This window comes from Ambystoma mexicanum, chromosome 8, assembly GCF_040938575.1.
Source record: "Ambystoma mexicanum isolate Mex_15411 chromosome 8, UKY_AmexF1_1, whole genome shotgun sequence".
In the NCBI taxonomy this organism is placed as follows: Eukaryota; Metazoa; Chordata; class Amphibia; order Caudata; family Ambystomatidae; genus Ambystoma; species Ambystoma mexicanum.
This window is the reverse complement of record NC_090929.1, coordinates 962,652,906-962,941,263: the sequence shown is the minus strand read 5'-3', so window position 1 is coordinate 962,941,263 and position 288,358 is coordinate 962,652,906.

Below are 288,358 nucleotides of genomic sequence, written 5' to 3'. Positions count from 1 at the left end.
TCTTCACGTAGTTGAGCTCCCATGTGCCTCTGCATGTGGTATTCAAGAGGTCACCTTTTAAAACCATCACTAACACATCCTGCAATGTGAGTCCATCCTGTGTGAAGTGTTGAAACACTGGTGATTCTGTTTCTTTGGTTTCAGATTTTGTATCTATGTAAGTTCATCCTTTCATGCAGCTCCATGCCGGTCTCACCAGCATACTTCCCTTCTGTATATTTCTTGCACTGGATGGGGCATATAACATTGGATGATCTGCAGTTGTATATGTATATTTCAGTTCTGTGGGTTTGTTATGTCAGATCTGGTGGAGAAGGGTTGGCACACTTTGCATCTCCTGCCATTGCATGGGTACAGTCAAAGTCTTCTTCTTTGTCTTGATCTAGTGAAAATGTACACGTGGTCAGAGAGTGTGACAGACTTTTTGATTGCTTGTAGGCAATTAAGGGACCTTCTTTGAACGTGTCTCTCAGCTAATCTTCGCTACTAAATATTGGCTGCAGGTCTTTAAAAATCCTATTCAGTTGTGGTGGTGCTGGGTGGTCAGTGACCACCAAACATATTTGTTCTGCATCTTCTCTACGATGTCTGAATTGTAGCAGGTGGTATATGAGTACTTTCAATGCAGAATAAAATTCTATTTGTTTGGCTGAGTAACCCTTTTACAAGACGAATGTCTGGAGTGTTACATGTTGGTTGTCAGTGTCTTCCATTTGGAGCCCATGCGTTGGTACCGGAGGGTCTGGCTGTAGAAAACAGACCATTTTGTGTGACTTGGATGGACACTTGCCTTGTGCTGGTATTTGGGTCTGTCTTTGTGTTTCTTGTATATAGCTGTTTTTAGGTGGACGTTCTTTCCACAGACGTAGTTGTATCCAGGAAGTGTATTCTCTTCTTGAAATATTTCATGGTGAACTTCATGCATTGATGGAAGCAATTTAGTGGTTCATGGAATTGTTTCAGAGTTTTCAACTTTTTTCCACATCAGTGATATGTCATCAATGTAAGACAGGAATGTTAGTGATTGATTTAAGAATGTTTGTTGGAGGTCTGCCGTTAAGAGGGTTTCATACTTAGGTGTCATTGTATGCCCAAGGCTATTCTGTTCTTGTGTAGAAAGTGTCTTCCATTAAAACAAAAATTGGTGTGTGTGAGTATACATCTTATGAGATCTGTGATAGAAGTTGTTGAGGAGTCTATCTTGGTGCTAACATTTAGCAGGCATGTCTGGCATGCAGCAATTCCATCTTCATGTAGAATGTTGGAATAAATTGCAGTGACATCCAGCATGGTCAGAAATGCATCCAGTGGCACATGTTCTACCTCTTAAATCTTTGTAAGGAGACATATTGTTTCCTGTACAAAGCTTTCTGTGTCCATCACCATGGATTCAATATATCCAGATATGGCTTTCATTAGTGTATTTACTCCAGAGATGATCGGGTAGCCTGGATGTCCTGATATGTGCATCTTTAAAAAAAAGATTGGTATCAGATGCAGGAGGTGCTCGTCAGTGCTTTGTGGCATGGATTTGATCATTTGTTCTAGATTCATTAACTAGTGTTATTATAATTTCCTTGTTTGTCTGGAGTGTTCTTTTGGGATGAGTTTCTATTTAGTCATCTTGTTTTTGCTGAGCATGTCAGATCTTACACATTTACTGAGACAGTTAGGGCCTGAAACATGGATTTTTTTGCACAGTAAATAGGGACTTTGTGGGCCATTCTGCGTGCAAGACCCCCTTCCTTTGATTCATGGAATTGAGTTTGCAGGATTTTTCCGGACCTTGAGGGGGCTTCACGCAGGTCCGGCATGCCTCAGCGCCTTGCGCGAGACTTCACTCAGAGTGTGAGTCCGACCTGCAAGGAGATCTAAATAGTGGGTGGGACATGGATATTCCCCATTCGCCACTCAGAATTAGGAAGAACTAGGCATTACGTGGGTGTGTCAAGAAATGGCCTGTACAAGGAAATCGCACTCCGAGCACCATGCAAGAACAAGTGTATTCATAGATCTGACCGTGCAGCATCACATCGGGGGAATCAGCACGCAAAGCTCCCGATCAACTGCACGTGAAAGCAGGCATAAGGCCCCACTCGCATAGGAATCATTGCGCAAAGGTAAGGTCCGATTGGGAATTTAGGGGTGTGTGCATGAAGTGGGGTGCCGTTTGCATTTAGGGCTGTGCGTATGCAGAGTAGCTTGGTGCAGTCACAGTTTAAGGGGTTTGCATGCAGATTGACTGGATAATTACCTGAGTTATGGAAAATGGCACACATGTTGTCAGGGTGCTGTTAACAGTTACTGATGAACCCACGCGGTGTTTCCGGGTGCTGGCTTGGTTGAGGGGGATCCCACGCAGTATTACTGGGGTGCATGAATTTGCGGCCGAGGAGCCCGCAAAGGTAGGTGTATGTAGCTGGATTTGCTTTGGGTGGGGGCGTGTCAGGGGCGTTCCGACCGCTACCTGCATATAGGGTTACTTTGTGGGAAACATTCCATGAATACACAGAGCACACAGGAAATCTTATGCGCGCAGAGACGCATAATGTCGTTCTCTACGCGGGGACTTTGAAGGGTCAATACGCACTTTTCCATGAATTGGGCTCTTAATGTAGTATTCAACTTTTAAGCTAGAACCATGTGATGTTGCCTAAGTCAAACGTTTTTTCTACCATCATAATCTTGGGCTTTGAGAGAGTGGCCATCTGGTAACGGTGGGATAGCCTGAGATTATTTTGATTTTTATTAACATAAAATGATGTGGGTGATGCTGTTTCTGAAAGAGAGGTCTGCTAATCAAACCCCCATTCATAAATGCTCAATGCCAAGATAATAGTAAGCGTGCACCTTTGATGTAACCAGTCTCCTCACATCTGCAGCCACTTCTCTGCAGTGGCCCATAACAGGTTCAAAGTCACATTTACATACCTAACAGCTGATGGGACACAAAGTCCCTGCAGGCAGCTTTGACTTTTTATTCATCTGCACCTGTATGCTTTAGTCAATCAGTTGGCACATACATCTTTAAATAAAAGCTATGCCTGATAGTGGCATGGTGACCACTAATAGCCCAAATTATACAGCCACAGCAATGTGATATTTCACTAGGGTCAGCTCTGTGAGCAGGGTCCAGCTATCCATGGACAGATATATCTTGGTGTCTGACCTGACTGTCTCGACTGCTGCTATGTGAGACAACATCTAGGATGCTGCCTCTTTTGATCCCTGTGCAGGGAAGCAACACCTTCCCTCAGGGCACATGAACATCTCAAATGTGGTCTCCTGAGAACCAGTGCTTTGGAGGCAGCACAGACATAACAATGCCAATCTCAAACCAAGGTCCTGTTGAAGTTAGCATGCTTGGGAAAGGGCTGGAGTTAGAGTAGCCAGAGAAGAAAGGTGGGTGGAGGGATGGGTCCCACCATCTTGATTTCTGGTTGTCCCTCTTCCTTTTCCTGTCCCCGCCATTTCCTGCAGGCAGGGAACTCTGTGTGGCATGTCATAAGACAAAGATAACATGTTGCAACCTCCTGAGTTATACCCCTCACAGCACGCTTACTTTGGATTACTGTCATGCAAAATGTTACCTTGAAAACGATAGGGGCACCCATGTGCTCCTTGATTTATCTTTTGACCATCAAGAGAAGAGGAAAGACACATTTTGACCTGTGAGTCCATTCTGAAGTCCTCTGAGGTAAACACAGAAGGCATTCAAGGCAGAAGAGAGCTCTGTCCTCTAACCGTCCACAGAAAATATTGGGGGGGCACTGCTGCTTGACCAAGGCCTCTCTATTGGTTGCGCTGGAAACAGGCTCTTCTTCACTAGAGTTGGAGGATCCCCACTAGGTGCCAGCCAAGCTCCCTTGAGAGGGAGAGTGCAGAACAAGACTCCCCTTGCCCCGGTGCCCCTGGATTGGGTCTCCCTCCAGCCACAGACCAATGAAGTGACCCCTGGATCTCACAGCATCTACAAACTGCTTTGACAGCGGTCTGTGCACCTTTGACACCATCCAAGCAACTGGAGAGAACTACTGGAGTGACCCTTGGCCTCAACACTTGTCTACCTTTGTATCTCTGAGCTCATTCAGCGCCACTGCTGAAGCTCTTCTGTCTCTGCACCTGACATCTGCTGAGTCTTCTAGCCTGCCCAACTGGACACTGAAGACTGGTGTAAGGAAGGCATAGTGTCAAACAGTAAGACAGACACAAGTGATCACAGTTTAAGGTTTTTATTGAACTTCAACTGGGTTTGAAAAACACCTATCTAATCTTAAATGTAAAGATCGGAGCAAGCTACGACCATCAAATAATAATATCGCAGTCCTAGTGGTGTCTTTTCAAATTAAAGGGGGGCCTATACTAATAAACCTATTACCAATCCTTACTTCTAAATACAAATAGTGTGGGAAACAATGTTATGCAAAAGAAACAAAATTATATATCAGGATAATCAAGACGTTGGCCTCCCATCCCCACGTTTTCAGCACGGGACAAGGCGGCACACTCAAGCTTAGCAGTCTCTGGGTTCTCTAGCATGAGGATGCAGTTCAAATCTCAGTATCAGGGCCTTCTGTGTCAAAGTCTCTTTGCCATTCAAAGTCTCTTACTTCAGAGGGCCTGCTGCGACAAACATTCAAAAGTTCCTTTACCCTCAGGATTCTCATGTACAATTTCTTGGGTGATTTTTTATTCACTCCGGGCCTCCCTCTGCCGGGCTCAGACCCATTTTAACACAAAGCTTTCAATTGATCTCCCTCTGTCAGGCTTGGACCGAATCCATTTACTTTTCCAAACTTTCTCTACTTTATTGAAATCAAAGACTTTCGACTGTGCACAGGATTTGAATTGACAGGTCACAGGACCACTTCTATTCACATTTATACGTTCTCTTTCAATCGATTTCCCTCCGCCAGGCTCGGACCAACTTTATCTACTTTTATCACTTCTCAGCTGGCTACCTGACAGAGAACTTCGATTGAGCACCCACATGGTGCCCGAGCCACTCTGTCAAAGGTATTGTAGCTTGCTTTAAAGTTCAATCACTCATCAGCAGTTTAACTTCATTTGCGTCTCTTATCACATGTGTTTTAACAATGTTATTTCCAGCTCTCACCATACAATGTTGCTGCTTACAACCTTGGCTTCAACACAGGCCGGTCTTGTATCAGTCTCCCCAACTCACCAGCTGTGTTGCTTGCACTGAAGTGGCTTTGCACTTGGAGTCAAGGACAGTACCACAGTGGCTGAAGATTCTCCTGCCTTGATTACTGACATGGGAGGGTCTCTAACACACAATACAGGATTCTTCAGCCTGGTTTCCTGGTCTTAATTTTTCTCTTGAGGTTTTGCGGAAGTAAAGGGAACTTCCCTCCTTGTGACCCCCCTCTGTTTCACCATTTTCTCCTCTCGGTAAACTGCCATCCTGCAACTGCTGTATCCGTGTGTGCTTTACCTCACTCAGACTGTGCTCTCGTGCTCTGCCTTTCATCCATGTGGGGAAGTACAAATGAAGTCAGGTGTGAGTGATTGTCGATAATTGCCGGATCTCTCCTGACCCTAGTATTGGGACATGTCAGGTACACGGCACGGGTGTAAGTCTGTTTTCCCTTAGAGCGGGCTGTCAGTGAGAAAGTGTTTGTCTTGTATAAAGGGGGGGGGGTAGAGTTCCTAAATAGACTTATGGTTTCTCACACTGGTCAGCAACTTCTTTGAGCTTAAGCTGCCACTGATGCAGTATCCCAACTCTCTGTCAAACCAGGCGAATCTGCTTGCTATCAAAGGCCAGTCTCTGCACCCAAAGCCACTGAGTCTTCCAGCGCTGTCTACCTGACTCTTCCTGTCATCCCAAGCATCTTCAACCTGCCAGCCGGTGCTGCTCCTGAGCAGCACTGCATCGTTGGATCTGGTGCTGCCACTCTCTGACTGAACACTATCCTGGAGCTGAAAGCGTCCAGACTTATCCGGTTTGATGCAGTAAAGTCTGGCTCAACTTTGTTGAGCCCCAACGACAGGAATAAGGTACTGTGAAGAGGTCCTGTCCCACTGCTCCACTTGTGGGCCATAGTGAATATTTAAGCCCCCTTCTCCATCTTTTTATTCGAATGAATATTGAACATCAACATGGTTTCCAAATCTGATTGCCTGAACACCCCTGCTCATCTACCCAGGTGCCCTTGCACAAAGGTCTGCACTCAATGTGTTTTCTTTTTGAAGGTGGGTCTCTAGTATTTTCTAATTGTTTGTTTTCATTTATTGTTCAATGAAAAGTATGTACTTCTATAGAATCTTGATTGGACATTCTTAATATTTTGGACCATTGTACTTATGTTGATTCGGTTGTTACTGCTATTACTTGTTTTTGTATTGGTATTTTATTTATTTGTATAGTGCAAACCAGGCCCGGAGGCTACCGGGCGCATATCTTAGAAGCAGTGGTTACATAACAGTATGACATTTCAAATAACACTTCACATACCTCCTGAAGATATATTCTGCCCTCTGCCTGCACTACCAAAATAGTTGGAGGACATATACCTTGTGTGCTGTGCCTCTTTCAAATGTATGATTGGAATCAATTCTGGTTTAGAAGTAGTGTGTGGTCCAGTAGGCAGTTTAACAAAGTAAAATGTTTTAATGACGGGAAGTCATATATACGTGTTGAAAGGAATATAAAATATAACTTTCATGTTTTTGTAATGAATGAATTGCCTCTTTATGTTATATTCTTTTCAACACGTGTATATGACTTCCCGTCATTAAAACATTTTACTTTGTTAAATAACCTTGTTTATGACATTGAAACTAAAGGCATTGTCAGCCTAAAGTGTGCCCTGACGTTGTCCCCCGATCTTAGAGTGACCTCTTGTTTTCCTGATTTACATGTTTGATCTTGTAGCCAAGATCTAACTCATGAGCAACTAAATTGGGAAGAAATCTCCCAGAATTATCCGTGGAATTGTTCACCCTAATTTCTTATATTATAGGTGTGTGCCTCTACTTCTCTCTTGTGAATCTAATCTGTTGAGGCTACTCTGCTTCTAGATGTAGCACCAGCCTTTTCACTTGTAGCTATGTCATTTAAAAAAAATTGCATCCCTAACATCAAATAGAGCTGAAACTCTCTGCTTTTCTCGAGAAGAAGCTGCATGAATACTCAACTTGATCAAAGACAATGACCATGACCTGTGTTCCACCAACAAACCCGAAGAGCTAGTAAACCAGTTAGAAAGATTGATTAGCAGGGAAATAAATCAGAAACTGCATGCCACTACTTCATCTCAATATTATAGAGCCCAATGCATCCCCCGAGGACTCAGAATAGATCTTGAGCCAGCATTATTTAAAGACAACCCGGAGATCAAAAAAAGGTGGAGACTGATCTTAAATATATGTTCTATTGATTTAATTATATTAACTATAGAGGAACTTTCAAAATCACTTTGTTCAATTGAAGTAGACCTTGAATCTACAGGACAATTCATGCATCCCTTATCAACGAAGAAGAATTAACATCAGTTTTGGAAGATATTAATACCAAACTTGATGGTTGCAGAAGAGAAATAGAATCAAAGAAAATTAGGAAGTTCAGACGAGATACCTTAGATTACAAATTAGACATTGTGTATGCATGAATCATCCAAAAGACATATCACAGAGTGGGAGAACTCCTTTCATTAAGAACAATCAAACACATAGCCGGATATTTAAATCTTCTGACGTATCGAGTGGGGAAACAGAAATCCCTCAAACAGAAAAAGAACGGGCCATTCAGCTTTATGCACAGGTAGCACTTCATCCAAAACTCCAACACCCTCTTCTGTACCTTCATCCTCTTCTTTTTTAGACCGTGTGAGACAAGAAGAGGCACAAAGAAAAAACCCCACAAGAAAAGTGAACTTCCCTCCAAAGAAGACCTAGTTATTAACATCTCCAGGTACAGGCTAACAGAATTCGAGCGAGCCTCATTACAGAAAGACATTTCCTTTGTGCCGCATTGCAGCAGCTCTTTGCTAAAAGTCAAAATTAACTTTTTTAAGCTCACTCGAAAGGTGAAACTTGAAAATTTCTTTGACTCGTGCGACCTCCCGGACAACATTGAAGAACCTGAATTCCTTAAAATGAAACCCAAAAGCACATTTATTCCTCCCATTCAAAACAGCTTGCTTGACACATTTCAAAAACAAGTGTTGAAGGACTTTCAGAAAATCAAATTTAAAAAACGATCACAATCAAACTTTTCACACCTGGAACAACAGGTGCTAGACTGGCTCTGGAAGAATCCTGAACTCACTTGTCCTAATGGACACGAGAAAATACAAAATTGAAATCGAAAACCAATTGGCAGGCCAAGATACATACCTGGAAGTATTTAATGACCCTACTGAACAAGTACGGAAAATCATTATAACTGTTCTAGAAGACGCCGTAGTCGACAAGCTAATCACTCATCGCACAAAGAACTTTTTGACAAATTCACATCCATCTATGCCCGTAATTTACACCCTTCCAAAGATTCAGAACAATGTACAATTCCCACCGGAAAAACCAATAATAGCTGCCAACAACAGCTTACTAGAACCACTGGCACAGTATATAGATCGCCCTACACAACCCAGGTCACATGGATCTAAAACGTACATCAATGTTGCAAGAGATTTTGTTTGAATAGAATGTGAACATCCTATTCACAAAGGACGTCTCAGGTCTCTACACCAACATAATACACCATGCAGGTCTGAAAGCTATGCAATGGCTTCTGTTGACAACAAACGAGATTTGTAGAGCTGATGGACTATTGATTCTCAAATACTCAAAATAGTTTTGAACAATAATTTCTTCATGTTTGACAGCAGATATTTTGTACAAATCTCTGGCACCTCGATGGGCTCAGCCATGGCCCCAAGCTATGCTAATACATACATGGCGTACCTGGAAGAAACCCATGTTCTCTATAACGAAAAATGGAAGAAGCATCTTACATTTCTAGTCTTTGGCATTTGGGAAGGTACACAGGAGGAACTAACTGAATTCTTTGGATTCATGGATTCCATGGCACCGAGGATTTATTTTCCCACCAAATTCAATAGGATTGCAATTTCATTTTTGGATGTAAGAATTTATACCAAATCAGACGAACTACAAACAACAATATTTACCAAATCTACTCACAGAAACAGTCAGTTACACGCCACAAGCTTTCATCCAAAAAACACCATGAAAGTAACCCTCTTTGTCAATTTCTTAGATAGAGGTGCATCATCTCTGACAACCAAGATTACATTAACAAGGCTCAACAACTCACTGAGAAATTCTTGAAACATGGTTATAATACTAACTCAGTCCATAGCTGTGGAGAGAAAGTTGAAAACATCACCAGGTCTGATGCATTACAACCTAAACAGTGTAACGGTGTACAAAATTAGTGTATGTAACAACTTATTCAAAACAGAGCGCTCAGATCAAGAAAATTATCAAGAGAAATTTGAACACCCTATCACTGGATCCGACATGTGCAAGACTTTTTCAGAATCCTACATTATTTGCCTACAGCAAGAGTATATTAATAAGAGACCATCTTATCAAAACTGATTTTGCAACTAAGAAGGTGAAAGATTTCAATCACAAAGGCACACTACAGTGCAATAACTGTAACAATTGTCACAATCTAATCAGAGGTGATTCGATTACTCATCCCCACAAAGGCTTCAAAATCACTCTAGACCATAACCCTACCTGTGACACTAAAAAAATAATTTATGAGATAAAATGATCTTGTGGACTCTATTATGTTGCTATGACAACAAGGAAAGCTAAAACGCGTTTGTCCGAACATAAATCAAACATAAGACTTGCATCAGATAGATCTCCTGTAGCACAACACTTCATTCAACAATGCCACTCAATTGCTCAAATTAAATTAATCATTTTGGAACATGTATGCCCACCAAGAAGGGTTGGTAACCTAACCTGATTACCTATACAAAGAGATATCCATTGGATAGATCGCCTTCATTCCATGTACCCCCGTGGTATGAATGTGAACTGGGACCATAGCTTGTCACCTTTAATTTCCTTCTTCGCCAACACTGCCACATGAGACGTGCCTATCCCGGCACCTTTTACTGCCACACAATACCTGTTCACCGCCAGTAGCAATCTGCACCCAATTTAAACCTTAACTTTATTTCCTTTCACTTTATATTAGGTACCTTATTTACTTGTATCCGCTCTACAAAACCCACAAGCTTGTTTGATTTAAGCCTGCAGTTGTTTCCTGCCTTTAAACAATGAGATACAACAACATACACGGTTGTTAGTCATCTAATAGAAGAATTCAAACATGGCGCTATGCATCTTCAGCAGCGCAGTGCCAGACAACAGAAATGATAAATAATACATGTGCACACCGGTTTCCGCAGTAACCGAATCCTTCCCCGTACACTGAAGTCAGCGCAGGGCTGTTACAGCGAATATCATCAGGCTTGGACAGCCAAGACCAAGTAAGATACTGACTAGCTTCTATTTCATTTACATAGCTCTACCCTCCTTCAGATTCAGATATATTGCCTACAACAGCCTCACGGCACCTACAATCTCTATTGCAGACAATGCCGCTTTTGTCCCACATGACACGCTGACACAGGAATACATTGGGGAAGTACTTACCAGATTCTTGGATCCTTCTCAACCCGTTGGGTGAGTATACCTGTACAAGGCGGTGCTGATTTGACTTTGCTGACTCTTACGGACACAGCGTGGGACCCAGGGCTAATTTGTAGCGAATGATCCCATGCTTGGCCATACACTTATATCACCATTAATACAAATGGCATATCCATTTCAATCCTAATTGTATTGTCCAAAGGCGATGGTGAGAAGCCATAAGAGACTTAGCAGTTTTGGTACGGTTCATAAACTCTTCAGTGTGAGACACATTGTGAACACAGAGGTCAGTGACCACTAGCTTACTAGTCATCAAGGTTGGCTAATTTATTCTCAAAAGAGTAGCATTTTTGACATAGCAACATTTGTATTCGTTACAGAGACCCAACAATATCTCATACCTGATGAAGGGCATGAATGCCCGAAATGCGTTATATTGACACGAGAAGAAGGACTGAGCAGAAACCACCAATCACAGTCCTCCATTCTTCTCGAAAGAGATATTTGTTTTCAATTATGTTATAATCCTTGGTAAAAAGTAACCTTTTGTTCTATGAATGCAATGCGATTATTTCTGTTCTCCTATGGAACCAAATAACACACGATTGAATGAAAAATGTACAAACTTTCATGTTTATGTTTTTGTAACTAATGAATTGCCTCTTTATGTTATATTCTTTTCAACACGTATATATGACTTCCCATCATTAAAACATTTTACTTTGTTTAAAATCCTTGTTTGTGACTTTGAAACTAAAGGCATTGTCAGCCTAAAGTGTGCCTTGATTTTGTCCCCCGATCTTAGAGGGACCTCTTTATTTCCTTCCCTTTGGATTTTGTAGCCAAGATCTAACTCACGAGCGCCTAAATTGGGAAGAAATCTCCCAGAATTATACATGGAATTTTTCACCCTAATTTCTTAAATTATAGGTATGCACCTCTACACTTCTCTCTTGTCGGTAGGCAGTTTAGGCACTATTCATCTCTGTACTCCTGCAGAGCAGAAGTCATTTTGGGAAAGTGGAAGCCCTTTTTTCACTGTTCTGCTGATAGAAGTATTGTCATTTGTTTTTTCACAAAATAGCAAATAATTCACTTTCTTTTAATAATTCTTTTTTGAGTTCATGTTCGAATTGTTTGGCTGTTTATTTGCTCTCTCAGCCTTCTTGTGAGGTTATTTGTCTCTTTCCTCAATCTAGTTCTCTTGGAGTAGAGATGGTCTTTGAGGTGATTGCTTATTTGCTCTTTTGCTTCTCTGCATACCTGTTCAGTGCATACTGTTTTATTGGTAGTGTTCAATGTGTTTACGATCCCTAGTTCGTTTGGTATCAGAATGTCTTTTGTGCAGGCACTCGGGAAGAAAATATCACTGGCCAGTGTGAATTCCTTTCTTCTGTTTTGCCAAATGTGCCACTGTCTCCGGCACACATTGGTATCTATTTTGAATTGCAAAGACACAGCGCAAAACTTTTGTTTACAGTTGTTGATTACAAAATTCAAAATTTTGCAGCCCAAATTCCATGCATAAAATTCAGTAGGTTTTGTTGTTGTAATATGGTGATGTCATGAGAGTATGGTGAACCTTTTTTAACGATTAATTATCCTCATTTCAAAAACCATGGAACCAAGGAACGCTAATGGTTATAAAGCTAGGTTCCTTTCTGCTGCTTATTCTTCAGTTTTGAGGTACATGACCTTAACGGCCCGATTCATGTAATAAGTCTTTGCCGAAAAAGGTGCGCATGCGTGCAAAACGCACGCAAGCGCCTGTATTCCGATTCATGGTACACATTGTGCGTGGCTTACCTGAGACCTGCTTTGAATCCGCACGGGTCCAACACATCACTGCGACACCATGAATGCCTTGCGCAAGACTCCCAGTGAAGGCGCACACCGTCCAGCGCACACACGTAAAAAGGGGGCGGAACACGTGAAATGGGGAACGTTATGTGGGAAGGACCACAGTAAAATACTTGCAACACCCAAAAGCATGCTAACAACACGTATTCATGGAAATGAAAAGGGCTCTCCTACGTGCGGGAAAAGACGCGCTAATCTGGAAACACGTCTGCCAAGCGAAAGCAGGCGTAAGCGTCACCACGCACCTAAAACAATGCATAAAAAGCGTGCACGAACACAAACGCGCATATACAGCTACGATGAATGTACCATTGCTCGCAGCAGTGATTGTGGGACACCGCAGGAGGAGGAGGCTAGCCAGGCCCCGCAATCTTTTACCCAGGACCAGCCTTTTTGGAATGCCTGATGACCAAGTCTATGGCAGGAATAGGTTTCCACCTCATGTCATCCTAGACCTGGTAACTGAGTGGGAGGATGACCTCACATCACCCACCCTGTGCTCCCAAGCACTGAGCCCCTTGGAAAAGGTGCTCAATGTACTGCATTTTTTGGCCACTGGGTCATTTCAGCGTACAACTGCCATAGTTGGGGATGTCTCAAAGGCCACGCAGTCACGCTGCCTACACCAGGTGTTGGCAATCATGACTGCACATCCCTCAGTCTGTAGGCACATATAAATGCCCAGAACATCTGCAGAAAGGCAGGCCGTGGTCCAGTACTTTTATGGGGTGGCACACTTCCCCAAAGTGTATGGTGCCATTGATTGCACCCATGTGGCCCTATGTCCACCTAGGGCCACAGAGCACATCTATCGGAATCGCAAGCATTGGCATTCCATCAACATGCAGGTTGTATGTGATGCCAAGGGAATCATTACCTCTGTATTTGCCAACTATCAAGAGTCCACCCATGATATTTTCTTATTCAGAATGTCACCCCTACACCGGGACCTGGAAGCTGGGAGGCATGGCAACACATGGCTCATTGGTGAGTATAAATGCCTGTGCACATGCATGCATGTTACACACAGACAAATAGACAAAGCCAAATAATGACAACCATTATCACCTCCCCAGGGGACAGTGCCTACCCTCTGAGCAGCTACATGATGATGTCAATACGGAATCCCACCACACCACCCAGGTAAGATACAACGCAGCCCATATGGCAACTAGGGCCATAGTGGAGTGCACATTCGGAGTGCTAAAGTCATGCTTCCACTCTCTTGACCACTCCGGTGGACAGCTACTATATGCACCACCAGGAGTGTGCAGGATCATTGTGGCAGCATGTGTCCTGCACAACGTTGCAACACGGCGTGGCATATCGGTGGACATGGTGGTGCCCCCACATCCTCAACCACATGCACGCCCGCTGCGCATGGGAGGATCGGAGGGGAAAGGGCATGTGGAGAGGTAGCCTGTACCCAGCTTGCGATGCAATTGTTCACCTAAAATCCCACCCCTGCAGAGTACACACCGGCCTGGCACATTCTAGGTGACAATCGATGATGACAAAGGCACAATCAACTGTCCCAACCTTACCACCCTGAGAATGTGTCCTTGGAAGTGCTACATTGCGTGCATCCTTAGCTACTTAAACTAACCCAATCCTGTGTGAACAAAAGGCACACACTCAAGATGTAGTATGCCACTAACCCCATGGAAAACAGCACATCTAAATCCTTATATGTCACCTAAACCCTCCCAAACATCATGTCACCCGGTTGCCGCACCATGCCATGGCATGCAATGTCAAAAGTGACAAATAAATGGGCAACACATAATACTACTGTCACAAAGTGCACTTTGACAAATGGAACTACGTCAGCAATAACTCACTCTGACACATCAAAATGAAATTGTACACAGGAACATCCATCTTCCAGCATAACATATCATGAACACAGGACCCATCAGTGACAATGTCAGACAGTGACAAATCACAATAGCACAAGTGCCTCACAGTGACAAAGCTACCACATGGACCCCTTCTATCTTGAGTGTGTCTCTGCTGGCTAAAGGGGACAGGGTAACGCATACAGCAGGAATGGCATCAATAATGGAGACAGTCAAGGTAATACATGAAGATGTAACATGAAAAAATGCACATTAACCAATGTCCAAACAAAAAGGTATGCTAACCATGCACTGGACAAACAATCATGAATCCCCACTAGGGGTGTATACACAGGTTGGACTTGAGACTGACCACAGAAATGATGGAAGTCCAATTCCTCTGTGTAAGTTACTTTCACACGCTACCCTCCTTGCAAGCCCATGGAAAGGGGAAGCAGGAGTGGCATATGTGTCTGGACCCTAAGGCACAAATAAGAAGTGTACCAACACGAGACGAGTCTGTGTGGGCCCAGCCAGAATACGCAGTGGATGCCTTTGGATGCCACTCAAAGCAACACACTGTCACATGAATGCACTATAGACAAAAAATAAAGTAAAAAAAAAAACAATCAAAATTGGCCATGGTGGACCAGAGGAGAGGGGGGCACCCAGGAGGGAGGAGGTGCAGGGTGCACCTCAACAGCCACATGTGTGGACTGTTGAGAAAAAGAAAAAAACACCTTCATGAGCCTACACAGCTAGCATAGAGTGGGAGAGCTGTCAATGCTGTCATCACCCTCTGGTGTAGCATTAGGGGGTGTGCGTGGTAAGTGAAGCTGACCACATATAGCCCTGGTCTGCTCCTCAATGGCAGCGAGCATGCGGGCCTGAAAGGTTTGGTTCTGCATCATTATGGCCCGGAGGTCCGCATGCAGCACCTCACATGATGCACGGAGTTCCGCCTGCAAGACCTCACGGGATGCACGGATCTCCACTTGCAAGACCTCACGGGTTGCACCGAGTTCAACAGAGACGTTGTGCATCACCTGCTCCATCTGCTGTTCTGCCCATCTACTGCGGGCCAACTCGAGTGCAGCCAGAGTAGATCTGAGGGAGGTATTCTCTTCCCTCAGGGCAGCCCTGTGGGCCTCAGCCTCAGCAGCTATGGCTGTGCGCAAAGCCCCCAGTTCAGCCCGTCGGTCCCTGTTGCTGGTCGACATGTCCAGCCTGTACAAGCGGCATGTGGACTGCAATTCCTGCTGCTGGAGCTCCATCTGTCTTTCAGGGGGGAGCATGGAATTGGCCACCATATCCATGCCCTGTGCCAACATCTCACATGATGCCCCCTGTTACTGTGCAATAGTATACACGGATTGCTCCCACACAGTATTTCCGGGTGGCACACGGCCACCGTGTTGCCGGACCCCACACCCACCGGAACCCAAGGATACCTGTCCCTTGCTACGCTGGCACTGCCTGGGGCTGTAGGACTGCATTCCTCCCTTGAACAGCTGCCCCAGGAACATAAGACAATACTGTGCAGTGTGACCCTGCAGCTGTAACCACCAAAGACGGACATACCAACACTGACTGGAACTGTGAGAGGTCTAAACCCCCTGCAGGTGTTTGGGACAGAACAGCATCCACAGTAGAATCACTCACCTGTGACAGCAATGAGGGTTCCATGTCCAATTCAGCACCAGAGGCATAGGTGTCCTCAGAGGTGTACTCAGAGACACCCCTGGCCAGGATGGTCTGTAGCACCAATGGTTTCTCATGGGCTACCACACCACATCCTCCAGTGGTGCCTGGTTCGGGCTCAGAATACATTTCCACCTCCACTTCCTCCTCCACTGCATCCAGTGCCTCATCACCTGCACAAATGCAAAAAAAAGACACAAATACACATGTTAATAGCATAGGCCACACACATGGCATTGCAGTGTTGTCAGCCGACACAGGAACCTGCCATGTGACACAAGACACAAACTCGGGCACGCACAAAGTGTTAATGAAATGGAAGGGGAGCTTGAAAGCAGACATGGATGCGTGTCAAAGGGCAAAAAAAAACACATGCACTGCATGGTGCATAGCACCTGCATCACACACAAGCATGTCACTGGTAAATATCCTTCCACAAAGATGACTGATGGCACTACATAGATGGCATGTAGCATAGCCATGCCAGAACTGTCAACCAGCCTCAGATGGAAGTTGAATACTACTGTGCATGAGCCATGTTCAAAGCATGTCAGACTGTATTGTAGCAGGCAGTGTGGGCAGGTGGCAAGTGCATTCTCTCAGTCACCTGGGACTATAGAAGGGAAGAGGAGGACAGAAAGCACAACACATGAGGAAGCATCAGAAGTGCCTCCAGACCCGGAGAAGTTACACCTCCAGTTACATAGAGGCAGGGAGGCTGTACCAGAGGGAGGCCCCAGCTCAACACCGACGAGAACCACAAACTAATTACCGTGAGGAGCAACTGACCCTGAGGGAGCATGAAAGGGATGATCAAAGACCATGAGAAGGAAGTAAATACTGGAGATGGAGTTGAAGGCATTGCTGGCCCAGGACCCATAGGGACTTGCTGAGAATGTACACGGTTCAGGAATTAACACTCACAGCCACTGTGAGCCTGTGCTATCATCACAGTCCTAGGCAGATACCTTGCACCACTCCTAAGGGACTTTCCATTCAGTCCAGGTCTGGCACAGTTGCAGAGGGAAGAGTGTAGAATCACAGAAATCTTGGTAAAGCCTGTTGCAGTAGTCCACCATAGGAATTAACAGTCCTCTGGAGACAGTGAGCTGCTGGGGGATGGAGAGGAAAGGAAGACTGCCTCTGAGGAAGAGCAGCTTGCAGGGTGACCTCACAGAGACGTCAGTCATGTGACGATAGAAAGCGAGTGTTGTGTGGAAGATCATCACAGGCTATCCGCGACCACAGGTTGAAGCAAGAATAGGGCCAAGAGAGGCTGGACAGAGAGTGTCATGGAAGTAGGGATTAGGTGTGGTGATGAGGATTGGCTCTGTCTACAGCACATGGTTTGTATGAAGTCTGCATGACAACAAGCACGTATCAGTCGAACATCACATGGGTCACACATGGCAGCCATGTCAATGTAGCCTGAACTGGCAGACAATCATAACACATCACCCGAGCAACATACACATGGCCGGGACAGAAACGCATCACCACTCACTGGACATTGGCTCATACATTGGCAGGTCTCCCACGCCTTGGACCTGCTCCACTGCAATGAAATCACTAGCGATCTACTCATGTACAGTGAGTTCATCGTCCTCTGATGCTGACCCACCGCCAGTCACCAGTAGAGGTGAACTTGGCAGCCAGCTTGTCTTTTGCTCGGCATTGGAGGTCATTCCAGCGCTTCAAGACAACACCAGCTGTGTGACTCTCATGGCCCAAGGCGCTAATACAGTCTGCAAGGCACTGCCAGTGGGACATACACTGAGCAGGCATATGTGTGCTCCCTGCCTGCACCAGCATGTCACAGCCATGTTCCAACACATAGTCCACGAGCATGTCCAGTTCCTCATCACAGAAACTCCTCTTTCTTGATGTGTGGGACTGCTGTGCCGTGTCTGGGGTCCCAGGCTGTACCGCTGGAGCACACTTCTGCCTCTTGCGAGGTGGTGCAGACACTGAGTGGCTTGTACCGCTCTGGTCAGTAAGGGCTGTAGTACAGGTGGACTGGCCTATGAAATCAGCCACTGATGTTACTACAGAAGGTCAGCTTGCAGGTATCGGTAGCTGGGTGCTGTTGCCAGGACCCTGCACCGCACACGTCTTGGCCTTCGGGACATGGAAATCAGCCAGTGAGTCACCCTGTGCCTGGGCTGGGACCACTACAGTCCGTGCTGGCTGACCCTGAGCCTGGGTGGTGGTAGCCGCAGCTGTCCCTGCAGCTTCCACACCCAGGCTGCTGTGGACAGCAGGTGGCACTGCTTGTCCGGGACCACAGGTGCTGTGGATATCAGCAGCAGTTGCATCTCCCTGCCCCGGACCACTTTGGCCAGCTTGACCACCCTGGCCACGTCGTCCACCTTGGCCACCCTGGCCACATCGCCCACCTTGGCCAACTTGGCCACCCTGGCCACGTCGCCCACCTTGGCCACGTCGCCCACCTTGGCCACCTCTGGCAGGTCGCCCAACTTTGCCTCCCTTCCTACTTGTTGCCCTCCCAGTCATGGCACTGATGGACTAGCAAATGTAGTATATAAAGGGGCAGAGGACCCTCTTATTTGTGCGGGGGCCTGACTCTGGAGGGTGGAAACTGAGATTCAATATGGGGGGTAGAGTCAACAGCTACCCGTTTCATAGACCCACAGTGGGTACACTTGTTTTACTGTAAGGAAAGGTTTGTAAATTGCTTATCCAAGGATCACAAAAGGAGAAAGGAAGTGTCATAACAACAATTTAATGAATGTTTCATTAGACGAAGACACAACACATCAAAGAGATGTTATACACAAAATACAAAAAGCCTGCAAAGGGGTCAAGCTAGAGTGACGAAAAGGGAACAAATTCATGTAGTCATGGGTTAATAGCAACCAAGTACAAAATGTCTTGCACTGTTTTGTCAAATAACAGTACGCTTTTGTTGTTGACACTTATGAGTGTTTCTGGTTCGGATGGGGTTGATTAGGGCCACAGCGACTTGAATGATTTAACATTAAGCCTCAGAGCCGACCTGGCAGCGTTGTATGTCAATTTCCTTATTGGATGACACAAGTGGCTAAGCGGTTGAAAAGATGCAGCGTAACTGGTATAAAAGCATTGCGGGAAGGGAAACCACTGTGCTCCAGCAAGGCTCTATGTGACCCATGGTGAAAAAATAACGGGTCGCGCGAAACTCAGGCACCCCAAACACAAAAATCAACGTGCGCACGATCTCCTCGGTAGCCCATATGTGAGTAAAAACATCACGCAGTACGCTGTGACACCCAGAAATACAAATAATGCATGCGCGAGGAACACGTAGGCTACTATGACCTCGAAAATGGGGTATGTGACACACAGGGACAACCACAGTGGGATAAATTAGTGCCCGTACACGCGCAACTCCCCCACCAAAGAAGAAGTACGCACTGCCACAGTAGTGAACTGTGTGTGAACCCACAAAAATATGAAATTCACGCGTCCGTCCCCACGAAAAGCGCGTTGTCCTATTCAGACGTTTAACCCGATACTGAACGGCAATGCCCAACGTCCAGTGCGCGTCACATAACTTATGCGCTTAGGGCCTTTCCTCTGATTACACGCTAACGCGCTGTTTGTGCACGTGCGGAGTCACTCTGTTTCCGGCTGGCCACGCAAAAGAACACTCTGTGTGACTGCTACCCACGTGCGCTGCATTTTGGTACCTACTCTGAAGCCATTGCCAGGGATCCTGTTGTTGTGGCAAGGCAAGTTGGCATCCTGGTGGACCAAGTCCTTGGGCATCATGATGCCCTCTTCCACAGCCCATCGCAAGTTGGCAATGAAGGACGGAAGAAGATCTGGGAGGACATTGTGGGTGCCATCTCTGTGGAGGATGTAGCACCCCGCGACTACCAACATGTCCACAAGCGCTGGGAAGACTTCAAGTCCAGGACCTACAACAAGGCCTGGGGCCTCCTCAAGGCTGTTGATGATCGAGTGAGGCACCAGGGCCAGATGACCACCGACGAGATGAGGGTCCTGGAGCAATTCTACCCAGCGCTGTACCCCCAGGTCTTGAAGTTGGTGCTCTGTCTGGAGTCGACTGGTAAGTGTTCATGTGTTCCTGTCCACCATAGTGCATGCGCATGTTGATGTGTGGCTGGAGTGTGCACCTTGGCCTTATGTCTGGCATGCCTCCTGTACAGATGTCTGTGTGCATGTCCCTGACAGTGCTGCATGTTCGTCCATTCAAGCGTATCCCACATCAATGGTGTATGTGTTGCAAAGCATGATGCGCACCAGCATGTGAAGATCTGCAAATCTTTGCATAACTGTGTTTGGACTGGGACATGCGAGAGATGTGACACATGGGTGCTTATGTCACCATCATGGACATGCATGGTGTACATGTGCGTGTGTCTGAGTAGTGAGTGTGTGACTGCTCAACACTCCAGGATGTATGTTACTTGAGTCCTTGATTTGTGATTGCCTCACGCAGCCAATTTGCCGTCAAGTACACTGTGACGTGATATCTCCATGGCCTGCCTCATGACTGTCAGGTGATGTGTGTAAATGAGATATGTATGTCCCATGATGTGTGTGAGCTGAATACACAATTGTGATCCTGTGTCAGTGCCTTGTCCAAGAATGTGAATGCGTGTTGTGAATGACAGACATGTTTGTGAATGTGTGTGAATGGCACTTCCCTGTGTGTAGTGGAGGGTGATGATGTTCGTGACCTTTGACAGTGCCACTGATGTACATTTGCATTGTGACAAACACACATACACACATATGTTCAGTAGCCTGATGTTTGTGTTCTATGTTTCCCTATCCACAGCGACGATCGGAGAAGACAGCGGAGAAGGTGCTGTGGAGCACCGCAGCAGGGATGCCTCCACCAGGCACAGACGCAGGGCCCAGTCATCCTCCTAGGGACCGTCATCTTCCGGGAGTGAGGAGACTGGTGATGCGTCCGCGACAAAGGCTGCAGCTGCTGAGGGGAGGCCCAAGAGGGTGTAGTTAGTTGTGGGCTCCTCGGCAGTGGGAGGGGCAGATGATACCACACAGGGGCAATCCGATGCGTAAGACAGTGGGGAGTCATCCAGGTTGGTGGTGGTGGAGGACGAGGAGAAGGCCACATCAGTCCAGCCATGGGGCACAGTGGGGGTGATGACGTCGCTGTGACGGCTGCAGTCCAGGGTCAGGGGCCGGAGGCAGTGCAAGTCTCTGTGGAGGTGCCTGTTCCTAATCCTGTCCCTGGTACTGTGCCTGCAGCAGTATTCACCCACGGCCATGCCCCATGCTGTACCAGTCCGCAGGTGGTGGATGTATCCACGGAAACGGATATTCCACTACCTGCAGATGAAGCAATTCATGACCGGGTGGAACCGGTGCTACCGTGTATTGTGAGACAGCATTTGTGATGATGTGCAGGCTTCCAATCTGGGGCTTGCACATCATCACAATGAGGTCTGTTGCCTCATCAACTGGCTAGCACAGTTCATGGTCAAGAATGTGCTACATCTGCTGGCCACTGCTGCCACCCCCTCCTCCTCTTCTTCCCCTGGGCACCAGTCATCCTCCCTGCCGTCTTCTGGCCCAGATACCACCAGGGCCCCCTGTGTGCCTGTCCCAACCCCGGGGGACAGTCTGGTGGAGACCACATCTCTGCCACAGTCGGGAGTCGACAGAGGATCAGCAGAGCTGGTCACCGCAGCAGCAGGACCAATGGCAATGGAGGAAGTGCAGGCACCAAGCAGCAGGGCACGTGCACGGCAGCCCCGGGGGTTGTCATCATCCCGGAGGCTGTCCTGGAGGTGCAGGCACCGGGCTTTTCGGCGGCAGGAGACGGGGTGTTTGTCCCCCCCAACTTTCATGGCACACTATTTTATCCCCATTCATTTGAATGGGTAACTTTTTCTTCTGAGGTCATATCCCCCCAACATTTTCAGCAAAGTTTCTCCACTGGTGGACCTTCCCACAAGGATATCTTCCGTGTTGGTGGAATAGGCCAGCAGATCGGAGCAGAGCGGCAGCGGACACAGGGGGCACGACTCACCATTGCCAGGGCGGACATCACCCTGCGTCGGGCGGAGAGGCGGGCTGAGTTCCTCGAGGAGTCTCGCAGGGAGTTTGAGAGGAGCACGCAGGAGTCCCTGCAGGCCCTCGAAGGGAGAGCCCAAGCCCGACTCAGGGAAATTGACGCAGAGTTCGATTATGCCCTGGCCAAAACTCTTGGGGGAAATGGTGAGTCGTAGGACTAGCCTGCTGCCTTTGTATATAGTTCTTTAGGAGTAGGTTTCATTTGTCTTTTGTTTTCATTTGGCATTCATGGACTTTGCCCCACATCTTGTAAATAGTTCTTTCTTCATGGAGTTCCTAAGGATGTTCGTCAATGTTTTGGGATCATGGACCTTGGATATTTATATATAGTTTTTTTTTAACCTTTTTGTTCACCACGGAGGAATGGTTTTGTTATTATTTGTCTTTATAATTTGAGATGCATCAATGGACATGGACCACATTTCTGAGTTTTTCATTTTTTACATCCCATTGTTTTTTGTTTTCACATTCATTTTTATTTGGATTTGATTAAACATGATTTTACTGGTTGTATTTTTCTGTGTGTCACTTTTATACATGTTCATTAATATATTTTCATACTTTAAATCCAAGTGGTATCTGCTTTCAATGGTTTGGTGCATGTTTCACTCTTCCTTGACCCTGTTACGTGTCCCTGCAGTTGAGCGATGTTGCTCATGTGTGTGCAAACATGCATGCATGTGTGATTTGGTGTTTCCCATGCCATGGGACATGTACTGGGGAGCAGGACCAATGGATGGGTGTTGGGGTGCACAGTGGGGGTGCAGCATGTGATGGCATTTTAGGGGACATATGCTACATGATTGCATGTTAGGTCAACGTGTTATGGGTGCGGGGACGAGTCTGGGACTGCCTGCAGGTTGCCGTCACTGGTGGGGGTCATGCGTCGGGGCCTGCCTGCCTGCTAGTTGCCGTCACTGGTGGGGGTCATGAGTCGGGGCCTGCCTGCTGGTTGCCGTCACTGGTGGGGTTTGGGGTAATAAGTCGGGGCCTGCCTGCAGGTTGCCGTCACTGGTGGTTGTCAGGGGACATGAGTCGGGTCCTGCCTGCAGCTTGCCATAACTGGTGGGGTTGGGGGTCATGAGTCGGGCCTGCCTGCAGGTTACCGTCAAAGGTGGGGAACATGAGTCAGGGCCTGCCTGCAGGTTGCCGTCACTGGTGGGGGTTGAGGGACATGAATCGGGGCCTGCCTGCAGGTTGCCGTCACTGGTGGGGGTGGGGATCATGGGTCGGGGTCTGCCTGCAGGTTGCCGTCATTGGTGGGGGTGGCGGACATGAGTCATGGCCTGCCACCAGGTTGCCGTCACTGGTGGGGGTCGGGTGACATGAGTCAGGGCCTGCCTGCAGGTTGCCGTCACTGGTGGGGGTTGAGGGACATGAATCGGGGCCTGCCTGCAGGTTGCCGTCACTGGTGGGGGTGGGGATCATGGGTCGGGGTCTGCCTGCAGGTTGCCGTCATTGGTGGGGGTGGCGGACATGAGTCATGGCCTGCCACCAGGTTGCCGTCACTGGTGGGGGTCGGGTGACATGAGTCAGGGCCTGCCTGCAGGTTGCCGTCACTGGTGGAGGTGGGGGACATGGGTTGGGGCCAGCCTGCAGGTTGCCGTCACTGGTGGGGGTGGGGGTCATGAGTTGGGGCCTGCCTGCAGGTTGCCGTCACTGGTGGGGGTTGAGGGACATGAGTAGGGGCCAGCCTGCAGGTTTCCGTCACTGGTGGGGGTGGGGGTCATGAGTAGGGGCCTGCATGCAGGTTGCCGTCACTGGTGGGGGTCATGAGTCGAGCCCTGAATGCAGGGTATGTTCACGGGTGATGGTGGGGGTCCCATGTGTTGTGGGCTGCCTGTGGGGTATGGTCATGGTGTTGGGGGGTCCCTTGTGGTGTGGGCTGCCTGCGGGGTATGGTCACGGGTGTTGGGGGGGCCCTTGTGGTGTGGGCTGCCTGTGGGCTATGGTCACAGGTATTGGGGGCCCCTTGTGGTGTGGGCTGCCTGCTGGGTATGGTCATGGGTGTTGGGGGGGCCTTGTGGTGTGGGCTGCCTGCAGGGTATGGTCACGGTGTTGGGGGGCCTTGTGGTGTGGACTGCCTGTGGGGTAAGGTCACGGGTGTTGGGGGGGCCCTTGTGGTGTGGGTTGCCTGCAGGGTATGGTCACGGATGTTGGGGGAGCCCTTGTGGTGTGGGCTGCCTGCAGAGTATGGTCATGGGTGTTGGGGGGGCCTTGTGGTGTGGGCTGCCTGTGGGGTATGGTCATGGGTGTTGGGGGCTCCCTGGTGGTGTGGGCTGCCTGAGGACTATGGTCACAGTGTTGGGGGGCCTTGTGTTGTGGGCTGCCTGTAGGCAGTGGTCGAAGTGTACGAAAAGAAGTAGTGGAACTATGTTCCCTGCTGGCCTGCCCCTGCTCCCCACAAACCCCATTGCCACAACCCCTCCCACACACAATACACCCCCCCTAAACACTTGCACCTGCTGTTCAAGGGAACGTTCAGTGCAGCACACTGAAAGTGAAGGTTTCAACTTCTTCCTACACTTTTATTTCAAAACAAAACCATTCCGGAACGGTTTCTTTTAAAAATAAAAGTATAGGAGCTGTAAAAGGTAATTAAAAAAAGTATAAGAGCACCGCTCCCGACCGCTCCCGCTCACTTCGACCACTGCCTGTAGGGTATGGTCACGGGTGTTGGGGGGTGCCTTGTGGTCTGCCTGCAGGGTATGGTCATGGCTGGTGGGGGGGCCTTGTGGTGTGGACTGCCTGTGGGGTATGGTCACAGGTGTTGGGGGGGCCCTTGTGGTGTGGGCTGCCTGCGGGGTATGGTTACGGATGTTGGGGGGGCCCTTGTGGTGTGGGCGGCCTGCAGGGTATGGTCACGGGTGTTGGGGGGCCTTGTGGTGTGGGCTGCCTGTGGGGTATGTGTGGCCTTGGGATCTGCCCTGCTGCACCTGAAATCTATTTATTTAACTAATTGATTGCTCGAAATCTGTAAGTAAAAAGCATCTATGTTTAGGTTTATTCTTTATTTCTGATTATATGAACTTGCAGTAGTGCCTCCCACCCCACACCCCTTTTTCGTCTCTTTGAGTTGCCACAATTGGGGAGTGCACACATCATCCTTAATTCTAACTTTACTCATATTGAATGTGCTAGCCGCACTATTGGACTATGTCCTTTGCTAAGATTGATGCAACTACTAATAATAGAGCCGAATCCCTTGGATTCAGCGAAGAAGAAGCTCGGAGGATTTTGGGTCTCATAAAAACAACAGGGGATGAGCTCAAAAGTACTGATAAACCGGAAGCATTAATCAAACAGCTTGAATGGAAGATACGGAGAGAAATTAACTTGAAACTACACGCAACAACATTGACATACTATTACAAGGCACAGAGGATTCCTCGGGGACTGAGGGTAAACATAGAACCTACTCTATGCAAAGAAAATCCGAATTTCGTAAAAAGATGGAGACATCTTGAACAAGTGTTCCCTTGATTTAATTCTCCTAACGATCGAAGAACTTGCACACAACCTGTCCTCCTTGGACGAGGAAATAAGCACCATCAAACGTGCGCTAAGTAAGAGTTTCACGGAAGATCAACTTAAACAAATCCTGGTCGAGACCAATGAAAAACTAGCCAAGTACAAACAAGAACTCGAGACAAAAAAGATCAGAAAGTTCAGGAGAGACACGCAAGACTACAAATTGGATATAGTCTATAACTGGCAAGAATACTACGGCCTACGTGTTCCAAGACCTCTCCAACCACGGCCCCCAAGAACAGGACCAGTTAATAGTGATGCTACTTCTTCGGAAGCCTCCAGTGCCGAACTAGAAACCAGTCCAAGTGCAGCAACGGTAGCACCTTCGACTCCATTAACAGAAAGCGCTGCAGCAAGTACTTCTGATTTTTTAGAAAAGGACCAACCCGACGAGGACAGAGGAAGAAAAAAATCGGAGAGAAAGAAACCAGTGTGGAAGAAGACATAGTGGTCAATATATCATCTTACACATTGTCACGTATCGAATTACAAGTTTTACGGAAGAGTCTGTCTTTTGTGCCCCAATATAACACCAGCCTGCTGAAAGAGAAAATAGATTTCTTTAAGCTTATGCGCAAGCTCAAGCTGAAGGTATTCTTCAATTCCATTGAAGAAGAAGAAAACAGGAATGAACCCTCAGGATTTCTGGAACTTTCACCCAAGAGCACATTTAACCCTCCCGTGAATAATCATGTTCTGACTGTGTTTGAAAGAACTGTTCTGGACCAATTCAAGAAGATCCAATACAAATCAAAGAACCAAGGAAACTTTACAGCTATGGATCGACAAACCCTGAAAAGACTCTTAGATAATAAAGACATTATCTTCAAACCAGCCGACAAGGGAGGGGCTCTAGTTCTAATGGATAAAATCAAATACATCAGGGAAGTGGAGCGACAACTTGCGGATCAGGATACCTACAAAGAAATAAATCACAATCCAATGGAGGATTTGATGAAGCTAATCAAACAAGTACTTGATGAGGCAGAAGACAGAGAGGTTATCTCTGAAAAAACTTGCAAATTTCTGGAAAAAGCACACCCCATCACACCAGTGATATATATTCTTCCCAAGATTCACAAGAGATTACTAGACCCACCGGGGAGACCGATTATAGCAGCCACAGACAGTCTACTGGAACCACTGGCTAAATATCTGGACAAGATTCTGCAACCTCTTGTACAAGAAACTCTGACGTACATTAAGGACACCACACACTTCCTCCAGAAACTTAAGGAAGTACTCTTTGTTGATGGAAGAGATACCCTGTTTACGATGGATGTCACCTCGCTCTATACCAATATAGTACATGAGGCGGGACTTGAGGCAGTCGAATGGCTCCTTCTGAGGTCGGACGACTGCCAAGGGTACAAGATCTTTGTCCTAACACTGCTGAAATTAGTTCTTATGAATAACTTTTTCAGATTTGAAGATAGGTACTACTTACAACTCTCAGGTACCAGCATGGGGCGGCCATGGCCCCTGCTTATGCCAATACATATATGTATTATCTGGAAAATGAACATGTTCTTACTTCAGCAAGATGGCTGCGCCACCTCACCATCTTCGTAAGGTATATTGACGATGTGTTTTGCATATGGTCTGGCCCGGAGGACGAACTGGTGGAGTTTTTCCATATGATGAACAACATGCACCCACGTATTCAATTCACCACCCAAACCAGTAAATTCAAGATAAACTTCCTGGACGTGGAAATCTATGTGAAAAATGCTAAACTCGAAACCAGGATATTCACGAAGACAACTGACAGGAACAGCCTCTTGCTAGCTACGAGTTTCCATCCACAGAGGACAATTGAAAGTGTTCCACTGAGTCAGTTCCTACGTTATCGCAGGAACATTTCAGAGGAATCAGAATATGCAAGACAATCAGTGGCCCTACGTCACAAATTCAGGGAGAGGGGATACAAATCGGCCTCGATCGCCATGATTGAAGAGAAGGTGTCAAATGTACAGAGTGACACTCTGCTCACGACTAAAGTCAAGAGCAAAGAGGAGAAATTAGTGTACGTGACTACACATTCTAATCAGAGCAGAAAAATCAGGAACATTATCCACAAGAACTGGCCAATGTTACAAATGGACCCAGAAACTCCATCCCTTTTTCAAGAGCCCCCGATATTTGCATATAGAAACAGCAGGGCTCTCAGGAACAGCCTGATTCGAGCCGAGACAGGATCTGACCTACACAATGCAAAGGTAAACAACCCTGCTACAATTGCCAGCACTGTAGTAATATTCTTTTGGGCAACACAATCTCACATCCCCATATGGGCAAATCCATCTTTCTTAAACTCTCCTGTACGTGCGACTCAACGAATGTTGTATATGCACTTAAATGCCCCTGTGGTCTATATTAGGTGGGGATCACCATGAGGAAAGCAAAGCTGAGATGGACCGAACATAAATCAAACATTAGAACCAAAAATTTGAGATCTCCAGTGTCAATACACTTTTTAGAAGCTAGGCACTCAATTGCCCAATTAAGATGCATTATTTTGGAACAAGTACAAGCAGGCCCAAGAGGGGGTGATGTACACAGACGATTATTGCAAAGGGAAATTTTTTGGATTGATCTGCTGGATTGTTTAACCCCAAGGGGCATGAACTGCGAGTTCGATCTGATGTGCTTTGTCTAATATTATGTTATGCCTATGTTTGTTTTTAATGCATAAATGTCAATTTCAAGTTATATTTGTTGTTTGTATACATGCAACCATCTTAGTCGCTCTGTTATGTTTCAGAGGTATGTTTCCTACGTTACACCGACTGGCTTCACCTTAGCCACCAAAGATGCTAATAACACTAACTCACTTTAACCAGCCATCCAGACGGACTGAATGCGGGTTTGTCCTGCCTTGTTCTGTGACCGGTCTGGCTGAGCATCACTATTCCAGGGTGTGAGGGGGGACACCATGCAGCCTCTTTCTAGGCTGCGGTGGTGTCCCTCCTCGCACTCCACACACACAGCAGTATGGTCATTCATAACACCCAGATTGCTCACCTGTTAGGCCCTCGGGCCGTCATTGAGACGTTCAATTCAGTAGGTCAGCCTTACTTGTGCTACAGTTAGGTTACACAGTGTCCAAATGATTCACCCATCAGCATTAGATCCCCCGTTATCTGCCCACTCACAGCCAGACGCAGCATCCTGCAGCGCCTTGGCTGTTCATGTTGTTACCATAGCAACCCACTTGGGGTATGAGTTTTGTGTCGGAACCTATAGTTATTAACACTAGATGCGGCGATAGCTCTATAACATTCTTTACAACAACAGGCATTTCAGATGTGATACAAGCCCGTGGATCAACAATTTTGATTGTTAGTTAGCTGCATGCCCCCACCTGCATGCGCGTGGCTGCCATGGCGACCATTTATAAACCCGCAATCGCGAGCCGAGCGTCTGACTAGTGGACATCTCGTTCTCTGCGACCGTACTGTTATTATAGGTAAGACTGTTGGAACCCTTGAGCAGCCGTAGGGGCTGTATAATCGATTATTTTGCAAAATGCATACATTCCAAATCGTTAATATGCATCTCATACGAATTCTGAGCCCAATTCTTGGTAGTCACGGATCCCGCCATTTATTTTGGCTTGTTGCCTTTTCTCTCTTCACTTTATTAAGTTTACCAGACTCTGTTAAATCAACTGGGTTATTTTCCATACATTCCTTAGGAAACTCTTCACCATCATTACCCTCGTGGTTTCCTCAGTAATTCCATTTCGGTTTTTTGATTAATTACAGTACACGCACCGTGCGATTGACCTCCTAACAACCCACTCACATCCGGGGTGATCCATATTCGCCTTTGAACGTGGTGAGTGTTACTCCTTTGCTTTTTGCTTTTTGCTTTCTGACTTTGTGAACAAAGATTTAAATTTTCACAAGCTGACATTGATTTTTTTCACTCATTACACAGATTGTAAGAATCTTGATTTTTAAACGTCAATACTAAGGTTAGTGCATACCTTTGGGTATTCAATACTTATCTTTTCATTTATAATTCCCAAATAGCTAACTAGTTTATTTATATTTCCCTAGGAATACACATTTAAATTTGAAGGAACTTCATATTTCCTGCCCTGAAGATGGATTCATCCGAATCCGAAACACGTTGGCACTTAATTACATCTAGGAGTATTTAGGACTGAAAAATACTTTTGTTATCTGCAAATACATTTGTTATCTGCAAATATGAATTACTGTATGTTTAGTTACAGAAATCCTATGTCTCTGGATACTCTACACTTTGCTAGTTTATTTTGAAGTTGAACGACTCTATGTATTATATTGTACAATTGCACCAAATGAAAAGGTCTTCTGATGCTGCCTGTTAAACACTGAGTTTGATATCTGATCCAATGGTATATTTGAGACTTGAATTGGAATTTAATTTCATTTCACTTAATGTTTTTTGTAATATGTCTAATTACCTTGTGACATATAAAATACATGTGTTATGCACTTGTAGTGTGTAGGTTCTTGGTGGCTCCAGAACAGACTCTACCAGGTGGACATTTATTTACTTAAAATACACAGTTCATGACTGTTATGTACACATATGAGTACTAGATTACCCAAGTCTATTGGAGAGCTCTATGTACACCTTTGGGAGGGTGCCTTCCGGCAAATGGGAGATCCCCTCTCTTGATAGATCATTAAATCACATAGGGGTTTTTACCCCATTAGGAGTGCAACACAGGGCTATCGGTTGGCAACACTTGATGTTTATTTGATGTCCTTTCTGCCTGTGGGGTATGGTCATGGGTGTTGGGGGGTCCCTTGTGGTGTGGGCTGCCTCTGGGGTATGGTCACAGGTGTTGGGGGGTCCCTTGTGGTGTGGGCTGCCTGCAGGTTATGGTCACAGATGTTGGGGGGGGCCCTTGTGGTGTGGGCGGCCTGCAGGGTATGATCGCGGGTGTTGGGTGGGCCTTGCGGTGTGGGCTACCTGTGGGGTATGGTCATGGGTGTTGGGGGGTCCCTTGTGATGTGGACTGCCTGCGGGGTATGGTCACAGGTGTTGGGGGGTCCCGTGTGGTGAGGGCTGCCTGTGGGGTATGGTCACAGTGTTGGGGGGACCTTTGTGGTGTGGGCTGCCTGCAGGGTATGGTCACGGGCGTTGGGGGGGCCTTGTGGTGTGGGCTGCCTGCGGGTATGGTCACATGTGTTGGGGGGTCCCTTGTGGTGTGTGCTGCATGCGGGTATGGTCACGGGTGTTGGGGGGTCCGTTGTGGTGTGGGCTGTGGGCTCATAGTCTCAGTGAAATGACAATAAAAACACAGCTCTTAGACTTCAAAAACAAATTATGCAGGGGCAGAAATGACACTGACATAATTTGTGACTCCTCCTGCACCAGTTTTAAAAGGTGCAGAGGGATGACCATTATTTTTAATGCAGTTTAAAGTGCATCCTGTTTGAGAATTCAAGTTGCACTTTAAAATGTTCAGAAATGACCCATTTTCTGTGCAAATGCGCAAAGGGGGGTGTATCATAATGTGTGCCAAAAAACGTTTGGGGAATCATGCCCTGTTGCAGTAGCTCAGCACAGCATCTTTTTCCCAGAGTGAGATGTTGTGAAGCACTTGACATTGCATGGGAAGGTTAGGAGAGCTCCCACATTGACTCTTTCTGTTTAGGTTGGCAAACACACTATGGGCCTCATTACAATTTTGCCAGTCTGGGAAAACTGCTGGTAAAATTGCTGGTCATTCCGGCACTGGCAATATTTCCAGCAAAACAAAAGTTTGCCAGTGGGAGCACTGACTTACCTCCAGCCCTGAGCTGCCGGTAAATCAGGCCACAACCGTAGGGACTACATGGAATGGGGAATTCCAGCCATTGACAGCACCTAGAATATCCCACTAATATCAGGATATCAAGCGCCGGTAATTGTAGGGCAGTTTGATGGTATCCTGCCAGAATTACCCGCAGGATAACGGCAAACTCACAATGATCCCTGTGATGCTGGACATGCCTTATGGAGGGACAGGGCCTCCTGTCCTTGTCCTACCACTTCTCTGTGTGCGTTTTCTCTATGTGTTCTGCCACTGAGGTCCAGCCTGGACCTCTGGCAGTGCAGCTCTCCATTCTTATTTTTTGGTGAATAACATCCATGGGATTCCTTATGGCACCCATGGGTGGGGGCACACCCTTATACCCCTTATATGTATTTTTGACACCTGTGTGTTGCCCACAGAGCAGGGTATGGGTTGGTGGCAGCTACATGCTGACTTGACAGTGGCTCTAAGTATCCTCCATGTTGGGATACCCAGGCCCTGCACAGGAATCAGTGGATTACTGACAGAAGGCAAGATGGCCTGTGTGGCCTCTGGGTTTCTATTGCCTTTTACCTTGTTTACCAAAGTCCTGGGAAGCCCTGACTCTGTCTGTTCCTCCTGAATGGCTGTTGGGTGGAAACACCATATATGTCTCTGTTGTTTCCTTTCCACCTGACTGGCTGTTGGGTGGAAATACCATATATGGCTCTGGGGCTGCCTCCTGTCAGACTGGCTGGAGCCTGCCCAGGTGTTGTGTGTTGTGGGTACACCCTAGGGGTGGGACCTTTGTGAATTGAAACTGAATTGAATTCACATTCTCTGTTGTGGTTGTCTGGTTTCTGTGTATGTGACACAATGAATGAGACAGTCCTGCTTGAAACTGACATGAATGCAGTCTAGTGTACTGATAGGCCAGGTACTTGCCCCAATCCACATTCCTATGATAAGGGTCTCTGGGTGGAGTGAATGGCCCGAATGCCTGTATGAATGCCCTATTGTGTGATTGGCTGACGGAGCCTGGCTCAGGCAGAGAAAATGAGAGACAGATGTGTATACTTGGATACCTCTCACTTACCAATTTGTTCAGTAGCTGAAGTCAAAGCTTAGCAAGAAGAAGCTGCTCCTTGAAGCCCAGCTGGAAGAGAAGTTCTGCTGCTGCATTTCTTCAACAATCCGAAAGCTGTTGTGTCTCCAAGGACTGATCCAGAGACGACCTGCAAAGGAGACCTCTGCAAAAGCTATGAGGGACCACTGTGCAAAACTGCTACTCTTCATCAAAGTATCCTGGAAGGCAGTGCTGGGTGCCTACCGTTCCGAGAAGGGGTCTTCGAAGTCCAGAAGAGGAGTGCCAGTCATCTCGAGCCAGAGAAGTCCAGTGGTGCCATCCAGGGTCTGGAGGTGCGTTTAGAGACCGCGGGAAGCCATTGCTGTCTACCACTCAGAAGAGGGGGCACCCTGGCATAGTGCTGCTAGACACTCGGAGCTGCAAACCTCCACACTGCCTAAGAACATTTGAAAGGACATTGTTGCAGTCACCACTGACCACTTTTTCCCATCGCAGAGAGCCCAGAGTCATTGGGTGCCATGGAAGGTCCACCGGTGGGTTTCCCGCCACCCGAAGCTATCAAAGTTATCCCGAGGGTTCAGACTTGGTGAGGGTCTGAGGTGCACTCCAGTGGTTGAGTCCATGTCACCAGAAGACATCCAGAGGTCCGTCCTACGGCTGCAGCACCGAAGAACCGACAGTTGGAAAACTGCGATTTTCTGAAACCAGACACCATAAGTGACCTCTGAACCCGTTGCCATCAGAAGTCATTGAAGGGTCCCAGGGGTCTTTTCTTCATGCACCTTTATGGATACCTCACAAGTTTCTTCTTCACGGGACTTCTACAGACGTAGAAATCGTCGACCAAAGAGGAGCACCACGAAGAGCCAAACTGCTGCCATTCCGACAGACTTTGGTTCCTTTTTATTCTTGGTTTCAGCATCCCAGAGGCTCCTTCTTCCAAAGGGGGTCCATCCTCAGAGGGAATCTTCTAGTAAAGTCAAAAACCTCTGCCACTTCGCCTGCAAAGGCACCAAGGTACGGTGACGAGGAAGAGCATCTTCTAGCCTCAGGAGTTGTCCAGGGGTCCCAGAGTCATCTTGGATCCTGTTATCCAGCAGCCTCTGAGGTAATTTTGGGTAATAGAACATTTAAAAGAAATCTGAAGGTTGTTGAACAATATTGGATTGGGCTGAAAAAAACAACATAAATTACACCCTAACTTTTGTATTACAGGTTGCCCAGGTAGGGGGATGCTCACACGGAATTACTTGTCTAGTCTAAAGAAAGCATTCAGCCATTGTTCATAACTAACCTGCCTTTCTTTCCTATTCTATGCTGGTTACACCTTATTTAAGAATTCACCTGCCATTTGAAACTGTCTGCAGTTCGTGCAGTTCTTACTGAATTTAAGTAGAGTGTGGTACCACATAGAGTGTATATATTTACCATTCTTTGAATAAGTAGTCCATGTACAAAGTGTTACTATTTATATGTATATTTGGTAGAGGTTGTAACCTTATTTTACATAAAGAAGCTGTGTTATCACCTAAGTGTGTGGACATTCCTTTGTGGGGGCTTTGGGGGAAAGAATGTACTTAAGAACCTGCCTGCATCACCACGTGAAAGCTTAAGCCGGGCTGCTTGCCATGTTATACCACATTGAGAACCTTGCTGGGGTTATGTGCCTTTATCCTACCATATAGGGGTCAGAAGTGCAGATACCCCTCCAGTCTTTACAATCCCCTATGTCTAAATGCTCCTATTTTTTGTAAGGCATGTAAACCGAGCATACCTTTCGCCAAATTGCTGACCCTATTGGAACCAGCCCACCCTTGGCTGAGCGACAGTACTCAACTATCACAGAACATACAGCTCATCTCTTGCTTCAAGAAAAAATAACCGTTGGCCAATCTGTCAATCAGTGAGCCAATAAACAAGCGACTGACTCCAGCAAGAACCATCCGGGAAAGCTGAAAAAGTGCTTTGAAGTGGCCACAAGGCACCACCCAGTGCTTTAAAAAATAACTGAATACATAAACATAGAGCGACCAGGGGCAAGTAGTATTCTTATATATTAAACCATAACTCAAAGATTACACGACTAAATAAATACATTTTAAATAATCACTACTGTAACACGATACTTTACCAACAACGGATGAAAACACTACAGTGCATGTTTGCTGTTGACACACATCTAAACATTTAATGTAGAATCATTGGCACTGAGTAGGCCACACTGGTAAAAAACCATACTGGTAAAAATATGTGTACAGTGGTTGCCACTAAAAGCAGAAGTTGCTACAATAGCAAGCATAGTTTGTGCCAATCCAGTAAGTGTGTGTCCATCACAATGTAATAAAAACATTTTAAAAAAGAAACATACACCATACAGTATATATACCAATTTGGAATTTTCCCTGGGGAAGTCTGTCTCAGGTCTTCCTAGTATTAACTGTAAAAGGGAAGGATTTGCAAGAGCCTTTGGTAAAATCATAGAATGGATTATAAGTAGCAAAACCCATTCAGAAGTGGAAAGTAGCAAGTCAGGGAAAAGTAACACAGTAGAGGACACAGAGGGACCCATAGTAAATATTAATGCGTGGGATGGGTTGCCCTTGACCAGGTTTTGCTAGAACTATACATTCTGTACATAATCCAATTAAACTAATGATAATCCCCCAATCTGTCTGTATGTCGTTTCCATCTCTGTGTTGCACTCTTAAACCTACGGGTAATCGGATGCGCGGTAGAAATACGAAAGTAAAGTCAAGTAAAACTAACTACTGCCCCACAGGAGTACAGGGATGAGCAGTGGCTAATCCACCTACTCACTTTACTGGCCTGTCAATGGATGATTTTGGTGGTATGACTTTTCTACGTTGGTTACCTATGTTCTTCAAGAGTCCTCATTGCCCCTCCCCCTGCCCATGTTGGGTAACTGAGCAGGCCACATCATGCCTATCCTCAAACACATAGACTTGCTTCCCTAAAGCTTGCATCATCTTCAGTGCCACCTACCATGGGCATAATTTTAGGGGGGGCAGGTGTGTTTGTCCCCCCCAACTTTCATGGCAGACCATTTTACCCCATTCATTTGGCGTGGGCCCCTTTTCTTCAATGTTATGCCCCCCCCCTAAATTTTCAGCAAAGTTACTCCACTGCCACCTACACAGTGCTGACTACTAAAGCCCACTCTAGCTGAGCAGAACAACTCACCATTTTCGGAAGCCAATGCCGCCCTGGGAGTCATGCCATCCCCAGATAAACTATGAACTGCAAAGGGTGACAACTAAAGGGGCAGTCTCATGCTCTGCTATGCACCCAGAGCTGGGAACAGCATATGCACCCACATCAAACTCGCCCCTCCCGCCTGCACCTCAGAAATAAAAATGAAGACTAAGCACTTAAAGCAATTTGTATCGACTGCTGGCCTTGTCTAATCTTGTTACCTTAGTCCCCTCCCCCGCCCTCACCATTACTATCCCAATTTGAACCCCACACTCTTCAGGGCTCTGCTGCTGATTCCAAGTTAGGTGTACGCTTAATTAATCAATAACATAACGTTACATAGCATAACCAGGCCTGGAAGTATTGCTGCCTGCATCCCAAGAAATTAATTCCAGACACACTTTCCAGCCCACGTAGAGCAACATCGAACTCACTGGGCCCTGCATAAACCTTCTTTCTCCCTTTAATAGGTCCCTGGGAACCAGAGTCCTGAGCCCCAGATATTAAATTACACACAAAATGTCTGTCCATTCCCTGAGGCTGAACCCGATGTGCTGCCGCTGCCTCGACAACGCTCCGCCGGGCCCGCTGGAAAGAGGCTGCTAACGTGCGTGTGCGCGTCACCTCCTGCTGCAAGGTCAACCGCTCCAATATTTAGCGGCGACTACAGGAAGCAAAGCAGGTCTCAGCTGGAATTAGACTCAAATGGAGTGTGCGCACAGAGGTCATTTTCAAGGGGATGAAGTGAGACATTCGGGAAGGAAGCAATGATGATAGCTCCAGTTTAAGAGGTTTCCCCCCGCCGCCCCTCCTCCCACAATGCACTTCTGTTGTCGAGTGAAACCCAGTAAACCCCGCAGAGGCGCCGATTATATTCCGTAGAGTCCAATGAACCAATAACATGTGGGTCACCTGCATCCAGCCCTGGAGATGACTACGTCGCAAGCGCTTCAGTTCTGCTCGCGTTCCCATTTAAATTGCATGCCCAGAAATTCAGTATTGGTCATTGTAATTCAGGGTTCGCCTAGTTTCTAATGTTTCATCCATGATTTTTTTTATTAATTACAAATACATTAAAAAATATTAACATCAATATGGAGATTGTGCAATAAAGCAGTCGATTGCATGTAATTAACACAATAAATGCGTGTCCTACATAGTGAGTTATTCCAGAAAATATGTAAACTTTTCTTTTCCAACCCCATCAGTATAAGAAATGCATCTAGTATATATACATTTAGAAATAGGAATACACAGTTTTATAAGGTTATTGACATAGAGTAAGAAAACTTGAAGGAGTCATTTGAAAATACCAGAAAAGGGTCATATTTGCTAACTAATCCATTATCCTATCCGGATCAACTTGCACTGAAATAGTTGACTTGCAGATTTGAATGCAAAAATATTTGCAGAAAACTTTGCAAATTGGACCTTCCTGTGCAAATTCTGAATATTCATCGTTGTTATGTTTCAAGGGATGGCCTGGAAACAACTTGCACACAATTAATAAATGTAAGCGAGAGACTTTGGTTGCTAGGGAATGCCGCACGGAACGCCGTGTGCCCCTTTTAGTCAAAACGTGACACGTCATTAAACTCATGACTTTCGCACGAGCCCTGGGAGGGGTCACCACACGTTACATCCCGTGACAACTATAACAAAGATTAAACATTGAATAACATTAAAACAACACATGATGAATGGCTATTTTTTTAACCACAACGAGCGGCTGCTCCAACTTGCCAGCCATCTCGATTAACCGTGTCCACTAAACTTTTCCTGTGGCTCTGCCACCCCTTTGTTCCGCAATCTTCTCCTTGCTGCAGCCCCTGCACTGCTCACGGGACCAGCATGTGTTCCAACACCTAGGAGGAATACATCTTCATCTTCCAGCTCTCACATAGCCACTAGTTCCTTGTTGTTTGGCAAGATTTTATGCAGTACACTTTGGGTGCACTACAACAACCCTGACCTCCTGGCAATAGGAACCCAACCTTTGGTATAAGTCTGCACTGCACAGGTTGGTAGCGTGTTGAGCAGCCAGGCTTGTATCAAGAGGGGTCAACGTAAGCTTTAGGGGAGTTACACAGAGATTTACAGTGAATAGAATTCAAATAAACTCTTACACACAAGGTTTCTTGATTAAACAATTACTAATTTATTTAACAGTCAGTTTGAGTAAGCCTTCTTCAGAAGGGGCAATATCATAGTAACACACAAATACACCCCCAAAATACACACTCTAAGATTCTCTAAATCAGCACATACCCATATGGGATGGCACACAGACACTTCCTACACCCTCGGGTGACTTAAATAACTACGACACCGTGGACATTAATATATCACTGTCGCATTTAGAGTAATACTGAGGAGTATGTCAAAGAAAAGGATTATTAGAATAAAACAGATCACATAAATATTCTGAAGCAGGTAAGTACTTTTGAAACCCCCAATGCAAAGTTAGTTAACCCCTTCCTGGGAGGAAGACCAAACACAATGTCAGAGTGAAGAAGAGTCATTCAGGGAGCCAGGCTAGGCCCAAGTCAATTGGGCAAAAGTCTATGTGAACTCAAGCACTTCTTGCAGGTAGGTAAAATTATTACATAATGTTTTAGAAGTCTTTGTAGAAAAGAAGAAATCAAAGCAGGGCCACACGCTGATTAGGCTTGTGAGGTAAAGAAGCTGATAGCAACTCTACAAAAGTAACCAAGACAAGTCTCAACTGAGAACAAGTGAGGTTACACAACAAGAGGTAAGTTTTCTTAGACTGCACAGTACCTTTGGTTAGAAGAAAAGGGCTTTGGCTGGCTTCTGTTCCTGATTTGCTCTGCAGATCCTGTGTTCCTGGGCCTCAGTCGTGGGGACAAGACAAAGGATGTCTGGAGGACTCCTGCCCTGCAACGGGACGGTCAGCGACAGAAAAGGACCAACTTCAATTCAGTGGCACTTTGCGGTTTCAGCTCCTCGCGTCTAAGCAAATAACAACACTGCAGACTCTTGTCTGTCGAGATGGGCTTTCCTTGCATCTGGGGGCCGCACTCTGTTGAGGTGGTGCAGGCTTGGTCAGTCCTGCTTCATGGGAGTCCGGAGGATCTTCCAGGAGCTCTTGGCCCTTAAAAGCAACGCACACAAACTGGTCTTCCTCTCCCTTGCTCTACGGTTCCCAGCAGCAACTGCAGTGGAAATTCAACCACCTTCCAGAGGATGTCCAGGTGGCTTACGTTGGAGTTCATTGGTCCCACCAATTTAAGGGGAGAGGTTGTCCTTGCAGGGCTTCTCTAGTCAATACAAATTCGGAGCTCAGCCCAGCAGCAGGGCTTCACCGGGCAAATCAACAGTCCAGGAGTTGCAGCATGCGTCTCTTCAAAGTTCTTCTACGCATTCCTTTGTCCAGTGGCCAACTCTGCCTTCCAAGCCAAAAAGTCTCGCCTTTTATGAAGGTTTCTCCCATTCATTCCATCCTTGCTGTCAGTCACCCAGCAGGGTGGCTGTCCTTGCTGAACAGCCAGCTGGCCAATCACCTAGGAGCACATTCCCATCTCCTCGGAGACAAAGCACAGGGAGTTTCAGGCACCTACCTCACTTCCTGCCCCCGCCAAAATCCCTGGAGCCATAGCCAGGCTTCATTCGTGAATCCCGCCAAAGACAAAACAAACAAACGGACCAAACCTGGGTGCTTTACTGCAGCTGCGACTGCAGCCCGTGGTAAAAAGCACACCACAGTAGTTAAAAGTAAACGACTGCCACCAGCCATCCATCGAGGAAAGGGTATCATAAAAATGTTCCATGAGAAACTAGACAAATGGGATACTAAGTAACCCCTCCAGCACCCGATCGTAAGATAATGTGTGCTGCGTCTAGAAAGTTACAAATGTAACTAAAGTCAAGTTCACTTTACTGCTTTTGGAAACAGTAGTTTATCCAAGAGAAGGTATTTAAACCTTGGGAAATCTAAAAGGCTTCCATGTGCCACTGCACTGAAGGTGCTGTGTGACACAATGTAAAAGATGATGCGTATGGAGTTTGTCAGACTCCACAACCAAAAGAAACACAGTGTTCAAATCATGACAGAAATACACGAGAGAGTGGGAAAAAAGGGTCCCACTCTCTCCAGGTTAAAAATTCAAGTCCTCAAAATCTATCAAAGTTGCTGGGGGTCTCTAAGTTAGACAGGAATTAGCACATTTCTAAGAATTCTCCCTAACACTCGTCTTGACCACTATTCCCGGGCCAGCCTCGTTCTTCCCTGCTCGTTGTCACCTGGTAGGCCACCTTGGGATGTCGGTCATTCTCTGAGGTTGTCGCCTTGGTGGTGCTTATGGATGGCCACAGGGTCTTACAGAGAGTGGCAAAGTGCCCTACCTTGTGGCATTGCCCACATTGCCAACCTATCGCCGGGCAACCTTCGGCATGTGGCATCCCCCTGCTGCAGTACTCACATGGCCGATTGCTCACTTTCTCTGCTCCAGCTTTCATGCCTGCCCCACTTACTCCTTCACTCATTCTCTTCTGCTCTTGGACCAAACAAAACTCACCCATGTTTAACCTCTTCATGGCATCGTTCATCATAGCCAACCTTGTCAAGGCCAACTCATGGGCCTTTCGGAGCTCCAGCATTCTTGGTAGAGGCATTCTTGGCTCCTTCAATATTTGGTTGCATAACTTGTTGGAACTGCACACCTGAATTTTCTGGCCGCGGAGCTCTCCTTCCTAATCTACAAATGCACAGGTAGTGGCCAAAAAGGCAAAGCCTCATATATACTGAGTCAAGGGATTTCTCTGGGCGTTGTGTCGCTTGTTGCAGGCAGAATTTTTCAAAGTCAATGTTCACCATGGGTGCAAAATATTCAGTGAGTGCCATTTTCGGCTATTGATAGGTCTCAGTCACCAGGGCAAATGTCTTATAGAGTCTATGAACATCACTTCCCGCATAGAATAATAATACAGTCTTCTTCTTTGCATCATCTATTTTTTCAGCCTTATAAAACATCTCTAATCTCTCTCGAGCCAATGCTCCCAGTTGCGCCCCTTAGACATGAGATTCCCCTTGATGTCGAATTCAGGTACCGGATGACTATGAAACAGGGGACCTAGAGATTGTGTAGGTTCACCCACTCCTTGTCTTGTTGCCGGGACGCTGTTTGACTTCTGACTGGGCCTTTGCATGTTATTTGGGCCGGGCGTACTTAAGAGCCTGCCACAGCCAGCTCCTTTGTTCCCAGTAAACCTGGGATCTCTGTCCATCCACTCTCTCTCTATTATAGGGCTGTACCTCTTTAACCTAGTGACTCCACATAAACCACTCCCAAGAGTGAGCACTGTGGTAAGCAGACTAACAGCACCTTCTTGATCAAAAATACCTGGGAGTCGTTTCTGCTGACGCCTTCACACGACTTCACTTCTCTTGGATTGATCTACTTCTCCCTCTTTAACCAGAGCCAACCTGTGGGCCTGAGCCAAATTTGCACAAGCAGCCTCTTGAGCAGGCCCGTGGCAGGCAGGGACTGGCACACCTCCAGCTCCTTCCCTCAGTACTCCGGGCCACAACAACATAGTGCAGCCCACCTCGGCTGTTAAAGGATTGTGCACCATAGTTAGCAGTTGTCAACCTTAAAATAACAAACCTCACCTGAAACAGGAATTCACTAGGACCCGGCAGCAGGGACCCATGCACACATCTCCCGCCAAGCACTGAAAACTCTCCATGGATACCGGAAGCGCAAGCCCGCACACAGCAGGACCTCATCAGGGAGACCGAGAGTCACCGTAGCAGGACCGGCACACATGCGTAGAACCGCGCAGTGGGCCCTCCAGGAAGCGTGTGCTGGCGCAGGTTCTCCCTTATAACCAAAGTTATGTTTCCACGCATGGACTGGAAACCACTTACACACACTTAATAAATGTAAGTGAGACACTCAGTTGGTTGTTCGGGAATGCCGCACAGAACACGGTGTGGCCCTTTTATTCAAAACTTGACATGTCCACCACATGCCATTAAACACATGACCTTCGCACAAGCCGTGGGAGGGGCAACTACACATTACAATTGGGTAGTGCATTGTGATATAGAATAGGAAGAAATGTGACGACAGTAGAGCTCCTCACTGGGAGCATTCAAAGTTCTCGCACCAGGGCAACGTGTTTATAATATGTCTTCTGGCCCATGTGAATACACCAAGAAAATATGACACATTATATAGCCCATGTAACATATGGCGGATAGTCAGGTGGCTTATGGGTTAAGAACTTGGCTCAGACCTGGTGCCTCATAGACCTCACAAGCTCGAATCACCAGGGACTTGGCTCTTCAACTATGACAGGTTGATACATTAAGTGCCATTCATTTGGTAAAAATAGCAGCATGTATTACAAGCAACTGAAATTAAGCATGAAGCTATATATAAAATCCTAACATTAATTATTATTTGATTTACATGCATAGGTTTAGTTTAAACATGTTTATATCTCTACAGACAGTGTGCAATTTGGGACAAGTCCCCTTCTTTCATCACAGGTCCCAATATTAAAAAAAGCTGTTGTTGAGTCTGTAACAAACTGAACTTGTGAGTGCTGTTCTATGAGATGAAGGTGAAGGATGTTAGGGACCTAACCTTGCCCAACGAGGGATTCTCATAGGCCCGTCCATCAACAGCCTACACCATCAGTCCTCTTAATACAGAAGCTTAGAGAGACTCTAGGACAAGAGGATCTTCAATATTCGCACCCTTATCAGATCTGGCCTTTCTGTCTTCGCACACATAGATTACAATTGTTTTCCTGCATTGGAAAATGCACAGTGACAAAGGATTCTTACATTTGTCATTGCTAGATTTATTTACAAAGCTCCAGCTGTGAACAACGGACAAGAAAACCAACGTACAATGTAAATCTAAACAAGAAGAGAGTCAGACATGCCCAGGAACATGGTACATTTTCTTATCCCCAAGTTGGGAATGGGGATTCAGGAAAATGGCAAATTCTAGCAAAAGTTTGCAAAGCACACTATGGGGATCTGGGGTGAGGGGGCCTTAGCATAATTCACTGTGGTACTGCAACTACGGTTCCGACTCCTCATTGTGAAGCGCGCACAGAAGGCAACTCACAGTATAGCACTAATGTTAAAAATGTCAGCCCAAATGCATGTTGTCCAAACCTTGTACATCGCTCTGCTGCTCTCAATCTAGTAGGATAGTGTAAAAAAAAAAAAATCCAGATTAGTACACCAGTGGCGTCATTTGGGGGTTGCCAGGGGTTGCAACTGCGACCCCTGAAGTTTCCCTTGCTACCTTTGTGGTCTCCCTTGCTACCCTTACAAAAAAGAAAAATATACACATATATATATATTCAGTGAAAGAAACTTTGTTAAAGGGACATTATGGTTAAGTTCCCCTCCTTCCCTTGTGTGTTGTGTTTAAAAAAAACAAAAAATATTAAAAAAACAAAGGCTCTGTTCAGATCCACCTTTCACAGTTTAAAAATAGGAGTCACAAATAAAAAGTGCAGGGCTCTGTGCATTTTTTAGAAGTCCACAGACATTTTTTTTTTTAGTGCTGCCCTAACAGAACCATTGCACTTGTCTATGGGAGGAAGTGGTGGCTCTGAAAAGAGCCTTTTTGTGGTGTTTTTTTGTGTTTCAAAAACTTCAAATAGTTTACACCTACTGCAAAATGGATTGCTGTAATTCCAAAAAAAGGTTGCAATGCATTTTGTATATTTCTCAGAAAAAATCTGATTGTCGGCATAAGATGTACTCCATCTCTGCGAAAAATGTGTGTGCTACAAAACATAATGTTTTAATTCTGAAAAGAGAACATACAAACATCTCTCAAGAAGGCACAAACAGCCATTGCGCCTTGCTTTCTCCATTTGTGGACCAAATGAAAAAGAACACAGCCACATTATTTTCTGCGCAATACGGGAATAAGTTACTCTGGAGTTTGGATACATGTCCATGACTTTCCCAAGTCCTTCTTTCATTTCAAATTGCAAAGAGATTCCAGACACATGTCCTAAACTGTTCACTCCACAATTAATAATAATAATGTCTTGATGACACTGTGTCACCAAAGAAGCACAGAGAGGTACCAAATCCACCCACTTCATTCCACACATTCCATGCCAGTGCACTTCCACATGAGAGAATCCAAGATGTGCAGCCACTCCACAGCGATCTGCATGTACCTCCATCCAATTTATCCACAAATCTCCCAAAATCCGAACAATCTGCTTTCTGAAACACACAGCCATAGCTATCTGCTCTTCTCTCAGGAAAAAGACCTACTGACAAACTATCTCCATACACAACATACCCAGTAAACCTTATTGACCAATCCCTTTTTCTGCTCAGTCTCATTTGCATGCCTCTCAACCCTAAAATCCCCATATGTAATACGCGCTGTCCACTGAGCGTGGGGGATGAAAATTTAAATAGTGTGCCCCATTTCCCCTTTGAAGTTGGCTCTGAAAAGAGCCTTTTTTTTTGCAGATGCTTCAGCACCACCTTTTATTTTGTATTTTTTTTTGTTTTTTTCTTCTTATTTTCCTCCAGAAATCTTCACATTATCTTCTCCAAAGCAACCCTTATGTTCCAAAACAGCATGTCATTTCCCATAAAAGATAAAGAAATGCCATCTTCTTTAAAATAAACAACATTACCAGAATCAATGTTTTCATTATTACAAAAGAACATACCAGCGCCAAGCATGAAAGCAAACATGTCTCGGTTCATTGCACAGCTAGCAATATTTTGCTGAAGACAAAAAACACAACTATTGTCCCATATTGCTCTAGGTAACAAAGCAGAAAAAATAACCTTGGCATTTGGAAGAACTTTCATGATTGCCTGAACCAAGTTTTTCAGATCCTGCAACAAAGTAGGGGCACTGACATAGCCCAAAAGCACAGCACCACAGTGTAGGACAACTACATGTGGACTAAGAAACCTAGCCATATCCTGACAAACTACTAGAATAGCTTGCAAATTCAAATCTAGCACAGTGCTCCACACAACATCCACTCCTTTTGTGTTAAAATGGTTAGCCACATTCCTAGATTTAGCATACTGCTCCAAACCATTCACAAACATATCTCCAACCACCAACACCCTGACTTTCTGAACCACCATCATCTTCACTGCACACAGCCCCTCTCAATACGAAGCAGAACCTCAACACCTGATTGGCTAATCCTCAAAATACACTCCCACTTCATGCTCAGAATCCCCGGATGTGGCATGTCCTGTCTGCGAACAACCGCGCTGTGTGTGGAGTGCATATGTAACACCGGGGCTGCCCTTCTACCCTTTCCACTGCACTCTCTGCGCCACTGCCTCATTAGCTACTGTTAAGCAGTCACACAGTCATCCACCAATCACATAAAAGAACTCTATATCCAACTCTGTCATCACAGATCAGCACTTTAGATGTACTATTGATCACTCTCACTACAATTTGGCTGTGACTGCAAAGGACCTACAGCAACAACTACTATAAAACTCCCCAAGATTTCTACTTGCAGATTCATGCACATGCATGAACACAGAATACAGGTATGAATATTTCTACACAGTACATGTACACCTCTTCTAGTAATGCAATACATCCTGGGAGCATAGCTCAGTGGCAACTTGCGCGCCTTGAAAGCAAACAACACAAACCAACACAGATTCGATCCCCGGGTCCGCGCTCAGAAACCTCTGGGTCTTTAAGCGCGTTATAAATATGCAACTAAGACAAAATAATGACGCAACTAAAAAAACAAACAATTCCTGTATCAGTGCCTCGATGTCCACAGGCTTTGTAAGCGCTTAAAAAATGTAAAATAAAATAAATAAAAATATGAACAGAGTAACTGCCACTTACCCAGTATAAACTGTAAAATGAACTTACTGTCATTTCTCCCATCTGCTATGATGAAGTGACAATTGCAAACCTTTCAGCTCTCAAAATTTGTGTTTACACACACACCTATCTAAAGAAATATTGTTTCATATTATAAGATGGAAAAAATAACAGTATAATTATGAAAAAAAACTGTCCATTATATTATAAAATTACATACAGCCAGGATGAGTACAACATCTTCATTCAAGCACACACGCAGACAATATCATTAGAAAGACTCCCAGATGAAACAACACCACTGCCTCTATATGAAATCCTTCTGCTTTATTTCCCACACCTTCAAAAAGCCATACATTGAATGTTTTTATGTACAATCTCAGCCATTTACCCTGTAAAAATAGCAAAAAATGCATATGATTATTTCTTCAATCTCTTAACATCCATTAACATAACATTTAAAAAAACAAGTGTGCTCTATACGTTTACTATTAAACTCATTTGAAAAACATATTCAACTAACAGATTCTAAATAAAATATAAAGGATGCACATAGGCAAAGGAAAGTTCAAAACAATATCTACATTAACAAAAGTGCTATAAACACTCACTAACTTCTTTCTTTTACAATTTCAGTCAAGCAAACTCTCTTGGAAAGCAGCAGTGTCTGAAGTACGAACAAGGACTTAGAAGAAACCTACTCTTTCCATACAAAAAAGTAAGTACAAAACTAACATAATGTTCTACCTGTTACTCAAACACACTAGCATTTTAGTATTGTAGAAGAAATAGATATATTAACCCTTTACCATTAGATGTAGTATTAGTGCTTTCCCTTACCAGTTGCATACTTTATATTTTCATCTGAAGCTGAGTATAGTAACACACAAAAACAAGAATAGCCTTCCCAACTTGATGTAGCTGCCCATTGCACAATCACACACCTCCACAATCATACTTAGACTTTCTTTTTTTTTCTCCAACAGACCCCAAAGAATACATACCAAAAAGCAACTCCGTAGAAAGCAACGCAGAAGTTGAGCAAATCAAAACAAAAGTGTCCAAAATAAGCATCCATCTCTAGCAGATTTTGTACAAAAAGTTCAAACAAAACAGCTAATACAGTCATTAAGCGAAACAAAACAAGCTTCCAGTACAGCAACTTTCCCTCCTCTATCAAAATGTAAAACCAAACAGAAATTGATTAACAAGACTTCAGCTACCACTACTGCTAACACTGCACCTATAAATCTTGTTGTGGTGGCAAGTAAGCATACCAAAAAAAGTTTTACAAAAACATTTCCGCCACAGAGTCCTTCAGAACCTTTTAAAAACAGGAGAGAAATCATGCAAAACCCTACCATAGAAAATTAATCCTAGAAGCTCTCGTAGAGAGTGCAATCCTTCTCAAAAGGAAGTTACTCATTTTAGTTTTAAACAGGATGAAACCACTAACAAAACTAACTACTAAACTACAAAAAAGATAAACAGAATATCAACAAAAATAGCTTCTTAACGATCTGTGGAGTTGAATGGAGTCACACCACTATCACAGAACCATATTTTAATGAAGAAGCATATAAAAAAAAGCAAACAAACCCCATTGCCATACATAGCAGAGGACGAGGGTATGAAAAACTTAATGACACCATTATGGAACCAGAAACTCTACTCACAAAAATATCCCCAGAAAACACAGTATCACCTCCCCATTCTACTCAACCAAAACGTCCAGTCTACAAATGGCTGTGCACATCAATGTGTAGCATTGCCAAATATATTTCAAATCTTTATGCCAGTTCCTCAATCAGTATGTAAAAAGCAAAAACAAAATCAAAATGAAACTACTACAAAATATGGATGCCTGTCCAGTGCACAAATACACAGGACTACAAGGACATTCATTAGCCTGCATTTCAGTACCTATTTGCAAAAGCACCTTCCATCACATCAAAATGATATCAACACATCAACTATAAGAAATCTAGTTAAAAAAGTCTACTATGCTAAAAGCCAATTTAAATAACAATCTTCAACATGGTACAGCCAAGCAACGACTCGAAGAAATAGAGCATATCCAGAGAACATATTTTGGAATTGAAAGCCACTTACACAATGAAATAGATGTACCACAAACTAGAAACTACTGTACAAATAGCAACCTCCTATTAAACACATGCAGAAAAGCAATACTAAAGTTTAAAAGTACCTCAGTTTAAGTACCAAATCATGTGTGTGTGTGTGTTGCCGCAGGACGTCTTATAAAAGTACCACAAAAATCTATAGACATAACGTACAAAATAGAAGACAATGAAGATTCAAAATGGTTCCAATTAGCTCTCTATCTTATAGCAGAAAACAAATACGACAATACTGACCCCTTAATACTTTGCAATTACTGCACTGCAAAACTTGACAACAACCAAACACCTTCACATGCTACCACAAATAACTTGGAATTATTCCCACTACCAAAACCCCTGCAACAACTATATTTATAGGAGAGCATCATAATTCAAACAGTGCACCCATTTCAAGCAATAATACGCCACCAACCAAAAACAGCAAAATGACCTCCCTCTGAATTAGTCAAAGGCATTTGTGGCAAAGTAGTTCATTTACCATTAGATTAGAAAATAAATGTACACACTCTAGGAGTGCAACGGCCAATAGATCAATCTTTAATTGTCTTAGTAAATGGCGTACCTACAAAATTTGGCAACAACTTGTGGACTTACATTAATTTAGACAAGACCTGCAATATCTAAAAAAACAACAATGTATACTACAAAGAAGTTAATATTGAAGAAAACCTGAGAGAAACCATTGAAATAATTCAAGAGTCACCAGAAACTGGTCAATTTGAACTTCTAAATCCTGCTATAGAATCCAATATTTTAGACCATTATAAAATTCATCTTTTACACTCTAAAGACACTATAGATGATGCACTGCAAACGTAACAAATGCGACAAGCCAAAGGATCTCCAATCAGCAGATGTGAAAAAAGTATAGAAGCACGTGCCTTTCCTCTTCTCTTTCCTACTGGAAAAGGAGGATGGTACAATGATAGACCCACACAGATAACAGCATCAGAATAACGCTCTCTACGGATGTATTCTGACGACCCCAAATTTAGACAAAGCGTGGAATACATATTCCACCTTCTCTTTGAAAGTGAACTAGAAACTCTATGCTACGGAGTTGCACACACATTAAAATCAGGTACGTTCAACACTTCTTTTGGAGAAAAGAAACCAGCTCAGAGGAGCACCACACATCGACATGCTATTATGGATTAAAGATGCTCCTAAATTTGGTGAGGACATGATGCCACTGTTTTGCAGATCATCCAAAAATATGTCACTTGTGAAATCCCTTCACAAACAACACATAGTGACCTTCATGCACACATTTTACAATTTCAAAGACACAAATGTGCGAAATATTGTTGTTGCAAATATTTTTTAAAAAAGGGAAATACTACACCAAATGCCGCTTTGGTTTCCCTAGACCAGTTTCAGCAACAGGTCAAGTAAATAACTTCATGTCTTCAGTCAGACATAGTGAAAAGGTAAATCACCTAAGAACATATTTTACATAAAAAGATGTAGGGGAGGACAGGTCAAAGAGACCCCCCCTGCAGTCCCCTCCTTGTGATGTCCATGACTCATCAGGGGCTCCCCTGCCACCAGGGCCCTGGTGGTGGGTGGACCACTGGCCGACACATCGACTAAACATACTGTATTAGGCTAGGCCCAGGAAACCATTTTGAAAACCAGAACGCCATCTTAAGACATGACTCCTTGTGCGCTGCAGCACCGCCCCCACCTATAGAGAGTTCTCGTCTACCCTGTTGCCTCCGCTCCCTGGCAGATCCGCTGAAAGCCCGTTCCCACGACCAGTCGGACATGAGCTAGTGTTAGAGCAAACGCTGTACCTTTCACCTTCCGCAGTGCATCATTATCCTCAGCGTGACCCGAGCAGCGGGGCTGGCTTGGAAAATAACTGTAAACCGTCCTCGATGAAACAAAAGCCTTAATCCCACACCAGGAAACTGCTTATACATATATACATATTTACATATATTGCATTTCAATGCTATCCCTTCTCCACGACCTCCGTGTCAAAAATCTACAAACACTGTACGAACCGAAGAATGTGTCATTGTGTGACCACATGGTCACAATACTGAAACCCCCTCAGTAATCACACACACTCAGGGCCCCTGGCCTCCTATTATGTGCCTCTCTAGGGGTAATGTAAAGTGAATGATACCAAGTCCTTATGCCATGACTACCCTGATGCTGCTAGAGTGCAAAGGAACACAAGCGCGACAGTATTGTGAGCTCATGTAAATAAGATTCATAGAATACCATCAAGTGCAAATGTACAGGTTTAATGTGTATTACTGCTGTCAACCGTAATGGTCTGTTGCTCCTGCGTGCTCCACCAACCCTAATTCTACCTCACGTATCATGTTTACAGTGTGATGATAAAACTGCTAATATTGCAAATACTTACCCTATAGTGACTACTGGAGCTGTGGATATAGTTAATGACTTCTGAAATGAATATGTACTGATGTAAATACTATAGATGTGTAACCCCTTAGCCAGTTTACATTATGCAAATCCCTTCGTTTTACAGTTTGCAGCTTGCAAGAAGACTATCATTGTGGGCATATCCAAGGCCACCTCTCCTCCCTTCCCATTGAAGCCTGCCAGAGAAAGCAAAGGCCCGAGCGACACCGCCTCACCTCCCCCAATTCGGCTGGAGCCGTTTCAGGCATTCATGTTTCCCCCGCAGCTCACATGGCCATGGACAGCCACCTGAATTATTTACAGCCCAGCAGCAAAATCAGGCCATAACCAGAGGCCAGAGGTGCCCCCTCATAGGTCCCACGACCTATGAGGGGACCCATCAGTTCACCCCAGATTAATGACGCTTTTAAAAGAAGATACCTAATATTGCACCAACATTGTGTAAAAGCATCCGTCAAGACTTCTAACGAGACCCAAAGTCAGGACAGCTTACCCCTTGCCCTAAGACCCGACCCCGTGGCCTATGATACCTAGTCAACAGGATAATAGCAAACCTGTATTGATGTATCGCCAAAGTACCCCACCTACTGCGCATTCCTCCTGTGTTATATTAACCTGTAGAATAACCTATTGTAGGATTTAAAGGACAACTGACATTGCAGCATTGAATGAATGGGGTGTGCCTGGCCCTTAGGGCAGAAAGCCAAGATAGACGTCCATCAATGACACTGACCACGCCTGACCGGACAGCGCCTCCCGGATGAGCCCAGCTGACCTGCCCACCCCACGTTGGCACCCGGCGGTGTCCACCAACCACGGAGAGACGCATCGCAGCTGCACATATAGTTAGTCAACGCCACCCAATCCCCATGTACATGTGCCCCCTATAGTGTGTAGGTGCCTATGACACTTTTTGTAAATAAAAACACCTGTCTTTGCTATTGTCAGACAGAGCGCTCTCGGAGTTTGCAGAGTTCTTTGCATGCCCTATTTTGACTTAGATAAAGCTTCCCTTAAGCTCACCCGCACTTGGTCCTAGCCTTATTCCCATTTGTGGGAGAGTCCATTCTTGCCTCTCATTGCGGGGAGGGTCGTGCTATCTGGGGATGCTCGCCTTCAGTGGTGATCCTGATTGCGTGATTACATCTACTGGTACGTCCTTTCCGTCCTCTCTGGCACGAAAATCTCCGATCGAAAGGGGACACGCACGGTACGCCTGCTCCGGAAAGCTACCCGCCTACGGCGACTGGTACGCTCAGAAGTGCGCACATATTAGAGAAAAGGTAAGGGATCCCGTTTCAAAAAATCCCCTTTGAGTACCGCTCGCCGGAGCTATGATATGATATGATATCATGTATATATGCTGGGGCTGGACGTTGAGCGTGAGGCAGCACCGCCTGGACGAACCCAGTTCGGAGACTCTTGGTTCAAGATGGGCACGTGAGTATTAAGTGCGAGTGTGTCATGATCTCTGCTTCCAAAAGGTCAGGGTTTTCCCAACTCCCTTGGAAGCAGATCCATGACCCAGGTTCCGAGTGCCAACCAGTCCCAATTGGGACCTTTTGGACCCAGTCCTGGCGCCAGTGGCACCAGGCTCATAAATATGCCCAGTCCCAGCGCTGGAAGCGCCGGGCTCATAATGCTTGGGTGGACTTACCTACAGCAGACCATGCTGCTTACTTGCCTGCCAGTTGAGCCTCTGATCCTCTTCTGTTTGGAACTACTTTTCCTGTTGGGTGGGGCAGGAGCCACTCCCTAGATTCAGAACACTGGAACTCTTCTGGAAAGCAGGAACTCTTTTCTTACCTAGGCGTGGCTGTGGAAGGAGACACCTAAGCACTACAGGAGGCTATTTAAACCACACCCGATGGATGAATCTTGCTTTGCGTTATTCTGCATCCTCTGCAGCAGAACGCTCATCGTGTCTTCTGCATCTGATCCTGGGCCTAAGGAAAAAGGCTTACCATCCTGAATCCAGTCTTCAGCAACACCTATAAAGACAAGAAAGAACAGGTTAGCATTACGGTCTTCAGTGACAGCTCTTCACTTACCTGGTCCATCGGCTGTCACCAACGCCTTGCACTGCATTCCGGCATCTGAAAGACAAACGCTTACCTACTCTTCGTGCGCTCCGGAGGTCTTCACACTGCATTCCGGCATCTGAAAGACAAAAGCTTACCAACTCTTCGCACGCTCCGGAGGCCTTCGGCGCTGCATCCCGCATCTGAAAGACAAAACAAGGTGCGTTTAAAGACATTGGGGAACTTTAATACTCACGTGCCATTACTCCTTTCCACATCTAACCCAGTGGGTATTCCGGCACCCTGCAGCCGCTCAGAACTTGTACCTGCAAAATAAAAAGACAGTTAGAGCGCATCGTGAAGCAGGCAACAAGCGCTTACTTACGTGCTTCCAGGCGCTTCTATTCATCACACGGGCTCCATCTTCAACTCACTTCAGCCCGTCATCCGCCATCGCCGGAACCCTGCAAAACAAGAAACATCATTACTAAAGACTTTAAAGACATTAGAATTACTCGAAACTTACCGTTCGTGAAGTAAACAACGGACAGCAGTCCTCTGAAGTCAAGAGGCCTGCTCCCCTTATCCAGTGAAGAAACTGGTTACAGCACCCTGCCCCGAGGCAGATGGAGAGCACGGCGTTCACTTACCTAAGGTGAGAGCGTTAACCTTTGGGGTTCTACAGGAGAAGAGAAAGGGAAGAAGAGAGGGACATTCAATAACCCAGTTCCTTAATCCCATATTTTCTATCTGCAGACATCTTACCCTTTGAGTCAGACATACAGGGCACAGAGGTCCAGCCCAAAGAGCCAGCCGTGTGTTACACATCACCTTTGAAGATACGGTATACGCCCAGTCAAGACCGGCGCCTCTACGGGAATCAGGTGAGCGTTACAGAACGCAAAGCCTACCACAAAACTCCCGTCCAGGCGCTATGGAAACCTCGGATACCGACCAGCTAGCCCAGTTACTTGGGGAACTAAGGGCAGAAGTGCATGCAGCCCGTCAGGAAACGAACGCTCTAAGAAGGGAACTGATTATTTCCAAGGAGCGAACAGATGATCTTGCTAGACAATTGCTACAGTCACAAGCCGGACAGACCCCGTTACCCGCATCTGGGGGAAATCTTCCTTCTACATCCTCTATGAATCCAGTGCAGATCAACCTACCTGGGAATGTACCTCTGGCTCCGCCCGAATGATTTTCTGGTGACCCAAAGAGGTTTGCAGTATTTATCAATCAGTGCCGGTTGCATTTCTTATGCCGGCCAGCAGCCTTTCCAACTGATCAAGCTAAAGTAGCTTTCGTGCTTTCGTACCTTAGTGGCAATGCGGCAGACTGGTCGATCCCTCTAGTAAATCAAGATGATCCGGTCCTCCATGATTTTCAAGCTTTTCAGCTCAGTATGGAAAAACTGTTCGCAAGACATTCACAGGGGCAGGCCTTGGACAATGAGCTTCTTTCGTTGCGACAAGGTAATCAAGACCTTTTGGCTTATATTGCGTCTTTCAACAGACTGATAGTGGAAACTCAATGGCCTGAGGACAAAAGGATTACGCTGTTTTATAGAGGTCTACGTGGAGAGCTCAAAGATGTGTTAGCCCAAGTAGGGAATCCCCCACAAGATTGTTCGCACTATATAGACTTAGTTGTTCAAATAGATCACAGACTGCAGAACAGGAAGGCCGATCGTTCCAAGTTTGATGCTCGAGTATTTTCCAAACCGCCAACTCCTTCCAAAGGAGTAGACTCCGGGGAACCCATGCAAATAGGGGGTCTGAAAGGTCCTCTAACACAAAAGGAGCGGGAAAGGAGAAAACAGTTGCAATTATGCCTCTATTGCGGAAACTCAGGGCACTTTCTTCGAGACTGTCCGGTGAAACCTGCCAAGAAGGCAGTAGGAGCTGCAGTTACCAAAGTTACAAACTCTGAGCAGGGAAACGACCTCGCCCGACAAGAATAGAGGTCCTCTTGCTGAGCGTGAAAACCAGTTCCGTGACCTCGCATTTCGTGATACCTATGGTCCTCATTAGCCCTGATAATCCGGATCGATTACATGCAATTGAAGCTTACGTCGACAGCGGTGCCATCGGCAATTATGTGGATCATGAAATGGTTTTGAGGATGAATCTAACTCTTTGTCCCAAGGCTGTAAAGGACGTCATTACTACAGTGGATGGTACGGAGATAGCCTCCGGGCCAGTAACGCATACCACTCAAGAGGTGACGCTAGTAAGTCAAGATGGACACCATGAGAAGATCGTGTTCGATGTGATCAAGGCCCCTCAGTTTCAGATTATTCTAGGAATACCTTGGTTAGAGAAACACAATCCTCTGATCGATTGGCGAGCAAGAACGGTCCAGTTTCCAGAATGTGTCTCTACTTGTCACCATCCACCTGGTGTTGCACTGGCAGCAATTTCTTCAGAGACTCCCCAGTTACCTCCCGAATACCTAGAATACCAAGATGTTTTCCGGAAGGATCAGGCTAACTCTCTACCTCCTCATAGGTCTTATGACTGCCAGATAGACCTGATACCTGGATCTACTCCTCCTTGTAGTAGAATTTATGCCCTCACCGAGCCTGAGAACCTTCACCTTCGACAATACCTGGATCAATACCTGGCAAATGGGTTTATTCGTCCTTCCAAGTCCCCTGCTTCTTCAGCTTTGTTTTTCGTTCCAAAAAAGGAAGGAGACCTTAGAACTTGTATAGATTATCGCTCCCTGAACCAGATCACCGTTAAGAATAGATATCCGTTACCTTTGATCCCTGAACTCCTGGATCAAGTCAGAAAAGCATGCATATATACAAAGCTGGATCTTAGAGGAGCTTACCACTTGGTACGAGTAAAAGAGGGTGATGAATGGAAGACGCCTTCCGCACCAAGTATGGGCTATTTGAATATCAGGTCATGCCCTTCGGACTTTGCAATGCCCCGGCCGCCTTTCAATATTTTATGAACGATGTCCTCAGAGAGCTCATAGATGTGTGTGTTGTTGTTTACATTGACGACATCCTCGTTTATTCTTCATCGGAATCTGAACATCGGAAACACGTGAAAATGGTCCTCGAAAGATTGCGTCAACACAAACTTTTCGCTAAGTTGGAAAAATGTGTTTTCAACGTGACTGAAGTTGAATTCTTGGGATTCATATTATCACCTGGCGGAGTGCGTATGGATTCAAAGAAGGTCGATGCAGTTCTCAAATGGCCATCACCATCCTCCGTAAAAGGTGTGCAAAGCATGTTAGGCTTCGCTAACTTTTACCGCAGGTTTATCCCCGAATTCTCTCGAATAGTCCAGCCCATCACTGCCTTGTTAAAGAAAAACAAACGTTTTGAATGGTCTACCGAGGCGGAACAAGCTTTCCAGGATTTGAAGACTAAATTTATCTCTGCACCAATCTTAAAACACCCTCGCCCCGAACTCCCCTACATCGTGGAAACTGATGCTTCAAGCCTTGCCATGGGGGCAGTTCTATCACAAAAGGACCCGGTAACCAATCAGTTGCATCCCGTGGCATTTTGGTCCCGCAAATTCTCGCCTCCTGAAATCAATTACACGATTACTGACAAGGAACTTCTGGCTATCAAGTCTGCCTTTAAGGCTTGGCGGCATTATCTGCTGGGGGCCCGACACACAGTTACTGTGATTACAGATCACCAAAATCTGCAAAATTTGAAAACCGCAAAAGCCCAATCCTCTAGACAACTCCGTTGGGCATTATTCTTTGCCGAGTTTGACTTCATAATTACCTATCGACCTGGTACAAAGAACGGTAAAGCTGATGCCCTTTCTCGGATGGGAGTGGAAGAACACTTGATCAACCCTAAACCTGTACCAATCATTCCCGAACAAAGAATTCTGGGTGTAATCGCCACAGAATCCATAGAGGAAGTTAAGGATAAAGCCAGGCAACTTGTAACTCCAGCAGACATACAGAATTGGCATCTGCAGGGAAAGGACTTTGCAGTAAAGGACAACTTATTGTATTTCCAAGAACGATTATACCTACCCAGCACAGATTTACAGAAAAAAGTAATCTCTTGTTATCACGATTCTTTAATGGAAGGACATCCCGGTATGGCCAAGACCTCAGAAAAGATCAAGCGCTACTTCTGGTGGCCGTCTTGGAAAAAAGATATCAGAGACTTTATAATGTCCTGTGGAGTATGCGCCCAAAACAAGAGTCAAAAGGAAAGACCAGCAGGCCTCTTACGCCCTATTGACATCCCACCTCGCCCTTGGCATACGCTTTCTATGGACTTCATCACCGATCTACCTCCATGCTCCGGATACAATACGATTCTAGTAATCGTGGACTTATTCTCCAAGATGGCGCATTTCATTCCGCTCAAAGGCTTGCCAACAGCAGCAACTCTGGCCCGAGAATTTCTCGAAACATCGTCCGACTGCACGGTTTTCCTTCGGTTCTAATTTCGGATCGAGGTAGTCAATTTATTTCTCATTTTTGGCGAAGTTGCTGTCGGTCGGCTCAAATTGATGTGAGACTATCGACCAGTCACCACCCTCAGACCGACGGACAAACCGAGAGGACCAATCAAACTCTGCAACAGTATTTACGCTGCATGCTGCAACAAACTGAAAAAACTTGGAAAGACATCCTTTGGATAGCCGAATATGCCTACAATAACTCTGTGCATTCGGGAACTGGGAAAACCCCGTTTTTTCTTTTGTACGGCAGTCACCCTCGAACCTCGGAGTTGGATCCCCTCCAAGATCTTGAAACACCAGCAGTAGACTACCTGCATTCTACAATCACCCAAGCCTTTAAGGAAGCTGTTTCTCACCTTCAAAGGGCTAAAGAACAATACAAGAAAGGAGCAGATCAACATCGGAAGGAAGCCCCTCAATATCAAGTAGGGGATCAAGTCTGGTTATCCACCAAATATCTACCTCTAAAAGGGCCACGCACATTCAACCCAAGATACCTTGGTCCCTATTCCATCACTACCATAGTAAACCCAGTAGCGGTCAAGTTGGACTTGCCCCCTCACATGAAGATGCATCCGGTCTTCCACGTCTCTCTATTAAAACCCGTGCAACCTCAAACCCGACTAACTAAATCTCCAAAACCTATCCTAGTTGATGGAGAACTCGAGTTTGAAGTCAAAAGCATTCTGGACTCCAAGATCTCCAAATCTAAACTATTTTACCTAATTGACTGGAAAGGCTACGGCCCCCAAGAGAGATCCTGGGAACCTGCTGAATATGTCCACGCTCCTCGCCTAATCAAAAGATTTCACCAAACATTTCCTGACAAGCCAAAACCCCCGGAGAAGCCCGGTTTGGGAGGGGCCTTGAGGGGGGGTACTGTCATGATCTCTGCTTCCAAAAGGTCAGGGTTTTCCCAACTCCCTTGGAAGCAGATCCATAACCCAGGTTCCGAGTGCCAACCAGTCCCAATTGGGACCTTTTGGACCCAGTCCTGGCGCCAGTGGCACCAGGCTCATAAATATGCCCAGTCCCAGCGCTGGAAGAGCCGGGCTCATAATGCTTGGGTGGACTTACCTGCAGCAGACCATGCTGCTTACTTGCCTGCCAGTTGAGCCTCTGATCCTCTTCTGTTTGGAACTACTTTTCCTGTTGGGTGGGGCAGGAGCCACTCCCTAGATTCAGAACACTGTAACACTTCTGGAAAGCAGGAACTCTTTTCTTACCTGGCGTGGCTGTGGAAGGAGACACCTAAGCACTACAGGAGGCTATTTAAACCACACCCGATGGATGAATCTTGCTTTGCGTTATTCTGCATCCTCTGCAGCAGAACGCTCATTGTGTCTTCTGCATCTGATCCTGGGCCTAAGGAAAAAGGCTTACCATCCTGAATCCAGTCTTCAGCAACACCTATAAAGACAAGAAAGAACAGGTTAGCATTACGGTCTTCAGTGACAGCTCTTCACTTACCTGGTCCATCGGCTGTCACCAACGCCTTGCACTGCATTCCGGCATCTGAAAGACAAAGGCTTACCTACTCTTCGTGCGCTCCGGAGGTCTTCACACTGCATTCCGGCATCTGAAAGACAAAAGCTTACCAACTCTTTGCATGCTCCGGAGGCCTTCGGCGCTGCATCCCGCATCTGAAAGACAAAACAAGGTGCGTTTAAAGACATTGGGGAACTTTAATACTCACGTGCCATTACTCCTTTCCACATCTAACCCAGTGGGTATTCCGGCACCCTGCAGCCGCTCCGAACTTGTACCTGCAAAATAAAAAGACAGTTAGAGCCCATCGTGAAGCAGGCAACAAGCGCTTACTTACGTGCTTCCAGGCGCTCCTATTCATCACACGGGCTCCATCTTCAACTCACTTCAGCCCGTCATCCGCCATCGCCGGAACCCTGCAAAACAAGAAACATCATTACTAAAGACTTTAAAGACATTAGAATTACTCGAAACTTACCGTTCGTGCAGTAAACGACGGACAGCAGTCCTCTGAAGTCAAGAGGCCTGCTCCCCTTATCCAGTGAAGAAACTGGTTACAGCACCCTGCCCCGAGGCAGATGGAGAGCACGGCGTTCACTTACCTAAGGTGAGAGCGTTAACCTTTGGGGTTCTACAGGAGAAGAGAAAGGGAAGAAGAGAGGGACATTCAATAACCCAGTTCCTTAATCCCATATTTTCTATCTGCAGACATCTTACCCTTTGAGTCAGACATACAGTGCACAGAGGTCCAGCCCAAAGAGCCAGCCGTGTGTTACACATCACCTTTGAAGATACGGTATACGCCCAGTCAAGACCGGCGCCTCTACGGGAATCAGGTGAGCGTTACAGAGTGATCATAAGGGATACGGGGAGTAGGGGAAGGGAACAGGATTTTTAAAAAAAACGAGGTCATTTCGAAGGGGGACGCGGTGGGGATCACTAGAATCAATACTATACTTTCTTTCCTTTTTCTTTGCATATGGCCATTGGGAACAAAAGGTGAAAAGAGATAAAGAGACGGGAACCTAGCTCTGCAAAGGGGTAGAAGGCGGTGCCGCATAGTGCTATCTTGACTAGTACTGGGAATATATGAACAAGTGGAGAATAGGATAAAGGTGTCTGGTAGAAAAAGGAGACACAGTGAATATATTAGTAAATGCTTTTCTTTGATTCTTTCTAGGTCTATAAATGAAAATAGGTGAAATACTTAGTAAAGACAAAAAGAGATTTGCGTGAAAAAGGGGGACCTCATAACAGATAAAGATAGGTTAGGGGAAACAAGGGAGGGAGGAAAGAGATTAAAGGTTAACTTCCAATAGGGTACCGACTATCATTGTATATGCATTATATGTGTTGACACAAAGCCATGTTATGATGATTTTAGTGGATTGTAAAATGTGCATGATCATGGTGTGGTCATGTTAAGTGTGACCAGGAAACCTTATAAGGTGGTAAGCTCAATGAATTAAGTTGTTTCTTTTGAATCTTTGTGCTGGAAATATTGGTAGTGTGCAGAAGGTGGTTTGCTCTTGTATGTGCCCCCTAAGTAATTTTTAGTATAAAGTACACAACTGCACACCCCCTTATTGCCAAGGTGTCAGAAAAGCATAGAATTTTAGAGATACATATCTATACGTATATTGTTATACAAGCCAACCACATACAATGGGGCCAGAGACACCCCAGGCTCATATCTGTAAGAGTTTACCTGGATATGCTGAACGCATTAGGAAGTACCATGATCAGTAGGTCACAGAGTTAAAGGGAGAGGGTCTGCGCCAAATATGGCCTGAAGGAAGATCTTTTGATAAAAATGTTCTAGACATGGTGGCTACATGCATCTTCATGAAATATAAGGGGAAACAGTTCCACAATAGGAGGGGGATATTAGATCTCTGGCGATTGTTTGAAGAGGTGCCTCCCATCAAAAAGATAGAGTCGACTACCAATTTGCCATCTACCACAGACAACCCATTACTGATACCCAAAGGCGACAAAGAACTGACTGAGGAAGAAAAACCAGGTGAAGTGACACGGTTGTACCCTATACTTAATAAACCGGTGCCCGCAGAATGGTATATTGACCCCACATATGTGCCCCCAACTCAAGCCTCAACAACAGATGGCCCGACTGCACCCCCACCATATGAAGGTCATAGACAGCGTGGACAGATATGCGCACCCACAGTAGATATAGAGAAGTTAACAGAGGATTTAGATTCATGGCTCTCATTAGCAAGAGATGAATTATCTAGAATTAAAAATATCTGTGAGCAAAGTGGGACGAATGCTGCCCGATTAGAGCAAACACCAAGGGCACAAAACAATGACAGGACGATTGAGGAGGGGTGGAAGAAGGGGGAAATATTGTTCAGAATACAAGAAGAGCCCACGCGAATAATAGAATTAGACGGGGCAAGTGAACATGCAGATGATGAGATTTTGGTTACAGGGGGAAGAGAGGACTTGTGGTGTGATGTGGAAGACGATGAAGAAGAAGGTGGGAGATTAAGTGTGGCAATGGGAGGAGAGAGTGGGAGAATGGATAGTGCACATCTGGGGAGAACAATGGATGAGGAATGGACAGGGCGACTAAGAAATAGGCTAGGGAGAATGGCCCCGCTAGGAAGGAAGGGAACGAAGGTAAGTACAAGCAAAGCAACAAAGGGGAAGTTACAACTCCCATTGATACATAGGGGAGGAGGGAGACCAAACTACATACCCTGGGCTCAAATGGATAAGGCCAATCTGTTAAAACTATTACCACCACTGTCTGGAGGGGCAAGTAAGTGGATATATGCATTCGAGAAACACACAGCGGGGGTCCCACTGGCGGTAGGGGATGTAAAAATCCTACTAGTATCAGCGTTTGGGGACCAAGCAGATAGAGTGTGGATAAAAGCCGGTCTTCCGGGGAAACATTAGATTGTGACCGTCATGATGGTGCTTCCTTTAACACAGTAGGAGCACGAGTGTGGGACGCATTAAGAGAAACATTTCCAAATACACCAGACTTACAGTCGGTTATGCAATGCACAATGAACGAGGGGGAGGATGCTATGGATTACATTTTTCGAGTACAGGAGATGTGGAGAGCAGAAACGGGCACGCCCTGGTACCAGTCAACATCATTTTTTTATTTCATAATCAAAAGAGGATTGCCGAAAGAGGTACAGAAAGCACTTGACAAAATTGCAGGGATCGAGGCGAAGAGGTCGCCCGAAATACAGAGCATAATAGTACACCACTGCAAACGAATAAAGGAACGAGAAAAGGAAATAGCACAAAAAAGACTGGCAGATGAAGCCAAGTTAGTACAAACGAAACTGGTGAAGGTCGCTGCAGCAGTAGCAGCGCTCCCACATAGTAGGGAGGGAGACGAGGAGGAGGAGGGGCTGGTAACAATACAGGGGAGGATGGCAGCAAATTGGGCAGGAGCTGGGCAACCACAGTGGAAAGGACAGGAGCAGTACGGAGGTCCGCAGTGGCAGGATTGGGCCCCTCGCAGGGGATGAGGTGGGTACAGGGGTCGCAGAGGAGGGGGACAGGGGTACGGTGGTAATGGAGGATATGGGGGGCAAGGCCCCAGAGGTGCACAAGGGAGCTGCTGGAATTGCGGGAGGTGGGGGCACTTCTCACGACAATGTAGAAAGAGACCAAACAACGGATTTCAGGATGTGGAGCAATACGGTAACCCGCAACCAGGGAGCCCATATGGCCTCCCAATGGGAGGACAACAGAGGCCAGAGGAGCAAGGGTATGTAGACCAAAGACACGTTCAACACAGCAGAACACAGGGTCACCCACAGAACGACAAGCCTATGCACCACACACCAGGAAACCCCTTCGCCACAGTTGCGAACGGGGCACCTGCCCCAGCCCCCTATAGCGGTGTGGTGATTGTGTCAGGCAATGTTTTTAGTCAGGGGGAAGCAATGAGGCAGCCAGCATAGGACAGCCCACAGGGAACACTTGCGTGTCCCATCCTATATAGCACCTACAATGCAGCGGAGGAACCATTAGTGGGGGCGCAGATAGGAGACAAGCAGTTCATATTTATGGTGGATTCGGGAACAGAAAAGTGATGCATACGTGAGGGTCGGTTTCCTCTTTATAACCGTAGGTTGGAGACACAGGGGTTCTCTGGGGCTGTCATCGAAGTTCCTTACACAGAAGAGTTGGATGTGACAGTGGGGGGTAAGACAGTGAGGACGCCCCTACGGCATTACGAACATTCCCCAATAAACTTGCTCAGAAGGGACCTTCTCAGCAAGCTCAATATGACTATATCCTTCACAGAAAGAGGGATAGTTTGCTCAACCCCAGGAATATGCCCGCTGCGTGTAATGCTAGTGATACATGCGCAAGCTACAGCACCAGAGATACGTGGCATGCCGGTAGATGAAAGTGTGTTCATTGAAGGATTGAAAACTCTAGCGCGGGTAGTACCTGAGGTAAAAAGGTTTGAATGGAGGGTACCAACAGAATTCATCTTCCGCCCAATAATACGCACAGACATTACACCGGGGTCAGTGATATCTTTAGATTTGCATGCAGTACAGATATCAGCCAAAAGAATTGCAGTAATTGGTATGGACATAGACGGGTGTGAATGGCGCACTGTGTTGTGCATCAATGCTGACATTGCCTTACGTGATCTATCAGATGAGGAACTCTTTTCAGACTCAGAAAGTGATGGAGAAATAATAATGGAAATAGCAATACCATGTGATATCTTGATACAAAAAAGACAAGTGCCTGTACAGTTAATGGCTGTGGTGGGAGCACCACCTTCCTTCTTTGATGATGACATGAAATTAGTGCCAAGCAACTTGTGGATTACAGGTCCCCATGAAGTAGGGTTGCTGCACGGATTTACCCCAGTTACGATAAAACTAAAACCAGGAGCAATCCTGCCCCGAGTCAAACAGTACCCATTGTCCCGTGAAGCTGAGGAAGGGATAAAAGAAACAATAAGTGCCTTATTGACCCAGGGAATAATAGTACCCTCAAATTCACCATGTAATACTTGCATTTACCCTATCAAAAAAGCAAAGGGAGGGGCATGGAGGATGATCCAGGACCTACGCCCACTAAATGACGTCATACAAAAAGAGTTTCCTCTAGTCCCGAACCCGGCATCGATACTTTGCAGTATCCCAAAGAACGCATCACATTTCACAGTAGTTGATTTGAAAAATGAATTTTTCTCCAGTCCCCTGGCAGAAGAGAGCAGATACTTGACAGCATTTACACTAGCGGGGAAAAGATATGAGCATTGCAGGTTACCACAGGGTTACTGTGAGAGCCCCAGTATATTCAATCGTGTCCTCTATGAAGACTTGGGAAATTTGACAGCTGAGAGTACAATCATTCAGTATGTAGATGACTTGCTCATATGCGCACAGAATGAGGAAGAGTGCAGGAAGGACTCAGTTACACTCCTAACACTGTTAGCCCACAAAAGGTACAAGGTGGACAGAGGGAAACTACAATACTGCCAACCAGAAGTATTATACCTGGGACAGCTGATATCAAGGGATGGCAAAAAGATAATACCGGACAGAGTAGAAGCAATCACAGCAGTAAAAGAGCCAAAAACGGTAAAAGAAATGCAGAATTTTTTAGGAATGTGCAGAGTGTGGATACTAGATTACGCAGAATACACAAGACATTTACTACAAGTACTCAAAGAGTCCCAGCGGGAGAATAAAGAAATAAAATGGTCAAAAGAGATGAGTGACTCATTTGCGTCACTAAAACAACTAATTTCAAGCGCTCCAGTACTCACCAACCCAGACTATGAGCGCACATTTTACCTGTTTTCTCACTGCAAGGGAACACTAATGACAGCTGTTCTGACACAAAAGACATCCATGGGACACAAGCCATTGGCTTACTAAAGTGGCACACTAGACGCAGTTATGCAAGGACACTTTGCGTGCGAACAGTCTCTCACTGCCGCCGCGTTCACCATTGAGAAAAGTGCCACCATAGTAATGGGATGCTCCGTTACATCATATGTGGAACACTCCCTTTTCGTGATACTGGAAAGATCTAAAAGTACACTAACAACACAGCGCGCAACAGCGTACGAGATATTATCAAGCGCTAACATTCACATAGTGAGGTGTTTTAGGTGCCTTTCCCCGGCTTACTACGTGTAAGAGAAAATAAAATAACCAACACAACCCCTTTCGGGGAAGAAGGCACCGAGACCCGGCTGCAAGAGTTGAAAGGATGGTTTATTTCTCCAGCTAGGAAATAACCCAAAAAACCCTACCAAAACATTTACATCATTACTCATATATATATCAATTAAAGTAACTCTAACAAAAAATACTAAATGGACCCGATTGGCCAGGCGGTGTGGTGCTGTAGGTGTGGGTGGCATCTCTTCCTCCTGATTGGCTGAGTGGCTGACGAGATGATGGACATCAAATATCTTGTGCTCCACGCAGGTCAGGGTCCGGTCACTGTGGTCACTACCTAAGCTAATATGTTGCATTCGTAAAACACTAAATAACAAATTATCTAAACATTTTATGCTACTTTTCATATCTCTTACACAAATCACACATAGTATTTATTGTCAGTACAATTGGGTCATTTGTGGCTTTAATTGGAGGCCTTGACCTTTATTGTGCATGTAAAAAGAGTCAAGCTGTGTTTCACATATCTCCTAAACTTTAGACCTATTAGTATAAGTAAAAACATATATTGTGGCAAGATTCTTAAGGTTAGTAGTGGGTGTGTTGGGTGGGTTTCGCAGCACAGGCGGGGGTCTGGCACTTGAAAGAAATACCTTACAGGGAGCGCAGGGTCAGGATGCCAATAAATTGCTCTAAATGTGGGGTGGGTGGCTTGCACGTTTATGGGGACGAACGAGCAGAAAGTGCTTAGCTCATCCTGGTTCACATGCTGGTTCTCATGCTAACAGTGATCTCAGAGTAAGAAAACTGTATCATATTGGTTGTTGCAATTTTCTCCAGCTTCAGCGTGAGAATGGGAGTGCAGAGCTTTCCTTCGCAGGGGGAGTGCAAGGGTGGGGGCAGCCAGCTTCCTGTGCCCTTTTTTTGTGTGTCTCTGTCCTTGGCTGCTGTGGTGGAAGGGGAGCTGAGCATTGCTGAACTATCGCAGTGAGGCCTGTTTACCCAAGATGGAGTTGAAGGGGGCACAAAAGATGGATGCCCCGTGTCCTGCTCAGTAGTCCCATCTATGTAGCGGTCAACCGTGGTTAACTTTACATAAGGGCAAGGGGCAACCCCACTACCGGAGGCACGTGATCCAAGTCCCGTACTGAGGAGTGAACGGCGCGAGGGGGCCTGGTGGCCCCTCACTCCCATACAGTGTAGAACAGTAAATCCAGCGACATTCATCACAGAGCCATGTACAGTAGAAGACATGCAAAAACACGATTGTGCAACATACACAGGAGAAGAGGGTGAGGGCCCGGTGGTAAGTGAAAATGCCCTGACAGAAGTAGAAGTGTACTTTGTAGAAACATGTAGGAATGGAGGTAGTGAGAATAGAGGAAGGCGAGTACGAAGTGCTAGTACAATATCGCCTACCATCACACTTTTCCGCACAAGCAGCAGAACTTGTTGCCCTAATTGAAGCCTTACGTGCAGCCAAGGGATGCACAGTCACAATATACACAGATTCAGCATACATGACTACAACGGTGCACGGTGGTCTGGCCTGGTGGGGGCGGAGAGGGTTTTGTGGGGCGGATAGAACCCCAGTACAACATGCCAAGTTGCTACAGGAATTAATTGAAGCACTTAAAGAACCTACAATGGTGGCAATCGTCAAGTGACAAGCACATACGTCCAACACAGATATTGTATCTTTGAGAAACGCGGCAGCGGACGCTGCCACCAAGGAGGCGTCATATTTCCAAAAGAAACTGCTGGTGAGTACATATTGCAGCAACAAGCGAGTGAGGAATTACCAGAAGGGTACAATGCCATGCCCATATCACAAATACTAGAGTTACAGGAAAGAGCAAGTAATGAAGAAAAAGAATTGTGGGAAAAAAGGGGTTGCAGCCAGTCGGTAACAGATTTACTATGACGCCAAAACAACACAGGTAAAGTGGTGATGCCCATTAAATTAATGGAGATAGCATTCCAGCAATTACACTTTCCAGCACACAATGCCAAACAACACATAGCAGCAGAGATACAGGAAGATTGGTTAGCAATGGAGTGCACAACGTGTTAGATATACAATTCAGGAATGACATTACGGACACTCAGAGGGACAATTCCAAAACCAACAGGACCCTTCCAGGAACTACATATTGATTATGCAGACATGGGGGAAAGGTGTAATGGGGCACGCTACATGATAGTAGTTGTATGTCCATTTTCAAGGTGGGTTGAAGCTGGTGCATGTGCACGTCAGGATGCTAAGTGCGCAGCAAAGTTCCTAGTGAGGGAAGTATTCCCGCGCTGGGGAATTTGCGACGTGATTCGCTCAGACAATGGCACTCATTTTGTGAATGAGCTGTTCAAGGAAGTTGGGGATCAAACACAAGCTTTGCTCAATTTATCACCCTCAAAGCAATGGCGTTGTGGAGAAGAACAACAGCCTATTAAAAGGAATATTGTCCAAACTATGCTTCTCACTCAAAAAGAACTGGGTGTATTGCTTACCCCTAGCACTATTCGAGTTGAGAAACCAGCCAAGTAAGGACCACCACTTGTCCCCTCACAAGATTGTGACGGGGAGAAGAATGCACACAGCACATTCTCCGCTGCATAGACACTCAGATGCACATAGAAGCGCCACAGTATTAGGAGATGAGTTACATGATTATCTGAAAAAATTGACTAGAGCGGCGCGTGCAATCTCAAGACAATTGCCACCGCCATTTACAAGAGAAGAGGGAAACCAAACTGTGTCATTTGTGGAACAGAGCCCCCAAGGACAACTAATGCCAGGGGATTTTATTCATGTTAGAAGCTTTGTGCGCAGATGGAGTGCCCCAAGATTCCATGGTCCATACGAGGTAGTATTTTGTACTCCCACAGCAGTCAAAGTTAAAGGGCTGAGGTACTGGATACATTTAACAGACGTATGAAGGGCCGACAATAATGTTCAGGAGGAAGTGGATGAGGAGGCGCAGACAACAGCAAATGATAACAAATGAAACATTAAATGAAAAAGGTGCAGCTAAAAATAAGTGTATCAGGTATAATAATATGCTAACAAAGAAATTGATTTACAGGTACGAGAAAGAAATAAATGAATAACAAGATGAAATGAAAAATGGAAAAAGTGATTAAAAAATTAATGAGAATATGCATCTTTCGCTCTCTCGTTCTCTCTACACCCATCCCCTCTCTCTCCCTCTATCTCGCATTATAAGTGTATGGTGGCTACTGTACAAAATGAAAATGTTTACATGTATATACTTAATGCACTTTTATGTTTCAAATAGGAACAACCATGGCAACAAACGGGCAGCCCGCAACGGAGAGCAATAGAATATCAAGATATAGAAATGCTATAGTAGAAAGTTGTAGATATTCGTATGAATGTGGTTTGTCGGTGTGTATCATATTATTTTTTGTGATACTGTTTGGCATAAGCACATATTGGTTCATAGCATTCATCTCTGTGGGTTTGAATGAGGGGGGAGGGGGGAACAGATGTAATATTGCAAATGAAAATATAACAACTGAAATGGCAAAAGAAGGTGATTTTTTGGTATGGAACGGATACCAGCTTGTGGGGGGGGGTATAACACGAAACCGCCCAAAACAACCAACCATTCCAAGAAAAGCAGTGCTGAAATAAATGCTAGCATAAGTCCCCTGCCAAATGTCTCTAACTACAATGCCCTCAGTCTAAATGACCGCAACCCTTCTGTCATATCGTGGCTTTATAATACCCCCACTACCCCGCCCACAAAAGTAACCACCCCTACAGCAGCCAGTACTGTATCATAGAACAACTGAAGAGAACAAAAAGATGGCAGAAAAGTTTGCATCTCTGTATGATGAATGGACAGAGGGGGATGTGGGAAAAGGGGGGTATAGAGCACACATCGCCCATGAAGCTGCGAGATATCTTAGAAATAATAGGAGGAAAAGGGAGGTGGGAAGTAGGAAGTATGACGAATATTATGGTCTGGGTTTAGATCAGATGGAAGACCCAAGACACCCTCACCAGAACAATAAATGGTATGCAGACATGAGCGCAACTGCTAAACAAACAACAAATGAGAGTTGCTATGTCTGCTCCCTTATCCCCCATGCCTCAGGAACACCCAAGGTGCTGCTACCAAAAGAATTGCCTCTGATAAATGCCCAATGTCTCCTTCATCTTACGCTGTGCAGAATTAAGAACACCTTTCAGGCACACGAAATAACTTTTAGCATGCTGCAGAACGAGAAAACATGCTACCCGAAAGTGGAAGGCGTAATATGCCTGAAAGAACCATTTTTTGTAATAAAGGGGACATTATTCACAGACAACAGATGGAAAGATGAAGAAGTTACATGCAAAGCGGAGGCACTGCGGGGAGTGTCACCTGAAAAAATGCAGTGGATCGAAAGAACATGTACACCCATCTGGAAAGAGCACATCACAAAGTTAACGTGGGTGACTGCCATTGAAAAAACGTTCAAACTGCAGAAAGAAATAACATATGAATTATGCTTCCAGGGGGAAGGAAAGACCGCAATGGGGGTAAACAAAGATTGCAACAGGACTCTCACCATCCCAGACATGAGGAAGGGGACAGAAGGACTTATGGACACCTACTGGGTGTGTGGCCGCCAGGCATACTTGCATCTCCCACAGTCATGGAGCGGCAGTTGCTCACTGGCCACACTACATTCAGCACTAATGGTGATACCAGAGAGCCACAACAGCGGGGGCAGGAAAGGGCAAGAAGCCCCCCTGTGAAAACAAGGCCCAACCGACAGAAGAACCGCAGACGTATGTTTTGTCCTCTGGCAACAAGGAGGAAATGCTGTCCCGAAACAGACGATCATCCAACTACATATCCAAGGCATCTTCAGAGCTATTGGCACAGATCCCAGACAGATATCGATTGTTTAGCTCTGCAGAGACCTTCTTTGCCTCACTCATTCCAAGCATCCAGGCACGGGCAAATGCTAAGTGGCTCCAAATAACACGCTGGGAGCTGATCCAGTTGGCAAACGATACAGAGGAAGGTTTCAACGTGATCAAGGTAGCGTTGAGAGCCCTGCGGCTAATGACAATGCAAAATAGGTATGTCCTGGACCTATTAACAGCAATGGACGGAGGTGTTTGCCGAAAAATTGGAAGTGCATGCTGCACTTTCGTACCTTCTGAAGACGCTGATAATGGTACATTGTCCCACGTGATCACAGCAGTGCACAACCTAGGAGAAAGAATGAACACGGAAGGCGGGGCAGAAGCAAGCACATGGTTCGATAACCTCTTCTCCTGGGTCCCATCATGGCTGGGATTGACTGTTAAACTACTAATGCCAACAGTAGTGTTTTTACTTCTAATTTTTTGTGTGGGCCAGATGGGCTGTGCTGGCGCAGTACCAAATGGTACATTGAAGATGGTGACAATGGGCAATGCTTGAGGCACAACAGTGCAAGCTATGCAGGAAGCTCAAGTGCAAACAGGTGAAGAGCCGGGGCCTAAATACCAGATAGTTCCGGTATACCGCAATGGGGATATAGTAGATAGATTATGGCACACAACAATTAGAGAGCCCCGGGAACTGGAATGGTATGAGGCGGTGTGGGTAGACTTAGAGGGAACTAGGGATTGTATATATCTAACATGTACCCCAGACGAATATGCTAGAAGGGGGAAAGCCTGAGGGGGGTGTGCAGGGCTTGGATGCCAATAAAGGGCACCCCGGCTTGGGATGAGGCAGTGGCTGATAAAAAAGAATGTGAGCGGTTGGGGGACTTATTGTATTCGTTACTTAAGTAACGAAAGGGGGGAAATGTATGGGAGGACAGGTCAAAGAGACCCCCCCTCCCCTGCAGTCCCCTCCTTGTGATGTTCATGACTCATCAGGGGCCCCCCTGCCACCAGGGCCCTGGTGGTGGGTGGACCACTGGCTGACACATCGACTAAACATACTGTATTAGGCTAGGCCCAGGAAACCATTTTGAAAACCAGAGCGCCATCTTAAGACATGACTCCTTGTGCGCTGCAGCACGGCCCCCTTTAGAGAGTTCTCGTCTACCCTGTAGCCTCCGCTCCCTGGCAGATCCGCTGAAAGCCCGTTCCCACGACCAGTCTGACATGAGCTAGTGTTAGAGCAAACACTGTATCTTTCACCTTCCGCAGTGCATCATTATCCTCAGCGTGACCCGAGCAGCGGGGCTGGCTTGGAAAATAACTGTAAACCGTCCTCGATGAAACAAAAGCCTTAATCCCACACAAGGAAACTGCTTATACATATATACATATATACATATATTGCATTACAATGCTATCCCTTCTGCACGACCTCCGTGTCAAAAATCTACAAATACTGTACGAACCGAAGAATGTGTCATTGTGTGACCACATGGTCACAATACTGAAACCCCCTCAGTATGCACACACACTCAGGGCCCCTGGCCTCCTATTATGTGCCTCTCTAGGGGTAATGTAAAGTGAATGATACCAAGTCCTTATGCCATGACTACGCTGATGCTGCTAGAGTGCAAAGGAACACAAGCGCGACAGTATTGTGAGCTCATGTAAATAAGATACATAGAATTCCATCAAGTGCAAATGTACAGGTTTAATGTGTATTACTGCTGAAAAACCGTATTGGTCTGTTGCTCCTGCGTGCTCCGCCAACCCTAATGCTACCTCACGTATCATGTTTACAGTGTGATGCTAAAACTGCTAATATTGCAAATACTTACCCTATAGTGATTAATGGAGCTTTAGATATAGTTAACGACTTCTGAAATGAATATGTACTGATGTAAATACTATAGATGTGTAACCCCTTAGCCAGTTTAAATTATGCGAATCCGTTCGTTTTACAGTTTGCAGCTTGCGAGAAGACTATCATTGTGGGCATATCCAAGGCCAACTCTCCTCCCTTCCCATTGAAGCCTGCCAGAGAAAGCAAAGGCCCGAGCGACACCGCCTCACCTCCCCCAATTCGGCTAGAGCAGTTTCAGACATTCATGTTTCCCCCGCAGCTCACATGGCCATGGACAGCCACCTGAATTATTTACAGCCCAGCAGCAAAATCCGGCCATGACCAGAGGCCAGAGGTGCCCCCCTCATAGCTCCCACGACCCATCAGTTCACCCCAGATTAATGACGCTTGTAAAAGCAGATACTTAATATTGCACCAACATTGTGTAAAAGCATCCGTCATGACTTCTAACGAGACCCAAAGCCCGGACAGCTTACCCCATGCCCTAAGACCCGACACCGTGGCCTATGATACCTAGTCAACAGGATAACAGCAACCCTGTATTGATGTATCACCAAAGTACCCCACCTAATGCGCATTCCTCCTGTGTTATATTAACGTGTAGAATAACCTATTGTAGGATTTACAGGACATCTGACATTGCAGCATTGAATGAATGGGGTGTGCCTGGCCCTTAAGGCATAAAGCCAAGAAAGACGTCCATCAATGACACTGACCACGCCTGACCAGACAGCGCCTTCCGGATGGGCCCAGCTGACCTGCCCACCCCATGTTGGCACCGGCGGTGTCCACCAACCACAGAGAGATGCATTACAGCTGCACATATAGTTAGTCAACCCCACCCAATCCCCATGTACATGTGCCCCCTATAGTGTGTAGGTGCCTATGACACTTTTTGTAAATAAAAACGCCTGACTTTGCTATTGTCAGACAGAGCGCTCTCGGAGCTTGCAGAGTTCTTTTCATGTCCTATTTTGACTTAGATAAAGCTTCCCTTAAGCTCACCCGCACTTGATCCTAGCCTTATTCCCATTCGTGGGAGAGTCCATTCTTGCCTCTCATTGCGGGGAGGGTCGTGCTATCTGGGGACGCTCACCTTCAAAGAACAGAAGAATCAAAATACATCAATGATTACAATGCAATCATTGCCCTCCTATGGAAAGCAAACATAGATGTGCAGAACATTGCAGATAATGCCACTGCAGTTGCACGATATGTCACAGCCTACTTAACCAAAGCAGAGAAAACAGAGCTTCAGGACCTCTGGGATGACATATCACCTGACAAAACACTATCACAGAAATTGTACAGCTTAGGCATAAAAATGCTCTCTCATAGAGAATGTGGCTGCTATGAAGCTGCAGACCGTTTAACTGGTACTGCCTTGTATGGAAAATCTGACAAGATAGTAAGTCTTGGTCCTGCTAAATCTAGAAAAAGAGTCCTCAAATCATATAAGGACATAGAAACAATTGCCAAAACATTTTGAAAAACAATTTACTAGACACATACTGCCCAAACAGGAAACCATGTGTCTCTACCATGAAACCCAAAACTTCACATACAAAAATAATGTTAAACCAGATGAAAAGAAAGGTAGATACAGAGTGGTAAATTGTGAAGGCAGCTTAGTGAAACTTACCAAATGCAGCTTAATTAATCATTGCCATTAAAAACTCCTCAACATAAAGAACTGTATTACATGTCCCTGCTACAACTTTTTAAACCATGTAGAAAAGAAGAAGAGTTACTGGATGCATATGACTCCTATGAAGAGGCTTTCAAAGCAAATGGAAGTACTATAAGAGAGGTAAACTTTACACAGTACCAAACAATGTTGCATAATGAACAGCAACACGAGAAAGAACTCCAGGCCCAACTACAAGTGGACATGCCGGACAGTAGTCAACCTTCTGTAGGATGCCAAGAACCATTTGGACAGCCACTAATAGCAAATGAGGCAGAACTAGCCATGATAGAAGTAGAACACACCATGTGTCAGTATGATCAAGCTACAGAAGACTTTGCTGTTCTAAAATCACAACTGAACAATGAGATGGTGGGAAATGGCAGAGTTTTAAGGTGAAACTTTGATAATTGGACACAAATATTGCTATATTGGGTAAGTATGATATTAGTAAATTGTAGGAAAATAGCATGCACTGGTAAAAACCTATGAAATTCAATGAAAAAACTTTGTTAAAGGGATGTTATGGTTAAGTTGCACTAATAAAATCCTATGAAATTCAAAGAAAAAACATTGTTAAACGGATGTTATGGTTCTAAGTAAAACCGAAAAACCCTGAAATTTGCCAGTTGTATAAGCTAAGCAACCATAACTCGCGCCACCACAGCGTATTTCTAAGACTAACAACCAGGACATCAAAGATGACATCACAAATGTCATTGATGACATCACTGATGACATCACATATCTGGGCCACTTGTTTTTGTTCTTTGATATATATAGGCCAGGTGGTTTTGTTCACTTGCAGTCAGAATAATAAAATTAAAAAAGGTGCTATATATCTAGATGTTAACATTGTCATCGTTTTTTAACATTGAAGCCCCTGGGCTGTGGCCAGTGCAGTGTAGCTCTTTGTTTCTGGAGTGGCTGGAATTTATGTTGAGGCCTCTTAAAAAAAACAGGGGTTCCACAAGTGTAGCACTTAGAGCAGTGACCCTAAATAAGAAAGAATAGGAATAACAAATATGCTGTCTTTCTGGAATTCTACGCAATAATTGCTTGACTCATTAAAGAGGTGAAAGGTCATGTGCTATCTCTTCCCATGATGTCACCTTTGGGTGGGGCCAAATGACATCACTTTCTGTGTTATCATCAGAGGTCAAGGGTCATTTGATGTCACTTCCGCTACCCCTGGCATTTTGGTGAAATGACGTCCCTGCTTCAATCCTATATTTTTTTCCTTTCTGGCTGAGGGAAAGTACTTTTGCGGTCAACCACCCAGTTTCACTTGTTCTCCCCAGTGTTGGAGTCTGTCAACAGCATCCACCTTACCCATGGAATTGCTGTGGGAAGCAGTGACTCTGCTGAGACACTTCTGCAAAGCAGAGAATCATGCTGACACACCAGATCTGGTGCAGCACCCCGGAAAACCATTTGTGAAACAATGTTTGGCCTTGTTTGAGCACCCACATGGTTTTCCGGAGAACAGATGATTGCTGGGGGTGTGGGCACAGCATTGAACCACAAGCGAGAGATGGAAAGACTACACCTGCACCGAAGACAGAAACCTAGGCACAGTGCTGGTGTGTGGAAGTATCTTCTTAAGGAAAGAAAACATTACACTACCATACATAAATGTCCCAAGTTTAAATATAAACAATACTGCAAGTAAACTCGTGTAGAAAGCATAGATTATTCCATGCTTACCAGAAACGGGCACATGTACTTTATGAAGTTTATGTTCACAGAATTCCACTCATCTTGCTCTTCACCTAGTATGATAGACATCCCTTTTCTTACCAATCTCCCCCATTCCAGGGGTTTGCATTTCTTTACGTTGGGATTCTGATGATTCTACAGGTATAGTTCCATTAAAAAACGTTTTATGTGAGAAGATCACACTATTGGTACGTCCCATTGTGCCCACTTTATGTGATAAAGCATCCAGAGAAGGGTTACCGACTGCTACAACCTTCTAGACACTATACCATACCACCCCCAATTAAAACAATGAAAAGTAAAGTCGTAAACTCCCCTTGGTATATTATGAATGTAAAAAGACTAAAAGCCAAAACTGCAGCATGGAAAAAGAACTGCTAAGTAAGAGTCAGCCTCAAAAAAGCCTCAAACACAAATGTGATTCCAAATCATCCTTGCCTCCAAGCATGCTTTCCCCTTTTTTTTCAAAGTACACAATTGTAGCTGCCTTCAGGGTATGCCAGATCACTAAGGACTGACTTGAGTTGCTGGCACCAGGACCCAGAGGCCCGCACTTGCCAGAGAGGAGACTCATTACGAGTTTGGAGGCAGCTATGCCCTTAATAAGGGCATAGCTGCCTCCAAACTCTGGTCCGAGTCCGTGGTCCCTGAATGGGGAAATATCGTGCCATTCCGACTTTGGAAGGCCCGGCATTTCCCCTTTCAGTGAACCTCGGACCATCCCCTTTCCCATTTGAGCCTCCATAGGGAATGGGAATGGGGAGGGAGCTAACAACAATTAATAATGGGCCCGTTGTTTTCTCCCTGGTCCCCTCGCAGGACCCGCAAAGGACGTCTGGTCTGAACAGACGTCCAGAGCGGGTCCCGCAAGGGGACCTCGTAATAGGGCGGAATGGGTTTAACGGCACCGGCAGCTCTACCGGCACCGTCAAACCCATTCCGTCAGGGTCGTAATGAGGTCCTATCACATTAAACATCACACCGGTGTGAAGTCGCAAGAGCATGGCTGAAGTTGCCGGCAGGTAACGGAAGTTTACCAAGGTGGGCGCAACACTATTTCCCCCAATGTTAATGGCAAAATCTGCATTAGGGTTATGTGTGATGGTTTCAAAATTGAAAGACATTATTTATAATCTTTCATTTAACAATGCCAACATCAATCGAAGAATCAGAATGACAACATAAAGTCTACGTAGTAAAAAAGTTGATAAAAGTATGCAGCTTTACCTAAGAAAGGGGACACTTTCAGAATCAAAGAGAGGGTATAGGCCCTCTTTTCACTGTCATTCAATTAACAGGGCAGTTTGTTCGCTACTCTCAGGATAAAATCATGTTTCTATTTATCAAAGAATTGAAAAAGAACACAAATAGCGATGGTATTTATAGATCGATGGATCCTTTGATGGTGAAATCACCTGTGTTGTTCTTTAAGTGACTCAGGACTGTCCTCTGAGATACATGCTGTCACCAGGCTCAAATCATTGTTCACACATCTTCTGGTTTTCACTTTCAAATGCAGTCATAATTTGAGCAGTCTCCCCTTAGATGCCAAGGGGTCTGAAAATCAGGAAAGTTTCTGTGTTTACTTTGTAGCAGTATACCATCCTAGAACTAGTGAGAAGATCATGTTAAGAGATTTTGCCAACTGTGATATGATATGTGTGATCTATGCAATTAAGTGCCCGTGTGCTTGCTGTCAAGACAGTGAAGAAAATGGCTTCACCGTCCTGTCTAAAGTAATGGCCGAGGACGGAGGGAGGAGATCAGTTCAAAAGAGCTGAAGATTGCATCAAGGGTGTGGCCAGGGAAGTGTGATGAGCATGATACCATTAAAGTCAGCTAGAAGGCTTCCATTTTATCCAGGATTGGTCATGTCATGGGGTTATGTGGGGCGTCAAACCATATGATCTTGGGGCCAGGTCCCCTCTCCCACTGGTTGCACCCCTGCACTGCCTCCCTGGCATCCCCTGCACTTGGGGACTGTTTTCTGTATCTCTACAGCCCTCTAGCAGCACTTGACACCTGATGTCTGCACTTACCCTTGCACTTGCCACCAGTTGGCCGCACTTTTACTCATTGCTTTATTTATTCTATTTATTTTACTGTCATTCCCAAGTACTGCACTGCCCCTTCCCCCTTGCCCCCTGCACTTGTGCGAACTCAATGTCACCTGGCCTAGTAAGATCATTGACTTTGTCTTCCCTCTGTTCCCCCTCCCTTGCCTCGTTGCACCTTGAAACACTACTTATTTGTACATAATCTATATATTCGTTACTTGTACATAATCTGCATATTCGTTATTGGACCTCACAGCAATGTAACGCAATGTATTTTCTATATATGTTTGCACAGCATTGTTCTTATTATCTGACTATATAGTATTGTAACCCAAGCCTAAAACATTCTCTTGTACATATTCTGCACTTTTTGTATACATTTTCACAGTAATGTAACCAAAGCTGAAAACCTTCTTGTCTGCCTTTCTGTGCCCTGATACCCTTGGGTCTGGTGTGCGTTATAAATAATAAAACAAACAAACAAACAAACAAACTTGTGTACAGGTGCATTATAAATGCCATGTCATATCATATCATATCATATCATATCATATCATATCATATCATATCATATATTGAAATCCCCAGGCTTGGTGAGGGAGGGGTAATTAACCAGGATGGTCGCTAAGGAGTCGTTGAGTTTTTCACCATAGTGTATGTTGTAGTCTGGGGGTCTGTACATAAGCAAGAAGCTGTGGTTAAGTGAGGTGGTGATGAGACATTTCACTCGGAGGGTTCACAGTCTGAGTTGCAGTCTTGTTCCGCATAGTGTGATATGGCGAGCCAGGTTTTGTAGAGGATGGCAAATCTGTCTGTACTGCCGGTTCTGTTGTGTACAATAAGGGTGTAGCCCAGTAGCAAGACCTCATGCGCAATGAGCCGGAAATCCTGGGAGAACCAGGTTTCTGTGATGAAAAGTATATCGTGACCTGCAGTGAATAATAAGTCGTATATGTAGTGGCATTTTTTAGCGGCATTGCTGGCGTTGATTAGGATGCATGTTAGTCCGATGCTAAGATGTACGTATGATGTAAGGAGGGAATGATTATGGAATTACTAGGGGGACAGTGATGGCAGCCCCCAGGTAGGGGGTGCAAAGGAGGAATGGGCAAGATGGTTGGTTGGAGCAGAAGTTGCGATCCCCAAAGGGAGAACCTCGGGTGATGGTAGTCTGTAGAGGAGGAGGGTTTAAAGGGGCATGGTGGTGTAGAGTGTGAAAGTTGATAGGCGTGTGGGGTTACTTTGGGGGAGCCTAATGTTTCTGTTGTGGGAAGTGGTGGGGGAGGCAGGGCGTATTGCTCGTGCATGTGACAAGAGAGCTTTTGAGGTTGTGGTCCTTAGGGGGTTGGTGGGTGTGGTGGTTGGTGGGGGTGTGTGGGTGGGTAGCAGGGAGTAATCCCTGATCTGATGAGTGGAAAGTGGTCTCGATGCTAGGTTGCAAAGGGGTGCGAATGCAGGGTTGAGGAGGGCGAAGAGTTGGTGCACCCAGCACCGACTGGATAAGTCATGTTGGATTAATGTTGTAATGGAGAGGTGAGGTGGGTGTGTCCTATGGTTGGATACGGGATCAGTGGACTGGCTTCTTTAGAGGCTGAGCAGGGGGTATCTAGTGTCAGTGCCCGGAGTGATGTTTGATAAACTGAAGAGGGATTTCACTGAGTTGGGTGAGTTGTGAGAGGCCATGCGGGTGTATGTGAGGGGAGAAATAATGAATCTGGAGTGAGGTGTGCACTGAGGAAAGTGCCCGGGCAGTGCAGTGTCTTTGTTTTGGGGGATTCTGGGGTGCCAGTGGTGTGTGTGTGAGGGTCAGCGGGGAAGCAGATTCGGGGATAGTTGCTAGGATAGCCCAGGCATTGTTTAGGGATGCAAAGGGTGGGGCACGGCTGAGTGGGTGAGAGGAAGGCATGTGAGGGGAAAAGGAGATCTGGAAGAGGAGGGTCTGGTAGGGGACCAGGTGAGGAGCAAGCAGTCTGTGAGAGTCTGGATAGAGGGATGTGTGGAAGAGGTGGTGAGGTACCTCTGGGAAGGGGGGATGTGTTCTCCCCTGGGTTGTGTGGAGCAGGCTGGGGTCTGTATAAAGGGGTGGAAAGGGAGGATTCTGGTGTGCCAGAGTGACCCTCTAATTTTGGAACTGTTTGGCATGGTGGAGGACAAGCCGCCTCAGCGATAAGGGAGGTAGGTGTGCAAGAGTTCCTAAGAGACAAATTAAGCCTACCCCGACCTACAAGGACGCTATGATCGAGCAGCGACATCAGTTTGGAACCAAAACCCTACAATAAAAGAACATTTGTTTTCACTCCAGAATAAAGACAAACCTGCTAGGGAAATAGGCCAGGCCATAGAGTTGCAAGGATAACAAGTAATAATACAGAATCCAAATATCAGCAAGGGATCAGCTGCTCGAGAGTGCTCTGACTCGTTCTGCTACAAACAAGGCTTAAAAGCCCAAAAAATGTAATTACAAGCAGTACTAATTGGTGCCACTGATTGGAAGCACCCTACACATGGGCCTACTCCATAGCGGTTGCCAGGCTGTAATTCGTTGGCTCGTTCCTGGCGTTCAGGATACATGTGGGTCAGCTGGGCTCATCCTTGTGGTGAAGATCAGGGCACACATAGACTACATTGTTTCATTCTAAACTAAACACGCTAAGCCTGGTTACTATATCATTGTGGCAGGCACCTGAGCGGCACAGGAAATGGTGCCAGGGGGAGGAGATAATAAAATAAAGTCACACTGACCCACACATTCAGGGCTTTGTTGATACCGCAGTTCCTGCACTCAAGGTCTCCACCTCGGGTTTTGAGCTTTAATGTATCCCTCCCTTTACATTGTGTTACAAGAGATGTGTTTTCATGCTTGAGGAAATTCAGCCGTGTATGCTTCGATCTTCTGTGGACCCACGATTTGTGTTGGAACTGGGGGGTTCGTCTACGTATCGGTGAAGGCAAAAGTGTGGTGGACAGCTCAGTGGTGTAGGGCTGGCTCCGGACTGGCTGGGTGAGGGTTAGAGGCCTAATGGCAGTTTAGTGGAGAAAAATGGGCGCAGTGAGGAGCCTGGTGTTGTCTCACACTCTGGCAGGGTGCATTCCTTTGGAAGATGCTAAATACACGCAACACCTGAGGGACGAGGGGGAGTTGAACTTCCGTGGGAACGGGGCTCGGTGGATCCATTCCGTTCTACTGAGATTGGGCCTAGGGAGCTGGGTTCATGAACAGCACAATTATATAAGCTCCCATTGTTGTGGGCCTGATACAAAATGGAGTCATGTGCTATGTGTTTTCTAGTGCCACGCATTCACTGTAGGCGCTACAGCGCCTCTACACAGTGTTTAATAGTGTAGATTACTCCCCCTTATACACTACATCTCCTCATATGGTGTTTGCCTTACCTGAAAGTGCCTCGGGGGGAGGGATAGGCTCATTTCTATCCCAACACTCCACAGGATCCTCACGGAATTCTTGAACCCTTCTTGCACATCCTCCCTGACCAACTTCATGCAAATGCTCTGCAACGCCATCTCTGTAAACAAACACAATAGAGCACCAGACAGGACGGGCAACCTTAATGCCAAATTTTCAAACCTTACCCCGCGAACAATACCCGATAGTCAAGAACCCACCATCCTCCCTTCTGAAATCCCTTCATTCTGCTCTTTCAACCCTATTGAGAGTAAGGAATTCCTAGTTAACTTTGATGCAAACAATGTCAATGCTGACATTCCTTGCATCCGAGAATACAACAGGCTATGTGCACGGTACACCTCCCTACTAGCTATGTACCCTGTACCTAAAAAAAAAAACTTAAAAAAGAACATTAATACAAACAGAACCCACAGCAGATTTCCCAGCAACACTGCTGAAAAAAGAAAGAACAACTACTACTCCTTCATGTAATATAACCACCAAAATCTCTAGTCCAAAAAGAACAGCACGCGCATCAGAAAATAAAGAGACAAATTGTCAAAAAACAACTGCAGGCCCATAAATAAATACAGAGGAAAATCTCTCTGGTCCATTTAAATTAAAAAAACACAACTGGAATACATTGCTATGCAAATGGAGCAATCAATCTTCTCTTCCAATTGCCACCAATTGTTCACAACATTTACTTAAATGGCTCAGACCAGTTGTGTTTGCAAATGCTCACCCTTCATAGAAATGCCACAAATAATTCTGACACTACTTATAGTGTATCAGGTATAAGACAGGAATTAGACTACTGTGCAGTAATGGTAAAATTTACCATAAACACACAGGAAGATCCGCATGTATTCCTAATGTACTTACTACAAGTACTAGAAACCAAACACATCCCTATAAATGAAATCTTCCCGATTTCATACACGTGGAAACATACATGCACTCTCTGCACCCAATGAATGATTTGTGTATGTATCCATACCAAATTCTGAATCCATTCCATTTCAGTAGGTTCTCCAGAATGCAAATCATACCATATTATGCCCTTTTTGCAATTCGGACGATCGTTCCAGCAAACAAATAAACTCACATGGCCAATATGCCCTACTAATGCTTCTAAGGTACAATGCAGATGGTACCAAAATAACGGTAAGCTCACTAGCTTCACACATGGGCACGTATCTTTTGCCAAGAAAACCTTCACAACAGTAGGCATAATCTACCTGTTGTGACTCACCAGGGATACAGTGTTAAGCTGACTTAGGCAGTTCTTCGCTTGATCCAAATGCTGGGAACCTGAAGCTAGTTCCAGTTCAGGTCTCCTCAATAGGAGGGAGATCTTTCTATTAATGTAACCTTCTTTTGCTCTGATGTACAAAGAGAGGGATCTATTAATTGAAAGAATGAATTTGAAGAACAGGTAACATCAAGGAACACAAGCTGCAAACACAAAAGCATTAAAGGAATGCCAGATATAATAAGACAATGAACCAGATAGTAATCAACTAACCTGTGGGCCCAGGGTGCCAATATCAGAACAGAAGACTGGCAGGGTGTTCTGGGAGCTGGGTGTTGGTGTACTTGACAGGGAGGCCCTAAGGAGATGATGATATATGACAAGGATCTAACAGGGAGCCAATTTACAGGTGTTAGTAAAAAGGGAATGTTTCTTACCTAAGGAATATGTAAAGTAGAATGGGATCCGTGAGGAAAAGGCCAAGTAATGCAAAAATAAAACAGGAGTCCTGGTAGGAAACAACGAACAACAGAGAATGAAGGGAAGTCAGTATTGTTAAAGGACCTGGTTTCCGGGCGGCACAAGGGCACTCTAACCGCCAGGGAGGTGCACATGGATATGCTGCAGAGCGTCTCTAGTCCTGTGCACTAACTTTTTGAGGAAGCAAGGAAAATCCGAGGCAGTCCATTGAGCAAAGGTAGGTCAGCGGTGTGCGGGCATCAGAGAAACCAAAACAGCAGGCAGGAGGAGTCCAAAGGCATGTAGCAGAAGAAAGCATTGTGCGGGCAGCAAAAGAGCAAGAGCATGAGGCAGGCAAGGTCGATTTCCAAAGCTGAGTCAGCAACGTGACAACTGGTGAGTTAGGAATGTGCGGAGAGGGAGTCCGTGATCGGGTAACAACAAGGAACGGAACAACAACAAGGCAGAAGAGTAGCAACTTCAATCAGAAGCTGCAACTTTTGTGTCCGGCCAAGTTTTATTGAGAACAAGAGGGGGGCGCGAAGCGCCACTTGCGGTCTCCTGACCATGCTTGCTTCTGGTTCCCTTGGCAATGATATGCCCGGAGGCCCAGCGCCTTCTCCCACATGTGTGTCCGCATTGTTGCCATGCCTACCTCCAGCTTTGCAGGAAGGAAATATCGCTGGTGCAAGGAAAACGAGGCAATGAGGGCCTGTGATCTCCTGACACTACCACACTGGTTCCCCAACCACATCAGACCACTAGACTGCATATGACAGAAAAAGAAGTGGTTGGTTTGAATGTAACGATACACCTGCTACTCCAAAACATAGGTTACCAGCAAATCTAACAAATGCCAACTTAATATTCTTTCAACCTAAATTTCCTCACTAAAGTATAGTACAATAAACAGAAAAAGCCAAGGGGTATCTAATTTAACTACATCCATAATACTACAACAGTAGTTTAATATCCAACACAGTTAGGATACGCCAACGGGTATCTAACTACTTTTGAAATCCCTTTCATTCTAATACACTTCAAATATGCTATAGCACTTATTGTTTCTGCAATGCTTCATCTAAAATCCAATATAGTTAGAATACACCATTTGGTATTTAATTACTTTAAACATATCCTTACTTACAGCACACTTCAAACAAACATCTAATCACACGCACAACATATATCAATACTACCACACACATGCACTCTGTAGCATATATATTCTTTAATATGTAGTAGTTTTTTTTTGTAATCCACTATGGATTTTTTTCCCAATGACCCAATGATTATTTCAAGTCAATACAACAACAGAGTAACACACACTAATGTTGGACCAAACATAGTACTTACAATGTACTGTTTATGAGGGCCTAAAAAGTAAATTCATATGTACAATTGAATGCAAATAAATGTTTTAAACTATTTTGTTTAGCAAATTATACTGTTTTTATTTTCTCCACAGAAAATGAACCAGAGATTCCAGATTTATGTCCATATGCAACTAAGTAGGCATACCCAGAGTTATCTTTCTTTTCCATTCTACTACAATCATGAATAACATATACACTTCAATTATATCATCCCATTATATTACAAATGCTGTACATCATATTATAAATACTGTACACTCCCCCTACATTGCATATCATTACTACACACATTTTACTGCAGTGGTTGTGACCAGTGGCCACATACTTGGGGACATGGCCAATGGGAGGGCATTCATACAGCTGCACCATTATTGTATTTAAGCCTATTCTCTGGACACAGAGCTCCAGATCAGATGGACTTTTATCGACTTGCACACCATTGAAGGCAGAATTTGGATGCTGGGATTTAGCCCCACACGGACAGCAGTCTCGTTATCTGATGTCACAACAGTGAACATAGCGTGATTCTTATTTTCCAAAACAAACCGCATTTGCCGGAAGATTTTCACGAAGTCTGCACTTAAGTCTTCCAAGGTTTGGGCCTTGCGAACGACCATAATTGGTTGAAACATGTGTCGGCTGCTTTGTTGTACACTGAAAAGAACACAGAATAAAACAAAACGTTTGAAATTGAAGATTCAATGATTATATGTTAAAGTAATATATGTTCCAAGAAGAGGTGAAGATGAAAGACTAAAGAAACTTTCTAATGATCACAGTTCCTTGAGAGCGAATATTATCTCTAAAACGCTTTTCACTACCAGATCAGATGGATCCTGTGTCCAGAGGATAGAGGATCACATGATAATTAAGGTAAGCACTTACTTAGGATATCCATGACGATCCCCTCCATAACATAACATGTACCTTGCTATAATGATATATTAAGCCTCTAGAAGCCATGTTAGAATACTAATAAGTACCTCTGCATAAATGCCCTCCCATAGGGCACCAGAAAGCGGCAGCTAAAGTAGGAGAACACCTTGAGAACGCAAGGTATGTTATCAACTGTAACCACCCTATCTTTAAAGGCTTTATTACACAAGAATGAGTAGCATAATGTACATCTTACATTATAGGTCACTAAAGACTGGCACAAGTCCAGAACATAGACCAGAGAATAGCCCAGCAGTGCCAGAGAATATATATGACGCACACGCAGGAGAGACAGAAGTACAGGCAGGTAACCACTACATATACATATAGTACCCTATAGGTGATATGAATGCAATATCCCCAACCACTTACTGAATGTGTTTGGTTATTTTTTATATAAATTAGTTCCTGAAGATGGTCCACAAGACCGAAATGCATTGGACACCATGAAAATGCATATGTCTGAAAGAATGAAAGCTTCATTTTTAAGAAAAACGAATTGAAAATTCATTGATTAGTATGAATGTTTGAAACTGAATACTGAGAAATGTAAAAGTGCAACTGACTTAATAGCAATCATATGTGAATAATTCACTAAATGTCCTTCCAGACTTCTAGGCAACCTTAACCTAGACAACATTCCGTAGCAATGAATACATTTCATGCCACAGTAAGAAAATATATTCAGATTGGCCCATGAACGTAAACCAGTCTTGCATTTAATAAAACATATCATGTTTGCTTCATTCTTCATGGCCATTAAAACCTGAATTTCTTGGCTCATACACCATCCCATCCCCTATTCCTCACTGCGCCCACCTCACTGCCCCACACACAATCAGAGGGTAGCCCGTTCCCCAGCACATCCTGCATTCATAGGCGGTAAGATAGTTCAGGGGGTTAAGTTCTTGCTGCTATGATTTGTGTGTGATTTGCAGGCCGCAGGTTCAAATCCCGGGAAGGCCAACTCTACCTTTCTGAGGTCCATAAATGAGTAACAACCTCCATTGGGTGATATTGTGTGTAAATATGTTCTCTGTAAAGCACTTTAGTGAAAGTGTTATATAATAATACATCATTATCACTGTACACATTCTTTAATTTTTCACATCCACACACGCATTCATATATCCACACATTTCTCTATTCACTCGCGCACGCATACCTCAGACATTCTCCTGCTACAGATACAAACACTTGCATGCACGTCTACATACATACATGCATAGATACATACATACAATATTAAAAGAAAACTTTCTATACTTACCTGCATCCCCAGTCCAGACACTGCCTGCTACAGTTGCCCCTTCGGTTCCTGCACAGCACAGTCAGGAACTAAGAAGCAGAGAGAGCTTCCTGGCTTTTGAGGACATGTGCTGGCAAGCCGGAGCTCCTTCTGAACGCCACACAGGGGAGGCCTACATGTGCAGGGAGCCACATAAGTGCCCCCGTTGGCACATTTAGGCCAGCAGTGCCCCGGCCTGCAAGGCTGGGGAAGCAAAACACACTGAGATTTGCATGGCCATTTGGGCATGCGCACTAGGGAGCTTAAACATTCAAAGGGAAACCACATTTACCTTTGACAGTTAAAGCTAGCCAAGGAGCACTTTGGAGCGCTTTCACTAGCCTGCCTTTGGATCATCAATAATGGGCAACAGTGGCGGGTTGGCACCCCATCACCCATTTTTGAAGAACCCTCCCTGCACTAGGGTCTCAATTTCTTTGGCAGACAAGCATTTCTAGATCATTCCAAAGTGCTGCAAGCATTTCTATCTAAAAGACAGGCAAGTTATAAACACAAAGCTTGTAGAAGGTGGTGTCATGTTGCCCTTACCATAATCATTTTCATGGCGATCATACTGTACTGTAAACAAAACAAAATAGAAAAAGTGTTATTAACTCAATGATAACATTTTTCTGTATACGTGTAATGCCTGGCTGAAGGTTGTCCTGTCCTGCTGGTCATCTATGAATGCTGATAGAAACTTGGTACAAGTGTCTGACTGACAGCACTGAAGACTGTTGAGTGTTTGTAGTGGGTGCTCAGAATGTGTCTATTCCGGGCCTGAGCTGGGGTGCATGAGGATGGCCAGTGTGTGGTCTCTCCTGTACATACCTTAATATTATTTGCAACCATAGAGTGTATATTTGTACAATAAAGCTGCATGGGATTTCCTAAGCAATAGGCTCACAGTTTGGGCCCAATCCATGGAAATGTGCGCAGAAATTCCGCACGGGCTGCACATAGAGAAAGACACAGAGCGAGCCTGCACAGCAGAATGAAAAATGTGCGCCCCACGTATTCATGGAATTTAATGCGCACACACTAAGCAAAAACAGCCAGAACAGCGACCTTTGCCCGTTCCCTTGGGCGCACACACATGCCCCTTCAAACAGTGTGTGGAGTCCTCCGTAAGTTGGCCTGAATCTCGGGGAACCTGTGCGGGGTCCCCCGTAACTGTATCCGGCACCCCGACAACATGCTTATAAAAGAATCATAACTCTGTAATTACTCGGGAAATCTGTGTGCGAACCCCCGTAAACCGTTCCTGCACCCCGCTAAACTGCATAAACCTTGCACTTGGGGGCTGTATCTGTAGCCCTACAGTCCCCACCAGCTCTTAACACTTGATGTCTGCACTTACCGCTGCACTTGCCACTAGCTGGCTGCACTTTTGCCTATTGCTTTTATTTATTCCTTACTGTTGATCCTATGTATTGTACTGCCCCCGCCCTCTTCCCCCGCACTTTTACCTATTGCTTTTATTTATTCCTTACTGTTGATCCTATGTATTGCACTGCCCCATAACCCCACACTTAACCTTTCCTCCCTCCCCTGCACTTGCACAATCTCAATGTCACCTGACTTAATAAGATCGTTTGTCTCTGTCTTCCCTTTGTTCCCCCTCCCTTGCCGTGTTGCGCCTTGAAACATATATGTGTATAGGCGCATTATAAATGCCATATCATATCATAGAAATTGTGCAGTCTAAACAACTATTAACAACTATCCCCTCTGCCTAAATGTGTTCAAATGATCCTTCCATATCTCTGTCAGGACTCAGTTAAAGAACTCAGTTAAACACATATTACTAAATCTATGTGTCAGCACTCTGAGGAAAGCATTGTGTTTATTTGAACACACTTAGAGAGAATATTCCGCCAACACGTGACATCGTTTTCTGTGACCAGCAGTAGGATGAAGCAGGTCACGTTGCCAACATTAGGCAAATAAAAGAATTAGCACAGCAGCCAAGGGCAGAAGGCTGAGACAACAACGCCCTGCAGCGTTCAACATTGACGCACAGTGGAGCCAGCTAAACACTGGATTGTATCATGGATGGCCGCGCTGCCGAGCGTCTTCCAACTAATGATGACTTCGAAGACCTTTCAGGCTGCTGTAAAATGGCTGTATCGTCTTATTGCCCAGTGTACATGCACTCCACGCGTGGCGGAAGGAGAATAAACATAGAACGATCACTAGAAGGACTCCCCATCCAAACAGGCTCCTTCATACTTATGGGACCCGGATATCTCACTCGCCTTAGTGCATTTGGATGAACAAAGGGCTGCCGTCATGACACACCTGATAATGGCATTTCAGGATCATCGTGAGAACGTTCTGCTTTTACAGCTTTGAAATGGCGCTCTGCAGGCTGGGTCCCAGGCTGCTGTGGGCACTCAAAGCAACATCACTATGACATGTAATCATATTATGGGTAGTATTTTTGTCACTATAGTATGCAGGGCTGGTATGTTTGAGAATGTTTGATGTTGCATGTTTAGAGTTATGTTTTAGGGGTCTAGTACAGGGAAATGCCTCGTGTATAGCGGTTGACCTCTGAAGTTTAGATTTTGTTGTAGCCATTGTCATCTCAGCAAAATTGCATTTTATGTCATATTTTGTGGCCTCAATGGTAGTAGTAAGAAATATGTGTTTAGTTGCTATCTCATCACCATAGTCTAGGGGTAACATCACAACCTCCTCTATTATGGGTCATCAGTATCAGTGAAACTCTTTCCCACTCCCCTAGGTGCTTTACAGTGAGGCGAGTGCTATAGATAGACATGCAATGTACCAGGGGGGAGAGGGCCATGCCAAGAAACCCGGCACAAACACAATATTGCAGGAATTATAGATGCATAGACTTGGTGCGTGCATATAAAGAGATGTCATTTTTCAGTTATGGTAGACACGTTCAGTCCTACATGGCTGTGCGGTAAACGTTGGACTGGCAGAGAAACCTGAACAGGCCCAAACTCTTGAGGGCAGTTGAGCATGTGTTGTTAATTCTCTTAGAATCTTGCCTTTGTTGCATAACTGTTGCAATTACTTGTTATCCCACAGAGGAATGTGCCCTGCAAGGCCATGAGACAGCAGCAGGCTCCTTGTGGCGCACATTCATCACAGCCAGGTCAACAGCAGACCTCCAACCCCGACCCACCCCACCAGGAGTAATGGCACCCAACACTGACCCAGTCCAAGAGCCCCTGCATTCCATGATAGTGGCCAACCTACGACCACCAGCAATAAAACCAATGGCCATAAAAGACCTAAATGAACATGACTATGGGTTTTAGGTTTAGACCTGTAGTGAAACGTATTTAAGCAGTGGCATTGGTGAAGGCCTCAGGATACATCTTACCTTACATAGTTAATGGGTTATTGTTAGACTAGACTTTAAATACATCTGTTTAGTAACCATTGTATCCGTTTTTGTTCATGAGTTATGATGTTTGGGCATTTAGTTGAAGTACCACTCCAGGAGATACTACATACCTGTTGACACTTCACTGACTGTATGATTCTCTAGTATGTGGGTACATGCTGTCCACCTGCATGCAGGGTATGTGAGCGTCTGGTGAAGCTGCGTGACTGCCGCTTCACATTGGGCACGTCTGATGACCAAATTGTCTTGCGACATCCATTTTTCTGGGATATGGAGTCTTCCCTTGTGTGGGTTGGGAACTGGTTAATATAGTTGTGGGGCACGGTTCATGAGCGTTGGGTAAGTGTATCCTGTGGTTCATACAGGCATTTTCTACTGGTGGGTGTAATTGCTCTGGTTGGTTCCTTGATGGATATTGGAAGGCGCCATATGCCAATGTGCCTTGAGTCACACTGGAGGCTGTGTGACACAATTCAGGGCTTGTTAGGTCGTTTGGACATTGGTTGTCCAGGTCAGCCTGCCCAGGCTCTGAACTTCCCCAACAGGTACATCGTCGTCCAGTTCCTTGGTGAACTGTAGTTCGCAGCTTGTCATAATCCCACTGCTTGGAGTACCCATTTTCAAGGCTTGATTTCTGGTGTGTCTTGTGATTTCTTTCCACCTGCTTGTTGATGGCCAAGTAGCTATGGAGACTATGTTGGATGCTTGTGTAGTTGTAAATTGGATATGATTGTGTGTTGTTTGTAAGGAAGGGAGATGTAGTATCTGGCTGAATGTTGTCTTGTCCTGCTGGCTATATATGAATCCTAAAAGAATGTTTGTACACGTGTGTGGCTGAGAATGATGACGACTGCTTATAGTGTGAGTGTTCTGAATGCCGCAGTTAGGGCCTGACCTGCAGTACGGGAGGATGGCCAGTGAGTGCTCCGTCCAGTATATAACTACGAATAAATGGAATCATAAAGTAACTGTACATGTGAACAATAAAGCTACTTGGACTTTTCTTATCAACAGGCTCACAGCTGGTGGACCAACATCTTTTGATTTCTACAATATTCATGTTTTTTTGTTTCTCTTTTTTTTAAATCAATAAATGCTTTTGTAAAATGTGGAAAGTGAAAGATGTTTGTCATTACAGTAGGTGTTACACTTCCTTTGCTTAAAGCATGCATGTGCTCACCAAGAAGTGGGCCTCATTACGAGTTTGGCGGTATCCCGCCAGTGCTACCGGTGGGTTGCCGCCAAACTCGTAACACTGTTTCCACTGCCTGATATCCCGGTGCCACCGGGACGTTACAAGTCTTAACGGCCCAGGATATCAGGCGGCTGAAAATGTCCTATAGGACTCCATGGGAACGGGGACATGGAAGCACCGGCATCATTGCTAATGGTGCCGGTTCTTCCGTGACAACTCCGCCAACCCGGCCCTTTGCGCCAAACCTGCCGGACGCAACGACCCAGGAATGCAGAGTTTGAGTGTGCCTGGTCGCACCTTACCAGCAACCTTATTTCCGGACCTCCACACTCAGAATGAATGATGATGTCATTATAAATTCACACCCTTAAAATTTCTCACATTTATTTTTTTCATAGTTTAATTAGAGACTTTGAAGCAATTTTCATTTCCTAATCACAAAAAGCACTGAGACGATTGTATTAAAGATGTGAGCTGAAGGAGGCCCACGTGGAGCAAACTCGGGAATACTAAGTAAGACTATTTGTATGATTATGTGAAGATTAGAATGGAAGCAACATAACCTTTTGAGAGAATCTAGATATATGTGGACAGATGATGCCGAAAATAACATGTAATATATGTTTTGCCCCTTTAAATGCATGAGTGGGTGATTATCAGCAGAAGCAGTGTCAGCTGGTGAACTTTTTTAGTTTAAGCGGTGTAGGTGTTCCCCCACGAATATGCAGGAACAAGCTTTCATAACTACGGAGCCCAAAGCAATCGAAGATACCTCAGATGGGGGAGAGTCAGGGGGTTCTCCAATAAGAAACACATTGAAATAATGGGTTATAAGAATGCAGTTGACAGCACAGTTTCAGTGACATATTGAAAAAAAGCAATACAGGTTGCAATCGCTTTTGTGTGGTAACATGAACAAATTCTATAGATGCCAAGTCACTAACAGTGCACAGGAGCTTTTTCCAATGCATAGTCAGAATGCCTTTGCCTGCAATATATGCCAGTATTGAACACATGTTCACGCTGGCTGCGCCCATACATATCCATACTGGCTCTGCCACTATCCCCACACAAGAAGATATTCTGGTTGGCTTTGCCAGTAAAGAAATGCCATGCCAATCAAAACATGTGCAGGCTGCAACCAATATAGGCCAGTATGGCCACATAAGAACACCCATCATGTTGGCTTTAACCTGATGCACATTAAAAAGTGACAGGCAACTGTCAAAAACATGTAAAGACTGGCTATACCAATGAAACCATTCACCCCACACATCAGCACCCTCACAATGTTTTTGCTCATATTTCCATCAATATTAATAATAATGGAATAATGGGTTAAGGTAACGTGAGTGTTCTGTGCTGGCCTCTCCCAATCCCTCACTCTGTGATCACTGATGAGTAAACAGAATGTGTTCATTCGTCAGTCATCATCACACACATTCAAACCAACACTCACACACAGACTCAAACATCTGATGCGTGCCTATGAATGATTGAGTAAACTGTGACCATCATATTTAACTCGAACATTCATGCACACATGCTCACACATACATAAACTATTTGTGTGGGAATATGGTTGGAACCAGTCGGGATGGAAATACAATAAAGAGATTGAATGTTACAAGGGCATGAAAACAGAATGATATATATATATATATATATATATATACCCCTATCCTAGAATGAAAGTGGTTACAAAGTGTTGAAATAGGAATTGTGGGCTTTCTGGCTGAAAATCGCTTTTGTAAATCAGGTCCCTAGACTTTTTGTTTAGTGTTAGAACATTTTTTTTTTAAAATTGTCTACTAATCGGTGATGGGCACGGGGGGACGCCCCCCGGTGGACGGTTGGCAGATGGAACGCAAGCTATCAACCATTTATTAACCTGGGGTGCGGACCCGCCATCATTGCATGACGCTCACGGGTAATCACTGGTACCAAATAGAGCACCCCTACCAAATGCAGGAGCACAGCTTCACGTTACTGTCCTTTACTGAGACCGCTTTAAGCATGTAAATATTATGCAGGTTCACAGCATCAAAACACAGTGTACTGAGTCCTCTTAAAGCTAAGGCAGGACTTGCAGGATACCAGTTCGCCAACCATGAGTAACAGTTCCGGAGTCACTTCCCGGGTCCATGTCCAATGATGGTACAGTTCACAGCCGGCAAAGCCGCACCTGGCAGGTACCAGGGGCCACATCGGCATAGTCCCTTGATGTGGGCAGGGCAGCGATCCGCATACCTCTAGGCATCTCTGGGCACCCAGGCTGCTCCACGTGCTGCCGACAGGGTGAGGGGTGACTGGACATCACTCACCCCTTTTCGGGCGATGTTCCCCCAGCCAGAAGTGTCTCTTTCCTTCCATGGCACAGGAGGGCCCACAAACACTCATCATGAGCTGCAACCCAGTGCCTGTCGGATGCGCTGCTTCTTGGTGTTGGTTCAGTTTTGTGACGGCATGGCATGTGGGCGGCACCAGTGGCAAGCAGTTCAGGAGCCTTGGTGGTTCAGTGTCAAAACCACCTGTTGGTCAGACAGGGTGACTGTCGTGGCCTGCATGGTGTTGATGATACTGTTGAGCAGGCAGTCAGGGTGGCTTCCGTGGCAGGGTGTCAGGCCACTTGTTGTCTTAGTCTCTCTATAGCAGTGGGGGGCACCCTCGAATTACCCCGACTCGCGGAGCGCTCGTGGTCCAGTGCTTGAGGGTCTTCACATATGACCAGTCCTACGCATGCAGCATTCCCAGCATAGTGGTGATCGTGCAATCTGCAGGGCGCCGGGTGCAGGAGACTCACATGCTCGTTGCCTGGAATTCGTGTGTCCTTCCTTTCCCTTTTATTTGGCAGGGGTCTGACTTCTTGGCTCTGGTGATCGAGTCCCATTACTACCTTTGTGCTACCATGGAACACCTTTCCGTTGGAGTGGCAGTGCTCCCTTTTCTTCTTTCAATGCCAGTCCCCACCACTGGGCCCAGGATCCAGGCCATGAGGTTATTGGCCCACCCAGATGGCGTCCTTGTGCCCGCTTAATTCTGCAGTGGCGTAATTGTCACTTTTCTATCATGGCTCTGGATCTGAGGAGAGTCCATGTATTGACTTGGTGCTGGCCATATTAGTGAGTGCGACTCACACTGACAAAACATTAGAAGGTACCTGATTGGACAGCCACAGAGGGAGTGTTGCATATCTAACTCCTGGTGATCCGAGATGGAGGACAGCACTTCACCGTCTGTAGGGGCCCGGGTCCAACATAGGCCGATGCACATCAAAGTGCTATGACAAGGAGCGAGTCCATGAAAAATGTTGCCGCTCCAACCCGGAGCAGAGCAGCACCCATCACCAGTGGCCCAGACCTGAGGAGGGCCAGGGAGCGGCCCCTTACCTCATTATTCGCTCCGCTCTGGAGCATTTACTTTTCCCGCCACGGGGCAGAGTGGCTGCAGCGCAGCTGCGGCTTTCCATAACGCGGCTCATGCCGCTTTCCCTCTGGTCGGGCCCGTGGTGCTGGCAGGCATGAGGGGGAAGGGCAGCTCACCTCTCCATGCGGCGGAGGCCGCAGGGCAGGCTTCCTCATCTGGGGGGGAAGGGAGGGAGGGGCCTGCAGCTCACCTCTTTCCCGGCGAGCCGGATTCCTCTTCTGGGGTTTCCTTGTTGCGGCCGACGCTGCCTCCACTTCACGGCAGGTGGGGGGAGGGGCAACTCACTTCTTCCATGCGGGGGTTGCCGTGCAGCTTCCCATTTTGTGGCGGAGGCCGCAGAGTATGCTCTGCCTCGCGGGGTTTGGGCAGCTCATCTCCTCCACCATGCGGCGGGTGCCACTGACTCATCCATCTTCGTGGCGAGCATGCCACTTGGGGGATCTTGCTGCGGCGTTGACCGCCGGGCATTTTCTTTCTTCTTGGGTGACGGGGGGGAAACACACGCAGCCTCCTCATGACGCCGCCTCCATCAACGTGTGGCCAACACCGTACTTCATACTGTGGGGCACACGGCCATTTCGCCTTAGTTTTGCGGTGGGTGCCGCAGGGGAAAAGGAGCATCACTTTCTCTCCCCAGGAACCGCCAATTTCTTTGTGGCTGTGGCCGCTCCAATTCTTTCCTCCTTTTTGGTGGGGCACCGCAGGACGCACCTCACTGCAGAGTGGCCCGGGCCATCACTGTGATAGATGCGGTGGGGCACGGGTCAATCCTGGCTGCGATGGGGGTGGGGTGCTGTACCCTGTGGGATGTTCTGACCCACTAGTCTATGCGCTGCAACATCACTGTGTGCTGATTTCATCAAAAACAACAGAATGGCAGCCTTATGCGTGCTAAATATGTGTGAGAAGTGCGCAGGAAAACCTGAAAAATAGACCGCCAATCCATTGTGCCTATAGCAGTGGTAAAACAGGAGACCACACTGCCAAAACCTGCATGGGGCTGCCCTCAGAGTAAAATAGAACTGCTTGAAAAGGCAGTGCTGCATTGCCAGGAAAATCCAGAAGTGTCTAAAATTCGTTTTTCCTTGGCTGTTAAATTTGCAAAATAATGATTCTCAAACAGCAGAGAAGATCCAACATCCTTGTGGGGTGTTCACCATCACCTTATTTAAGGAACCCCCATAAGCACAATGTCAGGAGAAACACCTTTCATCATAAAAAATCCACATTCAAAAGGTGCTTGCATGGGAAAAATATGTCAGAAATCGGCGCAGTACCGCCGCTCCCATGTGTCAGAAGCTCTCATTACTTATTCTGTCAGTTTAAAACTTGTGTCTTAAATCAAATTGTAGAAAAGAAGAGACTTTTGCCATCAAAAGCAATATGGGTTGCTACACTTCAATTTCTTTGTTTCAAAAAAGACTGGAATGAAGAGATTTGTGTGGATATTTGTAGAAAATGTAAATTGTATTTTAGAAAAGCCCATTTTTAAACAATGTTTAAAAGTGGATTACTGTCAGCTAAACTGGACTTCAAAGACATTCCACAGCTTCTCCCCAAACAAAGGAATGTTCCTCCTGCTCTCTGCTCAGGAACTGGCATTGAGTTGTGAAGGGAAGTGGGAGGAGATTTTGGCCTGTTGCTCTGAGTAGGGACAAAATGCTGCCTTGACTGAAAGTAAATGCAAATTCGGGCGTCAATAGAAACTAACTGCTAAGGAAGAGAGGCTCAGGTTGCTCTGGCCCAGCCAAACCTTGGAGGCGGAGCTAGACTGATATGTGTATCTGAAACTTCAAGGAAATATGTTTTTGGAAAAATCTGTATTTTATAGGTTGTAAATATGAAAATGCTGCTCACAATATGAAACTACTCTGAACCCTGTGCGATATTCAGAGACCGGACTACAAAAATGTTGATATTGTAGCAATTGTGATCATGCTAGGAATATGAAAGTTTACAGGATTATGCCCAGATGTCATGCACATGTATGTAGAAAAACGTGTACAGATCTGACACTGGGTAACCAACCAAAAGCGCAAAAAACGGTCAGTTTTGAACTGAAACTTTCAAGAAGATGGGACTCAGACGGAGATGTGCTTTATTGTGATGTGGATATGTATTATTAGCAAGTTGGTGATATTGTAAATATGCTTTATGTGAAAAATAGGTTTTCTGTGTAGAAACAAAGGGGAGGTTTTTCCCTGGATTGTAAATTGCAGCATCACAATGACACTTGATTTCTTTCTCAAATCAGGAGAGAGGGAATACCTTTACCAATTGGATCCCTAGAGTGTGGGCTTAGTATAATCAGCTTACCCACCCCTTTGGAAAATATATAAATAGGGACTGTTTAGGACCTAGAGACACACACACACATTCACCCATAAACTGATTTACTGGCGAAGCGCTCTGCAGGAGAACCCAGATCAAGACTCCAGAACTCTGAAAGCAGAAGGTCTAATTCTAAAGCTGCACCATTCTCAGCTTGGCCTTTAAATTCTTGCAACCTGATTTTAACCCCAGACTTCCAAGGGGCACCTCAAAAATTGAACAGCCTGCTGTGCTGTTTTCTGCTTCCTGCCAAGAACTCTTGCCAGGACCCAGAGATCCAAACCAGTAGAGCAGAGCTGAAACCAGATAGCTGTAAACTCCAGAACCAACCCGTCAGATCCAGTCCAGAGGGCCGTGCAGAGACAGAGTGCCGTACTGAGAGCAGAACTAAGCACCTGAATCCTGTCCGGTGGCTAGCAGATTCCAGTCCAAAACCTTTGACCAGATCTTTGAAGGGCCTATTCCAAAACCATAGTTGTGAGTATTTAGCATAGAATCGTCCATAGCCAATCTCCTATCCTTAAGTAATCCAATCCAAAACCATTCTATCATATCCATATTGCATTGTAGAATCTCTTTTGTCTTTTCTCAATCTTTCCCTTATCCATATAGTCCTTTGATAATTGTAGTGATAATATCATCTTTGCGCTAATATTTTTGCTGAAGAAAGACAAGTGTCTTGCCGTGCAAAAGTCAGAGCGGAGGCGCCGCTGTTCTGGTGGCTGTCCATTGGGTATCTTGCATCTTCATAGCCTCCCTTAGTGTAAAGAATATCTGTTGGTAGATTCAAAAGTGCATCTTTTTATTTGAAAAGCTTGACTCTGTTTGAAAAAAATTGACCTCTACTAAAACCTCTGTAACTTTTGAACCGCACATGCTAGAAATGAAATTTTAATTTCAGATTGAAGCTAACATCATCTGATTTCAAACGAACAATAGTATTTCTGTAATCACATTTCTCGCCAACTGAAAAGTTTGCCGCAATGCTGCATTTTGCTCAATTTCAACACATGCAAAATAGCTATTTCTTGCATTGAACCTCTGAATTCAGTTTCCTATCTGCTAATTATTCAACCATCATTGCTAGTGTTTACCTGAAGCTATCCAAAGCGGCTCCCACTAGTTTTGAATCCAATTTAGAGAATTAAATTCAGTTTTCAGTGTTTTTCCCATTCATTACAAGCCACCTTTAAAATTGACCTGTTTTGAAATCATTCCTGTTTCTCTCTAAGCTTGCAGGCGAATTGGGATTGAAACTGCATTTGTAGAGTGTTTATTCCTGAAACCTGTTTTCTCTCCTTCCATCTCTATATTGTATATTAGGGGGGATTGAGTAGTATCAGGGGGAAAGAGTGATTACATTGCATTTGATTGAATTCATATCAAGTTTATTTCTGTGCTGCATTAATTTCCTATCATTGCATTTCATTGAACCCGTACAAAGTTTATTCTATCCTACCTTATTCTTCTCATCCATACTCTGATTGATTAAAGAGATTGTTGATTGTAATATCACCCAATACCGATCATTTTATAAATATCAATAGTGTGATATCTAGATATTGTTAAAATTCATAAAAGTGTGATATATATCTTGTTCAATCCATCAAATAAATCTTTTAACTTTGCAAAACAACCTACGTCTTGGTTCAGTGAGACCGGGGGGGATTCAAAGAGAGGGGCGTGATAAAAGGATACATCATTCAGAAACAAAAGAACTTTAGACATACAAATATATAATTAAGTGTTCCAGCTGGGCATCACACGCTAGGCATTGACTTAGGTGGAGTGCTGGGTTGAAACCACTTACAGATTTGGGGGCTCATCCGGAATTTCTGAATTAGATATACCACTTGTGACAGCTTAATACAGTGTGCTAACTGACAGGGTACATAAATCCGGTTGGGTTACCAGGCTGTGTTACACTGTGAAAAGCACCCCTCAGAAGGGAACGCTCTAAGGAAACGGTCTGTTTTGCAAAAATAAAATAAAACTTCTGCAAGTCAGGAAGGAAAATAATTTTGCCAGAATGGTGACATTGGTAGAGATCAATATGGCTAGAAAACACCCATTGCATAAGTTATTTGTGAGAGGTGAATGGACAGAGCAGGATAAGAATGTGTGGTTGCAGACAATCACAGAGCAGATCACTGCAACAGGGTTAGATACATGGCAAGATCAGGGTCCACTACATATGGCCCTGAGTGAACTATATATGGCCCCTAAGGCAAAGGAGGAGCAAAACAAAATTGCCAAAATAGTGGCATATCTATACTTATATATTGGAGCCATACAAGATAAATATGCTGAAGGCCAAGATCTGGCAAGTAAGCAACTGCAGGCATTAGGAAAGGCCCAAACTGACCTGGACTCTTCTGAGCAGAGGCGGCAGAGGAGCCAGGATTCAAAAAATGAAAGTAGGCAGTACATAATCAAAATAAAAGAGGACATGGGTATCCTGCAGCAGGAAAAGGCAGAACAGGATACCAGAATTCTGGCCTTGTAGAAAGAGTACCAAGAAAGTTTGGACTCTCTACTGTAGAGCCGGAAAAAGCTGGAGCAACAGAAAAACTTCAACAGGGCATGCACAGAGCAGGTAGCCACCCTGCAAAGCCAACTAGACAGAGAGAAAGAGGAGAGCAATACATTAATTCTGAAAGACCTGGACACTCAGGCAGAATTTGATGAAGAGCGCCAGAAAGCTGGTGCGCTTCAAAGGCAGGGGGATGACCTGGCGGCACAGAGGCAGGCTCTTGCTCAGGAAAGGGACACCTTAGGCCAGGGAGTCTGCTATTTAAAAGAGAATCGGGAAGATAATCACCTGGCCCTCCACTGGGTGACCTCCAAAAAGACCATCAAAAAATGTTAGAGCACACCAGGAGGGTGGAAGATTCTCTGGCAAGGAAGGACCAGGCCAGTATGGACAGGACTCAGGAGGTAACCCTCCTGCAGCAAAGACTGGCCCAGTACTCAAAAACAACCCAGGAAGCACAGAGAGAAAATGAGGCTCTCTGTGAGAACAATGACAGGCTCCACAAGCAGGTAGCTATGCAAGAGCGATTGATAGAAACCAGCAAGGCCTTGATTGAGGAACAGAAAGCTCAGGTTCTTGTATGGCAACAGGGAGCAGGGGCTGATAGAGATGAGGTTCGCTGGGAAAGGGAAACACCTGAGCATAACCTCAGGAACCCTAGTACCAGAGGCCTTCACCTCTTCCAATCCCTGGACTCTGCCACCCCCCATGCCCACTGGCGAACATGAGCCAAGGGACACGGGGATGGCAGATTTCAATCCAATCAGAAAAATGGGGCTCATAGACCAGCACCTTTAGGAATGGATGGGCGGGCATCTGGGTATGGGTACCCAAGTACTGTGAAATTTAGTGGGGAACTCCATGAGAGTAGGCCCACTAAGGGCATGCTGAAAACCTCTGCCCAGCTATGACAGTGGGGGGGGGAGTGCCCATCAAATCCTGTGAGCAAGGAGGAATCAGAAGACTCCTCTGAGTGCCCAGGACACAGGAGACTAGGTCCCCACATTCTGCCAGCCATTCCCAGGCTCACAGAATCCGGGAAAACCTAGGAGACCAGACGGGCACCGCTGGGAGCAGTGCCTCTGAGTCAGAGGAGGAGTGGACCAGGGTTACCCGAATCAAGAAGGCCAATAAGGCAAAAAGGGCCTTGCTTAAGGACCCCTTAAAGCAAATCAAGGCGATAAGGAGCGTCATCACGCCCTATCATAAGAACGCTAATTATTCTGTTTGGGAGCACTTAGAGCTCTTTGAGCAGATGATGGAAACTGTCCATTTGAAGGACAGCCAAAGATGCATTCAATACGTGAAATGGACCTTCTCACTGGAATACTCCAGCTTCTTTGCGGGGCTGGAGGACCAAAATTATTCTAGGTGGTCCACCTGTAGGGCGGCCATCTTGAAGCATTTTTCCGTGCACAGAAATCCTCAAGAGGCTCGCAAGGCAGCCTACAACTTGCAATGTGGGAAGGATCAGGCCCCACAAGAATTTGTGCAGGAATTAAAGCATGCCTTTGGGCAGACCACTAAAAGGGTGTGCGCGGACAGCAAAGAATTTGTGAATACTTTTTTCCACGCTCTACCAAAACACATCATGACCCAGCTAGTGAGAGATTTTCATGAGAAAAGATCACTAGACTCGGTCATTGAACAGGCCACCCAAATTTATGAGGTGCAAAAGCCCATAGAAAACAAGAATAATGCAAAAAGCCCCAAAACAACAAACACCCCTACTGCTGCTAAGGTAGCAGAGGTGAAGGTTGCCCCCATTTTCGATTTGGAGATGGGGGGCCTAAAAACCTGCCTGAACAGCAGAATAATCCCAAGCCCAGAAGGCCCTCGTGCCAGTCACAAACAGGGAGCCAAGGAGGTAGTCTCAGCAATGGGATCCCTCACTCCCCTGACCATATTAGTCCCTGCTACAAGGGCAACAGATCCATCCTGGGTTATGTGTGGATTCCTCCAGCCCAAGGGGGGGGATCCAACCAAGCACCAGCTAACCCAGGGAACCTCCCTCCTCACTTCCCCCAGGAGGGCAGAAATTCCCCAGATCCTGGACAGAACTTCTTCCCCAGGTACTCGCCAAAATTTCATCCCCAAAATAATCCATCGTTCTTTCCCTACTTTCCTGAGCCCAGACAACCCAATACGGGAGAGGGGAGACCAAGGGTGGAGGGGTACCCACATTTTCCAAACCCGGGGTATTTTCAGAGAAGGGATAGCTACCCTTCCCAGGCTCAGCCCAGGGGAGACAACAGAACCCTGTATCAGCCTGAGCGGGTGTCACAGCTAGAGCGCCAGGTCCAAAACATGGCACAGGATCTGGGTCGCATGCTGAGACCTCAACAGAACCCTCAGATGAGCATGCCAGCGCAGAATGCCTCAAAATCCGGACCTGGTGCTCCAGAACAATGACGGGGCAGAACCTTGACAACAAGAGGAAGGGGGGCGTAAAGCCTTGGGGGAAGCTTCCTTCCCCACTTGTAAAAAGCCCTTGGAAACCCAGGAACCAGAACCAAAATCCCCTGCCCCTGAAAGTCTGCCACCTAAGGAGCAGAGGGGGGGTAGGAGAAACAAAGAACCCAAACAGACTCATTTTGTGGAGGAGGTACAAATCTTCCAATTTGAAGGAGAGGGATCCTCAGAGGATCCTGGGAAAAGGATCTTCTCCTTCAGAGATGGGGGAACTCCTCCCAAAGAGAAAAGCGCCTCCCACCATCCAACCCCAGAAACAACAACAGGAAAATCCCCTGGTTCAAACCCATCCTGGTGACTGTCTGCAAAAATGGGGGGGCTGCCCAGAACCAGAACCAGGGGAACCCAAAACTTCTCCCGTATCTAGTTGTCACCTTTTCTTTTCAGATTCCCTAGACTCTCCACAGAATTCTGCCCAAATCTCTTCTCTATCAGTTTCCAAAACTAGAAAACTAACCCACCAGTTGTCCAAAAATGTATATTATCTGTGCCCCCTTGCGGAGAAGGAGGGAAGATTCTATGCCCCGGTCCAAATACAGGGGCAGTGTACAATTTTGGCACTGGTGGACACTGGATCCCAAGCTACCCTTCGGTCCAAAAAGGCCTTTGATAAACTGAATTCAGGAAGGGGGGAGAATTACCAAATTCCTCTCACCCTTCTTCCTGGACAACTTCAGAACTTTGACGGGAAGGTAATTCCCGTCGAGGGGACTGCGGATTTGGACATTAAAATTGGGCGACATAAGGTGAAGCACCCGGTCATGGTTGTAACTCCAGAAGGCACCCTTTGTTCACTAGGGAATGACCTCCTGCGAAGGTTGTCACCCCTAATAGATTGTGTAAACAAGGTCCTCTGGACCCAGACTAGCCGACCAATAGAATTAAAACAGTGTAAACCATGTTAGTTTAAACGGCACCTGCCACAGGTGTCCAGTCATAATTTCGAAAACATAATTTCGAAAGTAAAAAAAGTCGAATCAAAAATGTCGAAAAAAAAAATGTCGAATTGTTTTTTTTTTCGATATTTTTTTTTGGCTCTAGTTTCTGTGAAAAAAATAGGTAAAAATAAAAAAAAGGGGGGTTGGGGGGGAACCCCCCCATTTCGAAAAAAAAAGTCATTAAAAAAAAATTCGACATTTTTTTTTTCAACATTTTTTTTTGGGACTTTCGAATATTTTGTATTCGAAATTATGTCTATGAACCCCTGCCACATGGTTAAACAAAAATCTGACCAAGTAGAATTTCACTTCCAAAACAACCAAATTCCAGATGTGACAGTAATAGCAGTAGGACAACAAACTGGTGATGGGGGGTTCTCTCTATTTCTGAAAATCAACCTTTCTTTCCAGCTTAAGGTGGCATTCCACACTGAAAGGAAACACTCTGAAATTCTTTACTAATTCACAATCAGGCATTCCCACTCCTATAGACCAGAAACATGAGAAATCAGCTCAAAGCCTGGCTGATATTCAGCAAATTGGAGAGCAGTTGTGCATCTCTGTTCAGTTAAATGAAGGGAAGGACTCTGTTCTCGCCCGAGTGTGTGTGAACAACGGTAAGAGCTTCATCAGCGAGGCCACGTTCTGCAAACTCCCAAAAGACCCAGCCATTCCCACATTCAAACTGATAGAAAAATGGGAAATGGATCTGGAAACACCTAATTCCAAACATATCCTGCCAAGCAGGTGTATGCTCAAAATCGCCATAGGCAACAAGAGCATAGTCCATAATTGTTGGGTCGTGCGAGACATCACTGCCGCCTCTTACTTAGGCAGTGACATTCTCAATCACTTTGCCATTAGTTTGGACCTAATAAACTTCAAAGCTTGGTCCCGATTAGCGGACAATCCCATGGGCTTTGATGATCCAGAGAAAGCATTTAGGTCAGCTCAATTGCTGCCTTATGCAGTTGAAATTCAGATTGGAGAGGAAGTCACCATCCCAGAAAGGACGGGACAATTCTCCCTGGAAGTGAAAGTTAAAAGAGGACAGAAATTGAAAAACCCTGATGCCTATATTCATCTAAATGCGTATCTCCAACAGCAAGAGTTGGGGGTAAACCCAACACCACTAGTCAATATAGAACATGACACCATTCCAATAGAGGTGGATAACAGCGACTTAAAGAGTATCACTCTAGCCGCAGGCACCATTATTGGAATGGCAGTTGATGACAGACATTTTTCCATAGATTTAGGAAATGAACTGTTAGGACCAATCCCGAAGGACTGTTTTGACAGTGATCGTGATTACAACACAACACCAGACAGGATCTTTACCCAGCATGGGGGGAACTTCCTGGTGTAAACTTGCTGCCCTTATGGTAAGGAAGATGCGACATGTGACTTCAGGAGGGATAGGTGATTTTCCAGGTCCATGAGGGCTGCCTTCCCCACCTGAAGTCACCAGTCCAAATCAGCACTGTGACCAGGGACTTCTCCACCCAGCTGGAGAAGGCCGCTGAGATAGCAAAACCAGAAGTCTTTCCAGGCTTCAGGCAGATGGTTGAAGAGAGTCAACCTAGCTGATGCCTCTGAGACTCTGGAGCAGAAGCAAAAATTTAAACACGTTTTCTTGGATTTTCAAGATCTCTTTGCGGTGGGCTCATATGACTGTGGTCGCACCGACATCCACACAACAACAATTCTCACACACCCTGGTATGACTCCAGTGTTTGTGAAGCAATATCGCTTGCCTCTCGCATCAATGGAGTCCCTTACTGAGGTAAATAAGAACCTTGAGTCCTGTGGGATAATCCGGCAAGTCCACAGCACCTTCAATAATCCGGTGCTGGGGATATTGAAGCCAAACGGCCAGTTGAGACTCTACGCCGACCTTAGGGAGCTCAACAAACGGGTCCATACTTCCCGATGGCCTCTTCCCTACATTGACCAAGGGCTGGCCCAGATCCAGGATTTACAGGTATTCTCTGCAATAGACCTGACCAATGGATACTGTATCGTACCTGTCAGCAGGGAGGACCAATACTGGCTGGCCTTTACCTTTGGGGGCAGCAGTACACATGGACCCGGACTCCCTTCGGATACATCAACTCCAGCAATGAATTCAACATTTTTCTACAAAAGGCCATGCCCGACCTGGGTGAAAGGGGTAACCTGGCCTTTGTAGATGATGTTCTCATCAAAAGCTCGACTGTGGAGGGGCACATAGCGGAGATCCATTATGTTCTGACCCAGTTGAGGGCAGCCGGAGCAAAACTTTCCTTTCAAAAGGCACAGTGGTGTAGAACCTGTGTATATTTCTTGGGGCATGAGATTACTCCTCAGGGTATCTGTCCCCAGGAAAAGAAAGTGGAAGCACTCCAGAAATTGAAAGACCCCACAAACTAAGGAGACTCCTTGGGCTGACTAATTACAGTAGAAAGTTCATTGAGGACTACGTAGAGATCACAAGAACCCTGATTCATCTTTTGAAGTGGGGGCAAGTGGGAATGGGGTCCAGAACAAGTCGCCTACAGTAATACAGCTCAAAAGAAGCCTCTCACAAGCGCCTTGCCTAGCTTACTCTGTCAAAAACAAGGAGTTCTTATTGGAGGCAGGGTTCTCTAATACATGCTTTACTGCAGTATTATACCAAAAGCACGACAATTTCAATAAAGTAATCTCCTATGCGAGTAAAACTTTATCCTCTGTGGAGGAAAAATTCAGCGATTGTGAGAAGGCACTCCTGGCAACGGTGTGGGCATTGAAGAATTACCGCCCGTTCATCCAGCGGGAACACATCATAGTGGAGACTTCACACCAGCCTCTGCAATATCTCCAAAGTGACAGAATCCGGGCCGGAAATGTGAGTAATTCCCAAATTATTTCCTGGATTCTGTCAATGCAGGGCTTTCCTATGGAGGTCAGATATGGCCAAAACAAGAACAGTCCCCTCGTGCAAGGTCTGGCTGACTTGCATGATTGTGCCAGAGAAAACTGTCTCGAGGACGAAAGTCTAAAAATCAAGGACAACATGGAGGCATACCTCAATTCCCCACACAAAGTCTTTGAAGAAGACAAGTGTGAGGGAATGCCCACTGTCTATGTGGATGGATGCTCTTACCATGTTGACAACCACGGGGAAAAAGAACTTGTGGCCGGCGTAGGGAATGCATGGGTGAATGAGACCCCAGAACCCTCCGCTGGGTACAAGATTGGTCCCCGAAGTAGTCAAGTGGCAGAGTTGATGGCTGTGCACCAAGCCATCCTCACTGCTGTACAACATCAACTCCACGAACTGGTCATAATCACTGATTCGGATTATGTACGGAACAGGTTCGTGGAGCACCTGGTTAACTGGAAAACCAGAGGCATGTTATGTGCTAATAACAAACCATTGAAAAATGGGAAACTAATTCAAAACATTGATGATATGGTCACCTCGAATGGGATGACCCTCTACTGGAAGAAGATCAAGGGTCATTCTAAAGTAGAGGGACCAGACAAAACTGGAAATGACTTAGCTGATGAGCTGGCCAAAACCGGAGCCATCCATGGGGTACTAATTGAGATTGAGTCCTTGTTGGGGGAAATCCAGGTCACTGCTATCACTATGTCCCAGACAAATGCTCACAATGAACTCTCAACTGCACAATGGAGCAAGGAGACCCCAGATGCTGATTTGATTACGACTCAAAAAGGAGATCCAATAATTGTAAGTTTTATCAACACCTTGAGGACCCTGAGAACTTTCCTCTGATGGATACTGATTACATAGGGAAAGAGGACCTCAGAGTGTTGATGAAATGTCCAAAAATGTTCCGAATCCAAGATGGTTTGTTGGTTAGGAGATCACCAGCTGGCCATGATCAGTGGGTGTCCCTACCTCATTCCGAAGCCTGATGTTGAGTCACGCCCATGATGCGGCCACAGCCGGTCATAGGGGGTTTCATACAACACTTGAAATCTTAAGAGAGGTTGCATACTGGCCACACATGGGGCAGGACATTGACCAATACTTGAAGGGGTGTCTTGTGTGTGCATAATTTCAGCCAACATCCCTCACACACCGTGTGCCTCTCCAAAAGAGGGGAATGACACTGCCTTGGTCAGATTTACAAGTCGATTATATTGGGCATGTGATTCACTCCTCTAGGGGAAATAAGTACATGTTGACCGTGACATGCTTGTTTACTAAATGGGTGGAATGTCTCCCGGCCCCAAACTGCAAGGCAGAAACAGCAGCTGCCCTGATGATCAACCACATCTTTTCACGTTTTGGACTACCCCAAAGGATCGAGTCAGACCCAGGTAGCCATTTCACCAGCGAAGTAATGACAAAGTTGTGGGAGATACTTGGGGTCAAAAGGAAGCTACACATTGCTTATCGGCCAACCTCTCGTGGTGCAGTAGAGAGATACAATAAAAGAATTGTGAGCATATTAAAAAAGTTTGTGGCAGATTCTGGGCCAAGTTGGGATATTCGATTACCTCTAGTCCTAATGGCCATCAGATCTACCCCTTCATCTGCAACTAAAATGTCACTGTTTGAGCTGATGACTGGACGCAGGATGGTGCTTCCCCAGCATCTGGTCTACAGAACCCAAAAGCAGACATTGATCAATGCCTCCACAACTGTTGAAAATCTAAGAAAACACCTTCAACATGATTTTGCCTATGCTTAGCGAAATCTAGAAAGATCTGCAGACAGCATGAAGACCCACTATGACTTAAAGACTACTAGAAAAGAATACCATGTAGGAGACCGGATCTACTTATACAATTTCCAAAGGAACCAGGCCAAACAGCGCAAATTTCTGCCTAGCTGGAGGGGACCTTTTGAAATTGTAGACAAAATCTCACCAGTCGCCTACAAAATCCACATCCCCAAAGGCAGTTTGGCAGAGGGGGAAGATAAGTGGGTCCATATTAATCAACTAAAGTGTTGCCATCCTACGCACGCTCTGCAGCAACTGGAGGAGTCTCCTGGAACCCCAGAGGGGGTCACTCCAGCTCCCTAGAATCCCAACTATAAAATATTCCATACATAGTCCATAAATTACAATAGAAAAATGTGTCCTGATTTGTCAAAATGTATGTGTCTGCCTGTCATGGGCGCTACTCCCGAGGGGCCAGGACTGGCCCAGCGCCCTCGGAAGCAGACCCGTCTTCCACTACTCCGGACCCAGCAGACCCCTACAGGGGCCCTTTGGACCGTGTCTTGGCGCCTTTGGCGCCAGGCTCATGAAGGGTTTCAGTCCCGGCGCCATAGGCGCCGGGCTCATATTGATAAACAGTGTAATAATGCTTGGGTGGACTTACCTGAGGCAGACCATGCTGCATATTTACCCAGAACAATCCAGTCTGGTTGAAGTCCCCAGCCATCAGGGCTGGGAAGAACTATTCCCTCCATTCAGGAACTCTTTTCTTACCTGGGTGGAACCGGTGGAAGAACACACACTGGAAGCACTTCTCTGCTATTTAAACCACGCCCGATGGAAAACACGTGCTTCGCGTTATTCTGCAGCAGCAGCAGGACGCTCACCGAGTCGGCTCCTGCATTCCAGGGCCAGAGTCATCTTCAGCTTCCGCGCAGCAACCTGTGGATGAAGAAAGACACAGAACAATACTTACCAGATCCCGGGATCCATTCACCGGCAAAACCTGCAAAGAATAAACATAAGGTTAGAAAAGTGCAACTCGCTCGCAGCCGCGCACGCTTACCTGATCCATCCGTGATTGCAACGGAGCTAACCGCGGCCTTCTCTTCGGCAGCTTCTCTGCACCTGAAAGGCAAAGGACATAATTAAAAAGGGGTTCAGGTGAAGGCAGTCGCATTCATCTTAACTTACCAGTTTTTGCACACGCAGAAGCGGCCGCATCAACCGCAGCATCCCGGCACCTGAAAACTAGAAAAAGGACATTATTAGAGGTGCCATTAAAAGCGGCCAACGATCATTATACTTACGTGCATCGGCACGTGCAGTGGCAACGGATATAAAGCCTGCAGCATCCCGGCACCTGAAAACTAGAAAAAGGACATTATTAGAGGTGCCATTAAAAGCGGGACAAGGAACATTATACTTACGTGCATCGGCACGTCCAGCGGCAACGGAAAACTACGCCCACAGCATCCGAGGCCTGAAACAAAGGAAAAGGGACATTATTGAGGTGCCCATCTTTTAAAGCCTAAAGACTACAGTATACTTACATGCATCCGCTCGTGCAGTAACGGCGACATCGCTCTTCGGCATCCCAGCACCAGTGCCACAACTAAGGCCGCAAAAAACTTGAGCCTCAACACTGAACTCATCCAGTGACGTAACTGGAATCCACGCACCCCTGCACCAGACGCAGGATGGAGAGCTCAGCATTTATACGCCTAAGGTGAGAGCTCGCCGAGACAAGTCGAAAGCTAGGCTGTGGGAGAAACTGGCGATTGGTGGGAGAAGGAATCCCATCAAACGGTGATTAACCCTTTTTCTTCCACCTGCAGAAAACTTACCCTGCAAGTCAGACATTCGATAAGAGGAAGCCCAGTCCTGAGAGTCGTCCGAGCTCTACGCTTCTCAATTGAAGAAACGATAGCAGCCCAGCCGGGATCAGCGCCTCCGTGGGAATTAGGTGAGCGTTACACTGCCCCACTACATTAATAGTGGTGGGGAAATGCTTACAAATATGTTTTTGCTTTGTCATCCTAGTTAACTGAAAACCAAGGAGGACCACCCAGGGACCGGAAGCAAAGATCCAAGTGGCCCGGGGTATCGCTCCATAGCCACATCAGGACGTGGCCAGGAGAACTGGTCAATCCACCCCTGATGGAAGAAAAGATGATGAACTTTGCCATTTTTGGTACCAAAGGAAAAGAGACAGATCATCCCAGTCTTGCGACTTCCCATTGATGGACATCAACGCCAAATCGCCAGGTGGGCTTGTGGGATGTTCTGACCCAGTAGTCTATGCCCTGCAACATCACTGTTTGCTGCTTTCATCAAAAACAACAGAATGACTGCCGGAAAGCCTTATGCGTGCTAAAAATCTGTGAGAAGTGCACAGGAAAACCTGAAAAATAGGCCGCCAATCCATTTTGCCTATGTCAGTGGTAAAACAGGAGACCACACTGCCAAATCCTGGCATGGGGCTGCCCACAGAGTAAAATAGAACTGCTTCAAAAGGCAGTGCTGCATTGCCAGGAAAATCCAGAAGTGTCTAAAATCTGTTTTTCCTTGGCTGTTAAATTTGCAAAATAATGATTCTCAAACAGCAGAGACGATCCAACATCCTTGTGGGGTGTTCACCATCACCTTATTTAAGGAACCCCCATAAGCACAATGTCAGGAGAAACACATTTCATCATAAAAAAATCCACATTCAAAAGGTGCTTGCATGGGAAAAATATGTCAGAAATGGGCGCAGTACTGCCGCTCGCCTGCGTCAGAAGCTCTCATTACTTATACTGTCAGTTTAAAACTTGTGTCTTAAATCAAATTGTAGAAAAGAAGAGACTTGCCATCAAAAGCAATATGGGTTGCTACAATTCAATTTCTATGTTTCAAAAAAGACTGGAATGAAGAGATTTGTGTGGATATTTGTAGAAAATGTAAATTGTATTTTAGAAAAGCCCATTTTTAAACAGTGTTTTAAAGTGAATTAATGGCAGCTACACTGGACTTGAAAGACATTCCACAGCTTCTCCCCAAACAAAGGAATTTTTCTCCTGCTCTCTGCTCAGGAACTGTCATTGAGTTGTGAAGGGAAGTGGGAGGAGATTTTGGCCTGTTGCTCTGAGTAGGGACAAAAGGCTCCCTTGACTGAAAGGAAATGCAAATTCGGGCGTCAATAGAAACCAACTGCTAAGGAAGAGAGGCTCAGGTTGCTCTAGCCCAGCCAAACCTTGGAGCGGAGCTAAACTGATATGTGTATCTGAAACTTCAAGGAAATATGTTTTTGGAAAAAACTCATATAAGACTGTGTAAAACTTGGAAAAATCTGTATTTTATAGGTTGTAAATATGAAGACGCTGCTCATAATATGAAACTACTCTGATCCCTGAGCAATATTCAGAGACCGGACTAAGAAAATTTTGATATTGTAGCAATTGTGATCATGCTAGGAATATGAAAGTTTACAGGATTATGCCCAGATGTCATGCACTTGTATGTGGAAAAATGTGTACAGATCTGACACTAGGTAACCAAGCAAAAGCACGAAACACTGTCAGTTTTGAACCGAAACTCTTAAGAAGATGGGACTCGGACAGAGATGAGATGTGCTTAATTAAATATGTGATGTGGATATGTATTATTAGCAAGTTGATGATATTGTAAATATGCTTTATGTGAAAAATAGGTTTTCTGTGTAGAAACAAAGGGGAGGTTTTTCTCTGGATTGTAAATTGCAGCATCACTATGACACTTGATTTCTTTCTCAAATCAGGAGAGAGGGAATACTTTGACCAATTGGATCCCTAGAGTGTGGTCTTAGTATAATCAGCCTATCCACCCCTTTGGAAAATATATAAATAGGGACTGTTTAGGACCTAGAGACACACACACATTCACCCATCAACTGATTTACTGGTGAAGCGCTCTGCAGGAGAACCCAGATCAAGACTGCAGAACTCTGAGAGCAGAAGGCCTAATTCTAAAGCTGAACCCTTCTCAGCTTGGCCTTTAAAATCTTGCAACCTGATTTTAACCCCAGACTTCCAATGGGCACCTCAAAAATTGAACAGCCTGGCTGTGCTGTTTTCTGCTTCTTGCCAATAACTCTTGCCAGAACCCAGAGATCTAAACCAGTGGAACAGAGCTGAAACCAGATAGCTATAAACTCCAGAACCAACCCATCAGATCCAGTCCACAGGGCCGTGCAGAGACATAGTGCCATGCTGAGAGCAGAACTAAGCGCCTGAATCCTGTCCGGTGGCTAGCAGATTCCAGTCCAAAACCTTCGACCAGATCTTTGACTGGCCTATTCCAAAACCATAGTTGTGAGTATTTAGCATAGAATCGTCCATAGCCAATCTCCTATCTTTAAGTAATCCAATCCAAAACCATTCTATCATATCCATACTGCATTGTAGAATCTCTTTTGTCTTTTCTGAATATTTCCCTTATCCATATAGTCCTTTGATAATTGTAGTGATAATATCATCTTTGCGCTAATATTTTTGCTGAAGAAAGACAAGTGTCTTGGCGTCCAAAAGTCAGAGCGGAGGCGCCGCTGTTCTGGTAGCTGTCCATTGGGTATCTTGCATCTTCATAGCCTCCCTTAGTGTAAAGAATATCTGTTGCTAGATTCAAAAGTGCATCTTTTTATTTGAAAATCTTGACTCTGTTTGAAAACATTGACCTCTACTAAAACCTCTGTAACTTTTGAACCGCTAACATCCTCAGCTTTCAAATGAACCAAATACCGCATTCCAACTCCTATAGTTTTTTCTGTAATCGCGTTTCTCGTGTGCTGAAAAGTTTGCCGCGATTCTGCATTTGGCTCAATTTCAACACATGCAAAATAGCTATTTCTTGCATTCAACCTCTGAATTCAGTTTCCTATCTGCTAGTTATTCAACCATCATTGCTAGTGTTTACCTGAAGCTATCCAAAGCGGCTCCCACTAGTTTTGAATCCAATTTAGAGAATTCATTTCAGTTTTCAGTGTTTTTCCCATTCATTACAAGCCACCTTTAAAAGCAATTGACCTGTTTTGAAATCATTCCTGTTTCTCTCTAAGCTTGCTGGGGAATTGGGATTGAAACTGCATTTGTAGAGTGTTTATTCCTGAAACATGTTTTCTCCCCTTCCATCTCTATATTGCATATTAGGGGGATTGAGTAGTATCAGGGGGAAAGAGTGATTACATTGCATTTGATGAAATTCATATCAAGTTTATTTCTGTGCTGCATTAATTTCCTATCATTGCATTTCATTGAACCCATACAAAGTTTATTCTATGCTACCTTATTCTTCTCATCCAGACTCCGATTGATTAAAGAGATTCTTGATTGTAATATCACCCAATACCGATCATTGTATAAATATTAATAGTGTGATATCTAGATATTATTCAAATTCATAAAAGTGTGATATATATCTTGTTCAATTCATCAAATAAATCTTTTAACTTTGCAAAACAACCTACTTCTTGGTTCAGTGAGACCGGGGGGGGGGGGGATTCAAAGAGAGCGGCGTGATATAAGGGTACATCATTCAGAAATAAAAGAACTTTAGATATAAAAATATATAATTAAGGGTTCCAGCTGGGCATCACACGCTAGGCATTGATTTAGGTGGAGTGCTGGGTTGAAACCACTTACAACCCGGAGGTCTGCAGAGATTGCTTGCACTTTGTGTGCTGGTAGTCCTCTCTCTCTATTTTTCCTTTTTGAGAGAGATGACTTCCTCATCGCCAATGTTATGGGGAGGAGCTGGCCATGGACATAGCACCAGCTCCCCCGTCGGATGCTATGGGACACCAGCATCAGGAAGCCCAGTGCCTCGGAGGTTAGAAGGGTGGGGGCTGGCCATGGAAATCGCACCAGCCCCACCATGTAGTGCTATGGGACGCCAGCACTTGGGAGGCTTCAGTGCCTCATTATGTGGCAGGGCTGACCCTGCCAACTCATGTGGGTCCGTCCTGCCTGCTGTGCAGTGGGCCCCATGGCAACGTGGCCTGCAGGCCCTGTATAGTCAGTGCAGGCCTGCAGGCCACAATAAGTGACACACAAGCAGATTAGTTAGTCATGGTGTCTGCAGCCGTTATCCCGCACGTGCCTTCAGGGCACCCTTTTATTAGCTTGGGCCATGACGACATCATGGCCCATCTTAAATGGGCAATATATGGGGGAGGGACCCATCCCCTTAAAGGGGAGATACACATAGGAGGTTTCACTACACAACACCATTGACGTGAAAGAGTGAAAACAGAGTGACCAGGAAAAGGGGATCTCCTCTCTATGAGACAAAGATAGGCTTAACTAGAAACAAGCAAAAACACTCTTTTCCTCCTTATTTCCATGAACGGATTTTGGAAACGTAAAGATGTGGGACATGGATTGTAATAAAGTGAGATTCGAGGGGACACTTTGTTTGTCAGCCCAATTCTCTGAAGTCATTTCCCTGGCTGGGAAAGGAAATGGATTAAGTTTTACCCAAAATCAAGCTTTTCCTCATTGTGTGAATTCAGCGGACACAAAGCAGCCTCAACATGTTGATTGGAAATAGCCTCTACGTCCCGAAAAAAGGACTAAAGCGGACATCCAGATGTGAACTCCTCCTAATTTTAGTTTTGCCAGCACACCTGTGCCCAGAGTGTGATCAGGTAAACGAGTGCTGAAGGAATAGTTTTCAATATAACACTGGCCAAATTTCAGTAAATGTAAAAGAAATGAACAGGAAAGAAACTGAATTTTGGACTTCATGTGCCTGGTTCACGTGTATTCCACGGAAGAGATTGAGGTACCTGATTATCAAAGATTAGGGAGCAAAACCACTGGCCGAATATTTTAAAACTCCACTGAGCTTATTTTCACACTGTTGCAAATATTTGCAATATTCATATTTTTGTTCATCAGAACCCCATGTTCCCCTCCCCCATTTTTACCAAGCAGTTAAAAAATTAACATCGGGCAGGAGTGCATTACAACATAAACATATAGGAAGAACATGTAGAGAACCTTTGGAAAAAGCAGCCCTTCTAACCCGGAGTTGGGCCCCAAAGATAGGACAGAGACTGTAGAGGTATTCATTTGCAATGATGTCTGAGAAGCGGGTACAATAATTAAACTATATATTTGATCTGCTTAATGTCTTTTCAGCAGTATAAGACTGGCAGAAACTCTGAGAGTAGAACACTGACGATGTCACTGTGTCAGCGCTGTGATTTCACAAGGACATGGAGAGATCAGAGTGTGCACATAATGGACCCCAAATAAATAGAGAAAAAGAGAACATAATTGAGCCAGGATTGCTCTAGCAGGTAGCCTTCTACTGAGGTTCAAACATGGCCTGAATGATAGGGGCATGGCCATCACCATGAGGAAAGGCCACATAATTTTTGTGCTCCCGCTCCGGCATAGATTCTATCATCCGTTAGTAACTAAAACATTCTAAATTCATTAATTCCTCCGTACTACATCCCTGGTGGTCTGTGGCGATATTGTGGAAGACGTTTCAGCCACTTCCTGAGTTCTTTCTGTGGCGTTCCTTCGGAAGGCCTGAAGTGGCGTAGTCCATTGATGTGAGAAGCCAACGTCTCCAGTCAGCTGTATGGACACGCTGCCACGCGAGGTGTGGTGATTCAAAGGAAGCACCATTTCTTCACAACACCTCTCCAAATTCATAAAGATTAAGAAAACTACTATTATTTAAAAAGGTACTGTTTCTTTTTCAGTAGTTACATTTTTATACAGCTGGAACTTTTCTTCTTAAACATAATTCACAACCTCTGAAGGATTTTTGCCATTATTTTGATTGGAATCTCTGCTTATCCCTGTTACCAAATAATATAATCAGCAGTAATTTAATGGCAATTGTGCTTTTAATGTGTGCTTTTAATTCACCGAATAGCACTACACCAAGCACAAATACTGGTGTTTTTGTATTAAATACTAACATTTGTGGTGCACACCCTTGACATATTTGGTCTTATTTGAGCCATAAAATGGCATACATACCAGTATAATCATCACAAAGAATAACATTCATGAATATGGCCTACCACATGATGCTGTCCTAAACATCGTGAACAAGTTATTAAGATACAAAGTCATATTGTCTGGCCTTTACAATACTCGGAGTGCTGAAACCTTGGATGTCACATAAGTGAGTAATTATGACGGCAAACAAAGGTCAACCCTCATCGTATAACACTCTTACAAGACAAAAGAGTGACTCACCAAGACTAAAAGATGACACTTTGTATCCAGCCATGCAGACTATTCTTGCAGACGTTAGGGCCCTGAAGCCATTTATGGAGGCAACTTGTGACAAACTACAACAGAAAGATGACAATGGTCTTTTCTTCGAGTCAAGGATGATAGAGGTGGAATGACGAGTTAGTGATGCAGAGGATGTTACTGGCATATTGGTGACATTGGAGAGCACAGTCAAATATCTATAACAATAGTCAGAACATCTTGAAAATAGAAACAAAAGCAACAATCTACGTATTGTAGGCCTTCCGGAAGGAATTGAAAAAGATAATCCTATCCTATTCCTCAATACCTTGCTCCCAAAGCTCCTTGATCTTTCAGCATCATTACAATTAAACATCCAGAGGGCCCATCAGGTAGGCCCAATTGATTCAAGACGTAATTCTAATGTTTCTACTAGAACTTTTATCTTTGCTCTTCTAGACTACGTTCATGTTCTGTTTATAATGAATAAGGTAAAACAGATGGAACAGCTTGTTTGGGAAGACAGGAAAATATATATATCCCAAGATTTCTCTAACACAACAGCTACGAGGAGAAAATAACAACTCTATTTCAGACCTGCTTTGAGGCAATTAAACGCAAGATATGGCATCATACATCCAGCTACCCTCAAGGTCACATTGAAAGATCATACTGCTACCATTGAAAATCCAGTGGAAATAAGACACATTATTAAAATCCATGAAATGGAGCATATGGACACATCAAGGCCAAACACTTACAACAAGTCCCTTTGGATTAAATGTTTCACATTACTGAGGTTGCTGGCAGGAGTGGAGTGTGGTGTGCGCCTTCCTTCAATCGGCTCTCCACCCCTTTTTCAATACTGTCAACTTTTATTGGAGTGGCTCTTTCCTGTTAGCCACAATTTTGGCTGTAATTTCTATTTGTTATTGGTTAATAATAAGTCTCAAGGTATGACAATTGTTAATAATTCTAACTTCTACAAGCCAGTACTAAGAGGACAGATCATCTCTTTTGTGGCCAATAAAAAAGAAAATTAAAACAAGAATCTAAGAATATTCTCAATAACTAAAATATGTCAAATCCCAATACGTACGGACTAATGCTACTTCTACCGTCAATGATATTATTAAACTAAGATTTCAATATAATAAAATTACCTCACAATACTCCTGCGCTAATATTTTAAAATGTAAGGCAAAAATATACCAATTCTCAAATAAAACAAGCAAATTGCTTGCATCATATCTTAAACTTAAATAGGAAAAAAGCTAGGGTTGCTGTTTATTAAGGATCAGACAGGGGACAGGACATTTTCTGATAAAGAAATCCTCCGCATTTTCACTAAATTATATAAAAAACGACATGCTTTGGAATCACAACCCAATAGTCTGCACAGCCATGACTTTCTTCAGCAAGTCCCTCATGCCACATACCCAAAAGTGAATCTTGATTCACTAAATATACCTATCCCACCCAGTGAAATTCATGAAGCCTTAAAAGACCTTAAAAAAGATAAAGCTCCCGGCCCAGATGGTTTCCCTGTTTTCTCATGTTATTAAACCTAATAGAGCACAGGAATCCTTTTTTTTGGAAGCTATCTTAATTTTTTCCCCAAGCCCAATAAAGATCCCAAATTTCCTAAAAACTATAGACCAATCTCCCTTATAAACACTGATTGCAAGATCTTTGCCAACATCCTTGAAAATAGACTCTTTCCTTTTTTACCCAATTTACTCAAAAATTATCAGGTTGGATATTTTAAAGGTAGACTTTCCTCATCTAACATATGGTTATTTTCCAGACATACTAGATTTTATTAATAATATCAAGGATTCCTGTGCCGTTGTTGCCTTAGATGCGGAAAAAGCATTTGACAGAGTTGAATGGCCCTATTTGTTTGAGGCTCTTAAATCGCATGGCATAGGCACCCCTTTTCTCTCCATGATTAAAGTGTTATACTCAAATCGTAAAACAGCTATTGTCATTAATGGACAAATGTCCTTTTACATCCCCTTACATGGAGATAATAGTCAAGGCTGCCCATGTTCCCCACTTCTTGTTATCCTGGCGATGGAACCCTTTCTAGATGCAATCAGACAGGATAACAATATATAAGGCATTGATGCGGGTTGTATACAAGTTAAAATGCCAGCATATGCTGATTAGTTTTTAAGAACCCTGATACAAACGTGCAGTACCTGCTAGACATCATTGCATGTTTTCCCTAGCATCTAGTAATAAATTAAACACTAAGAAATCTGAAATTCTACTCCTAAATATAGATTGTACCAGACATCATACCAAAGATTTAGGCATGAGATGGTGTCCGAAGGGTCTAAAATATGTTGGCATCCATATATCCTCATCTATTAAAAACATTATCAAACAGAATACTACTGTCCTGCTATCAACAGTTAAGGAGCTTATTTATCCCGGTGGGGTTGCAGAGAATCTAGTAAAAATATGGTCTCCCCAATAATTTTATGTCTTCTCTACATGTTACCGATTCCCCTACCTTCTTCTTTTTTTAAAGCCATAGGGCCTCATTACGGGTCCGGCAGTAGCCATGTTGGTAAAAGCAGCAGGCTGCCGCCAGACTCATGTATTTTTTTGGCACCTGGCTTCACAGAAACACCAGGGGATTAAGACCCTGGTGTTCCTGGAAGTCAGGTGCCGAAAAAATGTTAATCCCTATTCCCATTTGATTCCCATAGGACTCCATTGGAATGGGGATGACGGAAGCACAGGTGCCATAAATAACGGTGCCGGTGCTTCCATGAAAGTCCGCGAGCAGTTGACTTCCTGGCCACCAGGTCAGACATGGCGGGCGAGATGGCAGCTGCCCGCAGACTGGGGGTGTGCTGGTCCAGTAGCAACGTGCCGGTAGGCTTACCGGCACCGTTGTAACCGGCCCCACACACTCGTAATAAGGCCCATAGACTCATATTTGGTCAAATTCCTAGGGGGGGGAAGCGGCATAGGATATATCAAGGCAAACTCAAAAAGCCCCATGCTTATGGTGGAGTTGGGTTCCCAGATAAAAAAATACCATTTGCCTTCATCTTGAGACAGGTGCAGATGTGGTTTGTTCCAGAGGATTATAACTGTATACCTAAGTGGTTGCTCATTGAGATCGTTATGGTTTCCCCTATAACCCTTGCTGATTGTCATTTCATCAAGAGGAAAAATAGATTCATCAAAAATTCAAGTATTACCTTGTCTGCCTGGTATCTTAGAACATATTTATTTGCTTCAATTGCAAAATCATCGGAATTAATCTTACAATATCTTTGGCTCAATACACTAATCCGAGTTAGTAGGACTATTTTTTGGAAACCATGGCTTTCTAAGGGCATTAAATATGTTAACCAGTTATTTTTACAGGGAGTTCCAGTGACCTTCAATCGATTTGCTAGGAAATTTTGTATTCCGACTTCCTTTATGCACCAATATATTACTATTATGAATGTGGTAATGGAAAACTATGATTCATTAATCTACATGTCTAATTTTCTTAATATAGAGAGACTGCAACATATGCATAATTTCAATTTTAGAGCTTCGATGTTCCACAAATCCCTTTTGAACGTATTCTCTTCGGAATCCAGGTGGAAACCGCAGATTGCATGGCAGCAAGAATGTTCTTTATTGAATAATGAATAGTTTGCCCCCCGGTATGGAACAATATCTCCAAGGTTACTACATCTGCCAGCTTACTTCAAACCTTATATTTTTTCCATCACAGAGTTTTTATTACTCCCATAAAACTCTTTAAATATAATATTGCACAAAATGACAGATATTGGAGTTGCCTAAATTCTCAGGGATCATTCAGGCATATGTTTATAGACTGTGAACATGTCAAACCATATTGGGAAAGTGTGTTGAATACTAATAATATAATCTTTACAAGACTTTGGTTTAAAATGTATTTTATTAGGCAGTGTACTACTGCAGAGTGTATTGGAAAAGAATGCATGCAATTTATTTGATCTTCCTATTGTGTGGGAGCGAGGGGCCAACAGACCCCTCTCTGCCTTCACTTCTCAGTACAAAGCTTGGACCAAGTGCCTCCAGTGGTGGGTTCGCCCCTTGCCCTGATGCAAATTTAACTTTTGTTGACTTTCGTGTAGCTGGGACCACTGAGCAGGACACAGGGCATCCATCTTTTGTGCCCCCTTTCGACTCCATCTTGGTGACCAGGCCTCACTGCGATAGTACGAAATGCTTCTCTCCCTTTCCCCGCAGCAGCCAGGTTCAGAGCACACGGCCTCCACCCTCGTTCCCACTCTGACTGGAAAACTCTGCAGCTCCATTCTCAAGCTGAAGCCGGAGGTATTTGCAACAACTAATAAATGTATCACATTAGTCTTCCTCTGAGATCACTGTCCTGCATGTGAACCAGCATGAACTAAGCACATAGCTCGTTCATCTCCAAAAACGTGTCCTTGCCCCCGCACCATCGCCAATGGAAACTTACTGCCATTCTGACCCTGTGTCCCTGCAAGATATTCGTTTCATGTGCCAGACCGCTGACCATGCCATGAGAACCACCCAACAGACCCCCAACTAACATTAGACCCCTGCTGCAGTATATTGTGCCTAATACTAACAAAATGCCACATACCTGAGATTCTTGTGAGACTAACCCCACAGTTCATTGAGAGTATTATAGTGGCCAAGACCCTTTAACCTGTGACCCGTATAACCCAAATGTTATGGATGATATAGACACCTGTGTGATTTATATATTGACATGATAAACTACTGAGGGTCTTTTGATCAACCATTATTTAGTGCATGCATTATTTAGAATGTATTCATTAGCTTAGATAGTGACCACCCTGCTTCACGGCGACCTGACCTTCACCCATTCGGAGCACAGATATCTGACGTCCATCCTCCTGCCAACCAAGCAACCAACCAGGAGGAAGATATGAGGCCCACACCTAAGACACCACCCTGGCTGACCAATCCGGGTCCAATGTAGCATCATATGCTAGATGTGACAATGTGCCTATATAATGTGATGCAACATTAACTTTGTCAGAGCGCTCTCAGAGATCTAGATAAACGTTTCCTTGAACTCTCACAGCCTGCTCTCTTTTGCCTTATTCCCTGTCCGGGGAGTGTCTGTTTTATTTTCCTGCACGTGTGAGACAGGGAGGGTACAAACATTTGGTGACCCCCTGCAATGTGATTCGGAGAGGTGCCTCGAGGCCTGCGCCGTGCGGCGAGATCCGGGAAGTCCCCAGCAAAACCATTGCCTCCGCGGCCGACCAGCCTGTGCGCACTACGAAGAAGGGTCAAGGGTTCCTGGTTGACGAATACCCAACTGAAAAGCTGCTCGCTGAGGCGGGCCACGGCTTGGTTGGGGTGTGAGCCTGACTGGAGTCGGACCGCGAATGGTGACCCTCGGATCACCTGACTGAACACGTGAGTGCCGGTTGCGAAGGTTACCAAGGAAAGGTAAGGGGGAATAGGAGGGAACAGGGGAACAGGTGGTTATGGGTTATAGGGAAGAGTAGGGCCTGTGTGAGTGATGATCAGGCTTTTCTGATCTGTCCTTTTTATGGCCATTAGGTTTTGTGAGAAGTGAAGAGAAGAAGAGAAGAGGTATCCTAGCACGAACGGGGTAGAAGGCGGTGCCGCATAGCATTGTCTCGTTCAGTGCAGAATAAATAAGTGAAGATAAAGAGAAAATAGTAGGAGTCTTGTATATTGAGTAGACTCAGAGTAGTTATTTAGAATATTCTTTTTCTGTGTAAGTGAGAATTCTTGGGAACGAGTAAGAAGGTGTAAGAGGTGGGGAGTGAATGAGGAGAATAGGTGAAATGGGGACGGCGTGATAACGGGAACAAAGGTGAAATAAAAGCGCGCAGGTAGTGCATGTGCATGATATGTGTTATATGTTTTTCATGTTCCGTCTATTTTCAAGAATACCAAGGTATTGCAATTGATTTGTTGATAAAATTGTATACATGCAAAAGTGAACTGTTGAATTTGGAAAGGCGATAATCACATTAGTGTGTTGATAGATATATGTGCACGTAGAAAATATCAGTAGTTGAAAGACATGTAATATATTGTTGATCTAGAAGGAAGAACGAGTGGGTGGAGGCGTGATTAGAAGGAAACTGAGATTACACCATACACATGTTGCCAAATGCCATATCATATCATATCATATCATATCATATCATATCATATCATATCATATCATATCACACAGGCACAAGGAGAACCATCATCATGGGGGGAATAACACCACTAGCCCACATTTGTCAACACCTTCCGCTATACAGAGAAAAGATACAAAAGTACCACGATCAATGGTTGACAGGGATAAAAGGAGATAGTGTGTTGCCGATTTGGCCAAAAGGTGGGTCATTCAATAAACGGGTGTTAGATTTAGTGTCCACACACTTGCTAGCAAGATATAAGGGGAAACAGTTACAAAATAGAAGAGAAGTACTGGACCTGTGGCGAATGTTCAAGGAAGTTACACCCACAGCAGAGGTAGTTAAAGAAAGAATGAGTGAAGACATGAAAACGCAGGAAGAGGCAAGCGGAACGGGCGAGTGCACAACCACTACAGTTGAAGGTCACACAACTAAAATATATCCCTTAATGTGAAGACCAGCAGTAGGGTACAGCGAACCTCTATACAAACCGGCATGTCTCACCCCCACACCCTCAAACGGAGCGGTAGCAACAGCACCACCACCCTATGATAAAGGAGGTTTATATGGCCCGACAAGTGCACCCCCCGTGAATTTAGCACACTTAACTGGGGAGTTAGACCGCCAGCTAGCACATGCGCAGATGGAAATAACACAGCTGAGAGCATTGTGCGATAGAGGACAAATGCTGCCGGGGGGAGGGGAGATACCACCATTGTCTACGGCAGATCTCACACCTTCAATAAACACAGCAGGGGAGATGGTGCCGGCAATCTCAGAGCCTGCACGATCAATATCATCACAGGGGACACACATACCAAAAGGGCGAGAAAAAGAATGGCAATCAGGAGAGTTCCTGTTTCATCTAAATGACAAACCAGTGAGTATTATACGTCCATCTACCCCAGAAAGTCAGCAAGGGGAAGGACAGGAGGAGAATTACGAACAAGAAACAGAGATAGAAGAGGTGTGGAGTGATCTAGACGAATATGAAGAAGGAGTGGCGGCCGTAGGGTCCCCTCTGCCGCATCATTTCGATTACATGGATCCGCGATCACCCCCACGATGGCAGGGTAGATTAAAACAGCGAACAGGGAATATGTTTGTAAGTAGGGTAAAGAAAGGGACGGTAAGTAAAACAGGAAAGAAACATAAGTTACAGATGCCGTTGATACACAAGGGGGCAGGTAGGCCTCACTACATTCAATGGGCCCAAATGGATAAAAATAACTTGTTGAAAGTTCTCCCCCCACTATTGGGAGGAGCTGGGAAATGGATACACGTGTTCAAAAAACACACGGCAGGGGTGCCATTAGCCATAGGCGACGTAAAAAGTTTGTTAATATCGGCAGTCGGCGACCAGGCAGACGCAGTATGGGAAAAGGCAGGATTCCCAGAAGTGACAATGAGTTGTGACCGCCACGATGGATCACCGTTCAACAACGTTCGAGCGCAAGTATGGGACGCATTGCGGCGTACATTTCCAGACATTCCAGATTTACATTTAGTGATGCAGTGTACAATGGAGGAAAACTAGGAACCTACGCAATTCATACTACGGGTGCAAGATTTGTGGAGAAGCGAAACTGGCATGGCGTGGAATCAGTCCACCGCCTTGTTCTATTTTATCATCAAAAAGGGGCTCCCGAAGGAGGTACAGAAGGCCTTGGATAAAATAGCTGGGATAGAAGCCAAGGGTTGGCCTGAGATTCAGAGTATAATTGTACACCACTGCCAGAGGTTCAAAGAGAGGGAAAAGGAGATAGCACAGAAAAGGCTGGCAGACGAAGCGAAACTGGTGCAGAACAAATAGGTGAAGGTCGCAGCCGTAAACGCCAGCATAGCCGCAGATAGAGAAAACGAGGGGGATGAAGGAGCGGGAAGTAGGCCAGTGACAATAGCAGTGTTGCGGACGGCAGGAGAACAAGGACCGTGAACGGAGGGGATTCATACAGTGGACCACAGTGGCAAGAAAGACCGGCAAGAGGAAGAGGTGGGTACCGTGGCCAGAGAGGAGGATTTGGGGGTATGGGGAATAGAGGATTTGGTGGGCAGGGGATGAGAGAAGGACCGCAAGGGTCTTGTTGGAACTGTGGGAGATGGGGACATTATTCGAGGGATTGCAGAATGCGGCCTTCAGGGTATTTCCAAGGGCAGCAGCCCATAGAAAATGAACAAGGAAGGGGATGCCCACACCCAGGTAGCCCCTATGGGTTACCAATGGGAGGGGGAAGACAACAAGACCAGTGCTATAACGAACCCCAAATAAAGCAAAGACAGCCACCCCCACAACCGCATCACAGCGCCCAGCAACCCATGGCTAGACAAAATGCTGTTGGCAATGCAAATAGTAACTGTTTCGCAAAGGCTGCAAATGGCGCACCTGCGCCATTCTGCGGCGTGACAGTGGTCGGAGACAATGGCCCTCATTACGAGTTCGGCGGTAACCATGCCGCTATTGGCTAAATTGCGTCAGGGTTCGGGTCCTCGGAATGAGGACTTACCGGGCCATTCCGAGTTCGGAAGGCCCGGTAATTCCTCCCTCCAAGGACCCTGACACGGTCCTTCCCCATTCCCATTTCACCACCCATAGGGCTGAATGGGAATGGGAGAGGGAGCAAACAACGGGCCATTACGAGATGGCCCGTTGTTTGCTCCCTCTTCCTCTCGCGGGACCCGGTAAGCCAGGGTCGTAATGAGGCCAAATATCTTTTCAGTACCAGGGCAAGAAAGGTATGCAGACTAGGACAGCCCACAGGGAACACTTGCGTGTCCAGTCCTATCCACCACCCTACATGCAGAAGAGGAACCACTAGTGGGGGCAGAGATAGGAAACAAGCAGTTTATCTTCATGTTAGACTCAGGAGCAGAAAAATCATGTCTTATAGAAGGGCGGTTTCCGCTCTCAGGCAGGAATTTGGAAACGCAGGGGTTCTCTGGGGCTATTTTAAAAGTTCCTTACACTAAAGATCTTGATATAACAGTGGGGGGGAAACCGTGCGCGCACCCTTACTGTATCACGAAGACGCGCCAATCAATTTACTGGGCAGAGATTTGCTAAGTAAATTGAACATGACCATTTTGTTTACTGAGCAGGGAATAGTGTGCTCCACCCCAGGAGTATGCCCAGTACGAGCAATGTTGATGATTAGCACAGTGATGAATGAAGTTGTGGTGCGAGGAATATCCATTGACATAGACATGTTTATTTATGGCATCAAAGTATTAGCCCGAGTGGTACCAGAGATAACGAGAAAAGAATGGAGAACACCATCAGATTTTATATTCCGCCCAATTGCACACACAGATGTTGTGCCAGGCAAGATCATGTCCATAGACATCGATGCAGTTCAGGTATCAAACAAATGCATTGTGGTCATAGGATTGGACGCACTTGGGTGTGAGTGGAGAACTGTGTTATGCATAGACCCCAACATAATGCTAAGAGACATAACTGCTGAGGAATTATTCACTGATAACGAAGATGACGGAGAGATAATAATGGAAATAAGCATACCATGTGACATCATGATTCAGTACAGAGAGGTGCACAATCCACTTATGGCTAGCATTACATTAATGCCCCGCCGACAATATTTGAGGAAGACATGGCCAAGGTGGCGCCTGAAATTTGGACTACAGGCCCCCACGATGTAGGATTACTCCATGAGGTGACACCAATAAAGATAAAACTAAAACCAGGTGCCATACCGCCACGAGTGAAACAATACCCCATATCCAGAGAAGCAGAAGAAGGGATTAGGGAAACAATAAATGCACTCCTAAAACAAGGTATTATAGTGCCATCAAACTCCCACTGTAACACGGCTATCTTCCCAATCAAAAAAGCAAAGGGAGGGGCGTGGAGGATGATCCAAGATCTCTGCCCACTCAATGACGTCATCCAAAAAGAGTTCCCATTAGTGCCTAACCCGGCATCAATACTGTGCAGCATACCCAAAGAATCTACATGTTTTACTGTGGTGGATTTGAAGAATGCCTTCTTCTCCATACCACTTGACCCAGGCTCGCAGTACCAGTACAGCACGCCGCACTATTGACTGAACTGATAGATGCATTAGCAGAACCATCGGTAGTGGCAGTGGTGAAATGCCAAGCCCATACCAACAACACAGATGCAGTCTCATTGGGGAATGCGGCAGCCGACGCAGCAGCGAAGGAGGCCTCCTATTTCAATACAAAACCAACAGTCGAGTGCGTTGTAAAATCAGCCAATACAGAGCCATTGGAAGAGGCGTACAGTAACACACCAATAGCGCAGATAATAGAACTAAAAAAAGCACCACAGGAGGAGCAAGAGTTGTGGAGCAAACGGGGGTGCAAACAATCAGCCACAGACCTAATTTGGAGACAGGAGACAACAGGAAAGGTAGTGATGCCAGTAGAATTGCTAGAGGTAGCATTCCAACAGCTGCACTTCCCACACGTAGCAAAACAACATATTGCCGCAGACATCCAGGAACATTGGTTTGTCCCCAATTTACAGGAACATTTGTCAAAATTTGTTGGAGCATGCACAACATGCCAAACATACAATTCAGGAATGACATTGAGAACACTGCGTGGCACCCTGCCACGACCAGTAGGACCATTTAGAGAACTACACATAGATTACGCTGACATGGGAGAGCGATGTATCAGAGCAAGGTATTTAATTGTAGTGGTATGTCCCTTTTCAAGGTGGGTGGAAGCGGGTCCATGTCCCCACCCAGACGCGAGGTGTGCGGCAAAGTTCCTGGTGCAAGAGGTCTTTTCTCATTGGGGAATATGTGATGTGATAAGATCAGACAACGGCACACACTTTGTGAACGACCTTTTCAGGGAAGTGACGTCACTCTTGGGGGTGACACACAAACTGTGTTCCATTTATCATCCGATGGCAAATGGAATGGTGGAAAAGATCAACGGATTACTAAAGAGTAAACTATCAAAATTGTGTAATACGCTGAAAAAGAATTGGGTGTGTTGCTTACCCCTAGCACTGTTTCAACTCAGAACGCAACCATGCAAGGACCACCATCTGAGCCCCCATGAGATTGTGACTGGGAGGAGAATACACACACCGCTCTCCCCGATTAAGAGAGCATCAGATGCGCACAGAGCTGCCACAGTGCTGGGGGAGGAATTTAAGGAATACCTGACCCAACTGACGCGCATACTACGCAGCATAGCGCGACAAATTACACCACCATTTACTGAGAATGCAGCGACTGATACTACCATGCCAGCTGCAGACAGCCCAAGCGGGCCACTTATGCCAGGAGCACAAATCTACGTTAGGAGCTTTGTTAGGAGATCAAATTCTCCAAGGTTCCACGGCCCCTACGAGGTTATATATAGTACACCCAATGCGGTGAAAGTCAAAGGATTGAAATATTGGGTGCACCTCTCGGATGTGAGAAGGGCGCGCGATAGTGCAATCACACAGAGAGAACAAGAACACGCTAGTAATACTACAAGTGAAATTGAAAAGTAGAACCTAGAATGTCTGATGGAAAGGTATCTGCAAAAGGAAAAAGTTATAACATGTGTTTTTATTTTTATTTTCTTCTTCAACTCTCTCTCTCTCTCTCCATCTCTCTTCTTCCTCTCGATTATTGTTTCTCTCTTTTTTCCATCAGTCTTTCACTCTCCTTCTCGCCATAGTAAAAATAAATGTGTAATGGAGAAATTAGCAAACATGAATAAAAATGATGATTAAATATGAAGTTGAAACAGAAATGTAAATACATGTATATATTGTGGTGACTTAACAAATTTATATCACCCCTCCAGGTGACACATGGCGCAACGAACAATAATCGCGGATAACCAATTAATGTTAGATAGCAATAGGGATGCCATTAGGGCTAATAGATTCAGTAATGTTGAATGTGTTTTAAAATGCGCTGCAGTTTTGATGTCAGTAATGTTGTTTTTCATAGCATGGTACTACACCCTTCTATCTTTGGTTAATGACATGCACAAGGGGGGGAGCGGGGCTAACTTGATACGAGAAGGGTCGCACTTGATATGGACTGGGGTAAAGACGATGTGGAAAGAAACATATGACATTGATGCTAATGGTACAATTGTAATGCAACTCCCAGAACACGTCACCACAGGCCCAACAAGTGTCTCCTTGCTACTTCCAAATATGAATATGAGTAATGATTATGAAGTTAATGAATATGATGGTGATTATTATTGTCCAAATGATGTAACTTACACAAATACATATGCACAGACAACCATACCCCCTACCTCATATTACGCTGCTGCTGCTAATGGGTATATACATGCCATCTCGAACAACAATGACACAGCCTGGGATGGAATGTTCCCAATACATTACAAAAAGGTGAGAACGAATGGGGAAAAAGGAAGAAGGAGAAGAAAAAGGGGGCGGGAGAGAAAAGATATGACATCTATCATGACCAGGGCTAGACGAAATAGAAGATCCCCGCCACCCTGATCAATCAAATAAATGGTACTCGGACATGAGTGCCACGGCGAGGCAAGCAACAAATGAAAGCTGCTACGTCTGTTCACTCATTCCGCATGCATCAGGAACACCGAAAATGTTAATACCCCAGGAAGTGCCCTTGTCGGAGGCCCAATATTTAATTAATCTAGTTCTGTGCAGGATAAAAAGGACCTTGCAAGCGCACACCGTCACAGTGGAAAAACTGGAAAATGTGAGTACGTGCACCAGCAAGCGCCAAGGAGTAGTTTGCCTTAAGGAACCATTTCTTGTTATCAGGGTGACGAGGTATGCAGAAAATAAATGGCATGAGGAAACTATCAAATGTAAAGCAGAGGCGCTCCGAGGGCTATCCAACAACACCTTCCAATGGATAAAAGAATTATGTTCCCCCATCTGGTCACAACATGTCACAAAGCTAATGTGGGTCACAGCCCTGGAAAAACCCATCAAAATACAGAAAGAGAAACCACATGAACTGTGTTTGTTTCCATGGGGAAGGAAGAGTGAACATGGGTGAAACAAAGAAATGCAACAAGACGGTAATCATACCTGATATGAAGAAAGGCACCACTGCACTCATGGACATTTACTGGATTTGCGGCAAACAGGCCTATCTATACCTCCCAACAGCATGGAAAGGTGCATGTGCCTTGGCCACCCTCCACACAGCCCTGATGGTAATACCAGAGAGTCATATACACAGAAAAGAAGGAGACTCGGCTGGCATATCGGCAGCAGGGCAACTCTTGTCAGAAGATGAACTGAAGAGAAAACTGTCATGGAGCAAAAGATCCTCCAACTACGTCTCATCCGAATCATCGAAACTCCTTGCTGAGATCCTGCAGAAATACAAGCTCTATTCATCAGCAGAGAAATTTTTCGCCTCACTTCTTGTCCCGGGACTAAAATTAAGAAAAGAACGCCATATGGTTGCAGATAGTGCGCTGGTAGCTCATCCAACTGGCTAACGACACTGAAGAAGGGTTCAACGTTATAAAAATAGAGCTCTGTGCACTGCCCCTAATGACAATGCAAAACAGATATGTCCAAGATCTCCTCACGGCGATGGTGTTTGCCGAAAAATTGGGGGGGCCTGTTGCACGTTCGTGCCAACTGAAGATGCTGATAACGGGACACTGTCACATGTGATAACAGCAGTACACAATCTAGGAGAGAGGTTGAGAACAGAAGGAGGAGCAGAGGAAAGCACATGGTTCAACAATCTGTTCAGCTGGATACCATCATGGGTAAACGTGGCAATGAAAATACTCGTTTGCATCATCGTCTTTGTGCTCCTACTTTTCTGTGTGTGCCAACTGGGACTCCGGTGTATTGAAAAGAGCAGGCCGACTTCAACTATGATGATGGTAACAATGGGCCGACCGACAACGGTAGCTACTATGATAGACACACAAATACAAACAGGGGAATATAACACGCCACAATACAGGATGACAGCCATTTACAGGCAATACGGGGACAGGGTTGATAATTCACACCACACAACAATAAAGGAACCAACTGAGCTACAATGGTACAGAGAGGTATGGGTGGACTTAGATGGAGATGGTGGGATCTACTTAATGTGTACACCAGACGAATATGCCAGAAGAGGGAATAACCTAAGAAGTGTGTGCAGGGCGTGGATGCCAATAAAAGGCACCCCCGCATGGGTCAAAGCAGTGGCAGAGGCTGGGTACTACCGAAGGGAGAATGAAAAGAATAAAAAATAAAATATTTGTTACTTTAGATGTAACGAAAGGGGGAATGTGTGAGAGCGAGGGGCCAACAGGCCCCTCTCTGCCTTCACTTCTCAGTACAAAGCTTGGACCAAGTGCTTCCAGTGGTGGGTTCGCCCCTTGCCCTTATGCGAATGTAACTTTTGTTGACTTTCGTGTAGCTGGGACCACTGAGCAGGACACAGGGCATCCATCTTTTGTGCCCCCTTTCGACTCCATCTTGGTGACCAGGCCTCACTGCGATAATACGAAATGCTTCTCACCCTTTCCCCACAGCAGCCAGGCTCAGAGCACACGGCCCTCACCCTCGTTCCCTCGTTCTGGAAAACTCTGCAGCTCCATTCTCACGCTGAAGCCGGAGGTATTTGCAACAACTAATAAATGTATCACATCAGTCTTCCTCTGAGATCACTGTCCTGCATGTGAACCAGCATGAACTAAGCACATAGCTCATTCATCTCCACAAACGTGTCCTTGCCCCCCCACCATCGCCAATGGAAACTTATTGCCATTCGGACCCTGTGTCCCTGCAAGATATTCCTTTCATGTGCCAGACCGCTGACCATGCCATGAGGCCCACCCAACAGACCGCCAACTAACATTAGACCCCTTCTGCAGTATATCATGCCTAATACTAACAAAATGCCACATACCTGAGATTCTTGTGAGACTAACCCCACAGTTCAATGAGCGTATTATAGTGGCCAAGACCCTTAAACCTGTGACACGTATAACCCAAATGTTATAGATGATGTAGACACCTGTGTGATTTATGTAATGACATGATAAACTACTGAGGGTCTTTTGATCAACCATTATTTAGTGCATGCATTATTTAGAATGTATTCATTAGCTTAGATAGTGACCACCCTGCTTCACAGCGACCTGACCTTCACCCATTCGGAGCGTAGATATCCGACGTCCATCCTCCTGCCAACAAAGCAACCAACCAGGAGGAAGAGATGATTCCCACAGCTAAGACACCACCCTGGCTGACCAATCCGGGTCCAACATAGCATCATATGTTAGATGTGACAATGTGCCTATATAATGTGATGTAACATTAACTTTGTCAGAACGCTCTCAGAGATCTAGATAAACTTTTCCTTGAACTCTCGCAGCCTGCTCTCTTTTGCCTTATTCCCTGTCCGGGGAGTGTCTGTTTTATTTTCCTCCACGCGTGAGACAGGGAGGGCACAAAAACTATCCTAGTAGCTATTTAAACTATAACGTTCAATTGGAAGTATCTTAATCACATTCATTATAGACATTGGTGGAACTCCATATGTAATATTCACAGATTAGAAAGATGTAATACCTCCTCCCCTTTTATGTTGTTTAAACATGAACTGAAATGGTGATTGTTTATTACATTGTACAAGTTTATCTATATTTTTCATTCTCATATCCCCCTTCCCCTCCCCACCTTCTGTAGGTGTTTATTTATCTCTCTCTGTATGTTTGTTATTGTCAGTCTAGGTAAGTCTCATGAATAAAACTGTTCGTGTTTCTCTGGATCAATTCCTTTAGCATACTGATCCTTTACGAAACGTAATTCTACCTTTTAGATTGTAAGAATTTTACTGTCAGAATATGGTTTGAAAGAATCCTGTATGTATTTCATGCCTTGTATTTCTCTTAGTTCTAATAAACAAACGTCAAAACAAAATTTGACATGGCCTGATTATGTTCCTCTTCTCTTCATTTCCCCTCTCTCCTTCCTCACTCGTCCCCCCTCCTTACCCCAAAACCCATTTCCCCCTTCCTCTCCTCCCTCTCATACCTGCAGCTCTCCCATCATCCCCACTTCTGCCCCCTCTACCTAAACAGTGTTCTCTTCTGTCTCTGAACTTCCACCTGCCCCCCCTCCCCAATCACCTTTTAGTCTTGCAAACTCAATCTTTCAAAACTCCCCCTCTTGGTCTGCTCTCTGCAATCTCCCTCTCTACCCTTCAGCACTGCCAATCCATTCACTCCTTCTTTTACTGTCCCCATCGCATCCACTTTTTTTGTCCTAACCCCCTGCCCCTGTCCTTTCTCCCTACACCTCACTCAATGTGCCTCATCTCAAATTGGGTGTTATCTGACCGTAATTACCGTTGAGCGGTATTAGAGTTAACATTGGGAGTAGTCACGTAGAAACAACCGTATCACGAGTTGGCGGACACGTCCCGGTGTTAATGCTAATACTGCTGCACCCAAATAATGTCAGAAAGCGTGCTACCGCCCGAAACCCATTGCAAATAGCGCTAGCATCACCGGCAGCCAACACTGCATGCTGTTAGTGCACAGTAATAGCACACAGTAATATCGCACGTGGGAAATGCGTCACCGCCAGAACGGGAAACACTGCAGCAGCCATTTTGTAAATCACAATCCATTACAAAGCGGAGCCCCTGACAGCCACCCATAGCAGCTGAATAGTCAGAATGTCACAGAAGCTTGCAAGGGGCAAATCAGACCAGGATCGGCTCTGTAAACCAAAATGTATGGAGTCAGAGCTCAACGTTCTTGTGGAGGAGGTGATAGGGCACTATGACGAGCTGTATGAGGTACGCCAGAAAAAGACCACCTCAAAGCGCTGCAACCACATTGGGGCACCATCAGCCAGAAGGTGTCTGCAGTCGTCCGTGTCCCCAGGGATGGGGAAGACTGCAGGAAGCAGTTCAATGACCTGCTGGTCTGGGTCCAGGGAATCCGAGCTCAGCACCAGACAGACTGCATGGCAACTGGAGGAGGATCCCCACCATAACTACCAGAGCTCATGCCATGGGAGGAGCACTGCAGCAGCATCACTGATATGGCAGGGAGAGAGGGAGTCGGAGGAGCAGAGGCAGGCGCTGGCACCCAGGAGGCCAAAGGTGAGTGAACCCCCCAACACCAAATGTAATGTGAACAGCCCACCACACCACCTTCCAGTGTTAATATACATGAGCCAGCCATTGTGACTGAGTGCAGTTTGTGGGAGCCACCACAGGCATCCATAACAGCACCCATGTGCCAATGCACCTAGGCTACCCCTGTGAGCCTGAGCTGTGGGGAGGGCAGCCAAGGGACACATCCAAGTGTGCCATGCAATACATAGCCATGGCGGGGGCACAGCAGTGCACCATTGTCAGCTAGCCGTGTGAATCAGATGCATACCAGAAAAGAAATGCCTACGCCAACAATGTACCCCTGACATACCATCACTGGGAAGCCACATTCCCAAGTTTGTCCCGGCTCCTGCACCAGGCCCCATATATACCAACTGAAAGGAAGCGCCCCCAATTTCAGCACGATCCTCCCCGCAATGAGAGACAATAAGGGACTCTCCCGTAGTGGGAATAAGACCAAGACAGAGTGCGGGTGAGCGTAAGTGGGAGTTTATCCAAAGAATAGGGCATGCAAAGAACTCTGCAACCTCCGAGAGCGCTCTGTCTGACAATAGCAAAGACAGGCGTATTTCTAATACAAAAAACGTCATCAGAACCTACACACTATAGGGGGCACAAGTTAATTGGGATTGGGTGGCGTCGACTAACTATAGGTGTTGCTGCAGCGTGGTTGGTCTTGGCGTGAGGACGTCACTGGTCAGCCTCGTGGGTTGGGTTGGGCCTGGCAGGCCAGCTTGAGGTCATCCGAGCGGTGTTGGTATGCTGGGGCAGCCTGTGACAAAGATGAATACCTTTCCTGACTCGTTTGCCCTAGGCCATGCACACTGCAGTTATTCAAGAAACGACATCTAAGTTCATCAATAAATCGCTCAGCAGTTTGTCTTATAAAATAAACGCAACACATGAGGAATGCACCTCGTGAGAGGTCCGGTGGTTGTCGGCTGGGGTGAGATTTACCTGTGTCCTATTGACCGGTATTTTAGGTCGAGGGGCTGGGCTCTGGGGCCTGAGCCGAATGATACACGTCTGTCTGCCGCGTTAGAAGTTATTACATAAATGGGTCTCTGTGTCTTGTCCCAGTGATGGGGGTCGTCTTTGCACGGGGTCATGATTCTTGGGGTGGTCTAGGGGGGGGGTTGTGGAATTTACGAGAGGGTGCTGGTAGATCAGTGGATTCAAACGTGGGTTTATTACCGTGCTGTAAATAACACAGGTGGCGGGCTGTGGCCTTGGGTGCGGTACCGGGGCCTCTGACTCTCTGAAGCGGCTCCAGCTTGGTTGGGGGAGGTGAGGGAGCGCGGCACAGGCCTTAGCTTCTTTATCTGGCAGGCTTGGTAGGGTGGGAGGGAGAATGGCCTTGCATATATTCACAAAGGTTTTTTCCTCGTGCGTTGCTAACTTTTGAATGCAGAACTTTTATAATGTTCCGCCTTATTTTGATGTTATTTAAACACACATATATATTTCAATTTCGTTACACATTTCTTTAATACAGTCGGTCCGAGTACCTTTTCATTACCTAACATTATATTTACTACATGGTGTGATTATTTTATGTACATTAGACGTTACACGAGGTAGTTCTAGGTTATGACCTACAGAAATTGATGCTCGCTGCTTTAGGTGATTAAGAAAACATATATGAGTTCAGGTTTCTACATAAAATTGTAAGAACACTTATACAGATAAAGGCTATACATTTGGTCGACATCTTTCTCTGTGGTTATAGCAGCACTAGTCCAGACCTGGGGTGGTATCATGTAACGTTACATCTTTATGGTTTATTCACAGTTTACAGGATCTGTTTAAACCGAGGTAGTTCGTTAATACCAATACTTGAATTATTTTCTACTTTCTTCAGATAGTGATGCTTCAGCTTTTTTTTCCCGTCACCCCGGCCTCGCGGACCAGGTCATGCGGGGTGCAATATTACATTGTGAACGATAAAATGTTACAGTGTTAGCATCTCGGGTTAGCTCATACCCGACTTTCTCATGGGAACGCGCTCGCAGCGGATCTACCAGGGCTATTGCGGTGGCAGAGATGCATGAAAGGCCCTCCAAAGGTGGGGGCCTCGTTACAGTGTGCTGAACTCACGCCATGTTTGCTAGACAAGATGGCTTCTAGGCCTAACTGAATTTTGGTATATGCAGGGAACGGATACGTGTGGGCAATGTCGTCGGCGGGTGACCCCTCCTCCACCTGGGCCCGGGTGGCATGAGGGGACGGCCACCGAGTCATGGTCCTCACCTGGGGAGAAGGCTGCAGGTGAGGAGGGCCTCGCGGCCAGTCCTCCCCTACATTTCCCCCCTTTCGTTACTAAAGTAACGAATTCTTTAGCTCTTCTAATCTTCTACATTCTTGCTCCTCTATCACTGCGTCATCCCATGCAGGTGTTCCTTTTCTAGGCATCCAGGCTCTGCATACCCCCCTCAAGCTCTCACCTCTTCTAGCATACTCATCTGGTGTACATGTTAAATATATACAGTCACCAGTTTCTTCCAAGTCTACCCAGACCTCCTCATACCATTCCAGTTCCACGTCTCGGGGTTCTTTGATAGTGGTGTGCCATAGTTTATCTACTATGTACTTATCACGGCACATAGGCACTAACTGGTATCTGGGAGTGTTATCTGTTCCTGTCTGTACATGTACTTCTTGTGTCGCCTTAATTGTACCACCAGAGTTGCCCATTGTCACCATCATCATTGCACCGTTAGGGACTGCGTTAGCACAACATCGGAGGCCCACCTGGCACAGGCAGAACACCACGAGGAGGACCACCACAACTGGTATCAAGAACTTCATCGCCATTCCAAGCCATGAGGGAACCCAGGAGAAGATATTGTCGAACCATGAGCTATCTTTAGCCCCACCTTCCAGCTTCATCTTCTCTCCCAGGTTATGTACTGCTTCAATGACGTGGGACAGGGACCCATTTTCTGCGTCTTCAGAAGGTACGAACGTGCAGCACGCACTTCCTATTTTTCGGCAAACACCTCCATCGATCGCTGTTAGCAGGTCCAGAACATACCTGTTCTGCATGGTCATTAGTCGCAGAGCTCGTAGTTCCACCTTTATTATGTTGAACCCTTCTTCAGTGTCATTGGCCAGCTGAATCAGTTCCCACCGTGTGATCTGGAGCCATTTTGCATTTGCTCTTGCTTGGACACTTGAAACTAGTGAGGCAAAAAATGTTTCCACGGAGCTGAACAGGCGATACCTGTCTGGGATCTGTGCCAATAAATCGGATGATGCTTGTGATATGTAGTTTGATGCTCGCTTGTTCCGTGATAGCTCCTCTTCTTTCCCTCCGGAGGACAGGACATAGAGGTGCACTTCTGCAGTGGGAGACGTCACATCCTTGTTCACGTTTCCTTGCGTCCTTTTATTTTCGTCGACGTGACTTTCTGGAATCACCATTAGGGCCGAATGCAAAGTGGCCATTGAGCAGCTGCCACTCCATGCCTGGGGAAGGTGCAAGTAAGCCTGATTCCCGCATACCCAGTATGTGTCCATTAGTGCTGCTGTTCCTTTTTTCATGTCTGGGATGGTGAGAGTTTTGTTACAGTTTTTATTTGTTCCCATTGCCACTTTTCCTTCTCCCTTGAAACATAGTTCGTTTTGTATTTCACTTTGTAGCTTGAAGGGTTTCTCCATCGCTGTTACCCATGTTAGTTTAGAGATGTGTTCTTTCCATATTGGTAAGCACGTTTTTTCCATCCACCGCAGCTTGTCTGGTTGGACACCTCTCAGTGCTTCCGCTTTGCACAGTACTTCTTCATCTTTCCATTTGTTTTCGGAAAACAGCGTCCCTTGTATTGCAAAGAAAGGTTCTTTAAGACAGACCACTCCAGACGCTTTTGAATAGCACGTTTTGTTGTCCTGTATCATTTTGAAAGAGACATCGTGTGCTTGGAAGGTGTTCTTTATTCTACACAGTGTGAGATGAAGGAGACATTGGGCATCCACAATGGGCAATTCTCTTGGCAACAACACTTTGGGTGTACCTGATGCATGGGGGATGAGCGAACAGACATAGCAGCTTTCATTGGTTGTCTGTTTAGCTGTTGTACTCATATCTGCATACCATTTATTTGCTTGGTGGGGGTGTCGTGGGTCTTCCATCTTGTCTAATCCTAACCCATAATACTCATCATACCCCCTCCTGCTTGTCTCTCTTCTTCGCCTACTTCTCTCCCTCCTCCTATACCTTTTAGTTTCGATAGGTGAAAGAATAGGCCCCCCTTTCTCATTCCCACCCCCCTTTTCCAATTCCTCATATAGGAACTTGTGTTCTGTCATCGTAATTACTTTTCCATTTTCCTCAATAAACAACAAATCGCTGTTTTGTATCGGGGCGGGAAGGGTAGTGGGGCTGTTATATATTTCAGGTAGGGACATTGTGTCATTTTCCATATCTTTATCTCTTGATTGTGACGGGGAAGCAGTGGGTGGTGCAGTATAGTAACCCCATACAAAGTGTGATCCATCCCAGACCAAAAAATCACCTTCTTTAATATTCATACTTGTAATTGAATTCGTGCCAGGGGCAAGGGTGGTGTTACTCCCCCCTCCCCCCTCGTTCATCTCGGTAGAGATGAACGCTATGACCCAATATGTCACCAGGCAAAATATTGAGATGAAGAACACAATAACACACATTGATAAACCACATTCGTATGAATATGTCAATCTATCTACTAACATTTCTCTAAATCTAACAAATCTATTAGTTGCAGGCTGCCCATTCGATGCCATAGTAAATCCTGTTTGAAACATAAAAGTGCATTAAGTACAAGCATGTAAACATTTATAACGTTGTGACATTTTTTCGACAAAGTATGGGAGTGGGTGAGGGAGGGGGTGTGTCCACAGACAAGGTAACTTTACAATCATTACTATCCGTACATTATTTCATATATAAAGAGGAAAGTCGAGAGAAAAAAAAACTTCTCCAAAACCAAAAAAAAACCCACAAAAACCTTCAAAAGTTGTAAAAAATTATATATATATATATATACATATTTATTTCAGTACACTTGTCGTGCGCCAGTCGCGTTCAATGTTCATCACTTAATGCACACAAAATTCCCATCATTCATTCTGCACAACTTCATTGTCCGCAGTTGCCTGTGCCTCGTCCTGCACCTCACCTTCCACGGTGCTATAGGCTCTGCGTACGTCTGTCAAATGCACCCAGTATCGTAGGCCCTTCACCTTTACTGCTGTGGGTGTGCAAAACACTACCTCATAAGGGCCATGGAAACGTGGCGCATTCCACCTTCGCACAAAACTTCTGACATATATAAGGTCACCAGGCATTAGTTGTAATGGTTTTTCAGGCAGTGTCTCTGTTTCTGTTGTGTTCCCCTCCTCTCTTGTAGAGGGGGGGGCTAGTTGCTTCGCAATTACGCGCGCTGCCCGTGTCAGTTTTTTCAAGTACTCTGTGAACTCCTCTCCCAATATCGCTGCACTTCTGTGTGCATCAGAACGTTCACGGAGAGGCGAATGCACTGTGTGCATTCTCCTTCCCGTGACGATCTCATGCGGGGACAAATGGTGGTCTTTACTTGGCTGATTTCGTAACTCAAACAGGGCCAAAGGCAGGCAGTACATCCAGGTCTTTTTAAGGGAAAAACACAGTTTTGACAATCTGCTTTTTAACAGACCGTTCATCTTTTCCACTACGCCATTACTTTGAGGATGATAAATCGAACATAATTTGTGCTTTATTCCCAATAGCGTAGTCACTTCCTTGAATAGTTCATTAACAAAATGCGTGCCGTTGTCTGAGCGAATAACTTCGCAAATCCCCCAGCGCGGGAATACTTCCCGCACTAGGAACTTCGCGGCGCCCTTCGCATCAGGGCGCGCACAGGGGCCTGCCTCCACCCACCTCGAAAATGGACATACAACCACAATCATGTAGCGAGCCCCGTTACATCTTTCTCCCATGTCTACATAATCAATGTGGAGCTCTCTGAATGGGCCATTTGGTTTTGGTATCGTTCCTCTCAGTGTGCGCAATGTCATACCTGAGTTGTAAATCTGACATGTCGTGCATTCTAAAGCCAGCCTTGTGATGTGTTCATGGAGGCAAGGTGCAAACCAATCTTCTTGTATGTCCGCCATTATGTGTTGCTTTGCGTTATGTGCGGGAAAGTGTAGTTGTTGAAATGCTATTTCTAACAATGTAACTGGCATTACCGCTTTTCCTGAACTTTTTTGTCGCCACAATAAATCAGTCGGCGATTTGCTGCATCCCCTCTTAGTCCACAGCAATTTTTCTTCTGCACTAGCTCCCTCTTGCAGCTCTATTATTTCCTGTGTGGGCATCATGTTGTATCCTGTGGGGACCTCTTGGCTTGCTGTGTGGTGCAACATGTACTCTCCTACTTCACCTTTCTGTAAATACGAAGCTTCTTTGGCAGCGGCGTCTGCTGCCGCGTTCCCCAAAGATATAAAATCTGTATTTGTGGTGTGGGCTTGGCATTTTACGATGGCCACTGCCGTGGGGTCTTGCAGGGCCTCAATCAGTTCTTTCAATAATTCTGCATGCTGAACCGGTGTTCCATCTGCTCGTCGAAACCCTCTCCGCCCCCACCGTGCCAACCCGCCGTGTACTGTTGTTGTCATGTATGCTGAGTCGGTATATATTGTCACTGCGCACCCCTTGGCGGCATGCAATGCTTCTATTAGCGCTATTAGTTCTGCTGCTTGGGCTGAATAGTGTGATGGGAGGCGGTGTTGCACTAGTGTCTCGTATTCATCTTCCTCTAATCGTACAACTGCCATACCCACATGTTTCTCTCCTGTCTCCATGTCTATTGATGCTGACCCGTCCACGAAATACACCTCTCCCTCGTTCAGAGCATTCTCAAAAATCACTTGATCCTGACCTTCGTCACCTGTGTATGTAGCGCAGTTGTGGTTCTGCATGTCCTCTACGGTGCACGCCTCTGTGATGAATGTGGCCGGGTTCACTGTTTTACATCTTACTATGTGGATGTTTGCGCTGGACAGTATTATTTCATATGCTGTGGCGCGTTGTGTCGTCAATGTGCTCTTTGATCGCTCTAATATTGCAAAGAGTGAGTGTTCCACAAACAGTGTCACAGGACAGCCCATCACTATCGTGGCACTTTTCTCAATCGCGAACGCGGCTGCAGCTAGGGATTGCTCGCACGCGAAATGACCTTGCATTACTGCGTCTAGGGTGCCACTATAGTAAGCCAGTGGTTTGTGCCCTAACGATGTCTTTTGTGTCAGTACTGCTGTCATCAGTGTTCCTTTGCAGTGTGAAAATAAGAAGAATTCGCGCCCATAATCTGGATTTGCCAGTACTGGAGCGCTTGATATCAGCTCTTTTAGTGAGTTAAATGCTGTGTTCATCTCTTCTGTCCATTCTATGTGTTTGTTTTCCTGCTGTGCCTCTTTTAGTGCCTGTAACAAGGGCCTTGTGTATGCTGCATAATCCAATATCCATGCTCGGCAATAGTTGCACATACCCAGAAATTTCTGCATCTCTTTTACTGTTTTGGGCTCCCCAACTGCTCTAATCGCCTGTGCCCTGTCTGGTATGATCCGCTTGCCATCCTTTGATATCAGCTGTCCCAAGTATAGGACCTCTGTCAGACAGTATTGTAACTTCCCCTTGTCCACCTTGTACCCTTTATTGGCCAATAATGTCAGGAGTGTTATTGAGTCCTTTCTACACTCTTCCTCAGTTTGTGCACAAATCAATAAATCATCAACGTACTGAATCACTGTGCTTTCTACAGACAAATTCCCCAGATCTTCATGTAGTACCCTGTTGAATATGCTTGGGCTCTCGCAATATCCTTGTGGTAGTCTGCAGTGTTCGAACCTCCTCCCCCCTAGTGTAAACGCTGTTAAGTACCTGCTCTCTTCTGCTAAGGGAATCGAGAAAAATGCATTTTTTAAGTCAATAACTGTGAAGTGGGATGCCGTTTTCGGAATGTTGCACAGTATTGTCGCCGGGTTCGGGACTAAAGGGAACTCCTTCTGAATCACATCATTGAGTGGGCGTAAATCTTGTATCATCCTCCATGAACCTCCCTTCGCCTTTTTAATCGGGTAAATGCATGTGTTGCATGGGGAGTTTGAGGGCACTATTATTCCTTGTGCTAGCAGTGCATCTAGTGTCTCTCTGATCCCTTCTTCTGCTTCGCGTGACAATGGATATTGTTTTACCCGGGGTAGAATTGCTCCCGGTTTCAGTTTTATTACCACAGGCTGAACCCCATGTAATAACCCCACATCATGGGGGCCATTTGTCCATATGTTAGTGGGTACTAACCTCATGTCGTCATCAAAAAATGCATGTGGTGCTCCTACTACTGCCATTAATTCAACTTGAGTTTTTCTGGCTGTAACTACAATGTCGCACGGCATTGCTAGTTCCATCACTATTTCGCCATCTGTCTCAGTGTCAGAAAATAGCTCCTCGTCCGAGAGCTCCCTCAGTGGGATATTTGCATTTGTACACAGTACTGTCCGCCACTCACATCCTTCCATGTCAACGCCAATCACACATATTCTGTTTGCTGACACATGTACTGCGTGCAAATCCAACGATAGCACTGACCCGGGAGCAGTGTCGGGGCTTGCTATGGGGCGGAATAGGAATTCGGCTGGAATCCTCCAATCCATCCTTTTTAGTTCTGGTACTATGAGAGCCAATGTTCTCATGCCCTCAACAAACATCTCCTCGTTTCTTGGTAACCCTCTGATCTCTTGCATGATTGTGTGGCCGTGTATTACTGCTAATATGCGGAGGGGGCATATGCCTGGCGTCGAACATACGATACCGCTCCCTGTGAATGATATTGTCATATTTAGTTTGCTTAAGAGATCTCTCCCCAGCAAATTAATGGGAGAGTGTTCATAGTACAGTAAGGGTGCTTTCACTGTTTTACCCCCCACTGTCACATCCAATGCCTCTGTGTAAGGAACTTCAATTACAGCCCCAGAGAACCCCTGCGTCTCTAACGTTCTATTAGATAACGGGAACCGGCCCTCTCTAATGCATGATTTCTCCGCTCCCGAATCCACCATGAATATGAACTGCTTGTCTCCTATCTGCGCTCCTATCAATGGTTCCTCTGATGCATTGTGGGTCGTAGATAGTACTGGACACGCAAGTGCTCTCTGTGGGCTGTCCTATGCGGGGTGTCTCATTGCCCCCCCTTGATCAAAAATGTTCCCCGAAACTACTGACACCCCGCTGTAAGGTGCGGGAGCAGGCGCTCCGTTAGCTACTGTGGCGAAAGTGTTACCTGGCGTGTATTGCATATTGTCATTATTCTGTGGGTGGTTTTGTGTTCTGTACTGATGTCCGTGTAGTTGTGCGTTACTTCTTTGTCCTACATTTTCTGGTTGTTGGTATTGTCCCATGGGGAGGCCGTAGGGGCTTCCTGGGTGGGGGTGACCGTACTGTTCTGTCTCCTGGAACCCGTTGTTTTGTCTGCTCCTGCACTCTCTTGAGTAGTGCCCCCATCTCCCACAATTCCAGCAGCTCCCCTGTGGACCTCTGGGACCCTGCCACCCATTTCCTCCCATTCCTCCATACCCTTGTCCTCCTCTTCGGCCCCTGTACCCACCTCTTCCCCCTCTTGGGGCCCACTCTTGCCACGTTGGACCTCCGTTCTGCTCCTGCTCCGTCCACTGTCGTTGTCCTTGTCCTGTCCAATTTGCTGCTATTCTTCCTTGTATTGCTATTTGCCCCTCCTCTCCTTCGTCTCCCTCCCTCATGAGTGGGAGCCCTGCTACCGCTGCTGCAACCTTCACTAGCTTTGATTGTACCAACTTTGCCTCATCTGCCAACCTTTTCTGTGCTACTTCCCTCTCTCTCTCTTTGATCCTTTTGCAATGGTGCACTATTATACTTTGGATCTCTGGCCACCCCTTTGCCTCAACGCCCGCTATTTTATCGAGTGCCTTCTGCACCTCTTTTGGGAGCCCTCTCTTAATGATAAAATAAAATAGAGATGTGGATTGGTGCCAGGGCGTGCCCGTTTCCGCTCTCCACATCTCCTGCACCCGGAGAATGTAATCCATAGCATCCTCCCCGTCATTCATTGTACATTGCATTACTGACTGTAAATCAGGGGTATCTGGGAATGTCTCCCGCAGTGCGTCCCACACCCTTGCTCGTACTGTATTAAAGGAAGCCCCATCATGGCGATCACAGTCCAACGTCACGGCCGGGAAACCAGCCTTAGCCCATACTCTGTCCGCTTGATCTCCTACTGCGGTTACTAGTAGGCTTTTCACATCTCCTACTGCCAACGGTATGCCGGCGGTATGTTTCTCAAATGCATATATCCACTTGCTCGCCCCTCCTGACAGCTGGGGCAATAATTTCATTAAATTAGCCTTATCCATCTGAGCCCATGGTATATAGTTTGGTCTCCCCCCCCCTCTGTGTATCAATGGAAGTTGTAACTTCCCTTTTGCGGTTGCACCCTCCCTTTCCTTAGTCGCTGCTTACTCCAATGACGCCATCTTCCCCACCCTATTTCTTAGTCGTCCCATCCATTCGTCGTCTATAGTCCCTAGCGAACATGCACCGTCCACCTCCTCGCTTTCCCCTCCTACTGCCATACTCAACCTATCACTCTCATCCAACCCTCCTCTGACATCACATAACAAGTCCTCTCTGATCCCTCTCTCTCGTGATACATCACCAATGCTCCCTTCTACTGCTCCTACCTCTATTATTCGTGTCGGCTCTTCCTCAATTCTGAACAGTATTTCCCCCTTTTTCCATCCTTCCTCAATTTGTCTACTTTCACTCGACGCTCTAGACGTGCGTCCTGATTGTGTAGGGGCGCACGCCGTGCGCTCACATATGTCTTTTATTCTTGAGAGTTCATCCCTTGCCACAGTAAGCCTCGACTCTAAGTCACTCGTTAGCTTCTCTATATCCACCCTCTGTGTGCTTCCCTGGGCGCGCTCTCTGGTGCTTTCGTATGGCGGGGGGGCTGTTGGTCTTTGTGGTGTACCAGTTGTGGGGGGAGGCACATAAGTAGGGTCGCTATATCCTGCTGCGGGGGCTGGTTTAGGCAATATCGGGTACAAACTAATCACCTCCGCAGGTTGTTCTGTACGTAGCTGTTCCTTTTCCTCTCTTGGAATCATCAGTGGATTATCTGTGGTGGAAGGTAGATCAATATTTGGTGCCGGAGCTTTGGGTGGGGGTACTTCCTCAAACAATCTCCAGAGGTCTAATATCTCCTTCCTATTTTGCCATTGTTTCCCCTTATACTTGAGGCTAATGCATGCTCGTACCATATCAAGAACGCTTTTGTCAAAAGACCCTCCCTCGGGCCAAATCTGGGGCAGACCCTCCCCTTTCAATTCTGTTACCCATTGATCGTGATATTTATTTATTCGTTCAGCGTATCCCGGTAAGCTCTTACAAATATGTGACAAGGGAGTTTCGGCCCCCATCCTCTAAATCACTAACACAGCCGTGTCCACCTTCTTTACTTTTAGTTAGGTGTAGATATGTGTATGTATACCTTTATGGCACAGACAAGAGCGGACGTCTCAAAAATTATCACCCAATTTTATTCACTGCGCAAATCCTTTCTCACTCACCATAGCTCATCTCCTTCCCATTCCCATACACTCTCATGTGATTTCACTTGCAACTGATCAAGTACTAGTTATGGTCAACACTCTCTGGCGCCACCTCGCGGTCAAACGGTCGTCTCCAACACTCACACGGTGCGCGCACCCTTCACAATGCTTTTCCACTCACACCTCGTCTTTTTTTTTTTTTTTCCTCCCTTTCCTCCCTGGCCAGCTGTCCCTGTTTTTCTGCTAAGGTTACTATGTTCACGTCTGTACGTGCCACTACTTAATCCCCACTCCTACAAATGTGCTCCCTATTTTATAGTTCTTCTACAAGTATATTTACCTTATACCCTTTTCGCTTTCTCCCCCTGCCCCGTGGAATGGAAAAAAGAAATAGAGAGAGTAGCAATCACTAAAAAATATTCCCGGTGTCTCCCTTTGCCAGACACCAATAACTTATTTCTTACTTCTTCATATATTCCCAGTACTAGTTTAGATAGCACTATGCGGCGCCGCCTTCCACCCCCTTTCGGAGCTAGGTTTCCGTCACTTCTACCACTTCACTTATTTCTTACTCCTAATGGCCATATGCAAAGAAAAGATAAAGAAAGTTTCAAGACCCGTCTTTAGTAGACCCCCGTTATTCTTCTCCTCTACCTGTCCCCGTTCTCCTGTTATAATTTCCCCTCCCTTCCCCTTTACGATCGCTCGCACTCAGTACTCACGTGCCCGTCTTGAACCGATAGTCTCCGAAACTGGGTCCGTCCAGGCAGTGTCACCGGTAACTCAACGGTCAGCCCCTGGCTCCGGCGAGCGGCACTCAAAGGGGATTTTTTTCCAATCGGGATCCCGTACCCTTTCTCATTGAGTGCGCACTTCTTATTGTGCCGGTCGCCGTTGGCGGGCAGCCTCCCGGAGCCGGCTCACCGTGCGTATCCCTTCTCGACCGGAGATTCTCGTGCCACAAGGGGGTCGTTAAAAAGGAGTTAGGAAAAATAATTTGGAGATATCACGCTATCGGGGTCACCACTGAAAGGAAGCGCCCCCAATTTCAGCACGATCCTCCCCGCAATGAGAGACAATAAGGGACTCTCCCGTAGTGGGAATAAGACCAAGACAGAGTGCGGGTGAGCGTAAGTGGGAGTTTATCCAAAGAATAGGGCATGCAAAGAACTCTGCAACCTCCGAGAGCGCTCTGTCTGACAATAGCAAAGACAGGCGTATTTCTAATACAAAAAACGTCATCAGAACCTACACACTATAGGGGGCACAAGTTAATTGGGATTGGGTGGCGTCGACTAACTATAGGTGTTGCTGCAGCGTGGTTGGTCTTGGCGTGAGGACGTCACTGGTCAGCCTCGTGGGTTGGGTTGGGCCTGGCAGGCCAGCTTGAGGTCATCCGAGCGGTGTTGGTATGCTGGGGCAGCCTGTGACAAAGATGAATACCTTTCCTGACTCGTTTGCCCTAGGCCATGCACACTGCAGTTATTCAAGAAACGACATCTAAGTTCATCAATAAATCGCTCAGCAGTTTGTCTTATAAAATAAACGCAACACATGAGGAATGCACCTCGTGAGAGGTCCGGTGGTTGTCGGCTGGGGTGAGATTTACCTGTGTCCTATTGACCGGTATTTTAGGTCGAGGGGCTGGGCTCTGGGGCCTGAGCCGAATGATACACGTCTGTCTGCCGCGTTAGAAGTTATTACATAAATGGGTCTCTGTGTCTTGTCCCAGTGATGGGGGTCGTCTTTGCACGGGGTCATGATTCTTGGGGTGGTCTAGGGGGGGGGTTGTGGAATTTACGAGAGGGTGCTGGTAGATCAGTGGATTCAAACGTGGGTTTATTACCGTGCTGTAAATAACACAGGTGGCGGGCTGTGGCCTTGGGTGCGGTACCGGGGCCTCTGACTCTCTGAAGCGGCTCCAGCTTGGTTGGGGGAGGTGAGGGAGCGCGGCACAGGCCTTAGCTTCTTTATCTGGCAGGCTTGGTAGGGTGGGAGGGAGAATGGCCTTGCATATATTCACAAAGGTTTTTTCCTCGTGCGTTGCTAACTTTTGAATGCAGAACTTTTATAATGTTCCGCCTTATTTTGATGTTATTTAAACACACATATATATTTCAATTTCGTTACACATTTCTTTAATACAGTCGGTCCGAGTACCTTTTCATTACCTAACATTATATTTACTACATGGTGTGATTATTTTATGTACATTAGACGTTACACGAGGTAGTTCTAGGTTATGACCTACAGAAATTGATGCTCGCTGCTTTAGGTGATTAAGAAAACATATATGAGTTCAGGTTTCTACATAAAATTGTAAGAACACTTATACAGATAAAGGCTATACATTTGGTCGACATCTTTCTCTGTGGTTATAGCAGCACTAGTCCAGACCTGGGGTGGTATCATGTAACGTTACATCTTTATGGTTTATTCACAGTTTACAGGATCTGTTTAAACCGAGGTAGTTCGTTAATACCAATACTTGAATTATTTTCTACTTTCTTCAGATAGTGATGCTTCAGCTTTTTTTTCCCGTCACCCCGGCCTCGCGGACCAGGTCATGCGGGGTGCAATATTACATTGTGAACGATAAAATGTTACAGTGTTAGCATCTCGGGTTAGCTCATACCCGACTTTCTCATGGGAACGCGCTCGCAGCGGATCTACCAGGGCTATTGCGGTGGCAGAGATGCATGAAAGGCCCTCCAAAGGTGGGGGCCTCGTTACAGTGTGCTGAACTCACGCCATGTTTGCTAGACAAGATGGCTTCTAGGCCTAACTGAATTTTGGTATATGCAGGGAACGGATACGTGTGGGCAATGTCGTCGGCGGGTGACCCCTCCTCCACCTGGGCCCGGGTGGCATGAGGGGACGGCCACCGAGTCATGGTCCTCACCTGGGGAGAAGGCTGCAGGTGAGGAGGGCCTCGCGGCCAGTCCTCCCCTACACAACTCACTGCAAAATGCAAGCAGGCCAGGTCCATGCATGAGTCCAACCACCCTATGCAATGCCCCGTGTAAGTACTGCTATGCGTGCAAACACATGTGAGTGAATTTGACATAATGCCATCCCCTTTGTCCCCTACAGGCATGCAGGTATCATCTGAGGAGTCCAGGGAGGAAGAGGAAGTGAGGCCATCCCATCAAGCACCCACACATGCCTCCACCAGCACCACCACCCAATGAAGGGGCCGACAGGGAACACCAAGACAGAAGACCAACCCCACCACTCCCACTGCAGCAGTGCCATGCCAACTCCAATGGCCCAACCCTCTAGGGCCACGCCAACACCAAAGGTCCAACACACTAGGGCCAACCAGGGGGAGGCAGTTGTAGTGGCACCAATAACAACCACCCAGGAGGAGGGAGGGGAAAGCAGCGAAGACCAGCAGGCTGCTGCTGCCTGACACCTGAAGACATGCATGTGCCAGAAATGAGCACCCCACCAGAGAGTTTTGAAAATGTGGAGGTGCAGAGCCCAAGGCGACAGGGGTGAGCATGCCACCATCCCACCTACGCCCCAGTGGTTGAAGAGGGCACACACTCATATGCCTCATCATCAGGCAGCCGCAGCTTGCCAGACATTCCCCCCAGGCAGTACAGCTACCCCAGGCAATACAGTCCCCCCAAGCAGGACAGCCCCCTCAGGCATTGCAGCCCCACCCCAACACCCCCTACTGGTCCCGTGGCTGATGTGATGGCACGACTGGACATGATAGAGGCATGTCAGCTAAGAATTGAGGGCCTTGCCAGAGGAGACAATAGGCACGTGAAGGCCATCAGCCGTGCTATCAGGGGTGCAACAAAAACCATGGCAAGGGACAGAGACCACACAAGGATGGTGGTGGAGGTGTGCACAACATCCCTCACAGGGTTTAGGCAGAGGGTAAGGGAACTATGCAAGGGTCTTGATGCATTTGCTGAACACATGACGGAAACCAACAATCTCCTCCGACAGCAAATTCAATTGCCTGCCAATATGCCATCTCCCTCCACCACCCCCACCGAGGAGTCCCAACAGGGAACCCCACGGAGAAGGTCAGAGCGTCGACTGCTACAGTGCTTTCCCGAATCCAGTGCAACTGGAAGGAGGCCACGTACCCAGTGATTGGACTGCGCAATGTCGGCATGAGGGGCCATCACACGGACACATGGTTGAGTGGGGGGAGGAGGGGACTGTGTGCTGGGGAGTTGGTGGTGGCTGGGTGGAGGGGGTACTGTGTGCTGGGGAGTTGGTGGTGGGAGGAGGGGAGACTGTGTGCTGGGGAGTTGGTGGTGGGTGCGGGTGACGTGTGCTGGGGAGTTGGTGGATGGGAGGAGGGGGGACTGTGTGCTGAGGCATTGGTGGTGGGTGGGGTCTGGGGGACTTAGTGCTGGGGACTTGGTGGTTGGTGGAGGTAGGGGGGACTGTGTGCGGGGGAGTTGGTGGTGGGTGGGAGTAGCGGGGACTGTGTGCTAGGTTGCGGTAGGGGTTACAACCATATACATTAAAGCCTGGTGAAAACTTACAAAATGCAAGAACATTCATGATTGTGATCTTTATTCATGTGCAGGATGTGTATTGGGTCCAGTCACTGTGCTAAAGAAATTATCTATCAGTGCCTGTCGGCCCAGCCTCCCCTCCCTCACCCCTTCCCTGTGTGTATCAGCCCTGGCTCCGGCCACATGGTCATTGTCATCATCATCCCCTGGGGGGTGCCTGTCTGCGTTGGGGGGTAGCGACACATTACGCCTGAAGCAAATGTTGTGCAGCATTGGACATGCCAAGATCATTTTCCAAACTTTGTCCGGGAAAAGATGAGGGCCCCTCCAGTACAATCTAGGCACCTGAATCATGCCTTTAAAATTCCAAAAGTACATTTGATGCAGATGTGTGTCCGGATCTGGGCATGGTTGTTTGCGTGGTCATGTGGAGCTGGTGGGTCACACGCAGGGGTCATCAGCCATGTGTGCTGTGGGTATCCTGAGTCACCTGCATGGGAGGGAATGACAACATCAGGCATTTGTAGCATGCATCGGTCTGCAGAATCAGAATATTTGGCCTTTATGCACCTTGGACATTCCTGTGAGCAACAGGGGCATGCAATGGGTATGTGTGATGGGTGTACATCCTTTCAATTTCATGTGCTGGCAAGGAAATTAGCCTTTCCGACCCCCCTAAACACTTTAGAGTGAGGCAGTCCTATCCTATAGATGGACGTGCAATGTACCAGGGGGGAGAGGGCCATGCCAGGCAACTGAGCACAAACACAATATTGCAGGAATTGTAGATGCATAGACTTAGGGCGCACATATAAAGAGGCGCCATTTTTCAGTTATGGTAGACACGTTCAGTCCTACATGGCAGCCTGGTAAACGTAGGCCCGGCGGAGAAACCTAAACGAGCCCAAACGCTGAGGGCAGATGAGCCTGCACTGCTAGTTCACATAGAACCTTCCCTTTCTTCCATAACTGTTGCAATTACTTGCTATCCCAGAGAGGAATGCGCCCGGCAAGGCCATAAGACAGCACCAGACTCCTTGTGGTGCACATTTATCACAGCCAGGCCAACAGCAGACATCCAACCCCCACCCTCCCCACCAGAAGTAATGGCACCTAACACTGACCCAGTCCAAAAACCCCTACATTCCACGATAGTGGGCGACCTCCGACCACCAACAATAAAACCAATGGCCATAAAAGATCTATAACAAACAGGACCATTTGACCTTATCCCTTAAATAGACCCTTTGTAGTACGATGTACAGGGAGGAATACATCATAGCTCAAAATGAGGGTCAAAGCTTTGAGTGTCTAGAATGCCAAATGAACCGAGCAGAGAATGAATGGATCGGCATGATTGTGTTCCTCCCCCTGTGCCAGCCCCCAAGTTTCCCAGGTGCATGCCATAATGATTTAGTGGTGTTATCATACCACAGTAACACAGGAACAGCAATATGTTAAAAGCCTGACCTTCAGTCACTGGAGAGACGAGCCCAGCTGACATCAGGTGAGACGAGACAAGCAGACCAGACTTGAGCCAATCATAGCCTGCCATCCCCTATGGAGCAGGCCCATGCATAGGGTCTCACCAACCAGCCGTGCAAGTTTCGACCATATACAATGATGTCACTGATGACTCTGTGCACCCTTATCATGTGTTCTTCATGCAGACTCTGGCAGAACGTTCTCAAACAGCAGAATCTTTTGCTTTTGCTTTACTTTTTGTACGATTAAAACTTCTTTGCAAGCAATCTCTTGGCCTTTTTTCCCTAGCCAGTTGTATTCCTTCTGGCGTGAGCATACAGGGGTGTGTCTTCAATTGGTGACACTAATGAGATACCAGCACCCTCCTTACCTGTGGAAGTATCCAGACAACCTCACCAGAAGGGCCGTGCCCACCTACAGAGACCAACCCCAAAAACGCATATCTCCTAGCGGCCATGCAGGAGCCATCTTTGCAGAATCCTGCCTGCTCCTTGGAGCGTGGTGCAGCACCATGGAGAGGTGTAGGCCGGTGTTTGAATCCCATGAACAGAGGAGTTTGGGTGAACACACACATGTGAGTAAAGCCTTGTAAGGGATCACAAGTTGGGGACAGATGTATGGGGAAGTGTAAACAATGTGAACACGTGGCAAATAAAATTGGGAGTGTGGCATGCCTGTGGATTGTAATGTTTTTTGATTTTATAAATTTTTTAATGAGAATAATAAGGAAAAGGAAAACGGAAGATAGTGAACCTCTCTGAGTGAGGGGGTAAGGTGGTGCCACAACCATTGTTTAACAAAGGAGAAAAGGAGGAAATACATAGGAGCTCCGTATAGTTAGAGAGCTCGGCCATAGTAGTGATTGTTATTTTAGCTTGTTATTTTAGTTTGTTTTATTCCTGTATTTCTATTATGTAGAGGAGGAGGCCCAGGTGGGGGTTCATGTGGGGGGGGGGTAAGTGTTTGTGTGTGTGTGTACTGTGTTTTTGACTACATCTGCATAACTGTGGCACATTAGCACAGATGTAGCCTGACTAAGCAAGCACACGCGAGAACATGGGGGGAGAAATGCCCCTAGAGTACATGTGCAAGGCCCTACTGCTCTACTGCAACAGGATCAAGAAATATTACAACCAGTGGGAGACTGAGACCAGCAGAGGCGAAATACCTGGCTCGTGGCCAGAGCAGGGCTCCTTTGACAGCAGTATCCTAGAACACATGTTCATCTGTCTGACGGCAAAATACAAAGGGAAACAATTACAAAACAGGAGGGAAATATTGAACCCCTGGAAGATGTTTAAGGACACAGAGGAGCGCAGGGTGAAGGTGGGCACGCAACGATTGTAGAGGAGCAGGTCTAGACAAAGATGGGAAGGCATTGACAGGACACAAGGGAATATACCCTTTAGCAACCCATCCCGCCATGGGATACACAAATTCAATGCATGTGTCAACAGGTTTAAATGTACCGACACCAGCGACAGCACCCCTCCCACATATGTTCCCCCTCCAGCAATCACAGCACACTCTGATGTAAGCTCAAGAGGCCTAGAAGTAGCACTGGCCTCAACACGAACAGAACTAGCCAGACTATGAGCGGCATGTGACGTAACAAAGGCTGGCGCGCCCATGCCACTGGTGACGGATGAGTGGAAGTCAGGAGACTTTTTATTCAGAATAGACAATGCACCTATAAAACTGTACACGTGCAGCGTGACAGCAACACGGACAGCTAGGGTTATGGAAATGCCAAGTCCTGTGGGGGAGATGAAGACGAGTGGCGCAAGTTTGATGAGGTTGAGGACAATGAAGATGGAGAGGCTGAACAGGCCCTCAACCGACCCTGAGGGTAGAGAGCATATGGGATGGCAGGTTGAGGGAGAGGTTTGGCAGGATTTAAAATGCAAATGCCCCTAATACACAAGGGAGCAGGGAGGCCAATATGTACCATGGGTACAGATGGACAAGAATAAGCTAATAAAGACACTTCCGGCACTATGGCAGTCACGTTGTAGTGAATATATGCTTTTGAGAAGCACATTGCTGGGGTACCCCTAGCAAAAGGAGGCATGAAAAGCCTATTGCTGGCCGTAATTGGGGATCAGGCTGTTGATGTGTGGGTGAGAGCTGGGTACCCGGGAGTAACACTAAGCAACAACTCTCATGATGGAGCATTGTTTAACAAGATCAGAGGAAAGGTTTAGGATGTGCTGCTGTGACAATTCCCAGACACGCCAGATTTACAGTCCATTATGCAATACACTATGATTGATGATGAGGACACTGCACAATTCATTCTTAAGGGCCAAGAGATGTGGAGGGCCAAAACGGGTAATGCAAAAGGGAAGTGCAAAAGGCGCTCTACAAGATCGTAGAGGTCCAGGCAAAGGGGTGGCCTGAAATTCAAAGCATTATAGTGCATCATTGTAGGAGAGTATAGGAGCACGTGAAAGAAATGCTTCGGAGGCACAGGCAGAGGAAGTAAAACTGGTACAGAATAAAATAGCCAAAATGGCTGTCGTGGCATTGGGTCCGATGCCCACCCAGATGGAGGAGGGAGGGTATACCCCGGGCCTCACAAATGACAGAATAGCCGTGGTTTGGGCTGAAGGAGGACAAGAACAGTGAGGCAGAAACCTGCACTTCACGGTGCCTCAGTGGCAAGGAGGGCAGCAGCGAGGACAAGGTGGGTTCAGGGGATCAAGGGGAGAGAGGTTTGGGTGAATGGGACACAGCAGGAGGAACAGGGCAATGTTGGACATGTGGGAAGTAGGGACATTTTTCAAGGGAATGCAGGAGTAGACAAGGTATGGGGTACAACTATGGCCAGCAGAACTATGGCCTCCTACCCCAAGTGATATCCCAAGGACCGTACCTCAGTATGACCTCAGTACCATACAAGATCCACGAAGCTTACACTCAGCTACTCCACAGACCCACGGCCCTCCGCCACTGCGACATCTCAATCAGGTTGATTGATTGATTGATATTTTATTTCTATTGCGCTTGTACACAAGTGTTTCAGAGCGCGACAAGGCAAGGGAGGGGAACAGGGGAGAACAAAACAGCGATCTTACTAGGCCCAGTGACATTGAGAACGCGCAAGAGCATGGGAGAGGGGGGAGGGGGAAAGTCCGTGGAAGGGGGAGAGGTGGAAAGTGCGAAGCAGAGGAGAAACAGATAAATAACAAAAAATAAATAGTAAAGGCAACAAACAGTGGTAATGCAGCCAGCAATTTGCAAGTGCTAGGTTTAAGGCAGCAGACAGGTCCGATAAGTGCAGGAAGAAAAGGGGGGGGTGTATGGGTACAGATACAGACCCCAGTGCAAGGGGTGGCCCAGAGACAGTGCGGGAGGGTGACAGGATGAGCAGGTACCTGGGCCCAAAAGACAGAGGGTGGCCAGGTGCACGGTGCCAAAAGAGAACAGATCAGCAGGGGAGAGGGGGAGAGGGGGAGCGAAGGCAGAAGAAAAGAGGAAGGTCTTGAGGTGCTTCCGGAACCGGAGATGGTTCTCCTCAAGTTTTAGAGTGGCAGGGAGGCTGTTCCAGAGGGAGGCCCCAGCCAAAGACAGAGATCTACCCCCAGCTCGTTTCTTAGAAAAACGACTGACCCTGAGTGAGTTGGAGGTAGAGGAGAAAAGAGCTCGAGAGGGGAGGTATTTGCGGAGGGATAGCTGAAGGTATTTTGGACCCAGGCCCCAGAAAGCCTTGTGGACAATGCAGAGGGTTTTGAATTGAATCCTTTCATCCACTGGGAGCCAGTGGAGAGATCTCAGAGCTGGAGAGATACGATCCAGGGCTTGAGGCCAAGGACAAGTCTCGCAGTCCTGTTCTGGATTAGTTGCAGAGGGCGGAGAGTAGAGGCAGGTAGATTTAGAAAGAGGCTGTTACAATAGTCCAAGCTAGAGAGAACCAGAGCTTGAGATACCATGAGCTTCTGGGGGAAGGAGAGGAAAGGCAGAGTACAGTCGGAAATTTGACTTTTTAGAGACCTCAGAGATGTGGGCGGAGAAGGAAAGGGTGGAGTCAAAGATGATCCTGAGGTTCTTAGCCTCGCAGGTCGGGGTAGGAGGAGGGCCAAGGGAGGCCGGCCAGAGAGTGAGGGGAAAGGATGGTGAAGGTGTGCCAATGAGGAGGATCTCCGTCTTGCTGGCATTCAGACAAAGATCATTGGTGGCACACCAATCTTGAATGGCAGTTCGGCAATCAGAGATGAGAGAGGGATAGGAGGTGGCAGAGGGTAGCCTGAAAATGAGTTGAGTGTCGTCAGCGTAGCACTGGAAATTTGAGCAGAAAATGGCAATGCAGTGGGCGAGAGTTGCCAGGTATTGGTTGAAAAGCCAGGGCGAGAGGGTAGACCCCTGGGGAACACCACAGGTAGAGAGGAAGATAGATGAAAGGAAGGACCCAAGGGGGACCTGGGAGGGTCTATCTGAGAGGAAAGAGGTCAGCCAGAGCCTGATCAGTGATACCCAGGTATTCACAGAGACGGTTGAGCAGGATGGTATGGTTGACCGTGTCGAAGGCAGAAGAGAGATCGATGAGGATGAGGACAGAGTGAATGTTAGAGTCAAGGTTGGTGAGCAGATCTTCACGGATGTTTAGGAGAGCAGTTTCCGTGTTTCTGGCAGCTCTGAAGCCAGACTGGTGGTCATGGAGACAGCCAACAGGATTGGAATGAAGGTTAAGCTGAGAGATGGCCAACTTTTCAGGAGTTTGCCAAGTAAGGGAGTAATGGAAATTGGGCGATAGTTAGCTGGACAAGAAGTATCAGCTGTGGGTTTCTTGAGAAGTGGATGCTAAAAGGAGTGCTTCAGACTGGAGGGGAAGGATCCAGAGGCAAAGGAGTGGTTGCAAAAACCAGCAAGGGCCGGAGCGAGGGTGTCAATGTGGTCCTTGATGGTTTTAGAGGAACAGGGATGAACCTGTTTTGAAGAGGCTTTCATAGATCGGACTTGTCTAGCAACCTCGCCAGGGGTGAAAAGAGGAAAGGACGAGAAGGATGGTGGGAGGGTGGCTAAAGGAGGGTCAGCAAGCACAGATGGAGAAGGAAGAGGAGGAGTGTGGGTGGAGAGGGTGGACAGGATGTCCTGGTTTTTTAAATGAAGTGAGAGGCAAGGGCATTGCAAAGAGCCTGGAAGGCAACAGGAGGGGTAGAGACTGCAGCAGGGTTGGCCAGCTCCTTGCAGATTTTAAAGAGTTTGGTTGAGTTGTTAGGTGCCGCAGAGACACGAGCTTGAATGTGGACTCTCTCCTTGGTGAGGACAGAAAGTCGGTATTGCCTTTGTAGCAGGCGACAGGCCAGTTTGTCAGAGGATGAACAGGAAGTCCTCCATTTCCTCTCAGCTGCCCTACACTTACGTTTAAGTGTAGCTAGGTCAGAGTCATACCAGGAATTGCACTTGGCTTTGGACTTCAAACGGATCCTCATGACAGGGGCAAGAACATCAAGCGTATCAGAAATTGAAGAGTAGAGCAGAGACAGGGCTGTATCAGGATGAGAGACAGCCAAAGGTGGAGGAGGGGGGAGAGAAAGTGGCAGCAAAAGCCTCAACTGACACACGCTTCATGGGCCGGATGTCCGAGAAGGGAGGTGGCAGTGTTGGGGTAGGCTTGGCTTGGGGGGAAGAGAGGGAGATATGAGATAAGAGGAGGGAGTGATCGCTCCAGGAGAGAGGAGTGGTCAGAGGGATGGAGAGGGGGAGGTCAGAGGAGATCAAGACATCGAGCGTGTGCCCTGCCGAGTGCGTCGGGCCAGAGGGGAGGATGGACAGGGAGAGGGAGTCACAGAGGTCACGGAAGAGTACAGAGGAGGAGCAAGGAGAGTCTAAATGTATATTTAGGTCACCGAGGAGGAGAAGTTGAGTGGTAGAGGCCAGGAGGGAGGAGGAGAGGTCTGCCCACTCAGAGAGAAATGAGGTGATTTGACCAGGAGGCCAGTAGATGGTAACCACAGTAAGTGAATGGGTAGGCGAGAAAGAAAGCCTACAGACAAGGCATTCAAAAGAGAAGTAGGTCTGAGTGGGAATGATAGAGGCAGGAATCCACTCAGGAAAGATCAGGTCTACCCCCCCACCGGACCGGGAGGATCTGGTTGCTGAGAGGATCTTGTAGCCATCAGGGAGGAGAGTGTCAAAGCTCGTAACAGAGCTGGCCATGAACCATGTCTCAGTAAGACCAAGGACATCAAGGTCTAGTTCTTCAAGGAGGTGGCAGATGTCAGAGGAGTGTTTGACGGCAGAGCGAGAGTTGAGAGTGGCAATATGAAGAAGGTTGCCACCCTTAAAGACCTTCCGGGGAGGGGTACAGATCAGAGGTATGCCCTGCAGAGGAGAAAGAGCCCTAGGAGGGGCAGAGGAGGAGGAGGAGAGAGAGGGCAAGGTAGCCAAGGGGGAAGAGGAGGGGACAGCAGGAGATGAGAGGAAATTGATGAGGCGAGGGAAGCGCCTTTCAAAGAGGAGGAGATTGGCCTGAGGGCCTTGGACCATGACAGTGCCATTTAGGTAGTAATTAATGATGACTTTAGAGGAGTCGAAGGAAGCCATGAGAACTTGCCAGCGAGTGCCACCATTAATGGGAGAGGAGGAGATAGGGCAGAGCACAGAGACCATATGAGGAGTTCATAGATCTGGCGAAGGAACGACAAAGAGGATGTCAGTAAGGGTCTGTCTGGCGGAAGCATTGGAGTAGGTGTCGGCGATAGGAAGACCAGGATTAGAGGCCAAGATATCCTTTTGAACTTCTTCCTACCAGACATAGTGAGAAGGGAAGGATAGTCAATGGAGAAGCAGTTGGAGAAGATAGGAGAAACAGAAAGCGCCATTGGGGTGGAAGTAAAGAGAGGATGGAGATACTGGGGGGGCTAAGGCAGGTAGGTGTGAGACAAAAGAGAGTGGTGAGGTCACTGGGCTGGCAAGTTACAGAGAAGAAACAGTATACAAGCAAAATACAGAGAATTTCACACTGGGCAGCAAGATATGACTTTTAAGAGCAAAGCAAAAACAGCAAGATTTGACTTTTAAAAGCAAAGCAAAAACAGCAAGATTTGACTTTTAAGAGCAAAGCAAAATCAGCAAGATTTGACTTTTTCAATCTTGGAATCGGATGTTGGCAAAGGGTTTAGGAAGCACTGCGCAGCAAGATGACAACATGGGTGCAACAAGCAGAAAGAACAGTGATAGTCAAAGGCAGAAGAAGTGAGTCCATAAGGAGGGATCTAACCCATAGTTCTGGAGGTGGCAAAGTCAAGGCAGTTCGGATTTCTTAGAGGAGAGAGGTGGCCGCATCATTGTGGTTAAGGTGCACGGAGGACCCCAATTAGCATTCTGGAAGCGGGCAGGTAGCAGACAGGGGCCTTGGAAGTGGGCCTTTGCTGGGAGGGCTGGCTGAAGCCTGCCAGCCCCTGATTGGATGGAAGAAAACATTCAGCAACCAATGGGAGTGCAGCACAGGGAGAGGTGATTCAGCACAGCCTGTCTACACAACAAAGAAAACCACGGCGGCCATCTTGGAAGGGCCAAAAACAGTCAAATAAGCAGCAATAGGAGAAAAAACGAATGATTTCAAAATAGCAACGCAGCTCCATGTATTAAAAAGCTCACAAAATGGCTGCACGATGAAAATTCCAAATAAAACAGTCCTTTCCAACAATATTATGCACATTTTCTCTATTTTTCTTTTTCTTCTTTTTTTTCTTCAAATTTCGATATTTCAGGTTCAATAATTCCCCAGGAGGTGCAGTAATGCACAGAAAGTGCACCTACCTAATGGAATGGTCAGCAGCCAGGCACAAACTCCACATGTGCAGGAGAACAACAGATGGCCAGGAGGGTGGAAACAGGACCTCACTCCCAGTGAGAAGCAGATGAAAGAGAAGTAGTGCCAGCCCCAAGCCAACATGCTGCAGGCAGGGAACACAAATGCCTTTGGTAGCATGCCCAATGGTACAGTGGCCCAGTTTCAAGGTGCTACAGTGGTGGAGGGAAATCCTTTCTCATGCCCAGGAACAGACACCTACCTTGACTAGGACACCCCACAGAGAGAATTTGTGTGTCCAGTCCTGTTGATGACCGGAAATCCAGAAGATGAACCCCTGGTGAAGGCAGAGATAAGAAACACACAATTATTCTTTATGGTAGATTCAGGCACTGAGAAATCATGTATCAGTGAAGGTGACTTCCCACTATCTGGCAAAACTCGACACGCAGGGATTCTCTGGGGCTGTTTTAATGGTTCCATGTAAAAAAGATCTAAATGTAAAGGTAGGAGGAAGGGTAGTACTTGCCCCCTATTGTATTATGAGGGCTCTCCTGTCAACTTGCTCGGCAGGGATCTGCTTAGCAAGTTGAACATGACAATCTCATTCACAGACCACTGCATTGTCTCCCCCATGCCAGCCATGTGTCCACTGAGGGCGATGCTATTGATACACGCCATGGCACATGACGTTGTGGTATGCGGCATATCTGTTGGCCAAGAGATGTTCATCTACGGCATAACAGTGCTTGCGCAGGCTGTGCCGCAAATGACCAAAACCTGCTGCAGCGTGCCAACTGATTTTATTTTCTGCCCTGTAATGTCCCCAGAGTTAGTGGCAGGAACCATATTGTCCCTAGATCTGCAGGGGTTGTTAGTATTAGCCAAGTGAATTGTGGTCCTAGGTACAGGCACTCACGTATGTCAAGGCGCACTATTCTATGCATTGGTCCCACTGTATCCCTTAAGGAATTAACAGATGCAGAACTTATTGAGGACAATGACGGCAGGGGGGAAATAATACTTGAGATTTGCATCGACTGCGATATCATGGTGTAGTATAGGAGAGTGCAATGCCCCCTCATGGCAGTTGTCATCCTGCGCCCATTCACCCAAGGCAACTTACAACATGTACCAATGTAGTTGTGGACAACTAACCCAAACAATGTAGGGCTCCTAAAAGAAGTGACCCCGGTAAGAATCACACAAAAAAATGGAGAAGTAGTACCCCGAGTGAAACAGTACCCACTCTTGAGGGAGGCAGAAGAGGGGATAAAGGATACAGTACAGGCCTTACTATACCAAAGGATCATAGTGCCCTCTATCTCATCATGCAACATGGCCATATATTCTGTTAAAAAAGCAATGGGGGTAGTTTGTCAATGATCCAGGATCTCTGCACTCTCAATGACATAATACAGAAGGAATGTCCTCTCGTACCAAACCCGGCCCCCATCTTGTGCCTCATCCCCAAAGAAGCAACACACTTCACAGGGGTTGAGTTAAAAAAATCCCTTTTCTCAATACTATTGCACCCTGACTCACAGTATCTCACAGCATTTACACATGGCGGAAAGCCATACAAGCACACTCTTTTGGCTCATTGGTATTACAAAAGGTCCTTGCATATTTAACAGGATATTGCACAAAGACCTACGTAACATCCATGTGTCCAGCATGATCATCCAATACGTAGATGACTTATTGGTGTGCAGTGAAGGTGAGCAGGATTGTCGCCAAGACTCCATCACTTGTCTGAAACTGGTAGCACATAAGGGTTACAAGGTTGATAAGACCAAGCTCCAATACTGCTAGCTTGAAGTACTCTATCTAGGGCAACTCATTTCAGCAGATAGCAAGAGAATTATACCTGACGAGCAGCGACAGCGTGCGCCATGCTTAAGACAGTTACAGTAAAAGAGATTCAGAAATTCCTGGGGTTGTGTAACTACTGCAGAGCTTGGATTCTGGACTATGCAGCATACATGAGGCCACTCTTACAGGGCCTCAAGGAAGGACAAAAAGACAGCCATACAATAGAATGCACAGCTCCAGTTTCACCACACCAGACTACACTAAAAGTTTTTACATATTTTCACACTCAAATGGCACACTTACAACAGACAAAGAAGAGCACAATGGGCTGTAAGCCAATGGTCTACCTCAGGGGTACACTAGACTCAGTAATGCAAGGACATTTTGCATGTGAACAAGCCCTTGCTGCAGCTACCTTCGCAATCGAGAAGAGCTCCACAATTGTAATGGGGTAGCTAGTAACATTGTATGTGGAACACTCAGTATTTGAAATCCTGGAAAGATCAAAGTCCATCCTCACCATTCAGAGGGCACCAGTTTACAAGATTATTATCTCAAGCCCAAATGTCCACGTTGTAAAATGTGAAACAGTGAACCCTGGCATGTTCCTAACGGAATCATTTACAGACAAGGATTTATAGCAGCATGACTACGCCACCTATGAGGGCGAGGAGGATGACATCCCCAAAGCCAAGGATAGTCCACTAGGAGAGGGCGAGGTGCTCTTTGTTGATGGATCAGTGACAATCCACCAGGACATGGGACAAAGACATGCTGGGGCTGCAGTGGTGTTATTAGAAGCGGGGGAGTATGAAACACTAGTAATGAAGAGGCTACCTATGCACTACTCAAAACAAGCAGTAGAGCTCATAGAACTCATAGAAGCACTTTGAACATCAAAGGATTGTCATGTGACCATCTATTTGTACTCAGCATACGTCACAAACACAGTGCACACTGGTCTATCATGCTGGAAAAGAAGGGGCTTCTGACGAGCAGACGGATCACACATGCAGCATGCAGGGCTACTAAATGCCCTGATTTCAACCCTAACAGAGTGATCTGTAGTGGCAGTCATCAAATGCGCCTTCTATACCAGTAACACTGACGAGATCTCTTTGGGAAACGTGCCCACAGATGCTGCGTCCAAAGTGGCAGCGTACCTCCCAGTACCCATCCCTGCTGAATATGTTGTCACTACCATTTCCACATGACCAGAGAAGGACCCATACATAGCACTGCCCATAGCTCAAATAGTAGAGCTCCAATGTAGAGCTCCACAGGAAGAGAAATACATTTGGCACAAGCGCGGGTGTGTAGAATCACCAACTGATCTCTTATGGAGACAACAATGCACAGGGAAGGCAGTAATACCCTGGGAACTACTATACACAGCCTTTGAACAACTACACTACCCCTCCCACAGTTCAAAACAACACATTGAGGCTGACATACAGGAGGATTGCTTTATACCAAATCTCCAAGAACACCTTTCAACCATGGTGATACAATGCACTACATGCCAAGTGTTGAGCAATGGAATAACCCTCCGCATGTTACGAGGTACCTTGCCAAGCCCCATTGAGCCATTCCGTGAGCTCCATATTGATTATGCGGACATTGGAGAGTGATGTAATGGAACTCATTAGCTCATTGCAGTAGTGTGTCCATTCTCTCGGTGGGTTGAAGCCGACCCCTGTGCCCACCCAGATGCTGAATGTGCTGCAAAATTCCTTGTACGTGAGGTGTTTCCCTGGTGCAGAGTGTGCAATGTTCTGAGATCTAATAATGCACCCACTTTTTTAATGAACTCTTCAAGGAAATCTCACAGCTCTATTAGGTATTAAACACTGCATGTGCTTGATTTACAATCCCCAAGCAAATGGCATTGTGGAATGAATCAACGGCCTTCTCAAGAGTAAGCTGTCCAAACTTTACAACACCCTAATAAAGAACTGGATGCATTGTTTACCCCTGGCCCTCTTCAATTTGCGCACTCAGTCAAGCAAGGACCACCACCTCTCTCCACACGAGATAGTCACGGGAACGGCCCATGCCCACACCAATCTCCCCAATGAGAAGAGCATCAGATTCTCAAAGAGCAACAGTTCTGGGTGACGAATTCAAAGAATACTTGCAATCAAATTCGGCTCGCAAAGAATCGCACCACCTCCCCCAGACATACCCAAAACACTACAGATCAACTTGCAGACACAACACCCGCCCAAGCACTGTTGCCTGGGGTACTAGTGTATATAAGGAGCTTTTTTTTTTTAAATGGAGCAATCCCAGGTTCCACAGGCCCTACGAAGTGATGTTTTCCACCCCTCTCGCACCAAAGGTGAAAGGACTTCGATATTGGCTACACCTTTCAGACATTCGCAGGGCTCCACCAAATTCCAAACCAGTACCCTAAATCAATACAACCAGTCTACCTCACGTTACTTAGCTTAATGCTGCCAATCTAACTGCATGTGCTAAAAATACCAGACATGCATTGCTGCTGAAAGCATAGGATGTGTAAATTAAAACAAACTCTTTCTCTCTCTCTTTCTCTCTCCTTTCTCCTCCCTCCCTTTTCCCCTTCCCTCCTCTGCCCTCCCCTCGCCCTACCATCCCTATTTCGGACCTGTTTGTGTTCCCATTACAGGAGGAAGGTGATGAATCGTTCAACGTCAACTTGTTCATTGCATAATGATAGAAATGTCATTAGCTCTACTAGAATGCTTTCTTACCAATGTGGCGGCTTGCACTTTACTGCTATCACGTTCACCTTCCGCATGCTAATGTTAGGAATATATTGGGGTTCATCTTTTATCTGGGCAAGCCATCTGAACGAGGGGGGAGGCGGAACCCGAACAAAAGTTCACCTCTTAATATATCTGAACTGCCAAACAGAACTGTATTTATGTTCAATATGACCCAAGCAAGCAACACCAATTCCCTTATTACCGTATGTACGGGTAAAATGTTTGAAATATAACTTCCCACTATTAAAAAACTCTTTTGTAGCACAAATAGTAGTAGGAGATCCACTTTTAGCAGGAGCATACCACCAAGGAGGTATATATTGCGCATGAGAGGATGAAAAGACAAGCGTGTAGGCCCAAATATGATGCATACCATGGTCTAGGCCTGGATGTTGTCGAAGATATCTGTCACCCTGAGCACTCAAATAGTTGGTATTCTGACATGAGTGTGGTGGGTAGTCAAACAGCCAATACTAGTTTCCATGTATGCTCATTGATACCACACGCATCGGGGGCACTCAAGATTCTAGTAACACAAGAAGTACCAATTATAGAGGCACAATGCGTATGCTAAAAGGCACCTTGCAGGCACACCTTGTGCATTTACAACTTGTCGAACCAAAAGCCCAGAAATACAAAGCCAATCTAATGAACACAATCTGTTTAAAGCAACCATATTTAGTGAGCGAGAGAGCAAAGTATGTGAATAACAGGTGGCAGGATACAACCCTCTCTTGCTGAGCTCAAGGCCTCCTGATATACCAAGAAAAAACAATGGCCCTCATGGAAAGAACCTGTGCACGAATACAGATAGAAAATGTTACAAAACTGACATGGTTTGCAGCAATGTAGAAGTGAGTGAAAGTGTGCCAAGAAAAGAACTATGAGTTGTGATTTTTCAGTCTGTCGGCTCCAATGAGCGATACAACAGTACATTGTTGATTCCAGATCTAAAGAGAGGCACAGCAGCACTGATGGACTACTACTGGGTGTGTGGCCAACAAGCGTACTTGCTCCTCCACCATCATGGAGGGGATACTGTTAACTGGTTACACTACACTCAGCACTACTAGTAGTCGCCGTTGACCAAATCCAAGAAATCCTGCATGCCACGATAGTGGGTGACCTCCGACCACCAGCAATAAAACCAATGGCCATAAAAGTTCTAAATGAACACAACCATTTCACTGTATCCCATAATTACACCCTTTGTAGTACAAACTACAGGGAGGAATACATTATATCTCAAAATGAGGGTGGAAGCCTTGGGTGCGTAGAGTGTGATATGAAGCAAGCAGAGAATGTCTGGGTCAGCATGACCATGTTCCTCCCCCTGTGCCAGTCCTCAAGTTTCCCAGGTGCATGCCATAATGATGCAGCTGTGTTATCCTACAAGAGTAACCCTGGAACAGCAACATGTGATGGTTCATAGGATGACTGCAGTGGCACGGGTGGACACAGCAGTACAGGTAAGGGGGTGTATGGTCCACTTTTCCTTAGTATGAATAGGCTTGAACTCACATTGATTTGTAATAGGATGTACTAATGCTCCCTGAAATATTATAGCAAGGGACACCGGGAATGTTGTTCCCCAGGTATCACCTGCACCACTCCATGGATATGTTTGGGCCAGTGGTGCATGGAGTACCACAAGATGTGGCTACTGTTATGACTGGCTGATATGGGGAATTCAGCACTTGTCTTTTGATGTGCCTGTATCACTAGATGCTGATTAATGTTCATTACATCAACTACAATGTGGTGGCCATGTGCATGCGCCCTTGGATGTGCCCCATAAATGGTGCAGGTGTTGCACAGGTGCTGCCAAGTGCCAGTCACCAGGAACTGCAGGACTACCACCAGCTTGACCAGTGGGGGCACCGCTGTGTGGATGGCAATCCTGCTCCCAATGTCAATTTCTATTGTGGCCAGCAGTTCAATGATGGTCACCTGATCCAGCCGGTTCTCTGTTACCAACTGGCTCTCACTGAGGGCACAGGGTGATAGCCTGAACCTGGGGGTTCATGCACACCTTGCTGGGCTGGTCTCCACCTCCTCCTCATCTTCAATCTACCCTTCTCCTTTGCTCCCTGTGCCAGGCCCTGGTTTCCCAGCATCTGTAGCTCCAGGTGCAGCATGTGAAACTGCATTTCAAAGCTTCCAGCAGAGAATGGCACAATGGTGTTGGGAAGTGTGTTATCCCTCTGGTGTGCATTGTATGCACATGTGTCTTTATTCCTGGCACCTGGGTTCATTAACATCCAGCTGGAGTCTGGGGGTAATTACAGCAGTATTATTGCTGGTTTCTGGGCAGTAATACAGCTGAAAATGGAGTTGTGATAGATCTGTAATAACGCTCTGTGTTGACACCAGCTGTGATAATGTGGTTGCATTAACACTGGTCCCTTTTGGGTCTGGCGCTAATTTTGCTAGGTCGTGATCGGGTGGAGCAGTATTCCAGGTGCTATTACCGTTTAAGGGCTACCGCCCAACTTGCATTTAAGGGCTACCGCCCAACTTGTGATGAGAACCAATGACTCTAAGCCCTATCAACACAATCTATTCCCACAATCCCCTCTCTTCCTGAACCCCCCTCTTCTATCTGTCTAGATTCCCCTCACCATCATCTCCCTCTTCCTCCCACCTCCACCACTCCTGCTGATTCTCACTCCTCTTCCCCATTCCCCCATCCACCCACTGCCCCACTATTTGTCAACACCCAACTTACTCTCACCTGGTCCCCTCTTCCCCAAAACATTTCCACCCTCATCCTTTCATCACTCCATGCTACCATATCATCTTCTTCCTCATACCTTTCCACTCCTCCCTCCTCTCTCTCATCCTCCCTCATGCCATCCTCTCTACCAATGTTCCCTTTTACCTCCCACCTCTACAACCTCCTTCTCTCCCTCCACTTTCTCCATTGCCATTCCCCCTTCAACTACCATCTCCCTCACCAGCCCCTCACACCTGTTTACTCATCTTATCCCATTCCCCGTTCTCCCCCTCTCCATCTCTTTTGCCCTCCCCATCTCATGCCCTGCCCCACTGTCTCTCCATCCCACCACCCTCATTCCTCCTCCCCATCCATTTGTTTGCCCTTCACCTCCACACATCCTTCCATGCACACCTTCAACCTCTCAGCTTCAATCTTGTCCTGACACACTGTGCTCTTTCACCTCACCTTCCTACCTTCTATTACCTCTCCATGCCTCTTCAAGCCACTCCCCCCTTCACCCATCACCCCATCCTCTCCCACTTTTCACGTATTCCCCTCTCCCTCTCCCCAATCTCTCTCCAAATGCCTTCACTTTGTCTCCCTCCACTGACCTTACCCCAGTCCTCTCCTTCCCCTCCACTCTCCTCCACTCTCTTTCACACACTCTAACCCTCATGCTCAATCCTTCACCCATCACACACCCTTACCCGATTGCACTCTCCCTTGCCCTCTCTGCCAGACACTCTTACCCCATGGCCTCCACTCCACCTGCTACTTTTCCACCCTTCTCTTCCCCTCTTTCCACTGTGACACTTTCCCTTCTCTTCTCCCTCTTCACTACCTCACTCCTGCCATTCCTCCATTTACTCTTCAGCCCTCCCCCCTCACATGTACAAACTGAACAACCTCTCATTATCTTCCCTAACACCCACTGCTTTGCCCTCTGATCCTGTTTACCGCTCCCATCTACCCATCCTCCCCCTTCTCACTCTTACCCCTTACGTCTATTCCCTTGCTACTCTCACCCCTGTACACTCTACTCATCCTCTCTCCCTCTTCTCTCATGCTACACTTCCCTTCTCCATACCCCTTTAATCCCCATCACTAACTGCCTCGCCCTTCTCCCCGTCCCCATCCACTCACACCCCTACTCCCACCATTGTGTTCTCTCTCACTCTTCTTTACTCTCCTCCTTTGTTTATTTTCCACCCCCTTTCCCACCTCTACCGACAAGCTGTTCTACCATTTCCACTGCCTGAAATCCTGGAATTTCCGGGATATTACAGATGGCGGAAAGGGCGGTAATTTTCCATTCCATAGAGTCTCATACGACTCCATTGAGGGGATTGACTGTATTTCTGGCACTGGTAATACCGGTGCCGGTAATACCAGCTGTTTTTTGCCATTGGGGACCTGATTTACCTCCAGCTCTGGGCTGGAGTTAAAGCAGTCACACCCAACAGCAAATTTGGACTCTGTCGGTCCAGAATATTGCTGGTATACGGAAATACCAGCACTTTTTTTCCAGACCGGAAGGGTCATATTAACCCCATGAATGTATAGGCGATTTTCTTTTTTTAAAAAAAAGAGGTCAAAAGTAACATGTCCAGGCAAGTTTGCTTGGTATTACTCTTCACTTTTACACTGTGTTTTGTGAATGTTTAACATTGCATGCAGCAGACCTAACATCACGTCAGTGCTCATTCTGGTGGTGCTCTGAACACAATTTGCATTTAAATGCAAAATAACCCTCAATGTTTGCTGAATCGTGGAGTCATCAGTTGTAAACAAAAGGAACCAAATAAATAAAATGTCGGAAACATTTTGTTTTCCATATTTTAAAAAGCCTACATACACTGTAAAATCAAGAGAGACATTTGTTTCTGTTTTGATTAGGGCATACAAGTTGGAGTGTGGGTATGAGGGAAAGGGAGACTTTGAGGAGGCAGGGATGTGAGGAGGACAGATGAGGGAGGGAAGTTGAGAGGGAAAGGGTGGGGCAGGGAAGCGGGTTTAAGGGAGGAGAGGGAAAGAGAGGATGGCAGGGGAGAATGGGTGGAATTAAGGTGAAAATTAGGGGGACAATAGCAGAGGAATATGAGAGGTGGGAAAGGGGCCAGAGGATGAAGAAAAGCACAGATGGTTAAGAGGGGAGAAGGTAATGGGATGAGGTACTGATGAAATAAGGAGAGAGAAGGGAGAGTGGGCAACAGGACAGAAAGGGGGAGGAGATGGTGGGAGCAGGGCATACGGGGTAAGGGAGAGGATGTGGTGGGATGTGGAGTTGAATGGTGGTGTCATGGAGAACAGGTGAGAAGGAGTTAGGAAGGTATAAGAGAAAAATGAGTGAGTATGGCAAGGGGAGAGTTAGATAGGAGGATGTGGAGATGGAAACAAGGAAGAGGGTATGAGAAGGAGAGAAGGGGGTAGAGGGTAGTGGTCAGGTGAGGATAGGAAGAGGGTATGAGGAGGTGAGAGGGACGAGAGGAAGAAGACATACATTGGGTTGCAGGAACGAGGGGAAGGATAGGAGAGCAGATGAAGGGAGGGGTGAGGTTTTAGACGAGAAGGTGACAGAGGGAGAGAAATTAGGGGTATCAGGGTGGGGGAATAGGGAAGGAGAGAAGTGGGAAGGGCCTTGGAAAAGCATTATGGGAGAGGTGGGGAGAGGTGAAATAATGTGCACAAGTCAGAATTAGGAGAGAGGGGGAAGGCAAGCAAAGGGAGGGGGATAACGATGGGAGGGACAAGAGGAGGTGACACATAGAAAGGGTGTGGGTATAGAAAGGGGTAGGTTGAAGGAAAGAGAAAGGAGACAGTGGTAGAGGTAGTCAGACGGAAGCAGAAGGGTGTGGGAAAGCAGGGTTAGGGGCAAAGTGCAAGAGGCAGAAGTGGGCAAAGTGGAAAGAAGGAAGCAGGATTGGGGGAGTTGGAAGAGACAGTGGAAGGGGAAAGGTGAAAGTGAGAAGGGGAGGGCTAGTGAAAGCACGAGTTAGAGAAAGGGGCTTGGTGTAGGTTTGAGAGGGATGAGAACATAAGATGGTGAAAGAGTGCAAGGAAAAGGGGAAGCAAGCGTCAGTGGATAAGGAAGTGGGGTGAAGGGAAATAGAAAGCAGGGGGACAGGGGAAGATGGAGGGATAGCAAACAATGGGGAGAGGAAATGGCGTAAGGGAGAGGGAGTGCTGCAAGAGTTGGTATGAGAAGTGGGAAAGAAGGAAATGATGCAGAATGGTGAGAGTGATGAGGGGAACATAGAGCAGGTTGTAGATGGAATAAAGAAATGAGGTTTGGGTATTGTTCCTCGCAGTGTCCTTAGGGTCATTCCTGAATTGTATATTTGACATGTTGTGCATTCCATTGCTAGCTTTGATATATGTTCATGGAGGCCTGATACAAACCAGTCCTCTTGAATTTCTGCTGCTATATGCTGTTGAGCATTGTGGGCTGGAAAGTGTAGTTGCTGGAACGCTATCTCTAAGATTTTGAGTGGCATACCCACCTTCCTGGTGTTATTCTGTCGCCACAAAAGATCTGTTGCTGATTGACTACATCCTCTCTTTTCCCACAGCCCTTTTTCCTCTTCACTTGCCCCTTCCTCTAGCTCTAGTATCTGTGACACGGGCATGGTGTTGTAGCCGTCTGGGAGATCTTCCTCTACATGTTGGTCCATTAGGTACTCACCTGTTTGTTCTTTCTCTAAATAGGAGGCTTCCTTGGCTGCAGCGTCCGCTGCTGCGTTTCCCAAAGTGATAACGTCTGTGTTGGACGCATGGGCCTGGCACTTCACTATGGCTACCATGGTGGGCTCTTTTAATGCTTCAATCAGTTCCTTCAGGAGCTCTGCATGTTGTACTGGTGACCCATCTGCTCTGTGGAACCCTCTCCGTCCCCACCTTGCCAACCCACCGTGTACTGTAGTGGTCATATAAGCTGAGTCTGTCTAAATGGTGACTGCGCACCCTTTCGCTGCACTTAATGCTTCAATGAGTGCTATAAGTTCTGCTGCTTGGGCTGAGTAATGGGATGACAGGCGATGCTGTACTATCACTTCGTACTTACCTTCTTCCATTCTCACAACTGCCATCCCCACATGTTTTTCCCACGTGTCTGGGTTTATGGATGCTGACCCATCTATGAAGAATACCTCTCCTTCGTTTAGGGTGTTTTCACTTACCCCTGGTCCTTCCCCTTCCTCCCCCTTGTAAGTAGTACAGTCGTGTTCCTGCATGTCTTCTAGTGTACATGGCTCTGTAATGAATCTTGCTGGATTTACTGTTTTATATCGGACGATGTGTATGTTTGCACTGGACAAGATTATTTCATAAGCAGTTGTTCTTTGAGTTGTCAGTGTGCTTTTTGACCTTTCCAATATAGCGAATAGGGAGTGTTCCACCAATAGTGTCACTGAGCAGCCCATCACTATTGTTGCACTTTTCTCAATGGTGAACGCTGCGGCTGCGAGAGATTGCTCGCAAACCAAATGTCCTTGCATTACTGCGTCTAATGTACCACTGTAGTAGGCGAGAGGCTTGTGCCCTAGGGATGTTTTTTGTGTCAGTACTGCTGTCATGAGGTTTCTCTTGCAGTGGGAGAAAAGGTAAAATTAGCATTCGTATTCAGGGTTCATGAGCACGGGCACGCTCGAGATCAGTTCCTTGAGTGAGGTAAACGCGTCACCCATTTCTGCTGACCATTGAATTTCTGTGTTCTCTCATTTGGCCTCCTTGAGTGCCTGCAATAACGGTCTTGTGTATGCTGCGTAATCTAATATCCATGCTCGGCAGTAGTTACACATGCCGAGAACATTTTTGCATTTCCTTAACTGTGTTGGGCCGCCTTACTGCTGTAATGGCAGCTATCCTGTCTGGTATTATCTTCTTGCCATCTTGTGAGATTAGCTGTCCCAAGTACAACACTTCTCGTTGGCAGTACTGTAATGTTCCTCTGCCGACCTTGTAGCCTTTGTGGGCCAGCAATGTCAAGAGAGCAGTGCAGTCTTTTCTGCAGTCTTCCTCATTCTTTGTGCAGATGAGTAAATCATTTACGTATTGAATAATTGTGCTCTCTGCTTTCATGTTCCCTAGATCTTCATGGAGGATGCGGTTAAATATGCTGGGGCTCTCACAGTATCCCTGGGGTAACCTGCAATGTTCGTATCTCTTCCCCCCAGAGTGAAGGCTGTTAGATGCCTACACTCCTCTGCCAGTGGGATGGAGAAAAAGGCATTTTTCAAATCAACTACTTTGAAGTGTGATGCATTCTTGGGGATGCTGCACAGTATGGATGCTGGATTAGGGACTAAAGGGAACTCTTTTTGGATGACGTCATTAAGGGGGCATAGGTCCAGGATCATCCTCAACGCCCCACCTTTTGCTTTTTTGATTGGGTAAATACAAGTGTTACATGGCGAATTTGAGGGTACTATTATTCCTTGGGCCAATAATGCGCTGATTGTCTCATTTATCCCTTCTTCTGCTTCTTGGGACAGGGGGTACTGTTTTACCTTTGGCAAAATAGCTCCAGGTTTGAGTTTTATTTTAACTGGTGTGACTCCATGCAATAATCCCACGTCATGGGGGCCTGTGGTCCACAAATCACTGGGCACTGATTTCATATCATCATCAAAGAAGGAAGGAGGTGGCCCCACCACTGCCATCAGTTGCACTGGCACCTGTCTTTCTTATATCATGATGTCACAGGGTATTGCTATCTCCATTATTATCTCACCGTCACTTTCTGTATCTGAGAAAAAGTCCTCATCTGATAAATCTTGCAGTGCAATGTTGGCATTTATGCACAATACTGTGCGCCACTCGCAGCCATGTATGTCCATTGCAATGACGGCTATTCTTTTAGCTGAAATTTGAACTGCATGCAAATCTAAGGACATCACTGTCCCGGGCACAATCTCTGGGCAGGCTATTGGCCAGAAAATTAATTCCGCAGGTACTCGCCATTCTAGCTTTTTCAACTAGGGGACCACTCGTGCCAATGTTTTTAACCCTTGAATGAACACATCAGGATCTACCGGTATGCCGCGCATCTCCGGCGCTGTGGCTCGAGCATGCACCACCAGCATTACTCGCATGGGACAGATCCCAGGAGTCGAGCAAACTATCCCTCTCTCCGTAAAGGAGATAGTCATATTAAGTTTACTGAGGAGATCCCTTCCCAGTAAGTTAATCGGGGACTGTTTGTAGTACAGTAACGGTGCCCTCACTGTCCTACCCCCCACGGTGATATCTAAATCTTCTGTGTAAGGAACTTCGACAACAGAGAACCCCTGCGTCTCCAATTTAGGATTAGATAGCGGAAACTGGCCTTCACGTAAACATGATTTTTCGGCTCCCGAGTCCACCATAAATATGAACTGTTTATTCACTATCTGCGCCCCTATCAATGGTTCCTCTGCTGCATTGTAGGTCATAGATAGTACCGGACACGCAAGTGCTCCCTGTGGGCTGTCCTATGCTGGATGTCTTGTGTTCCCCCATTGGCTGAAGACATTGCCCGATACCACTGCCACTCCTCCGTATGGGGCAGGTGTGCCGTTAGCTGTTGTGGCGAAAGGGTTACCCTGTGTGTATTGCATATGATCGCGGCTTTGTGGATGCTGTTGTACATTATGAGGGGGTTCCCTTTGTTGCTCTACATACCCCTGCTCGGGTTGCCCTTGTGCTCCTCCCATTGGTAATCCATATGGGCTTCCTGGGTGGGGATGACCATAGGGTTGATCGTCTTGGTATACATTATCTGGTCTGTTCCTGCACTCCCGTGAAAAATGTCCCCACCTACCACAATTCCAACAGTTCCCTTTTCCCCCTCTTGGACCTTGTCCTCCATACCCACCGTTTCCTCCACACCCTGGACCACCCCCTCTGCAGGCCCTGTACTCAACTCATCCTCCGCGGGGGGCTCACACTTGCCACAGTGGTCCTCCGTACTGCTCCTGTCCATTCCACTGTGGCCGCCCGTTACTTCCCAATTTGCTGCCATCCTCCCCTGTATCGCTACCAGTCCCTCCTCCTCCTCTCCCTCCCTGTCTTGGGGAGGGCTGCTACAGCTGCAGCGACCGTCACCAGTTTCGTTTGTACTAACTTCACCTCATCTGACAACCTTTTTTGGGCAATTTCTTTCTCCCTTTCCTTTATTCTTTTACAGTGGTGCACTATTATGCTTTGTATTTCTGGTCATCCCTTTGCCTCGATCCCTGCTATTTTGTCAGGCGCTTTCTGTACCTCTTTTGGGAGCCATCTCTTTATTACAAAGTAAAATAGGGACGTTGACTGGTACCAGGGTGTGCCCGTATCAGCTCTCCACATCTCCTGCACCCGAAAAATGAAATCCATAGCATCCTCACTGTCATTCATTGTACACTGCATTACTGACTGTAGGTCTGGTGTGTCAGGGAATGTTTCCCTTATGGCATCCCACACCCTTGCGCGCACTGTGTTAAAAGATGCTCCATCATGGCGATCACAATCCAATGTTACTCCCGGGAAACCAGATTTTGCCCACACTCTGTCTGCCTGGTCACCCACTGCCGATACTAGCAAACTTTTGACATCACCTACCGCTAATGGCACTCCTGCGGTATGCTTCTCAAATGCATATATCTACTTGCTTGCCCCTCCGGATAGCGGGGGCAATGATTTTGACAAATTGGCTTTATCCATTTGGGCCCAGGGTATGTAATTTGGCCTCCCACCTCCCCTATGTACCAATGGGAGTTGTAGTTTACACTTCGTCATTCTACCAGTATTCACCTTCAATTCTTTCTTTCCTAGCGTTGCCATTCTTCCCATTCTGTTCCTTAATTTTCCTGTCCATTCCTCTTCCATTGTCCTTCCCAGGGGTGTCTCCTCTCCTCTACCTGATCTTCCTCCCATCGCCACACCCAACCTCCCACTTTCTTGCTCCTCATCCTCAATATCACACCATAATTCTTCCATACCTACGGTAGCCATTCCTTCTTCAACTGTGTTTTCTTCCATTTCCTGTGGCCCCAGTTCTATTATTCCAGTTGGTTCTTCCTGAATCCTAAACAGTATTTCCCCCTTCTTCCACCCTTCCTCAGATGACCTGTCGAGCGCCTGTGCCCTAGGTGTTTGTTCAGTTCTCACAACACTTGTTCCACTCTGCTCACATATATTTCTTATTCTAGATAACTTGTCTCTTCCCATTGAGAGCCTAGAGTCTATATTCTCTGTTAACTTTTCAATATCTACTGCTGGGGTGCTTACCTGTCCATGCTGTCTGGGGCACTCATATGGTGGCGGTGCAGTTGGTCGGGGGGTGGCTATGGGGCCCGCTGTGGGCACATAAGTTGGATCACTATATCCTTCCGCCGGCACTGGTGTGTTTAGGAGGGGGTACAATCGTGTTACCTCTGTCGATCCTTCTTTACCTGTATCCTCCCTTTCATTTTCATGTGTGGTTAGGGGAGTGTCACTGATGGAGGGCAAAGTGGTCACTGACTCTTTCTTTTTAAGTGGGGGTACTTCTTCGAATAGCCTCCATAGATCTAATATTTCTCTTCTATTATGAAATTGTTTTCCTTTGTATTTCATGAATATGCATGTGGCTACCATATCTAAGACACTTTTATCAAATGATCCTCCTTCTGGCCATACCTGGGGTAATCCTTCTCCTTTTAGTTGTGTTACTCACTGATCGTGGTACTTTTTTATACGTTCTGCATAACATGGTAAATCTTTACAAATGTGGGCCAAGGGTGTCTCCGCCCCCATATTGTACTCTGAGGGCTCGCTTCTCCGTACTATTTTGTCTCTATCACTGTGGCTTATATGTGTGTGTGTATATATGACCCTTATCTTCAACAGTTCTAAAGCATGTACAATAAAATACTTGCGCACAATATTACTTTCTTCAGATCTTACCGGGTCACACTACAATGACCATACCATAGGACTATACAATATCATTAATTCAACATCATCTCTTTGCAGTTCTTTGAAACGTGGTTACTGAAGTATGTATATAACATAGGACAGACATTTAACATACTTTCAACATACAACACATAACATTCACCCCTCCACTTTTTTCTTCCCTCGCCTTGTTTCCCTGATAAGGTCCCTTTCCCTTAGTACACTATTTGCCTCTAAACTTTTGAGAGTTTTTACCTCTTCTTTACCACTGAGGTACCCCGACTGAAGTAGGAGAAGAAAGCAAATAGCAGTTTCCTACGTATACACAGTGTCTCCCTATTCTCAGACACCTTTATTTTATTTTCCACTGTTCACTTGCTCTCAGCACTAGTTGAGATAGTTCTATGCGGCGCCGCCTTCTACCCCCTTGCAGAGCTAGGTTCCCGTCTTTGTCTTCCCTTATTTCACCTTTTTTGTCCTAATGGCCATATGCAGAGAAAATAAAAGTAAATATAGATAGTATTGATAGTTGAAAGTACCCCTTAAATGACCTTGTATAATCTTGCTCCCCTCCCTTCACCTTTTATAATCACTCGCACTTAATACTCATGTGCCCGTCTTGATTTGAGATTCTCTGAACTGGGTCCGTCCAGGCGGCGCTGCCTCACACTCAATGGCCGCTCCCCGGCTCCGGCAAGTGGTACTAAAAGGTTTTTTTTGGAGCGGGACCCCGTACCCTTTGGCCTACTTCGTGCGCACGTCTAGGCGTACCAGTTGCCGTGGGCGGGCAGCTCTCTTGAGCGGGTGCGCCGTGCGTCTCCACTGCCGCCCGGAAGTTCTCGTGCCAGAGGGGATGATGAAAAAATGTAAAATATATTCACGCTTTCGGGGTCACCACTGAAAGCAAGCATCCCCAAAAGGCATTACCCTCCCCACAATGAGAGGCAATAAAGGACACATCCCAGGAGGGAATGAGACCAAGACCAAGTGCTGGTGAATGTAAAGGGTTTTATCTTAGTCAAAAATGGGGCATGCAAAGGACTCTGCAAGTTCCGAGAGCGCTCTGTCTGACAATAGCAAAGACAGTCTTATTTATTACAAAACCACGTCACAAGTCCTGCACACTATAGGGGGCAAATAGTCACAGGGATTGGGTGGCGTCGACTAACTATAGGTGAGGTTGTGATGAGCCGCTCCAGGATTGGTGGACGACCGCGTGGTGCCAACGTGGGGTGGATGGGTCAGCTGGGCTCATCGGGGTGGGGCTGCCAGGCCAGGCGGGGTCAGTGTCATTGATAGATGGCTGTACTAACATTCTGCTCTTGTGGCCACACACACAAACACTCATCCCCTATAAGATTCCAGTTGTCCTGTAAATCCTCCAATATGTTACTCTAAGAAATAATAGGAGACCGGAGAAACAACATGTAATGTGGAGCTTCACTAATACATCTGTGCACTGTTACTGTCGACCTGTTGACCGGGTGTCATAAACGTGGGTGCTTGGTTCGAGGGCACCAGGTGAGCTGCTCTGCCATTCCGTCCTTGCTAGATGTAGTGAAGGATTGTTTTATGATATGTTAGTACAAGGTTGAATACCTATCTCCAAGGCCCATTAACTTGGGGTAAACTGGAGTACTACTGGATCAGTGAGGGCGTGCCTCTGGCCCCTTGTGGTGGTGGGGTTTAGGACCTGGTTGTAAATAATTCATTTGGCCGACCGTGGCGGCCTCGGGTATGGGGGAGGTGAATACTTGAAGCGGGTCCAACAGAATGAGGGGAGTTGAGGCTGTCATGCCCGCGCACCAGCTAGCCTTGGCAGACCTTGGCGGGAGGAGGGGGAGATGGCCTTGTGTTTATGTGCAATTCTCTGTGGCTGGGCTGCACACTATACAATACGAGGAGACGTTTAATAAAGTTAATAAAATAGGAGTGATTACACAGTTATAATGTCTATACATTCATGTACTATTTCATATACGACTATGAGCATCTTTGCAGGGTCACATATATCACATAACATCAGTTTAATACGTTTCAGCAATTACGTCCGGTAGCAGATGGATGACACATGAGGTAGCAATAGGTTTGATTGTGTACTCAGGAGCATGAGAGCAATACGTTCAGTTGTGTTTGTACATTTACAGTCTTAGTCATAACACTCAAGCGTGCCCTACTGTATAATACACAACTGTTCTGAGTAATGCTTTTTCGCCTTCTTTTGTACATTAGCATCATTCGTTAGTTAGCACTAGGTGGGCTGTATCTAGCCTGTTGATTGAGTCGTTAAGGCACATGGTATCTTACATGGGCTGGGGTCATTCTTGCTTTATCAGTGCTATGACCGTTTGTCCCTTTCCCGACACCCGTGGTATAATTTTATACACACTCTGTACATCATTAGGCATTTGGGGAACACAGACAGGGGTTCATGAAAGGATGGAATTGATGCCATATATTTTAAATGTTTGGGGTTAGATGCTCGGTCGAGGCCTGTTCTATTGGGATGGTTCTAGTTATTTTCCAGACTTGAACCATGAGTCAGGTCACTTCGGGGACAGTGATGTACTGCGGAAGGTAAATGATATAGTGTCTGTTCTGCTATTTGCTCGTGTCTGGTTGCTCGTGAGAACGGGCCTTCAGTGGATCTGCCATGGGGTGGAGGCGCCGGGGGAGTGCATGGATCCCTGTGCGCAGTAAGCGAGGGCCAAGCTGCAGCTTTTGCAAGCAGACTGTTTCATTGGGGTTTTGGTTGCTAACATGGAGTCTTGGGGCTTCTAAAATGATGTCCGTGGTGTGTTACATTACAATCTGATTAGCCCTGTGTGTCGATCAGCAGTCCCCCGCTACCTGCGTACAGGTGCACGGTGGGCCCTCGACGAGCCACGAGCCTCACGCAGGTGGGACATGTCGGGGAGGGGGTCCTATCCTCCCATACAAGAGGTAGAGCGAAAGGCTTAAGAATTGAGGAAGGCATAGGAAGAGCCAGGAGAGGGCTGAGGAGAGTACTATGATGGAAGCAGGGATGGAGAGGGGAATGATAAGAGGTAGAGGGGGAGCGAAGGCAGAAATTCACAGATGGTAAGAGGAGGGAGAGTGGGGCAGGGTTAGCAGTGCAATAGGTGAGCTGGTGGATGAGAAAAAGGGAGAGAGTAGGTACATGAAGAAAGAGGACAAGGGGGTAGACAGCAGGAGAGAAAGGGAAAAGGAGAGAGAGAAGTGATTGGGGAGAGGAGAATGTGGAAAGAGTGAGAGCAGATGGCGCCAGAGGAAGGGGGAGTGAGAAGGGGGAAAGGAGATAGTGATGGGGAGGGATGGGGATGATTACGGTGAGAGGGGTGAGAGTGAATAATGTGAGGGTGTGGGATCATTGGCGAGAAAGAGTTATGGGAATTAAGTGGATGATGGGGAGGGAAAGTGGAAAGGGCTTGAGCAGTTAAAGGGTGGGAGGGAGAAGGGAAAACAGGAATGTGCAGATGAAAAGAGAAAGGGGCTAAAGGCAGAATGGGGACTGGTAAGAGTGGAAGCACAATGTACAGCTACACACATACCCACAACCAAGCACCTGACACCACATTTTCAGATCGCACAGCAGAATGTAAGGAGAAGAACAGCCACAGATATTCATTTGCCATCCGGGCCAGTGCATGAGCACACACCCACACACAGTTCATCACCTTAAATTTGTTCATGATGTCAAACAAGTGCACCCTTAGTTTTTGATCTTTTTCGGGACACCTAATGGGAGACATATGCCACTGTGTTATTGTACCCAGTGTTTTAGCAGTACTAGGCATTTTTGACCAGTGGTTTCACCATTTTCTAGGCCTCAGTTAGAGGGATGTAGCCACCATTGGTTAAATCTTGCCCTGCACACAAGCTTAGAGCTCAAGGGCAGGTGGGGATGGGTATGGGATAGTTGTGAGCTCGTTATTGCAAGAGAAGAATTTCCCAAGGGACAGATGCTTGGTCCCAAACAACAAGTGCTCCCTCATCAGGTCCAGAAGGAACACATAGTGTTTGTGAAGATTATAGTGAGGGTTCTCAGGCAGCCACACTATGAAATAAGCTGAATTATATGGATACATTAGCAGAAATTAGATTCCAGGGGCAGTGCTCCACAGTGGACCGATCATGTTTTTCTAGCAGGCCATTAGGTGCAGGGAGGGTTCTAAAACACAATGGCCCTCATTAGGACCCTGGCGGTAAGGGGTTTACGCTAGCGTTAGCTGCGCCGACCCCTTACCGCCAATTCCGAGTTCCCAGAGCGCCATGGTCATTTTTCCGCCCGCTTTTTGCGGGCGTAAAAATCCATGGCGCTATGGGACCACGGTGTTAATTACGCCACCGTAGTGTACGGTGGCGTAATTAACACCTTCCCCACTCCCATTGAGCCCTATGGGGCCGAAATGGGAATGGGGAAGGGTAAATGGGTCAATGGGGACTTACCGCCCCGCCAACCTCGGAATGGGGCGGTAAGTCCGCCATCCGCCATGGCGTAAAGGGACTTTGCGCCATGGCGGAAAAGTCCGCCGATGGCGGAATAAATCCGCCAGGGTCGTAATGAGGGCCAATGTACCTAGATAAGCAAAGTGTAAAAAAATAGGGAGTTACACAGTGAGCAGGTACAGATGGTGGGAATGAGAAATGAAAAGAGGAGGTGTGTGCCATGTTTGTTCATCACCCATTGATCCACTACAGTGGGACGTTACAGCCCCAATCGTTTGAGGTGGCATTGCCCAATTAAAACAAAGCCCTTTAATGAACTATTCTCACATGCTAGGATTGGTGCATTCTTAGGGCGGATTAAGGGGGTTGTGTCCATGTTCGGTGGGTGGTGTTTTTTGTGAAACAAAATGGCAATGACCAATAGTATTCTATTAATGTATAGAACTGTTCAGGTTGTTGGGGGCACCCAGCCAATCATCATGTTAGGATGATAATTTTGTTACATTTTTATTGTAATATGTTAATGTTCTGATGGTGGCTATAAAATGTCAGGTCTGCAAGGGACGTGTTGAAGTTGGCTTGTTTTGCAGTGATGTACAATTACATGTGTGTCTTTATTGCATATGGTGTACTGGTTTTTTAGTTTTTGTGGATTGATTTTTCCCCTGGTTTTGGACATCAGTTGGGAGCGCCTACGCCTTTACATTTGGATTCCCCAGCGAGATCCTGCTGAAAATCCTAGGGGCTCGGTGCTCTCCACCACACACCCCGGGGAGGTGAATCAGGCACACAGAGACAAGTCTTAGTGTTCACAAATGAGGAGACATAGCAGACGCTGAGATCCCAAATGTTCTGCCTGATCCCTTGAGACGTGGCTGCCTTCCCCGGGGATGGTCCAGGCACTTAGGAGAGTCCCAGGGTCGAGGGAAGCGGAGGATCGACAAAACACATGAGTGCACTCTTGCATGAAAACTGAAGGTGCAGCCTGATATATGATTTTGTAGATGTGTCCTTTTTTCTTTTTATTTGAGTACTACAACCAGTACAGAGACTTCCTTGTAGTTCAGGTAAAGGTTGCGTTGTGTGGTGCATGCTTATTGAAAAAAGGGAGCTCTCCAGAGGTGGAGAAAGACCGTGCAGCAAAATATTGAATGGTTACTTGGTGATGACATCATGAGTAGCATAGTGCTGTGAAGCCCTTTATTGAACTATTCTCACAAGCTAGGATTGGTGCATTCTTAGGGTGGAGCAAGGGGGTTGTGTCCATGTTCGGTGGGTCGTGTTTTTTGTGAAACAAAATGGCAATGACCACTAGTATTCTAGTAATATATAGAACTTTTCAGGTTGTTGGGGACACTCAGCCAATCATCATGTTAGGGTGATGATTTTGTTATATTTTTACTGTAATATGTTAATTTTCTGATGGTGGCTATAGAATGTCAGCTCTGCAATGGGCGTGTGGAATTAAGGAAGGGGAACTCCTTTGTTGAGAGGAAAGATGACATAGAGAGTAGAGTAGTGTTCATGTATTGATGTGGAGTAATTATTATGATAAATAACTACCATGCTGCTGTATGGGAGCGAGGGGTCCTCAGGCCCCCTCGCGTCCTACGTTCCTCAGTACAAGGCTTGGACCGCGTGCCTCCGGTAGTGGTATTGCCCTTTGCCCTTATGTAAAGTTAACCACGGTTGACTGCTACATAGATGGGACTACTGAGCAGGACACGGGGCATCCATCTTTTTTGCCCCCTTTCGACTCCATCTTGGGTAAACAGGCCTCACTCCGATAGTACAGCAATGCTCAGTTCCCCTTCGACCGCAGCAGCCAAGGACAGAGACACACACACACAAGGCGCGCAGGCAGCTGGCTGGCCCCCACCCTTGCACTCCCCCTGCGAAGGAAAGCTCTCCGCTTCCATTCTCACGCTGAAGCTGGAGAAAGTTGCAACAATCAATATGCTACAGTTTTCTTCCTCTGAGATCACTGTTTGCCTGAAAACCGGCATGTGAACCAAGATGAGCTAAGCACTTTCTGCTCGATTCGTCCTCATAAACGTGCAAGGCACCCACCCCCATTAGAACAATTTATTCCCATCCTGACCCTGCACCCCCTGTAAGGTATTTCTTTCAAAGTGCCAGACCCTTGCATGTGCTGCGAAACCCACCCAACACACCCACTACTAACCTTAAGCATTTTTATTATTATATATGCCTTTACTTGCACTAATGAGTTTGAAACCTAGGAAGAGATACGAAACATAGCCTGATTCTTTTACATGCACAATAAAGGTCAAGGCCTTCAATTAAAGCCACGAATTACCCAATTGTACTGACAATAATCATTGTGTGTAACTTATCTAGAAATGTAACAAGTAGCATAAAATGTTTTAAATAATTTGTCATTTAGTATATAACAATACTAGCTTAGGTAGTGACCACAGTGACCGGACCCTGACCTGCACGAAGCGCAAGATGTTTGACGTCCATCAGCTACTCAGCCAACCAGGAGGAAGAGATGCTACCCACACCTACAGCACCACACCATCTGGCCAATCGGGTCCATTTAGTATTTTTTGTTAGAGTCACTTTAACTAATATAAATGTTGGCACTGTTGTAAATGGGAGAGAGTTTTTTTTTTTGGGTTATTTCCTAGCTGGAGAAATAAACCATCCTTTGAACTCTTGCAGTCGGGTCTCAGTGCCTCTTTCCCCGACAAGGGGTTTTGTCTGTTATTTTATTTTTTCTCTCACACGTAGTAAGACGGGGAAAGGCACCTACATTTTTGGTGACCCCCGCGACGTGATTTAGAGAGGTGCATTGAGGCCTGCGCCGCCCGGCAGCGAGATCCAGGGCGCCCCCCAGCAGAACCATCGCCTCCGGGGTTGACCAGACTGTGCACACCAAGAAGAAAGGGTCAAGGGTTCCCGGTTGACGAATACCCGATCGAAAAAAGCTGCTCGCCAAGGCAGGCCACGGCTTGGTTGGGGGACGGACCTGAGCAAGGTCCAGCCGTGAGCGGCGACCCTCGGAGTACCTGACTGAACACGTGGAGTCCCGGTTGCAAAGACCCCAAAGGAAGGTAAGGGGAAAATACGGAAAGAAGGGAATTAGCAGCAAAGGGAAGGTAGCCAAGAATAGGGTCTGCGTGAGTGACGGTGAGGCTTTTCTGATCTATCCTTTATATGGCCATTAGGTGTTGTAAGAAGTGAGAAGAAGAAGAGAAGTGGTATCCTAGCCCATAGGGGGTAGAAGGCGGCGCCGCGTAGCATTTGTCCCGACCAAGTGCAGAATAGAGATAAAGAGAAAATAGTAGGGGTCTCGTGTAGGCTCGGAGTAGTTTTTAGAATATTCTTTTTCCGTCTAAGTAAGAAATCTTGAGACATGGTGGCGCTGTGGAGCAGCCCAAGATGGCTGCCTAGCCACTGAGCTCCGTGTGGGATCGGTAGAAATCTGCTTACATCTGCGGCCACAGCGTGCGTTTCTTTCCTGTTACCTGCAGTGCCGCTGCCCTACATCACTGTGCTGCCGCCGGGGGGGCTCCGGCTGTTCTTCGTCCCTGGGGAGCCCCGGACTGGACCTTCTGACGGTGCGGCCCTCTTCATCGCGGAGGCCGCGGCGCTGACTTGGATCCCGCCCCCGCCTTTCGGCCCGCCTGCCCCTCCTGGCGCTCTGTTGGGCGGACTGCGGCCCGATCGCGCTCCTGGGGACTCCGCGGCGAACCGGTGGTCTGCGGCTGGGGCCGTCGCCGGAGCGCGCCCCGGCCTCGCCCGCCCGCCCATCCGGCTGTGGACCTTCTTCATCATCCCACGTAGGGTGTCGCGGCCCTGGGGAGCGTGGAGCGGCTCCCCCCGAGGTGAGGAGTGGCTGCCAGTGCCAACTTGGTCCCCTCCAAGGGGGGGATCGTCTTGCCCTCCTTCCTCCCCCCCGCTGCTCCTCTGCTCATTCTTCCTGGGGGGGCGGGCAGACTGCGGCCCGACCTGTCCCCGTATCGTGCAGCGCGCTGCGGCGCCCTCGTCCAGGCGAGCCCCGGCGCCTAACATCTCCCGTCTGGCTCCGCTCCCCGGTGGCGTGGAACTGCCGCCCGCTCACGTCCTGCTGGGGGCTGTACGGGGACCCCTCCCTGGAGTACTTACACCTGGCCCTGCGCCCCTCGACGTGGGTCCTGCCCGGGGCGCGCACCTCTTGCCCCAGCAGCCTGGTAGACACTGGCCCCAAACCCCTGTGTGACTCTGGCGTTTCAACGGGGTGGCAGGCGGAATAACAACCAGTAAGGCATACCCCGCTCCCTCACCTGTGCCGCGACGCCACCCCCCAGATGCGGCTGACCCTGTGGTCTTAGCACCTTCTCATTGGCAATCCCTGGTACCACCTCACACCACCGTACCAGTTGATCCCTGCATACTCGTGCCCCTCCTGGGCCCTGCTCACATCTCGGCTGGAGTAATCCCAACATCTACAGTCTGCACCCCTGACCTGGGACCATACTCTTCCCCCCTGTGGCCGGGCCCTCTGTCTGCGTTGTCCGTGGACCTATAACAACAATGCCTGGCAAGGTCAAGGGGAACCATAAAGGGGGTGCCATGGACAGATTCGCTAAAGCTGTCCCGAGGGGAGAGGCGGAGCAAGACTCGCCCATCCAGGATGATCTGGAAGCTGACCATCACCCCACTCCCGCACCCCCAGACCTGACCACGCTTATGGAATCGATGGCCAAAAACTTTGCGTCTTTTCATGAGAAATTAGACGACATCAATGCCAATGTTGCCTCCCTAAAAACGCGGATGGATCAGGCGGGGACCAGAATCAGCGACGCTGAAAATCGTATATCTACCAATGAGGACGAAATACATGCACTACAGGACACAGTGGCGTCCCTGTCACGTGACATGCGCAGTGTGAAAGCGAAGTGCGACGACCTTGAATCGCGCTCTCGCAGAAATAATCTGCGGATCGTCGGTGTCCCTGAGAATGCCCTCAGGGGCCGCATGGAAGACGCTGTGGAATCCCTGCTTAAGGACCTCCTGGGCAACCCAGTCCTGTCCCCATACTTTACCGTTGAGCGCGCTCATCGGGCTCTGTCACCGAGGCCCAAACCGGGCGACATCCCAAGACCCATTATAGCCAGGATCCTCAACTATCGGGACAGAGACCTCATCCTCCGGCTGTCACGAGAGAAAGGAGACCTGCGCCTCGAATCTCATACTATAAGGATCTTCCCGGACTTCTCAATAGCGGTCCAGCAGGAGAGGCGTCAGTTCATCGGAGTTAAAAAGCTGCTCAGAGAACGTAACGTTCCGTATGCCATCCTGTTCCCGGCTCGCCTCAAAATCACACATAATGGGAAACTTTATTTCTTCACTGTTCCAGAGGAGGCTGTGAAATTCATTGAGATGCACCTACCGCTCCCCAACCCAGCGGGGGCCCCGGTTGATGAGGGGTGATGAGTGGTAACTCAGGCCGGTCACTATTTCTCCATCTGGAACATCCGTCACCTTGAACGTGCATATGGAAACAGCACACTAAAGATTCATCGCATCAGGCTCCCCCAGCGCCTGACCGGGCTGAGACTAGACCCAACCACGGTGGACAATGCTCCCCCTGCGGCTCGGAGCATCGTATTGTCTACGAACCCTAGAACTTCCTTTATTCTGGACATGGGCTCCTGTCTTTAGATCCGCTCATCGCAGAACCTACTCACGACAGCCTTGTCTGTCCTACATCTTTGTCTAAGAACCGCCCACACGGCTACAGCACACCTCGCTGCAATGGCAACGGTTTTGGTTTATTGGTTGTCACTGCTTCGGTGCCCCTGTTGGGCACAGAATGGGCCTTATCCCTGTTGGATTTCGCCCTCCGAACTCCACCCCTCGGGGAGAATCGGACCTGTTGGTGACACATTTTTTTGGGGGCAAGGGATTTACACTGCAAGTTGGGGGTGGGCAGTGAGGGCGGGGGGAGGTATGGTTTGTTACCCGGGAAATGTTTTAGAAAAAGGCAGTGGCGGAATGGCAGGGCGATACACACCGGCTCACCTATATTTGTGCATGCTCACTCTTTTATTTGAAATTCAACAAATTTCGTGGGATGTACATTAAAACCGTAGAGATGCATGCAATTGTCTCAATCACAATCACCCTGGGATCGGGGGTTCTGGGGACAGAGTTTGCGGCACACGGAGGGGGACACTGGTGCGAGTATCACCTAGTGGGAGATTGTCCTCCATGGGTATTGTGTTTAGTGATATTCTTGTCTGATGCGCTAAGATGTCAGTGACGATAATGTCATGGAATGTCCGAGGCCTAAGTAATTACACCAAGGGCCGCAGGATCATGGCTTATGCCAATAGACACGGCTGCAAGGTACTGCTCCTGCAAGAGACACACTCCACTGGTCCACTGGCCAGAAGCATTGCGCCTACCTGGGGACCCCACAGATATTTTACTTCTTATTCCACACGCGCCAGAGGAGTCCTAACATTGATCCACAAGTCTCTTAAGTTTGTCCTCCATAGGAGCTATATAGATCCTTGTGGAAGATACATTGTGCTGCACTGCGCCATTGCCAATAGAGATTACCTGCTCGTAAATACTTATGGCCCCAACGTCGACTCCCCCGAATTTATTGACCAGGTGGTCTCCATACTGCTGGGATACACGGATGTGCAAATCGTCTGGGGCGGGGATATGAACTTTATTCTGGACACCTCCCTAGACAGGACTGGCATAGCGCCCAGGCCCCCGTCGGGCGCAGCGCGCAGACTCCTATCCCACTGCAAGACACTTGACATTCATGACGCATGGAGAGCTCTACATCCGTCAACACGGGAATACACCTTCTACTCATCGGTCCACGACAGTTCGTCCAGGATCGATCTATTCCTACTATCTGGTCCTATGCTAGGTAGGGTTTCCAAGACATGTATACTCGCTCGCACACTATCTGATCACTCACCGATCCTGTTGTCCGTTGACATGGGCATGCCAGCCCCCACTACTAACACATGGCGCTTTAAATCTGCTGCCCTACAGGACATAGTTTTTAGAGCAGACATACTTGCAGATATCCAGTCCTACTTTGACAACAACTCACCACAGGACACCACCCGGGGGATCCGCTGGGACGCCTTCAAAGTCTTCATTAGGGGGGCGTCCATCTCTAGGGAGTCGGGGGTACTCAAATCCATAAGAACCACCCTATCACGCACTGAAACTAAGCTACGTGACCTGGAACGGGCCCACCCGGCCTCCGTTGACCCTGGTATACTCTCCCAGATCAGTGAAGAACTCAAGATCTTCAATGAACAGGCAATAAGGGAAGTGCAGTACTTCAGTCGTCCACAGGCTGCACGGAAATACGGTGAGGGAGATAGACCCGGCAAGACACTCGCTGCCCTGGCCAGGGGGGAATGGGGCCAAGCCCACATTACCAGTGTTAAGGATAATCATGGAACGACTCAGTGGTCCGACCAGGACATACTGGAGGTCTTCACAAGCTTCTACTCCAAACTATACTCTCAACCCCCTGAACATAGCGAATCCCATATGCGCAAGCTTTTAGACCAGATACCCACCACTATCATCTCCCCGGCAACGAGAGAACAGTTGGACTCCCCCATTACACTAGATGAGATAGTGGAAGCCATATCAAGTCTCCCGAAGGGGAAAGCGCCGGGCCCCGACGGGCTTACGGCTGAATTCTTTCAGGAGCATGTGGCCATTTTGGGACCCGAATTGCTAGAGGTATGGAATGAGGCCCTCCAGCTGGGATGCCTTCCCTCGTCTCTACGTGAAGCCGTTATTACGGTCCTCCTCAAGCCTGGCAAACCAGCAGATGACTGTGGTTCGTATCGGCCCCTATCACTCATGAACTTGGATACGAAAATCTTCGCCAAGGTGCTCGCCAATCGTTTCATTCCTATTATGTCATACATGGTACATGAGGACCAATCCGGCTTTGTCCCTGGTAGATCCACATCGCACAATATTAGACGGCTCCTTAACGTCATGGCTCGTATCAGTCAAAACGTGTGTGCGGTGGCGGTCACCTTGGACGCCCAGAAGGCCTTCGATATGGTGTCCTGGAAGTACATGTGGTTGGTCCTGGAAAACATGGGCGTCGGACCCGGGATGATCGCATACATCAAACTATTATACACATCCCCAGTCGCCAGGGTTCGCGTCAACTCCCAAACATCTGCCTTGTTTCCTCTCTCTCGTGGCACCCGACAGGGCTGCCCGTTTTCCCCGATCCTGTTTGCCCTTGCCATCGAGCCCATGGCGGACTATGTCAGGGAGCGTCACTCATGCAAAGGGATACGCCTCCAGGGTACACCCGAAATTATCTCGCTCTACGCTGACGACATCCTGCTTTTCGTCAGGAGCCCAGATCTCCACCTTGACCCTCTCCTTCGGGACATCACTCGTATCGGAACATACTCAGGCTTTACTATCAACTACACCAAATCCGAAATTTTCCCCCTCACACACTCCACGCTCCAGCCGGCCACTGAATACCCACTCCGCTGGTCCCCCAACGGGATTAAATATCTGGGAGTTCAGGTGTCTTTGACCAAGGAGACTCTCTTGACTAGCAATTACCTAGCAGTGGCAGAATTAGCCGAAACCAAGATTGCGCGCTGGCGCCCTCTCCCGTTGTCACTTGCTGGGCGGTTATCACTGGTTAAGATGATACTGCTTCCCAAATTATTGTACACATTCACAAATGTTCCCATATGGCCTGGCAGGAAATACTTCACTGATCTGCACAGGCTATGTGCGCAGTTCCTGTGGCACTCCGGTGCTGTGCGGAAAAAGTGGGGGGATATGACTCTGCCCTACGACAGAGGCGGGTTCACGGCCCCTGACCTGATGCGATACTGGATAGCAGCGCAGGCACAATTTGCCACTTACTGGTACCCCGGACCCTCCCCTCGCCCGCATGTCAAGCTTGAAAACCTTGCTGCCTCCGGCGCCAATATCATGACTCTAATTTTACATCGTCGGTACGTACCTGACTCACCTATAGATCCAGTCCAGACCACACTATCAGCCTGGGGGCGGTTGTTTGCTGCAGGCTCCGCGGAACACCCATACTATAAGTGGCTCCCCGCCTGGCAGCTCCCCGGGTTGGAACCCACGAATGACATAGCTCTGGCGCGTCACTGGCGGTCCCTAGGATACCTGGCCCTAACTGACTTCTATCCGGATGGGGTGTTTATAACACCACAGACTTGGAAGCCATCCCACGCTGGTACACCGCTGGAACTGCTGCAATACTACAGACTCCGAGCAGCGTTCCGGACCGCTTGGCCTGTGTTCCCTAACGAACCCCCTGACCATCCCGCTGTTGCCTATATCGCCAACTCTGGCGGGGCCCGAGGGGTAGTTTCATCGCTATATAAACTCCAGCTCACAGCTGCCACACCACCGCCCTTACGGGCCCGGGACGACTGGGCCTCTGAACTGGGGGTTGACATTACAGACCATCTGTGGGGTAAATTGTGTTCCCATACCGGCAAGGTATCCCTGAATTTCCGGTACCGAACAATACAATACAAATTGCTGAATAGGCTATACTATACCCCGCGTAGACTCTCCAAGTTTGCCCGCTCTGAGATGCGGCTCTGCCCCCGCTGCGGAGCGGAAGACGCTGGCCATCTCCACATGTTTTGGGACTGCCCCCAACTTGCCCCATTCTGGGATGAGATCTTTAAAACACTGTCCGAAATTTGCGATGTGACGATTGAGCCTGACCCGATGGGGGTGTTGTTCGGAGTGTGGGGGGATGAAGGGGTCAGAGGGGAGGCCAAACTCTTGAATATATGTTGTATAATAGCCAAAAAATGTATCCTGCAAAATTGGAAATGTGCTGCTCCTCCCACCTTTCAGAAATGGCTGAATCTACTGACCTGGTCCCGAAACTGTGAGGAAGATTATATTACTACTCTCCCATTCCGTTCCCGGCCAAAAAACATTTGGACTGCCTTCAACAGTTATCTTAACGGTCTTGATGTCCCCTCCTCTGGTGTTGGTTCTCCCTAAGTCTCCACTGTTATGTACGGAATTCTCTGCAACACTGTCTTGCTTTCCTCATCTTGGGGGTCATCCCTCGCTGCCTATGTACATCCCCATGTATTACATTTGTCTTGCACTGTTATATCATAATCGGCCTAATGTGTGTGTATGTCATCTACCACTGCCAGCAAAAATAAAAGTTTAAAAAAAAAAAAAAAAAAAAAAAAGAAATCTTGAGACATAATAAAGGTGAAAGAGGTGGGGAGTGAATGCAAAATAGTAGGTAGTATAGGGAAGAAGAAGAAACAGGGACAGTAACGGGAATAGGGAAAAAACAAACACACGCAGGCAGTGCATGTGTATGTTGCATGATTATATGTTTGTTAGTCTGCTTTTATGTATATGTCTTGTTGAACACGCTAAAGTATTTTAACACAAGTAATTTGTGATTGATATAAGGTAAAGCAGAAGAAATAAACTGTGAGGGGTGATCAGGTAACACCTCTCAGAAAGCTAATGTGACATATGGTAATTGTGAGCATTGATACATTGATGGGATGTGCGTGAGCATGAGGAATGTGTAAAGGAATGCATAGTATGGGTATCAAGAAGTGAGAAGTAACAAGTGTGGTGTGGATCAAAGACGTCTAGAAGAAAATGGTTTATATAGTTGCATTGTGAAATTGGGGGGAACTCAATTGACTTTTGGCCTGGAAATGTACATTTGAATTCTTATTTTGTTAATATTGTCAAAGGGGAAAACATGCAAAGGGAAGGAGTATCAGGCACTGCTGGTACAGTGGTTAAAGGGGGGAAGGAACACTTTGGCACTATGGTGACTCCACTTGAGCACATGTGCAAGATACTCCCACAGCATAGGGACAAGATATTAAATATCACTTTGAGTGGGTAAGGGACACAGCAGAGCATCAATTAATGCCATGGCTCGGACGAAGAGGGCACCCATGAGCTGGGAATTATAGGGCATATGTAGGCCTACCTCACAGAAAAATGTAAGAGACAGACGGTGAAGAAAAGACAGGGCATTATTGGAATTATGGAAATTAAATGAGGGGGAGGGAACACACATGAATAAGGGGAGGGTGAAGGAGGGTGTGGTCACCACAGCTCATGTTGCCCATCACTGCAGTGAGCATAGCTGCCACTGCAACACAGTCAACACCGCCCATAGCAGGGTCCTCTCCTCTAAAATGATTAACAGTGTTTACCAACCCCCCATATGCCCCTGACAGACAAAGAGATACAATAAAATCTATTACAGCACATGGCAGAAGTATGTCAAGGGACACGACCAGCACTTCCGTGGATACAGAAATGGGAAAGAATGCACAGAGACAAATAGATGAGGTTTTGAAAGAAGGGGAGGAGGAACATTTGCATGCAGCAAGGGAATTAGAGGAAGGGCAGTGATGTGTGACCTTGCCACGCGATCAATGGAGATAAGGACAGATAATGCTTAAATTAGACAGCGAGCCCGATGTCGACAGAAATGTTCCTTCATGTAGACAATTTGAAAACAATTCAAATTGCGGGGCCAGGGAGGAGGAGGAAATGGGGGAAGTATGGGTGCATGAAGATGGGGGAAGAACAAGACAAGAAACCATGGGCAGAGAGACTCAGTAGAAGGCCAACCTGCATAGATGTAGTTACATCCAAAGGGGGTAGAGAGCAGAGAGAGATGAAACAATGTAAGATACAATTCCCCCTATTACATAAAGGCAGCAGGGGTAACCAGCATGTACCTTGGAAAAAGAGAACTTCATGAGTAGTCTGCCATCCCTCAATGCAGGTGCAGGAAAAAGGATTTATGGGTATCCAGTGATTTTAGCGAATAGAAAATATAGAATGCAATTATAACGAGGTGGCATTTTAAACAATGGGAAACAGGGGGATTGGGGAGCAGACCCTCCAAAAAGAAATAGATTTGTTGTTGTTGTTTTGGATTTGTTCACATTTAATTCTCTATTTTTGTATTCATTAAAATCACATAGATCTGGATTTATGTAGTGGAAAAAGAGTCCAGATGCGGACACTATATAGTAAATACAAGGGATTAAAGAGAAGTACCATTTAGAGACACGACAAACATAGGACACTAACATACCTGTTTTTTACCACATCCTACTGAGCGGTCTCTAAGCAGAGGTACAGGCTGAACTGGAGAAGGTAGTGGGAAGTTAGTGGGAATAGAGAATAAGGGATGGTCAGAGATACAGACCAAGATAGTACATAACTACAAGGCAAAACAGGATAGGGAAAGAGGAAAGATAGATGACTGTCAAAAGGCTGAGGCAAAATTAGGACAGAACAAACTGCCTTAAATAAGCATGGAAGGGGCTTTAATAACTGCCCACCCACAGTGGGGAGCCATGCCACAAGGGTGATTTGTGCCACAAGGTTTCGTACAGCAGGGAGGTTTTGCACCTCAGGGAGGGTTTGCACTACAGGGCATGTTTGTACCACAAGGAGGGTTTACACCACAAGGAGGGTTTGTCTCGCAAGGGAGGTATTTTCTGACAACACAATGGGGAGTTCAAAAGAGGAAGAAGTTTTGGATATGGAGGAGTGAGGGTACCATACGCAGGGCAGTGTTGGGCATCTGGAGGAATAGGCCACTTTGCAAGGGAATGCAGGGGCAGGAACATGCTACAGTTGGGCCCTGATGGCCACCCTTTCAACCTCAAAGGGTCTTACTACGCACTGTAAGGAAGGCATGGTATCACAAGTATGAATGACACAAATGATGTAGTTCAAGCGTGTTTATTGAACTAGTATTGGGTTGGACAAAACACCTACCTAAAGCTAAGTTCTAATGATGGGAGCAAGCTATGGCTATTAAAACAAAAGAGAACACTGTCCTAGTCATGGCTTGTCAAATAAAAAAGGCCATACTAAAATAACGTATTGCCAAACCTTACTCTAAAGAACAAAAGAGTGTGGAGTGTTGCAATGTAAAAAGAAAACTGTGTAAGATAAACAAAAAGTCTATGTGGTATGGGAGTTCACGATTGCTGAACTATGGCTTCCCCATCCCCATATTTCAGCAAGTGACAAGGCGGAACAATATGGCACTTGTAGCACACTGACTTCTCTGGCACAAGGAGGCAGTCTTTAGGATACATCAGAGTCTTTCAGCATAGTGTCTCTATATACTTTATCAAGTATCTTTCTTCCACAGTGCCTGGATCAACACATCGAAAATAATAAAACTCAAGAGTTAACTTCTTTTGGTCTCCCTCAGCCGGGCTCGGACCATTTCTTCCTTTTCTGTTTCACAATGGAATCTCCCTTGGTCGGGCTCAGATTCCCTTCCTTTTTGATCATATTAGGCCGCCCTTGATCGGGCTCAGATCTGACACACCAACAACTTCCTCCTTTCCATATAATTCACTTCTTTCAGTCTCCCTCAGCCGCGCTCGGGCTGTTTCTTCCCTTTCTGTTTCACAATGGAACCTCCCTCAGCCGGGTTCGGATTCCTTTCCTTTTTGCTCATCTTAGGTCCCCCCTCCATTGTGCTCAGACCTGACACTTCAACAACTTCCTTCTTTCCATAGGGCAGAACTGAAGACTGTCGACTGAGCAAGCGATTTGACTGTTACCCTCGCCTGACCACTTTGTTCCTTTTAATCCGATCTCAGAAGTTCAATCACATGACAAAGTTCAATCCAATCTCAAAGGTTCCGTTCGCAAGATACTTTCTGTCAGAGTTCTTTTGACTGGCACCCACATGATGCCAGACCCCTCTTCTACTTAGTATCGAACGTTCACTTCTTAAAGGTTCAAAGAAAACATTTATCAGTGTTCTCCTTTCACTCACGTCTTTCATCAAATGCCTTGCATGACACTTTGTTGCCACCCACAACCTTCTCTCATTTACAGCCCAGTTCACATAGATGCCTTCAACTCACCGGCTGTATGCAAGGCTCAGCTTGCGGGTTTGATCGTGAAGTTGAGGGTGATACCATGGCAGCTGCACTTCTCCCCAGGCTCCTCTAGTCAGGGAGGAGGACTCTTGTTATCTCAGAGGTACCTTACAGGATATGCAGGTATGTCTTCTTCACAACACATGCGCTGTTTCCAAGTCTTCAACAGCCCAGCAATTGTTTGTCAAACAGGTCAGGGTTCTTTTCTCCATGGTTTCTCCCTGTGACTTTTCATCTGGCTTCCTTGATTCAGCTGTGTCTTCGAATAACTTTCTCCTTCTATGGCTCTGCTTCCATCCTTGCCTCACTCGCTGCCCTGCTGCTCATAGTGTGCCCCTCTACTCTGCCTTTTATCCATGTGGGGAAGGGTAACAGGAGTCGGATCTGAGTTGTCAAGGTTAATTGCCTGCCTTTGCCTGACTTTGCTGTTGGGACATGCGGCACGGAAGGGCTAGGAGTAAGTCTGTCTTCTCCCAGAGCGCTCAGTCTCTGTAATCGTGTTTGTGTACGAAAGAAAGTGGGGGCTAAAGCCAAATAACACATGGAATGAGAAGGGGTAAAGGTGGATCCAGGTGATCCACCCATACTGGTCCACCCCCAGGAATTGGATCCAACAGCGATGGACGTTTCCTGGCCACCTGGATGACAGATGCCAAGGGATTAGTCCATGAGACACCCTTTGGTTTCTCAACGCACAAAAGCAGCATCAAACATAGACTATGCAAGGCACACAGGCACAGCAACAAACGCAGCCCATACACTAAACACCACTACACATTTCCTCAGAATGTTCAGAGTGTGCTGCCACAGCTAGTAATGACACAACAGCAACATGTGGGTACCCCTAATGCCCAGAATGTGAATGAATTTCCTCAGCAGCATACGCCCACGCAAACAGCACAATCAGCCTCATAGATGCAGTCTCCATTTGTCTTGCCCACAGGCTGTGCCCCTCAGCAATATCAACTGCCAAATCCTGTCCAGGCAAAGGCTCAAGCACAGATTCAGGTACAGACAATCACGCAGAAAACCAACCAGCAATAGCACACCAACCTTGCATGGTACCATGATATACGGGTGCAGCGGTATTGGGGGGCAAACCTTTCCTACCCTTCAGCACCAACATAAACATACAATAGGACAGCCCACAGAAGGCTCTGGCATGCCCAATACTATCAGTAACTGCATAGCAGAAAGAGGAACCACAGGTGACAGTGAGAATAGGTGGCAAGGCATTCTCATTTCTGGTGCACACCAGGGCTACCAAATCTTCCATTGGAGAAGGAAGATTCCCCTTGTCGGACAGAGTAATGACACACAGGGATTCTTTGGGGCTGTTGTAATGGTTCCCATAACAAAAGGCCTAATCCCTCACCATTGGCGATCAGGAAATAGTTGTGGCCATACTGTACTCCAAAGAAACCCTGACCAACATTTTGGGCAGAGACATTATGAGTGAATTAAACATGACCATTTTATTGACTAACCAGAGCGTAGTGTGTGCCACTGCTGGGGTGTATTGCAGAATAGCATGTGCATTGTTGAAAATGCTGTGCACCCACACTGCACAAAGAGGGATCCCAATATACTCACAGTTGTTCCTCTATGGGGTGCAGGTGCTGCTAGAATGGGTGCCCAGAATAAGACACCACACCTTCAAACTAACCACAGAATTTCTGTTCAGACGTGCAATGCACAAAGAAGTTGTGCCAGGCACAGTTGTTGCAGTACAGCTAGATTTGGTAATAACACAGAAAGACAAAGTGATCCTACAGTAGGTGGATGAGGGTGGTATTGAATGTGCACTGTCCTGTTCATTGACCCCACCCAGCGCCTTGCTGACTTTTCTGATGAGCAACTATTTGATGACGACAAGGGCATAGCGGAGATGGTGTTTGACATTGCTATACCATGTCATGTGTGCATACAACATAGGGAGATGCAACAACTGTCACTGCTCACAAGAGAAATGTGACCATATATGCAGGTGGATCTGTAGAAGGTCCCTGCAGAGAATTGGACCAGTGAGCCCCGTGACGTAGGACTGTTAAAGGGGGTTAGCATTATGTCAACAGGGCATAACAAAATATTCGGATTCCTCTGTGGTGTACCTTTGAAAAAAGTTAATGGGGGCTCTTGGTGGAAGGTGTAGGACCTCAACCCACTGAACATCATGGTAGAGGCAGAGTTTCCACAGGTACTCAATAGAGCCACAATCCTGTATAATATTCCCACGGGCACTGCATGCTTCACAGTAATTGTTCTTAAGAATGCTTTTCAATACCATTAATTCCAGCTTCTCAGTATCTTACTACGCAATTCCAACACACCGGACCTAGACGGGGTACTGTGAGTCCCCTAGCATTTTTTAATAGGCTATTGAAGGCAGATTTGACAAATATAAAGACACAGCACAGTGATACAATAAGTGGTTGACCTACTGGTGTTCAGCACCACAAAGGAGGGAGGACTCAATAACACCCTTGATGTTACTGGCAGAGAAGAGATACATGGTGGACAAGGACAAACTGCAATATTGCCAGAAGGAGGTAATGTATGTAAGGCAGATATTGTCATCAGAAGGGAGGAGATTGACACCTGAAAGGGCAGCAGCAGTACGGAATACTGCACAGCCAAATACTGTAAAAGAGATGCAACAGTTCCCGAGTTTGTGCAACTACTGTCTGTCCTAAGTATCTGACTTCTGGAGTTAGACCAAACCATTATTGCAGGGCCTAAAGGCAGCACAAAAGTGAACGGCCCCATGATATGAACAACATCTGTTCCTTAGGGATCTAAAGGATACATTGGCACACACACCAGTGTTAGTTATTCCAGATTACTACTCATTTATTTCCTATTTTTGCATTCAAATGGGGAAGTGAGGACGTCTACCTGAACCCAGAAAATGCCCCAGGGAAAGAAACCCCTGGCTTATTACAGTGGCATTTTTAATACACTAATGCATTTGTTTTCCCTGCATGCAAGTGCTTGCAGCAGCAGTTTTAGCTATCAACAAATCATCACAATTAACAATGGGTTGTCAAGTAACACTCTATGTAGAGCATGCAATATTTGGCATTCTGAAAAAGTCCAAGTCTACCCTCACTACCCAACGAGTGTCAGGGTATGAGATTATACTTTCAAACCGCTCAATTAACATTGTGAGGTGCCACATTGTCAAACCAGTGACTGTTGTCGACCAGCCAGTACAAGAGGGTGATGATATCCATGACTTCCTACATACATGGAATGGAGGGTCAGTACCCAGTGAGAGAAAAGTGACTAGACGAGGGAGAAATATTTGAGGTGATGGGTCATCAATGATCAACCAGAACATGGGGTGCTGCCAAACCATGTTGATAGTAGTGTGCTTTGAGGGGTAAGACTTTAAGGTGGCAGCACAGATGAGATTGTCAACACACTATTCAGCACAAGCAGCTGAACTGGTGGCATTGATAACAGCAGTGGAGATGTGTATTGGCTGCTTGCTAAATTTACAGTGACTAAGCTAATGTCACCTCCACAGTACATTCTGGGTTAACTAGATGGAAGTGAAGGGGGTCCAGGAAAAGTGATGGGGCACCAGTGCATCATGCACACTTGCTGTCCTGCTTGATTGAAGTTTTGCAGTTGCCATCTGTTCTGTAGTGGGCAAATGTGCCACCTTGACAGGAGGTACCGACTTTGCATCATGTCGCAATGAGGTAGCAGACAGGGCAGCTAAACAGGCAGCTTATCTGCCCTTTATCAGCAATCAACTACCAATATTTATAGGCATGACACAACAGCAGGTGCAGTTACATGATTCTTATAATGCTGTATCGATTACACAGATAACAGAGTTGCAGGGAATAGCATGAATACAGGAACAGCAAATCTAGAAGAAGAGATGTGATTCCTTGTCCCCCACTGATGTAATTTGGTGCCAATATATTTCAGGGAAGCCAGTGATGCCTGTTGATTTACTTAAGGTAGCTGTTGATCAGCTCCACCACCCAGCACACACATCAAAAGAAAGCAGTGCAGCTGATCTGCAGGCAGATTGGTTCATCACAAACCTGAGTGACAATGTGATAGAATACATTGCCAACTGTGCGACAGGTCAGTGGCTTACTGCAGGGCACACACTGAAGACTAAAGCTACTCTACCTCGCCCCACAGGGTCTTTCCACCATTTGCATACTGACCACATCAATATGCAAAGTAGGTGCGCCAACTATCACTATGTAATAAATGTGGCTTATCTATTGTGCCATTGGCTTGAAGCAGGACCATGTGTCTACTGTGATGCAAATTACAAGCTTAATGTCTGGTATGTGAGGTATCAAGGTCTGATAATGGCTTACACTTCTCCAATGACTTATTTAAAGACTTATTTAAAGAAATAACTTCCCAGTTAGGGATCAAATACAAACTTTGTTCCTTCTATCACCCACAAGCCAATGGTCTAGCAGAATGCCTCAATGGTCTGCTCAAAGAGCACCTTTGCGAAGATGTGTACCACACTTCACAAGAGATGGCTTCACTGTCTACCTCTGTCCCCCTTCGCTCTGTGCAATCAGCCAGGGTCTGATCACAATCTCACTCCTCATGAGATTGTGATCTGCAGGCAGATGCTTGCGCCTTACACCCCTGCTACAAATTCTCACTGTCTGTCTAACGTCCACTGTAGCATTGACATTTTGAGGATGAGTTCAGGGCCTATATTAGGGGGCTTACTAGATCTCTGAGATGTATCCTTACAGTGTGGGCCCTGATAATGCTGGCCAGTACCATCATTACCTGAGGCCACACCAGAGCAAGCGGAACAAGAGGTCCCACCCCTAGGTGATCACATTTTGATAAGAAACTAGGAAAAAGTCAAGCGAAGAGCGGTTCCTGGGGCCACACATCATCACTTTTGCCACTGATATAGCAGTTAAAGTACATGTGAAAACAGATTGCATCGACATCTCTGATGTCCACTGAGACAAACGTAATGCCTCCCCACAAGAGAAGAAGGGGAGGAAGACAAAAGGGGAATTTCTGACAACAAAGAATTTCATTATGGTCTTCCTTTTGCAGCATCAGGAAATTGAGTTGTTTCTCACAAGGGGGCAGCAGGAGGGAGGAGAAAGAATGACAAATATACTGTATTGCCTTGTCTTTCTTCTGTTTTGTCATTCCTCTTTGGTTTGTCACTTTTCATTATTGTAATTTTGTTACAAGGGTTTTTTTGTAGCTGGTAGGGAGGAAATAATTATGGCCCCCAAATTATTGATGATAAGGCGTCAGAAGTGATTGCAGCATGAGCCAATGTCAACTGTATGTTACTGGTTAGGATAGAGGTGCCACACTGTGATTTGTTTTGAGCTCAAGCAGGGAACAAACCTAACACTGACTCAAAAAATGTGTGCTATGATCAGATGGCAGCACTGAGGAGGGAAAGGGTGAATGGATCATGTTATGTGTGCTCCCTGATACCCCAGGCGATGGGTGTGCCCAGAACATTCATCCCAAAATAGGTGCAGGTGCAAAAAGTTCAGTGTTTGCCTTACATTGCACTGTGTGAGGTTACAGGTCTTTTCCAGGGGCAGACGATAACTGTACAATAAGTAGAGTAAGGGGATATAGTACACAATAACAGCTATATACAAATTATGAAGATGTTGGAGAACATGGACACAATGGATGCGGTACTGCAGTTTGAGAGTGAAGGTCCACAGAGGGGGGAGGTAACGTTCACAACACATGGCACGCGCTCATGCCTTGACAAGTTAGGGCAGCCAGTACTGTGGTGCAGGACCCGCCCATTGATGAACATTGTGGCAGTGTTCTTCAAGGGTGAATGGGTAAAAGGGATGATGGGTTGCAGGGCAAGAGGGCTGGCAGGGTTTGGGCATGAGGCAGTGACTGCAATTAGCACATCTTGTTTGAAAACGTGGGAGGAGAATGTGCATGTCCTTATTTGGAATACAAACAATAACACCCCTGTTACAATTGAAAACAGACACGTCTGTCTTTAAGTTTCAGAGCATGGGGCACTCTCAACATGAGAGAAAATGTGGATTGTGGACAGATTATGGAGCTACCAGGAATGCGGCATGGGACCTTGGCTATAATGGACACATGGTTGGATTGCGGCCCAATGCCTTCCACCAGCTGCCACCTCAATGGGCTAGCCTCTGCTACCATGTGGCATTGCATACCCCAGGTTTGTTGGGGCCCCATTAGGATGTGACCCCTCTCAATGTTCATACTGATGTAGACATTTCTAAAATGTACCATGTTTTGATGAACACTGGCTCCATGAACAGTTGGGCTATCAAAGTTTGCCTTCGCAGAAGAATATCGGACATTAGCGAACTAGCTGTACCATTAAAGTACTTTCAAAAGACAGGTACGGACATTCGCATTCTAGTGAAATTTGCAATTAAGTTTGGAATAACAGTCCTGTTATATCTAGCATGGTAGGTGAAAATGACGTATCTCGCAACAGGAGCAGAAGAAGGAGTAAGAGGAAGAACCATTATACATCCTGGAAATCATCAGATAGGTTGCATGAGATACCACTGAAATCTTTATTATTTTCTTCATTCAACTCCTACCTTTTTTGCATCTGTTTCAGCATAGGTATTCAGGCAGCTGTCAATGTGAAGTGACTCTAAATCACTAGATGGGAGCTTTTACATTTGGCAAATGCAACAGAAAGGGCTACTAACGCTATCCGAGAGGAACCCATGGCAGTAAGGTTTATGACCATGTAAAACAGGTATGTTTTAGACCTGTTAATAGCTATGGAGGGTGGAGTTTGCATGACGATTGGCACAAGCTGTGGCACCCTAATAGCAGTTAAGAATGAATGGAATGGTAGTTTAACACCAGCAATAGATGCTCTACACCTGTTCCACACAGCGATGGAAGCAGAATCTGGTAGGGTCATCAAGGAGGAGTGGTATGATGCCATATGTTCAAGGCTCCCCACGTGGTTGGCTATGGTACTAAAGGTATTGATCCCTGTCCTCATAGTCGTACTGATCATTCTTCACACAATCCATCTAGTATTAGGATGTTGGGGGCAAGAGGGGAGAAAGATGGGGAGTAGATTGGGTAGTGGATTGGGGAAAAAGAGGGGTAGGATGTTTAATATGGGGGTGTTATGACCGCCTCTCAATCATTTGGTTCATACTTAAAGAGATACTCTGGATGCTTTCAGGTACTCTTCATGGTTACTTTAATGATATCTTCAGTTACAATCAGGTGTCATCAGTTGTAAGGAGATTAAGAGGAAATCAGGACAAGAGCCCACTGACTCCCACCACCCAGGCTTACATCTTCCAACTGCCTGGTGTAGGTGCCTTTCCCCGGCTTACTACGTGTAAGAACAAAATAAAATAACCAACACAACACCTGTCGGGGAAGGAGGTACTGAGAACTGGCTGCAAGAGTTCAAAGGATGGTTTATTTCTCCAGCTAGAAAATAACCCAAAAAAATGCCCACTCTCCTTTTCATCATCACTCATATATATATCAATTAAAGTAACTCTAACAAAAAATACTAAATGGACCCGATTGGCCAGGCGGTGTGGTGCTGTAGGTGTGGGTGGCATCTCTTCCTTCTGATAGGCTGAGTGGCTGACGAGATGATGGACGTCAAATATCTTGTGCTTCACGCAGGTCAGGGTCCGGTCACTGTGGTCACTACCTAAACTAATATGTTGCATTCATAAAACACTAAATAACAAATTATCTAAACATTTTATACTTCTTTTCATATTTCTACACAAATCACACATAGGGCCTCATTACACGGACGGCGGTAAGGGTTAACGGTCACCGTTAATGGCAACGGTGACCGTTAACCCTTACCGCCGTACTACGAGGTCCCTTTGCGGGTTGGAGGAATCAACGCCTGCTTCTTGCAGGCGTTAAGTACCAACCCGCTAAGGGACCTCGGAGCTAATTACGGCACCGCAATATTGCGGTGCCGTAATTAGCGCCTTCCCCATTCCCATAGAGCCCTATGGGGCAGAAATGGGAATGGGGAAGGGCAATGGCGGAAGGGGGATTTACCGCCCCTCCAACCTCGGAATGGGGCGGTAAATCCCCTTTCCGCCAAGGCGGTGCCGGTAATTTACCGGCATGGTCCAGGGTACTAATAGCACCCTGGATTACCGCCTTCCGTGTAATGAGGCCCATAGTATTTATTGTCAGTACAATTGAGTCATTCGTAGCTTTAATTGGAGGCCTTGACCTTTATTGTGCATGTAAAAAGAGTCAAGCTGTGTTTCACATATCTTCTAAGCTTTAGACCTATTAGTATAAGTAAAAACATATATTGTGGCAAAGTGCTTAAGGTTAGTAGTGGGTGTGTTGGGTGGGTTTCGCAGCGCAGGCAAGGGTCTGGCACTTGAAAGAAATACCTTACAGGGAGCGCAGGGTCAGGATGGCAATAAATTACTCTAAATGGGGGTGGGTGGCTTGCACGTTTATGAGGACGAACGAGCAAAAAGTGCTTAGCTCATCCTGGTTCACATGCTGGTTCTCATGCTAGCAGTGATCTCAGAGGAGGAAAACTGTATCATATTGGTTGTTGCAACTTTCTCCAGCTTCAGCGTGAGAATGGGAGCGCAGAGCTTTCCTTCGCAGGGGGAGTGCAAGGGTGGGGGCCAGCCAGCTGCCTGCGCTCCTTGAGTGTGTCTCTGTCCTTGGCTGTTGCAGTGGAAGGGGAGCTGAGCCTTGCTGTACTATCGCAGTGAGGCCTGTTTACCCAAGATGGAGTAGAAAGGGGGCACAAAAGATGGATGCCCCGTGTCCTGCTCAGTAGTCCCATCTATGTAGCGGTCAACCGTGGTTAACTTTGCATAAGGGCAAGGGGCAACCCCACTACTGGAGGCACGTGGTCCAAGTCCCGTACTAAGGAGTGTACGGCGCGAGAGGGCCTGGGGGCCCCTCGCTCCCATACATTCCCCCCTTTCGTTACATCTAAAGTAACAAACTACTTATCTCGTTCATTCCGTTCTCCCTTCGGTAGCGCTCAGCTTCGGCCACAGCCTCATCCCAAGCAGGTGTACACTTTATGGGCATCCATGCTTTGCACACACTTCTTAAGCTGTTACCCCTTCTTGCGTATTCTTCTGGGGTGACCATTAAGTATATCCCACCATCCCCATCCAAATCTTATCCAAACCTCGTTATACCACATCAAGTCCTTTGGTTCTTTAATGGTAGTGTGATGTAGATTATCGACCACGTCCCCATACTGCCTATAGATGGCAGTCATTCTATACTGCGGTGTGGTGTATTCTCAGGTTTGTACTTGGGCATCTATCATGGTAGCCACCGTTGTCTATCGGCCCACTGTTACCATCATCATCGCTGAATTAGGCATATTATTTTCACAGCATCTTAGTCCCAGTTGGCACACACAGAATACTAGGAGAAGAAACACAATAATGGGAATGTGTATCTTCGCTGCTATGTTCACCCATGATGGTATCCAGCTGAACAGATTGTCGAACCATGTGCTGTTGTCTGCTCCACCTTCCGTTCTCATTCTTTCTCCTAGATTATGCACTGCTGTTATCACGTGTGACAGTGTCCCGTTATCAGCATCTGAAGTTGGTACGAACATGCAGCACGCACCCCCAATTTTTTTGCAAACACCACCGTCCATCGCCGTGATAAGATCGAAGACATATCTGTTTTGCATCGTCATCAGGCGCAGTGCACAGAGCTCTATTTTTATGATGTTGAATCCTTCTTCAGTGTCGTTAGCCAGCTGGATGAGCTCCCAGCGTGTTATCTGCAGCCATTTCGCGTTTGTGCTGGCTTGAACGCCTGGTGCTAGAAATGATGCAAAAAATGTCTCTGCAGATGAGAAAAGCTTGTACTGCTGTGGGATTTCAGCAAGGAGTTCTGACGATTTGGACGAAATATAATTGGATCTTTTGCTGCGTGACAACTTAGTTCTCAATGTTTCTTCTGACAATAGTTTGTATGCTGGGGGCTCTGTGATTGTCTCATCGAGCACTGCCGATATGTCAGCCGATTGGTCTGCTGTCGAACCGTCAGCCGAAGGCCTTGCTGTAAACTGAACGTGGCTCTCTGGTATCACCATTAGTGCTGAGTGAAGTGTGGCTAGGGCACATGTTCCTCTCCAGGATGCTGGCAGATGCAGGTAAGCTTGTTTGCCACAGATCCAGTATATGTCCATTAATGCGGTAGTGCCTTTTTTCATATCTGGTATTATTAAAGTCTTATTGCACTGCTGTGTGTTTCCCATATTCACCTTCTCTTCTCAATGGAAGCAAAGTTTGTGCGGTATTTCCTTTTGAATCTTTATGGGTCTCTCCAGTGGTGTGACCCATGTCAGCTTGGTGATATGCTGTGACCAGATGGGGATGCACGTTTCTTTTGCCCACTTGTATGTTTCGTCTGGCAGCCCTCAAAGCCCCTCAGCTTTGCATTGAATCGTTTCATCATGCCACTTGTTGTCTGCATACCCTGTCCCTTTTATGATGAAAAATGGCTCTTGGAGGCAAATTACTCCTTGTCGTCTGCTGGTGCATGTTTGTTCGTTTCCCAATTTTTCCATGGTGACTGTGTGTGCCTGAAATTTCTTTTTTATTCTACAAAGAATCAGATGAATCAAACATTGGGCCTCAGACATGGGTACTTTCTGTGGAATTAACATTTTTGGGGTTCCAGTTGCATGAGGAATAAGTGAGCACACGTAGCAACTTTCATTACTTGCTTGTTTGCCGCGGTGCTCATGTCTGAATACCATTTATTTGATTGGTCAGGGTGTCGCGGGTCCTCTATTTCATCTAACCCCAGGTTATGATAAATATCATATCTGTTTTTTCCCGCCCCCCTTTTTCTCCTCTCTCTTTTGTTTTTTAATTGTGTACCAACTCGTTGATATTGCAGCGGGAATATTCTGGACCATGCATCATCAATGTTGTTCATGGTGACATGTGTGTATTCAGTAGTGGTTTCTGGTGCCGTGTGCATGTGCCTGCTTGTATTTCTGGAGTTAGTCAACCAATAGTAACCGTCATTTACATCCCATCCAGGCTCTATTTCCTTGGCCATAGTATTACTCAACAATGGGATAGCAGTTTTGTTTACCTGCAATTGGTTATAGAATGGCGTTGCATTTATACTATTCGATTCAATGTTATAAGTGTCCTTCCAAATGGTTGTTACTCCAGTCCATATTAGTTTAGACACTGGTTTTATCATGTTAGCCCCTCTCACCCCTTTGTTATACCAAATAAAATAAAACATCATTATTGCAAATAGTATGGCAGCATATTTTATAACGCATTCCACATTGCTCAATCTATCATAAAAAAATGAGGAAAAATAGGAGAAATAACACAATTGATAAGAGAGTAAGAGAGAAAAAAGAGAGAGAGAGAGAGAGAGAGAGACAGAATATAAAAAAACATTTTGCTTTTCTACTATAGTTTTACCTCTTTTAGTTGCAGTTTTCATCATGTCAGACTGTGTTAGTAATGCCATCCACACAGTCTGTTTCATTTTGGGTGAGTGTGACACTGTGCGCCCTTCTCACGTCCGAGAGATGAACCCAGTATTTCCGTCCCTTCACCTTAACTGCAGTTGGTGTGCTGTACACCACTGTGTATGGACCATGAAATCTTGGTGAATTCCACCTTCTTACAAAGCTTCTAACATAGATGTGTTCCCCTGGCATTAATGGCCCCTTCGGGCTATCTGCTGCTGGCATGGAGGTGTCTGTTGCTACATCTTCAGTAAATGGCGGAGCAATTTGTTTTGCTATGCTGCGTACCGCGTGCGTTAGCTGTGCTAGGTAATCCTTGAACTCTTCCCCCAGCACTGTGGCAGCCCTGTGTGCATCTGATGCCCTCCTAACAGGAGAGGGCGGCGTGTGCATTCTTCTCCCCGTCACGATTTCATGGGTGCTCAAATGGTGATCCTTGCATGGTTGATTTCTGAGTTGGAACAGTGCTAGGGGCAGACAATATATCCAATTTTTTTTCAACGTGTTGCATAATTTCGATAAATTGCTTTTGAGCAGCTGGTTGATCCTCTCCACAACTCCATTGGCCATTGGATGATAAATTAAACATAGTTTATGTCTCACCCCCAGAAGGGAGGTTACTTCTTTGAAAAGATCATTCACAAAGTGCGTGCCGTTGTCTGAACGGATCACGTCACAGATTCCCCACCGCGAGAATACTTCTCACACAAGGAACTTGGCAGCACATTTTGCATCAGGATGCGGGCAGGGGCCCGCATCCACCCACCGTGAAAAAGGGCATACCACCACAATCAAGTATCTCGCTCCATTACATCTTTCTCCCATATCGACATAGTCAATATGTAGTTCTCTGAATGGACCTGTAGGTTGTGGCAAAGTGCCATGTAGAGTTCGTAATGTCATTCCTGAATTGTAAGTTTGGCATGTAGTACATTCAATCACAAATTTAGACAAGTATTCGTGCAGATTGGGAACAAACCAATCCTCCTGAATGTCTGAGGCGATGTGTTGTTTTGCAACGTGAGCTGGGAAGTGCAGTAGTTGGAACGATACTTCTAATAATTCTACAGGCATCACTGTCGTTTCCTGTCTCCAAATGAGATCTATGGCTGATTGTTTACACCCTCGTTTGCCCCACAACTCCTGCTCTTCCGGTGGGGCCCTTCTCTGTAGTTCTATCAATTGTGCTATGGGCGTGTTTCTGTATGCTTCTTCTGGTTGTTCTGCTGTGGCTGTTTTACAACGTACTCTGATGTTGGTGTCTTATTGAAGTACGAGGCTTCCTTCACTGCTGTGTCGGCTGCCACGTTCCCCTATGAGACAGCATCTGTCTTATTGGTATGGGCTTGGCATTTAACCACTGCCACTACCGATGGCTCTGCTAAAGCTTCTATTAGTTCATTTAGCAACGTGGCATGTTGTACGGGGGACCCGTCTGCTCTTCTGAACCCTCTCCTTCACCAACGTGATAGCCCTGAGTGAACTGTGGTGGTGGTGGTGGCTTAAGCTGAGTCTGAATATATTGTTACTGCACAATCTTTGGCTGTGTGTAACGCGCTGATTAGTGCAGTCAGTTCGGCTGCTTGTGGAGAGTAGTGCGAGGGAAGGTGCTTTTGAACAATCACTTCGTATGTGTCTGCTTCCATGCACACTACTGCCATCCCCACATGTTTCTTTCCTGTCTCTGAGTTTATGGATGCTGACCCGTCTATGAAATAGATTTCTCCTTCTGTAAGGGCATTTTCTCTTGCTTTGGGAATGTCATCGCTCTCTCCCTCATACGTGCTACAATTGTGTTCCTGTAAATCTTCAGTTGTGCATGGCTCTGTAATGAATGTGGCTGGGTTCACTGTCTTGCATCTGACCACGTGTACATTTGGACTGGATATTATTATTTCATAAGCAGATGCTCTCTGTGTTGTGAGAGTAGATTTTGATCTTTCCAGGATAGCAAATAATGAGTGTTCCGCATATAGCGTCACTGAACATCCCATTATGATCGTGGCACTTTTCTCAATGGCGAAGGTCGCTGCAGCAAGGGCCTGTTCGCAAGCGAAATGTCTCTGCATTACTGGGTCTAATATTCCACTGCAGTATGCTAATGATTTGTGGCCTAGCGATGTCTTTTGTGTCAATACTGCTGTCATCAATGTTCCATTGCTGTGTGAAAACAGGAAAAATTCCCTTTCATAATATGGATTTGCAAGTACTGGGGCGTCTGCAATAAGGTCTTTTAATCAGGAGAATTGGGCAATTGTCTCATGTGTCCATTTTATTGGGGCCCTGTTCTTCTGTGCTTCGTTCAGTGCTTGTAGCATTGGCCGTGTGTATGCTGCATAATCGAGGATCCATGCTCGGCAATAGTTACATATGCCAAGAAATTTCTGCATGTCCTTCACTGTTTTTGGTATGATAATGTGTCGAATGGCCGCTGCTCTGTCTGGTAGTATTATTTTTCCATCTTTAGATATTTGCTGGCCGAGATATACAACGTCTGTAAGGCAATATTGTAACTTTCCTTTGTCCACTTTGTATCCCTTGGCAGCCAATACGTTAAGCAGTGTTATAGAGTCTTCTCTACACTCTTCTTCTGTTTTGCTGCAGACGAGTAAATCATCTACGTACTGTATAATGGTGCTCCCTACATCTATGTTGCCGATGTCTTCTCGTAGTACTCTGTTAAAAATGCTTGGGCTCTCGCTATACCCCTGTGGAAGTCTGCAGTGTTCATATCTGCTGTTTCCTAATGTAAAGGCTGTAAAGTACTGCGATTCTGGTGCAAGTGGCACAGAGAAAAAGGCATTTTTCAAATCAATGACAGTGAAGCAAGTTGCCTCTTTTGGTATACTGCACAATATTGATGCCGGGTTAGGCACTAATGGGAACTCTTTTTGGATGATGTCATTGAGTGGGCGGAGATCCTGGACCATTCTCCACGCCCCGTCTTTCGCTTTTTTAATCGGAAAAATCACTGTGTTGCATGGGGAAGTTGATGGCACTAAGATACCTTGGCTTAGGAGTGCATTCACTGTTTCTCTAATACCTTCCTCTGCTTCTTTGGATATTGGGTATTGTTTCACTCTGGGTGGGAGGGCACCTGGTTTCAGTTTTATCTTTATGGGAGTCACCTCATGCAACAATCCCACATCGTGTGGCCCTGTAGTCCAAATTTCAGGTGCTACCCTGGCCATGTCTTCCTCAAATATTGTCAGTGGTGCCTTTATGTTAGCCATGAGTGGGTTGTGTATTTCTCTGTATTGGATCATAATGTCACATGGTATGCTTATTTGCATTATTATTTCTCCATCCCACTCGTAATCGGTAAACAATTCTTCATCAGTTATATCTTTTAGCATTATGTTTGGCTCTATGCATAGTACACTTCTCCACTCGTGTCCCTGCGCGTCCAGGCCTATGACCACAATGCGTCTGTTGGAAACTTGAACTGCCTCAATGTCTATAGATATAATTGTACCTGGCACTACATCTGTTGGTGTGATTGGGCGGAATATGAAGTCTGATGGTATTCTCTACTCTTTTTTGTGTTATTTCAGGCACTACTCGGGCTAATACCTGTATTCCATAGACGAACATGTCCATGTCAATGGGGATCCCTCTTACTGCAACTTCCTTTGTAATTGTGCTTATTATCAGGAGTGCTCGTACTGGGCATACCCCTGGTGTCGAGCACACTATCCCTCTTTCAGTAAAAGCTATGGTCATGTTTAACTTACTGAGCAAGTCTCGTCCCACCAAATTGATTGGCGTGTCTTTGTAATACAATAAGGGTGCATGCACTGTTTTTCCCCCTACTGTTACATCAAGATCTTTTGTGTAAGGAACTTTTAAAATAGCCTCAGAGAACCCCTGCGTTTCCAAATTTCTTCCCGAGAGCTGAAACCGCCCTTCTGTGAGACATGATCTTTCTGCTCCAGAGTCTACCATAAAGATAAACTGCTTGTTTCCAATCTCTGCCACCACTAGTGGTTCCTCATTTGCACTTTGTGCGGTGGATAGGACTGGACACGCAAGTACTCCCTGTCGGCTGTCCTAGTCTTGGTATCTTTGCTGACCTGGCGCTGAAAAAACGTTGTCACCTATGACCGTTACGCCACGGAATGGTGCAAGGGCACCGTTTGCAGCTGCTGCAAAAGGGTTATTGTTTATGTTCCCTACTGAGTTTTGTCTTGCCATGGGCTGTAGTGCGTTTTGCTGTTGTGGCTGCTGCTGTTGCTGCTGTTGTGGGGCTGGCTGTCTTTGTTGCATTTGGGGGTCATAGCAGTACTGATCTTGTTGTCCCTCCCTCCCCATTGGAGCTCCACAAGGGCTACCTGGGTGTGGGCAGCCCCACCCCTGTTCATTGTTCATGGGCTGCTGCTGCCCCTGAAAATACCCTGATGGTCGCATTCTACAATCTCGTGAATAATGTCCCCACCTTCCACAATTCCAACATGACCCCTGTTGTCCTCCTCTTGGTCCTTGCCCACAATACCCTCTGTTTCCCATTCCTCCGTATCCTCCCCTCTGCCCACGGTACCCTCCTCTTCAATGGGCCGGCCTGTTCTGCCACTGTGATCCTTGGCATGGCTGTTCCTCTCCGTTCCACTGTCCTTGGTCCTCTCTAACCCACTGCGCTGCTATCCCAACGGGCCTTCCTCCCGCATTTTCCTCTCCTTCGTTTTCTCTGTCTGCGGTTACACTGGCAGTAATGGCAGCGACCTTCACTAATTTTGTCTGCACTCGTTTTGCTTCGTCGGCCAGCCTCTTTTGTGTGACCTCCTTTTCCTTTTCTTTGATCCTCCTCCAATGGTGTACAATTATGCTCTGAATTTAAGGCCACCCTTTGGCTTCGTCCCAGCTATTTTGTCCAAGGCCTTCTGCACCTCTTTCGGCAACCCCTTTTTAATGATAAAATAAAATAAGGCTGTTGATTGATTCCATGCCGTACCAGTTTCACTTCTCCATAAGTCTTGCACTCGCAAAATGAATTGCAAAGGATCCTCGCTCTCCTCCATCGTGCACTGCATCACTGCATGTAAGTCTGGAACGTTTGGAAATGCACGCCGCAATGCATCCCACACTTGTGCTCAAACATTGTTGAATGGTGATGCATCGTGGCGATCACAGTTCATTGTTACTCCCGGGAACCCTGCCCTTTCCCAGATTGTGTCTGCTTCGTCCCCGATTGCTGATACTAATAAGCTTTTCACTTCACCTATAGCTAACGGCACGCCTGCCGTGTTCTTCTCAAATACATGTATCCACTTACCTGCTCCTCCCGTCAGTGGGGGGAGGAGTTTTAACAGGTTGTTTTTGTCCATTTTGGCCCACGGGATATAGTTTGGCCTACCTGCTCCTTTATTTATTAGTGGCATTTGTAGTTTCTGTTTCTTTCCTGTTTTGCTCGTTCTCCCTTTTTTCGTTTTACTTACCAGTATGTTCCCTGTCCTCCCTGTTCGTTGTCTTAATCTACCCTGCCATAATGGTGGTGATAGTGTGTCTGGGTAACGGCAGTTTGGCAGTGGGGAACCCTCTGCGGCAGCTGCCTCTTCGTATTCATCTAAATCATCCCATACTTCTATTTCTGACTCTGGCTCGTTATTATCTTCCCAGTTTTCCTTGGGTTCACTTCCTTGTCTTTCACCCTGTTCTCCACTTTGTTGACTCTCCGGTTTATCTGGGCGTATAATTCTCACTGGCTTGTTATTCAATTGGAACAGGAACTGTCCTGACTGCCACTCTTGTTCTTGCCTTTGCTGTGATGACGTCCCTTGTGATGCTATAGATTGCCCTGATACTGAGACTGCTGGGGTTGCATTGCTTACTGCCGCTATCGGGGGTGTGAGATCTGCCAGTGACAGTGGGGATACCTCCCCTCCCCCTGGCAACATTTGCCGCATAGAGCTCTTAACCGTGTTATTTCCATTTGTGCGTGTGCCAGCTGACGATTTAAATCACCCGTTAAACATGCTAAGTTCACAGGAGGTGCACTCGTGGGGCCGTACAGGCCTCCTTTGTCATATGGTGGGGGTTCAGGGGCTGTTGCCCCGCACGTGACAGTGGGGGTGGGTGGTATATACATGGGCTCACTAAACCCTACTGCTGGCCTGGTCATTAAGGGATAGGTTTTTGTTACTTCGTTCTCGGTTGTAGTTGTTGAGCACTCCCCTTTTGGTGTCCCGCTTACTTCTTCAGGTATTTTCTGCTTTTCTATCATTCGGCTTGTATATACCTCTGTCGTGGGGGTAACTTCCTCGAACATTCGCCATAAATCTAACACTTCTCTCCGGTTCTGTAACTGTTTCCCTTTGTATCGTGCTAGCAAATGTGTTGATACTAGGTCCAACACTCTTTTGTCGAATGACCCTCCTTCTGGACAAATTGGTATAATCCCATCTCCTTTTATCTCAGTGATCCACTGATCGTGATTCTGTATCCTGTCGCTATATAGTGGAAGATGCTGGCAAATATGTGCCAGTGGCGTTACTCCCCCATGGCAATGCTTCTTTTCGTTTCTTCTGTGTTCTGGTACCCTTGAGTCCCTTCCCACCTTTCACTTGGTATGTCAGTTACAATATGTGAAAATACGTTCTTTATCAATGCTCGCAATTATGGTATGTCACATTAACTGTTCCTGGTCACCCCTCACAATTTATTTCTTTGCCTATTATTCATTAATCAACAAGTTACCTGTACTGAAATACTTTGGCGTGTTCAACAGGACATATACACAAAGCAGACCAACAAACATATAATAATGCAACATGCACATGCACTGCCTGCGCGCGTTTGTTCTTTCCCTATTCCCGTTACTGTCCCTGGTTTTTCTTCTTCCCCATTCTACCTACTATTTCGCATTCACTCCCCACCCCGTTCACGTTTATTATGTCTCAAGATTTCTTACCTCCACGGAAAAAGAATATTCCCTAATATTTTCTCTTTATCTCTATTCTGCACTTGGTCGGGACAAATGCTATGCGGCTCCGCCTTCTACCCCGTACGGGCTAGGATACCACTTCTCTTCTTCTCACTATGTGTAAGAAAAAAATAAAATAACCAACACAACCCCTGTCGGGGAAGGAGGCACTGAGAACCGGCTGCAAGAGTTCAAAGGATGGTTTATTTCTCCCGCTAGGAAATAACCCAAAAAAATGCCCACTCTCCTTTTCATCATCACTCATATATATATATCAATTAAGGTAACGCTAACAAAAAATACTAAATGGACCCGATTGGCCAGGCGGTGTGGTGCTGTAGGTGTGGGTGGCATCTCTTCCTTCTGATTGGCTGAGTGGCTGACAAATATCTTGTGCTTCACGCAGGTCAGGGTCCGGTCACTGTGGTCACTACCTAAACTAATATGTTGCATTCGTAAAACACTAAATAACAAATTATCTAAACATTTTATACTTCTTTTCATATTTCTACACAAATCACACATAGTATTTATTGTCAGTACAATTTGGTCATTAGTAGCTTTAATTGGAGGCCTTGACCTTTATTGTGCATGTAAAAAGAGTCAAGCTGTGTTTCACATATCTTCTAAGCTTTAGACCTATTAGTATAAGTAAAAACATATATTGTGGCAAAGTGCTTTAGGTTAGTAGTGGGTGTGTTGGGTGGGTTTCGCAGCGCAGGCGAGGGTCTGGCACTTGAAAGAAATACCTTACAGGGAGCGCTGGGTCAGGATGGCAATAAATTACTCTAAATGTGGGTGGGTGGCTTGCACATTTATGGGGATGAACGAGCAAAAAGTGCTTAGTTCATCCTGGTTCACATGCTGGTTCTCATGCTAGCAGTGATCTCAGAGGAAGGAAACTGTATCATATTGGTTGTTGCAACTTTCTCCAGCTTCAACGTGAGAATGGGAGCGCGGAGCTTTCCTTTGCAGGGGGAGTGCAAGGGTGGGGGCCAGCCAGCTGCCTGCGCTCCTTGTGTGTGTCTCTGCCCTTGGCTGTTGCGGTGGAAGGGGAACTGAGCCTTGCTGTACTATCGCAGTGAGGCCTGTTTACCCAAGATGGAGTCGAAAGGGGGCACAAAAGATGGATGCCCCGTGTCCTGCTGAGTAGTCCCATCTATGTAGCGGTCAACCGTGGTTAACTTTACATAAGGGCAAGAGGCAACCCCACTACTGGAGGCACGTGGTCCAAGTCCCGTACTGAGGAGTGTATGGCGCAAGGGAGTCTGGGGGCCCCTCGCTCCCACACACTGGTTGGAACCTCTTCATACATTGTCGTCCTGTCACTAAGTCTTTTGTCTCATCATAAGTGCTCTGATGTCTGCGGGTTGCAGCGCTATATAAATACATAAAAAAATCAATAAATAAAATACACACACATTCCACACTCACCATTTCAAGCTCACCACACACATTCCAACAGGAGACATAAGTACATGCACACCTCATACAATTAGGAAGAAGCCCAACCCTAACACTTCTTCTCTTACTGCAAAAAGCACACCCACATACATACCAACCCTAACACCTCCTTCTCTTACTGCAACAAGCACACTCACATACAATAACAAGAAACCCATCCTCACTTGCCACAGTACGACACCCACTCTCCAAATCAGAAAACACACTCTGCCCAGTTCCAAACACCCAGAAAATTGTACCATCAAGCGTAACTAACATACCTGACAGGATCCGACCACCACAACTACACTCCTAACCAACATAGAACACATGCCTCCTGCCGCTCCCCCCTGCCACCAGGGAACCTCGAAACTGCCACCTTCGAGCACCTCCCGCACCACCTTGGGCAAACAACCAAACACAACCATAACCCTAAAAACATTCAGACCTCCTTTTATCCACCTCTGCCACCTGCGAATCATGGGAATGCCACCCCCAAGCACAAACTCCCCACAACGGAACTGCCACAAATCCTTCCGCAAGTGAACGAGAGAACTAAATAACTACCCAACAACCCACTCAGGCAGATCTGACCAGAACAACGAAGCAATGCACACACACAATACACACACCAACTCTTCATTCCAAACAGGAGCTCAACCATACACAGTTATACCAATCAATCTTTCACATAGACACACCAATAATCAACCAGCTGTCACCCACTGTGATGTTGGAAATTCATCGGAGGGACAGGGCCTCCGTATCCTTGTCCTTTACTGCTTTTTACTGTGTGTTCTGTCGTGTTTTCCGCGCAGGAGTTCATGTGGGACTCCTGGAGGTGCAGCTCTCTTTCTTTTGGTTTGGTGAATGGACCCGTGGGATACCCTTATGGCACCCATGGGTGGGGGGTACAACCCTGTGCCCCTAGTGTATGTTTTTGGGCACCTGTGGGTGGCCCGCAGAGCAGGGTATGGGCTGGTGGCAGCTCCATGCTGAATTTGACAGGTGCGCAGAGTATCCTCCATTTTGGGATACCCCGGCCCTGCCATTGGGATCAGTTGATTCCTGATGGAAAACAAGATGGCCCGGTGGCCTCTTGCTTTCTATTACCCATTACCTTGTTTTCCCAAAGTCCTGGGAAGCCTTGACTCTGTCCCTTCCCCCTGACTGACTGTTGGGTGGAAATGCCATATATTGTGTTGTTGTGAAGGCCCGGCCAGACTAGCGGGAACCTTCCCAGTTATGTATGTTGTGGGTACCTCCTGTGGGTGGGACCTGGGTGAATAGAGTGTTTGACGAATATGCATATTGTGTGGTGTCGGTGTCTAGTATCTGGTGGTTGACACAATGACTGAGACAACCCTGCCCGAAACCGGTATGAATGCAGCTTGGAGTTTTGAATGGCTCGGTACTTGTCCCAATACACATAACTTGTTGTGAGTGTCTGGAGAGAAGTGAATGGCCTGAATACCTTGTGTGCCTGATTGGCTGCCTGCCTGCATGAATGCCCGTAGTCGTGATTGGATGCTTGAGTGTGACTCAGCGGAATGAATGGGAGATCAACAGTATATCTGGGGACCTTTCACTGCTAGGAATCATGTTCAGAAGCTGAAGTCCACTACAACGAGTAACTGGAGTAACTGATGCTTGACCTTGAAGCCCCGCTGGATGAGAAGAAGTGCTGTTGCTCTCCTTCGCAATCTGAAAGCTGCTGTGCCTCCAAGGACTGACCCAGAGAGGACCTGGTAAGGCGCCCTCTTCCCGAGCTACGAGGGACCATCGTGCACAGCTGATCTTTGCCAAAGCTCCCTGGTAGACAGACCTTCGACAGGCTGCCGACCCGAGACAGGGACTGCCGAGAAGCACCCGGACTGTTATCCACCACTGTCGACGATCGCAGTCGCCGACCGGAGCCGCCGTGCTCCCGTTTGCCTAAGAACTTCCATTGATCATCGGACGCTCTCGTCTGCATAGTCACCCGCTTGTCCACCGCTGGAGAAGGCCTGACTGTCGACGCGCCGAGGAGCATCCACCGGTGGGTTTCCCGCCACCTAAAGACCACAGAGACGCCGACGACTCGACGCCCTTGCTGGGCCAGAGTTCTTCATCATCACTTTTGCGGTCCAGAACTATCGTCACTGAGGTGCCCCACACGCCTCTTCCTTGCAAGATGCCAACGCTCTGTCGTCGACGAGCACCGCTAGGAACGAAGCTGCCACTTCACAGCCGTAGTTCAACCTGTTCACCGTCGGACGTTCGACGACCCGTGACTCCCGCCTTAAAGGGAGGGCACTCAAGAAGGGCCGTCGATTCCCCGACACCAAACGCCTAGGTCCTCGACACCTCTCGACGATCCGTGGCTCCTGCCTGAAAGGGAGTCACTCAAGAAGGATCGGTCGACGCATCGTCGGAGACCTCTACTCCACCAGGTACATTGGGGGGGTAAAACCTTAATAGGAGGGAGTAAGACTATCGGACAATATATGGACTGGACTTGTGCTAAATATCTTTATTTACAGGTTGCCCAGGTGGGGGGATCTCCACACAGAACTGTGCCTAGTGGTAAGGGTCAGCATTCTGCCTATTGTTTTAACCATCTTACGTTCCTGCCTATCTCTATTGCTGGTTTCCTCGTTATTAATCTGTGTGACATTTTAACCGTACCGTTGATACACTTTAATGAGATTGGATAACATTAGTGGTACCACTTTAGAACTGTATATGTTTATCATTATTGACTTCCGAGTACAAAGTGCGTTATTGTGATCGTGTACATACCTTTGAATATTAATTATATAAAGACTGTGTTTTCAGTAATACAGTGTGTGAACATTCCTTTGTGGGGGTTCGGGGACTACACTGTACTTAAGAACCAGCCTGAATCACCTACTGAGAAGCTAGGCCTTGATTGCTCGACCACGTACCAATAATAGAGAATCTTGTCTGGGGTTCTCTGTGCCTCTCCTCTACCATATAGAGAGCGGAAGTACAGACACCCTCTACCAGTCTTTACATCGGTGGCAGCAGTGGGATGCTTATGGTTTTAAGAATCAGTGTATAACCGTGTGTCACGCAGCGCGCGCCACTCACCTGGTCTGGGGGTCGGGGTCCTCAGCTGCGGCGGTCTCCCTCCTGGAGATTGTATCCGCGTTGGCGCCTTTCTCCTTGGCGTACCGCGGTCCGGGCTCCCGGCTCCCTGGGCGCGGCCATCTTGAATGTCCTGCGCATGCGCGGAACATCAGTATCCGACGTTTCGCGCATGCGCAGTGACAGCGGCTTGCGTTCCAGGCCTCACTTTGGTCCCAGGCTATAAATAGCCTTCGCAGACCCGGAAACAACGCGTCTCAACGCAGTTTGTTCCGTGTACACGCTCCAGGAGCCCAATCTTGCCTGAGTCTCTGTTCTGCTCCTGTCCTGTTCCTATTTCTACCTCGTGCTTAGCCCAGTGCCCCTTATCCTTTGCTGTGTTCCTTGTGCCCTGCCCTGCCTTGTTACTTGCTCCTTTGGGTTCCAGTCTGTTACTTGGTCCTTGGGGTTAGGTAGGTCCCTGCCTGGGTCCCTCTCTAGTCCTGCACCATTCCTTGGTTGGGAAGGGGTCCGGTCCTGGGGTGTTCGTTCTCTTCCCCAACTCTTTCTTTCCTCCTTGAAGGGTCTGCCTCCCCATTTCCTTTTCTACTGGTCTTGTGCCCTGCCGGTATCTGTGCCATTACTACCACCGAGGAATTACCGAAGATCCGTCCCTCGAACTGCTGGTACCGAAGAGGACTTCACCTGGCCTTCTCTGTCAGTGTTTTCACTGTCCTGACGTCACGCAAATACAGAGAAGTGCTACCCGTGACGTTGGGAGCTGGTTCAGCTCAATCCTGTCGTTTATTGTCAGGAGGGTGTTGGGTCGGTTCCCCGCGTTGCTCTTTCATCATTGCGAAGATCCATCGAAAAGACTGGCAGCCTCGTCCCCTCGCTCCCCAGGAAGAAAAGGTAACCAGCGATCTCGTGACGCCTCTTATAACAGATTGAGACGCCTTACCTCCAGCTCCGACATGGCAGACATGCAAGAACTACGTGAGGAAGTACGAGCCATGCGTCTCGAGATGACCACCGTGCGCCAGGAGAATGACACTCTCCGGCAAGCAATGGGTCGAGGATTGAATTTTGCTCCACATCCTGAGAACTCTATGGCCCACACAACTCCTATGAAGTTCGATGGTGATCCTCGTCGAGTGGCGGAGTTTTGTACCCATTGCCGGATTCATTTTCAGTTTCGATCAAGCCATTTCAATCAAGACAAGGCCAAGATAGGGTACATCCTAGGTAACTTGACCGGCAACGCTCTAGCTTGGGCTGCTCCCCTGGTTTCCGCCGATAGTACCTTGTTGAGTGATTTTGCTGCTTTTGAAAAAGCCTTTCTGGATATCTTCAAACCACCAAACCTGGCTGCCGTGGCCCAGAACCAGCTGATGGAAATCAAACAGGGATCTGGTGACATCATTAACTACATTAGTCGGTTTCGGCAGCTTGCAACTGATTCCCAATGGCCCGAAATTACTCAGAAGACTTTGTTCCGTCGTGGGTTACGAGACGAATACAAAGATGAATTGCTGCATATTCCTGAACCAGAAACCCTACTCGCATTGTTGGATCAGGTCCTCCGTATCGACCACAGACTGGCTGAAAGGAGAAGTGAACGTCGTCGAACGGAGAGATACCATCCGGGTCTCTCAGTACACCCTTCAGGATCTACAACCCCGACTGACGCGGGTCCTGAGCCCATGCAACTAGGAGCTATTCGCGGACCATTATCTGAGGCTGAGAAGAAGAGAAGATGTCAACAAAACCTATGTTTGTATTGTGGAGGGACTGGACATTATCTAGGTACCTGTCCTCTACGTCCCTTGAAGAAGTCGGAAAACTAACGGGCCCGCTGTGTGGTAAGAAGGCAGCGGTGGGCCGTTTTTCTGATTCAGACCTTCCTCCCATGCACTCGGTGCCCTTATTGGTCATGGAAGTCGGTATTGCATGGCAAGGGAAATGCATTACGACCAGGGCTCTTCTGGACTGTGGAGCATCGGGCAATTACATTGATGCCTCGTTTGCGGTTTCCAATGGGATCCACCTGTATCGCAAGGAACATTCAGCAGTGGTTGAGGTAATCGATGGTACACCATTGTCTTCGGGTCCTGTGTGCCAACATTCCGGTCAGTTATGGCTATCAGTGGAAGAACATCTTGAACGGATTTCGTTGGATGTGATCAAGTCTCCCTCCTTCCCGGTAGTGCTCGGCTTGCCTTGGCTGCTTTACCACAATCCACAGGTCAATTGGACTTCCCGAACCATGGTCTTTTCTTCTGCACGTTGTTCTCAGGAATGTCATCTTCGTGATACCCTTCCAGCGAAATCTGGTTTGGGGCTACCCACTCCTGGAAACACCTCTGTCCGCCTATATGTTACTCAGTCCATACCTCAGGAATATGCTGAATTTCTCAAAGTATTCTCCAAACCGGAAGACATTCCATTGCCTCCTCACAGACAGTTCGACTGCTCCATTGATATACTGCCTGATGCAGTCATTCCTCATGGCAAGGTTTATTCTTTGACACAATCAGAAAAGGGTGTCCTGCAGGAGTACATCGAGGATTGCCTTGATAAGGGCTACATTGTACCATCCAAATCACCTGCGGGATTTCCGCTTTTCTTCGTCAAAAAGAAAGAGGGTACTTTGCGCCCGTGTATTGATTATCGCCGGTTGAATGAAATCACGTGCAAGGACCGATACCCCCTGCCACTCATCCGGGACATCATTGAATCCTTGAAATCAGCTCAGATCTTCACCAAGTTGGATTTAAGAGGAGCCTACCACTTAGTGCGGATTAAAGATGGTGATGAGTGGAAGACGGCCTTCAAAACACCTTTTGGGCATTACGAGTATAGGGTAATGCCGTTTGGACTCTGCAATGCCCCGGCAGTCTTCCAACGGTTCATGGATGTTGTCTTTTCAGATCTTGTAGGAGTGTCAGTATGGGTATATTTGGACGACATCTTGATTTTTTCTTCTACTCGCATGGCTCATGTTGAACATGTTCAGGAAGTCCTCCGTAGGTTATCTGCCAATCATTTGTATGCCAAAGCTGAGAAATGTCAATTTCATCTGGAAAGTGTGGAATTCCTAGGCTATGTAATCAGCCGCACAGGAGTTCGGATGGACCCCACGAAACTGCAAGCCATACAGGAATGGAAACAGCCCCATGATGTTAAGTCACTGCAACGGTTCTTGGGCTTCGCTAATTTTTACCGACGTTCATTCCTCATTTTTCTCGCTTAACTGCCATGTTGACTCGTCTGACCAGCAACAAGATTCCTTTCTTTTGGTATTCTCAGGCCGAAGTGGCATTTCAGGAATTAAAGAAAGCCTTTATGTCAGCTCCTATTTTGAATCATCCGGATGACAAAGAACCATTCTTAGTTGAAACGGATGCCTCGGACTATGCAGTTGGTGCAGTCCTGTTGCAGCATGATCCAGTTACAGAAACAGAACATCCTGTGGCCTACTATTCGCGGAAGCTGTCACCCAGCGAAAGAAATTACGCTGTGATCGAGAAGGAACTTTTGGCCATAAAAGCAGCCTTCGAAGAGTGGCGTCATCACTTGCTGGGTGGTAAATATCCAGTGGAAGTGCGCACAGACCACCGTAACCTTCAGTTTTTATGTTCCTTGCAATGCAGAACCTCACGGCATGCACGTTGGGCCTTTTTCTTTTCTCAGTTCGATTTCGTGGTGACTTACATACCTTGCTCTCAGAACATAAAGGCTGATGCCCTGTCCCGATCCTTGGAGAACGACATAGACAGAGCCAAGACCAAGGAACCCTTGATTGCTTCGAAGCATTTCCTATCGATGTTGACTCCTCAGCTTCAGCAACTCTTAGATGCGACTCGGGCGGATCCCTCCAGATCCCTGGTATTGCGACATTACGATATCTGTGAACGCGACGGATTGCTTTTCTTCAAGGATCGCCTGTACGTCCCCACTTTGAATCTTCAAAGGACTGTCCTACAGAATTGTCACGATTCCGTTGTCTGTGGTCATCGTGGGGTCAATACCACCCAAGAATTGGTTGCACGACAATTCTGGTGGCCAGGATGGGCCAAACAAGTTAAGCAATATGTGGATTCTTGCCCTGTTTGTGCTCAGGTGAAAGTTCCACGCAAGAAACCCCTTGGTCTACTGCGGCCTACGTCTACGCCACTGTACCCATGGCATACTATTGCAACGGACTTCATTGTTGAATTACCGCCCTCTGGTGGGAATATGTGTATCATGGTAGTGGTGGATTGTTTTTCCAAGTTGGCTCACTTCATACCTTTTCCGAAGTTGCCCACTGCCTCCCAGATGGCTCGACGTTTCTTACATGAGGTGTATCGTCTTCACGGTCTTCCTGATAACATTTTGTCGGATCGTGGTTCGCAGTTTATTTCTTCTTTCTCGGATCAACTGTGTCGTCATTTGGACATTCAGCGCGCTCTGAGTTCCGGTTACCATCCCCAAACCAATGGACAAACCGAGCGTACTAATCAATCCCTTGAACAGTACCTGCGATGTTACGCCAATGCCACTCAGGACAACTGGTCAGATTGGTTAGACACCGCAGAGGTGGCTTACAACAATGCTGTTCATTCTGCTACCGGACTCAGTCCCTTCGTTTGTTCTGTTGGTCTGCACCCCAAGCTGCTGCCTCTTCGTCCGATGCCTCCTAGTGCCGTTCCGTCGGCTGATGCCATGGTGGCTCTCATCCGTGATCAACATCGCCTGGCGGCCAGTACCTTGGCAGTGGCACAAGCACGTATGAAAGTTCAGGCCGATAAACGGCGGAGTCCTGAGCCCGACCTTCAGGTTGGCGATATGGTTTGGCTATCTTCCAAGAATCTGCCTGTTCGCAATTTGCCCGTGAAATTGGCTCCCCGGTTTTTTGGGCCCTTTCGCGTCCTTCGACGCATTTCCCCTGTTGCCTTTCGTTTATCTTTGCCTCACTCTTGGCGGATACATCCTGTTTTTCATATCTCTCTTTTGAAACCCTGTGTGCCCGATGTTCTCGGCCGTCCATGTTCCCGTCCTGCCCCGGTGTTGGTCCAGGGGGTCCCTGAGTTTGAGGTGGAGGAGATTTGTGATTCGCGGATTAGGCGTGGGGTGCTTCAGTATTTGGTCAGTTGGAAGGGCTATCCAGCTTGTGACCGCACTTGGGAGCCTTGCTCCTTTGTACATGCCCCGCGCTTGGTTCGGGACTTCTTCCGTCGCTATCCCTGGAAACCTGGTGCCCCGGGGTTGTCCGGGAGGGGGTATGGTGTCACGCAGCGTGCGCCACTCACCTGGTCTGGGGGTCGGGGTCCTCAGCTGCGGCGGTCTCCCTCCTGGAGATTGTATCCGCGTTGGCGCCTTTCTCCTTGGCGTACCGCGGTCCGGGCTCCCGGCTCCCTGGGCGCGGCCATCTTGAATGTCCTGCGTATGCGCGGAACGTCAGTATCCGACGTTTCGCGCATGCGCAGTGACAGCGGCTTGCGTTCCAGGCCTCACTTTGGTCCCAGGCTATAAATAGCCTTCGCAGACCCGGAAACAACGCGTCTCAACGCGGTTTGTTCCGTGTACACGCTCCAGGAGCCCAATCTTGCCTGAGTCTCTGTTCTGCTCCTGTCCTGTTCCTATTTCTACCTCGTGCTTAGCCCAGTGCCCCTTATCCTTTGCTGTGTTCCTTGTGCCCTGCCCTGCCTTGTTACTTGCTCCTTTGGGTTCCAGTCTGTTACTTGGTCCTTGGGGTTAGGTAGGTCCCTGCCTGGGTCCCTCTCTAGTCCTGGACCATTCCTTGGTTGGGAAAGGGTCCGGTCCTGGGGTGTTCGTTCTCTTCCCCAACTCTTTCTTTCCTCCTTGAAGGGTCTGCCTCCCCATTTCCTTTTCTACTGGTCTTGTGCCCTGCCGGTATCTGTGCCATTACTACCACCGAGGAATTACCGAAGATCCGTCCCTCGAACTGCTGGTACCGAAGAGGACTTCACCTGGCCTTCTCTGTCAGTGTTTTCACTGTCCTGACGTCACGCAAATACAGAGAAGTGCTACCCGTGACGTTGGGAGCTGGTTCAGCTCAATCCTGTCGTTTATTGTCAGGAGGGTGTTGGGTCGGTTCCCCGCGTTGCTCTTTCATCATTGCGAAGATCCATCGACAGACTGGCAGCCTCATCCCCTCGCTCCCCAGGAAGAAAAGGTAACCAGCGATCTCGTGACGCCTCTTATAACACCGTGCCACTTACAAAATATCTGCACTTTATTAGATTAAGGTTTGGGTGTGTACAAAATAACTGCATTACAAGCAATGGAGTCTATTGCGAATGGTAAATTGACTCGGATGAGCTTAGAGGCTCTCCAGAGTGCTTGTGAAGCCAGGGAGTTAGACTTTGTGGATAAGTCTAGGGCTGAGTTGATAGCTGCCCTGGTGGACTACCAGACCGATGGTGAAACTCTTGATGAGGGGGGGAATGCAACCAATGAGGACTCTGCCCCTGGGTTTTCTGCTGAATCTGTTTCTGGGAATGCCGCCATTCCTGCTGCCTCTGTTCCGAACCCCAGCAATTCCTTGGAGCTTGAGTTATTAAATTGGCCTTTGAATATCGCAAGTTGGAAATAGATGCTGAGCTTAAGAAAGAGGAGCTGGCTCAACAAGTTGAACTCAAAAATAGGGATCTTGAACTCAAAGACAAGGACATTGAATGTCAGAGAATCCAGCTAGAGAAAGCTCGAGTGGAGACTTCAGCGAAACCCAGTGAGAGTGTCAGGTTCCCAGCGACTAAATTTATGAAGGATTTGGTTGGTGTGTTTTCGGAGGGTTCTGATATCCTCCAATGGATTGAAGCGTTTGAAATGGCTTGTGCAATTCATGATGTTGACAAAAGAGATTGGGCTAAGTGTTTGCTAAGCAGAGTGCCTCAAACTGGATATGACTGTATTCTGAAGCTGAGTGTGGAAGAAAGGGGTCAGTATGGGTGTATGAAATCTGCTTTGATTGCCAAGTTTGGCAAGACGCCTACCCACATCCTTAAAAGGTTCAGGGATTTTAAGAAAAGAGAGAATGTGTCTTGGGTTGACTGGGTGAGTGCTGCGCACATGAATATGATGGGGTGGATTGATGGTTACAAGGTGAAAACTTTTGTTGAATTGTCCCACCTGTTGTTTTTTGAGCATTTTTCTGAAGCCTGTTCACCAGAGCTCCGTCAGTATGTTGCTGACCAGGACATTTTGGACCTCTTTAAGCTGGCTAGGTTGGCTGACAAGTGGGTCTCCCACCGGGTGTCCCCTAAGGACTCCAGTGGGAAGGACAAGGACAAAGAAAAGGGGGCCTCTGCGAAAGCTGAGGAGTCCCAAAAGCAGTCACAGACGAATAAACCTAAAGCCTCCTCTCCTAAGACCCAAAAATCTAGTGGGGATAAGTCATCTGTGGGTGGGAATAAGAGTAGTGGTCCACCTGCTGCAAAGCAGGCTCCCGGTGGTTCCAGTACCGTACCCCACACTCCCGGCACTTGTTGGGACTGTGGGGCTCTGGATCACAAAAGGGGTGAATCCAAGTATAAAGGTAAGGCACTTGGAGTACAGGCTGTCAGCCTGACCTACCCTTACTCCATGTCTGAGGTGGAGGCCACTGTCCTCCCCTCCTCTACCGGGATCACTTTTGGTGCCCCCGTAGAGATTTCCTTAGTGTCCCTTGGGGCCTGGGACCAGTACGTGGAAGTACTGTCGACTATCCCACAGAACACCCGTAGATTTTTGAGAAGTGTCCTCCTGAATGGCCAGCCTTCTACTGGTTTGAGAGACACTGGGGCAAGCATGACAGTGGTGGACAGGACCCTGCTCAAGCCAGAGGACTATATAGATGCTCCTCAGAGAACCACCAGGTTAGCTGGTGGGCCTCCCAAATTATCGCCTGTAGCCTGAGTCACACTCGTAATTGGAGACAAGACAGCAAAGCTTCCTGTCCTGGTTCAGGACAATGTCCCTGCTAACATTCTGTTAGGTAACGATCTAGTTGAGTTGGGGTTGATCGCGGATAGTCTTCCCATGACTGCTGCTGCGGTCAATAGATCCCAGGTGACACCGGGTCTGGCTGTGAGTCAGGTACCCGAGCCGAAGGCGCGGCCAAAGGCAAGACGAAGGAAGAGCAAGAAGGCCACCTCTGTGGAGGGAGCTCCTTCTCCTCCTGCTGTTCCTACAGTACCCACTGGGATCCATGCTCCGGACGGGCTGGGACCAGTGATAAACCCCGTCTCAACTCCTGTGGGAGAAGAGCCAGAAGACTCTCCTGTGGGAGAGGTTCTCAACCCGGAGGATCATCCCGATCTGCAATGCTTGTTAGCTGAAGGGGGACCCTCCCGAGCAGACTTCTTAAAAGTACAGAGAGAGTGTCCCTCTCTCGAGGGTCTGAGGAAACAGGCCCTGTCCCAGGCCTGAGGAGAAGTGCCTAGGACATGCCGGATTTATTGGGAGGGTGAGCTCCTTGTTAGTGAGCCCACTAAGCCTGAACCTGGTGCCCTCAATAGGTTGGTGGTACCCCAGGTTTACATGCCCTTCCTACTGCAGTTGGCGCATGAGGTGCCCTTGGCTGGTCATCTTGGTACCAAGAAGACTAAGCAGAGGCTCTCTGCCCATTTCTACTGGCCTCAGATGGGAGTATAAGTGGGGTCCCACTGCAGGACCTGCCCAACTTGTCAGTTGTCTGGCAAAACTGGAGGCAGTGTCATCGCCCCACTGCAGCCATTGCCAGTGGTTGGCACACCATTTGGGAGGGTGGGTATCAACATCGTCGGTCCCCTTGACCCTCCCACGTCAGGTGGAAATCGGTTCATCCTGGTTTTGGTAGATCATGCCACCAGGTACCCTGAGGCTATACCCCTTTGGACTGTTACTGCCAAGGTGGTTGCCCGGGCCCTCCTGGGCATTTTCACCTTTTGTTGGATTCCCCAAGGAGGTTTTCTCTGACCGAGGATCCAACTTCATGTCTAGTTACATGAAAACCATGTGGAAAGAGTGCGGGGTAACCTACAAGTTCTCCACTTCTTACCACCCCCAGACCAATGGTCTGGTTGAGAGATTTAATAAAACTCTCAAGGGCATGCTAGGTGCTTTGGAAGAGCCCCTAAGGAGGAAATGGGATCTCCTCTTGCCATGCCTGCTGTTTGCTTACAGAGAGGTACCTCAAGAGAGCGTTGGTTTCAGCCCCTTTGAGTTACTCTTTGGACATCCCGTGAGGGGGCCCCTCGCCTTGATCAGAGAAGGTTTGGAAGCCACTCCTCCTGGTCCCGCCAAGCAAGTGGGGGACTATGTGTTAGGCCTCAGACGGAGGATGACACAGATGATGGGTCAAGCAACGGCGAATCTCAAGGCCAGCCGGGAATTGAACAAATACTGGCATGAGTTTAAAGCATCACAAGTGGATTGGACTCCGGGACAGGAGGTCCTCGTGATGGAGCCTACCAAGCCTCGGGCCTTGGCAGATAAATGGACTGGACCCCTCCGGATAATCTCCAAGATGGGCGAGGTCAACTATCTGGTTGACATGGGAGTCCCAGGGGTAGCCCCTCAGGTATTCCATGTCAATAGGCTCAAGCCTTTCCACAGGCGAGCAGAAGTCTCATGTCTCTTGCTAGCTTCAGAGCAAGAAGAGGATGAGAGTGAGCCCCTTCCTGATTTTCTGCATAGCAACCCTCAGGATGGCTCAGTGGAGGGAGTGCAGCTCTCTCCAGATTTGACAAGCGAGCAGCAGAGGGCCTGCAGGACTTTGCTCCAGCAGTATGCCCCTCTGTTTTCGCTGACGCCAGGCCTTACACCGTGGTGTAAGCACGAGATTGACACTGGTGACAGCGTGCCTGTCAAGAGCAGGAGCTACCGAATGTCAGATACGGTTAAGAACCACATCCAGTCTGAAGTCGCCAAGATGGTGGCTCTGGGTGTTATTGAACCCTCAACCAGTCCCTGGTCCAGTCCCGTGGTCCTTGTCCCCAAGGCAAGTTCCCAGGCAGGTACCAAGGATTGGAGGTTCTGTGTGGACTACCGAGGAGTCAATGCCGTCACCAAAACTGACGCGCACCCATTGCGCAGGGCTGATGAGCTCGTGGACACCATAGGTGCTGCCAAATTTGTGAGCACCTTTGACCTCACCTCAGGCTATTGGCAAATAGCTCTGACGGACCATGCCAAGGAAAAAACGGCGTTCTCAACACCAGAGGGACTCTACCAGTTTAGGGTCATGCCTTTTGGGTTAAAGAATGCCCCTGCCACCTTCCAGAGATTGGTCAATCATGCTCTCAGTAGGCTGGAAGCCTTTTGTGTGGTTTATTTAGACGACATTGCCGTCTACAGTTCCACTTGGGAAGAGCACTTGACACATCTGGGTAGAGTGTTGCCGGCCTTAAAGAGGGCTAACCTCACTATCAAGGCCACCAAGTGCCAGATAGCTCAGGGGAAAGTCACGTATCTTGGTCATGAGGTAGGAGGGGGTCAAATCCAACCTCTCCCCAGTAAGGTACAGGATGTACACGACTGGGAGACTCCCACTACTCAAACACAGGTGAGAGCCTTTTTGGGCCTCATCGGGTATTATCGCAATTTCATGGCAGACCATGGAACCATAGCTGCACCACTGACAGCTCTGACTTCACCCAAGCAGCCTAGGAAGGTCAATTGGACTGAAGACTGACAGAGGGCCTTTGATGGCTTGAAAGAAAGTCTGTGTCAGGCACCCGTGTTGTGTGCGCCTGACTACAGCCGACCCTTTATCGTCCAGACGGATTCCTGCGACACCGGAATTGGAGCTGTCTTGTCCCAGTTAGATGACAAAGGGAGAGAACATCCTATCATATTCATCAGTAGACAACTCAAGGGTAGAGAACTTAGGTGGGCTACTGTTGAAAAGGAATATTTTAGTATAGTTTGGAGTCTTAGGCGTTTTAGGCTCTACCTAACGGGGTGTACCTTCAAGGTCCAAACAGACCATAAGCCCCTGAAGTGGCTTATGCAGATGTAGGGTGAAAACCCGAAACTGCTCAGGTGGTCCATTAGCCTGCAAGGGCTAGACTTCACCATAGAGCACAGACCAGGGAAGAGTCACGATAATGCAGATGGCCTTTCCAGAAGGTATGTTGACCGTCTGGATGAGGGTGTCTATCCCGTGGGAGATTAGGCACCCTCCACCTCAGTCTGGGGGGGCGACTGTGATGCTGGAAATGCATCGGAGGGACAGGGCCTCCGTATTTTTGTCCTTTACTGCTTTTTACGGTGTGTTCTGTCGTGTTTTCCGCGCAGGAGTTCATGTGGGACTCCTGGCGGTGCAGCTCTCTTTCTTTTGGTTTGATGAACGGACCCGTGGGATACCCTTATGGCACCCAGGGGTGGGGGGTACAACCCTGTGCCCCTAGTGTATGTTTTTGGGCACCTGTGGGTGGCCCGCAGAGCAAGGTATGGGCTGGTGGCAGCTCCATGCTGAATTTGACAGGTGCGTGGGGTATCCTCCATTTTGGGATACCCCGGCCCTGCCAGTTGATTCCTGATGGAAAACAAGATGGCCCCGGTGGCCTCTTGCTTTCTATTACCCATTACCTTGTTTTCCCAAAGTCCTGGGAAGCCCTGACTCTGTCCCTTCCCCCTGACTGACTGTTGGGTGGAAATGCCATATATGGTGTTGTTGTGAAGGCCCGGCCAGACTAGCTGGAGCCTTCCCGGTGATGTATGTTGCGGGTACCTCCTATGGGTGGGACCTGGGTGAATAGAGTGTGTGACGAATATGCATTCTGTGTTTTGGGTGTCTAGTATCTGGTGGTTGACACAATGACTGAGACAACCCTGCCCGAAACCAGTATGAATGCAGCTTGGAGTGTTGAATGGCTTGGTACTTGTCCCATTACACATAACTTGCTGTGAGTGTCTGGAGAGAAGTGATTGGCCTGAATACCTTGTGTGCCTGATTGGCTGCCTGCCTGCATGAATGCCCGTAGTCGTGATTGGATGCTTGAGTGTGATCCAGCAGAATGAATGGGAGATCAACAGTATATCTGAGGACCTCTCACTGCTAGGAATCGTGTTCAGAAGCTGAAGTCCACTACGACGAGTAACTGGAGTAACTGACGCTTGACCTTGAAGCCCCGCTGGATGAGAAGAAGTGCTGTTGCTCTCCTTTGCAATCTGAAAGCTGCTGTGCCTCCAAGGACTGACCCAGAGAGGATCTGGTAAGGCGCCCTCTTCCCGAGCTACGAGGGACCATCGTGCATAGCTGATCTTTGCCAAAGCTCCCTGGTCGACAGACCTTCGACAGGCTGCCGACCCGAGACGGGGACTGCCGCGGAATCTCAAAGAGAAGCACCCGGACTGTTGTCCGCCACTGTCGACGACCGCCGTCGACGACCGGAGCCGCCGTGCTCCCGTTTGCCTAAGAACTTCCACTGATCATCGGACGCTCTTGTCTGTGCCTCTCCTCTACCATATAGAGAGCAGAAGTACAGACACCCCCTACCAGTCTTTACACCCACCACCAGCACCTAGCTGCAAGTGTTGGCCAGACACTTGAGCCCAACAATATTAAACTTACCCTACCGAGTGAGACAGCCAAAAATGTGAAATGTTGCCAAACTCAAAAATCAACCAAGCAAAGCAGCCTGAAAAATTCCAGAACCACTTAAAAATAAAAACTAATACACAAGATACAAGCACACCTGCATCCTCAGGGTCTCTGCAGGGATCCCTGACCATACACAAGTCTGCAGATTACCTAGCTAGCCTTCCACCAGTTACATAAAACCTAACTCCAAAGAGCCGTAAAAACAATCACCTCAAAACTCCTCAGAGTTTCAAACAACTAGCCTGCCACCAGTTGCTTCAGAACTAGACTCCACAGATCCAGACAACAAAACACCTCAAAACGCTGCAGTTTCTAAACATCTGGTGTCCTACCAGTTGCTCCAGAACTTGACTCAACAGAGTCGTAACACAAAACACATCCAAACTCCACAGAGATTCATGACCAACAGAACAGACGAACTTATCAATTCCCACCACATGACTCCCACAAGTCCCCTGGTCATGCACCAAATACTTCTCAAAACATACACCACGACACGAAACACACTCATAGAATGTCAAGCTGCTAATCAGCGCTGCAGTTGCTCCAGCTGAAATCTTGTGGTGACAGTAATGAAAACAACATGCAACATACCAATCCCACAATAGCTCAAAGTTGTATGTAAAGCATTGAAAGATATATTAATACATTGTAAATTGCAGTTCACATCTCCTAAAAGTCCATGGTGCCTGTAAAAGGCCAACTCCAAATACTGCAATGCCTCAAAATTGTTACATTAAACAACTTGCAAATTCTGTATTGCTAGTTGCATTTTGGATTTCCAATGAGTCCATGTTGCTATCGGTGGAATCCTAAACCCTGTAAGCCCTCAAAACCGTTAAAAGCTAAAAATAAGACAGCATCAATAAGGCAATCTTAAACATACAAGTTCCAAAAGCATTCAACACATATGCCAGGCATTCACCACCTCTGGCATTACTACAGCCTCTCAAAATGCACTTTACACATTTTTTTTAAAATCTGAAAGTCTCTATTGCTGCCATGTAGTTATCCACCTGGAAATCCTCAAGTTGTTACACTAAGACATATAAGGAATCTAACACACTCCAAAGCTGCTGAATCGCATGCTCCTCTCCTTAATCCACACTCTTGCTGCTCCGCTCAATGTCTTTAAAACCACATTGCAACACTTCCGCCCCCAGAAACTTCCCGAAGCATTGCTCCTCCGGGGTCCACTGCTACTCTGTCATCATGGTTCCTTATGAGCCGCTGAACATACGATGAAGCTTCCATTCTGTCATCGTGGTTCCCAATGAGCCACCTACACATACCATGAAGCATCCTGACTCACTGTTACAAAAGCGAATGCTTCCCAATACAAGTACGGAGATGTCATTACCGGATACCAATGCGTGACGTCACCACGCTAGTTAGAATACACAGGTCCTTTCCTCGATTGTGGGCCATCACCCCCTCCGATGACAGTTGCTGCGCAGCTACGAAAACAAATCTCAGAACACTGAGAAGCTATACCAGTAAGAACACACACTTAAGAACATTGAAAACTTAACGCTCCGCTTCTTGGCCATCCCCTGTGTTGCCCATGTGACATCATCAGTCGCAACACGGCAGCGAAATCCAGCCGAGCTCCACTCGACCAACGGTCATCAGCTGGCCGCTGACTCCTTCAATTCCTTCTGTTCGCCAATTCCACTAGGCACAGCAGGGCAGATAATTAAAACACCATGCACGGTCAACGCTCTCCCTTCACAACAGTGCCACAAAACCTCTTAAAATTGAATCCCAGGCACTAGACAAGTCTGTGGCACCATAGTCACACGACAGGTTCTTTAAACTCTGTTGTAGCATAACCACTCGACAGCCTCATCAAAGCTGCCAGGACACTGGCAAAACACTTCTCTCTTCTATTCCCTGCGGTCTCATGGGACAGGTGGCCTCGCAGGCTTAGGTGCTAACCCAGCCTGTTTCACTCCACACTGAATTCCACTATATTTGACTCACAGGCAACCTCTCTTGACTCCACCTGGGCACAAGTAAGTTCCTCTATCTGCTCGTCTCCCAGGGAATCTACAGGGAGATGCTGCCTCAATCAGCCCTGGGGGGTGGAACTCTACAGACCATGGGGGGCAGTGGGCTCTTCCTCTCTTCCAGCAGTCACTATAGTTCCTCTTATCTGCACCCCCCGCAGCAGTGTCCCTTCTCTCCTCTCTCAAAACACACAACAGGTACCTACTCACTTGTTGCACTCTCCAGGGACCTCCTCAAGACCATTCCTCGTCGCCACTTGTTTTGACTGCCTCTCAATTATTGGGTTCATACTTACAAGATATTCTGGATGCTTTCAGGTACTTTTCACAGTTACTTTAATGATATCTTCAGTTACAATCAGGTGTCATCAGTTATAAGGAGATTAAGAGGAAATCAGGACAAGAGCCCACTGGCTCCCACCATCCTGACTTACATCTTCCAACTGCCTGGCTGGAACCTCTTCATACACAAACATGCCACACTCACCATTCCAAGCTCACCACACACATTCCAACAGGAGACCTAAGCACATGCACACCTCATACAATCAGGAAGAGGAGCAACCCTAACAGAGGGTAAACAAGGAAAGAAGAAGGTATGGGAAAAGGGATGATGGGCTAGTAATGGTGAGGTTGACACTGCAGATGTATTATTTATGTAACCATTGGACCCCGACCATTGTGAAACATACTGATTGCACTGCATTGGTGAGGGAGATGTGTCATTGTCCTGGGTCACTGGAGGAGTGTGTGGAGGAGGGATAGAGCTTGGAGGATTTGATGAAGATATTGGTGAAAAAGAAGGATGAAGAAGGGGTTGTTGGAGAGGAGGAGTTTGTTACTGACATAACAAAAGGCTCCTGGAGTTGTATGGGAGGACAGGTCTTTAGACCCCCCCTCCCCCACTTTCCTCTCCTACGTGAGGCTTATGACTCGTTGGCAGCCACCTATGTGCCTGGGCCCGGGATGCAGGATGGCTGCGAACCGACAAATGAGGCTGCACTGCTCACCTTGTAGCATAACATAGACTCCAGTTTGTTATGCACTTAGACTCCATTTTGAATATACTAAACCCAGGCCTCTGTTGTAAGGGCCACATGCAGAACCTTCAGCTCACCCCCACTTGATCGTGCACAGAGAGCCTGCACTTCCCCCCAGTCTCTTCCCCATGGCAGCTCCGCTGAAGGCCCGTTCCCACGAGCAACTAGATGCGAACAAGTAACAGAACAAACACTGTATCCTTTACCTTCCGCAGTACATTGTTGCCCTGGCGGTGACCTGACTTTTAGTTGGGGTCTGGAAAAGTACAAATTTGTCCCTACGAAAGATACCTTGAACCCCCAAACACCCCCACATTCATGATATGTAGCGTTCATGACCCCCCAACCCTGTCCCCCCGAGTGAAATGTTAAACCTGAATGTCAAATCTTTGTGCCTTCCAGTCTTATTCATGCTGCTAAGCCATTTGCGAAAAAAGTTTAAAACCTGCATTGCCAATTGCCATGTTAAAGTGGTATGACTCTTGCTCACCCCAAGACATCTCCGTGTAAAGATGGGAAACGTATATGAACACATATCTACCCTTTAGTGACCGATGAGTGCTGCTATCGTAAAACGGCTAAGAAAGCAATGTACAAAAAGCCTGTGTATGATATGATTGTAAGTGACATATGTGAACCTGTTGTAGCAGTGAACCACATTTGATGTTGATGGACATTCGATCAGAAGTATGATGCTGTAATTTGTCACTGGGCTCAATGCACCCACCAACCTTGTTCTACCTCACCTTTTATGTTAATTTTCCTCATGGGCTCCAAACTACAGGATGAAAAACGTTGTGTGTTGTAAATGATAATTCTCTCTCTCTCTCTTGATCCTGAAAACATGAGAACACGTGGGTTACATGGATATGCAATTTACACAACGCCCCCAAGTCTAAGCAACCCGTCTCTATAATAATGTTCATGCTGTTCATTAAACAGGGACCCGCGAAAAGTTACAAGACCACCTCCCCCTCCTTCCGGAGAGCCACACACCCAACTCCGCTTCTCCACCAAAGGCTCCGTAGGGCTTGAAGGCCCCTAGTTTTCTGTTGTTGGTAGCATTACAGCTGCACTTCCCCACATTCCTCCTGGGCCCACACCAAGCATTTACCTCCCCCAATGCCTCTGACACCAGATGCATCATAAAATCACTGTGTACTGCCATGACCAAGCCCAGAAGAATTATGAACCACCCAGCCCCGAATCCCGCCGCCTTTGATGTGCCAGCTACGTGCCCCCACTGACCCAATAGTATTTCAGTTCATCTTAGGCCCAATGGGCCAGGGAGACAGTTATTCACCCCTGTACTAACATACCGTAAAACTATCACTCAATACATCTAACAGAACAGAATAATAAAGGCAGCCTAACCCGTGCCCCCTGATAAGACACCTGGACTCATGTGACTGGTTCCTTTGCTAAGGCAACTTTTATGGTGATGTATTAAGAAAGCCTTGTATAATATACTGTTTTCCTGTGTTACCCCCTGGCATTAGATTGACGTGTTTTAGGATTTATATGGTAACCTGACAGCAGTTTGTGATGAATGCGTACGAATGGCCACAAGGGCAAATTGTTAGTATTGTAGAAATGTATCCGCATGGACAGCTCATACCCTGACTCTCCACCCTAATGAGCCCAGCTGACCCAAGCACTCCGTGATGCTACCACGTGGATCTATGCCATTCATGGAGCACTGCACCTACACCGCACATAGTAGCTAGTCATCGCCATCCAATCCCCATGACTATGTGCCCCCTATAGCTTATTTTGTGCATGACGTGTATCTGTAATAAATATGACTGTCTTTGCTATTGGGGCAGAGTGGGAGCAGGTGCAAGCGCATCTGGGTCACCTGTCCTACCGCTCTTTTTCATCACTTAGCAAGCCCCGCCCACCTGGTGCCTTCCTGCTTCCTGCTCTTTTTCACCACTTAGCAAGCCACACCCACCTGGTGCCTTCCTGCTTGCCGCTCTGTTTCCCTACTTACGGAGCCCTCCAGCTTCTTTTCCTTTGCAGATGGGGAGCAGGTGCAAGTGGATCTAGGTCACCTGGCCTAAGCCCCGCCCAGCTGGTGCCTTCCTTCCTGCCTGCTGCTCTTTTTCACCACTTAGCAAGCCCTGCCCCCCTGGTGCCTTCCTGCTTCCCGCTCTTTTTCACCACTGAACAAGCCACGCCCACCTGGTGCCTTCCTGCTTGCTGCTCTGTTTCCCTACTTAAGGAGCCCTCCAGCTTCTTTTCATTTGCAGATGGGGAGCAGGTGCAAGTGGATCTAGGTCACCTGGCCTAAGCCCCGCCCACCTGGTGCCTTCCTGCCTGCCGCTCTTTTTCACCACTTAGCAAACCCCGCCCAACTGGTGCCTTCCTGCTTGCCGCTCTTTTTCACCACTTAGCAAGCCCAGCCCACCTGGTGCCTTCCTGCTTCCTGCTCTTTTTCACCACTTAGCAAGCCACGCCCACCTGGTGCCTTCCTGCTTGCCGTTCTGTTTCCCTACTTAAGGAGCCCTCCAGCTTCTTTTCCTTTGCAGATGGGGAGCAGGTGCAAGTGGATCTAGGTCACCTGGCATAAGCCCCGCCCGTCTGGTGCCTTCCTGCCTGCTGCTCTTTTTCAGCACTTAGCAAGCCCCGCCCACCTGGTGCCTTCCTTCACCATCACCGTCTTGTGGCCAATGCTGGATTTGACTTTTATGGACTTCATTCATTCACGGTGCGTCACTCTTTCTCAACTCTCATGCTGGACTTCCTTTGCATCTTGTACTCATGGTGGCCCTGAATCATGCTATTCCCATCTTCATCTTGTATCCTGGCTTGCAGCATTATGTGCTACTACTGACTTCTGCAATTGTATTTGCTCTCCACTCTTGCATCTCCACTCTTTTTGACTGCTTACTCTCTGTTCTCTCCTCCTTTCCCTTCTCCCTTTTCTTATCTCCTCCCCATTACTTTCTTCTATGTACTTACTCTATCAGAATTGTCCCTGGACCTAATATGAAAGCAATCTCGTCTGTTTCCTCCACCCTCCCATTACTGTTTTTTTCCTCCCCACCACCCATCCAGCACTATCTGAAATGTTGTCAGGCCTAGTATGATAGTCGCTTGTTTTGTTCCTCCCCTCCCTTTCTGCACCCCTCTCCCTCACCTTTTGTTTTTCTCCAGCTCTACCAGAAATGTCGTCAGGCCTAGTACGGTAGTCGCCTGTGTCTTTCCATTTCCTTCCCACTCTCCCCCTCCCTTCCTTATCTATGTCTTAGCTCTTGCACTATCTGAAATGTCGTCAGGCCGAGTATGATAGTTAATTTCACATCCTTAGTATTCATGGCCTGTAAGAATGTGGTTGTATTTTCCTTTGTTCCCTCCCTTGCCTTGAAGCGCTTTGAAATACATTGTGTATAGGCACTATATAAATAAACAATCATATCATATTGTCAGACAGAGCGCTCTCGGGGTTTGCGGAGTCCTTTGCATGCCCTATATTGATTTAGATAAAAGACTTTTACTTTCAACCGCGCTTGGTCTCATTCCCTCCAGGGGTGGGTCCATCATTGACTCTCGTTGTGGAGTTGTATATGCCTTTCTGGGGGACGCTCACTTTCAGAATCTTTCCCACCGCATGAGCAGAAGTACCAGTTGAGGAGGGTCTTTTAATAAAAACATCAGGACCCTGAGTGTGATATAAGGGGCACGTGAAATGAGAACAGTAGCAGCATGCTGAAAGGTGGCACGTGGTAGTCTTAGCATATAGTAGCACATATTCTTCTTATACCATAAATAAGTGGTGTATTGTAGCTTTCATTTTTTTTGCATTTTAGCCTTTTGTTCCCTGCCAGCATTATGGCACACAACATTATGTCATTGGCATACATTATTCCCATTCAGAGAACACACTGTCTCATGTCTGATCGGCCCACAGCAGACTGCATGACACTTCATTTGCACACTTACCCTGCAGGACGGCACATGGTGCTGTGGTTGACCCAGTCGAGTGAAGAAACTGCATAAGTGGACCCTACCTGATATTAAGCTTGAACTAGTCCATCACTACTCATATTTAGGCCTTAACATAAATGATCAAGATAATGATAAGACTTACTTATTCAGGTCAGAAAAAAAGCTCTCTGCAGAAATTTCTCAAACTATAATTATACTTGCCAAATCCGGCAACTTTTCTGCCACCCCTGTGTTAATCTACTACAACCAGAAGGTAACATTGGCACTCCTATATGGTTTGGAAATAAGGGGAATTTTTCCTGAAGTCTTTAGGCAAAGGTTTGAAGGGAGATTTTGGAGGCGTATTCTCAACCTTCCGTATTGTTTACCAGTGGTCTCCATCAGATATGAATTACGTCTTATCTCTTTGAATGGGATGTACTTACGGAGACTGAGTGTACTTTTTAGAAAGTTCACCTTGGTGCCAACATCAGACATGCTTCTCAGTGCATGATCAAGGTACGTGTTTTCCTCGAAGCACACATTTACAATTAAATGGAGAAATACTGTTATAAATACACGAGCGGCTGCTGACATTTCGTTGAAAATCCAACCCATGCTAAATTGAAACTTTTTCAAAATGACTGGATCAAAACACGTGCTCAATGTCAAGCCTATAAGTATTGTAGAAATAATCCTTTTTATCATATAAAATATCACACAGTGGAATTATATAAGAGCAAAAGTCCATCACCTGCACATAGATCTGCCTTTCTGCGCATAAGATTTAATTTATGACCTACAAATGATGTCCTAGCTAGACGAAAGATAATTAATAAGAAGGAAAATATCTATCGATTCTACAAAAAAACCTGACCAGATAGAAACTTTACATCACTTACTTGTAGAATGTTCAATGTTAAATGAGAAGCATTCCTTTTACTTAAACAAACAGTTCAAGGATTTTAAAATTGTAACATCTGACATACTTTGGCAACTCATCTTTTGCACCAGTCACACTTCAGTACGAAAAGCCGCCATTGGCTTCTTGCATGCCTTACAGCTTTATTAAAAAATGGGAAACAACATCTCAAATACAACTGGTATTAAAGTTCCTATGCGGTTCAGAAGGCTGAAGGTAAATCTGTCTAAATAGCCTCTTGTTTACGCTCGGACTGTTTTTTGACACTATAGTACAATAGTGCTCATGTTAAAAAAGCTCCAACTCTTGACAGTCAACACCTAAACACTGAGAAAAGAAACTAGTGACGATCTCAAACTAATTACAAAGTATTACAAGTTGAGTGAAGAGCTCCTTGTGATTCTACTTGACACATCTATACATCTGGCTAATGCTTCAAATCACCAGGTACCTAGTTTCTAATTACCACGTGCAAGTATCGATACCCATTATAATACTAAATAACAATTCTTTTTTGGCACAACCACTAATTGTCAAAACAGGCAAACCAGATGTGCCTTATAATTAGAAGAAATCTCCAAGGCATAGGGGTAGGTGCCCTTCATATATTAACTATGGCATTATTATTATGCCATGTCCAATACTTATGATCCCACCGACTAGAAGCCATTAGTAACTTACCCACTGTTTTATCCCATATGGACATCCATTTAGTGAACAATGCTGAGTGGCAACTGGCCATGACATACCCACACTATCCAATACTAGCTCACCAGATTGGTTACACCTGCATGCTGTGTTAGTCACTGGCGTACATACTTAGAGGCAACCAAACTAATTGTATTCGAGATGGACTCACTTTTCACGGGAATACAAGCTCACAAAATCGGACACCCATGCATGCTATGGTAGCCACGGGCATGCTCACTCATAGTAAACCATATCAATTTTAATTGACATAAACCTTTTACTCACGGGAACAGAAGAAGATGAGAGTATTTTGGGTGCCTCATTTTTGCTGACACATTTAGGCAAAAGGCTAATTATGCATATGACTGATGATTTGATTTTAAGTTTTCATCTAACAGCACTATTGTTATGTTTCTCATTTGAGATACAACCTATATGTAGTTGTCTAATACTGGTTAATTTTGTGACTCACTGTTGTGATCCACTGACTTTATCAGGGTTGCCCCTTCTCTCTCCCTCAGTTAACATGGAATACCCACTTATCTTCGTATGTATATCTATGTGGTTTTTTACATACATGCCTGTTTTTACCAATGACTTCTGTTATACAATTTTCTGCAAATGTTATTATCCAGAAAAATATGAATACTGCATCATCAAACCAATATACATTCTTGAAAAAGAGCTAAAGTCGAAACACGTGTTGGCTGTATTTGCAGAAGAGTGTGCTGCATTAAAGCATCCATCTATTAAAAGATCACTGGCTAGTCTTACTTGATACAATTTGTTGGGGCGAGCGCAATCCATTAGCACTTATCCACTATATCATACAAAGTAGCAGTTAGCAGAGGGGAGGGAAGTAAAGGGTGAAACAGAAAAGAGGGCAGAGACTGGAAGGCTAGGGAATGTCAGCTGGTGGAGGGGAGAGGAACATTAAGTGTTGGTGGGGAGGTTGAGAGGCATGTTAGGTGGAGGAGGCAGAGAGGAAGGGGAAGCAGGGTAAAGACAGGATCAGGTGAGGAGGGTAAGAGGCTGGGAAAGAGGGATGTGAGGCAAAATAGGAATAGAAGAATATGTGGACGAGATGGAGAAAGGGCAAGTGGAGTTTTGTGATGGGGGAAGGCAGGCAATACTGAAAATGAAACAGTGGAAAGGGTTGAGAGTGTGAGAATGAAGAGGGGAAGTAAGGAGATAGGAGAAGGTGCAGGGATGAAGAGGGGGTGGGTGCAGAGGGGAAAAAGGGAATGGGAGTAGGGAGGGTGAGAGTGAGTCTGGTGACGGTGAGCGAGGAAGGGGCAGGGGAGAAGGTGAGGAAAGAGATGTGAGGAAGGAGAGTAGGGTACAGGGTTGGAGGGGTGGTTGGGTGGTGATTATTGGTGATGTTGTTGGTGGGCAAGGGTGGGCTGATTGAGGGAGAGAGAAAGAATGGGTGCGGGAGAGTGAGGGGAGTTGCTGGGTGAGAACAGGTAGTTGAAAAGTGCACAGTTAGGAAGAGATTGGAATATGGGACAGTGACACTGAGGAATGGAGCATTGGGCAGTTGTCAGAGGTGTGTAATTGGTAATATGGGAAGGGAGATTTAAAAAAGGCTGAGAATAAGCATTGCAGTGAGGAAGGTGTAAAGTGGTTTAGGTAGGATGGGGGTTGGTGAGCATAGCAGACTCAGGCATGGTTATTATGGGTTGAAATAGGCGTGAAGGGAAATTGGAGTAGCAGTGAACTAGGACCGGAGAAAACGTTGTGAAAAGAAAAACAATGGAGAACTTTAAGAATGGCTTAAGTGTGAGGAATGGAGAATGAAAGGTGTTATTAGAACGATATGGGAAATTGTTTAGTTTAGGGGATTGTGAGGTTTGAGTAAGGAGCAGAATTTCAAAGTAATGGCCAAAGGGGATTTTCAATTTGGTATTCAGTTTGGTAATTGGTTTGGTTCATATCTGCCCAGTAAGATGTCAGTGTGTTGGTTTCTTTACGCACCTTCTTGCCCTTGCCTCTCACCTTTTGCCATATCCAGTATTTTGGTCCTGGCCACCTCGACATTTTATGGATCTTATGGCCATTTACTTCCCCTTGCTTCAGCAGTCATCCTCTCTGACCAAGGTCCTGGTCTCCAATGCTGCAGCTCTCTGGTGACCAGCCTTTTATACCACAGAATTGTCACAATGGAGAATGAATCACGTCACCATGACATCACACCAATGTGGGTTATACCATGTGCCTAAAGATTAAAACGGTGAGAAGTGCTGAACAATGAGAGGTTCTGCCTCTCATAAATCAATAGTACAATAATTTGGTCTTCGTTGATACCTTAATAGAAGCCTACCTGCTTACTGGATCCTGCCTCGACACTTCTGAGTATTCTCTGTGGCAGGGGAAGAGTCCCTTGTGCATGCTAAAGGTTCTTGTGACATCACAGGGCTGCAACAGTGACATCCTCAGTGTTCTACTCCAGAGTTCATCCTTGCCTGGCACTGCTGAATAGTAATGGAGCCATTGATGAATGTGCGCTCTTCCCAGAATTTATTTGAAACAAGTTCCATGTATTTTCTCTGCCCATGCTTCTCTAATCACCTTGACAACCACATGTATAACATTATGTTACAAACTATTCCTAAAGCGTTCGTTCAACTGATCTTCCACATGGCACAAGCACAGAAGAAAAATGATCCGTGACAAATTCTCATCTAGATCTTGCCTGCAGGTCCTTGTCATGACCCAAGGGACCAGTTGGAAACAGGTTGTGCATCTTGAGCCTACTTCCTATCCCATGAATAAAACCAAATGTTCGTTTTTTGGGGTTTTACTTTACCTGCTCACAACTTGGATGGCAATCTGTAAATGCAAGGACGGTGCTAGGACCATGTGACGGGAATGAGTCCTGGCAAATGGCAGAAGAGACTTGTACCATCAAACCCAATGTCCTCTTTTAACTCACATTATCCCTCTCTTTTTTCCTATAGCTTTAGACTTTCAAAATTCGTGGTGGTCGTGAGGTGAAAAGTGTGAGAGCAACAGTAACTTTTTTTTGCTCCTGTGTCGACTTCTTAATATTTAATAGATTTCCAGCTAGGCCTACCTAAGTCAATAATAGCAAGGATTTGTTTTTAAAACTTGTGTACGGTTCTGCCATAAACCACTGTACAAATAGGTCAGCATTTGAGGCTTCTGTCAAAGGACCTGTTTGTTCAAACCCTACACTACATTGGAAGAATGCCTTGCAATAAGTCTTACAATGCTGAATGTGGTGCACCAGAATGGAACTGACTTGCCTTGTGCACATAAGTGGCACAGCTTGTTTTCTGTTAGTGATACCTATTACCATTTGTTTTCTTATGGTATTGCAGAATAATTCACTGAACATTGAGCCTTCTCAACTTTTGGGATATCGAGACAGACCAAGGCAATTCAAGGTATATCAAATATGCCTGAAAAAGAGTCAACTCTTCTTTGAGATAGCATGGCTGGTTGTTTTTGAATATGAGTCTCATGTGTTAAACATTTCAGTTTAAACCAGATTCTATACCTACAAGGCGGCCAATGCAAGGCTCCCAAGGTGAAAGTAATATGTTTATACTTCCTAGGCCCAACAATCAGGTAGGGCACCTATTTTAGAAAATAACATGTATTAGTACACCTACACAAATGGTAATGTGAATCCATGAGGCCTGAGCTCCATATCAAAGTGGCGCAATTTCTTACTTTTTTATAATACTGCTGAATCATAGTTGCACAATTGTATATCCTTCTAGGCACTGATACTCTAAAACTGACAGGGTTGCACATCTTGATGGGGAGCCACGAAGGCCCTACTTTCTGTGGGCCATGATTACACCTTTTTTTCCTTTGCACCAGAGAGTTTTTCTTGCCAGGCAGGCTATATAAGATTGGCCAGTAGAAATATGACTTGAGTTTGAGCTATACCTGTGGCTGTGCCAGGCTAAACAGTCAGACGTTCTTAAAAATCAGCATCACTGGAAGCTGAGTGTGTTTTCTTCAAAGTACATGAAGTTTTGGATGCGGCTAAATATTACATTGTTAAGTATAGTTGGTATGCCTGTCACAGACCTGCCTTTAATATATCTGAGGAGTGTTTTTCAATGTGTGGCTCACATGGAGGAATCAAAACCATTATTCAAGCCAAAAAAGACATACCAAAAAAAGACTGCAAAGTTTGAGTAATGCAGTCCTGCCTGTGATTGGAATAAGAGTGGCATCTCAACCGTAGTACTAGAGATTTTGCACCAGACTTTTTGAAGATCTCGGACTGAGCTACTTATGTTATGATATGTTACTGGGTTTTGTATTGCTGCAATCTTTATGGTCTCATGGCACTCTGAGGGGTGAAAATGTTGTCAATGGTACTCAGAGCAGAGGCAGCAGTGCAAGATTGTTTTGCTACTTTGTTGAGGCAGCTTCTAAGCAAACATCTTCTGTGTGGTAATGTATCTAAGTGATTTTTTACAAACATACAATTGGGTGTAGCCTGAGTGTAGCCTGTGTCAGATATACATTTGGCATATTTGGTCAAAGTCTTCTTTGGTGCATTTGATTGTTACGGTTATGTTGGTGGTCTGAAGTCTATTGTTTTTTCTTCAGGTGTGTGTGTGTGTGTGTGTGTTGTCGTTATGCCATATTGTGCATATCTTTTGTATGGTTGTAAGTAGACAGGCAAATGGTGATATAAAAGTGCTGCCTTGGTCTTTTACTCACTATGATATGAACATGTGGGTTGTGTATATTTCTTGCAGCCATATAACCCGCAAGTCTGGTGTGTCATGTGGTGTTGCTGAGATTTTTCGATACCCTGGTATGACCATATGATGTGTGTTGTGTCCAAGGTGATGGGCATTCCCTTTCACTTCATGAACAGTGTAATATTATTTTAGCTAACGTATTAATGCAGCATGTATCTGTGATGTGTATTGTGAGTGTCTTGTGTGGTGTATAGGGCATTCGTATTCACTCACTGAATAATAGTTAATGTTTTGATTAAAATGCCAGAATATTGTGTTTGCGTGAGTTGTGAGTGATTACTGGAGGAATTGCTGTAGAAGCCTTGTTCAAGATGAGTTATTCACACACTGTATGTTTGTGAGGAGGTTGGTGGGTATTTTCCATTACCTAGCAAACAGTCATTGAATGTGTTGGTTCTTTTTTGACAGAGTAGGATTCTGTCATGTATGTATGCATGTATGTATGTATGCAAATATGTTGCATGAGGTGTAGGAGATTAACTTTCACTTGTTGAACAGCATTAAATATTTACATTAAAATGTTAGGAAATTATTAAGTTGTGTCTGTGTGGGGTATGATTGAGTGCTGGGGCTGTCACTATCAGAATGCCCTGTCACTTGTTAACAGTCCTCTGATTTCTTTCAATCCCTTTTTGATACAATCAACCTGTTACTTTGGTATGTTTGTGAGTGTTTTGTGTGAGGTGCAGGTGATTTCCTTTCACTCATAGAAACATACTAAATGATTTAATTACAATGTTGGTATGTCGTGTTTTCGTAGGGTGATAGTGAGTGCTGAGGGAATCACTATGGGAATTCCCTGTAACTCTGTGAACAATCCTCTGATGTTTTTGATCCTTTTTTATGTTGTATGAACTAGTGGCATATGAATGAGTGAGCGAAACAGTTCAGAATATGCTGATTAACATTTTCGTTTGTTGTGTTTGTGTGGGGTGTGAGTGATAGGCAATACGGGGTTGTTTGTTTATGAGCAGTAGGTTTTTTAAGAGATGTGTATGTGAGATTTCACTTTGGTTAGTGTCGGAGTTTGAATGAATGCTTTGGGCTTAGAGTATCATGCAATTCTTTTTTGAAATGCAGTTTATTTGTGAGGGATGCATGTGTGATCTGCTCACTAGTCACTTGCAGCCATGCATATGTAATATGCGGTGTATGCATGAGTTCTGTGGGTGCTTCAATGCTCATGCATATCCGCACCATTGTCCCAGCCATAATGCTGTAGGTGGGGGCTCTGTCTGGCAGACATCCTGGGAAATAAATATGGAGAAAATGATATGTTCCAGAGTGTGATTAGTCCCTATGATGTATGCAAGTGTATGTGTGTGTGAGAGAGGGAGAGATGGACAACATGCTGTCGCTCTGGCTGTACCCACTTACACCTATGCTTTGCTCGAACAGGCATTAGAGCACATTCAAGACTGAATTCAAGTGAGCCAGCAAAGACATTTTCACTTGGTAGTGTGCACGCTTGTGTTGCACTAACACTGTTCTGGCACCATTACAGCTATGTAGAGAGTGCTTTTGCATCTTATCCAAATATCTGGTATGACGGTAGCTATGTTTTTCAAAACTTGAAAGTGCCATTATGCTTTGTTATCTTGTTGCAAGGTCATTCACACAATTTCTTCCCAGCATTTTACCCTTTCATTCAAAGTTTGCTAATCATTTCTACAACAAATTCAAGTGTTCATGCATACCAGCTTTTGTGCTAAGAAAAGTCATGTGTGTGAGCAGTTTAAGTCAAGCTCCATCCTCCAAAGGTTTTTCTCTGTTGCTTAAAGTGTGCTCATAAATTTGACAATAAATTCAAGTGCTTGTGTGTGTCACCTAGCGCTCACCCAAGTAGTGTGTGTACATGCATTCAATCCATTCATCCTAGCAAGACTTGTACCTCAGTCCAGACAGGGAGAATGTTGTGACCCCCCCCCCCCGTCCTCAATAACCCTGCCTCAAATTGCTTTTGCCAACACCCCCCAAAAACAGTTTCCCTTTCATCAAAGTGTGGTAACTCATTTTAAAAGAAATTCAAGTGCTTGTTTCTGCCACTGTGTTCAACTAAGTCATATAATGAAACTACTGCAGCAAAACATATGCTAATCATTTCTACAACAAATTCAAGTGTTCATGCATACCAGCTTTTGTGCTAAGAAAAGTCATGTGTGTGAGCAGTTTAAGTCAAGCTCCATCCTCCAAAGGTTTTTCTCTGTTGCTTAAAGTGTGCTCATAAATTTGACAATAAATTCAAGTGCTTGTGTGTGTCACCTAGCGCTCACCCAAGTAGTGTGTGTACATGCATTCAATCCATTCATCCTAGCAAGACTTGTACCTCAGTCCAGACAGGGAGAATGTTGTGACCCCCCCCCCCCGTCCTCAATAACCCTGCCTCAAATTGCTTTTGCCAACACCCCCCAAAAACAGTTTCCATTTCATCAAAGTGTGGTAACTCATTTTAAAAGAAATTCAAGTGCTTGTTTCTGCCACTGTGTTCAACTAAGTCATATAATGAAACTACTGCAGCAAAACATATGCAATCAAGTTGCTATAGCAATGTTTGCTCAATTAAATACACATTGGGCCTCATTATGACCCTGCCGGTCCGAAAACAACAGTGGCAGTAAAACCACCACCACCGTTGTTTCCGGACTGGCTGATTCCGTGTTGTGCAAGCGGGAGGTATCGCCAGGGTGACCTGTTGGGAGTAACGCCACCTGCCTGCAGGCGGAAATTGAAACACTGGCTCTGTCATAGCTGGAAGCGGTGTTTCCATTGTCCCCATCCCCATGAAGTTCTATGGGACTCCATGGGAATGGGGATTTACAGAATACCGCCTCCAGAATTACCGGGTCACCGGGGTTCTAATGCCCTGGTGATTCCAGCAATCACAGAGGCGGAATGGTATTTCGGGTCCAGCGGCAGCCTGCCGGTTTTTCCGGCACGGCCACCACCGGACTCGTAATGAGGCCCATTGTCTTTTAAAGATGGTTACAAAAATAAAAATGTATTTTGTTCAGGCAATGCCTAAAATCGTTCCTAAAATCAATAGCAAGGCTTAGAAAGACCACTCATTCTCTACATCAGGGTCTAAGAATTCAGTGTGTACCTGCATTAGATCAGCAGGACAGGCAAGATAAGTCAAAATAGGACAATTTGCAGTTTTTCCTAAGAATTCAGTCACATATTAAAACAAAATAAGCAAAGGCATAGAGCAGCTTCACCTACAATGAGTACTTAATTCCATTCCAAAAACTAAGACAACTTGATGGAGTTCCTAAGCAAGTTGACGTTCTAGGAGTAGGAGGGGGTTGGGTGTGGGAAACCAAGATTTCATCACAGTCATGTAAGTGTTATGTCTATTTTAACAACATGTTTTATAATCGAATATCTTTATGGACTATTTTGAGGCAGATTAGGGGCATTTTACAGGCTAACATTATCCCCAAGCATCCAAACTGCTTCCAAACAATGTATGGTGTAATGCCAGCATACATTTTCATTTTCATGCTGCCATTAAACTAATGGATTCCTGCAGAGTCACCTAGTCCATTCCCACCCACTACCTGTCAATCACCAACCAAACACCTTACCCAGGGATATTGTTGAGCTAGCTCTATTGAGGAGTAACACACAGCGTAGGGCTGTTGGTGTTCTTTCTAAGCCATCTGCTCGGAGCTAAATGTACCTGTTAATGTGATACTGGGGTTATAATAATGTCTTAAATAACTGGGCCTTCAGCCAATTGATGTATATCTGTTACTTGCACTGAAGTCCTCTTAAAAACAAACATTGACAAAGCCAATGGTTCTCACTTGTGTATTTGGTATTAGCCAAGCACTGCTATCACATGCCCAAGTAATCACACCATACGTGTTGCTATTTGGACAGGTAGTACTATTATGGTGGTGCCTGGCAAATTCCCATCCTATGCGTCCATAAGAGCAAAACGGTTGGCGTTGCCAGTGCTTGTTTAATTTTTATCCATTGCTAGATTATTTATCTAGAAGAAATGGCAAAAACCAGGATCCCTCATGACTCCAGGTAAAGTATTTTTGTTCTTGTGCAAAATTCCATTATGTAATCTAAAGATTCATTTTTGGGAGAACATTAATACATGTGTAAACACTGAAGATCATGTTTTCATATGAACAATGTGAAATATTGAATGAAGGTCAAACATTCACTCATGCAATCGAATAGCACATTTTTTTTCCATAGGACATTTTAAACATAGCAGCCATACACATCCAGAATAACACCCACAATGTCTCTCGTGTGGAAACGCATCTTGCATTAATGTATTTATATGGAAGAACAGCATCCATCTTGGTTCCAAATAAGCATGGAGTGCCTTAATGCATCACACTTATGCTCAAAGAATGTCAGCTTCATCCAAGTGTGAGGACATCTTGCATTTCACATGAACAGAGGGCTCTTAGAAGTCCCAAGAGAGACGGTGCCAACAGAGGAGGGAATGTGCAGGGTAGGTCATGTTTTCAAGCTCCATTTATTGGTGTTATATGCCAGCATATGTTTGTGGATGTGTAGCGTCCCCATGACTTTATTTTACATTCCATAATGGAGTCCTAACAATTTTGTGTTTTTGTTTAGTTTGTTGGCCTCTAGTGTGTTTTGTTGACAATTTCTGTGCCATTTTCTTGCATTGTGTGGTCTCTCTGATGTTAGAATGTTGTTAGTTTTACCATTAGAAAAAAAGGAGAAATACCTTTGCCCTTTCCTCTTTGACATTTTCCCTTTTGTTTCATCTCAGTTTCCCTATGGGTATTTTTTTTTGTTGCTGTCGTCTCATTTACCAACTTGCTGTTCTGGTGCGCTTCTGGGTTGTCCTGTAGTTTTGTTTTAGTAGTATAGTTTGTCTTAGTATAGTAGTACTGTATAGTATAGTAGCAGTAGTTTTTGTTCACTTGTCTCTGAGTTGTGCACACTTATTCTTGGTTGTGGTTTTACACTTTTGGGTTCCCCGCGTGTGCTACATTTTTCATGATTCTCAGCTTTTGTGGTTCTCTCATGTCACACCTTTGCCACTAAGAGGTGATGAAGGTTGGAGTAGAGGAGGAAGATCTGTAGCGGGAGGAGGATTCCCCCAAGATATTTCGGGACATGTGCTTTTCGCTGGTGGTGGATTGCGGGTCTGGGCCACGCAACATTGCTGATTCTCTGATTTAGTGGTGGAACCTGGAACATGGGGGAAGCCACAGGAGAATATGTGGGAGGGTAGGTAGGGCCACTGGGGAGGGGTCTGACTTCCAGCATGAAGTCAGGGCCTCTTGTGGAAACCCCTATTCAAGTCGGGCTTCATGTGGGCATTTCCACAGAGGCACAGTCTGCTGTTGACAAAGTTACAACCATCCCCTCCTGTGAGGGTTATGATGCAGCAGGTTCTCATACTTGCCAGGGCCAAAGCTCAGCACAGCAGCAACATCAAGCATGCTATGCCAACACCCTGTAATAGTCTGATCTGCCCGTATGGTGCCATTGGCAATGACGACTGTGGCCGGAAGATGACTCCGGTTGCCAGCACTCCCTAAGAAGCACTGTCATTGCCTTTTTTTGTCTGATATTTCCTCAACTACATAATAAGGCACACTGGGATGAAGTTCATTTATTGCAGATAGACTGTTAGGCAGGGTTTCTGGAAAACGAGCATTTCCTCCAACATTAGGAAATACGTGGAGCTCTATCATCCTCCTTCCTGGAATTGGTCTCAGAGGGACACTCCCCAACCATGAGAGTTGCAGCTGTCTGTGAGGGAGCTGAAGAACCTTAGGGAATACGTTGTGGGAAAGATCTGTGAGAAACGTAGGGCTGGCTGCACCATGTCAAAGAGCTCATGAACATTAAGGGTAGATGCTCCCAGTGGGAGAAGCTGAGAACTTAAGCAGGTGGCTGCACTCTGTGAGAGAATGTGAGAGACCTAGGAACAGCTGCACCCTTCCAGAGAATTCAAGAACATTAGTTGGTGGCTGCGCCCCATGAGAGCACCTAGAGAACGATACTGGGTGGATTCACTCTGTGGGGTAACTTGAGAACATTATTATGTGGCTACACCTTGTGAAAGAACCCAAGAATGTTACAGTGTGTCTGTGACTTGTGGAAGAATGTGAAAACGTTAGAGTGTGGAGGTGTGCCCTTTGAAAGAACTCAAGCATTTAATATGCACCTGCACTCTGTTGGTGCACCATTGGGTATATGCCCTGTGAGAGAACCAGACAATTTTATTGGGAGGTTGCACCCTGTGTGAGAACCCAAGCACTTTAGTAGATGGCTGCACTTAGCAAGAGAACCAGGGACCTTATTGGGTGGCTATACCCTGTGTGAGAACCTGAAAACCTGAAGGGGTATATGTGCCCTCTGGGAGTACAAGAGAACCTTATGGGAGGCTTCACTTTTTTGTGGGACAACCAACAAATATGAGTGGGCAACTGAATCTTGCAAAAGATCCTGGGAGCTAAAGTGGGTGGCTGCACATTGTGAGAGAATCTGAGACTTTTAGAGGTTGGAAGTGCCTTGTGAGGGAACCCAAGAACCTTTGAGTCTGTCTCTGCACCTAGTGAAAGAACCTGAGAATTTAAGCAGGCATCTGCACCCTGTGGGAGAACCCAACACATTTAAGGGTTTGATATACTAGGTGGGAGTACCCATAAACTTTAATGGGTAGTTGTGCCCTTTTAAGAACCAGAGACCATTAGTAGCTAGCTGCACCAAGCCAGGAGTTTGTGGCTGTGTGCTATGAGAGAACCTAAGAATCTTAAGGGCTGGCTGAATGCTGTGGAGAACCTCGGAACTTTAGTGGGCAACTGTGCCCTGTGAGAGGACCCACAAACATTATTTGTTGACTCTACCATGTGACTGAACCTGAGAAATGTCATGTCTGGCTGAGCTCTGTAGGAACATCGAGAACTTTAGTGGGTAGCTGTGCCCTGTGGAACAGCATGTGAACATTTGACAAGTTGTGCCTTTCTGTGACAAAAATAGTATGCAAAATGCTATTTGCACAATAGGTCATGGCATGTGCAAGACATCATCTGGTCAGAGCTTCTCAGTCACTACTAAAGCTATCAATTTCCCAACCACAAACACCATAAAATGACCCCACTCTACTTTGCATTATCTGACATCTAACATGCAACAAATCATTGTCCTCATCCGAGCTGATGTTTTGTCTATGGGTAGATGTAATTCCAAAGTCTTTCACAATAAATTGTACGTTAATTTATATAAATGTTGTTTGCTCAAAATGCAGCGCTTCATTGCTTTTTCTGTGGTTAGAGTCATCAATCCCAGCCACACTAAAAACATTTTCAAGCTGAATGCTGGCAGGAGGACACATTGATTTAAGAGCAACTCGCAAGAGTGCTGCTGGCCTGATGAACCAATTTCTGAAGCAGTACAGTACTCGATCTCGTCCATTCCCACTGATATGTGTCCAGTGAATAGCGTCCAAGCAGCTGTCTAGCGGATGGTCATCTGTCCATTCCAGTTGGTGAGCTTGTATTAAGTTGCCTGAGTCACTAGGGATGGTGTCCCTCAGAACTACCCCAATGGAGGCTGCAACTCTGCTGCTCACATAACTTTCAGAAGGTGTCAGTGATTTACTGCCCAGGATTTCCATCCGAGTTTTTGAGCTTGAGCACAGAACTCCTGATGAAGTTGGCAAAATGTGGGTTTATTTGGTTTTCTTATTGCTATCTGTGTTCTTTCTTCAATTGGTGTTGCAAGCACTGCAGCAAAGCACCCTTGCATATGTGCATCATGTTTCCTCCTTGTGATGATTGCTAATGGACTTCCTCCCCCTACACTTGAGGATGAAACTCATACACTTTTACTTTGAACCCTGGTTCCTTAAAGGAAGCCAGCAGGTAATCAATGTTACCATAAAAAGGTGGATTTTTCTGGTTGTTAGGGCCAGACAGTGCCACCGACATGATGCATGGTTCGATACTCAGGTATGCGCCAATCAGTCGGAAGCTTTGGGGCTGAACAGCGTGGCACCCACTGGCCCTCCCGCTCTATTAATGACTTTGACCTGGCACTTCTTTATTCACTGCTCCAAGACTGTGAAAACACTATGAGCCTCTCCAGGCAAGCTTTGGTGGCATTTTTTGTTGTGTAAGTCATGTGCCTCTGACTCAGAAGTAACTCTCTGGACCGGGCTGATTGTGGTTTGAGTATTATATCATGGAATATTGCAGGACTAAGAGACACATTGTTAGAAAGTGACTTGTTAAATTGTATTTGACAATTTGCAATCATCTGCCTTCAGGAAACCTGGACGGTGGAGGCGCCAATATTTGCTAGCTCTATTTGTTTCTCAATTCCACCTAAAAAGAGTGTTAAGGGTCATTTGAACGGTGATCTGACAGCATGGTTTCTGATGTTATCAACTTTCAATATTGTGAAGCTCCCGGTAGATCATGATTATATAATGGCCTTCAGGCTTAAGGGGCGAGTTTTGATTTAAGTATGAGAGTAATTAATATTTACTTTCCACCAAAAAGTAGCATTTCTGTCGTTCGAGATCTCCTGGAATCATTTGAGCAGTTATTAACTTTGGATGAAATGGAGCACACTGTTATGATGGGTGGTTTTAATGCCAAACTGGGGGTATTGCCAGATTAAAGGGAGGACAAGCTTGTGGGATCCTGAGATGCTTAACCCTTAATCCCAAGTCTGTTGAACATGGACGAGCTCTGCGTTCCATTTTTAGGGACCAGGCACTAATTGATCTAAATGGTTGGTGCCCTGATGATCGCACACTGAGACCCACGTTCACCAGAGGTGGGTTTGCTTCAATTATCGACTATTGTACAGTGGATTGTTATCTATTCCCTCATATAGCCAGTATTGCAATATTAATATTAAATAAGGCTGAAAGTGAACACTTGCCATCAACTATGATGGTGCAGAATTCGCATATGACAATTTCTGCACCAAATTCTTCAGCAGTGAGTAATAGCACCAGACAACTGTGAATATTTAACAAGGAGGAATTTGAAGAAATTAGCCACTATGCCCTGGTTACAGTATCAGAAAGCATATTCTAGCGGAAGTCCCTTGAGGTGCTGGACTGGTATCCACATACGATAAGCTCATAGAAGCCATCCACCATAGGTGCAATCTTGATAACTGTCAAAACACCTGTACACTAACCGAATGAGGGATGCTTCATGATATGACAGTGAATGTAGGTGGATGAAGAGAATAATTTTCACTCTAAATAGGCAGAGGAGTACTCTGCGAGATCCTTCATGTGAACTTAAAAAGACCTACAAAAAATCTATTAAAAAAGAAAACGTTTGAATTCATTGTAAAGCAGTGGGACTGATCAGACTCTGCAGTACAATCTAACAATAGTGAACCATTTTGGATGTTGGTGGTTCAGTCTTTGTGGCCCCTTATTAAAACAGGGTTGAGAAAATCTCATCTGAGAGGTGGAGGACCCATTTCCAGGGGGTCTTTTTCAATGTTGATAAAATGGCTTTAGAAACTGTACCTGATCTGAGCTCCAAAGAAATTAAGTACAGTCTAGAGGAGATTGACCTGATTTTGGAAACCCTTTCCTCGGGCAAAGCTGCCTGCCCTGATCGGATACACTCAGATATCATCAAGGGCTTCTCAAACTGGTGGCATCAGATTTTATTTAAGCGTTCTAATGCAGTGAGCTCCTCTGGGTATTACCTTATTCATGGTCACAGAGCATTACAGTCCATATTTTCACAAAAGGGAACTGTAACAATCCTAATTGCTACAGGACAATTTTGCAGCTTGATATACCGGGCAAAGTATTCATGAAATGCCTACTATCTACACTAAAGAATTGGACTATCTGTTCTGATCTACTAAAACCATCCCAAGCTGGTTTCAGAAGAGGGTGATCCGCAGTCGACCTCTGTCTGTTGCTGACTACGCTGATAAATACATATTGCACAGTGAGAGGCAGGAAGCTATATGTGGCTTTGATTGACTTGGAAAAGGCTTTTGATTCAAATTTGAGGCATATGTGATAGGGAAAGTTAGCCGTATTAAATATACCAGCTGGACATTTGAACTTATTACAACTTTGTGTTAGGGAAACGCATATTTCAGTGCGGTCATCATCCTCTGGAGGGCGGACAGACCAATTTCCAACCAATAACGGGGTGAAGCAGGGCTGTGCCTTAGCCCCGCTCCTATTTATCCTATGTCTCTCTGATTTCAACACTGAGCTACTGTGATCCAGGGTTAATCCACCCTTCCTGCATGGCACTACCTTTGGATTGCTCTTATGATGCAGATGATACTGCTCTGATTAATTTTACTCCTGTGGGGTTGCAACACAGTCTCTCCTCTTCTGAGGAATATTTTTCTGTCCATGGGCTCAAATTGAACAGGGCAAAGACCTAGGCACTGTGTTTTGGAAAGGGACACAATCAATCATCAAGGGTTCTTAATGTACAATACATTGAGGTAGTAAAATCATACTGCAACCTCTGATTAATTCTTACTAAAAATAGTATATGGTCAGGGCACATATCAGCCATTGATATGAAGGCTGCTGCAAGGTTGGGTGGATTGCTTGGATTTTATCATATGTATGGAGAGTGCACCTTGGACAAATGCCTTGTTATTTATAAAGCTAAGGTTTGCACCCTTATGATATATGTGAGTGAGATCTGCATTTATTCCTACTGCTCAATTTTGGAGAAGATTCAAAATAGAATTTGCACTGTGCAGTGGGAGTGTTGTGGAGTGTTCTGAGTGGCCATGAATATTGGCTACTGCAACTTTGGGACTTACTGAGCATGCAGTCCCTGGCAGAGCTGAGGATCTGGGCTTGATAGCATTCTTGTGTTATCACTTGAAACTCAACACGTTGTGCTTGTCTGTGAACCGCTCATATAGCCCGGGGACTTGCGTGTCAGCCTGCACATTGTGCAGTGGGAGTGTTGTGGAGTGTCCTTTGTGGCCGTCAATATGAGACGTCTAAGCATTATAATTCAAACAAAATAGAACATCTGAGATAGGGTTTCAAGATTGCGGGTCACATTGTTAATATACACTATATATACAAATTTAAAATACTCAAGGGGACCTCAGTTCAAACCACTACCAATTTATGCTGACTGCAAAAGTGAAGTGCCTGAATGGTTCACCAGTCTGCATTTTATACAAAGCTGAGCCTGCATCAACATAGGTAATTTGTTATTCATTTGCAAAAGATAATAACACAGATATATTTAAACTACATGCACAATAATTCACTTCATCCCAAGAGGGCAGGACAATATTGCATATCCAACAAATATTATTGCTATGTCAAGAGTCTCTACTTTCCTTATGGTTTAATCAAATGCTTTATCCCCCTGTTCACGGACGGTGACTTGTGTGAGAGTTGCAGTAATCTGTGAAAGCATTGCACTGATCACCAAGCCTGTGCAATGTGTGCAAAGTAGATTCTGAACTCTTAGCCTTTGAGGCCTTTAGGTTGTTCAGTAGGAAAGTATTAAACACCTCATTGGTGTGTGTGATCGCATACAAGCGTGCTTTCCCTAGAATTTAAGCACATCTATTTTATATTTATATAAGCCAAGTCTGGCTACTTGGACTGAACATATTATGTAAGTAATCAAAGTCCTTTGATAATGAATATTGCAGTATCACATTCAGAGCTGTTATCCTTGGAAGAAATATTTTATTGCGTGTAAAAACTCAGCCGACACGTGTTTCGACAAATATGTCGTTCTCAAGGCTCGCTTCCTATTCTAGTCAACTTCTAGTCACTCATGCTGAGAGGGAACATAAAAGAGTACTAGAATTAATCAATACACTGAAAAAGAAATAGCTTATGCCCAATCCAGAAGCCACTAAAAAGAAACATTTTGAAAAAATGCATGAAATACTGGAGGAGTACCAGGATGAAATCAAACTCAAAAAATGCCGCAAATTCTTCAGGGATGACAAGGATTATAGACAGGACAGAGTATATACATTTCAGACCAAATATGATGAAGCATCAGTCAGATCGCGTGATACCACACCCATTTCATCCCCAGTCAGTTCTGACCCTGAATCGGAGGAAGAAGCGACTACATCAACAGACACCTCTCCCACTAACAAAGTAGGTTTTTTAGGTCAGATAAGAAGGTACAAAAAGGGAGCCCAGAGATCGCCCAAACAAGTCAGATTTCGGATAGACCCAGCATTAAATACTACAACCACAACCACCATGTCCGGAGCAAGAGGGGAGGAAGACAATCTAGAAGACGAAACAAGACCAAGAGGCATTCTGACCAGATCCGTAGCACAAAAACAACAAGGGAGATGAATATTCCTAACTTAGTGGTGAATCTATCCAACAGAACACTCACTCCGACTGAGACTTCTGTTCTCAATAAGGGACTATCCTTTGCTCCCACTTCAGATACAGGCTCTAACACAATAGTAATACACAATCCATTTGCGAATAGGAATGGAGCCTTGAGAACGACATATTTGCCGAAACAGGTGTCGGCTGAGTTTTTACACGCAATAAAATACCTCTTCCAAGGATAACAGCTTTGAATGTGATACTGCAATATTCATTATCAAAGGACTTTGATTACTTACATAATATTTTCAGTCCAAGTAGTCAGACGTGCATTATATAATATAAAATAGATGTGCTTAAATTCTAGGGAAAGCGCGCTTGTATGCCGGTCACACACACCAATGATCTTAATTATATTCTGGGTGTGAGCAGACCTGCCCAGACAGTGACCTGGCAGCGCAGCTGGAATCCAACCATTTCTAGGTTGATTTGTGCTTAGCGCACGCATCGGGTTTTGGTCTGCCATTTATAGTTCTTTAGGATTTACTATTAAACACCTCAGGTTAGTGCAGTGCATTGCTGGCATGGTATGCCATGCTGAAATGCAAGATGATCTTCTAGGCTGCAGCTAACTATTCCTTCACAGGCTAACAGTTGCTGATAAAGCATGTGACCATGAGGTAAAGGACATGTAGAAAGAAGGAAACATGCATTCTCCTGCCAATTTGTTGGGGGTCAATGACATTTATAGCCTAATTTACAAAACAGTGCAAAGTGTATTGTTGCAGTGTTGCACTGCAAAAATACACGTTGTACTGTTCTGTAAATCACTTTGCACTGAAAAAGTACACTGTGCACTGTGAATTGGTCCCATTTACTGCGGTGCAAAGAGTACTTTTACAGTAAGTGATTTACAGACCAGTGCAAAGTGTATTTTTGCAGCGCTAAGTGACTTTGCACTGCAGAAATACACGTTGCACTGTTCTGTAAATCAGGTTGTTTATTGGCAGTGCAAAGTCAATTTGGAACAGTAAAAATTCACTTTGCACTGCGCAAACAATTTCATAAATCAGCCCCGTAATCCATTTTCTGCTGCAGCAAGCAACAATTTCAAACTGAAAGACCTTAAACACTGTGGGCCTGATTCACAGAAGTGTTTTATAATGGTGCAATCCCATTGAAAAACACTCTGTGAATCAAGCCCTTTGTCTTCATCACCTCCACCTTCTCCCAGATGTGAACTCCCCTGTGGCTTCTGCCCTGAAACCATTGCATACACATTCCAATGTTGTCTATTGCTGAATTTAATGTACATCCACCTCCCTTGAATTACTATGGGACCCTTGTTTGGCTAATAGAGTAACAAAAGTCCTCCCATTGTGCTTTGATGTCCATGTAGTCAATGCACTGACCACGCAAAAATGCCCATCGTGAAGTGAATTATATGGCACATAGATTGTGGTACTACCCACACCACTGTAGCAATTCCTTCACCATACTATTCTGGTACAGCCTTGTGAGTGAACAAATGGTGGGCGCCAGCTTCCCATCAACTATTACAATAAGGCACCTGAATGCAGTGTTTTCCAAAAAGGAGTACCCCTCAGGGTATATTGCCAACACTATAGCCAGGTTAGCGTCGAGCAGGCCTTTTCTGTCATGTAACTTGTAATATTCTTTGCCACACTAAGATACTTGACTACACTGGCTTGATGCAATTGGGGATCACTGCTGTGTGCCACTGAAGCATGGTGGGTCAAGCTGGTGTCTCGCTCCGACTGAAACAGCTGCAATATTTGCAGGCCTAATTGTGCAGACTGAGGAGATATGCTGATTGTCTGATATTATGGGGTGGGATACAAGTCTGTTCCGATCTCCCCATGCTACTGCATGCTGCTACAGCATATAAGACTTCATAGATGTATTACCCAAGTTGGTCCACCATTTTCTGGCAGAGTTTGCAAGTTGTCGATTCAGTCGCTGTTTGTTCTGTGTGAAGTCCTGCCACACTTTGGACCTTTGTTGTGGGCTAACAACACACAGGCTGGACTCACCTGGGTATGATGGTGCTGCTGGTGGCTCTGCTGGTGGAATTCTAGATGCCAAATAATTATATGAGGTGCTCTCCAATCCGTGACAGGGAGGATGTTTCTTGAAGAAACTGCACATAGGTGAGGCATGAACTTCTGTTAATACTAAAGCCTCTGAATCAGTGGCGTCATTCTCCTCATCCTCCTCCATAGCACTGCTTTCTAACTGTAATGCTTGGTCCCTTCTGAACTCTGATGGAACTTCATTTCTATCCTGATCTTCATCCACATAGTCCTCACCATTGCTATTGTCTGACTGATCAGAGAAAGAGGGCATTGGAGAAAGCAAATGACATTTTCAATTTCGTCCTGCTATTCAAGACCAATGGTTGCTTTTTCTGGATTTTCATTGGATAAGATATGCAAACAACACCCCCCCCCCCCCCACCGCCTCTGCCTGTGAGATAGAGGACAGGACTGAAAGTGCAACTTCCTCATCTGGCCTCAGTGGATATTCATAATTTCGGTGCAGTTCCTGTACATTTACATGTACTCTTGCATGCAACCCGAGATCGACTTGTGATGGAGGCTATGGATTGTCTATTGGAAGATACCTTCAACTGACCATGTGAAATTCTGGCTGCCACAATGCATACAGCAAGTGCTGGTGAAGAAGTGAAAAAAAGGTGAGCACGATGTTACTCCCTGCTTCAGAGGGCTAAAATGTTGCTCCAAATCTGTCATCCACTTCAAGGAACAGCTGGTCCTTCCTCCCACCAAAATCAGGTAAGCATGACACTACAGAATCACTAAGATATTCCTGGTGCCACTTGCTCCTCCTTCCAGATGTCAGCCACTGGCACTTGTCTTATACACTCACTTCAAGAGTGAGACATTGACTGCTCTGTCACTCACTTTCCTAAAGCACTGGTGTTCCCTTCCACCAAAATAAGGCAAGAAAAGATCACACATGCTGCCTTCAGGACATCCTGTATCCTCCTTGTACGCCTCCCAGTTGTCACTTAATGGTGCATGCCTTGTACACTCACTTCAGGAGATAGACACTGACTGTTTGTTCCCCTGCCTCCCCCAATCTCTGGTTCTCTCCCCCAGCATTATCGGGTGAGCATGACTCTCCATCAAGATAACCCAGGAATTATTGGCTTCTCTTGCACCTCCTCTTAGGTGTCACCCAATAGCATCGGTCTTATCCACTGACTTAAAGAGACATAAATTAGGGTTTGCCTCGCCTACCTCCCTATACCTTGTATGCTCCAACCAACAAAAATAACCAAAGCATGACTTTTCCACATGTTGCCGGTAGGGATTCCCAGCTTCTCCTTCCATGTGCCACTCAATGGCATGTGACTTGTCCACTCACTTCAGGAGACATACAGCAACTGTTTTTTCACCTGCCTCCGCAAAATGTCTTGTGCTCTCACCTAGTAAAATTAGATGAACATGACTCTACTTAAAATGCCCTCAGGGAAGCTCCGCTTCTCCTGCTCTTCCCATCAGGTGTCACCAAATGGCATATGTCTCTATAAACTTACTTTAATTTCTGGGCACTGGCTGGTGTGTCAAACCAAGTGCCCTGAATCCCTGAGTGTCCCCATCACCAATGTCAGGCTATGCTGACACTCCTACAAGCTGCCTTCAGGGAAATCAAGATTCACATATGTCTGTGTCTCTCACAGTCACTCAGTGTGCTCTCTCTCTCTCTAGGATTCCCTCTCTCCAAACTCTATTGAGATGACACTTCTGTTGTTTCCCACTTCAAATCACTGCCTGTGTCTCACACCACTACATGAGAAAAATCAATCCTAAATTGAACTCTCCCACTACCTCAAGGAACACAATCCTGGCTATCTAAAAGCTACCTGGGTCTGGAAAGAGTGCTAACAACAGATTTCCCTTTAATCCAGGAGTTTGACCTTTAGACAAACTTTTTTAAAGTTCCTCCAAATTACGACCTGGTCAACTCACCTGAAGTTTGGGAAATTCAAGGGTCTAGCAAAAAGGCAGAACGTTTGTTTAGAGCTATCTAAAAGTAAAGGAGACAAGCCAAATGCAAAACAGTATTCATCATGCCAACAATGGGAGCAGTCCTGTCCTCAATAATATGCCATGTCCCTTGTATATAGGGACACAAGGAACCCCAGACTTGTGTTGGCCTTATTTGGCCTAATCAGTGATATGCAGCTTGGTTAGATTGGTGCAGAAAGCAAGAGACAGATATGTTTAATGTTCATAAAATTATGTTTGGCATGTTGATTTATCAGGCTAATGGGAGTATATGACATACATTTCATTGAATGACATTTCATTGAAAGACATTTCAGTGCAAACCTAAATCACAGTCACTATGCATACTTGTTTGAGTAAGTGGAATGGCTTGTGTTTCATCAATATTCAATTCATCGTTGGAAAGCATGGAACGTTCCTTTAAAATATTAATGAAATGGCATACATTCATATGCATTGGCTATATAGTATAGGACACTTTCTAGATTATGTAGCTCACCCTCACACCTTCCATCTTTTTCTCCTGCTCAGTGTACTCCATAAGAGGTTACAGAGCTAGAAGCACCATGCTGTCAATGGACGTCTTATCATGAGATCAGGTAGTGCACAGTTGCCTGGTGTTAGAGCCTTTCTAACCACCCCTAAACAAACCCTGTTTTATCTGAATGAACTAGATGTAGCAGCCCAGTCCTTTTCTGGTCCAGGGTTCTGAGCATAAGAGGAAAGTCCATCCAAAGGGCACTCAGTGGGGGAACAGCCTGAGGAGATGCCACAGCAAGTGGTGGACCTACTTGAGGTGAAGTAAGAGACGTTAGATGAGTGGAATGGGGTGGGACCTTTTTCTACATCTGGCATTCGGACAGGCAATCCAGCCACAAGAAGAGCAAGGAGTTTGCCGGCCTTGTTAGCCATGATGTTCAGAGGTGATAGAGAAAACTATATTACAGGACTTTCCAGAGGATATTGTGTTGAGCATTGGTAGTATTTGAGTAAGGACTGTTATTTAGAATCAGATGAATACGCTTTACAGTTTTTTTTCCAAAGTTCTAATAGTGTCAAGTGTGTCAGAGAAGCTACTCGCCTCTTCCTTCATTCAGGAAAGGAGATAAAACATAGCAGGAATCAGTCCCAATAGAAGTCTACAATACAAACAATGTGGTTAACTCCTGCCTGCAGAACGATTGGACTTTAGACCATGGGGCCACCTAATGTTAACTACAGAGAATAATCCACTCAAGTCAATCATTTACAAAAGGTTAGTCCAGGAAGCCCCAAGCAAACCAGTGAGTACAGGTCTTCTTTTAAGGTGCAGTTTACAGAATCCAAAAAAGCCAAGGACTTCAACCCATGACCAAATACTACCCAAAAAATGGAAAAGAAGAAGATTCACCCTTCTTAGGAGTCATTTGAATTGGTGAAGAAGACATCCCATAGTGGAGACAATGATTAGGGCCACCCAGAGAAGCAGATGACATGGAGTATGGGTATCACCTTACCCCTGTAGGTAGTGACAGCTTCCAGACCAAAGCAATACAACAAAGGTGGTAAAAAGGGAAGTTTATAGTAAAATGGCCTCGAGACCATCCCAGCATTGAAGCTCAGGATGAGCTGATCAAGAGGGGTTGGAGAAGCAAGAGGACAATGGAGGCCCAGGATGGACATCCAGAAGCTGAAAACTAGATGGAAAGTTCAGTCCCGCACACAGGGTCCAGTCAGTATGGCCAGATCTGGCCCTTACAATGCAGCAATGCCTCCAACATGTTAGACATCCTCCAGATGGTAAGTAATCTACCTGCCTTGTATGGAAATCCAAACAGAATTGAATGTAACCACAGGGCCTCCCCTAAATAAACCCACACACATAAACTGGTCTAAGCTAGCCCAGCGATCACACTGTAGGGCTAAACGTAAATTGATAGGCAGCCATCACATCTACTTGTCCCCTAAAATAGTCAATTATGCTTGATCACCTCACAGGAATTGAAATGACTGAACCAAAGCCAGGAACTGGTCTAGACTACTTTAAAACACCATGGAGGGTGAATGACGGGGTGCACAATGAGCCTGCATGCACACTATTGTCACTTTAGGTCTGCCTTGTAGATTTTTTAGAGAAGGAATAGCCCTAAAACAAAAGGGCTGCAAGCAGGACTCCAAAAAATACATTGGTACCCTAATGACTACCAAAAAGGCTTATTGCTGCATTGCAGTACATTAGCTTGCATCCCTAGTGAACACAAACGAAATTACATATTCCACAGACCTACTAATTAGAAACAACGTAGAGTGATATAAACACCCTAGGGTCAAATGGATAGCCTTTGTGAGCTACCAAGGACCATGTAACCAAACAAGATTCAAAATGGTTTCAGTGGCAGGCGGACTTCAATAGAAGTCTTTCAGGCTACATGAATAAGAGAGAGATGGAAAAAATAAAGAAGGGGAAAAGCTAAATTTAAGAATTCCCTAATAAGTGACTACAGAGCTCCCTGTAACATAAGGAAAAGGGTGAATAAAATAACTACAGAGGATGGGTGGGTGGAGAAACAATCATATTGGAAGGAGTAGAGGAACCAAGATTGAGAGACAAAGGGGGAAAAGGGATGAGTAGAGTGAGGGAGAGATGGAGGAGAAACAATAGACAGTGGCAAAAACTAGGGAAGGATGAAAAGAAAGCAAGTACTAGAAGGAAAGGTTCTGAAAACTAAAATGTGAATTAAAGCCGTGTTTTGAAAGCTTATTCTCAAATTACAAAGTGACAGTGATAAGACTAAAAGAGGAGGGGATCCAATGAAGTACCCTCTCAGCTTTTGTGCAGCGTCTGCCCCCCCCCCCCCCCTCCCGCACCCCACACCCGGCATTAGGGTCATTGGTTTAGGGTACCTTGCAGCCAAGTTCAGGATGACCATAATGAGAATCAGATGACTTCGGGGGCGGCTCAAAAATAACACAGAGTCAAGAAAGACATGTTTGGGACGCTATACAATTCCAGAGTCTTTATGTGAGTGTTTGCCCTCACCAAGAGGCGGACCTGTAGACGGAGAGAGAAGAATTGTGGATCACGATCGTAAAAAAGGGGAAGAAACTGGTGGGAAATCAAAGTGCTTGTTCTATCACCCTACCTCCAGAATTTAGGCTTGGTGAACCCTAAACCCTTTGTGACCCAAGATAAAGTAAATAGTTAACTTCCATCTGAGCTCAAGTTCCTTGTTTATCCCCTGGCTGTTTGAGTAACTAGAGTTGATAAGCTTGTAGCACAGTGCCAATGTTTATTGATTTATAAAAATTCCTTAGTGAATTACTTTCTGTGGGTATAGACGTGCTTCCCCCAGTTTATCAAGGTCTAGAGTGACTGCACTTCAAAAGGATGTTACTTAATATTAATCCCATGCACTGTTTCCAAGTATGTATTTTTTATTTGATTGTTATTTTTAGATTAGGTTCATGCTAGTTCTTTCAAAATCACATAAGCAAATAATGTTGTGTGCTGCTTCAAGTAGGCATACAGCACTTTGGCTCAACAATAAAAGTGACATCACACATGTTCGAAGGTGATGATTGACAGACGTACCGGTTACCGCCCTAGTGTTCAAAACGATGTGCTATACAAGGTGGTGACATCCACCACCATTCTGTCATCACACAGGATCAGATGGATGGCGGTGCATAATATTTTTTCATAATGTGTTCAATGGAGGCAAACGGCTGTGTGTAATTGTCTTGCCCCCGGTGTTCACGTGACAGGCATGCCAGCACCTACAAAGAAACAATTTGAGGTTCTTAAAGCTCACTTTACTTGTTAAGTGTTTGCTTTTATGACTTCTGTTAGATTTCCACTATATAAGAGGTCTAGGTAATTAGTGGAAAAGTGTAAAGAACGTATATATTCGTTGTATGTTACAAATATCAACAGTGACTAACTGAAACATGGGGGAGTAAATTTCATCAGAAAAACATCGTAATGGACCCAATGCACTTCATATTTATTAGTTGTGATAAGAGTGAAATATAGACAATCCATTTGGTAAGATAATTAGTCAATATTGCTTTATGGTTTCTATTTACAGTTGTGAGCTACCCTGGAAAAATGTAGGGCTGTGTGATGAATGCCCTAGAGAGAGTTCATATCATTTTGAATACCAGAATGGTGTTGTTAGATAAATACATTGATTCTTTGACAGTTTACACGCATATGAATGTTTGTATTTTTGTAAATCTATGTATTTAGATGTGTCCAATGTTGTCAAGTTAACGGTTCATGGGAACACATTGAATGACATCAAGTCATTGTTCCTGATGAAGGCTTTATTATCTCTGGAGCAGTACGGTGTGTATCTGTCTTTGTGGCCAAAACATATGTCCGTTGTTATGCTTTTAATTGTTTGTGTTTTATTTGTGAACATGGGTATGAGGTATAAAAGGACTGCTTATGTTGGCTGATCACATCTAAGACAAAAAGGAGCATTACACACTTGTCTGAGAAAATAGTTTGTCTCTTTGATCATGTGGTTCGATAGATACCCGTATCTGACTATTGGAATGTGCATGTTTTTATTGGTTGAATCAATTTCATCCTATGTATATATATTATCAATGTGTTCTTTCAACAAAGTGGTATAAAAGATATACAGGCCGATTCATGGAATTAATGTGTGCCGAAAATTGCTGCGCAAGCGTGCGAAAGCGTGCGAATCGCAGCGCACATCGATTCATGGAAGTCCGTGAGCGTGTAAATCCTGGGATGTGTGCTAAAATCATGCGTGGTGCACATCATCAAACGGCGTGCGGTACGTGCACTGCAAAAGCGCACATAGTGCGGCACACACAACAAAAGTGGGTGGAACACGGGGCGGAACACGCGGAATGGGGAACAACGCGTGAAAATGTGGGCGTTACGGAGGAAGTAAAGGAGGTAAATGCGTGGAACGCCCACACGCGTGCCTACAACACGTATTCATGGAATCGAACAGGGCAAACGTGTGTGTCAAAAACAAACGCGCTAATCCGGAAACACGTACGCCAGCAGGAAGCAGGCGTACGCGGACCCGCGCAGCATAAAAGTGCACACAAACAACAAACAAGCTCAGACGCTATGATGAATATACCATTCCTTGCAGCAGTGGCAGTGCAGAATTTTTACACCCAGGACCAGCCTTTTTGGGATGCCTGATGACCAGGTGTATGGGAGGTACAGGTTCCCACCACACATAATACTCGACCTGGAGAGTGAGTGGGAGGATGACCTCACATCACCCACCCTGTGCTCCCAAGCACTCAGCCCCTTGGAAAAGGTGCTCAATGTACTGCACTTCTTGGCCACTGGTTCATTTCAGCAGACAAGTGTCATAGTGGGGGGGGGTGTCACAGGTCACGCAGTCACGCTGCCTACACCAAGTGTTGGCCATCATGACTGCACACTCTTCAGTCCGCAGGCACATATACATGCCCAGAACACCTGCAGAAAGGCAGGCTGCCGTCCAGGACTTTTACGGGGTGGCACACTTCCCCAAAGTGCTAGGTGCCATTGATTGCACCCATGTGGCTCTACGTCCTCCCAGGGCAACTGAGCACATCTATAGAAACCGCAAGCACTGGCATTCCATCAACGTGCAGGTAGTATGTGATGCCAAGGGAATCATCACCTCAGTATATGCCAACTATCCAGGGTCCACCCATGACAGTTTCATTTTCAGAATGTCACCCCTAAACCGGGACCTAGAAGCTGGGCGGCATGGCGATACATGGCTGCTTGGTGAGTATAAATGCCTCTGCACATTCATGCATGTCAGATACCGAGTAATGTCACAACCTCACTAATGATGCCCATCATCACCTCCCCAGGGGACAGTGCCTACTCTCTGAGCACCCACATGATGACACCAATTCGGAACCCCACCACACCACCCGAGGTAAGATACAACACAGCCCATATTGCAACCCGGGGCATAGTGGAGAGCACATTCGGAGTGCTCAAGTCACGCTTTTGCTCCCTTGACCGCTCTGGTGGGCAGCTGCTATACACGCCCCCAGTAATGTACAGGATCATAGTGGCAGCATGTGTCCTGCACAATGTTGCAACCCGCCGGGGCCTGCCGGTGGACATGGTGGTCTCCCCACATCCCCAACCACATGCACAGCCGCTGCGCATGGGAGGGGAAAGGGCACGTGGTGAGGCAGCCCGTACGCAGCTGGTGGCTAATTACTTCACCTAAAATCACACCCCTGTGGAGTGCACACAGCCCTGGCACATACCAGCTGACAATCAATGATGATGACATAAGGGACAGTCAACTGTCACAACCATACCAGCCTGAGATTGGTTACCTGGAAGTGTTACATTGTGTGCATCCCTACCTACTGAAAGACAACCAATGCTGTGTCACAAAAAGACACACATTTATGCTGCATGAATGACTACCCCCTTGCAAAATACAACATGAATATAGTGCCATGTCACCAAACCCCTCCCCATCTCAGCTACCCAACACACCATGGCATGTCATGCAATGTGAAAGCAACCAAATGAATGCACAACACATGACACAAGTGTCACAAAGTGCACTGTCCCAAATGGAAACAGGCCACAGACAATATGCTCTCAGTAATCAATAACAAACAGCACACATGAACAAATACTTACCAGCAACACAATACAGCAACACAGGATGAAACAGTGGCAAAATATGACAGTACAAACTCAAAGTAGTGCAAGTCTTACAACCTGAATAAGCCAGTACATTGACCCCTTCCAACTGCAGAGTGTTGCTGTCAGGCAAATGTGTCAGTGTACTGCATACAACATGAACTGCATCTGTAAAGGAGACGGCCTTGTGAAGACATGAAGAAGGTACCTGTGAATAAGGAGTAAGACATGGATGCACAAGCACATATCAATACACCATGCAGTGTATAATCTAACAACAATCCCCACTAGGGATGTCCACATAGTTTTGACTACAGACTGCCCACACAGCTCATGGGAGCCCAATGTCACTGTGTAAGTCACTGTCACTGGTCACACCCTTTGCAAGCCCATGGAAAGGGGAAGCAGGAGGGGTGTGTGTGTCATGAACCCAAGCATCTAACCCAAAGACAGGACAAGCCTGCATGTGCCCAGCTGGAATCCACAGTGGATGCCCACGGGAGCCACACAAGGCAACACACTGTAAAATAAATAAATAAATAAATAAATAAATAAATAAAAATGACCATGTGTGGACCGGGGGGGCGCACCCAGGAGGTTCGAGGACAGGGTGCACCCCAACAGCCACCTGCCTGGATGTTGTGAGAAAAAAAAAAACCTCCATGGGCTCATGGCCTGCACGGCTACGCCAATGTGGGAGAACTGCTGTCACTCTCTGCACCCTCTGCTTCTACCTCAGGAGGTGGCAGTGCTATGAGAGGCAGCCCACGCAAAGCCCCGGTATGGTCCTCCATGGCAGCAAGCATGCGGGTGTGGAAGGTCTTGTTCTGGAGGATGAGAGTACGGAGATACCCATGCAGCACCTCATGGGTTGCCTGCATTTCTGCACGCTTGGCCTTGCGTGATGCCCCGATCTCCTCACGAGTTGCCTGCAGCTCAGCTGAGAGCGAACGTGTGGCTGCTCCAGCTGCTGTTCTGACCTAAAATTCCAGGAAGCCTCAAGTTCACCCAGAGTCTCCCTGAGGAAATGGAGTTCTAAACTCAGGGCTTCCCTGTTGCCCTGTGACTCTACAGATATGGCTTTGCACAGAGTCTCCAGTGCCGCCCGTTGGTCCCTGTTGGACGCCAACGTGTCTTCCCTGTGTGACTGGCAAATGGAGTCTGTTGCCTGCTGTTGTTGCTCCATCTGCCTTTCAGGGGAGAGAATGGAAGTGGCCACCCTCTCCATTGCCTGAGCCATCATTTCAACTGATGCTCCCTGTTGTGCCGCTATACTGTAAATGGAGTTTTCCCATACAGTATTGCCTGGTGGCGTACGGCCACCACGTCGGCGGGCACCACACCTGTTTGGGGCAAGGCGATCTGCACCTTGCTGTGCTGGCACTGCCTGAGGCTGCAGGACTGCATTCCCCCTCTGATCTGCTGGCCCAGGAACAGGATCAGATGTAGTGGAGTGTGACCCTGCATCCGTAATCGCCAAAGGCGGAGTTACCAACACTGACATCCCCATAGAGGGGACTACCCCCGGTTCAGGTGGGTTGGACAGAACAGCATCCCTGCCAGAAACACTCACCTGCGACAGCACATAAGTCCCACTGTCCGATTCAGCACCTGAATCATAAAGGTCTGGGGAGGAGCACCCAGAGACACCCGTTGACAGTATGATCTGCAGGAGTATAGGGTTTTCACCCACCACCACACCACGTCCTCCACTGGTGCCCGGTCGTGGCTGAGATTCCTCCTGGGTCTGCACCATCTCCTCCACCTCAACAGCTTCAAGTGCATCATCACCTGCAAAAACATGAAAGACAACAAATGGAAACAGGCATGAGCACCATAGCACACACATAGGCCTGACAAGGCAGAGATCCAGTACATGAACAACACATGTCCCACACGACTATAACCCTGGCATGCATGCACTGTCAATGAGTTGGAAGGGGATGCAAAAAGCAGACACTGAGGACTCCAAGATGGAAAATCAACACATGTGCTAGCACTGGCATCACAGATTAGCCTGTGAGTGGCATGGGCAATCCACATACATGACACATGCCAGCACACAGATGGCACGTAGAATAGTTATGGTACATTTGACAAGTACAGCCATATGTCAGTGAATGAGTACTGTCACCCATCCATGTGAGATGGACATGATGAGATGAAAAATGCAAAATAGTGTGACAAAATACGCATGTGCCATACAGTGCAACACATCCAGTGTGCAATAATACAGTGATGGCTGGCAGATGGATACATCAATGGTTGGTCAATTCAACATGACAGCAAACAACAATCTTGTTCCACATTCAGGCAGGCCCCAAAAATTAATGTGAGCAGGCCCTTACTCAATCAGCCTGAATGGTCAAATCAATCCCATAACAAGGTAATAAATATGGGCCAATGTGGGTTGTAATCTATGACAGAAGCATGTCACATATGTGGCATTAGGGCAGAAAAATGTGTTGCAAAAATGAGAGGATTGAACCAATCAGGCTGAATGAACACTGAAAAATTAGAACAATGTTGTTGCAAGATGACAGTTCAAGGGCAACTGCAGTAATGTGGCGCTATTTGGCTACTGTGGTCAGAAGGGATACTGTCATACCCAAACCCAAGGCCGGTGAATGGTTTGGAGGAAGCACATGGGTGACCCATACCACTCAGGAGTACACACCCTCACCTCGCACTCAATCATTACCCATCACCCAAGAAACATACACATGGATTACACACACTTGCATGGGCACTCACCGGACAATGCCTCATAATCTGGTAGGTCTCCCACGCCTTGGATCTGTTCCTCTGTGACGAAGGTTCCAGCAACAGACTCATGTTCAGTGAGTTGGTCGTCCATTGGTGGAGACCCACCGCCAGTCACCAGAGTAGAGGCATGATTGGAAGCCAGCTTGCTCTTTGCTCTGCGTTTAAGGTCATTCCACCTCTTGTAGCAATAATCAGCTGTGCGCCTCACAAATCCAAGGGCACTAATGTGGTCCGCGATGGTCTGCCAGTGGGCCCTACGTTGAGCAGTCGTAGTCTTACAGCCTGCAGTCACCAACATTTCACGGCTGCCGACACATAGGCCACAAGTGCATCAAGTTTGGCGTCATTGAAGCTAGGCTTCCTTGACATGCCGGAGTGTGTAGCCGTGTCTGGGGTCTCAGCCTGTAGTGCAAGAGCACTCTTCTTCTTCTTCTTGTAAGGTGGTGCGGATCCTGAGTGGCTTACGCCGCTCTGGTCAGTAGGGGCAGAAGCGCAGGTGGACTGGGTACTAGAAGCCTGTAAAGGCACAATGAACATAGGTCTTGGTGCAGGCATTGGCTGCAGGGTGATGTCGGTAGGGCCAACGTTGGTGTGATGGACCTGGACCGACACTGTCCCGGCTGGGAGACTCGGAGCTGGGGTGGATTGAGTTGCAGCTGCCCCTGCAGCCTCTCCACCCTGCCTACTTGGGGCAGCAGATGACATTGCTGCCCCAGATCCACGTGGCCTGGTGACAGAAACTTTCACCGCCACACATCGATTAGACTTGCTGACCTGGAAGTCAGCCTGGGAGTCATCCTGTGCCGGTTCAGGTGACAAAATGGGCTGGTCCAACAAGGGCTGAGCTGGGATGGTGTCAGCTACGTTTCCCACAACCATTGGGGGGGGCATGGGTGGCCCCGATTGGTCCTCCACACACGGGGCTCTAGGGGCACCCTGCAAATCCTGGCCATGTCCCCTACCACGCCCTTCACGCCCACCTTTTGGAGGTCGGCCATGTTGTTGTGCATATGGGAGTTGCAGTAAACAATTGTCCTGGACAATTGGGGTGAAAGGGGTAGGGTACTAGATGGAATTTGTACCCTAGTGCTCTATCAAGTCTGTTTGTGACCTCTGGGGGAAGATGACGGGTCACGCAATGCACAGGCACCCCAAAAACAAAAGTACACGTGCACGCAACCCCTGGTAAACTATGTGCGTGGAAAAATGAACCCGCACTGTGCTGTGGCACCCAGAAACACAAAAATAAGCGTACGCGTGTTACACGCAGCCTACAATGACCTCTGAAGGGGTATGCGACACACGGGGGCAACGACAGTTGGAAAATACGTGCACGATTCACCGTCTGCCTTGAAAAATAATGTGAAAAAGACGCGCGTGTGTGCATTGGCAACACCCCTGCCAAAAGAAGAAAAGAACGCAGTCTGAGGAAACAGGGAGTACGAACTGGAAACGTTGTGAAGTAATCGCATGTGAACCTACAAGAAGTACAAGAATCACCCACTCGCTCTCCACAAAAAGCACGTACAAGAAAATAGCGTGATACTCGTATCTTTTAAGCCAGCCCACACGTGCAACGTCACTTATGCGCTTACGCGCTAAGGCTGTTTCCTCCAATAGCACGGTGACGTGCAGTTTTCTCACGTGCTGATTCACAATACACCCGTGTTGTGGGGAACGCCCATGCGCGTAACGTCATTTACGGGCTTACGCGCTAAGGGCCTTTCCTCGGATTTCACGCTGACGTGCACTTTTTTCACGTACCAAATCACTCTGTATCAAGCTGGCCACGCGAAACCACACGGAAGACCACGCTCCTGCCCAAAAGGCCATTATCCTGCCCCCAAGAGTCCCAAGCACACTCCCAGCCTTCTGCTGCTGCCTGCCTGCTGCCCACGTGCCCTGCTATTTGGTGCCTGCACGTCAGCCATCTGCAGGGGTCCAGTTACTGTGTCCACCACTGCTGGAACAGAAGACTCCCGACTGGGATACCATTGCTCCGCAGCCCAGCCCCAGGCCCGAGTTGCCCACCCACGCCTGCCTCGGGGGTCGCCATGTTGGGGCAAACACCATCTGTGACCACTGGCGACCCCCAGCCAGAGAGGCAGAGGGCCACCAGCTTCAGTGAGAAGGAAGTTGATGTCCTGGTGGAGCATGTCCTGGGGCATTATGATGCCCTCTTCATAACATCATGCGCCAACAAGGAAGGACGGGAGAGGATCTGGGAGGACGCAGTGGTTGCCATCAACGCGGAGGGGTGGCACCCCGCGACATCAAGCACGTCCAGAAGCGCTGGGAGGACTTCAGGTCCAGGACCCTCTACAAGGCCCGGCGCCTCGCGAAGGCAGAGGATGCAGAGGGGTGCTGGGTCAGCATGAGCAACATCCAGATGAGGGTCCTGGAACGCATAGGCCCAGAGCTCCACGCCCAGATGCTTCAGAGGCAGACCTGTCTGGAGTTGAGCGGTAAGTGGCCAAGCATTGCTGTGTGAGACAGGGCATGTTGCAGTGTGCTGGTAGTCTGATACTTGCCTGTATGTGTGACATAGGCCATGCATGTATGTGTGTGTGCAGGGACATCGTGGTCATGCATCTGAGAGCAGTAATGTGTGAACCACATGGATGGTGCATGTGTTCCAATGCAACATGAGGAGCTGTATGCGGAATGCACATTTGAATGCATGCCAGTCTCTGTTCTTGAATATGGAGGGGGGGGGTGAGGGATGGGTGCTGCTCTCATGTACATGTATGTTGCACATGTGTGTGTGTCTGAAAAGTGTGTGTGTGACTTTGAAACGCCATGGATGCATGACACATGTCCGTGATGATGTGTAGATTCACTCATGCAGTGCCGTCACCGTTTTATTTACTGTGTCTATCCACTGTGTCTGTGGTTTACAATCCATGATGCATGACCCTTCGGTGATGTGTGTGCATGGGATCAGTGTGAGCCATGATGCATGTGAGTTTGAAGGCAACATTTTGGTTAAAAGAGGCCCTTGTACATGGATGTTGATGTTGATTGCAGGTGCCGTGCCTGTTTCTGCATGTGTATTGCGTGCATTCACCCATGTATTGTGTAGGAACAGGATGGAAGTGACATTTGACAGTGCCACTCATGTGTTATTGCTTCCTGTCTAGGGGAATATTGTACTGTACCCTGATGCTTGTGTTCTATGTCTCCCTCTACGCAGCGTCAAGTGAAGAAAAGGCGGAGACTGTGCTGTGGAGCCAAGCGGCGGGGATGCCTCCACCGGGCGGCGACGCAAGGCCCATCCACCCTGCCAGGAATTGCCATCATGCAGGAGCGAAGGGACTTGTGCCGCGTCAGCCACTACGGCTGTAGTGGAAGGGCCGGGTGAGCCCCCACAGGGGCTTGCAATGGCAGAAGACGGTGTGGAGACATCCAGGTTGGTGGTCTCCACAGAGGAGGAGCCCGCTACTGAGCCGCACATGGGGCCTGGGGTGGGAGTAGTACCTCTGGTGCAGGTGGTGCAGTCCAGGGCCAGGGTCAGGAGGCAGCACAGGTCACCGGGGATGGGCCTGTGCATGTCGCTGTCCTTGACCCTGTGACTGCACTACCATGCACCAGCAGGGATGCCCCGTCCCAGGCCTGTCTGCAGGTAGGGGGGAGTGCCACGTCATCTGCCTCTCTACTACCTGCGGACGAGGGGTCCCATGAACATATGGGCTCCGTCCTGATTGGTGTCACGTTGCGCACGCGTGACATTCGTGATGACATGCGTGCTTCTGGGGTGGAGCACGCACGCCATCATGAAGAGCAGCGTCATGACGTGGCACTGTTGGGAGGGGCCCTGGTCGGTGCGTTCTTACATGTGTGGCGCACTCTGGCGGACCTCTCCTCCTCTGTGGAGACTATGCACCAGTCGTTCTCCCTGCCATCTTCTGGCCCAGATTCCACCAGGGCCCCCTGTGGACCTGGCCTGACCAACACAGCCAGCCTGGTGGAGATCCCATCCCTGCCACAGTCGGGAGTCGGCGGTCCAGCAGGGGTGGACACCACAACAACTGGAGACCAGCTGGTGGAGGATGTGCAGTCATCATCAGACAGGGCACATGGACAGCAGCAGCAGGCTCTCGGTGGGAGCAATGATGGCTCGGGCCATCGACATTAGAGGGGCAGGCATCGGCCAGAGGGCAGGAGGACCCTGGAATCGGTGTGTCTTCCGTGTGGCTGCGGTTGGGCCGGCGTATAGATGCGGAGCGGCGGCGGGAAGAAGAGGCACGGCTCACAATGGTCAGGGCGGAGAACTCCATGTGGAGGGCACTGAGGCGGGCTGAGTGTCTAGAGGCTATTCGCAGGGAGTTGGAGTCCAAGATGGCATCGTCCCTGCAAACCCTCGGGGCTATGGAAGAGGACTGCCTCCAGGACATTGAGCAGGAGTTCGATGATGCCCTGGCCCGGGAAATCGGAAAGTGAGCCGTCAGACTAGCCCGCCACCATTGTATATAGTTTTTAGTGTTAGGTTTCATTTTCTTTTCCTTTATTTTGGGGTGTTTGGACTTTGCCCCACACATTTGTATATAGTTTTTTTATTAGGCTGTTTTTTTCATAGGTTTCTGTTATTTCGTTGGGCTCATGGACCCTTGACAATTGATTGTACATAGTTGGACAATGGATTTATTGGAACTTTTTCTTTTGGATTTCACAATGGATGAATGGATTTTACTTTTTACATTTCCTTTTTATTTGCTTTGGTGGAGGGAGAGTTTGTACTATTTTTCTTTTGCATTTCTTTGGATTGTTTATAGTTTTCATGTACTCATCTTTTGGACATGCTTTTCATTTCATGTTTGCAATTTATTTATGCTTTCATGTCATTGCTTTATTTTTGTCCAGAACACATTTTTGATATTTTACTTCCATGTGTGTAATTCGCTCTTTCAGTTCATGCATGTGAAAATGTGGGTTTACACAATCAATGCCAACCAGTGTGTGTGTGTGAATGTCAACATGTGTTGATGTACATAGTTGACTTTTGGTTTGTGTCTTGAGATAGGCATGTCAGTGTGGGGTGCATTGGGAAATCATTGCGTCTCAAGACTGGGGTGGTGTGCTGTGGTATTTTGGTGGAGATGTGGGCCATGATTGTGCATCTTTATGTCATGTAGGGGGGGACATGAGTCGGGGCCTGCTGGCAGGTGCCCCTCACTGCTGGGGGGCTGAGTCGGGGACTGCTGCCAGGTGGCCGTCAATGCTGGGTGGGTGGGGGTGCTGGGGGACAGGAGTCAGGGCCTGAGGCTCACTGCTGGGGGGTGGCGGTGCTGGGGGACATGAGTCAGGGCCTGAGGCTCACTGCTGGGGGGTGGGGGTGCTGGGAGACATGAGTCAGGGCCTGCTGACAGGTGCCCGTCAATGCTGGGTGGGTGAGGGTGCTGGCGGACATGAGTCAGGGTCTGAGGCTCACTGCTGGGGGGTGGGGGTGCTGGGAGACATGAGTCAGGGCCTGCTGACAGGTGCCCGTCAATGCTGGGTGGGTGAGGGTGCTGGCGGACATGAGTCTGGGCCTGAGGCTCACTGCTGGGGGGTGGGGGTGCTGGGGGACATGAGTCGGGGCCTGCTGGCACGTGCCAGTCAATGCTGGGTGGGTAGGGGTGCTGGGGGACATGAGTCAGGGCCTGAGGCTCACTGCTGGGGTGTGGGGGTGCTGGGGGACATGAGTCAGGGCCTGAGGCTCACTGCTGGGTGGGTGGGGGTGCTGGGGGACATGAGTCAGGGCCTGAGGCTCACTGCGGGTGGGTGGGGTTGCTGGGGGACATGAGTCGGGGCCTGCTGGCAGGTGTCCGTCAATGCTGGGTGGGTGGGGGTGCTGGGGGACATGAGTAAGGGCCTGAGGCTCACTGCTGGGTGGGTGGGGGTTCTGGGGGACATGAGTCAGGGCCTGAGGCTCACTGTTGGGGGTGGGGGTGCTGGGGGACATGAGTCAGGGCCTGAGGCTCACTGCTGGGGGGTGGGGGTGCTGGGGGACATGAATCGGGGCCTGCTGGCAGGCGCACCTCACTGCTGGGTGGGTGGGGGTGCTGGGGGACATGAATCAAGGCATGCTGGCAGGTGCCCCTCACTGCTGGGTGGGTGGGGGTGCTGGGGGACATGAGTCGGGCCTGTTGGCAGGTGCCCGTCAATGCTGGGTGGGTGGGGGTGCTGGGGGACATGAGTCAGGGCCTGAGGCTCACTGCTGGGGGGTGGGGGTGCTGGGGGACAAGAGTCGGGGCCTGAAACTCAATGCTGGGTGGGGGTGCTGGGGGACATGAGCCAGGGCCTGAGGCTCACTGCTGGGCGTTGGGGGTGCTGGGGGACATGAATTGGGGCCTGCTGGCAGGTGCCTGTCAATGCTGGGTGAGTGGGGGTGCTGGAGGACATGAGTCAGGGCCTGAGGTTTACTGCTTGGTGGGTGGGGGTGCTCAGGGACATGAGTCGGGGCCTGAGGCTCACTGCTGGGGGGTGGGGGTGCTGGGGGAGGAGTCGGGGCCTGCTGGCAGGTGCCCGTCAATGCTAGGAGGGTGGGGGTGCTGGGGGACATGAGTCAGGGCCTGAGGCTCACTGCTGGGAAGGGGGGCGCTGGGGGACATGAGTCGGGACCTGAGGCTCACTGCTGGGTGGGTGGGGGTGCTGGGGGACATGAGTCAGAGCTTGAGACTCACTGCTGGGAGGTGGGGGTGCTGGGGGTGGGGGTGCTGGGGGACATGAGTCGGGGCCTGCTGGCAGGTGCCCGTCAATGCTGGGTGGGTGGGGGTGCTGGGGGACATGAGTCAGGGCCTTAGGCTCACTGCTGGGGGGGTGGGGTTGCTGGGGACATGAGTCAGGGCCTGAGGCTCACTGCTGGGGGGTGAGGGTGCTGGGAGACATGAGTCGGGGCCTGCTGACAGGTGCCCGTCAATGCTGGGTGGGTGGGGTGCTGGGGGACATGAGACAGGGCCTGAGGCTCACTGCTGGGGTGTGGGGGTGCTGGGGGACATGAGTCAGGGCCTGAGGCTCAATGCTGGGTGGGTGGGGGTGCTGGGGGACATGAGTCAGGGCCTGAGGCTCACTGCGGGGGGGTGGGGTTGCTGGGGGACATGAGTCGGGGCCTGCTGGCAGGTGTCCGTCAATGATGGGTGGGTAGGGGTGCTGGGGGACATGAGTCAGGGCCTGAGGCTCACTGCTGGGTGGGTGGGGGTTCTGGGGGACATGAGTCAGGGCCTGAGGCTCACTGTTGGGGGTGGGGGTGCTGGGGGACATGAGTCAGGGCCTGAGGCTCACTGCTGGGGGGTGGGGGTGCTGGGGGACATGAGTCAGGGCCTGCTGGCAGGTGTCCCTCACTGCTGGGTGGGTGGGGGTGCTGGTAGACATCAGTCAGGCCTGCTGGCAGGTGCCCCTCACTGCTGGATGGGTGGGGGTGCTGGGGGACATGAGTCGGGCCTGCTGGCAGGTGCCCGTCAATGCTGGATGGGTGGGGGTGCTGGGGGACATGAGTCCGGGCCTGAGGATCACTGCTGGGGGGTGGGGGTGCTGGGGGACATGAGTCGGGCCTGAGACTCACTGCTGGGGGGTGGGGGTTCTGGGGGGTCGGGGTGCTGGGGGACATGAGTCGGGGACTGCTGCCAGGTGGCCGTCAATGCTGCGTGGGTGGGGGTGCTGGGGGACATGAGTCAGGGCCTGAGGCTCACTGCTGGGGGGTGGGGTTGCTGGGGGACATGAGTCGGGGCCTGAGGCTCACTGCTGGGTGGGTGGCGGTGCTGGGGGACATGAGTCAGGGCCTGAGGCTCACTGCTGGGGGGTGGGGGTGCTGGGAGACATGAGTCGGGCCTGCTGACAGGTGCCCGTCAATGCTGAGTGGGTGGGGGTGCTGAGGGACATGAGTCAGGGTCTGAAGCTCACTACTGGGCGGTGGGGGTGCTGAGGAACATGAGTCTGGGCCTGAGGCTCACTGCTGGGGGGTTGGGGTGCTGGGGGACATGAGTCAGGGCCTGCTGGCACGTGCCAGTCAATGCTGGGTGGGTAGGGGTGCTTGGGGACATGAGTCAGGGCCTGAGGCTCACTGCTCGGGTGTGGGGGTGCTGGGGGACATGAGTCAGGGCCTGAGGCTCATTGCTGGGTGGGTGGGGGTGCTGGGGGACATGAGTCAGGGCCTGAGGCTCACTGCGGGGGGGTGGGGTTGCTGGGGGACATGAGTCGGGGCCTGCTGGCAGGTGTCCGTCAATGCTGGGTGGGTGGGGGTGCTGGGGGACATGAGTCGGGCCTGAGGCTCACTGCTGGGTGAGTGGGGGTTCTGGGGGACATGAGTCAGGGCCTAAGGCTCACTGTTGGGGGTGGGGGTGCTGGGGGACATGAGTCAGGCCCTGAGGCTCACTGCTGGGTGGTGGGGGTGCTGAGGAACATGAGTCTGGGCCTGAGGCTCACTGCTGGGGGGTGGGGGTGCTGGGGGACATGAGTCGGGGCCTGCTGGCAGGTGCCCCTCACTGCTGGGTAGGTGGGGGTGGTGGTGGACATCAGTCAGGGCCTGCTGGCAGGTGCCCCTCACTGCTGGGTGGGTGGGGGTGCTGGGGGACATGAGTTGGGCCTGCTGGCAGGTGCCCGTCAATGCTGGGTGGGTGGGGGTGCTGGGGGACATGAGTCAGGGCCTGAGGCTCACTGCTGGGGGGTGGGGGTGCTGAGGAACATGAGTCTGGGCCTGAGGCTCACTGCTGGGGGGTGGGGGTGCTGGGGGACATGAGTCGGGGCCTGCTGGCACGTGCCAGTCAATGCTGGGTGGGTAGGGGTGCTTGGGGACATGAGTCAGGGCCTGAGGCTCACTGCTGGGGGGTGGGGGTGCTGGGGGACATGAATCGGGGCCTGCAGGCAGGCGCCCCTCACTGCTGTGTGGGTGGGGGTGCTGGGGGACATGAATCAAGGCATGCTGGCAGGTGCCCCTCACTGCTGGGTGGGTGGGGGTGCTTGGGGACATGAGTCGGGCCTGTTGGCAGGTGCCCGTCAATGCTGGGTGGGTGGGGGTGCTGGGGGACATGAGTCAGGGCCTGAGGCTCACTGCTGGGGGGTGGGGGTGCTGGGGGACATGAATCGGGGCCTGCAGGCAGGCGCCCCTCACTGCTGGGTGGGTGGGGGTGCTGGGGGACATGAATCAAGGCATGCTGGCAGGTGCCCCTCACTGCTGGGTGGGTGGGGGTGCTCGGGGACATGAGACGGGCCTGTTGGCAGGTGCCCGTCAATGCTGGGTGGGTGGGTGTGCAGGGGGACATGAGTCAGGGCCTGAGGCTCACTGCTGGGGGGTGGGGGTGCTGGGGGACATGAGTCGGGGCCTGCTGGCAGGTGCCTGTCAATGCTGGGTGAGTGGGGGTGCTGGGGGACATGAGTCAGGGCCTGAGGTTCACTGCTTGGTGGGTGGGGGTGCTCAGGGACATGAGTCAGGGCCTGAGGCTCACTGCTGGGGGGTGGGGGTGCTGGGGGAGGAGTCGGGGCCTGCTGGCAGGTGCCCGTCAATGCTAGCAGGGTGGGGGTGCTGGGGGACATGAGTCAGGGCCTGAGGCTCACTGCTGGGGGGTGGGGGCGCTGGGGGACATGAGTCGGGGCCTGAGGCTCACTGCTGGGTGGGTGGGGGTGCTGGGGGACATGAGTCAGAGCTTGAGACTCACTGCTGGGAGGTGGGGGTGCTGGGGGGTGGGGGTGCTGGGGGACATGAGTCGGGCCTGCTGGCAGGTGCCCGTCAATGCTGGGTGGGTGGGGGTGCTGGGGGACATGAGTCAGGGCCTGAGGCTCACTGCTGGGGGGGTGGGGTTGCTGGGGACATGAGTCAGGGCCTGAGGCTCACTGCTGGGGGGTGAGGGTGCTGGGAGACATGAGTCGGGGCCTGCTGACAGGTGCCCGTCAATGCTGGGTGGGTGGGGTGCTGGGGGACATGAGACAGGGCCTGAGGCTCACTGCTGGGGTGTGGGGGTGCTGGGGGACATGAGTCGGGGCCTGAGACTCAATGCTGGGTGGGTGGGGGTGCTGAGGGACATGAGTAAGGGCCTGAGGCTCACTGCGGGGGGGGGGTTGCTGGGGGACATGAGTCGGGGCCTGCTGGCAGGTGTCCGTCAATGATGGGTGCGTGGGGTGCTGGGGGACATGAGTCAGGGCCTGAGGCTCACTGCTGGGTGGGTGGGGGTTCTGGGGGACATGAGTCAGGGCCTGAGGCTCACTGTTGGGGGTGGGGGTGCTGGGGGACATGAGTCAGGGCCTGAGGCTCACTGCTGGGGGGTGGGGGTGCTGGGGGACATGAGTGGGGGCCTGCTGGCAGGTGCCCCTCACTGCTGGGTGGGTGGGGGTGCTGGTGGACATCAGTCAGGCCTGCTGGCAGGTGCCCCTCACTGCTGGGTGGGTGGGGGTGCTGGGGGACATGGGTCGGGCCTGCTGGCAGGTGCCCGTCAATGCTGGATGGGTGGGGGTGCTGGGGGACATGAGTCAGGGCCAGAGGCTCACTGCTGGGTGGTGGGGGTGCTGAGGAACATGAGTCTGGGCCTGAGGCTCACTGCTGGGGGGTGGGGGTGCTGGGGGACATGAGTCGGGGCCTGCTGGCAGGTGCCCCTCACTGCTGGGTAGGTGTGGGTGGTGGTGGACATCAGTCAGGGCCTGCTGGCAGGTGCCCCTCACTGCTGGGTGGGTGGGGGTGCTGGGGGACATGAGTTGGGCCTGCTGGCAGGTGCCCGTCAATGCTGGGTGGGTGGGGGTGCTGGGGGACATGAGTCAGGGCCTGAGGCTCACTGCTGGGGGGTGGGGGTGCTGAGGAACATGAGTCTGGGCCTGAGGCTCACTGCTGGAGGGTGGGGGTGCTGGGGGACATGAGTCGGGGCCTGCTGGCACGTGCCAGTCAATGCTGGGTGGGTAGGGGTGCTTGGGGACATGAGTCAGGGCCTGAGGCTCACTGCTGGGGGGTGGGGGTGCTGGGGGACATGAGTCAGGGCCTGAGGCTCACTCCTGGGTGGTGGGGGTGCTGAGGAACATGAGTCTGGGCCTGAGGCTCACTGCTGGGGGGTGGGGGTGCTGGGGGACATGAGTCGGGGCCTGCTGGCAGGTGCCCCTCACTGCTGGGTAGGTGGGGGTGGTGGTGGACATCAGTCAGGGCCTGCTGGCAGGTGCCCCTCACTGCTGGGTGGGTGGGGGTGCTGGGGGACATGAGTTGGGCCTGCTGGCAGGTGCCCGTCAATGCTGGGTGGGTGGGGGTGCTGGGGGACATGAGTCAGGGTCTGAAGCTCACTGCTGGGCGGTGGGGGTGCTGAGGAACATGAGTCTGGGCCTGAGGCTCACTGCTGGGGGGTTGGGGTACTGGGGGACATGAGTCAGGGCCTGCTGGCACGTGCCAGTCAATGCTGGGTGGGTAGGGGTGCTTGGGGACATGAGTCAGGGCCTGAGGCTCACTGCTCGGGTGTGGGGGTGCTGGGGGACATGAGTCAGGGCCTGAGGCTCATTGCTGGGTGGGTGGGGGTGCTGGGGGACATGAGTCAGGGCCTGAGGCTCACTGCGGGGGGGTGGGGTTGCTGGGGGACATGAGTCGGGGCCTGCTGGCAGGTGTCCGTCAATGCTGGGTGGGTGGGGGTGCTGGGGGACATGAGTCGGGCCTGAGGCTCACTGCTGGGTGAGTGGGGGTTCTGGGGGACATGAGTCAGGGCCTAAGGCTCACTGTTGGGGGTGGGGTTGCTGGGGGACATGAGTCAGGCCCTGAGGCTCACTGCTGGGTGGTGGGGGTGCTGAGGAACATGAGTCTGGGCCTGAGGCTCACTGCTGGGGGGTGGGGGTGCTGGGGGACATGAGTCGGGGCCTGCTGGCAGGTGCCCCTCACTGCTGGGTAGGTGGGGGTGGTGGTGGACATCAGTCAGGGCCTGCTGGCAGGTGCCCCTCACTGCTGGGTGGGTGGGGGTGCTGGGGGACATGAGTTGGGCCTGCTGGCAGGTGCCCGTCAATGCTGGGTGGGTGGGGGTGCTGGGGGACATGAGTCAGGGCCTGAGGCTCACTGCTGGGGGGTGGGGGTGCTGAGGAACATGAGTCTGGGCCTGAGGCTCACTGCTGGGGGGTGGGGGTGCTGGGGGACATGAGTCGAGGCCTGCTGGCACGTGCCAGTCAATGCTGGGTGGGTAGGGGTGCTTGGGGACATGAGTCAGGGCCTGAGGCTCACTGCTGGGGGGTGGGGGTGCTGGGGGACATGAATCGGGGCCTGCAGGCAGGCGCCCCTCACTGCTGTGTGGGTGGGGGTGCTGAGGGACATGAATCAAGGCATGCTGGCAGGTGCCCCTCACTGCTGGGTGGGTGGGGGTGCTTGGGGACATGAGTCGGGCCTGTTGGCAGGTGCCCGTCAATGCTGGGTGGGTGGGGGTGCTGGGGGACATGAGTCAGGGCCTGAGGCTCACTGCTGGGGGGTGGGGGTGCTGGGGGACATGAATCGGGGCCTGCAGGCAGGCGCCCCTCACTGCTGGGTGGGTGGGGGTGCTGGGGGACATGAATCAAGGCATGCTGGCAGGTGCCCCTCACTGCTGGGTGGGTGGGGGTGCTCAGGGACATGAGTCGGGCCTGTTGGCAGGTGCCCGTCAATGCTGGGTGGGTGGGTGTGCAGGGGGACATGAGTCAGGGCCTGAGGCTCACTGCTGGGGGGTGGGGGTGCTGGGGGACATGAGTCGGGGCCTGCTGGCAGGTGCCTGTCAATGCTGGGTGAGTGGGGGTGCTGGGGGACATGAGTCAGGGCCTGAGGTTCACTGCTTGGTGGGTGGGGGTGCTCAGGGACATGAGTCAGGGCCTGAGGCTCACTGCTGGGGGGTGGGGGTGCTGGGGGAGGAGTCGGGGCCTGCTGGCAGGTGCCCGTCAATGCTAGCAGGGTGGGGGTGCTGGGGGACATGAGTCAGGGCCTGAGGCTCACTGCTGGGGGGTGGGGGCGCTGGGGGACATGAGTCGGGGCCTGAGGCTCACTGCTGGGTGGGTGGGGGTGCTGGGGGACATGAGTCAGAGCTTGAGACTCACCGCTGATAGGTGGGGGTGCTGGGGGGTGGGGGTGCTGGGGGACATGAGTCGGGCCTGCTGGCAGGTGCCCGTCAATGCTGGGTGGGTGGGGGTGCTGGGGGACATGAGTCAGGGCCTGAGGCTCACTGCTGGGGGGGTGGGGTTGCTGGGGACATGAGTCAGGGCCTGAGGCTCACTGCTGGGGGGTGAGGGTGCTGGGAGACATGAGTCGGGGCCTGCTGACAGGTGCCCGTCAATGCTGGGTGGGTGGGGTGCTGGGGGACATGAGACAGGGCCTGAGGCTCACTGCTGGGGTGTGGGGGTGCTGGGGGACATGAGTCAGGGCCTGAGACTCAATGCTGGGTGGGTGGGGGTGCTGGGGGACATGAGTCAGGGCCTGAGGCTCACTGCGGGGGGGGTGGGGTTGCTGGGGGACATGAGTCGGGGCCTGCTGGCAGGTGTCCGTCAATGATGGGTGGGTGGGGTGCTGGGGGACATGAGTCGGGGCCTGAGGCTCACTGCTGGGTGGGTGGGGGTGCTCAGGGACATGAGTCAGGGCCTGAGGCTCACTGCTGGGGGGTGGGGGTGCTGGGGGAGGAGTCGGGGCCTGCTGGCAGGTGCCCGTCAATGCTAGCAGGGTGGGGGTGCTGGGGGACATGAGTCAGGGCCTGAGGCTCACTGCTGGGGGGTGGGGGCGCTGGGGGACATGAGTCAGGGCCTGAGGCTCACTGCTGGGGGGTGGGGGTGCTGGGGGACATGAGTGGGGGCCTGCTGGCAGGTGCCCCTCACTGCTGGGTGGGTGGGGGTGCTGGTGGGCATCAGTCAGGCCTGCTGGCAGGTGCCCCTCACTGCTGGGTGGGTGGGGGTGCTGGGGGACATGAGTTGGGCCTGCTGGCAGGTACCCGTCAATGCTGGATGGGTGGGGGTGCTGGGGGACATGAGTCAGGGCCTGAGGCTCACTGCTGGGTGGTGGGGGTGCTGAGGAACATGAGACTGGGCCTGAGGCTCACTGCTGGGGGGTGGGGGTGCTGGGGGACATGAGTCGGGGCCTGCTGGCAGGTGCCCCTCACTGCTGGGTAGGTGTGGGTGGTGGTGGACATCAGTCAGGGCCTGCTGGCAGGTGCCCCTCACTGCTGGGTGGGTGGGGGTGCTGGGGGACATGAGTTGGGCCTGCTGGCAGGTGCCCGTCAATGCTGGGTGGGTGGGGGTGCTGGGGGACATGAGTCAGGGCCTGAGGCTCACTGCTGGGGGGTGGGGGTGCTGAGAAACATGAGTCTGGGCCTGAGGCTCACTGCTGAGGGGTGGGGGTGCTGGGGGACATGAGTCGGGGCCTGCTGGCACGTGCCAGTCAATGCTTGGTGGGTAGGGGTGCTTGGGGACATGAGTCAGGGCCTGAGGCTCACTGCTGGGGGGTGGGGGTGCTGGGGGACATGAGTCAGGGCCTGAGGCTAACTCCTGGGTGGTGGGGGTGCTGAGGAACATGAGTCTGGGCCTGAGGCTCACTGCTGGGGGGTGGGGGTGCTGGGGGACATGAGTCGGGGCCTGCTGGCAGGTGCCCCTCACTGCTGGGTAGGTGGGGGTGGTGGTGGACATCAGTCAGGGCCTGCTGGCAGGTGCCCCTCACTGCTGGGTGGGTGGGGGTGCTGGGGGACATGAGTTGGGCCTGCTGGCAGGTGCCCGTCAATGCTGGGTGGGTGGGGGTGCTGGGGGACATGAGTCAGGGCCTGGGGCTCACTGCTGGGGGGTGGGGGTGCTGGGGGACATGAGTCCGGGCCTGCTGGCACGTGCCAGTCAATGCTGGGTGAGTAGGGGTGCTTGGGGACATGAGTCAGGGCCTGAGGCTCACTGCTGGGATGTGGGGGTGCTGGGGGACATGAGTCAGGGCCTGAGGCTCATTGCTGGGTGGGTGGGGGTGCTTGGGGACATGAGTCAGGGCCTGTGGCTCACTGCGGGGGGGGTGGGGTTGCTGGGGGACATGAGTCGGGGCCTGCTGGCAGGTGTCCATCAATGCTGGGTGGGTGGGGGTGCTGGGGGACATGAGTCGGGGCCTGAGGCTCACTGCTGGGTGGGTGGGGGTTCTGGGGGACATGAGTCAGGGCCTAAGGCTCACTGTTGGGGGTGGGGGTGCTGGGGGACATGAGTCAGGGCCTGAGGCTCACTGCTGGGTGGTGGGGGTGCTGAGGAACATGAGTCTGGGCCTGAGGCTCACTGCTGGGGGGTGGGGGTGCTGGGGGACATGAGTCGGGGCCTGCTGGCAGGTGCCCCTCACTGCTGGGTAGGTGGGGGTGGTGGTGGACATCAGTCAGGGCCTGCTGGCAGGTGCCCCTCACTGCTGGGTGGGTGGGGGTGCCGGGGACATGAGTCGGGCCTGCTGGCAGGTGCCCGTCAATGCTGGGTGGGTGGGGGTGCTGGGGGACATGAGTCAGGGCCTGAGGCTCACTGCTGGGGGGTGGGGGTGCTGGGGGACATGAGTCGGGCCTGAGACTCACTGCTGGGGGGCGGGGGTGCTGAGGGGTGGTGGTGCTTGGCGACATGAGTCGGGGACTGCTGCCAGGTGGCCGTTAATGCTGGGTGGGTGGGAGTGCTGGGGGACACGAGTCAGGGCCTGAGGCTCACTGCTGGGGGGTGGGGTTGCTGGGGGACATGAGTCGGGGCCTGAGGCTCACTGCTGGGTGGGTGGCGGTGCTGGGGGACATGAGTCAGGGCCTGAGGCTCACTGCTGGGGGGTGGGGGTGCTGGGAGACATGAGTCGGGGCCTGCTGACAGGTGCCCGTCAATGCTGGGTGGGTGGGGGTGCTGGCGCACATGAGTCAGGGTCTGAGGCTCACTGCTGGGCGGTGGGGGTACTGAGGAACATGAGTCTGGGCCTGAGGCTCACTGCTGGGGGGTGGGGGTGCTGGGGGACATGAGTCGGGGCCTGCTGGCACGTGCCAGTCAATGCTGGGTGGGTAGGGGTGCTGGGGGACATGAGTCAGGGCCTGAGGCTCACTGCTGGGGTGTGGGCATGCTGGGGGACATGAGTCAGGGCCTGAGGCTCACTGCTGGGTGGGTGGGGGTGCTGGGGGACATGAGACAGGGCCTGAGGCTCATTGCTGGGTGGGTGGGGGTGCTGGGGGACATGAGTCAGGGCCTGTGGCTCACTGCGGGGGGGTGGGGTTGCTGGGGGACATGAGTCGGGGCCTGCTGGCAGGTGTCCATCAATGCTGGGTGGGTGGGGGTGCTGGGGGACATGAGTCGGGGCCTGAGGCTCACTGCTGGGTGGGTGGGGGTTCTGGGGGACATGAGTCAGGGCCTACGGCTCACTGTTGGGGGTGGGGGTGCTGGGGGACATGAGTCAGGGCCTGAGGCTCACTGCTGGGTGGTGGGGGTGCTGAGGAACATGAGTCTGGGCCTGAGGCTCACTGCTGGGGGGTGGGGGTGCTGTGGGACATGAGTCGGGGCCTGCTGGCAGGTGCCCCTCACTGCTGGGTAGGTGGGGGTGGTGGTGGACATCAGTCAGGGCCTGCTGGCAGGTGCCCCTCACTGCTGGGTGGGTGGGGGTGCCGGGGACATGAGTCGGGCCTGCTGGCAGGTGCCCGTCAATGCTGGGTGGGTGGGGGTGCTGGGGGACATGAGTCAGGGCCTGAGGCTCACTGCTGGGGGGTGGGGGTGCTGGGGGACATGAGTCGGGCCTGAGACTCACTGCTGGGGGGGCGGGGGTGCTGAGGGGTGGTGGTGCTTGGCGACATGAGTCGGGGACTGCTGCCAGGTGGCCGTTAATGCTGGGTGGGTGGGAGTGCTGGGGGACACGAGTCAGGGCCTGAGGCTCACTGCTGGGGGGTGGGGTTGCTGGGGGACATGAGTCGGGGCCTGAGGCTCACTGCTGGGTGGGTGGCGGTGCTGGGGGACATGCGTCAGGGCCTGAGGCTCACTGCTGGGGGGTGGGGGTGCTGGGAGACATGAGTCGGGGCCTGCTGACAGGTGCCCGTCAATGCTGGGTGGGTGGGGGTGCTGGCGCACATGAGTCAGGGTCTGAGGCTCACTGCTGGGCGGTGGGGGTACTGAGGAACATGAGTCTGGGCCTGTGGCTCACTGCTGGGGGGTGGGGGTGCTGGGGGACATGAGTCGGGGCCTGCTGGCACGTGCCAGTCAATGCTGGGTGGGTAGGGGTGCTGGGGGACATGAGTCAGGACCTGAGGCTCACTGCTGGGGTGTGGGCGTGCTGGGGGACATGAGTCAGGGCCTGAGGCTCACTGCTGGGTGGGTGGGGGTGCTGGGGGACATGAGACAGGGCCTGAGGCTCACTGCAGGGGGGTGGGGTTGCTGAGGGACATGAGTCGGGGCCTGCTGGCAGGTGTCCGTCAATACTGGGTGGGTGGGGGTGCTGGGGGACATGAGTCGGGGCCTGAGGCTCACTGTTGGGGGTGGGGGTGCTGGGGGACATGAATCGGGGCCTGCTGGCAGGTGCCCCTCACTGCTGGGTGGGTGGGGGTGCTGGGGGACATGAGTCAAGGCATGCTGGCAGGTGCCCCTCACTGCTGGGTGTGTGGGGGTGCTGGGGGACATGAGTCGGGCCTGTTGGCAGGTGCCCGTCAATGCTGGGTGGGTGGGGGTGCTGGGGGACATGAGTCAGGGCCTGAGGCTCACTGCTGGGTGGTGGGGGTGCTGGGGGACAAGAGTTGGGGCCTGAAACTCAATGCTGGGTGGGGGTGCTGGGGGACATGAGCCAGGGCCTGAGGCTCACTGCTGGGGGTTGGGAGTGCTGGGGGACATGAGTCGGGGCATGCTGGCAGGTGCCCATCAATGCTGGGTGAGTGGGGGTGCTGGGGGACATGAGTCAGGGCCTGCGGTTCACTGCTGGGGGGTGGGGGTGCTGGGGGACATGAGTCGAGGCCTGAGGCTCACTGCTGGGTTGGTGCGGGTGCTGGGGGACATGAGTCAGGGCCTGAGGCTCACTGCTGGGGGGTGGGGGTGCTGGTGGACATGAGTCGGGGCCTGTTGGCAGGTGCCCGTCAATGCTGGGTGGGTGGGGGTGCTGGGTGACATGAGTCAGGGCCTGAGTCTCACTGCTGGGGGGTGGGGGTGCTGGGGGGTGGGGGTGCTGGGGGACATGAGTCGGGGCCTGCTGGCAGGTGCCCGTCAATGCTGGGTGGGTGGGGGTGCTGGGGGACATGAGTCAGGGCCTGAGGCTCACTGCTGGGGGGGGGTTGCTGGGGGACATGAGTTGGGGCCTGAGGCTCACTGCTGGGTGGGTGGGGGTGCTGGGGGACATGAGTCAGGGCCTGAGGCTCACTGCTGGGGGGTGGGGGTGCTGGGAGACATGCGTCAGGGCCTGCTGACAGGTGCCCGTCAATGCTGGGTGGGTGGGGGTGCGGGGGGCCATGAGTCAGCGTCTGAGGCTCACTGCTGGGCAGTGGGGGTGCTGAGGAACATGAGTCTGGGCCTGGGGCTCACTGCTGGGGGGTGGGGGTGCTGGGAGACATGAGTCGGGGCCTGCTGGCAGGTGCCAGTCAATGCTGGGTGGGTGGGGGTGCTGGGGGACATGAGTCAGGGCCTGAGGCTCACTGCTGGGGTGTGTGGGTGCTGGGGGACATGAGTCAGGGACTGAGGCTCACTGCTGGGTGGGTGGGGGTGCTGGGGGACATGAGTCAGGGCCTGAGGCTCACTGCGGGGGGGTGGGGTTGCTGGGGGACATGAGTCGGGGCCTGCTGGCAGGTGTCCGTCAATGCTGGGTGGGTGGGGGTGCTGGGAGACATGAGTCGGGGCCTGAGGCTCACTGCTGGGTGGGTGGGGGTTCTGGGGGACATGAGTCAGGGCCTGATGCCCACTGTTGGGGGTGGGGGTGCTGGGGGACATGAGTCGGGGCCTGCCGGCAGGTGCCCCTTACTGCTGGGTGGGTGGGCATGCTGGGGGACATGAGTCAGGACCTGCTGGCAGGTGCCCCTCACTGCTGGGTGGTTGGGGGTGCTGGGGGACATGAGTCGGGCCTGCTGGCAGGTGCCCGTCAATGCTGGGTGGGTGGGGGTGCTGGGGGACATGAGTCAGTGCCTGAGGCTCACTGCTGGGGGGTGGGGGTGCTGGCAGACATGAGTCAGGGCCTGAGACTCCCTGCTGGGGGGTGGGGGTGCTGGGGCACATGAGTCGGGGCCTGCTGGCAGGTGCCCATCAATGCTGGGTGGGTGAGGGTGCTGAGGGACATGAGTCAGGGCCTGAGGCTCACTGCTGGGGTGTGGGGGTGCTGGGGGACATGAGTCGGGGCCTGAGGCTCACTGCTGGGGGTTGGGAGTGCTGGGGGACATGAGTCGGGGCATGCTGGCAGGTGCCCGTCAATGCTGGGTGAGTGGGGGTGCTGGGGGACATGAGTCAGGGCCTGCGGTTCACTGCTGGGGGGTGGGGGTGCTGGGGGACATGAGTCGAGGCCTGAGGCTCACTGCTGGGTTGGTGCGGGTGCTGGGGGACATGAGTCAGGGCCTGAGGCTCACTGCTGGGGGGTGGGGGTGCTGGTGGACATGAGTCGGGGCCTGTTGGCAGGTGCCCGTCAATGCTGGGTGGGTGGGGGTGCTGGGTGACATGAGTCAGGGCCTGAGTCTCACTGCTGGGGGGTGGGGGTGCTGGGGGGTGGGGGTGCTGGGGGACATGAGTCGGGGCCTGCTGGCAGGTGCCCGTCAATGCTGGGTGGGTGGGGGTGCTGGGGGACATGAGTCAGGGCCTGAGGCTCACTGCTGGGGGGGGGTTGCTGGGGGACATGAGTTGGGGCCTGAGGCTCACTGCTGGGTGGGTGGGGGTGCTGGGGGACATGAGTCAGGGCCTGAGGCTCACTGCTGGGGGGTGGGGGTGCTGGGAGACATGCGTCAGGGCCTGCTGACAGGTGCCCGTCAATGCTGGGTGGGTGGGGTTGCTGGGGGCCATGAGTCAGCGTCTGAGGCTCACTGCTGGGCAGTGGGGGTGCTGAGGAACATGAGTCTGGGCCTGGGGCTCACTGCTGGGGGGTGGGGGTGCTGGGAGACATGAGTCGGGGCCTGCTGGCAGGTGCCAGTCAATGCTGGGTGGGTGGGGGTGCTGGGGGACATGAGTCAGGGCCTGAGGCTCACTGCTGGGGTGTGTGGGTGCTGGGGGACATGAGTCAGGGACTGAGGCTCACTGCTGGGTGGGTGGGGGTGCTGGGGGACATGAGTCAGGGCCTGAGGCTCACTGCGGGGGGGTGGGGTTGCTGGGGGACATGAGTCGGGGCCTGCTGGCAGGTGTCCGTCAATGCTGGGTGGGTGGGGGTGCTGGGAGACATGAGTCGGGGCCAGAGGCTCACTGCTGGGTGAGTGGGGGTTCTGGGGGACATGAGTCAGGGCCTGATGCCCACTGTTGGGGGTGGGGGTGCTGGGGGACATGAGTCGGGGCCTGCCGGCAGGTGCCCCTTACTGCTGGGTGGGTGGGCATGCTGGGGGACATGAGTCAGGACCTGCTGGCAGGTGCCCCTCACTGCTGGGTGGGTGGGGGTGCTGGGGGACATGAGTCGGGCCTGCTGGCAGGTGCCCGTCAATGCTGGGTGGGTGGGGGTGCTGGGGGACATGAGTCAGGGCCTGAGGCTCACTGCTGGGGGGTGGGGGTGCTGGCGGACATGAGTCAGGGCCTGAGACTCCCTGCTGGGGGGTGGGGGTGCTGGGGCACATGAGTCGGGGCCTGCTGGCAGGTGCCCATCAATGCTGGGTGGGTGAGGGTGCTGAGGGACATGAGTCAGGGCCTGAGGCTCACTGCTGGGGTGTGGGGGTGCTGGGGGACATGAGTCGGGGCCTGAGGCTCACTGCTGGGGGTTGGGAGTGCTGGGGGACATGAGTCGGGGCATGCTGGCAGGTGCCCGTCAATGCTGGGTGAGTGGGGGTGCTGGGGGACATGAGTCAGGGCCTGCGGTTCACTGCTGGGGGGTGGGGGTGCTGGGGGACATGAGTCGAGGCCTGAGGCTCACTGCTGGGTTGGTGCGGGTGCTGGGGGACATGAGTCAGGGCCTGAGGCTCACTGCTGGGGGGTGGGGGTGCTGGTGGACATGAGTCGGGGCCTGTTGGCAGGTGCCCGTCAATGCTGGGTGGGTGGGGGTGCTGGGTGACATGAGTCAGGGCCTGAGTCTCACTGCTGGGGGGTGGGGGTGCTGGGGGGTGGGGGTGCTGGGGGACATGAGTCGGGGCCTGCTGGCAGGTGCCCGTCAATGCTGGGTGGGTGGGGGTGCTGGGGGACATGAGTCAGGGCCTGAGGCTCACTGCTGGGGGGGGGGTTGCTGGGGGACATGAGTTGGGGCCTGAGGCTCACTGCTGGGTGGGTGGGGGTGCTGGGGGACATGAGTCAGGGCCTGAGGCTCACTGCTGGGGGGTGGGGGTGCTGGGAGACATGCGTCAGGGCCTGCTGACAGGTGCCCGTCAATGCTGGGTGGGTGGGGGTGCTGGGGGCCATGAGTCAGCGTCTGAGGCTCACTGCTGGGCAGTGGGGGTGCTGAGGAACATGAGTCTGGGCCTGGGGCTCACTGCTGGGGGGTGGGGGTGCTGGGAGACATGAGTCGGGGCCTGCTGGCAGGTGCCAGTCAATGCTGGGTGGGTGGGGGTGCTGGGGGACATGAGTCAGGGCCTGAGGCTCACTGCTGGGGTGTGTGGGTGCTGGGGGACATGAGTCAGGGACTGAGGCTCACTGCTGGGTGGGTGGGGGTGCTGGGGGACATGAGTCAGGGCCTGAGGCTCACTGCGGGGGGGTGGGGTTGCTGGGGGACATGAGTCGGGGCCTGCTGGCAGGTGTCCGTCAATGCTGGGTGGGTGGGGGTGCTGGGAGACATGAGTCGGGGCCAGAGGCTCACTGCTGGGTGGGTGGGGGTTCTGGGGGACATGAGTCAGGGCCTGATGCCCACTGTTGGGGGTGGGGGTGCTGGGGGACATGAGTCGGGGCCTGCCGGCAGGTGCCCCTTACTGCTGGGTGGGTGGGCATGCTGGGGGACATGAGTCAGGACCTGCTGGCAGGTGCCCCTCACTGCTGGGTGGGTGGGGGTGCTGGGGGACATGAGTCGGGCCTGCTGGCAGGTGCCCGTCAATGCTGGGTGGGTGGGGGTGCTGGGGGACATGAGTCAGGGCCTGAGGCTCACTGCTGGGGGGTGGGGGTGCTGGCGGACATGAGTCAGGGCCTGAGACTCCCTGCTGGGGGGTGGGGGTGCTGGGGCACATGAGTCGGGGCCTGCTGGC